The sequence below is a fragment of the Oreochromis aureus genome, linkage group 7 (genome assembly GCF_013358895.1).
Source record: "Oreochromis aureus strain Israel breed Guangdong linkage group 7, ZZ_aureus, whole genome shotgun sequence".
Classification (NCBI taxonomy): Eukaryota; Metazoa; Chordata; class Actinopteri; order Cichliformes; family Cichlidae; genus Oreochromis; species Oreochromis aureus.
In genome coordinates this window covers 18,508,875-18,797,232 of record NC_052948.1, presented here as the reverse complement: position 1 = coordinate 18,797,232, position 288,358 = coordinate 18,508,875, and the positions used below count along the sequence as shown (strand labels likewise).

The 288,358-nt window shown below is 40.6% G+C and overlaps 5 protein-coding genes and 4 non-coding genes across 13 annotated transcripts in view; 3 read left to right on the top strand and 6 right to left on the bottom strand.

Annotated features, from left to right (window-relative positions):
• Positions 1 to 88,076, bottom strand: part of shisal1b (shisa like 1b) — a 101,001-nt gene extending 12,925 nt beyond the window's left edge. For 2 of the 4 annotated variants that reach the window (XM_031726291.2, XM_039615856.1), the window contains exons 1-4: positions 87,913 to 88,076; positions 24,659 to 24,926; positions 7,453 to 7,658; positions 2,668 to 2,881 (exon numbers count right to left, since the gene is read on the bottom strand). In XM_031726291.2, the coding sequence (XP_031582151.1) occupies positions 2,668 to 2,881; positions 7,453 to 7,519 (281 nt within the window). In that variant the 5' untranslated portion in view covers positions 7,520 to 7,658; positions 24,659 to 24,926; positions 87,913 to 88,076. Of the gene's footprint in view, positions 1 to 2,667; positions 2,882 to 7,452; positions 7,659 to 24,654; positions 24,927 to 87,912 lie in introns of all 4 variants that reach the window. The other 2 variants (XM_039615857.1, XM_031726290.2) reach the window with 2 other exon arrangements.
• LOC120441355 lies at positions 83,992 to 84,132 on the bottom strand. The gene has a single exon (XR_005614009.1). It is a non-coding gene; the product is annotated as a U4 spliceosomal RNA (small nuclear RNA).
• Positions 85,331 to 85,471, bottom strand: LOC116309631. The gene has a single exon (XR_004198642.1). It is a non-coding gene; the product is annotated as a U4 spliceosomal RNA (small nuclear RNA).
• LOC116309634 lies at positions 86,175 to 86,315 on the bottom strand. Its single transcript, XR_004198644.1, has one exon. It is a non-coding gene; the product is annotated as a U4 spliceosomal RNA (small nuclear RNA).
• Positions 86,932 to 87,072, bottom strand: LOC116309632. The gene has a single exon (XR_004198643.1). It is a non-coding gene; the product is annotated as a U4 spliceosomal RNA (small nuclear RNA).
• A 6,874-nt stretch (positions 88,077 to 94,950) lies between the features above and the next one.
• On the top strand, positions 94,951 to 226,216 carry plxnb2b (plexin b2b). The gene is made up of 37 exons (XM_039614531.1): positions 94,951 to 95,741; positions 122,182 to 122,368; positions 181,116 to 182,245; positions 185,071 to 185,259; positions 185,374 to 185,508; positions 187,129 to 187,229; positions 188,538 to 188,664; positions 189,122 to 189,281; positions 189,851 to 189,962; positions 190,486 to 190,597; positions 190,964 to 191,065; positions 192,200 to 192,295; positions 192,832 to 192,919; positions 193,244 to 193,410; positions 194,548 to 194,696; positions 198,283 to 198,388; positions 199,080 to 199,216; positions 199,641 to 199,823; positions 200,790 to 200,883; positions 203,803 to 204,000; positions 205,307 to 205,492; positions 206,602 to 206,738; positions 207,102 to 207,202; positions 207,539 to 207,768; positions 209,657 to 209,838; positions 212,765 to 212,831; positions 213,263 to 213,409; positions 214,560 to 214,716; positions 215,545 to 215,645; positions 217,085 to 217,169; positions 217,582 to 217,733; positions 217,976 to 218,136; positions 220,833 to 220,980; positions 221,168 to 221,232; positions 221,360 to 221,435; positions 222,539 to 222,613; positions 223,182 to 226,216. The coding sequence occupies exons 3-37, from the start codon at positions 181,118 to 181,120 to the stop codon at positions 223,284 to 223,286; spliced, it is 5,559 nt and encodes a 1,852-aa protein (XP_039470465.1). The 5' UTR covers positions 94,951 to 95,741; positions 122,182 to 122,368; positions 181,116 to 181,117; the 3' UTR covers positions 223,287 to 226,216.
• A 1,988-nt stretch (positions 226,217 to 228,204) lies between these two features.
• tubgcp6 (tubulin, gamma complex associated protein 6) lies at positions 228,205 to 253,244 on the top strand. Of its 2 annotated transcripts, none has more exons than XM_031726286.2 (25): positions 228,205 to 228,431; positions 229,572 to 230,377; positions 230,543 to 230,706; positions 231,305 to 231,518; positions 232,855 to 233,013; positions 233,344 to 233,465; positions 233,624 to 233,687; positions 233,789 to 233,898; positions 234,045 to 234,136; positions 236,163 to 236,302; positions 238,266 to 238,415; positions 239,950 to 240,031; positions 240,604 to 240,692; positions 240,861 to 240,976; positions 242,094 to 242,232; positions 242,310 to 242,357; positions 242,500 to 244,312; positions 244,752 to 244,913; positions 247,098 to 247,257; positions 247,969 to 248,110; positions 249,843 to 250,037; positions 250,673 to 250,805; positions 251,524 to 251,737; positions 252,250 to 252,443; positions 252,660 to 253,244. In XM_031726286.2, the coding sequence occupies exons 2-25, from the start codon at positions 229,592 to 229,594 to the stop codon at positions 252,749 to 252,751; spliced, it is 5,580 nt and encodes a 1,859-aa protein (XP_031582146.1). In that variant the 5' UTR covers positions 228,205 to 228,431; positions 229,572 to 229,591; the 3' UTR covers positions 252,752 to 253,244. The 2 variants fall into 2 exon arrangements, with proteins under 2 accessions (XP_031582146.1, XP_031582144.1); XM_031726284.2 differs by lacking the exon at positions 228,205 to 228,431 and adding an exon at positions 228,817 to 229,109.
• A 74-nt stretch (positions 253,245 to 253,318) lies between these two features.
• On the bottom strand, positions 253,319 to 272,856 carry appl2 (adaptor protein, phosphotyrosine interaction, PH domain and leucine zipper containing 2). Its single transcript, XM_031726287.2, has 22 exons — positions 272,733 to 272,856; positions 269,925 to 269,989; positions 268,335 to 268,433; positions 267,688 to 267,747; positions 266,749 to 266,820; positions 265,861 to 265,948; positions 265,687 to 265,728; positions 265,538 to 265,596; positions 265,066 to 265,212; positions 264,794 to 264,876; positions 264,378 to 264,530; positions 261,442 to 261,630; positions 261,291 to 261,333; positions 260,975 to 261,031; positions 259,679 to 259,773; positions 258,772 to 258,927; positions 258,497 to 258,549; positions 258,147 to 258,321; positions 257,090 to 257,126; positions 256,823 to 256,978; positions 256,673 to 256,720; positions 253,319 to 256,487 (listed from the first exon to the last, which is right to left on the bottom strand). The coding sequence occupies exons 2-22, from the start codon at positions 269,979 to 269,981 to the stop codon at positions 256,356 to 256,358; spliced, it is 2,001 nt and encodes a 666-aa protein (XP_031582147.1). The 5' UTR covers positions 269,982 to 269,989; positions 272,733 to 272,856; the 3' UTR covers positions 253,319 to 256,355.
• A 1,827-nt stretch (positions 272,857 to 274,683) lies between these two features.
• On the top strand, positions 274,684 to 286,532 carry LOC116309617 (overexpressed in colon carcinoma 1 protein homolog). Its single transcript, XM_031726279.2, has 6 exons — positions 274,684 to 274,955; positions 279,664 to 279,688; positions 281,495 to 281,530; positions 281,848 to 281,927; positions 282,670 to 282,700; positions 282,807 to 286,532. Exons 1-5 carry the CDS (start codon positions 274,913 to 274,915, stop codon positions 282,672 to 282,674), a joined length of 189 nt encoding a protein of 62 aa, XP_031582139.1. The 5' UTR covers positions 274,684 to 274,912; the 3' UTR covers positions 282,675 to 282,700; positions 282,807 to 286,532.
• The last annotated feature ends 1,826 nt before the right edge of the window (positions 286,533 to 288,358 follow it).

Below are 288,358 nucleotides of genomic sequence, written 5' to 3'. Positions count from 1 at the left end.
TAATTCAGTAAATCAACTGAATCCGCTTCTGTCTGGAAACGATGCAACCTTAGGGCTGTTTATCTGAATAAACTGCTTTAAAACAAACACCCGAGCTGCTTGAATGAATACTATGTCAGTAAATGCATTTACCTTTCCTCACCTCTGCATCAGAGGCATTTACCTGCTATAATTTTTTTTGTATGTGTTCTAACAGACTAACAATGCAGGGCTATATTTGAGTCAGTCTGATCGCAGAGCAAAGAACGCAGAATGTGCACGGTTTTTAGAGAAACTGATCATAACCGCACCACTAACACCAACGCCATTCAATATTAATCACAGCTTTGCCAGAGACAGCAGATTGAAAGGATTAACTGTCAAATATATAACAATATTTGATGTTTTCCAATGAATTTCTTGAACATTTACTCTCAGATGACTTCTCCATACGTTTCAGATCCACGATATTTCAGCTGCTCCGTTACTTTATAGGAGACGGCGCACAACATTGTGAGCAAAACCCTTGGAGTCAAAATGCCTTTAGTTTTACCTCAAACTCAACTCAACTCTAATCCCATTTTCACCATGAAGTGTAAGAAGGGAGCACAAAATTATGGCCAGTTTAACTCGCTTGGCCAGCAGTAAATATCAAGCCTGCAGTCTTATTGGCCACTGAGCCAAGATAAAAGAGAGGCCCAACAGGCCATCTGACACTAAAAATGAAATATCATGACCTGCTGCAGGGCACTGTGTACCGTTTGAGACAGAGGCATGCTGGGAGGGCATTAGTACAAAGAGCTGTGGTTTTGTCACCCAAGCCTCCCACTGGGTGCTCCCACAGAAGAAGAGGGACATTTTTCTGTGTCCTTCACTCAGTTTAAATCTGCTTATACTGCACGCCATAAGCACTTCTTTCAGTTTAGTTGTCCTCTGTGAGAAATCTGTCATATCTTGGCATGTGTGCAGTTTTTTTAATAACGCCACACTGATACAGCTCTGTAATTTTACACAGACTTTTACTTTGAAACAGTCTAGGACTTTATAGACTCTATATGCGTAATAGCCAGCACTTAACACCCGGCTTTGCAAAGGGTTTCATGTGGAGGCGTCATACTCAAAACACATAGGCTGCTTTTAGCATCTGCTCTCCTCTGTGGTGGTATTGAATACCTCTTCAGGTGTAGGTCAGTGTCAACAAGCTCTCTGAGCACGATACCATCAAGAAATTCTGGAGACCAAAACAAGCTGGGTTCATACGATCTGAGGTAAATTCATCTGTCATTGTAGCAACTCACATAAAGCTCTCTCAAGATTCAGCGAAGCCAGTTTTTACTAATTAACTGTGACAAGCAGGTTATCTTTTGGTCTTGTTTGTTTTGTTTTAGCAGGATATTGCAGAAACTACAGAACAGGGTTTCCTGAAAGCTGCAACTTTCTGTCTTTAGTTTCCACGTTTAGTGTAAATCTAAAATTGAGTGCATAGGAGTAAATGCATATTTATAAAGTCCTGCATTTCATATTTAAGCAGTACTGAAAAGGGTGTTGTAAATAATATATATTCAAATTATATATTATATATATTATATTTTATATTAAATATATCCTGAAGTCTTTGTTAAATGATATTTCATTGAATATTGACTATAAACACACCTGATATAATATTTAAAAGTATTTAATGGTGTGGGTATTTTTTTTTTTTTTTTAATAGTTTGATTTGTATTGCTTTTTATTAACTCTCCTCTCTCGATTTTGGGTTGGTGGATGATGGTGTTTTCATGAAGGACACATGAGGATACTCCACCTGACTTTCATTTTTCAGTCATGTGATTGGGCTGTACCACTGAGGATAGAAGGAGGGAATGGGATGATTTCTGTCTTGGGCTTTTGTTAAAATGCTTTTGTTATTATTTAAATGTCTGTTATAGTATTAGGATGGTCGTGTTATTTATTGTAGGAGGGTTTTTTCTGTAAATATCTCTAGGTTTGACCCCCATGGTTACAACGGAAACAAAAATAAGTTAGGGTTATTCAGGGTTGTTGGGGGATTTAATTTTTGTGGACTGGAGTCACTGTTAGGTTCTCTATCGTTAATGTCACTCTATTTGTAAAGTTTTTGGTAAAAAATCAGTTTTAAAAACCTCACATCCTGAATTAAAATTCTGCACATTAATCTAGCTAAGACTCTTGCAATTTTTTTCCTTTGCAAATGCAACTTTTGCCTGAAGTTCCAGTGGGTACACTTTAATTTTCACCTTCACTACTACCACAGGTCCTATTGGGCAATTATAATGCCAGCGAGACAAAACTTATAATGATAACAAACACACACACACACACACACACCTAAAACAAGGGGTCCGAAACAGACTCTGATGGAAATATGTGTAAAATCCATGTATTTAGTCCTTGTCCATATGTGTCTTGTGCAGCCCATTTCTCATCAGTATGCCATGATTCCCAATATTTGACACTGACTTTGTTAAGATGGGCAATGTTTGAACTGGTAACCCTTGAGTAGCATTGGGCATCTAAGCCTGAAGACGCTAACTGTGATCTTTTATTTAATCACTTTTCTAAACCAAGAAAAAAAAAAGGAAAAATATGACAGTGCAGAATTTTGTCACAGAAGATGCACAGTGTAAATCCATTTGACTCAAATGGCATCTTAAAATGATTACTCACTTGTGTGCATAACCATCAGAGGTGGTGGTGAGGTTGACCTGCATGACCAACTGGAACTCAGTCTCGTTGCAGCAGTACTTGAAGGCGGTGTTGTTGTGGTGGCAGCAGAACATATAGGTCTTGTTGTCTGAGAGGCGTGGGCAGTGAAAGCCAAAGTGGTACCGCCCCTTTTGGTCAGAGTAAGGTTCACACACTCGGTAATGAGCTGAGAGGGCTGCAGTGGTGGGAAAGAGGGGGAGAGGAAAAAAAAGAAACCGTAGATGTAATATTCAGGAGCTAAAAAAAGAACTCATGACCTTTGAGGCAGAATTTGTGTTTGTCTCCCAGTTCTGAAAATGACAACAACTCTGCAGGAAGCACCTGTCAACCTACAGCATCCAAATTGCAAAAACATAATCGTGAATGCTTGTTTTCTTTGGAGGCCTCTGAAGATACACGAGTGGACTGAATTCAGTTAATACCTCTGGCGAAGGACAAGCAACACAAAACACGGTGTACTTGCAAAAATAATCAGAGAGTAGATATTAAATTATGCATGCAGGCGCATGATGGCAAAAACAGTCATTTTTATTCTTGAAGGAACACAGATTCCCCCCAAACACAGAGACTATCAAACTGATTAGCTAATCATTCAAACCAGAGGGCAATGTCTTATTTTCTTCACACCATCCAGACATTTCACAGGAGCTTACTGAAGTATGAGCTGGAATTTATGGAACCTAATGGCACTTGTTGCAGTAGTGGATTCTGACACATCAGTGGGTAAACTAGATAATGTGTAGGTGGTGGTGGTGGTGGCAGACTCGCAGCTTGATTCCTTGTCTTTAGCCACAAGTTTCTTGAGGCCACAGAGTTTAGTCTCTGTTGGCCTGCTTACTTTTATCATCACGCCTAAACCCAAAGTCTTCCCCAAGAGGGATGGTGGCATTTTTCTTGTTACTAGTCCAACAACCAAGTTCTCTGCTTGTTCCACAGAAGAGGCTGATGTGAGGTGGCACATGCTATTACAATATAGCCTGAATACAGCATTAATCTACCGGTTTAATAAGAGAGATCTGACTGTGCCAGGTGTGCTCCGGTATACCGGAAATCTTTGATAACACCCAAGCGTGATACAAACATAAGGGTGGCTTCTGTGCGTTTTTATGGAAACAACAAACATACTTCTCAGATTACTTTCACAAAATGCGTATATAGCACGCTGCTTCCCCTAGGCTGACTGCCTCGCTTCATCCTCCCTCCAAAAGCAAGATCCCCTCTGTTTTTTGTGATTGTGTGTGTCTGAGTGTTTTTCCATTTTGTCATTCTATTTATAGGTGAACAAAGAGTTTCACTGTGAACCTAGTGCCGCCTAACTATATGGTTTTAAACGCTGTTACTTAATCTTGGACCTGTTTCACTTTAATTTAACTCACAGTACAGTATCATAATCTAGGGCAGCACTAGGTTGTGTTTTTTAATGCAGTTTTTGTTCTGCACACAATACATGACTTAAAAAAAAGAATTTCAGTAAAATAGGCTACATATCAGAAATCCGAACAGAAATTAATCAAAGACAAAGTGATCCGGAGAAGTATAACCAGTCATTTGGGCAGATGAAGCCAAACGGGTGGAAACAGTGAGTTCTTTATGGAGCTACGGTCCTCTGGCTTATTTGCATTCAGCCAGAACTACGCTTACAAGTCCCTGCAGCTTTAGGGGAAAATGAATGTGTTACTATCTCGTGGGGGAAAATAATAATGTTTCTGGTGATGGATTCTGGCAACCAGTAAGGATCTACTTGAAGAAAAAAATCACGAGAATTGCAAACCAAACTCTAATAATAATAAATAACCTATCTATTTATAAAGCTGATAATAATGCCTGTTTGACATATTCATTGTTTCATAGCCATTTAAAACAATCTATGACCTGTCTAAAACTATACATAAAGTTCTTAAAATGACTATAAGCACTGGAAGCCAGAATAGTGACAAATATACAGTATGCACTGAAGCATGCATCATCATGCAGTTCACTTTTAAACTTCTTTGCAGTCTCCGATAGAGGGATTATGTGATAATGTTTTTTATGTATCTAACAGGAAATCTATTGTTCATTTCCAGCTCCATAATTTTATTCTGGGACTCTACTAAAGTAACTGCATATGATTCACAGTCTAAAATAATTCTTATGGATCTACTGAGACTCAGCAGCACCTTAGCTCATCCTCTGAAACAAGCGATTCTAAAACCATTAATAGTTACAGCCACACTAAAGTGTAAGGCACTTTAAGACACTTCCTCTGACTGGCTAAGAAACCAAATGTTTAGAGGATTACTTACATATACATTCACTTTATTATTTTTGATTTTGGTGTTTGTTTCATGTGAGCATCCTCCACAAAATAGGTACAACAGCTTGTATGTAAACATAGCAGTGTTTCTGTTACTTATCTGCAGGTGAACCAGTGAGATTTTAATCTTGTTAATGGCTCTATGTGTGGCATTTGCAGGTCCTGTAATTCTGTTTTCACTTCTTGAAAGATGCCGCGCCGTGGGACGTGTACCTGATTGATCCTTCTCTTATGTTTTCCTTTTCATCAATAAAGCCTAAGCTGCCAGTGCTGTCAGATTTTTAGGCTTCATTGATGTAAAACTGTGTTTTACTGTGATTTAATTCATATCAGCATTTCTGTACTTGTTTGCAGATACGCTGATATCATTTGTATCACTCTGGCACCGTGTGTTCTCGTTTGGCTTGGTTGATTGATAATTCTCAGCTGAATCACAAATTGAAATGATGTCACTCCATGTGAAGTGCACTGAGCTTAGTTTGATGTTTTTATTGTAGCTTATTTATCCTTCTCATATGTGCTTTCTTTTATGAGCGGAGCCCAAAAAATATGACTGTGTTGTCAGTTAAAGTGTTTCGGCTGTGATTTAGTTCAAGGTCCACTTGTGCAGACAGTGTGATAGAAGTCTTTCACTCATCTCAGGCCAAGACAGATCAGCATTTGAAAGAGACCTCTTTCAGGTTATAATGAGCTCGCTGGCCATCTTCGCTTCAGCGATGCTAATTTCAGCAGGAGAGGCTGTAAAATGAAACACTATTGAAGGGCACGGTAGAATTAAAAGTCAAGGATGGCTTTTTCAGCAGTGAAAGGAAGCTCTTCATTTGACCCTTGCGTTGACAATACAAGTCGGTTAATCCATGAAAAAGTTCTGCAGTACCCTCATGTTTTTATGCCCTTTAAAAGAAGAGGGTCAGCAGCTGAGAGTTAGTAACCTGGTAATAAAGAAACAGAGGCCCTCCACACTGTAAGTGGAGTATAAAATTCTCTAATGATGCACAACTGGAAACAGACAAGTTCATCGGCAGTCTCTGGCTTCTCAAATGAACAACAGCTGCTTCTGGAAGCGATAGCGTTGTAAACACACCCACCTGCTTAATTTCATTAACACCTCTTGAAATTTAGGATACAGTTAACAGCTTGGCTCCTGAACTACAGTTTGTTTACTGCCTGTGGTCTGAAAACGGCTGTGGCTCTCTCTCTCAAACACACAGCATCAAAACATCAGTCAGTGCTCACCCATCACTTTTTTTTTCCATAACTGTGCTCGCATCTGCAGTTTGTCTTTGTTCTGAAACATAAAGGTAGCCGTGTTTCATTCGGTGATCCTCTACAAAGAAGACAAAATGATTTTTGCTCACGAGTAACCCATTCAATCAGATCTTTGGTAAGCTGTAAATGTAATGTGCGCATCCTTTTTCTTTAGCTAAGTACAATCCACTGTGTGCGCCTTCTTGGTGTTTTTATCTTTGCCTTTATGTTAGTTTGTCTGTTATTCCCTCACAGTCTGTCTGTCTCTCTGTCAGCAGTGTTAAACCAAATCTACGATGTGTTAACTACAGCATCACTTGCAGTGATCACTTACATAGATATGTGACATAATGGCGTAACCTTGTGTAACGCAAAACAAATCATAAATCAGAGATTGTTTAGAGTTGTATTTCATTGTACCTAAGTCAGTAGAAATTTGGGTATTATTTGTCATTTCTGGCACTCATTCAGCATTCAAAGCTGTGCTGTACACAATTTGCTTTGTCGTTGTAATCATCGGTCCTTGGGTTTGATGCATTTTTCTGGGAATACGAGGATGGCCATTTTGAACTAAAGATGGATGTTGAGTGAGGAGGGCAATAACATAAATAACACTCTCTTGACTCTTTTGATTGTTATGGGTTTTCAACCTGCTGCTTGGCCCTGCCAGCTATAGCGCTGATTTCTCGCTCTCGCTATTCATCCTCCACCCTGTTTTGTCATTTTCAGACTTGAGTCGGCATATTTTTTTTCCTCCTGCATAATGTGTGTTTCATATCTAAGAGATATGTGTTGGCTGGGTTCTTTTCTTTGTAGCTTCTGGGGTTATAATATGCTCTCTTTTACAGTTTACGCTGCATGGCCTCATTTAGAGAGCACCCTAAGGTTCAGTGCTTTTCCTGCCAAAAAAAAGTAAGTTCTTGGCAGTAAATGTTTGAAAGCACCCAAATGTTAAATGTGTCTGACTTGAATTCTGCCCATCACATGGCAACATCAGTCTTTCTGTTCCCTGAATTCATTTTACAACACTGCAGTGGCTTCTCATGCAAAGGACTGAGACCTATGTTTTGGGGGAAATCCAAAGTTTGTAGAAACTGAGGGCATGTGTAATGTCAGCAACACTACCTGAAACTCTGATTTGAGTGTCTGCAGAGGGCCAGATAAACAGACTCAAAAACAGGCTATGACTTAAATTCACAGACCTGCAGTGGACAGCAGGAGGAAGATGACCGTCAGGACATTGAAGGACTGCCGGCTGGAGATAGTCATCTTCTTGTCCTCATGTAGGAAGAAGGGAGGGAGCAGGAGGGTGGGGGGAGAGAGGGGGAAGGGCTGCTTTAGCTGGACGTGGGCATCCTCTGCTCGCTGACAGCTTCTCTCACATGGCTGCTTCTTAGAGTCAGGGCTCCTAATGGGAACAAGACAAGCAGGGGGGGGGAGAGAAAAGATTAAGATATTTGATTTGGATTTCTGGAAGTTCTATCCAACTGTGTGGACAGCTTGTCTGGCAGTGAGCGTCCATGATGCCTTTCCCGAAATCTGTCCTAAGGCTTACATAACAGGACCGCTTGGGCATTCAGTTTAATTGAAACTGGCACTCTGACAACACTGGGGCTAAAAGTTGTTCCATGCTTGCTTTTTCTTGTCTATAAGTCATGGTAAATTACAGCAATAATCATGAATATGTATACTTCCCTGAGCTGAAATTGTTGTCATTTGTTTAGTTGATTCTAATAAAACTGACGTTTTTTTGACAGAGATTAAAAGAACATCTTAAACTAGACGTGTTAGTTATGTAACTCTATAAACTATGCGTTGCAGTAAGGAAAAACTGCACATATCATGCATTAAAAGTACAGTGCTCTAAGAAGAGCAAATATTTAATGAATTGCACAGAATCTGCTCTTTCAGCACAGTGTAAAGTTTTGTGATTGCAGAGCTGCTGTAGAGCACTTTGCTTGCAAGTGATGCATTGTGGGGGTTCATGAATTCCTCTTGCACATTATCACCATTCGAAGCTTCGCTGTAGTCATCCCTCTACTGATGATAAGTAAGATTAATGGGGTGGCAGTACATTTCGCTTAGGCACACTTGTTTCTGTTTTTTTTTTTTTTATTTATTGCTTTAATAGCCTCATTATGTGCACAGAAATAGTACCTCTCTGTGCATTCGTTTAAGTTGATGTTTCTGATAATTTATATATGAACCATTTGCAAATTTCACATAGAAACACCCATTATTTGCTCCCCGAACCTATAAGATCCCATTTTTTCTGAATGTAAACTTCATTCAAACATGTACCAGGAGCATAGATTGCTTTAGCTGCGTGTATGTGCCGAGAAACTTAAGCATCTTCTCTGCACAAGCTAGTTGGAAAATATTACAAGCTCGGCTCCTAAATTATTGAGGACCTGACAGAGGCTGACAGAGAAGGAGAAACTAAGCAAAGAGAGCAAGAACAGGGGTGTAGAAGGCCCATCAGTGTTCCTGTCATAAAAAGAATTCAGTTTATTGGTGGATCAAAGCCAGTCTAATGTTGCATCACCAACCTCCGACTTTTTTCTCAAGCTCTTTTGGTAACACTCCGAAGTATGGCGCACATACATCTCCATTTGGAGGGCAACTGGAAAGTTTTGTTTCTTTCACATGAGCACACGCAGTCAGAAGAGAAATGGTGCTAGTGGTGGGGCACTGCCTACGAGCCAAAAACGATTTATCAGAAATATGCATACAATGTTCACCAGGTCAGATTTACAAACTGCTAGAGGTCAGAAACAAGCTATGTTTCTGTTTTTTGGTCAAGAGTTTACACGAGTAGCCACATCTGCTGATGAGTGGGTTCACAGTGAGGTAATGTTTGTGCGGACTAATGCTCAACATTCGTTCCAGATTTCCATTCTGGTCTTTGAAAGTTGAATAGCATCAATTAATTAAATGTTATTATGTTATTATGTTGTAATTTTTCAAGTAAACAGAATATTTTTCAGCTTTGGTAGTCATATAAAGATGTCAACATGTGCTGTGGAATACTTTGTGCAAATCTTTCAGCTCCCTTATTTTTAAACCAAAACTCACTGAGAAAATTATGTAGAGATACGTCAATTTTGAAAATGTGCTGTAAGTTGATTCCTTACAATGGCACGGCCTGTTTTGCAGCTGGTACACAATGGATCACAGAGTGAGGATGAAACAGGCTGGCTGTGGAGTAAATAGCATTTGGCAATTTTTACACCTTTAACACCTTTTTGCACACTCGGGCAATTGATGCAGAAAGCAGCAAAGCTGTCAGGTCAGCTTGTCAGTTTTACGGAGCTGTAAAAGCGGAAAATGCAGGCCTCAGATATTAGAGGTCTTTCACAGGTCCAGAGCTTAAGATTTTATCCAAAGCCATTCATGAAAAACCGAAACCTCAACGTAACCTGAGGGCAGAGAGATTCGTCAGATTGAAATACCTAGCCTTTATCCAAATTGCTGTTGACCTTAACAGACTTAAAAAGGGAGGCAACGCCAGTACTGGCAGCAGCATGATAGCCTACACCAGTTAACAAGCATCCAACGTTAATAAGAGAGGAAAAGATGTTTTTCCCCAGCAGGTCACACGAGTTCTGCTAATGGCACAAAAAGAGAATTTTTTTCCTCAAGTGATAAAAATCTCACGTGATTAGAGATGAGAAAATGCCTGCTATCTTGAATTGCATACATGGACACACACTCAGGAGGAGCAGCAATACGATTAGACTGACTCTAATGTAGACTCTATCCTTAAGAAGACATACGCTCCTATTCCAGGCTGGATAAACCATAACCTTAATAAGGTATACAATTATCTTTATCTAGCTGAGACACAACCTATTGCTTTTTATAAATATGGCATGTAAGCATGTGAGTGTGAGGTCATGCGCTAATGAGAAACACATAACGCTCCCTAACTGAGCTACAGAGGCTAAACAAATATTTTAGAAGAAATTAAAGCTGTGCAAACACTGTGGAGAATCCCACTCTCTGTCACAGGTACTGCCCCATCTCCTATGTGTTAAAAGGTTTCAATCCCAGATCAAGGAATAAATGCTGTGCATAACCATTCCAATATACAATGAAGTTACTGTGGACCACATGGACAGACTATGAGCTGCAAGTGAAGCACGGCAAGCTTTTTCTGTCAAAGTCGTTTAAAGCATTTTTTGATCTGAAAAGCTGTTCCTTCTTCAGAAAGCCAGGCAACGGAGGTCCCGGGAGACTTGTTAGAGTGGCATTTTGTATATTTTTTTCCAGTCTTTTTATTTCTGGTGAAAGCTTTAGTGTACTGTCAGATGACAGCATGTAAAGTATAACGAGGGATTCCCATACTTTCTAAACCCACTCCCCACAACCAACTCACTGCTGTGGTCTTTTATATACATTATTTCCTTGTTTTCTTGTATATTCACATGGAGTCACCCTGCTCCCTATGCTGTGCAGGCTATAAAAGGGCAAGATTCACAGCATCACGGCGCACGGCTTGTTTGCGAAGAAGACGTAAATGTTCAAGGGTTTGTGTAATGAGTCTGATGGTAGTGAAGCACAGTATGTACTGTAAATACACAGGAGTGCATGTATACAGGCACACACAGCACAGCACACAGTGCATAGCTCCCTGGGACTTAAAATAGAACATACTGTTCAGCTGAACAGGCACACGACACAGATGGAGGGTCTAGATACTTTGTTTATGTCTCAAATAAAACTAAAATGTACATAAAGGCCATGGAAACACCCACTCTGAGTAAATGTAAAAGCTGTTCTGAGGGGAAACACTGTATTTCTACGAAAAAGCATGCAGATTTCATTTATCTGCCTGCATCTTCCTCATTACTCGCTGAGAACAGAAGCAAATATTAAGTGACCAATTGCTGCAGTAACCACTGCGAAGCTAGCAGCACACTTTTCATCACAACACAGCAGGAGACCCAAATCTGTCAGAAGTTTGATGAGGAAAAGCGCAGTGGAAGATTTTTGGGCTATTTGGAGATTACACACAGCGATAAGCGGGGCCTGTCTCATGAACATCCTTGTCCGAGTCTTATTTTTGTTCAAACATTAACTTTAAAGTATGCGACACGTTATTATGCTTTCTAAAAATCATTATTTATTTATTTTGGCCTGCAGTGTCCCTTATCTGAGAAGCTTTCAAGTTTGTAAAGGCAAAATCTCGACATTACAATTCTCTCTCTCTCTCGCCGTCTTCCTCTCTACAGCTTAACTTTATTTTTAGACGAAACATTTAGGCCTGTCTTTTTGAGTATTCACATAACCTTTTTCTTCCATGGGTGATAGTAGTTGGATATTTATTCGCCCTCTGTGTCTCATTATTAGAGTTTCCTCAGAGCCCATAAATGCACTCTCTCTTGCTTTGCTTGCCCTTAATCCATGTTAATATGCGTTATCAATCACCCTAAAACACATGAGCATCCGCAGTGAAGTACAGTTTAGAGATGAGACTCCCACTTCACACAAGGGGAATAGTGAGCAATAGCTAAGTGACAGTGGGTCTGCAGATGGGCTTGCGTCCAAATACATTCTGTTGCAGCCCTCTACCTAATTGATGCTCCCTTTGACTATCATCATAATAAATTGGATTTCATTCACGTTTGATGGCATTAGAGCTTCACTCAGAAGCCCGACAGTGCTCCATTAGGACATGAGCCCATGTCAGGAGATTTAGAGCTGTGATCTAATGATTGTCATTGGCACAGAGGACTGAACTGTGTGCAGCATCAGTCAGTAAGGAGTGGCAGCCTAAATCATTAAAAGCAATGACTGGTGAACATGTACAACATGTGACACAGCTGATGATTAAAAAAAACCCCTGTCCTTAGAGGATACCAGTAGTCTGGGATATTTATTTATTTACTTAAGAGCAGTTTTAAAGTTTTTTTTAAAAAAAATATTAAGTATAAAGTACTTTTAATTCACAATGCATAAAAAAGATAAACATCAACCGCCTTTGCTCATAAAATCAGTCTGCAGGAAAGAAATTGCATCCTCTTTCAGTTTTAAGGTTTTATGTATAAGGACATAATAAAAATAATCTGGTCCTTACCAGGGCTCAGCATTAGATAAATATAACCTCAGATGAAGTACAGGGCATGTCATGAAACGTAAACATCAATCTTGTGATGTCATTTGCATGCGACACAACAATGGAGGACGTCAAGGCGTTGCTTTTTGCCACACTCGGGAACCATGGAGTTGATTTTTGTGCAGCCAGTTTCAAAAATAGCAGTTTTGATTTTTGTGAAGAAGACGCTCTCACAACTCATCGAGTGACACCATTGACTGTCCAATCAGTGGTTTGCAGTCTGCTGACGTCACAATTTTGGATTGGCTCAGCTCACTTGGAACCCCGGCCATGCAGACACTAATAAAGTACCCATATAAGGTACTGCCACCTAATAGAAAACCCTAAAAACTGAGTAAAGTTAAGCCGAGTCAAGTAGGTACTAGTGGAATAGAGCAAATAGTTGCATCTAAACAAATCTCTAGACTTCTGGAACAAGACCAAAGTGGAGAAGTCTGGCCTTAATGCATGTTTACTTATGTTTACCATGTTTACTGAAAGCCAAACACAGCATATCCACACCAACACTTCATATTAACAATCAAGCACGGTGATGCTTGAGTTCATTATGAAGTCCTCTGTATTTCAAAGTATTCCAGAGTCAAATGGCAGACCATCTGTCTAATAGTTAAAGCTTGGGAAAAAGTGGGTCATGCAACAGGATGCTGACACCAAGAACAGCACCAAATGTACAACAGAATGGCTAAAAAAAAAGAAGAATCAAAGTACTACACCGACATTTTTCAATGGCCTGTCTCTACATTGTAAAGAAGAGTGGAACAAAACAAAAAGAGACTATCGAAGTCATGCACAAAATGATTAACTCAAGTTAATGCTGCTAAAGGTGCTTTTTCTGTTTTTCACAACATCTGATGTTGTAATTTTTTGGATTATGTCCTGATATGTAAAAGCTTGCAGCTAAAAAGCCCAGTCGTCCATCAATATGTATATATTGATAAATCTCCTATTATAAAACATAACTTTTTCCTGCTTCAGCATAGAGTTATCTACCCAGGACAGACCTCAGGAATGAAAAGAGAGAGGTTTTTAGTGTATGTTTGGGGATATGCTGCAGACAGCATTTCAGATTGCAGGTTGCATCTTTAACAGTACTGAATGATGGATCTAAATACCTAAAGTGAAGCATGACATTTAGTTTTATGGCCTTGAAAGCAGTTATGAAAGCAGCTTCTCCCAATGGCTCTGACTTTGTAACGTAAGCCAGTCGACCAAGGTAAAAGGACAAGTTTCTCCATCATCTTCTGTTTCAGTAATCCTAAATATATCTTTCGATAAATCACAAGAGGTTGAAATAAACACTAAAAAAAATTACAGTTACACAGCAAGCGTCACATTAGCAACAAGGTTGTTTTTGATTCATCATTCAAGTACGTTTCACACAACTACCCATAATACTCTCTCAGGAGCCTTTTTCTTTTTTCTTTTTTTGATCTGACAGCTTTTTATTACAAAGTGATCAGAGCAATTATTTGTACTGCATCATTTTGAGCTCCGGGTCTGCAGATATGAATTTGACTGATGAACAGAGTTTCTTCTTCGGTTTACATGAGCCGTCACCTGAATAAATTTTCCAGGTCAAATATTCTAAATAAAGCCCAAAGGCGGCAGCAACATGTTTTCGTCTAAAGCCTGGATGTTGCCTGGGAGACCTTAACGTCACAGAGGACATAAGGAAGAGTGTAGCCTGTAGTAATTACCACCCACAATGTGGTGGACAGGAAATGAATGCATAAAATCCTTAAATATGCTAAGGGAGGAACAACAGCAGTGTTGCCATAGGGCTTGTTGTGGAGAGTTTGGTCGATACGGCAGCATAATAGCCTCGGCTATTGTGAAGCGCACCTAGCTTGCTGCATGGGTGGTCTGTTTCTGTTTCTGACTTGGTAATGGTTTGTTAGCATAACACAAGCAGAAGATGAGAGAACAACTGTAATCAAACTAGCGTCTGTGGAGGCACACAGTGCATCTACCTGCTGAGAGCTGTCATGTTGATGGAAACCATTCTGCCTTCTACGTTCACTTTATCTCACACCCTTAATTTATCATCAATTTGAATTACAAAGCAAGATTGGAAAATAATAGAGGTATTTGTCTGAACACCCCCTCCCCCATCACTATAACCAGAATTATAACTCAACTTGCTTTTAAAGTTTCATAACGCCTGGCAGAAACGGCAGCACCGCATTATATTGTTGAGCTAATCTATTGTAGATAGAAAGACTTCTGGCTGGTATTTCTGAGGAAGGCAATATCAGCATCCATCTGGAAATAAACCTCCCCCAGCAGTGGCTCCAAACACATCTGATCACTGCTCAGTGCTTCTCGCTACACTGCTCCAGCCACATCTCAAGTTGAATAAACAACTAATATCACAACTTTGGAGGTTGGAGAAAAGGAATGTGATACTTTTTCTTAAGCTTTAGTCACACAAAATAGAAAAAACAACACAGAAAAGGCTAATTAGTGTACATTTAAGCACTTGGGAAATCTGGGAAACCCTAACTCACAGGAAAAAAGGTCTCCTCTGCACCAAATGGGAATTTAACAGGGTGATTCTCTCACAAATAATTTTGACGGGGCAATAAATATATGCATGCAGAGAGGGAGAGGAGACTAATGAGACAGCTACTGGAGTCTAATAAGTTGAATTCATTACACAATCAAGGTCTCGAAGTCAGCTGGGGGGATGAGAATTCTTGGAACCTCATCTAACATAACGCAGATCACAACAAAGATCTTGTTTCCATGTGATGCAGTATGAATGAATACAGCTCACTTGATGCTGCATTTGGAAGAGACTGAACACTTAAGGTTAAGTATCAACTGATAAAACCTTTATTACATAATGAGGAAAGCAGCTGCAGTGCTTGGTGTCTTTCACCAAGTTTTTCAATCAGTTATTATGCATTGTTTGTATTCTTGATGTGCCGCTTTTGTTTGTTTAATATCGTCTCTAACGTTTGACATATTTCATCTTTTTTTTTTCAACAAGAAATAATAATAATAACTACACTGGGGATCAGTTTCAGACTTACTTTTTGATTTGAGTTTGCTGCCGCTATAGCTTTGAGAATTTGGGTTTCATCAAGCGACTCAGAGGACTGGGTGTTCTTGAGTTTGACTGCTAAATGTCACTGAGATACAGTAGCTGTCACCCTTAAATCACTTTCAAGGCCACAGAACGCCTTCCAGGAATTGTTCTGCAGCAGCTCCCAACACTTGCCGTTCCATCAAAGTTCTGAGCCGCCAGCAGGCAGCAAAGTCCTCATCTGTCAACGCATCCGCGCTTTGGCACTCGCATTCAGTTTTCTTTGGTAGCGAGACTGTGACTCATGCAGAATAACTGGACTTGTTTGGCTCTGGGGTTTGGGAGACATATCCTGGGGACTTTTTTGGTGTCTCTGATGCAGACTGACACGGCAGTATCTCCCAGACAAAACCCAGCATTGTTTGTTTGGATTTGTTTTAAACACCCCACTCTGGGCTCTTTCCCTTTTTTTTTGTTGGAAATGCTCCCCATCATCATCCGCCTGACCCTGGATTTAAAATAGCTCCTACTTGCAGACTAATATCCCAGCGGGAATTTCAAAAAATGAAGCAGAAAGTTATGACATATATAAAAATATCACTTTGATGTTTTTTGCTGTGTATTAATTACACAGACCAACATGACAAAGAGGCAACACTAGCCCTAAAGCTGGCACTTTGGTTTCCATGTGTGATGGTGATAAATGGTAAAGACACAAACTCAAGGTTTGCTAATGTTTACTAACATATTTCCGTGCACATTGTCTGAACAATTCGTAATCCCTGTGATTTTTAAACAATGACTCAACGCCATTCAATAAACCAGGCTACTTTACAAGTTTTGGTTGCCCATGTTAACCTACACTGCCTGAAAATATCACTAATCCTCAGTGACTTTAACAGTCGCGTCAGATCCAAAAGTAGCACACTGAACTTAACGAAGTGGGCAGCTTTACCCTCAGATAACCCCCACAAGCAAAAGTCTTAAGAGGTCAAACCCCATGCGACTTCACCCCAAAATAGCCATTACAGATACACTGTAAACATCCGGAGCGCTTGCAAACACCTGGAGGTCCCAAAGGTCGCAAAGGGCAGTGGTCATGCACACCCTCACATAGTGTGGCCAAGAATACCTCAGATGAGAACGGATAATACTCCCCACTGCTTCTCTTCCAAATGCTAATGGTGTTTTGGCAGCCAGTTTATATAGCCTGTTAGAAAAATCTTAAACCGCAAGAAACCGTTTGTGAACCGTTCCAGCGATCGTTATTGGAAGTGTTGGTTGACTGGCCATCGTAGTGGGATTACACCTCATTAATGAGACTGTCCTGCTTTTGACCCACAGAGAATGAACTCACCTCAGGTTGCATACGTTTGGCAGATTTTTGTGAATAATAACTTCCTACTATGTCCTGAAATGCTCCCTAAATGCCATTTGAGTTCAACTCGAAGCTCTAATATTATAACTTTGTGCTAAAAGCCCCGACACGTCTGCAAAACGGTTCTGTTGAACTGATTTCCTGAGACTGTGAATGGATTTATTATCAGAATGAAGAGTTACCTGCTGCTGTTCACTGATAATATGGCGGGTGCGATCAAGCTTATTTAAAATATTCGTCATTATTGGCGAGAAGGATTATAGTGAAGCATTATATATCGTGGTGAATTAAAAATTACAGTCATTTGAGCCATAATGACTCATGGATTATACTTAGGCTTTATATAGCGCGTAATGTCTGCCAGCGCTGTGAGCACATATGCACATGTGTGATGCTACAATACAGACAAATGTTTACACACACATTGGTTGCGTGACATTTTCTTAAAAGCCCCTGGCTCAGTGGTAGCTGACTTAAGAAACAAAGCCCAATCTCTCACAGACACACACCTCTTAATCCATATTCATGCATTTTCTGCTTAGTAACAAAGGCGGCATCGCTTATATTCTCTTTTTTAACAATAAGGACCGCCACAAGTTAAAAGGCAAACCAAAAGGAAGGCATTGAGTGAGGATGACCTACAGTAAAGATTTGCACATGAATACTCTCGCCGAGGACCCAGTCTGTCATTTTCTAGTGTGGCCGTCCCAGTGCCTTTATAAAAATCATAATCTATTTGACGGAATGACATTTTTATAATGGGGGTATTGTTTGAGGCTTTTGTTGCATGTACCTTTTAAAAATTAAAAGATGTGTGCAGCTGTGGTCTACCAGTCAGGATAGGATTTCCCAGGCTACTCAAGTCTGCGTGTCAAAGCATTCTTGGGCAAGACCGTGAACCCCGAGTTGCCCCCGTTGCATGCAAGTGACTGTGAGTATGTACATGAATGTTAAACAAAGTGCTTAGGTATAGAAAAAATGTTAGTATGAATGTCTGTGTGACTGGGTGAATGAGACATGTTGTATAGTTTTTAAAAAGCACTTTGAGTGCTCAGTTGGAGTAGAAAAGACCTTTAGAAGTCCACGTGTTACAGGAAATCCTGCAAAAAAACACATTTACTTTAAGTAATGCTTAACTAATCCTCCGACACACACAAACACATAAAAAAATGCATCTAAACTTGGAGGTTGAATTTAGCTCATTATATATGTGCACTTTGACATTATTTGATCTTTCAACTAACGTCAATGAGAAAAGTTACTGTTTTGCGAGAACAGTGCACATAATCCAGAAGCTGTGTGCTCAGCTGTTGTCAGTCTCCTTATCTGCCACTTCTCGTTGACACTGATGAATTTATATACCGTTACTTCAACACGCTCATTTTATCTGGTGATAAAAGCTTTTTCTCTTTCCTGCATGGTTGAGCCAAAGTGACAGAGGCTCTTCTGCACCTCTGGCTCCGTTATCGTCTGCAAGCGTCTGAATTGAGCGTTTAACCCTTTGTTCACTCCAAGCGCATCGCAGCTGTCTGTCACAGCTGCTCCCTCTTCCTGTAACACCTCTGAGGAAGGGAGGTCAGGCAGGCATATGGTTACATATGGAGGCTGTTAAGAGCAGGAGACTTCACTGCTCTCCATTTCCCCCATTATTTGGGGTGATTCCTATTATGAGGTGAGGAAAATGTAGATGTGTACCAGGACTCAAACCTGGTGCCGTCATTAAAACTGCAGGATTCCTACCACAGTAGAAATCAAAAGCTGTGTGTCTGCGAAGGAAAAACAACTGAGTGCATGACAACAACAACTTGCACTTGCAAGTTATTTTAATATGCTCCTAAACCAAATTTCTTCGCTGCTCTCAAACGTGGCTTTGGTTCCCCGTGTCACACATTTACTAAGATTTTTTTTCCCATGCAGCTCCGTTTTGTTTTCTTTCTGTCTGAACTCTCTAAGAGTTTCCTTCTCTCTGCTGCTTATTTACAACACTGTGAAATAACATATGCTTTTATATGACAGCATAGGCACAGTGTGTAAAGACACAGAGGCTCTCTTATCTTATATTTACTGTGCTCGTCGAAAGTTGCTACATCTGGAGTGCGCACCTCAAGTGGAAGTAAATACACAAGGTTTTGTTCGCAAAATCTCTAAATGATCTGATGGTGATTAGGGTTTTGAGTAGATTTGGTTTGATTTCACTGATTAAGCTTCCCCTCAGGTTTATGATACAGTGGATCACACATTGTAATTAAATAACAACACAGATTTACGTGGAAAGATGTCGATCACCACAAGTTTCCACTCGTTACTAGTCACGTAATAACATTGATCCACGGGTGATGCGGTGGAGAGGCTGAACTGGAGGTTAAACTCAAGTCAATGAAGCATCCACATGCTTTAGCTAAAGCACAAGAGCAAGGTCAGAGGTCAGATGCTGCTGCACCAATTACTGAGAAGTATGAGGTCATGCATAAATGTCAATAAGTCAATATTAAGATTACCTCTGAGAATGAGAGCTGTGGTCTGAGGGGTTTTTTTGTCCATTCATACCAAAGATCTTCCCCTTATTGTAAATTTAATATCTCTTAAAAATCTTGAGGGAATTTCTTTAAAATTGGAGCAAATGTTAAAAGATGAACGCATGGGAATTTGGTGGTGAAAGGTCACTGTGGCTGCAGGGATGCAAGTGCTAATTAAATAAAATACACTAATGTTTACTCGGTGGTGTGATGTGCATTGTTTAATCGATGATCAGACACCAGATTGGTGACACAATTTGTTTTTTTAGGTATCATATTATATGATGAGTTTAAAAGCCAAAGGATATATAAATGTCTATACTACAACCCTCAACTAAGGTGTCACAGACTGACAATGTTACAATATAAAAATTCTGGTTATTTTTTATGTACAGGAATAAACATGCACGGATACTAATTTGAATAATGAGTCTCCTCAAGTTAATATTTTCCCAACCTCTGATTTCCCCAAGTATTCCTTTATTCTCCTGTGAAGTATCACTCATCTATGATTTTAACTGTTTCAGCCGGATTAATGCTCAAAGGAGTCTGCATTAATGTGATTTCTTTCTTCCCTTTTGTGTTGACCGGAGATACACTCACATACACAGAGCAAACACTGCATTAATATTCAAAACAGCCACTGGGTGAACCTGCTTCTGAATTTCAACAGCTTGTCTCTTATTCGATTATTCTTTCAGCCTCTAATTTCAGAAGCTGCTGAAAAAAAAGAGGAAATGCCTTCCTGATGCCAAACGCCCCCACCCCCCTTGAGGGAGGAAAAGACAAAAAAAAAAAAACAATACAGCGCAACAAACCTCAAAGCAAGGCACAGATGTGAAGGAAAAAACTAAATTCACCCTTTCATATTAGTGCTTATATATAATGATAAATGTTTAACGGGCCTTTTGCCAGTTGCACGTATGCATACGAGTAAAAAAGTGCATGTTTATGTCCACACAAAGGGATCAGGATGCAGATAGTTACAAGCAAGCTACTGATATTAGCAGTAATATAATAAGACTTCTGGCTTTCCGCCCTTGGCATTGTTACAGAAGTGAAGTACAACAGGGGCCACACAGAGGGAAAGTGAATGCATACAGTTGATGAGCACAGGCCATGTTTTGCTCTAAAGGCCTCTGCTTATTATCTCAGTGGTGATTATTATCCCCCCTGCTTATCAGTGGATTCTGATATGGAGGGGAAGTCGGACATGCAAGGGCTCAGTTATGTTGTTACTCACTCAGCTGTAGAAACGTATACATGCATACTGTACACACTTTCTTGCTAACAAGCGCACAAAAACAGATGAATGTAGAGATAAAACATACATAAAAACACTATGCACACATACACGGAGGCAAAACAGGGCAGGGGAACTCGGCGCAAACCGTACAGAGAGATTTATTGACGACAGACCGGATTAACCAAATAAATGCAGAGTTTTCTGCACCACAGATTGGAAAACAAGACATTTCTGAGCTCACCGAGTGACTACGTGTTGCTGTTTATTTTGGGTTGGACAGTGTAATTATTTGGCTGCTACTGCTGCATGCTGTTTGCAATATTAATCAGTTATACTCACAGCTGGAAAATGTTCATGATTTTTTTTTTTTCTTTTTTGCAGGGTGTGTAGTGGATAAGGGCATCGAGTCCACTTGGAACATCAAATAGAAGTCTTTGTTCTTTTCAGCGTGCAAGTAAAAAGTAGATCAGTGTTTTGGGTTAGGTGTTTTTTTAAAAGTCGTATTTAATTTTAAGTACCACTGAAGTGAAATGATTCAAATAGCAGGCAATCAAAACTAGAAGAAAATGTCCGAAGGGATTTTCATGCTCGAGCGTACCTGAATGATGTGGTCAGAAGTTACTTTGGGTTGAAAGTGTGGTAAGACTGGCCTACAGTCAGAATGTAATTTGACTTATAATGAAAGAAAATGATTGTGTGCATATCACTCTAACATTAAAATTGGCTCTACTAAACTCTCAGTGAAATAAAGACAGACCGTCTCGCAAGCAGTATTCACATCCAACTCAATCGTGCATATAAGTGCAGACTCTGCGGATTGTTCGAAGATTTACTACCAACAATTTGGTAATCGTTTAACCGTCGAGGCAAAAATATCAAGACAGCTTCTAAAATATAAAAATGTGATGCTTGGGCACATTTGGACAAAATATTCAACAAGTTAAATCAGGGATTATAATCATCATTACTTACCGGTAAAACTGTAACGTTTTACATAAACACACAGTGTGAAAATAAACCTTTTTTTCCCCATTCTTTTTTTATTTTTTGTGGCCTGTGTGTGCGCTTCATGTGGCCACTGCCACCTGTAGATTGTTCTGCCCACAAATGTCAAACAGGCAACAATGTGGTTTGTAAATTGGCAGCAATGTGGTTTGTAGCTGCCCTTTAACAAGAAAAGTATTACGGAAATTCACCTCAATGTTAACGCAAACAAGATTTCAAAGAGAGGGACGAGGTTGATCTAACGCACAGCTGAAACTACCTGTGAAAGTTTTTTCTTTTCATTTTTTTTCTTTTATGACCACAGTTTAACTAAGGTAAGTTTTAATCAGTCCCATTTACTCCTTTTTAATTTTTCTGTTGTTTTATCAAACATAGAAAGTACAAAATAATGAACATTGTCCTAACTGTGCAGGACAGCTTCTGTTTTTTGACCTGTAGTTCATGACACGCTGTTACAGTCACCTGTAAACTTTGAGTGGTGCTGACTTCAGTGGAGCTTTTCTGCCTCTTTGTGCGTCTGTGTTGTTCACTTCAGAGTTTTTTTGCTGCTTTTTTTGTCTTTGCACCTTCAGAATATGTCTATTTTGGAATTCAGGATGTGGGAAGCAATTAGAAGATATTCAAATAAGATTTATTACTGAGTTTAAATTGTGACATTCTGTATGGTACTTTTCTCCATTATTTTAGGATCATTACCTTACAATATAAAGCTCCATGAGCCGTCTCTTGTTGTGATTCGGCGCTACAGAAATAAAACTGAATTGAACTGAATTAATGGCAAAGAACTGGTAAGTAGCTTCTTGGCTTATATTAAGTAAATATTACCCAGTATTTTATGCTCAGTGCTCAATGTTCAAAGCTGTCTTCCATTTAGTGGGACATACACATCAGTTTCACGATGACCAGAGAGAGACTCTGAAACGCCGTTTGACTTTGTGTTTACTTCTAAATAACCTTCTCTGTCTGCACTCTGTTATGTCTAGATACATGGCTGAATTACGTGTGCTGCGATGACGGTCGTATAGCTGAGGTTTTGTGCCTCATCTGGACCGCGATAAGAACCAGCATCCGTAACACGGTGATAACACCACAGTTGTATTAATTTCAGCTCAGCGCCTCGGACTTTTTATGTCTGAGACTCAGGCACCAAAAAGTCCTCCTCTGCCAAAAGATTGTCTGCATCTGGTGCCGCCAGCTACTCTGCAGTTTCAACACCGGTCTGATCATCTGTTCTGAATTTGAAATGCTCCTCACTAAAAATTTTCACCTTGAGGGCTCCTGCCAAGCCAGTGGTCACGACGCCTCTGCTTGCTCCACCTCTGCTGATGTGAGCGCGTGTATGTGTGTGTCTGCTTTTGTGCATGGATGTGTGTATTCAAGTATATGCCTTGGTGAAATAAGAGTGTGTATACTGTACGCAGCATGCACGCATCAGTACCCTTTCAAAGTCAATGACTTTTCTGAGTTGGGACAGTCAGCTGGTCACCGATGGACTCAACTGTGAGGCGCAGTGGAGTGGCAGGGTGCGCTTGAGACAAGGTGACAGAGGAAATTGTGCTCAAGTAATGACTGACGGTCATGGTTATGTCCTGTCTTGCCTGCGGAGGAGACTGTGTGTGAGTGACGCAAACATGTGAAGTCCAGGACTAAACACAAAGCTCTAGTGTGCTGCTGGGCAATCCTTTTTAAGAGCAAAATGTTTCACTTTAGGGGTTTCTATATAAACACACCACTTTCCTGTCACTGAAATGAATATAAGGTAGACTTTGGCTGATGCAACAGCCCTCCTTTTGTGTCAAAGCACATACACGCACAGTCCAGACCAACTGCACTTTCATGCCTCCACCTGTGTTTACACTGGGAACACAATACTTTGTTCCCTGGCGTCTTCCCAGAATACATTTTTAATCAAACTGCCCATCAAACCCAACGGCGAATATTTAACAAACTTCATGGCTCATCGGCTCCCTTAAGCCTCCATCAGAGCCCCTTTGTTGTCACCAGACAGAGGCCAACCTTTGCATCTGAAGGCACACTTCTTCTATAAGTGCTGGAAAACAGCAGCAAGAAGGTTTTGTGACAAATAGTGAGCAGAATAGCTCTTCATAGGTTTCAAAGGGACTTTTCAGTCACATATTGTAAGTAAGTAAAAGCTAAACAAAGCTAGAGTCCTTGGGGAGCCTATTTATTTATGCAAATTATAAAACTGCTCATTCATAGGGTACAGAAATTACCCAAAGGTACCCAACGATTCACAGAGTAATCACAATATTTGGAAGGGAGGTGTGGTGTTTATTAAAATAATTTTTCTGCTTCTTTTGTTTGACTGAATAATTTCTTCCACTCGTGGTAATGAAAGGTGAGGGCTGACTTGAGAGACTCAATACATCCAAAGCACACTAGAACAAACATGCAGCCACACACATAGCACGCGCACTCTGTCTACGCACATACCCTTAAGAGTAAACACACTTGAACAATGTTCACTGTTGAGCAAAATCATAAAAGCTGCCTGTGGGCCAGGTTTCAGACACCCAGGCGAGAGCAGGATTTTTCACAGAGGAGCAGGATTTTGTATGAGCGAACAAAGGGAATCTCCTTCCTCCGCTGCTCCTTCCTCCTCTAAATCCTATCATGTGCCACCATGTGTCTCCCACACGCCTGTTTCTAAGTTACCGGCAGCGTCAGCTGCCAATCCCGCTTAATTGCCTCCTGTGTAAAGTGACAGCTGAGGGGTGGCGATGAGAGCGAGCTGTCCTCGCCTTTTCCTGAAGCTCAGTCTCCGCCACCTTGCTAAGGAGAGACTCCACCTGAGAATTGTACTGTATGCCTTAGGGAAATTACACAGTAGTTTTGACCTGTAGTGACACTTGAGTATCCAACCTGGTGACTTGCTTTGTTAAAAAGAAATATCACTCAAATGTTTCTAGGCACTTTTTAAAAAAATAAAATGTTCTCAATTTAGAAAAATGTTCTGCAGGGACAGTTAACTGAAGCCCTAAAGGAGGGATGGAAATATTTTGAATATGTCTTGTTAGAAATGAAAGTAAGTAATAGAAATAGAACAATAATAGCAGGCACAGTTTATTTCAATGAAAAGAAGCTTCTCTTACCAACCTTGCTTGAGCCTGGAGAAAAAAAAAGATCTTTTTGCTCACTCCCGCTTGCAGAATTTGCCACCCTGTTGCTCCTTGTTCTCTCTTCCTTTGTTGCGTCTTCCTCACAAATAGATCCTCCTCATCCTCAGGACCAGGGCTGGAATTAACAGCTCATGAGGGAAGCCAGGCGGAAGAGAACGAAAACACACCAGAGAAGAGAAGAAACACACTCTTCTCACCCCTAAGTCCTCCTTGGCGGTGTATCCCCATCCGTTAGAGCTCAGCGACTGAGAGTGTGGTGAGAGAGAGGGAGGGAGAGCGATGAAATGATACTAAGTGGGCGAGTGAGAGAAAAAGTGAGAGAGGGAGGGAGCGAGAGAGGGAGCCCGTGCGTCTGCACTGGAGGGTGATCCTCCGTACTGTATGATTCCTGTTTATCTCTCTGTCTGTCTCCTCTGCATGCATTCCTTCCCGACAGAAAGGCACGAGGTCAGCTGTTTTTACAGTAACAACACTTGGTTTCCTCTTGAGGGAGAAGACTTCCTGTTAGTTCTCTGCTCAACTTCTCTCATGAGTGAAATTACTAGCAGTTTTGTGCTCTTTTAAAAGAAAATCCCCTCTCTTCTACTTCCTCTCTCCTTCGGGCATAATCTCCCTCTCTATTCATGACTCCAGATTTATTAGCGCCCGAGCAAGCGTTAATCTAATCTCCTCTCTCTAAACATCGCTTGTCCAGAGGTTACTCTGTTGACAAAGAATGCTCTGCAGTTTAATTTTGGACACACACAGAACCAATACACAAACAAACTGCATGTTTGGTAGACAGTGCTCCAATTTGGCTGTATAAAGAATGAAAATGTGCAATTAACTGATATACTGCGTAAAGACAGAATTGCATGGTTAATATATGATTCCATCATCTGATACTGCTCTGCATTCAGTCAGTTGTACTGACAATGCTAATAAAAGAAAAGAGCTCATTTGTAATAATGAGCATATATTGTCATTAGTCAACATGATAACTGAAATATCTCTGGGTTTGAACAGATAAACCGATGAATAAATAAAATACTTCACTTTTTCAACTCGGTCATCACAGATCCAATTAATCACTTAGTATAGAACAGAATCATGCAGTAAATTGATAATGTATGACTTTGTTGGGTTTTTTTGTTTGTTTGTTTGTCTTTTCCATTATAGTCTTAATGTTTAAACAAAAAATTCATCAGTCATTTGCAAAAGAAAGAAGGCAAAGACCAAAACATTCATTTAACTCACCAGTTAGCAAAAGACCAAGCACTTCCTGTTTCCATCTTTTAAAATATTTTTTAAAAATATTAACAGATTCATTAAAGATAATTAATTCATCAACATTCTCATCATTAGCATTAAAATGTTAATAAGGTGGTTCAGTATGCATCAAATTACAATTGCAATTTGCCATCTTGATAATGGGCACAATATCTTCCTAAGACCCAGCCATTCATTCTTGTCCTCTGTGGGAGGACGTGCTTTGAGAGCTCTGCGTCAAGCACAATTTATGCAATGTATTTGAGCCTCACTGTACTGACAAGAGGACATCCTGGGCTTTCCAGTGATGCCACATCTGTGGGGGTTTGACTAACACACTACATGGACTTTCTTTTCAAGCAGCAGCTTCCACATTTTATTGCAACAAGGGAGGCTACGATGAAAAATTAGCAGATAATTGGGTTTTATGAAATTAATGAGATTGATGAAATTGGGTTTAAACTGTTTTGAACATGAATCATGAAAACAGGACGACGTTGCCCACAACCACCGGCAGGAAGGTGAAAGCTCAAAGGATGAGATACGAGCTTTCGAGGAGCTCGAGCGGGACTGTGTGAAGGCACCTACCATCTATAATAAAAAGAACTGTTTGATGTAGAGCTCTGAAGTTTTTAGGCATTTTAATATCTAGAAGGAAAAACGAAAACCTCTTCAGTTGAATTCAAACACATACACACAGTCAAACACACACATAGGATGAAACAGGACAACGCTGCCCACAACCACCAAACAGAAATTAGGCAACCAGGTTTTACAAAAACATGCTAGAGCTCACAAACCAGAGCGTGGTGCTCATCTCTGAAATTGGGTTGAAATAGTTTTTTTTAGCATGAAATATGAAAACAGGATAACCACTAAATGTGGTTGTCTGATTACATCAGACAGAAAATAGAGTCCTAGTTACAGCCTATTCAATAAGTTGAGGCAGATTCAAATAATCTTCATGTCACTGATATGCAGGAAAAGAATGAAGAATGCTGGAAAGTGGGAACTCTGTTAAAGAGGCTGCCATGAAAATATGATTCCACGTGGGACTGGTCAAGAAACATCTTCAGAGCTCTAGCTTACATAATACTTCTTATCCATAATGGACTTTAGGTGTTGTCACTTTGGTCCTGGTGAGGCTCCTCAAAACCTGGTATGCCCTCCGGCTGTACCTTCACCTTCTTGTTGTAATGCCCACCCCTCCTCCACCTCATCTCCTGAAAACTTGACTCAATTTCCACAGTTCTGAATGAAATCCTGTCTGCCTCACTCAGCCATCATATCATTCTGTGATCAAGAGATCTGATGTCCACTTCAAGGGACAGAAGATAAAATTTAAATAAATTCTAGTTTTGATATATTATTTGATGCATGTTTCTTTAGAAAACAATACTTCAATTATCTATAAGAAAATCTAAATATCAGAATAATATAAGGGTGCCAGGAGGCTAAACACCGAGTTCATAATCAGCAAAAGGTTTGGTTTATTAAATGATTTCATTTGTTGATTTGTATCATTGATGATATATTTCTTTACACTCTTCACTTTCAACCCCGTTGAAAATAGGTTGAAACGTGAAAACAGGACAAACCACAACCATCAAGCCTGGAGGCTCTCTGATTACATAAAATATTACACGGGCAACCAGGTTTCTGAAAAAAATGTCAAACCACAGGAAGGTGCTCATCTCCAGAACATTTTTTGTTTTAAGGGTGGAAACACTGTTCAGAACATATCTGCTTATTGCAAGACTCAGACAGCCTAGGATCCAGATACACTGGGTCCTAGTTATAGCCAGTTGACTAAGCCGAGACAGATTCTTCAAGATGAGGCGGTCCATCAAAGTAATAAATGATCTTGATGTCTCTGACACAGGGGGAAAAGAATAATGCCCTCTAAACAGTGTTCAGATGTGTTGTTCATGCAATAAAAATATATTTGACCAGAAATCCACATGCTGTAACGTTTTTCTTTTAACCACAATACTTCAATTATCAAAACAATTTTTCCGGGCCTCAGGAGGATATGAATAATTTTCAAACTATTTCTTGGCACGTTCACATTTGATAGTAGCAGACGACCAAAACTACAGTTCAAGGGAGATTTTGTTAAACCCAGCTTTATGCCACTAAACAATAAACAAGTAACAGATGTTTGTTTTGTTGTGTGCATATATTGTCATATGTAAAGGCAAAATAATTTTGTTACTGAAAACTCGGTCACAAAATGTGCCGTTTCTGTGATACTCTGCTTGTCTTTTAAGCTTTGCTGGTCCCTGTTGTGTGAAGGCAGCCACAGAGCTTAAGTGTGTCCCCAGAGTACAGTGCATACTGGGTCAATACGCCCATGAAGTGTTGGATCAATCAGGTCACAGACATCGGTGAAAGGTGATTCAGGGGACAGCGTGACAGCTTCCTGAGTTATGTTGATAAAGTGTCAAAATGTCATACTGGCAAACACGCCACAGGCAAAGTGACAGAAACGCTCAGTTACACCACTGATGAAGTGATGGAGAATTTCTCAAAAGCGGGGAGTCGAACGATATGAACATATGGCCGCGTCGTCTGGATGCTGCACGTTGGCCTGCTGACCGGGCAAGCAAGAAGTGCTCCCATTGAGCACTTTGGCTATTGTGCTGTTGAGACTGGTGGGTGTTGCTCCCAGACACGTGGCCACATGCAGCCGGAGGAGGCAGCTGTGACAACTGCCAACTTCTATGAAAAGGAGGATGAGCCTATGTGGACGCCTGAAGCAGGATGTGTGGTGATTGGGCTGTATGATGTTCAGCCAGGAGGAGGTGGTATGCATGGGAGAGATATAGACTTTGCAAGTGTCGCTGGTCACTTCACCACATTCATCTGCATGCCATCTTATGTGCCATTTGGTGCAACTGGTGTTAACTACTTAACTACTTGTGCCATCGCACAAAATAAAATAAAATAAAGTAAAATAAAAATAAAAAAGCATAAAAATTATACTGAAAAGATCATTTCATTTGCCACAGAAGTGAGCTACTGCATGATGAAATTCTTGCTAGAATTTCTTTTTTGTATGAAACACTCACCCACTGTCCCAGATAGTAAATATTACACATTTCCCTTACGATTCTTATGAAGTACTGAGGAGCTTCACATCCACTCAGGAAATGAGGGCATGATAAATAAATGCAAAGCAAGGAAGCTGTTTGGATAGTTTGCCGGTGGCACTCGGTTACAAAATAATGCCTGCAATGTCAGTCAGCCAGCCAATGCACTGCAGTCTTTTATTCTGTAAATAGATCAATCATTTTTTCTTGCAGCGGTTTAACAAAGGTGCTTTCGCTTCCAGGTCTCTATCCACTGGACGGTACTCAGAGAGCGTCAGTGACCGTAGCGAGGTGCCAGGTTGTATTCATGACAAGCTCCTGGCCTCAATAATAATCAGCATGGAGCCGTTCATCACCCCCATCATACCTGTACCCTCTTACATGTGGAATTTAATTTATCTGGTGCAGTTTCCTTTTCTGTTCAGTGTCCCTCTCGCTTCAACTGCAAAAATCAAATGATACGAGTTATTCTGTCTAGCTTTGGTTTCCTTCCTTTCAGCCAAGCTCCGGGAGATTTCTTTGAATCTTTTTAGGAGGCTCCGTAAATGTAGAGGATCAGCTTACACGGTCCACCATTAAACCTAGAGGGTATTTGATACAGATGTGATTTCCAATCTTCAAAAAATAAAAAGGGGGGGTGGGGTGGAGGAGTGTTATTTCAACTTAGCTTTGTATTATAAGCCCTGAGAGCAAGAAAATGACTATTTAAAAATGCTTTTCCATGATTCTTCTTATTTCACCCTTTGAAATGCCATCCTCAAGAGCAGAGTTTTCTCTCTTTGGAAAAACAGAGTTCAGGTTCTTATGCAAAATGCAGCCTGGCAATAAACCTGATTCCTGCAGCTGATGCTACATTGTCTCCTGGCTATAAAGTGAGTGAATGTTGTTGTCAAGCACTTCTCAGGGGCACTGCTTAAGCACACCAAATAAAGGTCAGACAACAAACAGGGAATTGTTCAAATCCCTACAAGTCATTACATGTCCTCTGGTCTTTATATAGATGCTATAATAGACTGAGTCTGATGACTCAGTCAATCTTCAAATGCCAGTTTTAGAAATTGGGGTGCAGTTCTTCCTTTTTTGTTTTGGTTTTAACTCAAAAGGTTAATGAAGAAAAATGAAAACGTGGCCATTTAAAGGGTAACTTTTAAGGTGGGCTGTTCAGATGGAATTAGCTGGGGAGGTAGAGGCGTGACTTTGGAAGTCAGCAGTGACACAATGATCCCCAGACCAGAGGAAAATGGGATCTCGATGCCACAGACGCCTCTTTCCTCCCCAGATCCCCTCAAGGGGTCATTAGTATGGTGAAGGGCCATGGTGGGCCTCTGCTGTACCCATTCAAGCTGTTGGCTCCAGGTCCAGTGATTCCCGAAGGCTGAGTTCTCAGAAGCAATTTAAGTGCAAGAGATGGGTCCAAGTGTCAGCATAACATTAGCAGTGGTGCTGCTGTTCGGGGACCGCGCTGCCATCTGAGAGGATTGCCAAGCCATATTAGAATCTGCAGGGAAAGAATGCCAAAAAACACAGAAAGAACCCAGCTCTCTGTTAGCCAAACCCATAATGGGTAGCTGTCCGTGTGATTTCCCTCAGTTAGTAAAGTGTGTTCTCTTAATTGCCTTGAAGGCAGCATTGCCTGTTGCAAAGCTGTAAACCCCATCTTGAAAGCAATGGGGTGTCACTTAACATCAGAAATTACAAGATTCAATCATAAACTGCTCAGCCATCTGAAAGGTATTAAGATAATCACTTTTTCCTCCTCCAGAAACAACAAACCTTATGAACACAATAATAAGCTACTGAAAAGGTGAATACTTCTTATCCTGAGCTGTATCTCTCAGCACATTTAACATCTGCAGAGTTGGAGAAGGAGGCTAGATGCGTATTTATATGCAGAGAAATTAACTTTCACTGTGCATCATGTAACTTTGGGCAAGACCACAGTTTAGTGGATATATTTTATGGGATCGTGATGAAGTAAAACCTCAAAATAAGCATTTTCAACCTTGATCTTTTTAGCCATACTGATGGAGCAGAAAGGCTCTCTGACAGGTTTTAAATCACTCCTCCAAAGGAGGTTTTTTTTCTGTAAATCACTCATATGTTCAATCAATGCCATGTCCAACAGCACAAGTGACAAATCAGTCCTGGTATTTCAGTCATGGCACTGAAATAGTTTTGCTCTCTCTGAATCCTTCTGTGCAAACTTTGAACTCTGGCAACTGTCGTCACGCTTCCAACCTTCATTTCAGCTGTGGTGCTTTTTCTTTCATCTAATGATTCATATTTGTGTTAAATCTTACAGCGCTGTTGGTAAGTATTCAAAATTGAATGTCAGAAATGATATAACATTCATTAGGAGGAAAATATTATATCATATACTTGTTAATCGAAAGAGAAAAACAAAGATTTGTGTAATCAACACATCATTTCAGTTATTTAGCAAAGCTAAATGCCACTCATGAAATGAGTCTGTGTGATTTTTAGGACATTTTTTTTCTGTAATAGTTTTGTAAGTGAAATTATTGAATATTTAACCATAAAAGCAGCTGTTTTACCCCCAGGGAGTCCAGAAAATGAGAGGAAGTCACAGGAAAAGAGTACAGATAAAAAGCAGACAGAGGGGAAGAATGAAAATATATTTTTTAATTAAACTCAAAGAGATTGTGAAGATGCTATTACCACCTAAAACAAACAAGATCATTAAATTACTGAGATTGTTGTTCAACGCTTACACTTTGGACATTATTATGGATGTAAAAATTACTTTTGAAGGATTTGAGCTCTCCAGTAATTACTTAACATACTTCAAATGATAAGGGCATGCGTCTGAAAGGTCTGTGATGTACCAGAACTGCAGCGATTACACTTTTTTTGCTATGAGGGCAAATAATAAGGCATCAGTTTTTTTTAGTGTCCTTAAAAATCCCTTTTCTTTTTCAACATATTCAAAGTATGGAGAAGCTGAGGGAATTTTTAGATGACAGAGGACAGCTCCATAAAATATTTAGCAACAGGCAATGGTCCCTCTGCTTTTTTCCTCCCCACCTGTGTGTAAACAACAAAGTCTCAGATCACTGTCACCTATTGTGATACTTCACTCTGAAGCCCCAGTGGGGGAAAGAAACCATCAGTCACGCTGACAGAGACTCATGAAACTGGAGATCCATCTTAAATTTTGCATGAGGTTTTGTGTTAAAGCTTTAAAAAGGAATTTGTGTGACTGTCGGCATTAATGGCAACGTGAAAACTTACTCTGGGATAAAAAGAAATTGAAATAAATAAAGCGCTTTTCACAGTCACGGTCACCGTCACGGACGAGGAGTCGTTATTACTGTCATAAAACACTAGAATTGCTTTGGTGTTTGTAAATGAAGATTATGCATCATTACAGCAATAAGCCCCCCGAGATGAAGTTGTTTTTTTGTGCAAAGTTTAATAGCATTTCACCTCAACAGCAACTGTGTCTTTCCCAGTGATTGATGCTTTCACTGTTGATTTGGTCCAGGATAATTAGTGAGAAAACAATGTAGGGATTCTTGGAGCTCAGTTTAATTCTCTCAGCTAGAAGCAGTGGCTGCAAAGGATTTTTTTTTTCTTTCCAGCATAGATAATGAAATGAAGCACTGCATCAGGACAGCGGGCTGTAAAAATGGAAGTGACTGTAGCATAACTGATGAAAAGCAAGGATGTAAATTAGCAGTTTTTAAGGATTCACTGACAGGTTTTAACAGTAACAAAGACTGAGAGTCTGACATCAGACAAAAAGAAGGGGGAAAGGAGAGCACAAATTATAGAGCATTCAGCACAGAGACGTGTGCAGTTTTCAAGTTCAGAGTTCCTGTAAGGAACTGGAAGTATCTTATCCTGACCTGCCCTCCACTCTCTGGCACCGATAAATTTAGAGAAGGTTAAAAAAGAAAAAGTCATTGAAACAGCTATGTAAAGATTAGTAAGAAAAAATAATTCACGTTTTAATGAAAAATGCAATTTAGTTATTTTTAATGCAATGTACAGTACTAGAGACATATTTGAGGACAAGAAGTAGACTGGAAGTCCTTCAGGTGTCGTCTTTTATGTGGAGTACTTGAAGAACTTTCTGCTAATAAGCCTAATAAGCCTTTTATAGTTCAGGCTCCTGTACCATGCCAACTCTGCTGATAGCTTCAGCAACGTGGGGCTACAAATTAAAACCAGAGAAGAAGTGTGGGAGGAACAATCCAGCGGTATAAAGTGAAATACAACTCATTTTGGCATTAACACAAAAATGTCAAAAAAAAAAAAAAAGGTTAAAAACAGCAACATTAAACTGCAAATCTTTGTGGCAAGAGGCTTTTGTTATGTCTACCCGAGTCCAATCTAACACACCTGGAAGTCTGGCTCCGCACATCTCAGGAGTAGATTCATGGCTCTTGCAGGCCTGGCATGCTCTCAGCAAGGAAAGGCAAATCTAACTCTTGAAAATGACCTCTTTTATCAAGATTGGATAATAAAAAGTCATTTTAAATCTTCCACAAGCAACGCACAACCATCCTCAGTTCTGATTTGTAGCAAAAATTGATTAGGCTTTTTAAAAGATTTTGTTTCTTGTTGATGATTTTTGTTTTCTCATAATATCTTAAATATAGCATACAGTCCTGTGAAAACTACAGTAAGTAAACGCCATATGATTCAGTAGCTTGCAGAACAACCTTTAGCACAAAAACCTGAATCAACTGTTTTCTGTATGACTTTATCAGTCTCTCACATCATTTTGGAGGATCTTTGTCCCACTCTCCTTTGAAACGCTCCTTCAGTTCTCTGAGGTTTGCTGGTATTCATCTATGCATATTCCTCTTAAGGTCCTGCAACAGCATTTCAATCAGGTTGAGGTCAGCACTTTGACTGAGCCATTGTGTTCTACATGTGCTGCTGTGCTTAGGATCGTTTCAGCCAAGCTTTAGCTGTCAGACTGATGGCCTCAATTTTGAGTCTAGAATATTTTGGTATACAGAAATACTCCAAAACAAGCCCAAATCATTACCCCTCCACCACCATGCAAGACTGTTGTTATGACTTGTTTGTGCTGGTACGTATGATACAGTCTTTTTTTTTTGCTTGTTTGGTTTTTGTATGTTTTGTTTTTTTCAAATATGGAGTTATGCATAATGTCCAGAAATCTCCATTTTCATCTTATCTGTCCAAAATACATCCAGCAGTCTTGTAGTTTGCTCAGACGCAGCATTGCAAACCTGACCTGCGCTGACATGTTCTTTTTAGGGAGACAAGGCCTTTTCCTGGCAACCCTTTCAAATAAGAGACATGTGGTCAGTTCTTTTCTAATTGTACTTAACTTTAACACAGTTTTCTCTCCATTTCCCTGAGTATTGCACAGTTTGACTTGGGATGAGATTATCCCACTCCTGGGAGGATTGCAGCATTGTGTTCAAAGATGTTTGAATGCTCCAGACCAGCAAACCGCCTAAGTGCTTGCTTTCACACTTGCTCATGATGACTGAATCAACTGCATTTGGCTTCTACTTACCCTCTTAACTCTTACTGAAAGAGTAAAGGCGTACTTAGTTTTTCACAGGACCTATGAAAACTTTCTTTTTCACGTTTTCATGTGACTATATCCTGTTTATAATAGGTAGCAGTTTAGATCATTGAAAGTGGTCTATGCATTGAAGGGTTGTTTTTATATTGAGCACAAACCTTTTTATTATAGGAGAGTCGTCATCAAAAACACAGGCTTTCCCTACCTTGTAACATCTCATCCTCAGTTTGTCTTTACTCACTTCAGCCCTCAATGTTCAGATTTTACAGAGAGCCTTACACATACACATACATTAAAAATAGCATCTTTATTTACCTGTAGCGTGCCTGAAAGCAACAAGAAGAAAATTTGTTCCAATTTTGTGGACTGGACATAATGAATATATGGATTTACCTTTTTTGTGTTAGATACTGATTTAACCTCCTAGGACCTGACACCACATATGTGGACATCACATTTTTGCTTATTTAGACCCAAATACTCAATTTTGCTCTACAAAGGCCTGATATCCACTTACGAGGACATTATTCTACCACTGTTCTATCGAAATTTTAAACAAATATCCTCATTTGTGGCTCTCATTTTTCTTAGAAACAAAAATTGGGTAAAAAAAAAAAAAAATCTGGTGATTCTTTGTTTTTACATTCATTGGGCCCCAATGTGCCCAAATATCAAAGAGAAATTAAAAATGCATGCTGTAGAGTTCGGGTCTTAGGAGGTTAAATAAAGAAAATGAATATAAAGTTTTATATATTTTTTGTCTTAATATGACTATTTAATTAAAACCTGTGTCAGGAGTGAGGGGTCAAGAGTTTGCTTGTTTAATTTGGTGGTCTTCTGTTTGTATTGTATCAAAACCACTCCCTGTATATGAAAATGATCGATAAGTAAGATAGGTGAGGAGAGTTTGAATTATATATTGTCCCTGTGCCTGTGTGGGATTCTTCCAGGTTCCATCTTTCCCTCACAGTCCAAAGGCATGCATGTTTGATTAACTGGTGATTCTGAACTGTGTGTGGATGTAAAGTAGATAAAGTATATTATGGAATAAAGCACTGTATGGTTAAATGTAGCTTAATTTTTACTCATTTTGACGCATCCAGTGATTTCAAATGAAAGAAACAGACCTCTGTGTCTGAAATGGAGAGAGATGGTGAGATGGTTTTCTCTGACGCAAACAAGAGCTTCCACTGAGGCTTTAAAAAAAGTCCTCCAAGTGGTCTTTTACAAGAATAACACACAAAGCCTGTCAGCATTGAACATGGCTCTTCGTATTATGTTTACATTTGAGGCTTTTAGAGACATATTTATCCAGAGGGATTTAAAATAAGTTGGTAGTTAATAGGGACACAGCCACATGACAGCTGCACAGTTGCTGTGGGGACCAAATCTCTAAACTTCCTCTGTAACTACAACACTGCAACCACAGTGCCGCCTTTACTGGACATATTTATTGACAACAGGAACTTGTAACTTGTGACGCAAAGGATTGTCACCAACCTACTCACACTGTGCAGCCTTACCCTCTGTACTGAAAACAGGCGGTGCAAATTAAGTCCTTAGTTTATTTATATAGCACAAGGTATTGGTGCACAAAAGTCAGTAGAACAATTAGGAACACAGAATTACAAAACAATAAGGGAACACATATTAATATTTTTTTTTTTTTTAGGCTAGCCCATCCAAGCATTTAGAAGTGAACAAAAGTATTTTGAAATGAATCCTAAATTGCACAAGTAACCAGCATAATGTTGCCAAGATAGTTGAAATATGTTCATGTTCCAGACTAATTCAATTCAGTTCAATTTATTTATACAGCACCAAATCACAACAACAGTCGCCTCAAGGCGCTTTATATTGCAAGGTAGACCCGGGAGTCTAACAGCAGCATTTTGGACCAACAGTAATCACAATAGCAGAGCCTTGCTTCAAATTTAACCCTTTAAGTCCCCTATGGCTTCATATTTGTAAGGGGGGAAAAAGTCTTTATACATCTTTATACATACTTACATCACAAAGTGTTTACTTTTGGACAGGGCCAAATAAATGATAAAACATAATTAGATCCCCAGGAGTTACAATTCTCTTTAATGTAGAGGGTGCTTACTGTTCTAACATAACTACTTCGTCTAGTCTTGATATTACTTTAAGCCATAAGTCTACCATATAGAAACTTAGGCAGACTTTTAATAGGTTGGGTTTAACACCATGTGACAGTCTTCCCTATGTGAATTTAACCTGTGTGTTCTCCTCAATGCCTGAAAACTGCCCACAGTCTTTTTATTAGAAATTACATAAGAGCAGGTCTGTGGTGGCTAAAAAGGTAAAGAACTGCAGCAATAACTTATTAAACAATGGATAAACAATAAACCCTCGATTTCAAGCTGAATTTGGAGAAGCTGAATTTGGAGAAGCTGAAAATTGTAGGGGGAAGGGGGTGGGATGGGATGGGCCAAAGTTCTTTCCTCTGAAATTGTTGCTGATTAGAAAGAGAATAATGATTAGCACTTTAATTGTCAATCAGCATAAGGGTCTTTTCATGTGATTGCACACGGTCATTAGATAGTTATTGAATTGCCTTCAAGAGCACACTAGCATAGTTGTGCTTTTAAAGAGGTCCTTCTGCATAATATCAGGAGACCTGGGGGATGTGAGGGGAGCTCACGACCCATGACTGATGAGATGACCTCTGACCTCAATAAACTGACGATATTAAAAGACAGTACCAATACATTCACACACTTAAGTCCGAGCTTGAGAATTCTAATGCACGATGATGCAATAATCTAAAATCTGTTTAATCGATTTTATGCGCTTCATATGTTTTGCCCAAGATCAGTGAGATAAATTACAGTTTGATGCAGAAAATGAACACAGAAAATGATAGCATTAACAAAGTGTTGCTCTGGTCAGACACAAATCTGAAATATATAAGTGGCAAAATACAGAGAAATTTCATATTATGATAACAGAAGGTGTAGGTCAGTCAGGGTACTATAGTTGCTTTTAAATATTTTATGGCACTTCAGTGGTGGTTACATAGGAAGCACTTTCAGCTATGGTAGGTGAAGGTGAGTGTAGCTCAATAGTCAGGGGAATATGGGGTGAAAGACTATACACCATATTACTCTGAATAATTCATCTATCTACTCACAAGGCTTTCTTTGCCCTATTGACAAGCTTCAAGGTGGTGTGAGTGCACATTTCAGGCTTCCATGCCATAGATCGCTTTCATGTTATCATGAATGTTTCTTATCTCTGTTGTATAGATAGCTGTGTGCTTTATAGATGAGTGCCGACCTCTGTGTGTTTTCAGGCATGACCGTCAGTCATAAGCAGCCTGATTGGAGTTGCCATCTGCTGAGTGACTCATTGGAGGTCATGTAGCCTTACACAATGGATGGATAAATATAAGCTGCTCACTTGCTTTTTCCAATAAAAGAAACCCAGTATATAGATGCACTGTCATTTGTTCATGTTGGCATAATCAATAAAATGTCATGTCTAATTCTAGTGCTGTAAACTAAGTGTGCAATCATAATTTCAAAGCAGCTATAGAAAGTACTTTTGTTTGAGTTGCAAGTGTTTCCTAAAACGTTGAACAGGAAGGTGATTTAGATTCTTGGATGGACTAAGATTAAAAATAACATAATAATTCATACAGTGGCGAGAAAGTATTTGTACCGATGTCATTGTTGCCCAGTATCTTTTATCTTCTATTTGAAACAAGTATGACCAATATGTAAATGCATTGATCTCAGTTCAAAATGAAGAGGTGGACATTACTGTATTTGGTTGAGTTTAAGAACACTGTCCAAATGTATTTATGAATATAAAAATATTGTTATTCTAAATTGTCTCTCATTTGTTTGCAAAACCTTTAATAGAAGGAACAGTTTGTTTCACCACTGAGAGAAGTTGTTATTCACAAACCGTTTATCTTACAGCTTCCCATTTCTGTAGACTAAACAACAGGCTGACTGGAAATGCCTTTACAATTCATCATATTCTTAAGGGATTCTGCCAGTGCATTACAACCCCAGTGGCCATCAGGCCTAAGCTGCCCCCCAAGGTATTTTCACACGGTTGTTTGTTTTGGCACAAGCATTCAGCGCCCCTTTTTTTCTGTACATCTTACTAGCACTGGGTTGAACCCCCTTTTAACTTCATGGCATGGATTCAACAAGATTCTGGAAACATTCCTCAGAGATTTTCGGTCAATACTACCATGATACTATTATTCAGTTGCTGCAGATTTATCAGCTGAACATCCATCATGTCAATCCCCCATTCCACCACATCCCAGAGGTGCTCTACTGGTGGAGCTCTGGTAACTGTGGAGTTCATGAACTCGCTGGCGTGTTCAAGGAACAAGTGTGAGATCATTTGAGCTTTGTGGAATGGTATATTGTCCTATTTGAAGCACCCATCAGAAGATGAATGCATGGCAGGCATAAAGGAATGGATATGGTCAGAAAAAATCCTGAGGTGGGCTGTGGTGTTTAAATCATGCTTACTTGAAACTATACGCAAAGTGGGACAAGAAAATATCTTTGTGATGCAAACAACTGCATCACTACCATCAGCCTGAACAGGTAATACAAGGCAGGATGGATTCATGTTTTCATGTTGTTTACACTAAATTCTGTCCCAGTGGGATTCAAGACTTATCAGACGAAATAATATATTTTTAATCTTCTATTGTCCAATTCTGGTGAACCTTGTTCTTACCTGACAGGAGCGATATCTGGTCTGGTGTTTTTCTGCTAAAGGTTCGATGTGCTGCGTTTTCAGAGATGTTCTTTTGCATAACTTAGATGTAATGAGTGCTTGAGTTACTGTTGCCTTCCCACCAGCTTGATGCAGTCTGTCCATTCTCTTCTGACCTCTGGCATCAATGAGGCATTTCCCCCCAAAGAACTGTTTCTCATTTTCTCTTTTTCAGACCATTCTCTGTAGACGCTAAAGATGGTTATGCACAAAAATCACATGAGATCAGTAGTTTCTGAAATACTCAGAACAGCCCATCTGGCACCAACAACCATGCCACATTCAAAGTCATTTAAATCGCCTTTCTTTTCAAAGGCGATTTAAATGACTGAAATTTACTTGTTTAAATTTCAGCAGATCATGTTGACCATGTCTACATAGCTAAATGTGCTGTTGTTGTTGACTGAGTTGTGGCTGATAACATAATTATTTTTACTATTTATTTATATAGTGCCAAATCATAACAACAGTCACCTTAAGGAACTTCATACTGTAAAATAATGACTCCACAATGATATAGAGAAAACCCCAACAATCAGATAACTCCTAATGAGCAAGCACTTGGCAACAGTAGGAGCCAGGAAGAAACTTCCTTTCAACAGGAAGAAACTTCCAACAGAACCAGACTTTGTTCCCAGCTGTTAAATTATTAGCACCTTTTTGCCATTAATTGTTACATTAAAATACTTTTTGAGGCCATCTGCTGCCAGTCAATCCACATACAGTACAAACAGTATATGACATCTGCAAAGAGTTCCTTGGCAGATGTAAGAGTCCCCCTTATGCAGAACCAAACCTTTCTAAGTGTTGTATCCCATCTATAAACTGTAAAAAAAAAAAAAACAGCAATTCGTAATCAGTGCAGTGGAGTACAAAATTTCCCACTTTTTAAAAATGCGGCTAAGCATACCAATCATTCATATCTAGTTACTTAATTCTGTTAATACTTATATCTCGTCCCACAATAGAAGCTCAGACTTGTTGAGGTGTGGATATAGGATCTCTGGTAGCTTGGGGCCTGGTTTGCAACAATAATTAGATGGGTGGGAAAGACCATAAAAAGCTATAGAGTGGACAGAAATAATATTTAGCCTGCTAGCAGCTTGACTGAATGTTTTGACTGGTTTGACCACTTTGGCCTTTACTGAAACATTTCAATAAATAAGCTACTGGATAGACTGTCATGAAATCTTTTATACAAATTTGTGGAAGAAGTTTGAGAGTTTACATAAAAGAATCAGCGTTGCTTAGGATAAGCTCAAAAGTCTCTTGGTACTATGTTTAACCATCTTAATAAAAATATTATTAACCTTAAAAAGATTTGCTTCAGTGCACTTAATAAGTTCTGTCTACCAAGTGGTTATTTAGAAAAAGAACACTTTCTTCATGAGTGAGGAACAAAAAACCCAGACCAATCTACCATCATTCCAAATTCCAGAGAGGAAAAGGGATGGAAAAAAACAAACAATGGATTTTAATTTTGTGATTCTTAATGCTGTCACGAAAAAGTATTAACTACTACAAGTAAGGGCAGAGAGCCAAGGACATCTGCTGACATTCTGCATTTGTTCTGCCAGCGCAATCCTTGATTACTGGTGTCCTTGGTGACTGGCCGAAAATAATGCAGTAAAAAGAAACAGACTCTTCTAATACATAAACCTTTGTTTTTCCATGCACTGCATAGGGTTTGGCTGCACAAGACAGAGCACAAGAGTGAATCATCACCTCGAAGACCATTTATAAAACTAACAATATAATTTTAATAGCTCAAAGGAAAGAACAGGGAACACAGAGTACGAGAAAGGGAAATTCTAAAAGTGTTAAAACAACATGATCATAATTTTGTGTACCAAAAAAATATATCCACATGTGCACTAAATAACTACTGCAACTGAACAGATCCAAGTCACTTCAACCTTGCAGAGCTACAACAGGCTGTACTCTTATCACGCTTTGTGCTCAGTGGCCAGTTGTCTTCTGGTAGTTATGCAATTTATCAATGTCCTTGCTAATCTAAATCCCACAGTCAATGGTCTTCTGATACTAGTCACACACTGCTAATCTAAGTTTCCCCAATTTGCTTTGTTGCATTTAAGTAATCACTCCAAATTAAGGCCAAGAAACCAGGAGAGACCCCCAACAAGGAAGATAGATGGGCACGAGATTTATTAGCAGTATAGATCTCATTGCTCCCGGCAGACCTGCAACACAGCATTGAAAAATGTTAGGAATGTAAATGTGATATGAGCCCTGTGCAAACTCTCAGCAAATATCAGTCATCTTTTTTTCTCCCTGTGCTGTGACGTTATTTGAGTTATCGATATTTATGTGAAAACGACAGTGCTCAGAGGTTCTCAGCTGCTGTACTAAATCTCCTGCAAGGTGTCCTGAGATCACGCTACATGGTTGAGAGGATAATAAATGCATATCTGATTTGGAAATATGTTATCCCGTTCACTATAAATCTGATAAATCCTTTGTGAGTGCTGTGAAATGGCGCAGTGAAGTGATGGCGTTTCATGACCCGAAGGCTTCCACCAGTGGTTCTCAAACGAGACCCAATTAAAATCTAGCAAACGAAGGTGGAAGTGTTTTCATTTCACTATCCAGGACTTTTGGCATGGAGAGAAAAAAGTATAAAAAAAAGATTGCAGCTACTTCCCATCTTGACTTGGTGCTGACCTGCATTCTTTCCTTGGGATGTGAAAAAAATTCTGTAATTCCAGTCATAGCTATGTATTCACAACCAGGCCTATGCTGAGCAAACAGTGACACTGTGTTTTGAGAGATTGCCTCAAGGAAAGGCAAGATTAGCTTTGATCATATCCACACACACACGTGCGCGCACACATACATACACACACAGTAAACAACAGACATTGTGTGCCTTGTCTTTCATCTGTTCTCACTGTTTGATTCCATCTGTCAATTCTTCAGACTTAACGCACCTCAGGGTCTGTTTTATCTTTCCTGTGTGTGTGTGTGTGTGTGTGTGTGTGTGTGTGTGTGTGTGTGTGTGTGTGTGTGTGTGTTTTGTATGTATGTGTACGTGCATCCCTTTGAAATTGGTGGGAGGAAGAGAGAGACAAACTCTCTTGCCCTCTCGAAAGCCTTGCAAAAAGCAGACAAGGTGATTTCGATTTGATTTGTCATGAATCACAAAAAACATTAACTCAACATGACACAAGACAGACATTACACACAGGCACTGACCGAACTCTCGGAAGCCTTTTGCATTTAGAGGAGCATCCACTGCAGGCTGACAAAGCTCAGTGCTTTTTGGGCTCTCGTTTCTTTCTGATTCACCACCACCAAGATGTCCAATAAGATGACTTATTGCTATAAGTCCAGTTCACTTAACACATACTGTTTATATAATAATCTAAGGTATTTCAGATAGATTTTAATATTATATAGTTACTCATTTAATATTTAAGCTTATAATGATAACACTTTTATACAAAAGCCTTCAGAGTTTGAATCAAGTAGTTCATAAGAAATAAAGTGCTCCAAACATCATTTTACTACTATTATTTACATTTGTAAGATGCACAATTTCACTCATGTAAAAAAAAAATGTGCACAATCAGACTGATAAACCACTTGAAATTGGGATGATGGTGAAAGAAAACTTATGACATACCTCAGGAGTTTTAAAAAAAAAACAGGTGCAGGGGAATAATTGCATCCTCAGTTATAATAATATTGGATTACTCTAGGCCACAGAACGTTCAGATTTTATTTTTATGCTCAGCAAATCTCAAAGAACAATTACAACATGCACTGATCATTAAACCGTAGGAGGGTTTGGCAAGAGCTCTGTTTTCTCCCCTGCACTGGCATGTAAACACACACGCCTACATGTGCATGCACAGATGCACCTGAGCGGCGGATAAGAAAAAGAAGTTTGACTGTTCACTGAAGAAGGCAGATGCGTGTTGACAGTATACAGATAAAGACACGCAGCTGCCTGCAGCTTCGTAGAAAACGAGCGACCAGGCGGAAATTAACAAATAGAAAGTAATTTAATTTGATAGCATTAACATAGCGAAAAAAGGCCCCTCTTTTGTTGCAGTTAACTGCTGTTGACTTAAGTGCTGTCCATTAAGCTTGTTAAAGTGGGCAATATTATTACTGCCACATGGTAAACCAGCCTACAGCGGTGTAATTTTCTCTACCATCGCTCTCATTGCTTAATCACTTTCTGAAACAAACAGTGGTTTCAGTGGTTTTTACTCAAAACATCCTGTATGTTTTATAATTAACAGCCAAATTACATCAAGCGTATTATTGACAGAGTGAATCAACACTAATTTTGCTGGGAAACGGCTCATTCTTTTAACTAGTGATAAAAAAAACAGGATTGGCAAGAATTTAGAAATCTATACAAGAAAATATCCTTCCAAGAGTATATGTTATCATATTGTTTTAGGTATAACCCTAACCCACATGCTTAATCACTCACTCATCAAATTTTACTCTCTAAATTCTGACAGGAAGTGGTTCCTTCTTTTAGGATGTTATCCTAAATCATAGAAAGCAGGAACATTTGGACAGTGCTGTTATCTGTTAAGTGCTGTTAAGTGTTTTATTTTGAAACTTCAGCTGGTACAAAAGTAAATTTTGTGTCATGTCTGTGTAGTTTCTCAGTCATCCAGGTCATTGTAGTAAAAGGAGCTTGGAAATAAGGCGACTGGACTTGTTTAAGTTTCTTATTTTTGTTTTTGTGTTTTTTGTTCAATTCTAAAACCAAAAGATGGAGCATCCCAGGTATTTAAACCCTAGTGGGGGTTGTCCCTCAGGAGGGCCGTTGACCCAGGAATAATCATGTGAGTCATCAGATGAGCCAAGGTATGAAAAAAGGCCTGGGTCATTACCACTAAAGGTTTTGAAACCACTGGGAAACCTTGCTCCATCCTATCAAGTGACCTATTGAGGTCACCTGACGTAAAATGTAAATAGAGGTTAAGGTGCCTATGATCCCTTCCCAGGCATCTCAATCCCCACTCAACTCTTGCATCAGGCGACTTCAATAGGTCAGGCGCATCTCTACTGTCACTCAAGTGGCACCATATTGGACTGCTGTTGACAATGTTAGTCCAGAATTTCTGTCACTATACCAAGCTCAGGGTGGGGGTGCAGAAGAACTACCATCACCTATCTATTTATTTTCTCTGGTATTGTCTTTAATTTGGATATATGACTAAACACAAATTTGCAACTTTTTTTGCAATTTTACACTTTCTTAGGTACACCATTCTAGTACCAGTTTGAACCCATTTTGAATTCAGAAGTGCCATTAATTCTTCACAATGGAGTCCCAGCAAGGTGCTGGAAGCATTCCTCAGAGATGTTGGCATGATAGCACCATGTAGTTGCTTCTGATTTGTCAGATGCACAACCAATACGTCAATCTCCCATTCCATTGCACCCCAAAGGTGCTTTACTGGTTTGAGGTCTGGTGACTGTGGAGGCCATTTGAGAACAGTGAACTTATTGTCATGTCCTAGAAACCAGTTTGAGGTGATCTGAGCTTTGTGACATGGCCCATTATTCCGTTGGATGCACCAATCTACTCTTCTTATAAAAGAATGGACATGTTCAGCTACAAGACTCTGTCATTTAAACAATGCTCAGTTGGTGTTTAGAGGCCCAAAATGCGACAAGAAAATATCTCTCACACCATTACACCACCAGTAGCAGTCTGAACTGATGGTATAGTGGATGGTACCAGATGGGTTGGCACCATCAACCATCTCACATTCAAAGTCATGTAAATCACCTTTATTCTCCATTCTGATGCTCAGGTTGAACTTCAGCAGGTCGTCTTGTTCATGTCTAAATGCAAATAATTGGTCCAATTTGATTGGCAGATTAGATATTTGAGTTAACGAGCACTTGAACAGATGTACCTAATTAGGCCTATATACTTAAAGTCTATACGACCCTGTGACTTTGAATTGTTTGCTTTGTGTCAGTAGAAAGTAGTTTAGTGTCTCACACACCAAACTGGAAGAGTGTCAAATAAGGTGGCCAAAAGAGGACAGATGTGGGACAGCAAGGCCATTTCCTGAAGCCAGGCCTGAGGGAGCTGGCCAGACTTGGAGCTATGGGGCTTGGCTTTCGACAGGCAAGGAGTGGAATGTTGAGCAGCACCAACAAGATCCACAGGCTTGAGCTTTCCCCTGTGCTCAGTGCTGGCTCTACAGCCAACCTCCACAGTCAAGACTAAACCCTCAGTGACAACAGCAAAGTTCCTACTATTGTGAAAAACAATCACATCTAAAAGTTACTTTGAAGCACCTGTCATTTAAACTAACATAATAAGAAATACGAAATGACTATATGAAGGTAAATGGGTTTGCTTGTGGCGATAAATCGAAGCTGAACGCCCCACCCATCCACTTCTACCCCACATCCACCTCACTCTTCCCTCTACCTTAAAGGACCTAAAGATCTTTCAGCTCCCTGTTTTGTTTTCCACGCTCAAAGTTTCACTTATTTGACTTTGATTTCACTCCCGGGCAGCTGCTTTTAAAGTTTGGAAAATGAAAACAACCAACCTCCCCCAAGAACCAACTAAACACTACCTGCCGAGCACAAAACAGCACACAAATGCAGCAAGAAACTGGTGAACATATTGATGCACTCAGCACCTACAGAGTCAGGTGTGTCCCTCAACACAGGTTGGAGAGTGCTAAGAAGCAAAAGGGAGATTGGATCTAGGAATAATCTGTTAATCTACTCTGTCCACAGGAGGTGTAAACAGGTCACCGTTTTCTAATTGTCTGCCACAGTGCTGTGTTCAGAACTTGTTTTGCCCCCTAATGCTCAGCTTTTTGAGTTTGAAAATGCAGTAAAGACAGAATAACAACTGGGATTCACCATGCTCTGTGCAGCAAATCACATCCGAGTACCCTGGCGGAGGCACGCAAACAATTAAAGACTTAACATTTCCTTTGTGATACACTAAATGTCTGATCAGACTGATGAAGCAGAAATACATCTGTAGACTTGACACACTTGAGCTGTGTTTTGTCTGCTTGTCACTGTTTTAAAGTAGTGCTTCTCCTAATCCGGCAATAGGCTGCTTTAATACTGAATTTCAATTTCATGCAACTTCAATTAGCCCTCATTTGTAACATAGTGGTCTGCAAATAGAGTTACCATGCAGCACGTCGCACATGTAGAGAACAGCAGAAGGGGGAGGAACAAATAAAAGGCTGGATGTAATACTTGTGTCACTCTCTGCTGTCCCCTTTGTACCTTTTGAGCATGTTTACTCCTTCAAACCGCATATTAAAATGCTTGATCATTACGTGACGCACCGCAAACAGAATACAGCGTGCTGTATTGGTGTGGACACTTTCTCTGATGTTAATAAAAAGAAACATTTGAAGAAGAAGGGGAGACGCTCACAAACAAAGACCAGTTGCTATGGCAGGGCTGACGCAAAAAGAGGACCATCCACACTCCCTCCACACACACAAACACACACACACACACAAACACACACACACACACACACACACACACACACACACACACACACAGTTCCTGGCTATTTTAAGCTCCACAAGACTATAATTTGAGTGCTCCATTTTTGACCATTGTAACTCAGGGTGCAAATGGGAAAAAAAGAGAGAGGGACAAAAGGCTCACAGGGCTGGGTGAGAGCCTAGCGGGTGAGCGCATTATAGGAAGACAGCCGGAAATGCCGGCAGGCAGGTCAAGGGAGCCACTTGTTATCCCGTCCACCTGTGCCCCTAAACACACATCTGTTTTCAGAGACAAAGCCCTCCTGTAGACACATGGATTGCCTGTCAAATTGCAATGTAATCTCAATGCGTTTTCACAGTAAGAAGCAAAGTTTTGCTTCTGTCTTGCTTCTAAAGTTTAAAAAAACCAAAACAAATTGCTCTGTTTCATTTGGAGTCACAGATTCTTCACAATCACACATTTTCCTAAACACACCAAGGGGCCCTAACCCCTTGTGTGACAGGAAAAAACAGAAGCTTTAGTGACTCATCCATGTGTACTATTCTCTAGTCATACATCATACCCATACACTGACAGGAGAGTAAAAGCACTGGACAGATGCCACTTTGGATTCTTTGCGAGGTGAGTGGGTGGAAGTCAGATCTATTCTTGGACCTGGATGGGTTTGCTTTTCAGACATCAATTAGTCTGGGAATAGCAGCAAGTCAGAGAGAATATTAGCAGGATGATTCTGAGAGGAGGCAGACACCTGTGCCTGGCTGTTTGTTACGGAAGTTCCCGAGCAGCTGTCCTGCACATCTGGGTAATGTCACAAAAGCTTATGTGTTACTAGTCTTCAAGACTTTGTAAACCACTGGCCCTCATTTGCTTACTATCATTAATATTTTATCATCTTTTTTCACCATTTAGGTTAGAAACCAAACTAATTATGTGCTACAGAAAAGGAGGACAATTTGTAACACAAGAGTTGCCCCCTGCTGGTCATTAAACAAAATACAGACAACGTTTATATAGAATATATGACATCAAGAAAAAAATTGTTACTTTTTTATATTCTATTTCTGTCTTCTACATTGTTGGACTTCTTTTTGTAACCACACTCAACGACCTATGTTGGCTTTAAAAAAACAAAGCAGAAGCCTAAGCCCATGATTAGTATACACAGTCTAAGAGTATAGCTCACAAATGAAAAGTCAACATAGCATATTTTAAAACAATAAAGCAGAAAACTTGTTGATAATTACTTCCCACACATTTAATACTACCAATAAAACTAGTCAACTAAAAATTTTCATATGTTGCATTTGTCATAATTTATCCATTACAATTTTTGCCACTTAATCATCAAACCATTGTAACTATTGACTCATTTACCTCAAGATTTATCACATACTGCAACATGCATGCAATATTATCTGGTTGCCTGTAATTCCTTTCTTAAGGAATACCATTAATTTTGGTCTTTTCTCGATTTAGAGTCCAGATAATAATATAGTTAATGACAAGAAATTTAACCAGGAAGAAGTTTTGCATCTCCGTTTCTTGTAACGGAGCTCATTATTTACACTAGACGTTAGATAGATAATTGGATCTGGTGAAATATTTTGGCATGGACCCACAGTGAAGCTCTGTTTTGGATGCGATTCATTCCATTTTCAAAGTCTTGTATGCTACACTGCATAATTGGCTTGTTGACGGCAAGCCTGTCACAGTCAATATGAACGTATAACGTTGTGACAGTGTGGACATCTAGCACTACTGGGTGAGTTATGAAGGCTAAGTGAATACCAGATGAAATGAAACCATAACCCTCTGAATACGGCTGCGCAGCAAGGAATACTCATAAAACATTCATATACAGAGACAGCAGTGAAGATGTGGACAAAAAAAACTGTAAGCAGTTTTATTGTTTTTTTAACTGTCAGCTGAAACTTTATTTCATCTGGTATATGCAGCACTGCCCCATTCAGACCAGAAAATGTTTTTCCAAACTTCTGTTGTTTTTTGATGAGCCCATGCAAATTGCATTGCCTTGATCGTGGCTGACAGGAGCGGCACCACAGTGTGGTCTTCTGCTTCTGTAGCCCATATACTTCAAGGTTTAACATGCTGTACATTCAAAGATGCTCTTCCGTATACCTTGGTGGTAGTGAGAGGTAGGTGAGTTGCCTTTGTATCAGCTCAAACCAGTCTGGCCTCCACTGACCTCTGACATCAGCTAGGTATTTCCATCTAGAGAACTCCTTTCAGAACATTCTCTATAAATCCTAGAGATGGGTATATAGGAAAATCCTAGTAGATCATATCAGCACATCAGGTATTATCTATCATAGATTTTTAAAGTCACTTAAATCACCTTTCATTCTGATGCTTGGTTTAAACTTCACACAGGTCGTCTTGACTATGTCTAGATGACACGGTTAAGACGACCACGCAGTCATTGAGTGTATTTTGGGTATATACTGCAAAACGTCTTAATATTCAGTGTTGGGGAGTAATGGAATACATGTACCAGCATTATGTATTTAAAATACAGAATATGAGTAGCTATTATTTTACCCTTCCACTAATCACTGTGATCCCAGTGTCTCCACCCCCCATGAATGTAGCTCCTGTGACTTGCATATTAATTTCTCTTTTATTATCAAGACTACATATCAAAAGAATATAACATCTAGCACAGGTGCTTAGAAAAGGTGTTATTTACTGAAAATTGATAGCACTCCATAATTAAGTCGCATCACTCCCCTGACAGAGTCTTAGTCACTTTCTGAGCTGACAGTATGCTTACACACTGTGTGTGATGAGGGACCTCAGTTTCATTAAAATACTTTATGCAAACTAAACGAGGTAACAAGGGTGTGAGTCAAAAATGAGTTTTTTGCATGGAACTGCAAATCATCCTTAGTTTGCAAATGGCTGCCACTGAGACAAAGGAAGAGAATGAGGGAGAGAGAAAAAGAAATGTTTCAGTAGGAGTTCAAAGGCAACAGCAAATATGAACCATCTGTGCGAGCCCCAATTTCTTGGTTGTAAAATAAAGAAAAAAACTTTTTTTGTATATTTTTGTTTCTAATAACTGGGCAGAGCGCCTTGTGGCTTTTTGTGAGGCACAGATTTCACAGAGTTCACTGGCGAACAAACAGTGAAACAATTAGTCATTGGTAAAATATACAATGTAAAACAGTTATAATGCTACCCAGGGGTCACATTTAGTTTAAAGTTGCCTGACATTCTTGGTAGCGAAAAAAAAAAAAGAAATCTGCCCACAGTTCTGGATCTTCAAACACTGGTGGCAGCTGATAGAAGAAACAAAAGAAAGCGACCCTTCACAAGTTTCTTTCCATTGCTTCTTTTATATCTCAGAGTTGTAAAAAACTGTTCTGTGTCTTATTTCTCTCTGTCAGGAACTGAGCATGTTTCCATGGCGACCACACTGCCGTTAGCCAGCTGTCCAAAGTGAGATAACGCAACAGGCAAAGTTGAGAGGGAGTTCTATAAATCCCATAGATTAGGTACAGCCATTGTGTTTGTAGAGGTGGAGGTGTGAGTTTACCTCACTGGAGCCTCATTTCATACCATCAGCTCACCACCACCTCATGTCAGCTGATTTTAATCTGCTTCACAAGGAAAGCTCTCCAAACTTTTTTCTTTAGTACATTTGATAAATTATACTACTTAAAACTGGTTAGCACTAATTAGCATAACTGTTCCCAGAAGTTTTCAATGTATTTAACACCCTTCCTGACAAAGTAGAACTGTACAGTGCAACCACATGCCCTATGGCATGAATGCATCAGTTAGGCCACCATCTGGCAGCTTGTGCAATATTTGTCCTGTTGTGCTCTGCAAGCGCTCTCACTGAAATGGCAGAATTGGTAATGTAGAAACAGCTTGTCTGAGACATACAAGCTTTATTTACATGGCCGTCCTTAAAGGAAAAAGCAAACTTGCAGGAAACTTATCATTTTGCATTACGGAAAGGAGGTTGTGCATGTATATCCATATAGATTCTCAGTGAAGATTGTTGCTAATGTCTGAAGATGCCATGCTCAAAAGTATGCATGCAGAGATACTGATGAGACGTATACCATGTAACTGTTCAAAAAGGCCAATAGGACTGAAAAATGTGCATCCGTCCGCTCTTGCAGTGTCTAATAAGTTACCATGACAACCAGAGAGTGCAGAGGATGCCCTGGTTGAGCTTGAGCTCCTTTTTGCTGGAAAGGTTTCCCTGTATCTCCCGTGGCCTTCAGTAATCACCTCTCAATAATCTTGAATATATAATAAAGCAAAAAATAGAAGACGTCTTAAAGGCGATCAATTTAGGAATATCCACACTGACTCCTGAGCATTTGTTCCCGCACTTGATGAGCTCCTGCAACATCAGAACTGTCAGTTCTTTGATGAAATAGCTTTTCTCCATTGGGGCTTTCTGTCCTTGTCATTTTCTATGTGAACACTAGTCAGTTTTGTCTTATCTTAGCGTTGTCTTTCAACACCTTTCTTTTAGAGAGGTTGCTGGGGATTTGTGCGTTGTATAGAAAGACTTGTGAAACCATTTACCTAATACTGGAAAATTGACTAAACAAAAACCAAAATAAATAATAAATAAATAATGATTTTCATTAGCTTCTGCAGCAGTAGTGAGGAAACACTCAGTGAACCACTCATGGCATTACCGTAATCAACACTCCTGCACCTGTTGAAGAGGATTAGCATTTGAGCCCATTTTCGCATCTTTAATCCCCGTTTTATATGCACTTCATGTAATAATGAACTGCTTGACTTCTCTGATAGCACGGCTTGAATCTGATTCAAAGCCACCCCATGGCTTGTAGAGCTCCTTTTCTGCCTCAGCAACTAAACTTTCTTCCGCTATTTTGTACATACCCTGCTCACCATCACCACCACCCCACCTCCATCTCCTCTCTGTCTTTCACTGCCTGCCAAGGGAGCACACATGTCGAAATAGCTACTCATCTACTTGCTGATCTGAGTAGGCTCCAACTGACAACTGAAGGGGCACAGTTCATCATTTTTGCTGTGGAGCGTTGCGGCATGCATGCTCCACAGCAAAAAGGCAAATGAATTGGGTCACGGAAGCTCCTTGTTTGTTTTTAAATAGTATTAGGAGCCTTTGATGAGATTTTATGTTTACTGGTTGGAGAATTGATAGAAAATAATAGTTTTGTTTACTATTATCCCAATATTAATTAGTCTCCCAATTAGGAGTCTGTCAAAATGTAAAATGTAAATAAATAAATAAATAAAAATCAGTTTCCATGGGTCCCATTTTCAAATGTCACTGCTTTTTCTGTCCAATTAAAGGTCCAAAACACAAATTCATTTAATAATTATGGAAGGCTAGGAAAATCACAAAATATTTACATCCAAATGAACTTCTGGCATGGTTTCCCGGTGTCATTTTAACACTTTAGTGAATTACTTGTCGCTTTGAGATGTAAACATGTAAGGGCAATAAACACTTGTCCACTCAAGTGAAACTTCATCATTCTGTTTTAATGCAAACCAACCAGAACAGCAGCTGAATATTGCATTCACTAATGTCTTTTCTTTTTCCAGAAGCATGACGTTCACAGACTTGGCTTCTTGTTTATCTAGATGCACCCTATTGAAGGATACCTGAAAAGGCTGACAGATGTTTCTATCGTCTTTCTCATCTTCAGTGAATCCCCAGACCATTTGATCTGCCTTTGTTACGCCATTCTTTGCTTAATCATGAGCCACCGATTAAAATTTTACTCATCTTGCATAACGTGCATCACAGCATTGAGGCACTTCGAAAAACACACGGAGACAAAAGTGCAGAGGCTGACATTTCAGTATTGATTCCTAGCTTCAGCAAGGAATTGAACTGTGTTGATTGCGTCCACAAGAGAGCGAGGAAAATTCGTCAAGGTGAGCTTGTGATAAATGAGAATGACAAATATTGTGACATAAATGCTAAAGGTCATGAGTGACATTGGGCACATAGTGTACGTACTGCTCTAACTAGGAGAGTGAGCCACGTCATTATCTCCTCTTCCAGCTCAAAAGGGGGGACCAGCAGGCCAACGGCCAGCTAAATGTCACATCTGCACTGCCAATGCATGCCGACGGAGCACGCTGACAGCCCCGTGGTGCCACAGGCTGCCACTTGCTTTGCCAGTCCATTATAAAGTACCCATCTCAGGACTGGCACACAATAGCTACTGTCACATCGTCACCTGAGTGCCTCGCCTCTAGCAGACAATGGCCGCGCCGCTGTTGCTCGGGTGGGAATGTGGGTGTTCTCGCATGTTTGGAAAGATAACGGAGTGTAGCCTGGACCTTTTTCTCAGCCCACCGCGATCCTCCTTCACCTCACTCCTCACTGAGCTCTCTGATTTGTTGGATCTTTCTTTGAAAAATGCCAGAAAACCCTTGTTCAAAGAGGGATTCACTTGGTTATTTCTTGGACTGCAAGATGTGCTATTATAAGCCGGCACGAAAGAGCAAAAAACCTGCAAGCTGAAACCTTACTCTGTATGACAGATGTCAAGCTGTTTGTGTGAGTTGAAAAGTACACAGTTCTGCTGACTGTAAAACACTTCAGTCATTCCTTTCACTTTGTGGCAGCTTGATGGGAGTATGCAGCTGTTGTCTAAAGACGTTATTGTATGATAAATGTGTTTTCATACATGTTTGGGTGTATATATCACTGGTACATTTCAACGCATCCATTTTATTTTTCTACATTACTGAAAGAAGACTTGAAAGCCAATGGGGTAAAAGAAGAAGGGGGGAAAAATGTGACAGTTATTGAGGGATTATTCATCATCATTGACATTTGCAGAACATTTTTATCAAGCTATATTCATTATCTGGTGAATTACTCCCTTTTTAGCACCTAATCAGCCCGCCGCGGATTAGCTTCAGCTCATGTAAAATTTATGTCATGCTTTGGCTTCCATGGAAGCAGGGTGCGAAAAACTACTCAGACCAGTGAATGTGCCGCAGGCAATGTAAATAAATGACACTTTGGACAGGTTGAATATTATACGGAGTTTCATTAAGCATATTAAGTGATCATTCCTAAATCACAAAACACATCATACTGCTCCACTTGATACACTACACTACAAATTTATTAGAAAAATAAATAAATAACTGGTAAAAACATTTCAAAGAACTGCATTCCTCCAGCCTCTATGCCATTCTTTCTCTTTCATGTATCCAGACGAGTTGCAATGTGACCGACCTTTAACTAGTGAGAGAATTAAGTTATCCACTAGGCATATTTCTATGGAGAACAGCACATCATTAATATGTTAATACTTGCCGATGCTTCCCTGCTTCGCATTTAAGAAAGGAATATTTGACCTTTGCTGACATTCTGCCAACAATGTCAAGCTGGCCTCATTTATGAAAGTTGTTTAACTTCAGTTGCCCTTTGCTCCAAAAGCACAGGGTAATACACTGATGAGCAAATGACAGACGTGAAAAATGTCAGTGTGACCAGAAATGCTGCTATGATGTGCAGGAATGCAAAAAAAAAAATTATATATATAAAATTAACTAAAATTATATCATGTCTCTAAACTTCTAACCCGTTTTCAGTGTCACAATATGTACATTAATATACAATATGTATATTAAATTCCCCTCGTGGCTGCTTTTTTGGTGTTGTATCTGTGTGCTGTCAGCAGAGGGCAGTGTTATGAAAATGTGGCACAATTGATGATGTGGGATATTGTTGTTTCTGTTGGTGCTACTGTTGGTTCTTTACCTCAGTCCTTGCGGTGGAACAGACATAATTCCATATTTAAAAAGTATTTCTTAGAGATTTACTTTCCTTGGATGGATGAATGGATGGATGGATGGATGGATGGATGGATGGATGGATGGGTTTCTGTTCGGCCCAGCTTTTCAACCAATCTGCATTTAACGTACGCATAGTGTTGTTGTGGCTGAGCAACACACTCATGGTGTTTTGCAAGACAGTATATAAGTGTTTCTTTATAGCCTCTGGTTGTGAGATTTTGATCAAATTTACAGAATCCTGAATCCACAATTTCACCCCTTTATGATTTATAGAAATATACTCTGCGCAGTCAGTGAGTCATTTTTATGGACAGAATTTCAAGACCCAGCCAACGAGAGGAGGGTATTGGGTTTGGTAGTCTAAGGACCTCATCGATCTTATTTGTACATGACGTAGTCCTGTCAGTTTCATCGAGCCATGACTTCCAGCTTGCACTGGGGTATTTTGGATGAAAATTAGCACCTCCAAGTCTGAAGCACTGGTTCTCAGCCAGAAAAGAGTGGAGTGCTCACTCCAGGTCTGGAATAAGTTACGAGTTTTAAGTATCACTTGTTCTTGGTCTTTAGTAGGGCAGGAACAGATGGATTGGTGGGGCGTCTGCTGTCACGTGTACACACCAGTCTGTTGTATTGATGAGAGCTGAATGTGAAAGCAAAGCTGCCAATTTACTGTACAACTTATGTTGACATTCTCCAGGTCATGAGCTCTGGGTAGTGACCCAAAGAATGACACTGCTCGCACAAATGGCAGAAATTAGGGTGGCTAGGCTCTCCTTTAGAGACAAGGCGAGATTACTCTGCTTGGACATGACCTGGACCCAGATAAGTAGCACAAATCTTGGATGGATGGATGGATGGATGGGTTTCTATAGTATTTAATCAAATTCAAACTAAATATGGGTTCTGTTTGCTACACTTGTGCTTCTTCACATCTGTGTCACAGACCACACAGCTGATATTTTATGGGGACCATTTTTTCAGCAGGAAGCAGCTCTACTGAAAGCTACAGACATTGTGTTATTCTTTTTCTCATAAAGACTCCAAGGTCAAAATCTCTGCAAACATAAATATTTTCTAATTTAATATAGAGTTTAAGGGGCTGTATATGTGCACATGGAAGTGTAATGCCTGCACACACTTGATACACAATGATCTCAAGAGTTGGATCAATATGAACTCAAACGAACCTTTCTCCTTTAAACAGAATATAGTCTAGATGAATGCCGATTAGCTGCAACGTTATCACTGCCAGAGATGCTTTTATATCAACACACTGGATACACAAGAGCAGAGTTTGACAAACACTAGTAGTGCTCCTGGAACACCGAATAGGCTTCATTGATCCATGGCAAGAGTAAATTACGTTTGATTTTTTTTCCTCCTGTGCCTTTAGGTTGATAAAGCCTATGAGGTTTCTCCCATGTACAGCAGGGACAGTGACAGTGACCCTTGGACGATGGTGATTTATCATCAGGCTTCTCTGATTCTCTGGGACTTCAGCAAGCTATAGGCTCCGTCTACAGTGGTACAGTGTTAAATACACATTGGGTTATGGTATCAGTGTGGTAGGAATAAACTGTGTTTCTTTATTTATTCATCTTGAAACTGTAGTAGTGTTAGCCTTTTTTTTTTCTTCTTTTTCTTGTGACAATTATTATCATGTTATCAATCAGTAGTGAAGATGTGTCTAGCTGGCTGCCATCTTTTCCCCACTGATTAAAGAAATCTGTCAGTTTTAAGACTTCTTATTTTGGTGAGTTGACTTACAAAAACCTCCACATCTACAGACAGATGACAAATTTCCACTGGGCCAAACATCCAAGGATTTTGTGTTAGCCTGAAACATTGGTAGAACTATAAAGAATCACAACCAAAAGTACAAACAGACCCAGACAAATGTTACAAATTCATGCCGTTGTTCCCAGGCTGTTGAGCTCATATCCATCTAATTTTGTCCAATAATTGTTGCAGGTTGGATGACTGCCGTTTCTGTAGGTTTACTAGGATCCATCTGTTCTCCGCCTGGTATAGACTACGTTACTTTCTCTTCATGTTAAAGAGATGGGAGAAAAAGACAAAGAAAGAAAGACCACGGTTTCAGCCGCACATTAGTGTGTCGTCACGGAAAAATCAGCGAGAGTTGCACCTACACAGTTTCACTGCTCCATCTGTGCTATGCGGTATGTGTTATAGCAGTTGGACAGCAATACATTAGGCATGTGCCACGTTTCATGTAATGTAATCTAGCAGCTATGGAGACAGTTCTCCTGAAATCTGTTAATTTCATTTCTCTTATTAAGCTATAAGCTGAGAATTCCATATATTAAATATTTCATAATAGACAAAAAAAATATTTAAAAAATCATGTAAACAACCACACACTGTTTTCATAATTGCACCTCATTAATGACATGATGCACTAAATTTCCTGTATGTTCTTTTGTGTACAAAATGTGAAAATATTAGTGCAAACTACAAAAATCTGCAGTTGAAAATTATTTTGTGGTATTTTGTGCAAATTAAAGGTACAAAAAATACTGTCTTTATAAGTAGAGCTTTGATTTTTGTTTAAAAATTTATTTATTTTTTTTAAATATGATGATTATGATGACTGAACAATTGGCTGGCTTTTATATGTATAGAGTTTCAGATAACTGCACAGAAACCTAGTAGCAGAATTTCAGACAGGGTTAACACAACCTTTTATTTGAATAAATTTAATATTAAAACTTCATGTGTATTTTCACATTACCAGTAGGACTCAGTTTTTGCCTGCAAAGTGCTGCTCAACCTTCATCACTTGACTGAAATTTCTTTGATACAGGTGCACAGCTGAAAAGCAGTTCACAGTGACTGATGTGGTTAAATTACCAAGTCTGAAACTCAAGTTTGAGCTTTGTGATTTCAGCAGCACAGAAGGCCTTCCTGCAAAGAGTCGATATCTGTAAAAGATCTCAATGACTCAAAGGTCAAACTTAACACACTTTTATTGCAGAAGGAGAGCTGTGAGTCACATTCATGGAGTTCAATCTATCTGACAGTGTTCAGGGTGACTATTCTAAAGTGGAGAGTATTTTTTGTTGAATTTTACCATTACTTGATAAAAGCAGCACTGTATGAAGCAGAAACCTTTAAAGACAATATTCACTTACTATCCCTGTCTTTGTTTTAAAGACTTCTCAGTGAACCTGTTAAGAGGCAGCAGATCTTAAATGTACTCCTATTTCTGAGAACAGACATGTTATTGAAATACCAGTTTTATAAGTGAGTTCATTAGACTGTCTGCATAACACTGGACAGAGGCGCCTTGTAGCCATGGTATGAAATGAATGGTAGTTCAGCCCACTGAGCGGTTGTTTGCGTCAGAGCACATAGTTACTGACATTTGTGTTTAGATAGAGCAATAAATGGAGATAGCACTACTGTGCCAAACTAATGGATGGTGTCAGAGTTTGGTGAGGTGGCTGGCAAGTGGGACTCAGTCTCTTCTCACTTTTAATGATCTCCCTTGTGTGTTTTGGCAGATACGGAGTTTGAGCAACGTTCCAGCAACCGAGGCCATTTCATTTCACCACACTGTTTAATGTGCACATCGGTGTGAAGTTTAGACCAAGCATACCCAGGGATGAAACAAGTTTTGGGCTTTTTTTAATTTAATTTACTTTGACTTGGAGGTGCATTATGTAATGCCTGACTTTCTTTGACCTCTTCTGGGAACTAATGGTACACGTATCAACATCATTAGAATTTACTTCTTCACCAGACAAGTTTCCAGTAAAGCCTCCCTCCTAACTCTGGGAGCGTAGCCTGCAATTAACATAAATAAGTCACATAAGAAAAAAGAAGTAAATCTCCCAACAGAAATGTTTAGATCCGATTTATGCAAATCTGGTGAATATTACTGATTAATTTCTCTTATCAGGTTCTGACTTGGGCTGTGAGGTAATATTTAACCTGCTTACACTTGACTGTTCTGGTTGAAGTACAGCAGGGGCTCTTCTGACAGCCAGATTCAGTTTGCTTTGCTGGGAGTGCTGGCTGACAAAACAATTAATGCTGCTGTGCCTTAGAGATGCACAGCTGTCCAGCTGCCAGCCTCTCGTCCTGTCATGACACTGTTGGAGCACGACATACTGCAGCTCCTCACGTTTAGCTCTATCGTTTATACACCAGATTCATTATTTAGCAAACATTACACTGAAAAGCATTTAAAAGCATATTGTAAATGGTTAATTAATTATGAGCTGCGATAGGAGGATGATGCCTACATGTTTTTAGTGAAGGGGATCCTTTAGAGAATCAAAATATGACAGAAATATATCAACCTTAATGCCATTTTTTCTCACTATGACACTGCATACTGAATCGTTTAATATTTCAGAGTCTTCAGAATATGCTATGCAGTGTGCTTGGCCACACTATAGAGCAATGCAATGACTAAGACCATGTAGCATTTGTCAAAGCTGGATTTCTGCATGTTATAGTAAATATGGACAATATTTGAGTTTTGCCAGAGATAATATGTGTGTAACTAAAGCATGTTTAAACAGTTACCACATGTTACCTAAAGCCTGAAAAATCAAATCACATTGTGTGTTTCAGCACTGACATCAGTAAGATGACATCTATAATAACAGATCCAGGTTGTAATTTAATGTTTTGTTTTGCATGGATTACACTTTTGATGTCCACAAGTTCAATGTCAATTGCCCAAATACGTTGACAGATTTGACGGGATAGTGATGCAGAATTTTGTTAAGCGAATGAAAATTTACATGTATGACATTAACAATAAATATTTTGGTGAAAACCTTTGCTCTAAAGGAGAGCAAACATCAGTCAGTTAAAATAGTCTTTGACAATGCCTGAAGAGAAACACTGTGAGGCTAATTATTAGGGCACTCATTTACATTTTTAAATCCACTTACAAAAATTAATCTTTTGCTTCACAGAGCAAATCATTGTCATTAAGGGAGCCTGGAACTTAAATCATCCCCAGTGATCTAAGACTGCTCTGTTAAAACTGACCAATTTGAATTTAAATGTACGTTTGTCAAAGACTAAAAACACAGACGTCATTACCTCTCCACTTTCAAAGTGCTATGGGTGCAGTCTGCATGTTGTTCTTAGAAAACTCTGGCCGTTCAGTTAATTTCCCAAATGGCTTTATCAGCAGCCATAGAGCGAAGCTCCCTGGAGACAGAGGCTGCCATTTTAAATGGCATTTGTTGTTCTCTTCAATACGTATTTAAGTTGTCAGCTCAAAAGCCTCTGTTTGAAATCACAAAGCCGGGAAACTGATGGAGAGATAGAGACTGAACAAGTAAGAATGAGCTTCAAAGCTGCCTTTTGTACAATACTGAAGATTTATGCCCTTTGAATTTAAAAAAAGAAATAAAGTGGGAATGGTGGCCTCCGCATTTCATTCTATGTTTAGGTAATGAATCATTTGCATTGAGTAGTAATTCTCTAGAAAAATCTGCTTCTATCAGTTTGTCAGTGTAATGTTGCCGGAGTTTCTCGTGGCAACAAAACTTTAGCATTAAACAGGCTCATTATCAAAATTATAAGACAATGCACAACAGTTGGGTTTATGCTTATGTAGGTGAACTTTTATGGTTGTGGCAATTAGTGCATGTAAAAGTTCCCTAACCTTTCAGAAGGCACACTGTATATTATATTTAGTGGATCTCTTCATACCGAAGTTTCTAATAAAAATTTAAAGTTGTGAACAAGCCTTCTTTTTTTAAACCTAAACCAATTAGTGTAGACACCTAAACTATGACTGATAATAAAAATTTGTGTAAGTAATCTTTAGGTTATAATAATAAGTGAGCCAAGTCTAAAAATAACAACCCCAGTAAGTCCTGTGCTCCTTGATCGGTACCTCCACTAATCCCATTTCCTCTGAACCAGCCAAAGCATTCCTAACTAATTAACTCCTAAACTATAGTGTAAAGTAGATTTATGAAATGACTTAGTCCTGAAAATGAAACTACATTTGTATATTTATGCCTTCATTAGTGTCAGAATTTGTGTGAAATTGGGGACCTTTACCTTACCAAGGCAACCAATGATTTCATATGAGAAAAATATAAAAAAGGTCTGAATTCTTTACAAAACACACCTCCGATAAGAGCTCTATTTTACAATGGGAAATCTTAAACATGAACTAAAGTGATAATAAACAGATTCCCAGTCCTTGTGTAGTCAGCTGCCACTCCACACTTTGATGCCACTGTTCCTTTCTAACCGTCAAAGGGGATTAGTCAGTCCGTCAAATGCCTTTGATCAACAAACAGGCTTGAAAGGGACAAGACACTCCACTTCCCAGCAGCTAATTATCTTGAGTGAGCTACCAGGACAGTGACAAAGCCAGTGCTGAAGCCATCAGCTCTATACTACATGCTTATCATTTGCTGCCACTGATAAAATACCATTACAAGGTCATAGCTTGGAGTCACTGTGTTGCACTTGGTTATAAATAATGACCTGTTCATTTGAAGGTTCCAGCTGACATTTTTGGTTTAAAGTGAGTCAGTTTCGTCTCTCATAATACAAACACAAGGCCAAATTTTCAGCTTTTTAAACTTAGATAAAGAGCAAAAAGAGTTTCTGCTGCCACATTAGACATATACCTATTGGTTGAAACAATATTTATACTTACCCAGTTTAAAATTCAGCAAATTTAACCTAGCAAATAAAGGATTTCTAATTTGCTAAATAGATGTGATTAAGCTTATAATATGCTTTAACTTAAGATTAGTTTCAAATTAGTAACCTTTTTGCTTCCAAACCTGCTAAATCTTCCTAAATCTGATGTGTCCACTTACATTTGTGCCTGTTAAAAAAAACAAAACATCCACAGCTACTGACTATAGGAGACACAACAATGAAACAGAGATGTGCTTTCCTCAATATGACACTCGATCCTATGCAAAGTAAAGTTAAACCTTGCTCTGAGAAGCCGTGCTGTCATCACCATAAATGTATCCTCCAGCTCTTACTGCTGAGGCACAAGAGAATGGAGGGTGGTCTTTAGCCTCAGTGTATATGGCACCATTACAGCAGTCCAGCCCATAGGTTGGCTGTGTGCATCACTCTGTATTATTGTGAGTGCGCATGCATTTCCATGAAACAACCTCCCCATCTTACCAAGGACACGTCCTTTCCATCATCAACATCATCTATCAAAGATGAAACGTCACATGTAGAGGAAGCAATGACCAGAGAACAGTTTAAAACAACAAAAGCTACAAGTATTGATTCTGTTCATCTGGTCGTCCAGATGAACAGAATCAACCTTTTGGGATTTACCTACATGGATGATTGAGCATGCATCAAGACATAGCTGATGCATATTTGTTTTTATCAAAAGCATAACTAACTGCTCTGTAAGGTTGTACTTGGATACAGCAGTGCTTTGAGTTATAGAGTAACCAGTAAACTACCATGCTGTGTGCAGATGTTTAGCAGCTTTAATGCTCACCATTTTCTTGTGGTAGAACACAAACACGAAATATTGCACAAAGGACATTTTTACTTAATGATGGCGCTATAATAATCCTGTTTTGTCATTTTCTTAAAGCTGCTCTTGAGCGGTTTCTGAGCTGTGGTTTGGCGCACTGTCCTGTGGTGAGAAGCTGCTGCCATTAGGTAATGACTTTGCCACTTGGGGTATATGTAGCATACAAAAGTGTTTAGGTGTGTGGAAATTAGCATCAATATAAATGTCAGGACCCAAAATTACATATATAAACTCTGAAAAGTTTATCACATGCATACAGCAAAATGTCAGATTTGTTTTTGACAATCTTTCTTAATTAGAAATCATACAGATCGCCCAGAAGCTTAGTCCAGTCAGAAGGTACATGAACAATGAAACCCACTGAAATTCTGATTTTTAGGGGGGGAGGCCAAGGAAATAAGGAAACAGCCACAGGTGCTCTCATTTGAAAATCAATATCTAAGCAGGGGAAAAAAGAGGCACAGATGAAAAACTGATGTGGAAAACAGTTCGTCTCCCCTTTTCATCATAGAAGATTATTGGTTTGCTTTTCATGCATCTCTGAGAGGATTGCCCTTTGAAGTAATCACTATGTAAGTAAATCTCATTTTCCATGATCTGATTGGCTTGCGATTCTCAGCAGATTCAAGAAGAGATGAAGAGCAAAGTAAAATGATTGGCAGCAGGGGAGAGGGCCCGGCAGGCAAGTGTGTGTTTTCTCATATCAGTAAACTAGCAGCAGCCTGTTAGACCTGTCCACTCTGACTGCAAGAAGTGCTCACAGCAGATACCTGCACAATACCTGGGCTTCTCTGGTTTTGAATGAAGCTGCACCATTGACTTATTTTGGTGGGAGTTCAAATAGTGCCAGAATTTTGGTCATACAAACACACACAAAAAAATTATTACAAATTTTGTCAGTTTTTTCATGAATAGAAGCTAGATCGAGAGTCATTTGTATAATATATGTATGTATGTATGTATATATATATACATATATATTTTTAGATCTTAGGGCAAGCTTGAGCCTGAGTACTCTACAATGAGCTGCTGTTGGCTGGCAGTACATAAAACGGTGTAAAAGAGGATCCCTGTCATATCCCATCTTTGTCAAATAGATCTCCAGGAAAGACAAACGCCCTAAACCACTGTAAGTTAGGGTGTTTGTTAAACTGCCAGGAACAACAATGACATGCAACTTTTAAGTGCTGCTATCCTGACAGTGACATTTAAAAGCTAAAATTAGCAACTGGCTGCATGGCTGGATTATCCTGTAGGGGGCCCCGTGGCAAAATTGAATTGCTGGACCCCTTTCAATCTTCCTCTTGCTCTCTGTGCAGTATGTGCAATGGAGCTCAACAGTTAGGTGAAATTAAAAAAAACATAGGGATTCTGATCATGAGCCATTATGTTGCAACCATCCAACCCAGACTTGCTACAAAATAAAACATTGTCAAACGATGGTATGTGCTTCTGAATGAGATCAACCTTGTTTTTATTAAAAACCCATTTTATTTGTGATGCTGAAGAAGAGTACTACTCAACCAGTAATTGGTGGAGGTTGCTGTTACCATGGAAATGTTTAAACCCATGAATAGTAGGATGCCTGTGTAGGCATGATTGCAGTCAGGAACGAAACACCATATCACACGATCACTGCCCTATGGCTTTACTACACAAACTACAAAAATGTAAACCAAGATGTCATTATACAACAGTATTATTAAAAATATAAACATTATGATAACAGAAAGGATTAAATGAATTCTAACTGTAATCTGGGAATGGCACTGGGCTATGGGATGAGTAGGTTGAGTAGACTGTAATTATGTACACAGTCTCCATTTTCCTTTATTTGCTTTTTAAAAAAAAAAAAATCTCAAACTGCTTGACTAAGAATTTTCTGAGAGGACTACATTATATATCGCTATTATTAAGAAATTCACTTCCAGAACTTGGAGACCTTAGTGGAATATTTTTTGTCCCAACATTGTTCCAAAGTAACTAAAATTATCCAGAAAACTTGCCATTGTTATCTACCTTTTATTAGCTTTTCATTCTACATTTTCCTAAAATTTAGGTAGGTCACATTTATAATTTCTGTATTTTATTATGCCCTCTTGATTGGCATAAAGTAGGCAGAGCTTCACTGAAAAAAAATGCTATCATGAACTTGCTCAGGATGAGATTCAGCAACTTATGATTAACAATGTGATTCCAATTGAGGTTGCCTAATGTTAAAATCTTGATAAATAATACCCAAGAATGTTTTTCATACCTGTGTGAATAACTTTTTCAAACCCTTTCATCAACCACACCAGAGAATTTTCATCTGTCACAATTCTTCTTAAAATCTCACAATATGTTCAAAAAAACAAATTAAAAAATGTTATTAAGGAAAATGACGAGACACCAAGCACATCACTGCTGCTGCTGGAGCAGCTATCCTTTTCCATGACCACTATCCTTGTCTGTCCTTGCTAAGAAAGAAAGTGAGAAAGTTTGTGCCAGGTTTATACAATCTATATTTATGTTTGGAAAAAGGCATGCACATGGGTTCTGATCTGTGTGTCATCCTTTATACTCTGACCTCTTTAGTTCTTGCATTAACAGTTTGCCACCTTGGTGCAGGCTTGACTGGGGGCTGATGCGCATTAGCATCATTGCGGTCTGCTTGCTGCATGAACGCAAACTGTGCTGGATATCAGCCATATTTTACTTTTCTCTGATCTCTTCCTGCTCTATTAAGGCTGTGTTTTTGCTACCGATGTAAACAGAGCATTTCCTGCTTTTGTTGCTTCACACTAAAAGCCTTTCATGGTTACCAGCAGCATGTTGGCAGAGATGTTATAATAACAGAAATGTGCTTATCACACAGTTAGTGGAGATTTATAAAGGGTTCAGGTAAACCAACTCTGTGTGGTATGCTAAAGAAACACTCATGTTGAGGCAGAGCAAATGGATTGACTGTGGCTGCTCAGGACCACCCTACAGTGGAAAAAATCAATTAATAATGCTTATCAATTCACATTTTTCTGGGGAAAACAATTTAGAAATGTAACTTATTCTCTTGATTATTCCAAGTCATGTAAACCTGAATGATGTGTATACTGAAGGAGGGAGACTATTCAAATGTTGTTAAACAAAAATGAAGCAGCCAATCACTGCTAACTTGGCAAATTGGGACAGCTATTGTATTCTTTGCGGTAACAAGCTGTTACAATGTCTTCTCTGTTTCTCACTGAGTCCTGATGTAGGCTATGTCATTTTTTCCCCATCTGAGGATTCCTCCAGCCAAAATCATAATAACACTTATTTATTTCATATTCACTGGCGAGGTTCTCTTTCATTTGGCTATGCCGGAGGTCTTCCAAGAGGCTCCATTAGCAGACTTCTCGTCACTGTGTTTACTTTGGTTCTGACACATATGGGGGACGTAACATTCCTCGTGCTCGTCTCTCCATCACATGCTGGATAAATTATTCACAAGTGATCACATTCCAGAAGTATAATTATCACTGTCCGACACCAACACCTCAGCGGTTTCTTAGCAACTGCTATTGGCTCCTTTCTTTCTTCCACAACAGCAAGATCTTCATGTTAGTTGAAACCAGACTCGCTGCTTGTAGAGTTGATAGAAAAAAAATATTGCAGGGATTGTCCTGAATACAAATGCGCATGCTGCATCTTTATCAGTAACTCCTAAGCTAAAGTCATAAACATTTCTTCCTTGAGTTGGAGTGACGTGAACGTATCCTTGGAAACACTGGTTGTTGATGGGGGAGTTGAAGACAAAGGAGAGAGAGGGGGAGAGAGAGACAGCTCCATACACACTGGTTGGTGAGATGAAAAACATAATGGACGACATCTAAGTCGTCCATTATTCATCCACCCTTTAGAGCTGGCCTGTGCTGTGCATGTCAGCATGGATGGCAGACAAGCACCCCGGGCAACATGCAAAGGGAGTCAATCTTGGTCTCCATGTGCTGGTGGCTCAGATGGCTGTGTGGATGTCAGCCAAGACAAACAGAAGGGAGGTTAAAAGAATGGAGTAGGGAAATCATTGCGGTTTTGTTTAGGAAGGTTTTTGAATCAGTGAACTGGTGCTTGGAAAAGTTAGCTTGTTGGCTGTTTTGACCAGATACCCCCAGGAATTAAAGTCAGGACCCAAACAGGAACTAGAAGTTACTTTTCTGTGTTTAGAGTTGAACCACATGTTAAGAAATGTTAAGCACTACGGCAGCTTTCTTACATGGAAAGTTTTTGTGCATAATGTGCTCTCATCCATCCCAACAAGCTCCCATCTGACTGAGATATCGATTGGATGTGGTAAAGATGTGCATCACCGCCAAACAATCCCTGACCCTGCAGAGTGTTTTATGTTTATTATTCTGTTCATAATGCACCCATAATAAAGAAATTAGAATTAGACATGCCTCACCAGGCCAATATATTAGCAGATTCTAGCTTAACCCATTACAAGGAGCATACATGGAAATTCAAAACGTCAGTGTTACTGGAACATATTACAAGACTTTTTTTTACTTGTGTGACTTTTTTCAAAATGTTTCATTTTTGTGGTGCAAAAGACATTTTTCCAAAATGCATGTTTTCTAAAAACTACACAAATAACATATATAAACTTAACATTTATTTATGAACTTTTTTCTTTATTCACTCTAAAAATCGTTAGAAATATAACACACACACTAAAGTGCAGCCCTGTCCAGTCACTGTTTCACGGTACTTGTAAAACTGCTGTAACATGCCAAAAAAAATCTGTAATTTCTAAAAATCCAACACAAGCAACACCCATCTCAATTTCTAGAACAACTATTGAACTAATAACACTGGGTTTCATCATCTTACCACTGTTAGTTTTGTTGTTATGACCACAAGCGTGGGAGTGGGTAGGGGTGAAAAACCCAATTTCTCAAATTCTGGAAGAACACGGAAGTTCGACATGCTCCAGGCCATTACTGACTGGTCAGATGCAATAATGTCACTATCTGTCATATAACCTGGTATTTGCTGATTAGTTGTGAGAAATGCAAGTGGTTCTACAAACTCGCAATGAGCCATGGGGAGGCTCCTTGCCCGTTAAATGGTTAAGCAGATATGTAAGTGTGTACCAACTGTACATCGTCATTATTCTTTTAAAAACAAACAGAATAAATCCTTATCAAATCCTTTTTGTATCAGCTAAAATATTCTTCTTGGAATCTCCCTGACCAAATGATGAAACTAAAGATCGTTAAAAATCCTGATCTTCCCCAGCTAGCCAATATTACTAAAATAACTACACTAACACAAGGCCCAATTTGCCTCTCACACACAGCATTGTTCCATATTACATAAGGAAAGACAGACAAAAAATTATAAATATGAAGCAGTTTTGTTCATCTGCAACTGCAGCAAACATCAAGTCCTACAATTGGTACAGCAAATTCCCTGGTAGCAAATAAAAAACTGCCCAAAAACAAAAATGCTGCCATAAGTACAACACAAATTTATAAAGTTTCCCTAAAAAGCTCAAGTCAAAAAGGATAATTGCTCTTGCAGCTCCTGGAAAGTTAAGGTGATCACAAATTACGACATGCTTTTTGGCTGCACTACAGGGAGGCGATGACTGGGTGGTGATGTGTTCTAAATTTAACAGTTAGCAATCTGTCTCTGGAGGAGGCAATTTATTTCACCCAGTGACTTTAACACAGTTGTCACAGCATGGACCATGTTTGACTGAAATCCAGATTGTGAGGAAGCAACTTCCTACACTTTGTCAGACTCTATCTATTATCAATTGTTGCTATTTGGAGGAAGCTTTCAAGCAGGAGCTGCCGAAACAATCACCACAACAGCCAGTCTCCTCAATCTGCGTTTCATTTCGCTGCGGATATTAAAGTCCTGTTTTCTTATCAGTGTACAGTGAGTACTTGGCTGCACTAATACTGATATTTAAAGCGCTCCTTTACAAAAAGAAAGAAAAAACATATCAGAAAGATGACAGTTGATCTCAACTGACTAAATTGCCTTTTCACAATTTTTAGCGAAGATTTATGAGATGTTGACTAATTTCCTCTAAAGCTATTTGCTTTCAGCCCTGTTCACACAAAAGCTTGACAAGTCCAATCACAGCAGGCCATTGGAAATAGCGTTCAAACTGAAATCAATTAATTATTTTCCTGCTTATGTCTAATGCTGAGTTTGACATTTTAAAGTAGCCTGAGTTTGCTCACAAAACAAATAATCATTGGTTTCAAATACAGTTTGGGAATGCCAGGTGACATAAAGCTGGGACATTGTGGTTTGGCGACATCAAATAGAGTTGTCAGTCAACCTTGTTTACACTTAATAAACCCCATCTTTAACCTTTTACATATGCTTCTGTGACAAGTCAAAAAGCTGTCAATCCAGTTGTCAACAATTTGATCAGACTAAAACGATGTACCGATTTTTTGTACCAGGCTATAGATATGCTTTTAAATGAATGAGAAATTTAACGTTGGAGTCTGCTGGAATTAACTTGCTTTTTGAGGCAGCCTCAAGTGGCCACTAGAGGAACTGCAGTTTTTGTCACACTGGCACAGGCCTCATTTCTAAGCTCTGACTTGGACCTCTCTGCATTGAATCATACTTGTTATTAACCTCTGTCTCTCTTCCACAGCATGTCTTTTATCCTCCATGTCTTATTTCTCTCTCCCCAACCAGTCGCGGCAGATGGCCCCGCCCCTCCCTGAGCCTGGTTCTGCCGGAGGTTTCTTCCTGTTAAAGGGAGTTTTTCCTTCCCACTGTCGCCAAAGTGCTTGCTTATAGGGGGTCATATGATTGTTGGGTTTTTCTCCCTATGTATTATTGTAGAGTCTACCTTACATATAAAGTGCCTTGAAATCACAACTGTTGTTGTGCATTCATCAAAAGTAGTACTGCACAAAACTAAAGCAGTTCCATTATTTGCACATTTGCAAACATTTTGTCCCTAAAACTAATTTCAAATTTACAATAGCTATAAAAAGTCCAACAGACAGGATTAAACTGTACTTAAAGACGCATTTGTTTTTTACTAACCTCTGTGTTTTTATTTTTGAAATCCTTCTGAAGAAATATGTTACAACATAATGTTTACATTTTGGTGTTTGTTATGGCTTAAACCTAAGAGACAACTGTACATGTACTACAAAATGCAATAATTACAGATCTCTAATGCTGATCAGGGAGTTAGGAATGCAAAGGAAAGGAGAGGATTACAGGCTCTCTTTTCAAGTAAAAAATGCATTTCTGCTTATTTTTGTGTTGATTTCATAACTTGGCTTCTTGGATATTAAGTTGCTTGTAGTGATTTGAGTGGGGGCTTTTTTGTTTGTTTTTGTTTTTTTATTTAGCAATGTGGAGCAGAGAGGTAATAGTTCACAGATTACAAAAACTCCAGGCCAGATCAAAAACTAAAACAAGGAGACAGCTGTAAAGTATTCACCTTCATCAACTTTTCCCTGTCAGCTCTTACTTTCTTATTCTGGACATCCACTGATGACAGCCCTTACTCTGGTGTCTTCTCTTCTCTCCCTCCCTCCATCTCTCTATTCTTTAATTGGTTGTTCATTTGAAGCAGATGCCATTGTAGCCTGCTATTGCTCTGGCCAGCACTAGTTTACCTACCTACTAACAGACTGTGAAGGTTTACTGCATTGACAGTAATGGAAGCAGTTGTCATCATCCCATGTAATATTACATTCACTTCATCTCTGTGTCCTCTGCCTGGTTAGCCCCTGTCCTTGCACACACACAAACAGTGAAATGATACAGGCATGGAGACACATTGTCTCTCCCAATGAATGAGATTCTCTTAATAACTTTCTTCTATACTGAACGCTTTGCCATTATCATATATGTACCTTTGGCAATCTGTAATAGTAACAACACATTTCAAAACTGACTTCACTGTATTTTACAGTAATAGGAAAAAGCAAGTCTTTATGGGTCTGTGTACAACACTGTGAAAAACTAAGATAACACCATGATTCAGCAGCTTGTAGAACAACCTTTAGCAGCAATTATCTGAAGTAACCATTTTCTGTATGACTCTCAGCTTCTCACATTTTTAATGGTCATTGCAAACTCAGACTTGACAGGAAGGAAGAAATTGCGTAAGGAAAAATGGGGGACAAAATAGGTGGAAAGATAAGAAGAAGAGGACAAGGCACAAGTGGAAAAACACAAAGGGAATTGGCTTCTCACGTTCTGAATGAATTTTGATCATGAATTTTGATGCTTTACTTCATTGAGGTTTGCAGGCATTCATTTACATACTGCTCTCTTAAGGTCCTGCCACAGTATTTCACTCAGGTTAAGGCTTGGACTGCAACCCTCTGATTATTCAGCCGCTCTGTGGTAGTTTTGCTCCTGTGGGTTAATTGTCCAATTGTATGACCCAAGTTTGGCCAAGCTTTAGCTATTAGTCATACGATCTCACGTTTGACTGTAAAATAGGTGCCCATGTGCTGCAGTTGCAAAACAAGCTCAATCATCAGCCCTCCACACCTATGCTTGAAAGTTAGTATGAGGTGGTTTTTCTGATTTGCTGTGTTTGGCTTTTGAGAAATATGGTAAACAAGTGCATTATAGCCAAACATTACCACTTCGATGTCATCCGATCCAAGGACATTGTTCCAGAGGTCCTGCAGTTTGTTCAGATATAACTTTGCAAACTGAAGCCGAGCTGCTATGTTCTTTTTAAAGAGAATATTTAAGATTTATTTCTGGTATTCTAAGCCTTTATTTGACAGGACAGAGTAGATAGGAAAGTACTGAGACAGCAGGGGGGAATGACATACAGGACATGGTCTGGGGCAGACTCAAACCCAGGACCCCTGTGGTAGCCTTTGGGATATGAGTCACCAGCTTAACCAGGTGAGCTATAATGGTGTCTGTACTGTCATGAGCTTTAACATTTAACATGCTGAGGCCTGTAGAGTCTGAGATGCAGTTTGTGGCACTTTTTCTGAGCACCGCATGGTGAATCTGCTGGGATGCCCACTCCTGGGAAGCTAGCGGCATTGTTTTAACACACACACCTGAATGCTCCAGAACAGTAAACTACCAAAGCTTCTGCTTTTATAGAAATGGTCATGCCTGCTCTTGATCACTGAGCCTCTTAATTCCTATGGAAGAAGTAAGGTTGTACTTTGACATGAATACATACTTTCCTTTCTTTTAAATGCAACACCAGCATGTACTTGTAACAGTTTTTAAGATCGACTCACAAACTCAAGGTAGAAATGTTACTGAACTCATTCTGGAAATGTTGAGTGACGTTAATGTTGAAAATGATTACATTAAGGTTGTTTTGTTCAACAAGATTTCCTCAAAACACACCAGTAATATACAATACAAGCAGAATTATGGCCAGATGGTGTTGTTGATTCACAGTTTGCATCTATTACTGGTCATACTATTACCAACTGCATGGGTTTCATTTGATCCACACTAGTTTTACTCATCGCTAGCATTTGTTACACAAGCTTTCAGAAGTGTTTGTTATGCTCATTACCGTCTGGTAGACAATATTTCTTTTCATGAGATAATATTTTTTAATATAAAGACACTGGTAAACAAAGACATTGTCTTTAGTGGCAATCTTATTAAGGTTTCTAATAATTTCTCATTGGGGCAAAATAGTCTAGACCCTTTTTTTTCTTGTTTTCTGTGTCTGGCTTTGGAGTCTATACAGATGTTTGCTTCTTAAAAAGCTAGATCTTGCCTCGAAGATAATGTTTTCCCTTCCATGTTTAGTAGGTGGAATGAGAACCCATCTGACAGGAGATTTGTCATGGACGTTGACCATGCACTGACGCTCCAAAGCTCCCGGGTTTCCGTGTGGGTATTTGTGACCTGCCAGACCTAACGGGAAACAAAGATCAGCCTGCTCTTTGGGAAATATTCACCGCTCACACAGGAAACAGATAGAAGTTTGGGGTCCTGCTGGTTCATTGACATTCCTCATAAGTCAACATTTCCTCTTTATGACAGCGCTTGACTTACTGGTATTGACACAGAAGAGCTTTGTACAGCAAATGTCAAAAACGAGTAGTTTCATTGACTTGTCTCCAACCCCCACAGTTCAAGTTGCCACAAATAACAATGATTCTTTCACTTACAAAAGATCATGACATGCTGAGTCAGTTGGCTGAGTTAAATGGCAAACCTGTTGGAGGCATTCAGTGGATTGTTATTCTCAGCTAATTTTATGGGCGCAAAAACAAGTTTCCATTTGAAGACAGGACCAGTTACTGAAATGTTCAAAATGAGTCCCAATTACATTCTCTGTAAAACATTTCATTTTGTTCAGCAGGTCGTCTTACATATTGTGTAACTGGCCGATCAAGTTTGTGTAGCGTGTGAGACCTGGAGCCACATTCATTAACCATTTTTTTATGCTAAAAAGCTAGTGTCAGGATTTACTAAAGAGGCACGATGTCCCTTTTACAACTGAAAGGCATGGACAAAAGTGCTTTTGTGGCTAGCCTTACTGCATATATATTTGTAGGACCTTTCCCTTTGAGGGTGCAAATTTTAGGAGAGTATTTAAATTAACACACAAACTTAATTTGCTAAGGTCTGCAGCACGCAATTAACTGGAAATTGTGCTAAATTTAACGATGTGGCTGTGATAGTGTTTGCTAGCAGCATTAATCAATTTGGAATGCCAGGAGACGATATTATCAGAATGAGTGCGTAACTGGCACAGATGGACAGCTGAAAGCTGCGAGCGCAGTGCCAAAGCTTTGGCTGTCTCCTATAACTCCTCAGTGAGTCCTCAATAATACCAGTATTTTGAAGAAAGAGAGCAAAACGTAACAGAACCGAATGTGAAGCATGAGAGGTTATTACATGCTATTACTGGCAGCCATGCTATTACTCACTAGCCAGTGAGTTTGTATTGTTTCAGGTTTTTACACAGCGGAGCCTCTATGCAGCACAAAGGCAGCCTCGCATAGCATCCAAGAGAAAAACAGTCAAAACAAGTATGTGCATTAATATGCATGCGGGTCAAGATCTCACAGCAAGTAAGCTTTCCTTTTCTTGTTCTGCCATCATATAGGTCAGCTGTTACACACAGGTTTCAGGTAAGCAACTGCTCTACACTTTGACGCTTTAATCAGTATGGAACATGACGTCATGTGGTTGGTTGGTTATAAAATACCTACATGTTAGTTTATGTTAACTAACTACTCATAGAATCGATAACTCAGAGAAAAATAAGGAGACTAAAACTCAAAATCACTTTAAGGGGATCACATTTGCGCTGCCCTTTGCTGCAACAATGAGGTTTATGTTAATAAACAAGGATATACAGTCCACTTTCACTGTCTGTCTCTTTAGCAGTAAATAAATTATATATTCATAAATATAAAATATAGATTAAATCTACTAGGAGAAAAACATGCCAAAATTACTCCACATGGAAATAGCAATCTTCTTTTCACAACAGCGGTCCTGCCTGAACTTGTCTTTGTCACATCTAGCAAAGCAATTTCTACTGCACACATTTTGCTTGACGCAATCGCCACTCTTTGCCACAGTAATTTAGAGTATCCTATTCAGACAAGGAAGCCTTTATGTTATTGCTCTAGTCAATCATCTCAGAGTGCTGATAATTAAATGTGACAAAGCTGATGGGGCCCTAAAAGAATGACAAAAAATAAAGAAAAAACACTCCTCTGTATTTCTGAGCGAAAGGCTTCTGTCTGCCAGTGGATCACACAATCTGGGTATTAAAAAAAGTATGACTACTTTCTCAAAACCAGCTGGACCCTAAGGAGACTCATTTAACTGCCAATAAAGGAGCATAATTGATTCTGACCTCTAAATTTGATTTGTGCGGACGGAGAGATGAATTGCAATTCCTGTGGCTCTAATGAGTGTTATGTTTCATGGGGGCAACCGCTACAACATCAGTGGGGAGCGTACTTGCCGTGCTATATTAAACATTTTACTACAATATGAATTATGCATACTGTTTCAATGTTATAGTGAGTTAAGTGCCAAGAATAACAGAAATTAAATTTACTGAGAAGAAAAATTATGTATCAACTGCAGCACTAGTTATACTAATATCTGTCTTTTAAAAAAAATGGCTAAATCCTGCCTATATAAATATTAAAGACTGTATTCTGTTTGTTCCTGTTTGATTATTCTGACTGCAAAAATTAAATGCAATTTACAATTACATTTTATTTATATAGTGCCAAACAACAGTCACCTCAAGGCACTTATATTGTAAGGGTAAAATAATACAGAGAAAATCCCAACAATCAGAAAACCCCTTATGAGCAAGCAATTAGCGACAGTGGGAAGGAAAAACTCCCGTTTAACAGGAAGTTTAAAAGGAAGAACCAGCATGGGGCAGCTATCTAACTGGTTGGGGATTAGGGGAGGAAAACAGGACAAAGACACAATGTGGAAGAGAGACAGAGGTTAATAATAAGTAACGATTGGGTGCAGAGTGGTGTATGAACACGTAGAGAGTGAAAAAGATGAATGAAGAAGAAACACTCATGGGGAAGTCCCGAGCAGCCTAGACCTATTGCAATGTAACTAAGAGACGATTCAGGGTCACCTGATCCAGCTTAAAAATTTCCTTTTGTCAAAAAGGAAACTTTTAAGCATAATCTTATAAGTAGAAAGGGGCGTCTGTCTCCAGAATCCAAGCTGGTTCCACAGAAGAGGGGCCTGGAAGATGAAGGCTCTGTCTCCCATTCTACTTTTGAAAATCCTAGGAACCACAAGGAAGCCTGAAATCTGAGAGTGAAGTGCTCTATTAGGGTAATATGATACCATGTGGTCTTTAACATAAGGCGGGGCATCAAGATCTTTTACACAAATTCCATCCTGGATTTAAATCCTGGAAAAACTTCTAAATACTCTTCTAGCCTTTGCTAAGTGAATTTTGGTTTGTTTGCGTGATAACAGTGTTTATATATTTCCATTAGAAATAACTGAAACTTTTTTTTTTAATAATTATAGAGTGATTTCAGTCTCTCCCAGTATAAAAATGTATATTCATAGAAATGTATATCCATCTAAATAACATTGAAGGGGGAAATCCTAGCATAAAAGACAAAAACATAACAGAAAAACAACTTTTAATCATATCTTTCATAAATAATAACCTTAGTGTCTTGCATATTTATGCTGTATATAGTGCACATATTTTGAGCTCAAAATGAAAAAACATAATAAACAAAATGACAAAATTTACATTGAATAGCTATGTTTGTATCTGTTTCTTGTAAAATAAACCAAGCACATCCTTGGCTGAGGCACCAATTGTTTTTTAACGACCCAGCCGTCTAAAACAGTCTCCGTGGGCTCAGCAGTGGCAACAATAGTGACCCAATATTTGGCAAGGACATCAATTCTTTCACACATCTTTCCTTCCTTTGCAAGTTAAATTAGGTTGGCTCATTTCAATAAGCTTTCTGTATTTTGGTGTGTTTGTAGACATCAGTATGTTTCTTAATCCTATAGTTCCCAAACAGAATACTCACAACTATAAATATCACCAACGGGTTTTGATCAAAGTCAAGTGGTTCAACTTCTGGGGAGCATGAATGTCTTCCAACATGTTGCACCAACCCATCCAATTTTATTTTATTTTTTAAGTTTTTCTGTCTAGACCAAAGTGGCAGACTGACTGATCGGCCAACACAAATATTCCTAACACATTAATGTAACTTCCACTTGCTTCAACAGCTCTGACTTGAGTGAAACTTATTCTCAGCTATGAAGTTTTCACCTTTGCTACTACTCAGATTTTAGCATGTGGAGTTCCAAAAACACATATGGCACTATAATAGTGCAAGCAACACCAGAACCCATTTTTAGCTGGCTATATAACAAGTGGCAAGACAAAGACAGATGAGACACAGCATGCAGAGTGTGACACAGTGGATATAGAAGTTGTCTCTTAATAAACTCCCACCTGATGTCCCAACTTCAAAGTCCTGCACCTTGTTAAAATTTCCCGGCTGAGCCTCGAGAAAAGTAGCTTATATCTCACTTCATACTTTGCTCTCACTCTGCTGCAAAGTCTCTCAGCAGTAACATGAAAGAATACTATCAGAGACAGCACTTATTGTACAACAGGCCCTACAACAGTGGACAAAGATCATATCCCATGGGTTGACCATTTTTATTGATTTTTAAATTTTGTATTTATATTAGTGCTGTCAGCGTTAATCTCGTTAAAATGACGTTAACGTCATAACCACATTAACGCGGCAAATCTCCATTAGCGAGTTAGCGCAGATCATCCGTGTGTGGGGCTGCATGGTGTCAACGCATTAGCACGGTTAGCTCGTTAACGTGTTGACGCTGTCCAGCGCCACGCACAGGGCGATCCGCGGTAACTCGCTAACATAGATTTGCTGCATTAATGCGGTTATGGCGTTAACGTCATTTTAACGAGATTAACGCTGACAGCACTAATTTATATTTTATATTTCTTGAAATTTATTTTTATCCTGGCTATTCAAACTGGTTAAATCAACTTTACGGATGTTAAATCAACATTACAACTGACTGGATTTCACTGCAGTAAAAATGGTGTAAATCTTTCTAAATGAGCTTTTACTGAATCACTGAAACTGGGCCTCTACTGCTCCGCTGACTTACCTTCCAATAATTCAAACGCATTCATTTCAGGAGACATTTTTCCATTAAGCCACACATGTTGAAAGTGAAATCACAATAATTTTGGATATTAACTATCTCGCAATTATGAACAATAACTTATGTAATAAAGGTCCTCGTGAAAGCACCAAGTAGCTTAGCTCTATTAATTAAAACTTTACAAAACAATAAAACATTCAAATTGGCATGATAAGATCCTATTCTTTGTCTTTATCATTTTTTGTACCCATTTAGACATTTAATGTTGCTCATTTCCTCTGACTAATTGCTTTGACCAGGTTTGGACCTACTCTCCCGTTATAATAGGATTTTAAAAGAGCCTTTTTCTAAGGGATTATATGGCTGGCTGGTATAACTCGCTGGCTTCAGTACACGCTCTTCTTAAATTCTGTTTCATTTAAGAAGGTCAGAATACCTTGGAGGGCTGGGTCCATGGGAATAAAATGCTTTTATAAGAGACTATACATTGGGGATTTCAGTTCATCCCCTGGTAAAGCTAGTTCTACAAATTGACTCTGGAAATATTCAGCAGTGGCACGTCTCTAATTTCTTCCATGTTGTGGTATTAAATAAAGATATACATGTATATGATTAATAGTGTAAAACTTATTGAAGTCACACTAGGCTAAACAGAGGATTACATCAAATTGCAACACTGGAAAGGGTGGGTGTAGGGTCAACATTTGGTCACACTGTAATTTTTAATCAAGTGAAAGTTCTTTGTGAAGTTTGCTCATGATTAAAGGGGCTATATAGGCACGCTTGTTAAAATACACACTATCCAAGTTTGGCCTGAGAGCAGGCAATAATCTTGTCAAAGAAATCCAATTAAAAGCACCTGGATCCTGGGGAAACACAGGAGACTGGTACCTTTTGATAAGTTACTTCTGAGAGCCGCAGGCTACTTTAGGCTACAAGGTCTCGGCACCTAATAGTCTGAAGCAGCTATGGTTTCCTTTTTTGACAACCGGTACACTTACGTGTTTAAATGAACGTGCAAACACGACGATACTATACACTGACTTCAATAACAATTCCTATACAGCATACATTTATAAACTATTTGCCAATGATATTCTGGCTACACAGAAGAAGCCTCATAGCACAACAAGAAACTGAAACGTTCTGTTACGGACATCCTGGTTACATTGCAGTTCCACTGTGTGAATATTCACACATTCAGTCTGCTGTGAAAATTAGAAGGATTGAACCAGTTTTACACAGAAGAATTAAAGACATGGCATCTGAGAACTGGACCATGAAGAGTTTCTAAAATAGAAAGGTCCACAATTAAATTATGTTAGACAAATTTTAAATGGTTTGATTTTTGTTCAGCCTGTGTAATAATGTTGCTGATCATTTCTGTTTTCATTTGTAGATATTATGTAAATTTGGATCTCACTAAGCTAACTAGTGAGTTAGACTGTATATTTAACCAAGCCATGATGCACTTCCGTGAAGTTGGATGCATTCTTTAGCTTTACCTTTCTTACTAGCTTGTTACATCAATTCTTTCATAACACTGTGCACACACTGTTAATTTCCAGTACAATGTTATGGTGCACTGAGGGAATTGTCTTGAGATTGTGTAAGTAATTACTCACAGTGACTTGGATATGGTAACTGTGGGGTTTGTTTGACAGCACAATTAATATGCCCTGTTGCACTAAAGTATTTTTGATTTTTGTTCTGCTGTTAAGCTTGTATTGTAGAAACCATATCATAAAATCAACAGCATTAAATAGTGGTATCATTGTAATAACTGCTGCTCATTATATGTAATGTTACATATGTATATAAAATATATATAAACACATCTATCCGGCCATTTTTGCTAACTGGTTTTCCACTTCAGGGTTGCAGGGGGATAGGGCCAGAGTCTATGGTGAGATGCAGACTGGAGAGGTCACCAGTTGATCACAGGGTTAAAAATATATCACTATCATTATCTGTAGAGAATGGAACAAATGCAATACTAGCAGGCAAAACTGAGAAAGCAGAAACAAACCTTGATTAGCTAATATACCAAGTCCAGGAATAAAGTCTAGCATGTGAATCAATGGAAATCAAAAGAAATCCCATACATGCAGGAAAACACAAAGAACACACGTGTAAGGTAAACAGACACTAACACAAAGAGTGAGGGGAAGGACTATTTATACACAAGTGGCTATAAGGAAAACTGAAACACGAGGGTAACAAAACACAGCTGAACCAAGTCCACACAAGAGGGGAAGTAAAAATAAATGGAAGACAGAAGAGACAAATAACTACCACATTAAAACAGAAATGATTAATAATCACTGAAACAAGGAAACAGAGACATAATGAACTCAAAGGGGGAAAGACACAGGTGTCTTGCTTAAAATAGGGATACATGATAATCAAATCCTAACAGTAAACGGTCCATCTATTCATCTACCCATTTATTTTGTGCTGCCTTTCCAGGTCATGAAGGACAGCCTAAAAAGAAAAGCCCTGACCTCCCTCTCCTCAGCCACGTCCTCCAGCTCATCCAGGGTAACACTGAGGCATAGGCCAGCCAAGAGATGCAATCTCTCTAGCGTGTCCTTGGTCTGCCGCAAGGCCTCCTCCCAGTGGGACATGCCCAGAACACCTCATCCAGGAAGCCCCCAGGAGGCATCTTAGTGAGATGCCCAAACCATCATAATTCAATGTGGAAGAGTAGCAGGTATCTAAATCTCCATGCAACATTGCAGGGAACTGTCAACCAAGGTAGCCCCACAACATCGAGAGCCCTAAGGAACTCAGAGCGGATCTCATCCACTCCATGCGCCCTGCCGCAAAGGAGTTCTTTGTCTATTTCAGTGACCTCACCCCAGTGATGGGTGAGTCAGAGTCGTCAGACAGAGCTGTCCCTAGACTCTGCTTCCTCCCTTTGTCAGTGGGATTGAGGAGATACTCAAAACATTCCTTCTTCAACTGACTATATCCTCAGTCAAAGTCTTCTTTGTTACTTACGGTTTGCCAGAATTGCTTCCAGGCAAACCAAAAGTCTTGTTACATGACCTCACCTAACTGCTCCCACACCTGAATTTTTGCTTCAGCTACTGCCAAAGCTGCACACCACTCAACCTGCCTGTACCTGTCAGCTGCCTCTTGAGTCCCACAAGTTAACAGAGCTCGATAGGGCTCCTTCAGCTCTTCTCTCTTCAGTCCACCATCCAGTCCAGGGATTACCACCATGACAGACAGCAACCACTTCGTGGATCACTCTTCGTCTGGCCCCTCACCCAGGATCAATTTCCATTTGCAGACCTACGGGACACACAAACCTATCCACAACAAACAATGAGCTAAAATAAGAATAAAGAAAGCATGAAGCCACTAAACAGAGAGCATCTAAAAACAAACCAGAGACAAATTCCAAAACTCAAAACCCTGGGACAAGAATCGTGAAAACAGTACAGTAATTGAGTTTTAACGCTGCGCTATTTTTTTCCTCATGTGTTCCTTCTGTCTCACATTAACAAACTTCTGTTAACTGTTAACTAACTGTTAACTTTGACAAACATCACCACAGGAGGTAAATGTTCTTACTTTTCAAGCTCATTTCTTAGTTATGTGCACTGACTGAGAAGAAAATATCCAGTTCACCTTTGAAATCATGATGTTTCTACAGTGTAACAACCATAATTATTACCTTCATCCTTGCTAAAAGGACTAATCGTCAGTTTAATGCTACCGAATATGTTTCATGATGTACTGGCTATGGTATAAAACTAAGATGGAAAACCATTAAGACTGTAACCTTAAATTATCTGCTATTAAACGACTTTTTATAGCCATTTACTCCTCATATAACTAAAATGACCTCAAAGTTCACTGGCAATCAGGTACAAAAATCATTTTGAATTACTGCACATTTGCATCCCCCAAAATATATTTCAGACATTTGTAAATTAAATTCATGGAACATTAACATCATGCTACACCTATTTTGATGAAAGAAAATCCAGCCGTATTTAAAACATTTTAAAAATACAGTTGTTAAAAATAGCTTCTTTATCTCTTTAGAATGGCGTGATTACAAAACACGGATACGATTGTTACAGCTAAAGACTCGTTCAGTTCCAAACATGATGGACTACCCTTCGACACCTTGTAACAATCAAACGAAAGAAGACGGACAAAGAAAGGCAGATAAAAGACCCGAGGAGACCGTTCACCTCTGCCTGAACAGTTTTCAACGTAATTGAGGCTGAAATACAATCACAATAGCCGTCTTCCGAGTCAGGGTGTCACATGAGGCAACTAATTGGGGGCAACCCCTTGTACGCCACGCAGCGATTAAGAGGGAAATGGCATTGGAGGATTGTAACAAGTTTAATTGGGTGTGTTGAATAACTTGATAACTTTTGAGGTTTCTGCTCACTCGTGCGATCGCTACATTACTGGTTCTCTTCCAAGAATAGCGGACGTAGCTTCGAGGAAAAAGGGCCCTTACAAAAAGGTGAAGCAACAAGGATGTCCATAATTGGCCACAAATCAAAGCATCTCTATTAGATTTGCACCTGCTTTTTTTTTTTTTTTTTTTTTTTTTACATAGAATAGGCTGTGATGTCTCTGTCTTTGAAGAGAAGCTTGGTTTTCCATTTGGAGCACGGAGTTGTAACTGGATTTGTGATAAACAGGATCAAAACAAAAGACCTCATGCAAAGCAGATTGCAAATTGCCCGCTGAACAAAAGATCTAAGGAAAATGATTAAAACAAGTTTTTGTTTACTCTGATCTTGACAAATGTCTTCATTTGCAGTGTGCTTCATGCAAATTACAGTATCATATAAGTTAAAAGAAAGACATGAAAGCAGAGCAGTTAATTGCACGGTAATATAGAAAAGTAGGTTTGATATTTTAGAAAGCTTTGTCAACTCAGTTTATTATGAAACATGTTTTTTTCCCCCTCCTTGTATACAGTCTGTGGTATTTAAGCGTACCTGAATTTATGCTGCATCCCTATGAAGGGAAATTACCTTCTGTGATGTGATACTGAGTCTACGCCATTGTCCAACCTGGAAAGTAAAAGCAATTCACAGGGAAAAAAAAAACATTCTCACACATTTCCTGAAAGACCCGAGAGATACATCGGAGGTGGGGTGATGGAGAGAGAGACACCGAGAGTGGGGATACGCTGGTTTCCATAGCAATTGTCGGTACTGTCACATGGTTACCTAGGAACTAGTCCTTGTGATGCTGTGCAATTTATTTGTTTATGTTTGGCATGTCTGCAGCTGTCGCTAACATGAAAAAAACCAAAGTCTTCCATTTCATTTCTGACACATACAGAGCTGTTATATGAAATCGGAAAGGTCAGAGTTTGAGAGATTACAATAAATGACAAAAATAAAAATAATAAAAAAATATTATCTGACATGATTCGACTGAGAGAATAATTACCCTCTTACAGTTAGAAAACACAGGGCCGTAACCAGGTCACGAGGAATATTGAGTATGGCGCCGGCTGATCAATGCTCGGTGGATGTGTACAACAGACAGTAAAAGCAAACTATTCATGGGTCACACTGAATGCAGATTAAATGCAAAAGCCGACTTGAGTAATTAATGGAAATACGAATCACTCTTCAAAGCCAGAGTGTCACCTTTGATGAACAAAACCAAATGTATTACTTGTCTGAAAGCATTCTTTTTTTGCACACTCTGATTAACAGAGATGGAGACTGATACACTACAAACAGCAAGATTACGTAAATCACATTACAACATATCTGATTAATTAAAGATACAGAAATAAAATGCAGGCTAATCTTATGATTGCTCAGACACAAATCAAAATGAGTCAATGTATTTCATTGTTTTTAATATTGCTGATAATTTAACTGCAGTACTGTAAGTGAAAATGTATTTGCGAACATCTTAAAGCAATTTTTTTAATGCGTTACCAAAGCTGCTGACACAAGTTATAAATCTCAGCCAACGTTGTGCTGATTTAGCAGTGTTAGAAAAATGAATGTATCACAGTTTCATGTACTTACAGTATGAAAGGGGAGGGAAAGAGGGAAGTGCTTTCACGTGACAACAAGGGTGTAATAATGTTTACAGGCTTGACGAGTGGCTTGGAGCTCATCTGCCAAACGGGAACACCGCCTTGATTAAAACCTCCACCCCTGTGATTGACTAAAACCCACCCTTCTTCTAATCAGAGATCACTGCAATCACAAGTCTCTACAGGGTGCTGAAACATGATTACGCAAATGTCATTTTCACTTGAGAAAAAGAATCTCAATTACAAGCGACTACTAAGCACAAGGGACCATGATACAGCAATCACCATCACGTTTGGAAAACTTTTTTTTTGAAGCATATGTATAAATTATTCATTTTTCTGCTAAAAAATAGATGACCTTTGGTTTAAAGACTTTAAACATACAAACAAATACAGATTCTGCTTTAGGCTTTTGTCATCCTCCAGTTCATCGTAACTATATAGTGACCCCTGCTGGTCTGGTAGCTTCACTGCATTGTACACACAGGTGATTAAAAATGCATTAAAAATCCATGTATAAGAATTTACAATATGTCACTACCAGAGAGCAGAGTTTTGAGTTCTCAATGAATATATCTAAAAGAAAAAGCTTTCCAGCATTAACAGTAAAGAGATACAGCAACTGTCAGCAAAAACTATCCAGCCATGGTCTGAGTAAACCCCATCACTCAGGTCACTAACGCACACACTCTATTCAGACCATTCAGACTATTAAGCTGTTGTCTGCAGTCTGTCTGTGTTTAAGTAAGGTAATATAAGTGGCTATATTTTTAAAATAAAACTGACCTTAAATATGTCTCTTTAGCTTTCAAGCTCTGATTGTATTTTTCAAGCCAATTATCTTTTTTTAATATATTTTAAAAGTAAAACTGAGTTTGTTTGATTTTTAAAAAAGGTTTGTTTCAAGCTCTGGTTATACAATCTTAAAGTGCAATATTTTCTCTTTTATGATTTCAGTAATATATGAAGGCAAGAGTGAGAATAACACACTGTCCTTTCTTTAAAGTAACCTAAAGTACATGGCAACATAGTCTAGAAACCACAACAAACACGCTATTGCTACATAACTCAAACAATTAAACTGACCTGATGTAACCCAATCTTTCTAACTAAGAACATGTTACTTTAAACGGAAGATGAGTCTCCTTAGAGACTGTCAAAAATTGCCATTGCCGACTATATTTCAAGTCGTCAAGGCGGGGTATTGGGTAAAGTTTTCAACTAGCAATAATCGCGCCTCGGATAAACCTCACAGGCTACGATACTGCCACTGCGCAAAGCTACCGCTCGGTAGTAGCGACAGGGAAGTCTCTCTGGGCCCTACACCTCTCTGTTAGGGTTTTAACCGTGGGCGTGGCTTTAACATGCACGATTTATAGAGCTGCCAATATCATTGGCACAGAATATCCAAAATAAACAAATACACATAAAAATCCTTGCAAACGACAATGTTTTGATCATGAACAAAACACAAAAAGCGCTCATTGTAATCCAAAACAACATCATCACGTGTGAATGCACGTGATGGCTTGTTATCAATGCGTGTAAAATCACGGGCAAACCGCCTAAATAACTAAATAGCAACAACAAAAACACGCCAACAAAAATTATAAATAAGAGTACTGGAAAGAACTTGTAACCGGAGGTGGCGTAACCGGTACGTCACTTTAGGGCTCCCGCATTCAGCCAGAAAGTTTTAACCGTGCCATTTCAAAAACTGAGAGGATAGGCAATGATACAAAGTTATACAACACATACAGCATAAGATATTAAGTACAAATCAAAACTGCGATTCACACATTTACTTAAGTATGAATAAATAAAGCATCATACTCTTCGTTATTAAACGCGAACACTGTAACCCACAATAAAACCTTTTTAATACTGTAGATACCAGCTATCTTCTCGAAGTACTCCGCACATTTCTAGTAATAAAAGAGTGGTGAATGTGTTTGGTTGTAGTTACTTTTTAACAAGAGAACTAGTCTCCGTAGAGACCCCCATCACTCAGGTCACTAACACACACACTCTATTCAGACCATTCAGACTATTAAGCTGTTGTCTGCAGTCTGTCTGTGTTTAAGTAAGGTAATATAAGTGGCTATATTTTTTAAAATAAAACTGACCTTAAAATGTCTCTTTAGCTTTCAAGCTCTGATTGTATTTTACAAACCAAGTATCCTTTTTTTATGTATTTTAAAAGTAAAACTGAGTTTGTTTGATTTTTAAAAAAGGTTTGTTTCAAGCTCTGGTTATACAATCTTAAAGTGCAATATTTTCTCTTTTATGATTTCAGTAATATATGAAGGCAAGAGTGAGAATAACACACTGTCCTTTCTTTAAAGTAACCTAAAGTACATGGCAACATAGTCTAGAAACCACAACAAACACGCTATTGCTACATAACTCAAACAATTAAACTGACCTGATGTAACCCAATCTTTCTAACTAAGAACATGTTACTTTAAACGGAAGATGAGTCTCCTTAGAGACTGTCAAAAATTGCCATTGCCGACTATATTTCAAGTCGTCAAGGCGGGGTATTGGGTAAAGTTTTCAACTAGCAATAATCGCGCCTCGGATAAACCTCACAGGCTACGATACTGCCACTGCGCAAAGCTACCGCTCGGTAGTAGCGACAGGGAAGTCTCTCTGGGCCCTACACCTCTCTGTTAGGGTTTTAACCGTGGGCGTGGCTTTAACATGCACGATTTATAGAGCTGCCAATATCATTGGCACAGAATATCCAAAATAAACAAATACACATAAAAATCCTTGCAAACGACAATGTTTTGATCATGAACAAAACACAAAAAGCGCTCATTGTAATCCAAAACAACATCATCACGTGTGAATGCACGTGATGGCTTGTTATCAATGCGTGTAAAATCACGGGCACACCGCCTAAATAACTAAATAGCAACAACAAAAACACGCCAACAAAAATTATAAATAAGAGTACTGGAAAGAACTTGTAACCGGAAGTGGCGTACCCCGTACGTCACTTTAGGGTTCCCGCATTCAGCCAGAAAGTTTTAACCGTGCCATTTCAAAAACTGAGAGGATAGGCAATGATACAAAGTTATACAACACATACAGCATAAGATATTAAGTACAAATCAAAACTGCGATTCACACATTTACTTAAGTATGAATAAATGAAGCATCATACTCTTCGTTATTAAACGCGAACACTGTAACCCACAATAAAACATTTTTAATGCTGTAGACACCAGCTATTTTCTCGAAGTACTCTGCACATTTATAGTAATGAAAGAATGGTGAATGTGCATGGTTATAGTTACTTTTAAACAAGATAACTAGTCTCCTTAGAGACCGTCAAAAATTGCCATTGCCGACTATATTTCAAGTCGTCAAGGCGGGGTATTGGGTAAAGTTTTCAACTAGCAATAATCGCGCCTCGGATAAACCTCATAGGCTACGATACTGCCACTGCGCAAAGCTGAGGAGCTACTTCACTGACAGGGTAGTCTCTGTGGACTCTACATCTCTCGGTCATGGTTGTAGGAGTGGGTGTGGTTTATAATTCAAAAGACTAAAACTGTAGAAATGTAACCTATATTATTTACCGTGAACTCACTCTTACGCAAATGAACAGAAAAACACAAACACGAGAAAGCTGGGATTACACTGATGCAAAACACACCGAAGCGTTCCCCTTATCCTACACAATGAACTGGCGGGTAGTGTTGAATGCAACTGCGGTTAAATACCGAGGGGGCTTATCAGTGTGAATAAAGTCACATATAAATGTTTAAAAAATGATGAATTAAGAGAATTTACTTTTAAGCGCAGCGGATATAAATGGATATATTATAATTAAGCGCTATGGATTTAAAAAGGAAATGACGTAGTTACTGTACGTCTATCAATGTGGGCCCGGAAACTGAGCAGTTCCGCTTTTGAAGATGTAGTACTATCAAAATCATCACAATAAAACAACTATATAGCTTTCTGACCCTCCTCACTGAGTTAATTAAACAGTACACTCATCAACTGCTGGTAACATATCCAACTTCTCTGTAAATTTAAGAATCTTGTTGTTATACAATAAAAGAAGTCTCCGTAGAGACTGTCAAAAATTGCCATTGCCGACTATATTTCAAGTCGTCAAGGCGGGGTATTGGGTAAAGTTTTCAACTAGCAATAATCGCGCCTCGGATAAACCTCATAGGCTACGATACTGCCACTGCGCAAAGCTAACCTCTACCCAACACAAGCAGAGGGGCCATTTCGCTGCATGCGATCCTTAGTCATGGTGCTGTCGTTCATGTTTTTATTTTTATAATTTTACGGTCCCTTGATCACAATCACAATCGTTCACTTGTCCTCCGCCGATGTTTGTCAAAGTATGCACCTTTGGTTGTTTAAAATTATTTACAAATTGTTACCAAGCCGCAGTGCATCATGGGACATTCAATCCTCCACTGTCGTTTCAGCACCGCCCCGACATTAAAACGTGTCCTTCATTTAGAGCTTCACGCTGCCCAGAAAATGCTTACACGCAAATAACACACCAAATAGTTGTTTTTTTGTTTGTTTTTTAAATTAACATTCGACCACCGTTGGCAGCTTTCTTCGATAGTCAACACGTCAAACGTCCAGTGGGTTCAACAACGTTATTATAAAACACCACCAGATGTCAGTATGGGCAAGACTACGCCTGCTTAGGTTTCAGCGAAGGCCTCCATTACTGAAAAAATAATACAAATAAATAATAATAAATAATTAAATACACAGGAAGGCCTGCGTGTATCTCCTAATTCCAAAGTACATGTAAAATACTGAAGGCTTCAGATGTCATGTCTATCAGCTAATGGTTAGTTGACATCATGTGGACCGCAGATTTAAGTTTGTGTTGGCCTGACTGACGCCACCACACGGTTATTTATTACAGTCCAAATGCGTTTAACATTATCACGAGGGGATGAAAGAGCAAAACAACTGCTTAAGTGAATGAAGACTGCAGAAATAGATGCTAAACAAAGCTCAACAAAGTTCAAGGCCCACGCTCAAACACACTGAAACTGGTGTTTCTCACCTGCTCGCTCCTGCTCGTCGTCTGCCGAAAAGTTCAATTTAAAATGAGGGGGAACAAATTTGGCAGTCTTTATAGTGTTATAAAACATAAAAAGTAAATAAATAAAAACTAAGTCTGGCACTCAAGGTAAAGTAATTTCCATTTTCCAATTCCTGTTGAAACGATGCACTCCCTGGTGATCCTAGGTAAAACTAAGTGGAAGGAATGAAAAATGACCAGACCGGAAATTGATTAAACACCTCCCCACCGCCATCACCACCCTTGTTTTTTTTTAAAGTATAGATATGTGAGTGTGTAATGGATTGCCTTTCATATTGCTTTAAACAAATTCCATATTTGCAGAAGGCCATTAATTTTCCACTGATCCAGAGACTATTTTAGACTGTCATCTCTGGAAGCATGGGGCTTTAAATATTTATATCCCTGAGAAAGTTCTAAATACGTAAACTGCGCTGTTGTTAGCAGTGTTAGAGTTCAAAATAAGTACCAACTCAACCTGCCGCTGGTTAAAATCCATCCATCCATCCATCCATTCGCTTCCGCTTATCCTTTTCAGGGTCGCGGGGGGCGCTGGAGCCTATCCCAGCTGTCATAGGGCGAGAGGCGGGGTACACCCTGGACAGGCCGCCAGTCTGTCGCAGGGCCAACACACAGGGACAAACAACCATTCACTCGCACATTCACACCTAGTGGCAATTTGGATTTTCCAATTAACCTATCCCCACAAGTTGCATGTCTTTGGACGGTGGGAGGAAGCCGGAGTACCCGGAGAGAACCCACGCAAACACGGGGAGAACATGCAAACTCCACACAGAAAGACCCCGGCCTGATGTCGGAATTGAACTCAGGACCTTCTTGCTGTGCGGCAACAGTGCTAACCACCGTGCCACCGTGCTGCCCCCTTCTTGCTGTGCGGCAACAGTGCTAACCACCGTGCCACCGTGCTGCCCCCTTCTTGCTGTGCGGCAACAGTGCTAACCACCGTGCCACCGTGCTGCCCGGTTAAAATCCTTCTTTTAAATTAATGCATGAGTAATAATGATCAAATTATATAATATGTGATACAAACACTCGCAAGGGATGCAATGTATTGAGTACTTTTCAGTTTTAATACTTTAAGTCCATTTACGTGACAAAACTAATGCACAAAATTCACTCTACAAAGCACAGGTTTGGGGATAAAGACTTAATTCTTGGGCATATTTGATCATCAGTATGGCTCAAAAGCTTAAGTGCAGAGTTTTAATGAAGCTCCCTTGAGTATGAGTTGAAGAAGCAACACTATTCTTTGTTTCATCAGTTTTAAAACCCCCTCAGTGTCGACCACCGGAAGAAAGGGTGCTGAAAATCATGAGGTGTCTCTCATGCTGTATGTGTATTTTCATCAGGTTATAAGCCCCTCATAATGGCGCGTACTTTGCACGCTGTGTGTCTGACGCAGTAATTTCACTGTGTGGATATTAGAGGCCTTTTTCACTTGTTGTGAAGCTTCAGTAGGATAATGCAGGTGCTTTTGGGTGCTCAGCAGATAAGCACTGGCGTGCCAGGTGTTAAAGCTGCCTGGGCTGACACATTAGACAGGGATTTTTCTACTGCCAGAATGTCAGGCCAATGAGGCTCATAGAGGTAGGCTTGGATCACTGTCAGGGACAGGTAAGTACGCAGATAAGGGGATTACACCATGTTTGTGCCAAGTAATCTCAAATGAATCCTGCCAGCCTCTGTTTCATCCTCACCTGGAAAGCTCAAATTTGTCTTTTCTCATCCCAAGAAATACATTAGACGAACAAAGTTCAATTCACAAGATGATCCTTTTAACCTGGCTTTAAATGAATTTGAGGACACACCGGGCTATGGTCACTTAACAACTGTGACAGTAATAATCTCTTCTAATTCTCTGAGGCACCTGATTGCTTTTTTTGGTATTAGTATAGTCCCTTTTATCACCAGCTCTGCCCAGTCAAGCAACGTCTGGGTTTTATAATCACCTGGACTGTGTAATAAAATGAGATCTGGCTTGGTGGTCCCTCGCTGCAAGGCTTAAACTTGACCTGTTGAACAAATAGGAGTCTGTGAGAGTAGCTGAAAGTCCCTTTGGGCCGTGGCTCTCCCCCGCTGGTAGGCAGACTGATGAAAATAGAGTGTAACAGATGGCTTAGCTGTTTCCACCGTTCAGCACAGGCTGCTGGGCAGCCCACATAAAAAACATGGCATCCAAAAGGGGCTCAGTGGAAAGCCCATAGTCTTCAACAAGCTGAGAGCTATTTTCCTCCTGAACCACCAATCACAAGGCTCATAAAAGAGGAGAAAAAAAATCGCTGTCACATTCAAGTCATGATCTAATCTGTCTTGCACCATGTAGAGCAGCTTGTAGTATTTTAAGAAACGCTGTTTTGGTTTGAGAAAATGAAAGATTTCCAGTCAAATCCACTCTGTGTATGCACCAAGCGGGCTTATCCAGCTTTTTTCACAAAGTGCAGCTTACTCGTTTTATTCCCACATTTACAGACGCTGTCAAGGACAAGGCAGCTCTTTGAATCTCTGATCAGAGTCTCAACAGGAAACAGGCAGGACACACATGTAAGTGCAACCGGTGGATTTATGCATTTGTTTACTTACAAGAGTACGGCCGGACATAAAGAGGCCATTGTGTAATCTGGTCTGTGTCACATCAGCCTGGTTAAGGACATTTATTAATGCTAAAACCCCCTCTATTAGCTCTCAGAGTGAGGCCACCTGGACCATACAGGATGAGCTGAGCAAACTGTGATTAGATTGCGATATGAGCAGAAGGAGAAGGAAAACAATGACATTTTTCTTGGGTAAAATGACAGTTCGGCTGGTCTGAAGGGGCATCTGATAACACAAGACAAATGTTTCTTACTATGCCTTTTAGGTTCTGCAAAGACACCTTCAGCATTGCAGTTTCTCTTCCATAGATCAGTAAGTTTACATGATACACATTAACTGTACATATCTATATATTCAACCACATCAGCCTCCTTTAAATATTGTGTTTTTCTGTCTCCCTGACACACACACATGCAAAATAAAAAAACACACGCACATGCTTGCAGACTGTTCACACCAACCCACACACTGCTGCCACCCTGCTATTCCCAGCTTGTGGTTATTCCCAGACTGAGTCAGAACAGCACCATAAGCCTGTCTATCCGTTTTATGCCAAACCTGATGTCTCCCTGTCGCACATGCTTTTTGCAAAGGATGTGAGCCCTGCAAACAGTAGCCACAGCTCGGTTTACTCGCACGCTCGCCCCTTTTTTAATTACTTGTAAGTCACGCTGACAGCTGGAGATGCACTTTGCTAAGTCAGGAAGCCATTCATACCAAAGTGCAGCCTATGCTTTAAATAACCCTTCCCCTGTCTCCCCGTCGAGTCTCTCTTCACACCTTTATCAATCACCACCATGACAAGATCCTGTGTCTGTGAACTGCTCCATCTGTTGTCTCTCCGTCTTTACGTTTGCCACAACAGTATATCTGGCAACCTTCACCTGGTGATAAAGGGAATAGCAAGACTGATAGATAGTGACAATACACCTACACAGCCAGAGCACCGGGGCACAATTATGTGAACGTACAGGATGTTTTAACATCCTTACTCTTTACTGAAGAGATGATTGAGATGCATGCACACTGATGCTCACGCGCATTAAAAAAAAAAGGCCAGGACGCTATTACAAATGATTGGTTGCATGGATTTTTGTGTGAAAGCCAAGATCAACTGCTTTGTGTTATTTACCAACTGTGAAAGACTTACACAGTTTCATCTGCGGGACTCTCATGGTTTCTAGTGAGGAATAAAGCCATATGAACTCCATATGCCATCTGTATGGGAGGAAACGGCGCGATAAGTCACACTGCAGTCAGTTTACCTTAAACACAATAAACAATCCAAAAACAAGACACAGTGCCTTCTGTACAATGTGGATTCATTATATTCATTATATCACACCTATGTTACTATTGTGTGTAAGAGACATGCATATGCATATATGAACTAAATGCAATGCCATTGTAGGAAAAACGTCAAACGAACAAAGCTACAACAAATACAACACTGCACTGTTTAGTAATAATTAACTATTTGTGAGTTTTACCTGATTCTTTTTTGTCTTCATGTATGATTTGTACACAAAGACAAGTGCAAGATGTGTAACTCACAGTGCTGCCATGGCTAAAACAATCAATCAAATTCACAACCACTAACCAAACCCCCCACCCCCACCCCATCAGTTTTCAGAATTAGGCCACCTGAACCATATCTGCAAAGAAACCCTCTTAAATAAGCATGCAACTGCTTTATGGTGCAATATAAAGCATTGCCCAACAGGTAGACTTAGGTTATGCTCCTGCTATTTTCAGGTTTTAAATTGCTTATTAAAAACAATACAAGCCGGAGCCAACAGAGGGCAGTCTGTCCACATGGCAAACAGACTTTGAACTCTGAACCTTGAATGTAATATGACCACTATATCACTATGGACAGCCGAAACGCTGTACCATAAATTACATTGTATAATATGTTGATAGTCAAACGTTTTACTGCCAAGACCAGCTGAGGGACACCGCGTGACAAATGGCGGTGTTTGACACCAGCGTGATAACAGATCATCACTATTCAAGCAACATAAAGGCGAGCTGCAGGAAGGTATGGGCGCATTGATCAAAATGTCATCACAGTCAGGCTATCTTAGCAGAACAAAGTGAACTTCTATTCCACTTCAGTGAATTTAGAAAGCCTTGACTTGGACTCTACAGAGATCCCCTGGGCCAGCATGTTCCACGACTCTCAGCAGCCTCATTACTCTTTAGACAAACAGATTTGGACATATTGAACTCAGACCCAAAACAAGCCAGCTCTACCCCCGCCACTTTCCACTCTCCCAGTCTGACGTGTGATTGGAAGGTGTTTGTCTCTCTCACTCCATCTCTGGGTGTCTGTTTCCTTGACACTTGTCTGGCTTGGCCTACTTTCTTCTTGATCTCATCAGTCAGTGTGAGGACCTGTGAAGGCCATCTCCCCCATCTTCGCCAGCTCTGTGCCTGTGTCAGCACTTAGGGACTGACTCACACCCCCACGCTGTCTCCACTCTTTTGCTCTGGGGCGAAGGCAGCACATCTCCTCGTTCAACAGACAGTCTCATTTGCATGCCCATAAATCACTCTCGGAGCTGACACGCAGCCACACAACAAGGCATGACACAGTGTCACAAAACTCAGTGCGCCAAATTGCAATGTTATGTGATATTAGGCTCCAAGGCATAAAAAAAAAAATACTGGGTATAACCTCTTGAGTGAAAAAGAGCCAATCAAGCTCAAAGAGCACTTAAAAACACATATGGCCCATATCTGAAATCAATGCTACTTTCAGTTCCTTGCTGCTTGCATGTGTCAAGAATCTGTAAAAACTCTGACTTGTATTTTGTTTCAAGTGATGAAAACACATGGTTGATTTAAAGGTTGCTACAGAGTCATGGGCCAATGAGAGATTGTTTCACTATCTGAATTTAAAAGCTGCAAAGACGATGCTTCTCGTGATTAACGATTCACAGCCGAGGTACAGCGATCACACCGCTAATTTGTGGTATAATGACTACTAATACAGCTCTTGTAAATCCACAGTCAAAACGGGAGCTTGGTGAATTATAAATAAACGACGAGTGGTTGCTTTTGAAAATATTTTTAAACCAAACAGAGTCCCCGGATTGCCTCCCTACATTAATCTGCATTCATTTGTATGGAGTGCTGGTGGATTATTTATGTCTTTGTTTTGTTGTTTATCGGGGTTAAAGGAGCAATTAACATAATTCATAATTCATCCACTTTAAATATACCAGTAAAGCACCTATTGTTTATGGCATTCTGACAGCTAATTTACAGTGACTGTCAGGTCGCTTTAAAGGAAGGCTTCTGCTGCCAATCCTGACACACAATGTCAGGGAAAACTTGCTGGGGGAATCTCACAGGATCAACAAATGCCAGCTCAACAGCAATGTGTCTTTCTCTGGAGACATGACAGGCCTCCTTGTCAACAGTTCTTCCCGAGAACACCCTTTCCAATGCAATATGCGGTGGAAGCTTCCCACAGCGATGCCTGTTGATTATCCTGGACGAATGGGAATGATGTACTTTTAAATGCGCACCGATTTAAAGGTGCTGTAAGACCCTGCAAACTGCTTGAGGGAAGGTGGAGTGCAAACCTGAGGAGTGCATGCCCTGCAGTTAAACACATATTAAGCTATGCTTCTACAAAAGCTGCTGTAATTGAGTTAATAGCGTCTATCTATTTTGAGACCCAAGAATAAATAAAATACAGATGTTATGGTTCAGGAGTTGAGTTTCTCCAGGAAGAATTTTGGATTCCTGACCTCAGTATTTCATAAATGCACCCCACGCCCACATAGTATTGTGACACGAGTGGGAGAAAGCTAATGAAACAGTTTGAGTGATAACTATATTCCATTAAGCCGACTCGGCTTCTGGGTCCTTTTATGGGTCTATGACCGGCTCAGTGCCACACCGTCATGGTTTACTGAGACACCACAGTTGATAAATAAATAACCAAGACATTGCGTTGTTTTCTTGTAACCCTCATTTCCTATCATGCATGCTGATGGGAAAGCCTTTATTGTGTTATTTTGGTGGCAAAGATCAGCAGCATATAACTGCTTAAACAAAAATAAATCTAAGTCATCTGTGGCTTCCACGTGGTTAGTTGTCTGTTGCTTTTGGGGAACTAATTTCCTAACTTGTGATGTGACGGGGAAACTGCTGACAGATTCTGTCCCAATAAATGCGATTTAACGTGGCGAGCTCTAACTAGACAGAACTGTGCGTGTGCCTGCGTAGTGTACCATATACCCGAGTGAGGATGGGATCAGTTGAAAGTGAAACCTAATCGGCTGTTTTCCACACATTCCTAACAATTCCTTGCGAGCACTGCCTGGATTGACCTGGAACCGCCCCCACAGACTGATGAGTCCGGACCACAATTTGGGAACCACAGCACGGCGGCAGGGGGGGCTTACCACTACACCGCTACCATCGCGCGGAAATATTTCGGTGCGTCAGAGAACAGACGATACAAGTTGCTCCGTTTTCCCTCCCCGCTACTTCCCGATTGTTGTCTCCTCGTACAGTAGCTTCGCCGGCAGAGTGGAGCTGGAGTAGGAGGAGAAGGAGGAGGAGGCGAAGGAGAGAGAGGGGGGGGTCAGACTACTTCCTTTTGCGAGCCCAGCGACGTCTGTTCTCCGTTCAGTGAGCGCGTCTCTCTCTCTCTCCCTCTCTCTCCCCGTTTCATCCCTTTCCTTTTTTTCTGTATTTTTTTTTTTTACTTCCCCATCCCTATGTACAACCTCCGCGTTTCCAGGCGAGATGACTGTCAGAACGAGCGCACGAGCGCATCCCACAGGTGTGTCGCTTGCCAACTGATCTGCAGCTACGAGACACGCACACCTGGAAACTAACCTACCATGTGACTCGGCACCTGGGCGTGGAGAAAGTCCCGAAATTCTAAGCAAAGACACTCTTTTGTTGAAGGAGTTGTTCGCGTCGTCTCTCAGCGGGAATTGACAATTCGTTTAACCAAGCAGTCCGGGTTTTGTTTTTCTTTTTTCTACTACGGAATAGTGCCTTTCTGAAGCCCCCACCTCCTCACAGGAGAGGAGAGTAAAATGTAAACTTGCTTACGGACGTCTTTCTCCTTTTTTGTATCGTTCAACCAGGAGGGAGGGGGTAGATTCTTCAGGATTTGGAGTGTTCGCGTTTGTGCCACTGTCTTCGCTCTCTCTTTTCCCCCTTTCAAGGTGAGTTCCGGGGGGGGATGCTGGTGTATCCCCGTTAAAGCGGGGTTGGGACTGTTTGCTTCATAGTTCATAAACGCAGAGTCAATTTCAGACCCCGGTGTGTATGGAACCAAGTTTGGATATCTTATTATGCGCCCTATTGACCGAGCAGGGGAGCGTAAACCTTGTGCCAGGAACGCTGTTACGCTGATGTAACGCCGCTGTTCTTTGCTTGTTATTGTTTTACTTGTTGTGACGTTTGTGGCTTAAAAATGTGCTACAAAGAGAGTTAAAAAGTGCTGTTTAGTTTTCTTAACATTCTAAAACAGTGTTCTTAACGCCGTCTTTTTACAGGGCTTTTCAAAATCTCAGTACAGCCCGTAGTTACATAGTTGTTGTTATGGCTGTCTGGGTGGCAACTTGCTCTACTTTTCTCAAACTCAGCAGCTGATTGTTCTAGAAGACAAACCTCTGGGAGACATTCTTGTCTCGCAACCATGCATTTCACCTCAGCAGCGCTACCAGACGCCCGGGGAAGCCGTCTGTCCCCAATACACAGGCAGCGTCAGAGAGAAATGGGCATACGAACTGTGTTCCTCTCATGCTGATATACACTAGGCTGTATATCAGCATGAGAGAGGACAGAAGTGGTAGTGAGCTACGCCTTCTGTTTGTCTTTCTTTTTTTTGCTTTCTGCCTTGTCTCTCTTGTGGAGAACAAGAAGGACAGAAGCACTATTCATGTCCCTGTTGAATCTCCTGTGTAGTTCTGTCAGTCTGTATCTCTCCGTCCCTGGTGCAGACCTCAACAGACCACTGTACTGCCTTGTTGCCTTTCTAAATAGTGCTTTTATTAACAGCCCTTGCCATCCTCCGCCCCCTCTTTGTGGAGAGGTCTACTAGGATGCTCCATCGCCCTGGGGATTATTCTCATTAAATAACATTATACAAGCAGTCTCATAGTGGGAATGGATTAGTAGTGTGAGGGGAAACATGAAAGCAAGAAAGGTGACTGTAGGTGGTAGTAAGTAGTGGTGGCTTGGAGGGGTGTTACTGTAGAGCAGAGGTCAGCCTCCCAATATCCTGGCTGCACAGGGATAAATGCCATCTGCTCACATGGACACACACACAGGCAATTGAGAACCAAGCTGCTTCCTTGTCCTTTCCCCCCCTTTTTTTGCCACCATCTCTCTCTCTTCTTTCTTTCTCTCACTCTGTCCCACAATGCTTCATTCAGTGTTTATCTCCTCTGCTCTGAATAAATAGAGACACCTTATCTGCGCAGAGAAGAGCGGTGATAAATGTTTTCTCCTGCTCCCCGCAAGGGTGAAGAAGACAAGCGTACCGTGCTTCTTCATCATAGATGCTCTTTTCAGGACAACTGAATAGGAAGACATTTCTCATTCAGGTCATGCTAGTGTTTCAGGATTCTGCAAAACAATCCCGAAAGCCGAATGCAAGCTCATACGCTGTAATAGGAAAGCGGGGAAAACAACAAGCAAAGCAAGCATTTCCATGAGCCCGCTCTCACCCCGAGCCTGACTTTTATGGGAAATGTGCTGTTAGGTTTCAAAATGAAACTTTGCCATATGATCCACTGTGTGTATTTTTGGATCTGGTTAATAGCCTCTGACCAGTTGAGAACTAGAGCTAGTGAATCACTGGGCAGTGAGCACTCGGCTGTAAAGCTCCTACGTGTTTTTGGTTGTGCTAAAGTTCATCTTGTAACTTCGTAGTGCTGCACAGTTTTTGCTCATATCTCAAAACCGTGTCATCTCCTACATATACACCAGTTTGGTAATATTTTTGAGGTCAAATGAATTTAAACTAATCCACTGTGGGGGTTGGTTATGTTTCCTTTGCACTGGATTACTGACTTCTGCCGTTTTCATTTTAAAAAATGAAACCATAATCTTTGTAAGCAACAGGCAATCCCATTTCTCCTCTATCTGCCACAATTTCAGCCCTAAACAGATACTTGACATGTGTATATTCATTGCAAAAGGTTCGTGTCAGTGTACTACCGGTAGTTAATCTTGTTTTTTCTGACCATAATAAATATAGCATGTCATCTGATTCATGATTTAAATGCTGTATTTGTTAGGCTTACTTTCACTTTAAAAGGCATACTGTTGGATATTGTTTACACAACATTTTCTGTTTCCGACTGGACTTTGTAAACTTACTGGTCATAAAATAGGTGTGGCATGCATGAGTACTTTGCTCCTCTCCCTTAACAGAAGTACAAATAGGTTTCAGGGGAGTGTGGGTAAATGTTTGAAGGGTGTGTCAGTTTGGCATTAGAGATTTCCTTCAGATTGGCGATAGGCGCGTCTTTTCATGTCCGAGGATTATCCCGTGATGAAGGGACGTCATGCTGAGGTGGATTTCTGATCTTATCACCACAGGGTTTTACAGTTGCCACCCCTGCCCTGGGATTCCACAGCCTTGTCCTAAACTATCTTCTCAGCAGCATTCCTGCCGTTACACCAACATCTTGACCTGATTTGGTGTTGTTTGTACTATGGAGGTCATACTACTAGATATATGGCATTTGGTCCCAGTACCAATAAACCTCCTGTGCTTAGACACACAAACACAACAGTGAGCTAGGACCACCTCAGCCTACACCACATGACACCAGCCTTTGCAAATACTGTTTTCTAAAACAGATGGATATCAAAATGGTTTTCCAGTCTTACTAACCACTCCATTCACCCATTCATGGAGGGCTTTTTTTGCCTATGTCATGCACAGTCATAAACCACTTTGGAGCTTACAGTACTGTGAAAAAGTATTTGACCTCTTGCTGATTTCTTAGCTTTTTGCATATTTCACAGTAAATACAAAATGCAGTTTATAAATGATTATTTCATTTATTAAGGGAAATAGGTTATCTAACCCTACCTGGAACTTTGTGAAAAAAATCCCCCCTAAACCTAATAAGTGGTTGTGCCACCCTTGGCAGCAAGAACTGCAGTCAAGCGTTGGCAATAACTGCCAATAAGTCTTTCAGATCACTGCGGAAGACTTTTGGTCCACTTTTCTTTGAAGACTTGTTTTAATTCATCCACACTGGAGGGTTTTTGAGCATTAGTGGCCTGTTTAAGGTCATGCCAAAGCATCTCAATCTGATTTAGGTCCGTACTTTCACTAGGCCACTCCAAAAGCATCTCTCTTTTTTTTTTTCTTCTTTTTTTTCTTTTTTTTGAGCCATTCAGAGGTAGACTTGCATAACCCAACCTCGAGGGAACAACTGATGACATTCTCCTTCAGGATTTTCTGGAGGACAGAATTCATGATTCCATCAATTACGGCTAGTCATCCTGTTCCTGATGCAGGAAAGCAGCCCCAGGCCGTCGCACTACCACCTGACTGTTGGTATGATGTTCTTTTTATGAAGTGATGTGTTAGTTTTGTACCAGATCAAGAGGAACACAAACCTTCCAAAAAGTTACATTTTTGTCTTATCACTCCACAGAATATTTTCCCCAAAGTCTTCCTTATTAAGATGTTTTTAAGGCAAATGTCTTTAAGTTTTTGGGGTCTTTTTGGTCAGCAGGGATTTACTCCTTGGAAGTCTCCCTGTTTTGCCCAGTCTGTTTCTTATTGTTGAATCCTGAACTCTGACCTTAACTGAGACAAGTGAGGACTGGAGTTCTTTTGATGGTGTTCAGGGTTCTTTTGTAACCTCCTGGATGACTTGTTGATGCACTCTTGGAGTAATCACTCCTGTGAAGTTTCACCAGTGTTCCAAGTTTTCACTGTTTGTGGATAATGGCTATCACTGTGGTGTACTGGAGTCCCAAAGTCGTAGAACTGACTTTGTAACCCTTACCAGACTGATAGATGTCACAGACTTTGTTCCTCAGCTGTTTCGTTAGATCGTGGCATGCTGTTTCAATTCAATTCAATTCAATTCAATTTTATTTATATAGCGCCAAATCACAACAAAAGTCGCCTCAAGGCGCTTTATATTGTACAGTAGATAGCACAATAATAAATACAGAGAAAAACCCAACAATCATATGACCCCCTATGAGCAAGCACTTTGGCGACAGTGGGAAGGAAAAACTCCCTTTTAACAGGAAGAAACCTCCGGCAGAACCAGGCTCAGGGAGGGGCGGCCATCTGCTGAGATCTGTTTGAGATCTTTTAGCCTACTTCACTTCGTCAGATGACCTTATTCAACAGGTCTTACTGTAATCAGGCGTGGGTGTAACTAATTTAACTATTGTTAATGTTTTTGATGATCAGAAACATTACATTCTAGCTTTTGGTTGTCACTGATTGTCCAGATCAATCCCTAAATATCAACTTCACATCACATCACACCTGTTGGTGCGCATGCACTGTCATTTCACGTGTTGTTTTTATCCATTGGTACTCCAGTACCTGTGGCATCTTTAGTGCCATCATGTTTTCCACAGCTTTGTATCAGCATGATACCAAAGTAATGTGACGTTCCAACTCAAATGAAACCCTCGCGACTCAGCCACATCCACTTAGAATTAAAAATAGCATAACAAACTTGCCAGGTGTGACAGTGGTAATTTTCATCCCTACTCCCTCAGCAGCAGGCTATGAGATGGGCTGTGTGGAGGAAGATACCAAGGCGAGACAAAGCACCCATCTCCCTCAATGGAAAGTTCCCCGCAGCGGTTTAAGCTGATCTGCTTGCAGAGCAGTTCACAAATAAAGTGGTCATGTACAGCTCTGTGGGGTGTACTTTTACCACTATAACAATCATGACACTTTGTTAGCACATGCTGTCTTTTAGCCCACGCCAACAACCGAACATAACATGCAGTCGGTTCTTGAGAAAATGTTTTCCTCGGTGCTGCTGCATACTTTCACTGGTTTTCCCCCCACTCCTGCCCATTCTGCTCTTTCTCTGTCCTCACGTCCACCTTTTAAACATTGTGACTCTTCTTTCCCCTCTCTGTGCTCAGAGCATAAGAGGAATGTGATGAATATTGTAAACACACTCACATTCCTGAAGGAGCTAAATTATTTGCATAGGGAGGGAGCTTCCTTTTTATTACTGAGTTAAGTGGTTTTGTTCAGGATGTTCTGCAGAAGAACTGAGATATCTCATCTCCTTTTGAGGGCGAGAGAGCAGAGGAGGAGAAGACTGATGTGATATGATGTATTCAGAGCTAAGCGAACACTTGAAAAAGTTAGCCCAGAGGAAATCATGATCTGCACTGCTGTTCAAAGGGCGTTTTTGGGAACGAGTGTGGTATTGGCTGTCAGCGTCATCGCATGGATGAAGGCTGAACTCGGTGATGGATAGAGAACACAGATGTTTGCCTCCTCTCACCAGCTTCCCCTGTGGCACCTGAGCTGACTGGTTGAAACTGACACATAGTATCACAGAGGCTACTGATGTGCCTGCTTACTGGAAGCAAGTCAACCAACCCACCTATTTAGGCCGCTGGCAAAGGTTAACAACCACTGAGTCATTTTGCCTGACAGCCCAGAGGAGGATATCTGAAAATTTATCACAAGTGATGAGATTCATGGGTCACCTTGATTTATCTTAGCAAATTTGTTCACTTCACAGGTTTTGTATTGGCAGGAGAAAAGTGAGCAGCAATTTCATTTTTGTTTTTTATTTTTTGCTTTGGTGCATATTGCTATGAAAAAAGTAAACACTTTAGGTCATGCATGCTTCAGTCAGCTGGAACGTGAAAGGTCCACCTCCCTTGCCGTTACGATGAAAAGATAAGTCATATCTCTCAGACTTTTAACACATCGAAGATGAGACGATGTTTAATTCCGCACAAATTGAGCTGGCTGTGCAGGATTTATCGGCCCATTGATAGATCTTTGTCGAGGAGATCTAGGTTTAAAAGAGGCTCGCAGAAACCTCTGAATAATGAAAACTATGTAGAGCTACTTATACCACCTGTAATGCATTTTCACTGCACTTTTTGTTCTTGGCTGAGAGTTACTCTATGTGGAGTGCCATTTAATCCTAGCCGAGGCACCAGAGACTACAATTCATTTTTATCCAAGTGAGTCATTTCACAGTTAATCCTCAAACTGACCAATTTCCTCCTGCCAAGATCATTTTTAATTATCACCTCTGCTTTACAGCTAAAATGACGTCCTGCTGGTTTATGTTAATATGGTTGAGTGCAGGCCCTCTTTTTTTTTCTTTTTTTTTTCTTTGTGTTTTTTTTTTTTGATCATGTTCACTGGGCGATTAATTAGGAAGAACTGAATGTGAGTCTCAGCCAGAAACGGTGGGTGACAGATGCGTAAGGGGTCACTGCACTGGCAGCAGCTGCAGATGAAGGTCACACCAACCTGAGAGGGACGTGGGGGACCGTAATGTGGCAAACTGAGGAAGACGTAGAGGAATGGTGTGTGCCAGTGTAACTTTGTTAAAGAGATGAATGATCCGTCTGAATCTAAGGAACCCACCTGGAGAGCTTTTATAAAAAAATACACAGACTTCTTCTTAATGAATTGGGCTTTTAAAAGAATTTGAAACTGGGCATATGTTTAAAAACATTTTTTTTTTGTTACCAACAGTGTAAAAGTTGTTATCCAGATAAAGTAATGTAATACACCTTATAGCTTAAAAAGAGTACTGTATCACTTTACTTTTGGAAAGTAATTCAGTACTGTCTACAGTCATGTTATTATATTACTTTTACTTAATTAATATTGTTTGACATTTTGTAATGAACCACTTTATATATAGTCAAATCTCAAATATGCCCACCTTACGAAGTGCTCAAGGTCATCTTACAACACAAAATCAACACCAAGAACAATAACAAGAGATTTAAAATGCAGGAATAACATGATTGTAGAACAAGATGGTTATAGCTGATATGCTGATGAAAACAGATGGGTTCTGAGCTGTGATTTGAACCTGTGTCAACGAATCAAGCTGATGAGGGTGAAGTGGTAATAATTTCCAAAGACGAGGTACAGCACAAGGGCTCTGGCACCCGTGGTGATAATTTCGAAGCAAGTAGGAGTCAGGAGAGCAGCTGAAGCTGAGTGTAGGGCACAGGAAGGGGTATAAGGGTGAAGGACGCTTGAAAGATATGAGGGTCCCAAGTCATTGAGAGCTTTAAAAGTGAGAAGCAGAGTCTTGCTCCAGATACACTTGAGTAATGGGGATGCAATGAAGCTGGATGAGAATACGTGTGACGTGGTCAGCAGACTTGGTGTGGGTGACGACTCTGTACCATTTGGAGCTGATTAAGGAGCTTTTTTTTGGGAGGGAACAGAGAGAATGGTCTTACAGGAATCCAAACTGGAGGTGACCAGGAAGTGGTCCAGGAGTTGTGCTGTGTTGACACTAAAAAAGGGGATAGCTGTTTATGTCCTGGCCATAGTTTGCTCAGTGCTGTCACTTAGTTTTCCTTTCTGACAACACATCTAAAGTAAGGTGCATCCACTGCACACCACTCTCTCGCACAAACTAAGAGGATTGTTACATAAGCCTCCATAAAAAGTGAAGTCTAACAATTATGCAGATAACGTAATTGCTTTTAATTCATAACTGTTTAATTAATAACTGTGATTATTGAATTTAGAAACTGTATGTGTGTTGAATGTGTCATATTGGCGCATTAAGAAAAAACATTATTACAATTATGCGCTACTGCATAATGTGTTGCCAACACCAGCTAGTGACATTAATACCAAACTAATAGATTAAATAATATGAAAAGTATTTGAATTAAAAAAAAAAAAATTATAAATAAATACATATTCTGTTGTCTGTTTTTTCAGATCACAAGCAACTCCTGTTTGTACATTTTAGAAACTTAAGTATGCAATAGTGGAATAAATTCCCAAATTTTATTTTTTTTTTAAAAAACCCAAAACATGGCATGTTGCAACTTCTTAAAAAACAATAATGAAGTTAATTTAAATTTTGATTATTGTTGAAGGGTTAAAACAGGAATGTCTGTAGGTATGAGCACTATAATAGTATGAGAAACCATATGCTGCCCTTATTATCTCTGGCGTCTGCTGAAAACCTGCTGGCAGATGGAAGTGGACATGGGGGTGGCAGCACTGCTGGAGGTTGGGTGTCTGTCCCTCGGTTGTCTGTTTCAGTCAAAATATGGAAAGAGGAGATGTTCCAAATACCTGTGCTTGTTAGTGTGAAGCTTGCAGGCCTTCTTTAAAGCTTACTTGCCGCTGGCGGTTATGTCGTTTGAAATTACGATATAGTGCTAAACGAACAAAATAAAAATATGATGGAGCGACCACATATCATTGTGCATCTTCCTATAAAATGTAGCGTACTTACCAGAACGTTACATAAATACAGGCCGTTGCATACATGTCTGTACATCTTCTGCACTATCTAGGTCTAAATTCATAACCTTTTTCACAAAGGGCTGGTGTGATGCAGGATACTGTAGGAGCAAGGTTATCTGCCTTTATTACATTTCATTTTGAAATGGTATTATGAAAATTAAATTCTTTTTTTTGGTCAGTATCATGTCCTTGTCTCTGTTAAATGAGGTGGGTATCTTGGCCTTTCAGCTGCCTATGATCCAAGAGGGACCTATTAAAATCTGTTCATACAGCAATTGTGAAAGTTGCTGTGAATCTAGTTAAATGCCACTGGCTCTGTTGCTTCTCATCTGTAAACTGACAGACCGTTTTACTGTGGTAGCGGTCTCAGCAGCAGCGGTAATAATGCTGCCAAAGATACTGCTGTAACCTTAGAGACTGACATTTTTTTTTTTTTTTCTAGTGACCATTGGGTATTCAAATCTGTGTGTGATAGTCTGTGGTGTGATTTTCTAAGGTAATCCTTTTTTCTTTTCTTTTTTTTTGTTTTTTTAAATTTTATTGATCTGCATGGGGAAATTAGCTACCCAGTGCAGCAGCAAAACAATTCCATGGGGGAAAAAGATGAGTAGAATACAAGCAGGAAAACAAATGGAAAAAAAGAACTTTTTAAAAATAGTTCAGATTTTTAGAGCACATCAGCATGAGTCAGGTCTTTACCTTGGTTTTGACCTTGTCACATTGAGGCATTCTGGTGGACTAAAATCAGACCTGCGGCAGCGTACGCCGTTGGTTTGGTGATGGCATACAGGAACCTCAGTTGTTCCAGATCAGCCAACCGTGACCCATACGTTGGATCAGTTTAGAAGTACCCACTGCGATCACGTTTACAATTTCCTGTTAACACCCCCATCTCTCTTAGTTCTCTTTATTAGCAGTCTCTATCTGTTCTCTTGCTCTCCATAACTTTTTTTTCCCCCCCTCCCGTCGGATCATATTTTTTCAACTCTATTCTTTGTCTTCTCTTAGTCGGTGTGTCTGTAGTGTACGTGGTTATTAATCCTGGTGCTTCAAACCTGCCTGGGGCTCGGAGCTGTCTTCTGAAATGCAGATCTGTGGAGGTGTCATCATAGCTCTATGTCTTGGGTGTCTTCGCTTGCCCCCCAGCCTCGCTCTCCTATTCACGCAGCCGTGATGACATGCATTATTCCTCACTGACTCATCTGGGCAGCCTCAAAACTTCCCAGTTTTTGTCCCCCGCCTCTCCCCTGAACTTATTCAGCAAAAAAAAAAAAAAAAAAAAAAAAAAAAGAGGACGTTGTCAGCTATTTTATGCTGGTGTCGGCATATCCCGTGAAGTGGTATCTGTTTCCTAATTTCTTGTTGTGCAATATACAGTTAGTCAGACATATGATGGTCACTCAAATAAATTTGTTTTGCATGGTTTATTTTTGTGCTGTGACACAACGTCTCCCAGTCTTGACAGATCATTGTTAACGCTGCATTTTCGCCCTCTGAAGGAAATGATAGGGCTCGGAGAAATGACATCAGAGCGGTAGCCACATATCCTTGTAAGAATGCCTAAATATTTACAAGCCCTCATAACACACTAACCTACCACTCAGCCTCCGATACGTTCAGCCTGAGCGTTTTTAAACTCAGTCCTGCGGTTACTTCCATCTGCTGTAACTACGTCTATTCCACATCCCTCCTGAGCTTATCCCACGTCAAGTCCCTCAATGAAGCTGGGCTCTTTAATTACGGTCATTAGCCAGAGTAGATCTGCTGCTGGGGTTACAGAACCTTACTACCAAGACCTTTGTCTCTTTCCTTGTTACACACTGAAACAGCCTAATGCTGCTCTCTAGTGCGTTCTCCAAAAACAAGCTGCAGTCACACTGTTTACAAAAAACATTCAGCCAGATTGGATCCCCAAATCACACAAGTCTCACCAGGAAAGATTTTTTTCCCCCCTTTTACTCCTGTCCTCTTTCATTTGGATATGGAGGAGAAGAGTGCAAAATTCCTGTAACAGATGGACGTGAGGTGGGGTGTAAGAGTCGCGGTCGCTTGTTTACTTGTAGACTGGTGCCGACTGCTACCACGATCAGGCCCAAGTAGTCATTTAGCTACCGCTCTAGATCTCAGTAAGGATCGCTCTGTAGTCGTCCTTGTTTAAATCAGCAGCACACAACCGTTGACATGTCTCTCCATCTCTCTTAGCCACAGTTTTTTTTTCTTATTATATTTTTACCCAGGTTCTGTTCTGTTTCATTTCCACTCCCTGTTTCTGTGAGCTGTCAGGATGTCATCGAGCATTCCTCTGTGTCCTTTGTTTAATTAGTAGTTCGGAGTTGGTAATGGAAAAAAACAAAGTCACGTACTCGTCCCCACAGGGTTACTATGGATCTCTCCACCTTCATATGTACAGAAAACAAAACATTGTGTCTCCTGAGCAGGGTGTTCAAACTATGCATCTGTTCTCCACATGAGATATAAACAAACAAGTCCTAATCGCTGAAAACCAGTGAGATTATTAAATGTGGTATAATTACAAGTGATAAAGTGTCTTTCTCTTTTTTTCTCAAGATGCTTAAGCTTTGTAAAAAGAGCGCCACCAAAAAAAAAAAACCCTAAAACATCCTGCCTCTGTCCAGTTCCTCATTTTATGTCTGCTCCACAGCCTTGTGACAGAACACAGTCCTTTTGCACCTCATGTTGGCTAATTCTGATGCTGATAACAGAGCACAGCCTAAGCTAGACCCTGTATTTTAGTGTATTATTCGGAGCAGCAGACCACCCTTGGTGCTCAGACAAATAAAAATCCCATTTCCTCTCTTTCCATTGGTAGTATTAAGAGCTGAGGATTGTGCTGTTGCCTGAGTGCCAATGAAAAAGCCACTCAGTGTGTGAGCAGTTAAAGCCCTCTCGGCACAGCAAGGATTGAGGCCTTCCTTCTGTATGCATCACCCCAGCCAGCTTGATCGATTCACTGTTTGCTCTGTCTTGTCTAAGTGCGAGCTCACACTGCCCACTCTGCCCACAGAAAATAATTCAGTCTTTGACCAGGGCTGCCTTCCTCCCCTAGGCTCGCCCAGCACACACGCATCCGCACACATGTACAAATGTATACATGTATAGTGAGTCCACACACAGTCTGTCTTTCAGCCTCGGGGAGCCGGGCAGCCCAAGCATGGATCCATGAATTCCTCATAACACAATCTGTTGGCTGATCAATAATTCAATTCTATCTGTGAGCAAGCATGTCTGGATCCAATCTCACCTGCACCTCCCTTGGCCTTCCCTTAACAAGGTGGGTGCCGTGTCCTTGAGCTGGGCTCGGCTTATGTCTGTGTGGGTCCGTGTGCTCCTGTGTGTGCTGATTAGCTGGGCAGGCTTTCGTTAGTTCTCAGGCAGCGGTTGTTCTAGTTCATCGTTGTGTATCCGCTTCCTCTGTGCATGGGCGCACACGCGCGAGAGCCCTTGGCCATAGTGGATTACAGACCGTTCATTATTTCAACGTCGCTTGTGTCTTTGTGTGTCAATGTGAAACTGCCCAACAGTTAGCAAAGCTGATGTGTTTGTATGTGTGTGTGTGTGTGTGTGTTTGTCTGAGCTTATGCATGATCTGTCTTTCCCTCCAGGCGGCTAGACAAATCAAAGACATGGATCTCATTAAAAGGTATAGAGCCCGCGGAGAGGTCAGCGGCTAAGTTCTCTGATTAGTTGGATCCGGCGGGCTGCCTGGGTGCTGTGTTTGGCAGCAGGGGAGTCGGGAGGGGGGGACCCTCTCATTGACATGCCTCTCATCCTCCTCCAAGCCCACACCTGGCAGGTGCTGTGCTCAACAGTTTCTCAATGCAGGCCTCAGCCTCATCTGACAGGGTCAAGGACAACCCACAAGGGCACGGATTTACCCCCGGCTCCCATCGCCTGGCCCTCGCTATCTTGCCTACTTTCCATCATGGCCTGATGGGTTGCCTAATTCCAGTTCTGTTTTTATCCTTCTTTGAGTGTTTTATCAAAGGCCACATTGAGTTTCCATCCCAGTGACGACCTCTCTCGCTTCATATCAGGCTGCACCAATAGCCCGACGAGCAGCTTTCTGGGTCGTTAGTAACTCGTTCCAGGGCCCCGTCTCCTATCAAAGCCAGCGACCATGAACTAGGGATGACTTTGAGCCAAGGGCAAAGTGTGCACGTGTGTGTAGCTTTGAGTTAGAGGGATGGGACGGGATGTGTCTGAAGGTTGCCTGATTTTTAGACACTTTCTTCCCTCGCTCTGAATGGCCTCTCTCTTTACTCTTGCTGTCTCGTCCCCTGTGTGCCTCTCAGTTTAATGTGCTTCCAGATAAAACAACAGCAGCAAACTTCCTCTTTGTTTCTGGCGCTCCTTCTCTTCCTGATAACCACGCTATCTAAAAGTAGGCCCTGGCAGCACTCTCTGTCTATTCACTTCACCCCGCTCTACCCCGCTCACCTCACCTACCTCTCTCCCACTATGGTAGGGTGTATTGTATGTAATCAGTAGATGGGGTGTGGACGGGTGGATTTTTTTTGGTTTTGTTTTGTTTTTTTCTGTCTCTCTTTCTTTTTCTCCCCCTTTTCTTTTCTGGTCTGCCAAAGGAGGGGGTGCGTGCAATTGCGGATGAAGGGGACTGGCGCGTATCTGCTGACTGTCACTTCCATTAAGTGTGCTGTCCTCAACTGCCTCCCCTATTTGCCCAGTACCAGCTCTAAGTAAGCCCCTTTTGTTCAGTGTCCAACCTTTGTAATCCACAAGCCCTTCAGCCCTAAACTTTTCCTACACAAGGATTTAGTAAGGATTTGGAGCATTTTTTAAGTTTTTTTTTTTTTTTTTTTTAAATATAAATAACATCACAGTCGTCCACACACTGTCTCTCTTTTCCCATTCTCTCGCTCTCTGTCTCTCTCAGGCTCAATCTGTTAATAAAACTTGACATTTATTGGAGAAAACAAATAAAAATCCTCGGTTTGGGGATTGTCTCGTATAAAAACTGCACTCCCGTTTTTGTGTTTGTGTTTACATATCAATGAAGTTCCCCAATCCCCGGACAACGGCGCACTGTCAGAAAAACAAAAAAACGAGGGCCTCGAAGGAACTTGGGTTTAACGCCGTGCAAGTGCCTTCTCTAAAGGGCAGTGCCGCGCCTCTGGTTGTCGTTGTCTGTTTACCAGAATAATCAGTGTTTTAATTAAGAAAACTCAGTTCAGAATATCAATTATAGTTTTTCTTTATCTGCAGTCATGTCACACCAAGGAACAATTATGACTGATTGTGAGCTTCTATTGTGTTTGGCTGAGGATAATTACTTACTTTTTGCTTATAAATCATGTTTTTTAATAAATATCTTCCAGTCCTCGGCTCTGCTCTCATTTGCAATTTCTTGTACTATTTAATACTAATGAGTGTTTTTATGCTTTTTCCTTCCCTTAAAGCACAAGTTTGGGAGAGTCAGCGAGTCTGTCTTGAGTGCGTTCTATTTCGGCGAGAAGGCAGCGTGCTTGTGTTCAGAGCCTCAGGGTCCTGCTAGCGTTTTCTCTCAGTTTCGTCCTCGTACAGACATGCTCCTCGCTCTGGTATGACAAACATCTCCAAGATGCTCTCTCAAGCTCTAGCTGAGCCTTGATCGAACACAGTCACCACCCCTCGTGCATGTATTCATACGTCATTCAGTCACTTTCCTTACACAATCACATTCAAACTGCCCTGCTTGCTTTCTGTTTAGCTTTCTCTAGCTGTTAAAACACCTTCACACAAACATTCTCTCGGCTGTCCTGTGAGTCTGAGAATGCCAGGCTCCGGGGTTCCTCTTCGTCTCTGTCCGAGGTAATGGTTGTGACCCTTTTGCAGTTACTTTATAACCTCTCTTGTCTGTTTTTGCGGTCTGATGGAGTGTGCACTCTTCTCCGAAGGGATGCCATCAGCCCGCAGTCACACCGTCATCACTGTTTGCCTTCCGTAGCAGGCGATGGAACTTTGTTTTGCTTCTCCCCGTCTCTTCTCTTTTCTGTTTTGTCTGTTATTTCTTTCCTATCTGACTGAAACAATTCGTGCGTTTTCAGTTCTTCCCCATGTTTGGAAGCAGTTTGTCACACTTTATCGTCTCTGAGACACAACTAGGGTATGGTTCTTTTCCAGTTACTGCAGAGTGGTTTGAATTTGCCAGTTGGCCCCGTCCAGAGTGGGAAAAGGGTGCAGTGGAACCAATTATAGCAATGGGTTTTGCGCGCAGTAAGTGTAGCATGGTTGTAGTGGGTTTGATGGGTTTTTAATGGGAGTGAACCTCAGTCACAGATGTAAAGGCTTGTTGTTTTTTGTGATTGCAATGGTCAGTGTGTAATAGGTATATACCACCAGAGCACAGTCTACTTGAATCTGTGACTGATTGTTGAGATCAAGCAACACTCTAAGCCAGATGGTTTCTCACCAGTGATTTTAAATCACTTGTTTGTTCCGCTGATTTATAATTGAAATGAGAGCATTATTGGCAAGAATTTTGCAAAAAAAACACAGAATGAAAGGTCTGTGCTGTTGGGGTTAAGTGCCTGTTCCTCCATCTGTTAGTAACACTGCTCTCAAGCTTTGTGTGGTAGTTATATCCGAGCACTGAGTGGAAAAAGAGAATTAAATAACCTGCGTTTTTATTTTCCTCACTCATAATTGATGCGCTAATTGTGTACTTATTCTCAGTGGGGGTTGTAAGCAGAAAAAAAAAAAAGTCATTGTTAGGATGTTATCTTTTGAGTAATGAAAGTGTCCCTTCTCCAGAGCCTGTGTCTATGTGTTTCTTGCTAGGGGCTGTATGGTAAATGATATGGCTAGGGCCATTAGCGAGATCGTTGTCTGTTCATACTGCTGGCTCCCCCTGATAACTAAAGAGTTTTCTGCTTATTAACCGTACTGTCATATGCTCCTTTGTAAGGATGCATATTAGTCTTAATGCATTCTGGGACATTAAAATTCTTTCCTGCAGAAAACATTGAACCACAAGAGGTTTGATCGGCTAAGAAATGAATGAGAGAATGCCAGTTCAGTAGTTTTTGCTTAGCTCAGTGTAGACTATCGAAGAAGTGATTTGTATTCGTGCTGCCTTGTGGTCCCCTTACTCCGTTTGCACTAGCCAATCTGGACAGAGGGTTGTTATCAGCAGGCCTGAATGAAACAGCTGCCTTGCACTCCTCACCACGGCTCTGTTCAAGTCCTTCTACGCCTTTGAAAATGTCAGGTTCTGCCCGTTGTGTCAGACACACTGCTTGCTAATGGCTCCTGGCTCTGATCCAACCTTATCCCACATTCTGAACCTGGCTTTGGTTGCATCAGTCCCCTCTCACAACTAGGAGACTTACCTGGATCATGACAGCCTCTGCTGGGGGAAAAGGCTTTCCACAGTGGTTGAGGCATTCAGAGAATAAGCCCAAACTCATGGATGGATCTGAGAGGGGATGGCTAACACCTGCCACTGCTAACACGCTAATATTTAGCGATGAGAGGGGTGGGGGGATGTTCAGCAATGCCCTACGGCTAAGCCACAACGGATCTTTCACTTCACAAACCTGCCAAGTCACATTGAAATGGTTTTTCCTACTGTTTTGTCTCTGCCCTCTCCCTGCCCTTGACTCTGCGAGCTACTGTTGAAATCAAGTGCACGTACGGGCTTGTCAGCTCCGTGTGCCTGCTAGCAGCTAGCCCAAGTAGATCACCCTTATCTGTGATGTCACTTGCTTCCTCCCCTGTCCATGCATGTCTGAGCCAGGTCATAAGCCACCTCTACCCCCTCCCTAAACCTGTCTGTTTGGTTGTAATGCAGCCTAAGCCTTGTGTTGAGAAGGGCATTAACCTATATTTGTGGGCATGGGCGCTTTGTCATCCAGACTTGCGAATGGCTGCTCCAGATGGGTGATTAGTCACTACTCTGTGCGTGCGTGCGTGCGTGTGTGTGTGTGTGTGTGTTTGTTGAGCGTGCAGAAGAATCGCTGGTGTGTGTATGTGACCTAAGATAGGTTTGATTTCAAGGGGATGAGACCGACAGCCTAAATGAAGATGAAACGCAGGTGCTTGCATCGCTTCATGTCATGCGCTTCTGTACGTGTACTCGTGCACGAATATGTGACTGTGTGTTTATCATCTAATGGCTCCACCCTAGCCCAATACAACCTCCCCCCTCCGCTCTCGTCCCCTCTCCTCCCCAAGCGCACATCCCCAGTGCAATCTCATCACTACCTCTGACTCGGCTAGCCAGGCTTCCATCAGCAGTTTGGAGTGCAGCTCTTATGCCTGTAGGCTGCTGTAATGATAGCTTTTGCAAGGAAAAAAATAAATAAAATAAGCCCAGCTGTTTGCTCACAAAGTATGAGAATGAAAAGTGGAGAGGAGGAAGAGGAGGAGGAGAAGGATGAAAGCATCACCAGCCTTCTATTGTACAGCTGCAGTCTCATACAACTCATGGAGCAGACCTAACAAAAGCAAGAACACGTGCACTATGAAAGATTAATTGGTTGCTGTTAGCTCTCTCATCATCACCTGCAACAGAAAAGGTGGGGAATACAGAAAAATGTCTTGCCTGGTGCCGGAGAAGGTAATAAGGCACGGGGAGGCTTTTTCTCTTTCTGGCTGCCGCCTGACAAAAAAGGGGAGGAAAAAAAGTTTTCGAAGTCGAACATGCCAAAATTAGAAATTGAAGCTAAGGTTGCTTTGCGTTCACCTGGTGTAGTTAGCTGGATGACAGTCTCATCAGCTGGAAATGATTACAGGGTAGACATATTTAACAGCCTATTTAGATATTGTGCGCGTGCGCATGCATGCTTGTATAAGTGTGCTTACAAGTGTGCAAATGTGTTACATTGTGGGTGTGTGGTACACCACTGTCCAGACACATCTGCCTGGCTTTAATTAGTTTTGGCTGGCACGGGGACCAACCAGTCTCTCTGGTGTTTAATAACAGCCCAGACAGTAGGCATTTATCAAGGTCTGAATACAGCTGAAGGATCATTTGGCCAAATAACTTTAAAGTGATTATATTCTTTTTATTTTCTGAAGCTGCTTGCAGAGAAGTTCCTGTTTTGTTTTTTCTTCCCTGCATGCCAGGGTTTGTTGAAACACAAATTGTCTCTGCTGTGCATATTTCGGCTCTCTTTCGGTCTTCCATCTATTTTCCTCTCTTCTCAATTTTTTTTCTTTTTTGGTTGGTCACTGTATTAATATGTTATGTCTCTGACCCACATTTCCAGGCCTTTCAGTTCTTTCAGGCTTCTTCCTCTCCTTCACTCCTCTTGCTTTTTTGATCAGAGCCATCGCAGTAAAAAAAAACTCTCCCAACTCAAAGAAAGACAAGAGATTGTCTTTCATTGTCTCCTCAGTCAGAATGGGCAAGTGGTGTTTGGGAGCAAACAGAACATTTCTTTGCTATTTTCCCCGACTCCTGAATACAGTGGTTTCTAATCAGGATTGGAGACTTTTGCCGATGAATCAATAAGAGCCGACAGACACCCTTTCTTCCCTTAACGCATTTTTCTTTACCCCCCTCTCCAGCCCTTCAATTTTGTGAATGTTACCTGATGTGACTTATTTGTCAGCCCTCCTCCCAGTTCTTCACTTTCCATCTACTTTCCCCAGCCACCTGATCCCTCTCTGCCTCCTTTTGTTGCGATAGTGCCAACAAAACCGGGCAGAGGACACTGTTTTCCCACTCACACGCACACAATAGAGTCTGAAGAGACAGAAACTTAACGGAGCAGAGCCAAGGCACATGCAGGTGCAGCTTCTCCTTCTGCCTGAGGGATAGCTGTCAAGGTCTCTTCATCCCAGCACTTTTTTTTAATGTCATTCCCACAGTGGCCTTCGTATGTCTTACTCGGGTCAAGATAAGCACTCTTACAGGACAGGGTGGTCCCAAGAGGCATAGCGCCCACAGGGGGCATCCCTGCAGCTTTTGCTCCAGCTGTTGCTCTTCATCAGTTTGCATCTTCTATGTGTTGGAAATATATGTATATTGTTTTTGTTATTATCTCTGACTTACTACAAGGGCAAGTTCCCCATAAGGGATAATAAAGATTTCTACTATTACTGTAATATATTGCATGCCAGAAGGTGCCTGCAAAAAATATGGTGACGAATTCAAAAGCAGCGGGAGCAGCAGCTAACGTTGCCCCGGAGCTCCACTTGCAAGTTGAGTGAATGCAAATGGAGGGATTTTTTTTGGTTTTGTTTTTTTTAAGTAAAGCAAAGACTTCCCTAGCTGTAATAGTCTGCATTTCTACCACAATGCTGCATAGTCTGATATTGCCTCATTCAGCACCGCACCAACTTCCTTTTTGGGCGGGATTGGCTGTCTGATTCCTTGCTCTGTCGGCTCACTGAGGGAGATTGCTTTGATTTTGGGGCAGACTTGACCAGATTAAATAGAGTCGGTCCAGACCGCGTGGACGGATGGCTCCCGGCCATGTTCTCATTTGTGTTTCTCATTGTGGCTTGCATTTCCCCTCCATTTTTTTTTGTTCTCTCCCCTTCCCTTTGTTTGCCTTGTGCTTCTGCTCAGTATCTGGCCAACGATTGATAAGACCCAATCCCTGACAATGCTTGGCACGCGACGCAGGATCGGTGGCAGCGGCGCTCATGCATTGTGGCGAGCATGTGTCTGTTCGGGCTTTAGGAAGGAGATGGGATGCGTCTCACGTCATTGTTTATCTACCTTTCCACTTCCAGATGGCACTCAGCAGAAAGAATGTGGTTCTTGACACACACCCTCTTTCCATGCCTCTCTTGTTCCCGTTGCTTGGTCCCGTCCTCCATCTCTCCCGTGGCTCACTCTGTTGTTTTGGAGTTGGTTTCAGGTCCAGAACACGCAGCGTGAGGTGAGGGGAGGAGGCGGTGAGAGAGCCAGGAAGGCAGACAGGAACTTGAGAGGAAGCCATAGAAAGTCAGGTGGTAGTCTAAGTACGTGTTAAGACTTGGTGTGAGAGCATATGTGCTAGTAATTATACCTCTGAGACTGCGGCACTTGATGAGTATTTGGGAATCTGAATCACAATAAAAAAAAGTGATTCAGATTCAGTATGACAACATATTTGAAACACATTTGAGACTTTTTTTTTCCCCCTGCGAGTCATTGAATCATAAAAAAATCTAGTCTCGGGCAACCACTGAGTCGGCTAGCCCCAGTCCTCTTGGTTGTCTGGATTGATGGACGGTCAATTCTAGCAGCGGGGGATAATCACAGCGTGTCAGCCTCCACCGATCCAAACTCTTATCTCTGTCTGCCCACTGCCAGCATGCCGCAAATGACCACAGGGACACACATTTTCTCTTTATTGTTCCAAAAACCCCAAGGGAGAGAATGTGTTTTTACCTACTGAATGCAGCCTTTGCAGCCCTGTGCGACTGTATCCTCCACTGGATGAACACATTCACCTGGAGTGCACCTTCGCCACACGGGCACTTGCCTCCCAGTTTTGGAAGTGAATGCACTTATCTCAAGGCAGTGCTGTCAAAAGTTTTTTTTTCTTTTTTTTCTTTCATTTTTACCTGCTGACTTTTCAGAGGAATTATGCACTGTCTGAAGTGGCTGACGATAAGCCTTTTCGTTTCCGGTCTGAATCTTCCATTGTAACACGTCAGTGGTATCAGTTTGAACTCTGGCATTGTCCCACGGCACTATGAGGCACTTTTTAAAAATCTTTTAAAGTCCCCCTGCCTTCACCATCAAGCATGATCAAATAAGATTATCTCTCCTGAGTGTTTATCACAACAATGGACTTGAACGAAAGTCCTTTTTCTCGCATCCGCCCTGCCGCCCGAAGGTCTTTTGAGGGGTTATTTTTCCCCAAGCGAGCGGTGCTAATTGTGGCCTAATGGCAAGCTGTTATAGCTTAGAGTGGTAAAAAGCAGTCAGTTGGTGAGGCTTGCTCCCTTTCCTGTGCAGGCTGATTACGCTGTCTAGTTAATGCACCCTCCTTAGATACAAATGGAGGGTGGTTATTGCATCAGGAGAGACAGTCAGCCTGTCAAAATCGCCCTCTCTAACAGACAAGAGAGGGAGATAAAGAGAGATGGAAAGGAGTGAGAGAGAAAATATTCTGGAGAGCCAATTTCACTGAGGGGATAGAAGCGTGGTAGTGCAATTATGAAATATAGCTTTCTGTTTCAATAATGACCTTTTTCTCTGCAGGCTATATATAGACCAGTGTAAATGATTTAGAGAGTGATCTACACTGTCCTATACGTGATGACCTATGGATCCCTGCAGAGAGTTCAGACAGTTTCTGGTGAAAGGTTCAGTCATGCTGGCACTAAGTTCAGCGAAAATTGAAGCAAGAAGGCAGTCAAAGGCTATAGACACGCCTTCTTTTAGTTGTTGCCCTTGTGTTGCCGTTAGTCACTTCCAGTTTCCTGCACTTGGTATGTATGTGTGGGAGTTAACGCCTGTGTGTTTCTGCTGGAATTCCACAGAAAGAAACAGTGTCGCTGTCATGTGGGTTGTTTTTCTTTTTTTGTCATAATTAATCACCAGGGCATCACATGATTGTTTCAGCCCAAGTTTCATTTGAAAAAAAACAAAAACGGTGCCCCTTAGGACAACTTCTGTTTCAAGTCACAAATAAAAGCCCAGTGAAACAAGGCCTCAGCGCTGTGCAAAACACCCACACTGGCTGCTTTGCTGCGTGCTGTGCATCTGTCTGGATAGATACTCAGAGGTGTTACAAACCAGCTACTCCAACAGTAGCTATGTCAAAGTTGGGGGAGAAAAATGGGGTCACGAACTGATCTGGCTGTAGTGGATTGGTAAGGGACTGTGTACCAGAAAACAGATGCTTCTGTAAAAACAATAAGCTGTTTATGCTTAATCAATAGAAGCTGTTGCAGTGAATAGAAAAACTCTGAATAGAAACAAGTTTGTGTAACTATAAGCATATTAAAGATTATTTGTCTTAAAGTCTGCTTTGTACCAAGCAGAAGTACACTCCTGAAAAGCCTTCCTACATCGCATTTACACCAAAATGAAGTCTTGGGCTCAATTATAGACGAAGAAAAAATCCATTTAGGCTTGGAACAAATTGTCTGTAGATTATATTTGATTATTAATCAATTTATTCCTTACGTATTCTAATGCATTTTCTGGTGATAAGCCTTTTAACTCCTTATTTTGAAACCTATGATAACATGTTAATGGTCAGGATGAATTCTGGTGTCCCATTGCATGATAACGCTTCTTTTTTTTTTTTTTTATTACCCATCAGCCCGGCGCCGGGCCCATTTTACAAGCGCTCTTTAAATGACTGTAACTCCATTACTGTTTCTGCTAGAGACAAAATCCAAATGGTTTCGCAAAGAAGAGAAGATCAGCTTTAAAGGGACATTCTGCGTTTCACGGTAGCACAAAGGCTTCACAGGGCACTGCTGACTGAACACAGAAAAAAATCAGCTCCGCCTAGATGTTACCATGTGCGCTTCACATTACCATAACTCCTCAACCATTTTCGGGTAGAGAGAACATTCAAATAGTTCCTGAAAGATGAGAATTATTTTGTAATTTTAACAGCAAAAGTTACAATGTAATTCCTGGCAGCCTGCATGATACTTGGGTGATAAAGGGATAAGGTGCCTATCTGAAGGTCATAGCAGGCACATACCTCATGAATGTATATGAATTTATATCATGGTACACTCCCAGATTTACTTTAGTATGAATATCCTTTTGCCAGCCACTTTATTAAGTATACTTGTTCAAATGCTTGTTAATGGAAATATCTAATAAATCATATGGCAGCAACTTGGCATGTAGACATGGTCAAGACAACCTGCTGAAGCTCAGACGGAGCATCGGAATAGGGTTGGCATGGTTGTTGGTGCCAGATGGGCTGATCTGAGCACATCAGAAACTGCTGATATACTGGGATTTTCCCACAACCATTTTGACGGTTTACATGAAATAGTCCAAAAAGAGAAAATATCCAGTGAGCAGCAGTTCTCATGGCAAAAATGCTTTGTTGATGCCAGAGGTCAAGGGAAAATGGGCAGACTGTTTTGAACTGATAGGAAGGGAACAGTAACAACCAAAGTATGCATAAGAGTATCTCTGTATGCACAACATGTTGAATCTTGAAGCGTATGGGCTACAGCAGCAGAAGACCACACCAGGTGACACTCCATTCGGGTGAGAACAGGAGACTGAGACTATAGTTTGTATGGGTTCATCAAAACTGGGCAATAGAAGATTGGAAAAACGTTGCCTGGTCTGACGAGTATGCACTTCTATGTGAAACTCATATGGTAGATTCAGAAGCTGAGATAAACACCATGAAAGCATAGATCCGTCCTGCCTTGTATGTGTACCTTTAGGGCCCCTAGGAACAACTGAGGTTTGCTTAAATGCCACAGCATGATTGAGTATAATTGCTCTTGATGTCCAATCCTTTATGACAACAGTGCACCAGCAGGATAACATGCCATGCTACAAAGCTCAAATCATCTCAACTTTCTGTTTTTTGAACATGACATTGAGTTGTTGTAGTTCAATGTCCTCATCATTCATCAAATCTCAATTCAGTAGAGCACTTTTGGGATGTGCTGGAGTCGAGGATTTACGTCATGGATATACGGCTGACACATCCACAGCAACTGCACAATGCTGTTGTGTAAAAATGGAAATCTGAAAGGAATGTTTCCAGCACCTTGTTGAACCCATGCCACAAAGACTTGAGGCAGTTCTAGAGGCATTGGTATACTTAATATTTACATAAAAACAAAGTTTGGATTTACACAGTTTGATTTATACGCACTCATATGTACCACAGCACTATACCATGAGCTAGGGAAAAAACCCTGTTGTGCCAGTGTATAGCCATACCTGACTCTATTCTCATATTATAATGATTGCAAGCTAAAACGTGCCTGGATGCAGCACCAGCAGACAGCATCATAACACAGCTACTGATGCTTCATGAGCAGTGAATCACCTCTGGACTGAGCCCTGTGAAGTGACTAAAGATCTGCCAATACAGGGAGGATCGAGGGTAGGACAAAGAAGACACAACTCTGTGGCTACCACACAGCTGCATCTGATCAATACCTTGTTGGGAGGTTGTAAAGGAAGTAATGAGGTAGTGCATAAGCTGTCAGTCAGTATGTTTTTGTTAGGTTCTTATGATCGTCTGATGTGAGTGAGCACCTAATAACTAGGCAGGCTGGTTGAATGTAGAGCACCTTTGACATCTTCTAACATCTGGCTGTCTTCCAGTAATCTCTTTTCATTTTTCCCACCTCATTGAGAACTAGGCAAGCAATGCTATCGCTGGACCATTTACTGAGTATGATCCAACATCTGTCTTGCTCATGTCTCTTGTTTTGGCATTAACCCCCCCCCCCCCTTCCCTTGTCTCGTCTCCGTCTTTCACCCCCTCTGGTAGCCGTCACAGCCGCTGAACGATTTCCTCTCACTGGGAGGCTCCTCCGAGTCACTGTGGCAGTGTCAGATGAGGCTCCTATTTAAGCTCATTAAATGTTTCCAAGAGAATAGGAAATCAATGGTGCATACCGTTGCGCGAGAACTTTTCTCTTAATTTAATTTCCCCTCCCCCTTATCTGTTTGCACATCTCTCTCTCTCTTTCTTTTTCTCCTATCATTCACGCTTGTTCTTTCCAGCTTGTCGTTCTCCTTTAAGCCGTGGAGGTGGGCGAGGTGGGGAGGAGGGAGAGCAGAAACGGTTGCCTTCAGAAACTATTTCGGACTTGTATCTGTGACAGGCACCGTGGTGTGAGGCTGTCCAGACTTTTCAGTGTTGTTTAGCGCGCTCGCCGCACGAAGCACAATCAGCCTGAAAGTTTTGCGCACAGTGACCCGACCTGGGGTTTTTAAGCTTTTGCTTTCAGGCTGTGCTGTTAAAGGAACAGGTTGCAACCAACCAGAGCAGAATGTTGCATTGAAAACATGTGGCGCAGTGACGTGTGGCTCGAGATGACCCCCGCCCCTCCCGGTTTAAAAATCCTCCCACCTCACGCTTGCCTCCTTCCTATTTTGAGTTTTATTCGTCATCTCATCTATTTTGTCCATCTGTTTAGTTTGCCTGTAACAAGTTTTTCTTCAATTTAGGCAGGCAAATTAATGTGTGTGTGCACGCTTGTAAATCCTTGTGAGTACATGTCTGGCAGGGCTTTGTGCCGTTTGAAACTATGCCTGCGGGCTGGGCCCACACCTTCTCTGGATCTCCTGTAATTGCTCTTTTGGGGCCTTGTCTCTGGCTCTGAGCCCGTCTCCATCACTCTCTCTCTCTCACTCTTTCTCCCTTGCTCTTTGGCCTCTTCCCTTTTTTTTTTTTTTTTTTTTTTGCCCTCAGTTCCACTTTTCTCCCCCTGCATGGCTCATTATGGCTGATCCCCACCTGCCCAATCTGGGAATTGTCTGCCTGCACACACGCACACGCGCACGCACGCACACACACAAACAAACACACGCACAACCACACAGCAACTCAGCAGTTTTTAGAGCTGCCTGTCGCTTCGCTGGTTTGTGTGCTATCTGCTATAAAACAGCTTTGCTAATACTGTTTGGCCAAGAAGTGGAAACAATAGTGCTGTCACATTTTTTTTCCTCTTCTTCTCTTGGTGAAAACAGACAGTTTCTCGTCTTTGCTGTGGCTGTCAGAGCACCATTTTTCATAAAGCCCTGGCCCTTCAACCTTAGCGTCTGCTTTTGTATACCATAGCCTAAACCACAAGCTCCTAACCACAGGCCTCTTCCATTTCCATTTCAGCCCTCCCTTCAGCCTGTCACCCAGCAGCCCCTCCATGCCTGTTCCCAGGCTAGGGGGCTTACTTTGAAGGATAATGGATGTGGCCAGTTGCAGCTGCTCAGCAGCAGGGCACTATCATAGGAGTTATCTAAGGGCCTGAGAGTGGCCGGTGATGAATGGCTGGGAGCTCTGTGTCTCCAACGATCAATAAGCCACTAGCACCCAGATGAGCTAGATGCCCCTTCACTCTCCGCTTCCCCCTCTATCTACACATATATCTCCTGCTCATAATCTCCCACTATGTTTTGTGAACTTTTCCCTCCAATTCATGGCTTGAATTGGGCCATTGATCTTTTATCCTTGGCTTGTTTTAAATAAAGGGCCAGTATCTTCTCTCCACCCAAGCATGCAAGCTCTCCGACAGCAGTTATTGCTACACTAGCGGCAAAGCTCACAAACATTACTTTAGACTGATCGAAGGCCCGTAATCTGAGAGGGAAAGCAGAGAAAATGAAGGGGAGCGTGTGTGAAGCTGCTGTCCCGCCCCCACCCAATCTGTAGCACTGCTGTGGTTTTCATTGCAAGGCTGATGCAAACAGAGGTCCCATGTGGATGTACACATTTGTAATGCAGGCAAACACAAACACACCCGCATACACCAAACAGTCTTTCTGTCAGGGCTCATTGAGCACAACCTGTCCCAAAGCACCTCAGAAAGCCTCATCCACCCTCTCTGAATTGTCTCAGTGTTGTGCGCACACTTATGCGATGCCTCTTCAGACCATCAAAGTGTGTAAATTTTTATTTCCACTGCAGAACAACAGGTGTGCCATAGTTACTGTCTGTGTTAGTTTTTGAGCTTCTTTTTTTCATTTTTTTCCCCCACATTGCTGGTGAGAGATTTGCAATGAAAAGAGACAACTGGAAATCTCTCTCTCTTTGTCTTTCTTTTTCTCACCTCCGGGGACTTTGAATAGTCTGTATCCTCTCTTTCTTCTTCTAACACGACGCTCTCCTTCTCTCCTCGAACTCCAATCTTTCCTCTGATTTGCTGTTGTCTCTGTCACAAAGAGCAGATTCTCAACTTGGTAATTGCATGTCTGCTCGCCACCACACCTGTTGCTGTCATGTCAGTAGTGTGGGAAAGAGGGGGAGAGCTGCACCCTCTGGCCTCTATAGACCTGACTCTCTACCCCACCATCACCACCTTTGTTGCAGGTGTAAGCCCACAGGGACACGGGAGTGTGATTCGGCCAATGTGTACACGTGTGGTATGGTGTGCTCTGATTGTGTTTATCTGTAACCTTGAGCATCACCTCTAGGTGTGCGTGTTTGTGCAAATGCATGTGTGTATCTCCTCAAACCTGGCCCCTGCTGACAGTTTACTCTCTCACCTGCTAATCCTCTCCACCTCCTCTCCTCTCTCCCTTTATCCAGAGCCCAGGCCCTTAATGAAGCTGGGGGTCAGCGGTGGTGTGCGGCTAATTGGCCAAGTTTGCCCGGGGCTCCGGCAGCCTGTGATTGAAGTGTCCAGCAAGCACCGACTGTGCAGTCACCGCTGCACCCTACTCTGTTTTGCTTCAACAGCCAAGACGCTCGCTGCACCCCTGTCGGCCTCTCCCTAGTGAGTAGCACCCGAGGTCATTTTATTTTCTCACTGCACAATACTCCTTTCCAGTCTCCTACGCTCTTGTGCTAATTTTGTGCAAAGAAGATTTCTTTGCCTATTTTATGGATCACTGGCTCTGCAATGTTATAACTTGTACTGTGGAATGTTTAGATAAACATTTAAGTTTCTGTCTCTGTGTCCTATGCCTCTGTATTTTTTTTTTAAATTATTATTATTATTACTAGACTTTCATTCCCACACTTTTTCCAAGCATTTTCTTGGCTTGCGTGACCCTCACACTCTTTGTCCTCATTTGCCACAGTGGGATTTAGGCAATTACCACGGTCCCCCATTGGCTAGCAGCCTGAAGAAAGAAAAAAAAAAATCCTCCAGGCCCAGCTCTGGCCAAGCTGTAGCTCAGTGTTCTGACTTAACAGGAGGGGATGGAGTAAAGGAATGGAGGTATTTCTAATTAGCTGAACCTCCTACTTCTCTTCGTTAAGGCCTTCCTGACTCCCGGTTGTTTGGCTGTCAATAGCAGAGGTAGAATAGCAGCGGTAGGAAGTGGTAGCGAGCTCAATGGTAAAGTCTGAGCAGACAGGAGGTACAGGACACAGAGAAGGCATTAAGGCAACGACTCTGCTACCCAGCAGGCAGTTGTCCATCTCACCTGGGAGATATGCAGGCAGTGCTTAGCCACAGTACACCATTGAAAAGAGCTTTTCTTTCTTGTCGTGCTTATAGAAGCGGAACATTGCTGACCAGTAAATGGTTAACGCTGCATGTTTGTGTCAGGAAACAATGGTCCAATTATAAGTCAAGTCTTAGCCTACTAGTTGGGAGAAGTTCTAGTCTGTCAAAACTTTATTTGCACACCAGTAGGTTTCTATGCTTGTTTATTAAGGAATGCAAGTGATTAGATCTGCTCCGAGGCTTCATTACATGTAGCTCCCCAGTAATTATCTACACTCACAATAGTTTTGTGTAGACAGCTGTAAAAACTAAATGTTTTCACATTTAATTTAAGCACAGAAAAAGGACCGTTGTTACCACTCGTCTGATGATGTGAACGAAAGGGTGAGCAATATGAACATGTGATCTCATGAGGCATATTTCATCACTTCTTCTGAAACCGTTCCTGCATTTACTTTAAATCCCAAAGCTGCCACCAAGCCTCGGGACTTGCAGGTTTCTTAGGGTGTTACACTTGTCCATCTGTGGAGTGCTTAACGTGACAGATGACTCCATTTCTCACTCATCTTCTCCCTAATCAGCTGTTTTTTTTTTCTTAGGTCATAATTCTTGTGCTCCACTTTCCCTTGCAGCATGCCTGCCAGCCTACCCGCTGGTGTTAAAGATAAACAAAATATGGCTCATTTGAAATATAGGCTACCCCAGGTGGTTGTTTGGCCTGTGCTGAATGATTAGAACTTTGGTGGAGCTATGGCTTTCGTCAAAGTGCTACAGTGGTGACTCCAAATAGATCACATTAAACAGGCACACTTTTCTGTTTTTTAATTTTTCTGTGCTGTTTTGCGTTTTGATCCTTTGTTGTTGACTCAGTTTGTCTCACATCCCAAAAGATGGCGTGAATGTTATGGTAATGACATGCTTTTTGGTATCCATGAGGATTAGGAGGTGCCAGTCATTTCTCCCATGGGGCTTTGCCTTGTCACAACCCTGGAGCAAAGACATACTTGGGGGATGAATGAATTAGGATGCACTTGAGCAATCTCTCTATTTTTTTGTTGTCTTTTGCAATGTTGTGGGTGGGTCCCATAGTTTTTTTTCTCCCTTCTGTGTCACTGCCCCTCCCCCCCTTTTTTCCCTTCTGCATTAAATTTTGATACTTTGAACGTTACTAAACTAGTTTTGCACTCTTAGTTTTGCATGCTTGATTTGCTCCTTTCATTTACCGTGTAAAATGTGCTGTTTTTGAAGTATAATAACAAAAATAAGTAAACAAGACCATTTAACTTGTAGTAATACATTTGACACGTAATATTTCAAAGAGGAGGCTCATAGAAGATATTGTTTTCTAAAAAGGCTCCACGTTTGTTTAGAATATTGCTGATGGCGATACCCAAGCCCTGGCACTTTTGAAGTTGGTTCAGGTTAATCAAGTGAGGAGAAAGCTGTCCGACATCAAAAGTCCTTTCTATGATACTCAAAATGACTCTGAGTTTAAGTATGCATCCCCAGAAATGAGAGTGAATAATTCATTTGTCATGCTAAATCAAAGTGATGATCCTAACTTTAATGCCTGTGATCTATTGAAATTGTCACAGTGGTTTGTCAGATGACAATGTTTCATGTAATCTGAAGCCAGCTACTATGATTAGGTCATAGCAGGGTAAAAATCTTCAGGCCTCTGCTGTCAGCACAGAGAACAGTCATTCCTGCTTTGTTTTCTCTGCAGTAGCAAATGTATGATGCAGGTCGAGCCTTTAGAAAATTTTCATTACCAAAAAAAAAAGTGACAGCATTGCAGGTGTATACTAACGCCTTTTACGCTGCGCAAAAATGGTTTAAAAAGCCTGCTAACGTGCTCCAGGCATCACCAGAAGCCAACATACCCCCTCATCACCAGCCTAGGCTTGGTTTTCTCCACGGAAAATGGCAAATGTCATGTCCTTGTGGTACAAAAATAATATAAAATACCTTCTCCCTGACTCATCACTCCTGCCCCTCCTCCTGCAAGTTCGCCCCAACTCCAACATGGTACTGCAGCCCTCCATTTCCATCGCCTCCTGTGAATATCCAAGCTGTCGAGGCTGACTGGGCTGAGCGTTTTCTTGCCAGGGCACAGTTGGACCAGATCCGGCCTCCGGGCCACATATACCGCACTACTCCAGCCCCTGCAAACAAGGCCTGCCCTGTGCAGCTGTCATCTAAATGCTAAGCGCTTTGGATCGCCACGGCCGATTCCTTTTGTACATACTTACTTGTTTTTTTTGTTCAGTTTCTTTGTGACTACTTGCTTTCTTGGAACACGATAGCTTTACATTTTTTACAGCTTGCTGAGCATGAACTTCTATTTGTGTTCATTTTGTGAAAAATACCGAATTTCAACAAGAGTGGGAGTATTTTTCTTTTTTAATAACAAGGTATACAGTTGCAGAAATCTGTATAGATGCTGCAGATGCTCTTTGTCTATTTTAAGGATTGTGAGCTTTTACTCAAAGGCAGGTTTTTAAGCAACAGACTGTTATCTTTCAGATGGTTGTATATGACCTAATCATTGCATCTGCATCCTCTGGAGGATTAAAAAATGTTGTTGTCAGGCTTTATATATGTATTGTGAACCAAGCCCATTTTAAGGGGAGGCGAGTTGAGAGACAGATTCCAGATGAGCCTCTCAAACAGTTTCATGTCAAATCCACAGACATACAAATCTCCACAATGATCTGCCAAGTTTCTGCTGAATTCACTGGAGCAGGAATAGCAGAATTTCACACCCCAGCCCTGAGCCCCCACTCCCCTCCTCTCAGCCATCACTGGGCGCTGCTTGGCAGCAGAGGGTGATGGGAAACATCTGTGAAATTTGCTCTGTGTGTGTGGATGGTTGAATACACTCACCAGATAAAGAATTTTGTTTTTATGTTGGGTTTTTTTTCTTTTTTTGAGACATCTTTTGTATAGCATCAGGTGAGCACTTTTTTTTTTTTTTTTTTATAAACACAAACCTCACAGTGGAATAAATGTAGATACAACAGGCAAGCTGTTTCAGTAGTTAAAAGGCTCAAGGGATAATCTTTTAGAATTGTTCAGATAAGCGAGCAGGAGCAAGTGAGGAAAAGAAGAGATGGTTATGCACTTCCTTCGCAGCTAAATTACTTCCTGTGGATGACAAAAAGGAAGGAAAGGCAGCCCCCTATTGGCTTCTTTTTCTATTTTTACACAGCTTTCAATACTAATGATGCTGTGTTTGCACGCTGACTAGTATATTATCTAGAAAAAAAAGAAAGAAAGAAAAAAAAAAACTCTGAGAGAATGATTCAGCTGATCCTCTGGATGCTCCTCTGCAGCTGCCAGCGATGTGACTGCTCAGAGTCACTGAAGTCTCTTTTATTTGGGTGTGCTGTGCTATATAAATAATGAAATGGAGCCCGTAATTGGTGGTTCTTGGTAATTAGGACCAAGCTGTCAGCTAGCGAAGTTGCCTCAGTCTGATGGCGCTGTAGCTAGGGCAGTAATTACTATTATCTTTGGGGGCTGTTGACACAACAGTAATCCCATTCGCCTTGTAAGGATAGTGGGGCTTATGTTTTCTGTCCCTTTTATAAGAGGTCTGTCCGTAATAATGCCACAGACTCAAATTTTCAGGTATCTGCATTAATGCCTGTCAACACCAAACCATGGGTGCTAATGGAGAGGAAGACCTCTCTCCTTAAGTTTCCTGTTTGTTCCTATGTGTGAAGAGCTTGTCCATATTTTCATTAGTCAAACAGTTTGACTTTTCCCTTCGAGCGGTGTGACGCCCAACCATAAACAGCATTATCAACCATCTCAGCAGGTTTTCTAATACCCCTGTAATCCTGTCATTTCATTCATGGATACCGCTGGGGTTATACCGGGCTTGGAGCGTATCTGCCCGCCTGTCTCTGCTCCTCTGTGTGAGAGATTGGATTCCCTAACTCCCCCTCCTGCTTCGTCTTGCCACACACAAACACCCATGTTCGTGCCCCAATGTTCGCTCGTCTCTTGTCATATCCTCACAGTGTAAATGGGCTGGTCAGACACGATGAGATATATAGGGTACAGGGCAATGGCAATAACGTGCCATGTGTGTAGGGTTTTTTTCCCTAGTAGCGGATAATAACTTGCCCTTGCTAAAGTGAAGTTCTGTTCATCTGACTTGAGACTTACAAGCACAGCATTTACCACATGAGATGAAGAGAGTGAATGTCTTAAAAAAGTGTGTGGGGGGGGTTACCCAGGTGACATTTCCTTTTCCCTGCCGTGTTATAAACTAATGAACCTGCTGGAGACTTACATTGACTATATGCAAGAAAGGGTGGAGTGTGATTATTGCGTGAGTGGAAAAGAGCAGTGAGGGTGAGCAAAGGGCAGAGGAGCTGCTGTTTCCGCGTATACAGTAACACGCAAATTGCGTCGCGTCTGAATTAAACATGTGGCACCTCATTGCTTGAGGCATGATGGACATTCAAACATATTGCAAGGCAGAGAAAATGGCTTTTTAAGTAGGCTATTTATGGCGAAGATATTGTATTCATTTCTTTATAATAAAACATCCATTACAGTCTGAGTGAATGGCGTGGGGAGGTGAGGCCGGCAGAGTGCAGCTCAATGTAATAACAACTGTGCGTCTGCTCTAAATGAGCCAAGGAAAAGAGCGGGTTCCTGTAGATATTAGTTTCCTTTGTAGGGGTGCTCAGATCTGGTGATATGCTTCACGAGGAGTAATAAAGAAATATATCTGTTTTTATTGTGCCCTGGCGACAGAGTTATGTTTAGAGCTAGTATAAAGAGCTGGTACATGGCGCAAAATGATATTATGGCCCATTAGGTGGGGGCCTGAGCTAAGCGTCGCTACTGGTAACTGAGGACTGGGGGTAATGGGGCCGCGGCGTATTGTCTGTGATCTGCTCTTTCACTTCTCTTGATTGAATCGTCTACATCGCTGGCACTTCATCTCCTGGGGAACCGGAGTAGACAAGGTGATTTTGGCTGAAGACATCACTCTGTCAAACCTGGGAGATAAGAGAATAGGATGGGGGAATTGGAAGGGGTGCGTTCGGAAATGTAAAGGAAAGGTGACGTTCAGGAATTATGGTGTGTAGAGCAAACTGATCCTAAGGTTTATAGTTTTTACTTTGCAACAGAAATCATCTCATTCTGTTTTGTGGGTTTTCAAAAGAAAAAAACAATAAAGATGTTCTTTCTTTTTTCTTACTATTGTTCAGTCGTCCCCCCCCTCGTGTGGTTTAGGTCTGTTTATGAAACAATACAAATTTAATAACTTTATAAGATCAAGGTTCTTGGGCTCCTCACGTTGCAGTGTGTGTCTCTGGCCTGTTTCTCTGACTCAGTTTCTCAGAATGAGTGAGAGATTTTACAGCACAGTATTACTGAATCTTTAGCTCACTTCTACTGTACTACTGACCCTTGACTGTACTGCAGTCAAGGGTCTACGAAAGGGGAGAAGCCATAAATTAGAATACCTGGCTTCTCAGGAGTCTCCCACTTGAGACCCATCCACTCTCAGAACTCTCCTGTAAATTCAGCTTCACTTCTATCACTCATCAAACTGCGCTTTTCCAGTTACATGTTGAGCAGGTGAGGTATTGTGCTGAGTGGCATATTTTATCTGTTGTCGTGCAGCAGTCAGCATGCGGGTTCAGGAAGTAATGTGAGCCAAGAAGGCAAAGAATTCCAGGCATCCTGAATGAAACCAGATGTGTGTGTGTGTGTGTGTGTGTGTGTGTGTGTGTGTGTGTGTGTTTTTTTTTTAAAAACATTTAATTCCACAATTTGTTCTTTTGGTGGATCCTGCTCGACACACAGCCATGAGTGAATGTATGTCAGTAGTCCGGCTTTCATAATAGTGAAAGATTCAGTGATAAGAAACCAGATGAGGCAGATGTGACTGCTGGCTTGTTTATGTTTGCATAGCATGCTGGCCTATCAGCTCTCTCCCCTTCACATACCACTCTGGCTGTTCTGCTCATATGTCTTTCCACATGTCGATCTTTTTAGTGACCAAAAAAGGAGTAACGCAGCTCCCTCTGCATTTTTGAGACACTCTGTCACATTGAGCTACCTTATGCTTCCACCTGCCAACGTAGAGAATGGTCAACCCAGAAGAGTGTGAAACAGGCGAACAACCCAAAGTACTATCAGTTACTTGAGAACACAAAGATGTTGAAGGATATACCTTATTTTTTTTCTTTTACACAGACTGTTTAGCAAAGCGCCCAGAGGGTAGGTTGGTGAGCCAAGCCAGCAAACACAAAATCTGAAATCAGAATCTGAATTCTTTAGCTGGAACATTTGAATGAAATGGATGTAATTTCTATTTGCATAGGTGGGATTTTACCTGTTAAACCATGCCTGCTAAGAAACCTTCTATTGCTCGGCACCTGGAATGACCAAAATGAGAATAGATTTTGATGTCTCCCTGCCCTATAACAGCTGTTAGTTTATTTTCTAATTTAATATTGCCTGTTTTAACTTGAAAACACTGCAAGTGTTATAAATTGGTTAAAAAAAAAAAAACACACGCACACAAACAAAAAAAGCAGCTGGTTACTGGCATTACACCCACATTGCATAAGTTTTGACCCAAGGCTGTGACTAAAGCATTTAGATGGCTCTGACAGCAACGTGCGAAAGCTTTTCAAATTGGTTCCTTGTCCAAAGACTTCTCTCCTTTCGCTTGGGCTCCGCTATGCCATCAAAGGAGATGGTGTTCATTGGCAGGGTTTTGCTAGCAGGAATGTGTGACTAAGTGTCTGTGTGCTTGTTGCCTGAACATGTACGCCCCATATCAGCCATCACCACAGGAAATGACCAGCCGTTTGCTTTGAAGTCCCAGCAGACTTTTTCATTATTCCTACTATCTCCGGAGACACAAGGCGACAACCCCCTCTTCCTCTCTCTCCCTCCCTGCTCCTTACGCACCCGCTCTGCACTCACCCTCTGCTGCTCCTCACTCAGAGCTGTGCCACCAAATGCCTGATAGAATGCAGAACAAGCGTCTATTACCATAGAAAATGGGAGTGCTGGTGGCCACAGGGCACAAACCCCACCACTCCCTCCCCTACACACACACACTCACACACAAATCCACACACCCTACTTGCCTGAAAAGGCTGAGAGGGCACGTGTAATTGCATTTTTCGTCTGCCTGTGCAGAAACTCAACGGAAGATACAGGGAATTCTAAGTTTCCCCAACCTTGGCCCATCCTTCCACTTCCCTTTTCTCGGTTATTTCCCACTTGCCTCGCTGCACACCTCTACCCCCTTCAACCCTCCACTTCCTCTTCTTACGCTCCTAGCATGTCGAAATGGGTGGCGTGTGGAGATGAAATTAATTGGATCCAACTGTAGAAAGTGTTCAGCCCCCCCGTGGTGCGCTGCTGTGTGAGGTGGGATTGGCACACGCTCACCAAAAACTTACAGCGAAACCAAGAGTTGCTCTCTGCTGCCAGTTTTTGCCAATCTGGATCATCACTTCCTACACACAGTCTTACATGGAATCAAAAAATTGAAATTTTGCACACACACTATATTATACCCCAGTCCATATTTCACCCACATGCACAAGCAAAACAAAAAGCGCATATTTTTTCTATTGATTCATACAATATGTATGCGCAAGTTTCCGAGCAGGAAGGCAGATGTGTTGTTTGCCTGCCAGTAGGGTGCATGCCAAGGCAGCATGCCTGGGATGGGTGTGGTTGAAAAACTGGGTTAGGAAATCCCTTGTCGAGGTTATTACAAGCAGAAATACTAATGAAGCTTTTGCTCCAGTAATGGCATTACCAAATGAAAACACTAACCCACATGCTCTAAATGAGCACCACAATTTCCAGTGACAAAAACCTAATGACTAAATATCAAGTGTACTATACAGTTTGGATCATGAATATTAATGGAAGCTTTTATGACATGTAAAAGCAGAAGCTCTATGGTTCTGTTTGTTTTGAGTAACTTATGAAAGACACTGACTGTGTGTTATGCTGGTACTTTGACCTTGGCCAGTACAGTTCACTCCTTGTTTATTTACCAAATGATCTGAAACCTTTAAATGCATCAGTGCCTCATGTTAATACAAGCATTCCTGAGAGAAGGCAGATTCAGGCTGAATTCAGGCGCTGGTCCCACTTTAGTTGCAGCTATGTATCTTTATCGTATGTTGTCCCCCAACTCTTTATTCTCATTTTCTGTAACCCCTCTACTGCCAGCCATTTAATGAAGATTTATAGCAAAGATGCATAACCATAGCCTGATTAACATAAGAAAATTAAAAAGAAAAGAGTAGATTTTAAAAAACCTGACTTGGTACTGACTGTGAGTGACTTTTTGTAATATAAATATTACTGTAAAGAACATTGCGGACGCATTTCAGGCTGCAGTAAAAAAGCCAGGTTCAATACCAGCGCTTCTATTATGTGTATGGAGCCTGTCTTCTGTCTTGTGGTGTTATAAATGCTTCCTCTATCCAAAGGTTGCTGTTTGTTCCCCTCCTTTGTTGTCTGATCAGTGCTGTGTGGCTGTGGCTTTTTGACTTCTCTGTTTGGCCTTCTCTCTGGTCCTGCTGGCTGGCTTTGTCTGATTTATGACAGTCTGAAGCTAATGGTACAGAACCAGGATTTGTGTCTGTGGTGCTGTGACTGGACCAGTGCCGGCTCATTGGCCTCCTCACTTCTCTCTGTCGCTCTCTCTCACTTGCTCCCTCTGGATGTGGTGAGCGACGGCCGGTGAGTGAGTCGGTTGTTGATCAGCATCCCCACACTCTACCTCATTTGTCTTTGTCCCCCCTTCCTTTCCGCCAGAGGAGTCAGGCTGCAGGCTGACAGGGGATCCAGCTCACCTTCAGACAAGGCCACCAGACCTTGTCTCACCTTTTTATTTCTTTTCCTCCCTCAAAATCCCTCAGCACTTCTTTTTACACACTGAAGCCTCATTTCCAGTGCATAGTGCAGCTCAACTGGACTCTACTCATTAAAGGTAAAGTACGTAAATTTTGAAGTTATTTAATAGACAAGAGAATGTTGTATTCATAAATATACATTGATTAGTGTGTAATTATGTCTTCCAGCAGTCTTACAAATTTAGAACTAATCCACACATACGAGTGAGCACCAGGTTTTGGAAGATGCCATATTCCCTCTACATCATGAATATAGTGGCCAAGATACATAATTGCATTTTATGTATGTGGCTAGAGACCGACCACATATACATTATGGAATATAAGTTCCTTTTAATTCAAAGATCACTGCACTGTCTCCTCCCTCATTTCCACCTCCCTCCTTTTTCTCCTCACCCTAAGCCTCATCTCCTGAATAGAAGTTGGGGCTGTAACACACAAAAACATATTATTCCTATTTATTCCACATACTGTCACAGTTACTGAATCCAGCAAATTAGCCATTTGACCCTCCTGTCTTTGGACAGCTCATGAGTCGGCTAAATAGCAACAACAGCTTGTTATTAGCTAGCAGTACACAAGCTAATGTTGGGTCTAAGTGTCCTAAAAATCACACTTTCCCTCTGATAAACAGTTTGATTTTATTCTGACATCATAAGATAGTTTTTTGCCAGGTGTGGTCCAACAATGCTAGATCCGTTTGAAAGAAAATTTCACTAACGGCAGCTAACAGAAGCTAAAAACAGGTAAACGTAGCAAAAACAGAAATGACTACTGACAGAAAAGTTCAGGATATTTTTGACAACTCACCTTAGTGTCACTGTTATTGGACATAATTGGGCTGAGTCCCTGAGTCATCATCATTTATGAGACTTCTCTCATAAGGTTTTACAGGCTCCTCAGAGGTGATAGATGTTATCTCCATTGGGCCAACAGCCCACACCCATTACAGATGATAGGTGGCCAGAGTTACACAGTAGCCACTTTAGCTACGATTATGCACTTAAATTGTTAGAGATTGCAGTCAATTGTGTTTTTTAATCTACTGACATCTAGTGGCAATATATTACTCACTCTGCCTTTAATTGATTTAACTGGTTTTGGTATATACTCGTAATTTTCAGGTTATGAGTAAGAAACAGCAATTAAGATTTTTGTCCATTTATCTGCCATGGCTGTCATATATTCCTACTCATGTGTCTGTCACACAAATGCCTTGGATTTTCTGTCTTTACTTTCATGCATTGAGTTTTTGTACTTAACTTTTGAAACACCTCTATCTCATTGCGTGACTTAAAGAAGGAACCACACCACAAAACAGTTAGGAATCATATTGCAGTTTCAGTGTCAGTTTGAGAGCTGTTAAAGCAACTGATGCAATAACTTGATGTCCTCGACTGTGATGACCACCTTAAAAGTCTCATATGTTTGATTAGGAGAACGAAATATAGGTAAGTACCTTGCACCAAAAGTAGAAGTTGAGTCAACCTCCACCACGCTGTGGAAATGCAACTTAACATAGGCCCTTGCCAGCCCTCTGTGTCAGTGCTCAAGACCGAGGCCAGGCTGCGAGGCAAACGGGGGGGGCCTTGTATGTGGAACTGTGTTAATTAGCACAGGAGTCTGGAGACGAAAAGCATGATATTTACCGCCACAGTCCCCTCCCGCTCCCCCAAATCTCTCTCCTTCTTCCTCTCTTCCTTTTTCTATGTCTCTGGAGGTTGCTTCCATCACACCGCTTGCGTCGCCAGGTTTGTGAAGGATGTCGCTGCCAGCTGTCTTTTTCATGGACGGCTGCCAAGCTCTCTCCATATCTTCCGTCCGTTGTCATTTTCTCATTTATTCCCATCTCTTGCTCTCTTTTTTCCCCCACACTTCCGCTGTTTATCTGTTAATGAACTCTGTGTCTCAAGCCCAAGCTCCAGCCTTGCCTCAGGGAGAAGGTTTTTTTTTTCTTTTTCTTTTTTAAAGAAGAGTACAGTGTGGGAGCGCTCATTGGCACGTTGGCATAGTCATATGTACCAAGGTCGCGTAGGGCGGAGCACGCCCAGGTCGGCACACAGTCTGTGTCCGCCACACCATGCCAGCTCTGCAATCTGTGAGCAGTGTGTTAAGAGCAAAACAGATACTCTATTTCCCTGATGGCTTGGTGGCGTTTGCCTTCTTCATTGGCCCAGTAAAGGTCAGAAGAGTATGGACAGACAAAGAGAGCTTTATATCCCTTCTGAACAATAAGAATCCCAATTGATTGGCAGCTTCTGCATGAATGTCCTCCCAGAACAAGCAACATGTTTTTTTGCGTGGAAGCAGTCCTGCCGATGCTGACTTCACCCCAGCTGAGCTCTTTGCACTGTTGGTGATTTGTTGCAAATTCCGCTTGTGACTTCCAGATAGAAAGATATAGTTAAAGACAGAAGCAGTGGGCCAGGAATTCTGTTATTGTACATGTGTCTGAGCCATTTAGGGTTTTAAAAGCATGGCTAACGTAGCCCACACAGACTGCCATCCTCATTCAATCAAAAGGAGAGGATTTTTCAGTTTGTCTAGAGATTTTGAATTTATCTATCCGTGAGGCTTACTGTCTGTATGCATGAAAGTGAATCCATTTGTTTGTGTGTCTGTGTTTTAGTTCCTGAGTAGCCGTGTCTCCCCTGGTGTGCCAGAGCTGTTAAGCTCTGCACTTTATTTGACCCTGGCCTCCTATGAGGTGTCATAGTGAGCCACATGTACAACAGATGTATGCCAAATAAAGACTTGACATCCCTCCTGTCGCGAAAGTGAAACAAACCCTCCTACATGGACACACAGACAGTGCATTTACACTCAATTCTTTCATTCACTGCTTTATAACTTTTGCTCCTGAGATTTCTGGCTTTGTAAATTAATCTCACTTGGCCTCTGATTGTATCAATTAATCTCCTTTGGCAGTGCTTTGTGAAGGACATACTGGGCAAGGCTAATTGTGCCTTTAAACCAGATACATATGAGAATTTCCATGTCATTAGTAATCCTTCTACAAATACGAGAGACTATAAAATCATTTATATTCCTCTTTGTTTTCTGTCTTATTTTATTTTTTACATCGTGTGCCTCTCCATTTGTCCTACACCCCAATAACTCTCCCAATAGTATTCCACCCATGGGTTGATAGGCTTTTGAGAGCTGAGTTTTAAATATCTTTTCATTGATGAAGTACTTTGATACCCTTGTTAGAGTGAGCTGATTCCAACATCGGGGGAATTAAGGCCGCTTTTGTACACCGAAGCTCCTCAGTGCCATGCAGCGCTGTGATAGTGACTTCTCTCTGAGAAATAGAGGAATGGGGACAGCGAGGGTGGGAGGGAGCATCTCTCTGATCTTCTGCCTTTCTCAGAACCATTTGTCTGGTGCTGGCCCAACATTCTGTGCCGCTTAGTATTAGCACTTACAAATATATACATTTCTCACATCTAGCTTTTGAGAGAAGTCGTACCCCACACTGAGATATGCTCGCCAGGAGATGGGAAGCGAGAGCAGATTGGAGCCGGGCATAGTTGTGGGAGCGATGCCTGCCATTTCTTCCTTGATGGGATGGTTGGAAACGAGGAGGGGAGGAGTGCACACATTTGGATGGATAATGGAATCGGCACGAGACCTTGGCTGTGTGATCAGGGCTTATCATAAATATCCCAGACTAACTAATGAAATATGTTTTTTGCAGCTTGATATCACATTAAGCAACATTTACTCTGCATACTGACTCACATATGTGCACATGTATCAGTTTTATGCTATATCTTTCCTAAGTGTGCATTAGCAACAGGTTTTACCCGGCAGCAATGCTAAATCAACTTGTATTGAAAACGAGGCTCAAAACTGTTGAAACCCGCTGTGAACACAACATATAAGTATGCATTTAGTTATTATTTATTCCGTGTTTGCTGCTGTACAGATAGTATTGCTCTGTTAGTTACAGATAGAGGTGTAAAAAGTTCAGGAGCACAAGCAAAGTGAAATTCACAAATGCTAATAAGCTACATACAGCATAGCAGTCTTCGTGTCACTTGTCAGCGTTAGGTAAGCTTCTGAATCGTACAGCAGGATGATTTGGTGTTAAGTCTGTCGTCTGTCTGCTCTTCTTCTTTTTTTGTAGATATCTTGGGGTGAGCAGCTTTTATCCAAGGCTTCTATTTCTCTTTAGGAGCTGGTGACTGACTCTCCCACCCCTCCTCCTCCTCCTCCTCCTTGGTTTCTTGCTGCTGTGAAATGGAATTGCTTTCTCGTTCATTAAAGATTTTCTTGTCGCTGCCTCGTACTACTCCAGGAGTGAGATCACTTGAAATGGCTGAAAGTTCTCAAAAACCACTGGAGAATTATGGCGTGGCAGCAGTGGTGTGGCAGTGGATGGGGGCACATAAATAAGGAAAATTGCTTTTTTTCCCCATTTTTCTGAATTAAATCTGTTTGGGGGACCTCTTTTTTTTCCCCGACAACACACAAATTAATTCCGGCAAGTTGTCGCTTTACATTAAAGCATGAAGTGGCCTGCTGGTGTAAGGGAAAGCAATCCCTCTTCTGGTTGCCATGGGAGCAGGTGCATTGTACGATTGCATACCAGCTGTGTTGGTTGTGCCAAAACCGCTGCCCACCTATATCCTATGGACTTTTCTTGAGGTGAATGGATTTTCCCTCTAAGAACATTTTGGATTGTGCTGGTATTTAAAAAAAATACTATTCCCATGTGTGGCTTACTCCAGTCTTTTCATGTGATCTCTCCATTTTTTTTCTAGTATCAAACAGCAGAGGATAATCTGCATGCTCTCCGAATAATCCCAGTCTTCCTAAGTGAAGTGTCTGTAAACAGTTGTTTGCAGTAGATGAGCCTTATGAACTTTCTCGCATAAGTTGCCTCCTCCATACCTCTCGTTTTCTCCTTCACTTGCTTCCTCCTCTTTAAACTCTCATCATCATTTCCATCTGCCCCTAAACAACACAACTGTTCCTTGCGTCTCACACTAATGCCCCAGCACCCACAGTGTTGGCGCACCAGCGCAGCATTGCTCGGTGGGTGTGTAGCGCCAATCTTAATCACATTGGGTGAGCACACCTGTGAAAACAGATGTCCACCGGGGCTGGCATGCTGTTCCTCTTTAGGGTGGAGCTTATGTGTCTGTGTGTGCGTGCGCGTGTGTGTGGCTGTGCGCCACTCTTTCTCTTCCCTCCCTCTCTTCTGCAGAGAGCTACTAAGGTTCCCAGCAGGCAGGCCTGGCCTCGACACCCAGACAGGAAGAGCCCACGGCGGCATCAGGCAGGAGACAGGAAACACCAGTCCCTGGATTTACCCCCTGCCCTGTATATTTTAATACTACTCTTGCTTACAGATAATGATGAGACTGAATGATCAAAGCCACAGATCTTCTCTGGTTTCATTTCAAATAAACGTGCTGATATGTTATGAAATCATCTTTGAAGAAATTTGATGCCGCTAAGATCCGAAACCTTTTTTTTTTTTTTAAAGGCAGAATTCGATAAACACCAGGTGTTGACCTTTTAAATGAAGCTCTTAGATTATGAATGGATCTCAGCCATAAGAATGAGCTTACACTGATATTTGCCGTATAGAAAGGCATTAGTACAGGCTGCTATCCGATTTAAGTACTTTATGATGGCATTCACTCAATGCAATGTTGTTTTGTATAATTACATCTTTATCTGATGGAAAGCATCTTTTAAAGCTAGATCCACACAGCTTACGCCTAGAGGCGTTAGGAATAATGTATGTCGTTAAATCTGTTCGCCAGATAGCTACTGATGTTAATGAGTTAAACAGACAGAATAATCTGTATTAGTGAATTTTAAAAAGGCAATAAACTCAACGCTAGACATAGTAGGAAAGGATTAGCCTTTGTGTTTTCTATCCAGCTGCGCTTTCCCATTTGCCCGCCTAAAGCCTCAGTCCATTTGATACTGCCAAATCCTCCTGGCTACTCTGTTTGGTAGAGGAGCTTCTCCCAGGTAGCCAGCCTCCAGAGACACAGAAGTTGCCAAACGCTGGCAGACACTCCCCTTGTCCTGGTTCACAAATATCACAAAAGACAAAAAATGTTTTCTGACTTAAATTCAGGCGGGACTTGTATCCTTTGGAGAGCTGATGTGATTTCCTGGAGTGGATTTAATGGTACAAATGATATTACTTCCACCTCACTAATTATTACTGCACTAGCTGCCTGCTCAGTTTTTGATTGACCTCCATCTGGACAAATAATTTAGCTCATCTCTGCATTGATATACTGTGCATATAGGTGCAATCATTGTTACTAGGTTTCATCAGCTCAGCACTGTGTGACAACTGAAGGAACAGAAAAGGAACCTGATAACTCATTAACATTTGTCAGCTCTCATAATGAGGGGAAATACTAAAGAAAGACTTTAGTTAGTGAGGATTGTCTTTTCACCCCTGCTCATAGACTATAGTCGAAATGCAGCTATGTTACGCTTCATATAGAAATTCTTTTTTTTCCCCACTGTAAAAACATAGTCTAATCAACATTCCCAAGGAGTTGCATAAGTAGAATTTTCTTCCCACTGTTAATTATTTAATTAGAGCTACCCGGAGTAAATAATTTTAATATTAGAAAAGAAACTTTGCCTTGTGGTGATGCTCTTATAATTTCCTGCAGCTTTTCATTGTATATTACAAAAGGCCATTAATTTGCCATTGGCCTAAATGCTGTCTGGAACAACAACAACTCTTATTACAAGAGAAGAGGGAAACATTTCATTACCCACGCCTCTCTAATAGTATTCCTGTCCAAACCAGGGCTCATGAAAACTTTTAACACCACAATTAATCTCTGCTGTTTGGCTGGAAAGAAAACCATCTGCATTGCCTGAGACAGCATGATATAAGTTATTTATTTTTTAAATTTATGATTCAGCTATACCATCCACTTGCATTGATGCACATGGCACATCCAGCAGGTTCACTACTGCGACAGGGTCCGTCCATGTTCCAGGCTCCACCCGCTGCTCCATCCTCTCGTACATCCAGCATTGATCCAGCCTCTTATCTCCACTCTGATCCCTGTGTTATTTCAGGAGCATAGGGATTGCTTAATGATCTATTGACCTGATCTATCGATCTGTACAGTCAACCACAATGGGCCATCCACTAAAGAGGAGCCTGTAGGGCACACACTAGTCTCTTGAATCATGCCCTCCCATCTCCCGTGCAACCAATCTCGATCCTCTTTGCTGCCCTGCGTAACCTCACCAAGACTAGGTCCTAATGTGCTTTAGGCTTGTGGCTGTAAAGTGCTTGTTATGTTTTCACTACTAAACAACACTGTTTCTAAGATGACTTCATGCAGATGACTTTGCACAGATAAATCTTCTCACTGTTTCCATTTAACCCTAATGTCTATGTGTAAATGAGTTGCTGACAAAGACACAGCAGCATATCTGGTTTGTTTGAAGTGAGATTGCCTCATCTGGGCTGTGACTTTTATGCCCTCCGCAACAGGCTTGCTGCTTGAATTAATCAAAAAACAAGGCAGCAGACTGAGATGAATTTGAAATGCAGCTGTGCAATGTAGGGTCTTACCCAGCTTAGTTTACCTTTGTTAAACATAACCTTCTAATTTTAACAGCAGTAAACATAAAAGAAGACGACAGTTTCCTAGCGGGCGAATAGGGATCTTATTTATAGGCCGCCTGCTGTGCATACAGGTGTAAATACATATAGTCTAACACATGAAGAAACCACTTGAACACAAGCGACACATTTGATTGGATCTTTTCCTGTGTCTTGTTTGCACCGTGGCACCTTTGACTCCAGTTGCTGAGCTTGTCACGGATGAAATCCTCAGGGATTTGCAAGACACAAATAAATGACTCTGCTGTGCTTAATGCATTTGCGGGATTTTTGCCAGTGCTTATGTGCTTGTATTTGTCCTGCTTGCAGTCCGGCTTAAAGATGGAAAGCATGGTTGGTCAGTGTGTCCGTTTGTCTGTGACAGTTTCAGAGAATTTTCATTAAATTTGTTATGGATTTTCATGGTCCAAAAAAGAAAGATTTTATAATTAAGTTTGCCTAACTTTTCATCTTGTGCTATAGTCTGGTAAAAAGTTGTTTTTGAACCAGCACTTTAGGTAATGACATGGTGTTTTTCATTTTATTGTTCAGTTTCACAGTGTGTAATTGCAGCCTAGAGAATTTTGTTTAGCAAGTTACTGATAATATGTTTTACTGAGTCTCCAGAATCTTTTGGGATTTGCCATTTACTGCAACAGCTGCAGTTAGCATTGATGAATCACTGTCTCTTTCCTTTGTCAGTTCTGACTGCAATGCAAAATGAATCTGTCCACTCTGGCATTATAAATGACCTGCTGAGGTTCATAACTGTTATCTTGTGTGCAAAAATGTAATCATTTATTAATCTGGTAGTTATACTGACCTGTGTTATGAAAATCCAGGCAGTTCTTTCAGGATCTGTAGGGAAAAAACTGTTGCCTTGGTCAATAATAAAATTGTCAGTATTTTAGTTTTTTTGTATAGTACTTTCATAGTTTGATTACAATGAAGCCTCTGTGGGTGAGTAGTATGGTTTAAGATTCTTTATTCATTTCTAACTAGATTTAGCATCTCATCAATAATGTTTTTATTAGTAAAAATAAACATGTTATTCATCCAAGACTGTCTCTGAAAATTACATTCCGAATATTTTTTCCATTTTGAGAAAACATACAGTGGAATGGATTTTTAACCAGATTGTTTAACAAAATCGTTGAGAGGATGCCTGAGAAATGGAGACGAAATACACTGGCGGTGATGTTCAGAGGTGTAGTAACTACAGAGAAATAAAGTTGATGAGCCATACCCTGAAGATATGGGACAGAGCTGCTGAAGCTAGGTTAAGAAAAGAGGTGAGGATCAGTGAACAGCAGCATAGATCTTTATGCCGGGAAAGGGCACTACAGATCCAATGTTTGCTTTGAGAGTGCTGATGGAGAAGTATAGAGAAGGTCAGAAGGAGCTGCACTGTGTTTTTTGTCGATCTAGAGAAAGAATATGATAAGGTGCTAAGAGAGGAGGTGTGGAAGTCAGGAGTGTCAGAAGTATGTGAAAGTGGAGCAGTACATGTATGAGGACAGACAGTGGTGAGGTGTTCAAAGTGAGGTTGGGATTACATCAGGGAAGGACAGGTTGAATAATGAGGTTAGGCAAGACTCTTGATGGATGATGAGGTTTGCAGACCACATCGTGGTCTTTAGTGAGAGTAGTGAGCAGGTGAGAGCCTGGGGAGGTGGAGGTATGCAGTGGAAAAAAGAGGAACGAAAGTCTGTAGATGCAAGACAGAATACATATGTGTGAATGAGAGGGAGGCAGGTGTAACAGTGAAGGTGCACGGAGCAGAGATAGTGAAGGGAGATAAGTTTAAATATATGGTATGAACCCTCTAAAGCAACAGCATGTTAAGTTAGGCTCTTTTATGTTAAGTTAGGCTCTTTTTCTCCAATTGATCTTTCTGAGTTAACTTCAATAATTACTTCCTCCAAACCATCAACGTGTCTTTTAGACCCCATTCCTACAAAACTGCTCAAAGAAGTCCTGCCATTAATTAATGCTTCAATCTTAAATATGATCAACCTATCTCTAATAATCGGCTATGTACCACAGGCCTTCAAGGTGGCTGTAGTTAAACCTTTACTTAAAAAGCCATCTCTAGACCCAGCTGTCTTAGCTAATTATAGGCCAATCTCCAACCTTCCTTTCATATCAAAAATCCTTGAAAGAGTAGTTGTCAAACAGCTAACAGATCATCTGCAGAGGAATGGCTTATTTGAAGAGTTTCAGTCAGGTTTCAGAGCTCATCACAGCACAGAAACAGCTTTAGTGAAGGTTACAAATGATCTTCTTATGGCCTCTGACAGTAGACTCATCTCTGTGCTTGTCCTGCTAGACCTCAGTGCAGCGTTTGATACTGTTGACCATAATATCCTATTAGAGCGATTAGAACATGCTGTAGGTATTACAGGTACTGCACTGCAGTGGTTTGTATCATATCTATCTAATAGACTCCAATTTGTACAAGTAAATGGAGAGTCCTCTTCACACACTAAGGTCAATTATGGAGTTCCACAGGGTTCAGTGCTAGGACCAATTCTATTTACATTATACATGCTTCCTTAGGCAGCATCATTAGAAGACATAGCATAAATTTTCACTGCTATGCAGATGACACGCAGCTCTATCTATCCATGAAGCCAGGTATCACAGACCAATTAGTTAAACTGCAGGAATGTCTTAAAGACATAAAGACCTGGATGGCCGCTAACTTTCTGCTTCTTAATTCAGATAAAACTGAGGTTATTGTACTCGGCCCTGAAAATCTTAGAAATATGGTATCTAAGCAGATTCTTACTCTGGATGGCATTACCTTGGCCTCCAGTAATGCTGTGAGGAACCTTGAGTCATTTTGACCAGGACATGTCCTTCAACGCACATATTAAACAAATATGTAAGACTGCTTTCTTCCATTTGCGCAACATCTCTAAAATTAGAAATATCCTGTCTCAGAGTGATGCTGAAAAACTAGTTCATGCATTTATTACTTCCAGGCTGGACTACTGTAATTCTTTATTATCAGGATGTCCTAAAACTCGCTGAAAAGCCTTCAGCTAATCCAAAATGCTGCAGCAAGGGTACTGACAGGGACTAGAAAGAGAGAGCATATTTCTCCTGTTTTGGCTTCCTTCATTGGCTTCCTGTTAAATCCAGAATTGAATTCAAAATCCTGCTCCTCACATACAAGGTCTTAAATAATCAGGCCCCATCTTATCTTAATGACCTTGTAGTACCATATCACCCTATTAGAGCACTTCGCTCTTGCACTGCAGGCCTACTTGTTGTTCCTAGAGTATTTAAAAGTAGAATGGGAGGCAGAGCCTTCAGTTTTCAGGCCCCTCTTCTGTGGAACCAGCTTCCAGTTTGGATTCGGAGACAGACACTATCTCTACTTTTAAGATTAGGCTTAAAACTTTCCTTTTGCTAAAGCATATAGTTAGGGCTGGACCAGGTGACCCTGAATCCTCCCTTAGTTATGCTGCAATAGACGTGAGGCTGCCGGGATTCCCATGATGCATTGAGTTTTTCCTTCCAGTCACCTTTCTCACTCACTATGTGTTAATAGACCTCTCTGCATCGAATCATATCTGTTATTAATCTCTGTCTCTCTTCCACAGCATGTCTTTATCCTGTTTTTCTTCTTTCACCCCAACCGGTCGCAGCAGATGGCCGCCCCTCCTGAGCCTGGTTCTGCCGGAGGTTTCTTCCTGTTAAAGGGAGTTTTCCTTCCCACTGTCGCCAAAGTGCTTGCTCATAGGGGTCATATGATTGTTGGGTTTTCTCTGTATTTATTATTGTGCTATCTACTGTACAATATAAAGCGCCTTGAGGCGACTTTTGTTGTGATTTGGCGCTATATAAATAAAATTGAATTGAATTGAATTGAACAGATGTGAAGAAGAGAGTGCAGGCAAGGTGGAATTGGTGGAGATGAGTATCAGGATTGATTTATAACACAAATAGTAAAAAGGAAGGTTTACAAGATGTATGTGCCATGATGGTTTTGAAACCCTAACACTGAAAAAAGACTTGAGGTAGGAAAGTTGAAGATTTTCAATAGGAGAGATTAACGATGGAGGAAATTGGAAATGAGCATCGGAGGGATAGCTCAAGTTGAGTGGTTGGAGGCAAAGTTAGAGAGGCAAGGCTGAAATGGTTTGGAGATGTGCAGAAGAGGGATAGTGGATGTATTAGTCAAAGAATGATTAGTATGGAGCTGGCAGGCAAGAGAAAAAGAGGAAGACCACAGAGAGGATTCACGGATGGCGTGAAGGAGGACATGTAGAGGGGATGGTGTGACAGAGGTTGGTGCCAGGGATGGAGATGGAGGAAGATGATCTACTGAAGCCACCCTTGAAGAGAAAAGCCCAAAGGAGATGATGAAAATTTTCGTGCAGGCAAGATGGTGGAGGCTTAATCCCCAAGATATTAAATCACTTTGGTTGGACTTGAGCACCAAAACAACTTTGTTAGGTTTTTAGATTCAGGTAAAAATCATGGGTTTCCAGTCAACACATGAAAAGCATCTCTCCCATTTTTTTAATCATCTATCAGACCTTGCCTGGAGCACCAAAGAAATTTACTTTGTTCATTTATTTTTAATGCGTGATAAATTGTAATGTGCGTGTTTAAATTATTATTTTTCGGTTATTAAATCATGAGATCAGTGTCTTTTTTTTTTTTTTTTTTTTCAAGAGAAACCTGTGTAAAAGAAATAAAATAAACATATACACTTTAAAGCGAGGTAGAGAGAGAGAGGTATTGCACAGATATACATGAAGCATTTTTAGAATTAACACAAGGTGTAGTTGCAGGTGTAACAACAATACACCGGTGTATGAATGTGAGAGTGAATGAATAGTGGTATTGTAAAGTGCTTTGAGGGGTCCCGAAAAGCGCTATATAAATGCAATCCATTATTATTATTATTAATAATAATATATAATAAAACCATTTAAACTGTTCTAGTGAAATACTATTTGAACCCAGTTTTTCAGTCTGAAGTGACAGCTGCATTACACTGCCTGAAGACCTGACAGTCCAAGTACTGTTATAAAGGCAACCATATGGCAGAGATTAGCAGGGATTTTTTTCTTTTGCAGTAAAGCCACATAAATGAACATCTCCCCACTGTTTGTTGAGCACTGACATCTCACCTTTCTGTAGGAGATGCAATGTTGAGTGAAAATTGTCATGATATGAAACGCATTGCACTGCGATGGATGCAGAAGTCTTTAAGGTGGAGAGAAAAGCATGTATCGAACGCTGGCGTATTGATTATACAATGATCTCGTTACTAGCAGAAGAAAATGTGATTTCTCTCTGAAAAAAAAACAAACCCTAATTTGACCATTTTGGTTTTTTTGGGTTTTTTTATCACAAATGTGCCATATACAATTCTGACATTAGAGTTAAAGACAGTCCCACATTTCAACAAGTCATGAGCAGTGGCATGACAGGGTGCACAGATTCCATGATGTGATTATGAATGTTGACACACAGTATGTGGTATTATAAAATTAATGTGGCACCGATCGATATCGGACAACTTTCAAGCAGCTCAATTTTATACTTGCTGCAGGGAACAGATGGTACCCGCTGATAATGTTGCCCGAGGTGGATTCATTGCAAAAGAGATACAGAGAGGGGAGACCAGATCCGGAGCGCACAAGACAGGAGAATAGAGGTTAAGGCACTGTGTAATACTTATTCGCCTAACCTGTGTGGATGACTAATTCCCTAATCAGATTTATGCAATGAATAGTTAATTGCACATCAGCTCCTACTGGTTATGTACACAACATGTGACCCCCTTGAAGTTGTGGATTCATTTACACAAACATCAGCAGCACAGTTGCTGTGCAAACTGATGTCTACGCTCCGCCGCCGTTATCATTAGCGGCAATGCTTTATGTAGCTGGAGGGCATAAATTTGTGTTCACACTGTGTTTCGAAGGAAAAACGTTCCAGTGACACTCAAATATTAAAATACACCCACAGGCATGCTAAAGCCTCAGTAGCAGAGTACTTTATGAGATGATTCTGCTTTAGAGGCCTTAGAGTAACCTGTTGATGAATTTCTGCATGCAGAAACTTGTTTGTAATTGATCGGCCTTGGCATTGCATTGATAGGAACGGGTATCCACGAGAAAATAGTCCTATGTGTACACCACGTAAATCTATGTCATGTCGCGTTGAATCTTCTCAAGCTACATACACGTCCTTAGGGAATTGGTGAATGAGACGAGCGTCCACTGCTGAAAAGCTTGTTATTGGAGTCCATTTCTGTTCTGGGATTCCTTTTGGGCCCCTGTGATTACATTGCCTTAGCCCGCTGTGTTTGTGTGCATGCCTGCCACTATGTGTGTGTGTATTTCTGTCTGTGTGCGAGAATATGTGCCTCGCCAAATTTTCTGCTCTGAAAGTAGGCCCGAATAAGCGATCAGAATTCTTAAAGCGAGTCTGGGCACATCTGGTTTTGATTGGCAGAGGAAAAAAAGGGTCCCTGTGTTCTAGGAACTGGCAGTAAAAGCCTGACCCAACCCAGTCTAGCCCAGCCCAGCACAGAACCAGCCAGCACAGGAGGGAAAAAAAGCACAAACAAAATACTAAGTGCAGGACTGCCCCTTCACCCCTCCCTAGTTATTTTGATTTTTGGCCAATTCTCATAATCCCACAGTAAAGCCCCTGGCAGCAGTTTTTTATAAACCGTGCTCAGAGCTCTCCCATTCCTTCCATTTCAATATAAGAAAGTAGGAGCTGCCATGAGCCAGGTAGACCCAGAGCTCCATTACTTTTGGCGGCAACTCTTGTGTCTGGGATAATGATGCCCCGGGGGGTTGAGTGTGTGCCTGAATGTCTGTTTGCTCATCTTGCCACCTTAGTCGAAGTAGAAGGGAGGAAAATTGCTATGGGCAGGCAGTATATTGAACGCCCTTTCATGGCGGATGCTAAAGTGGGTAATTCTTCCATCTGTTTGATGTTCACGTTAAAGGTGGGGAGGTCTCAACGTAGTAGATGTGTAAAGGATGGGCACGCTGCAGATTGAGCACGACAGAACAGACCCCTGCACCCCCCCCATTTCCCTTCAGCCAAGCGTAACTGAGAACAGTGGCAATTAAAAACTGTTGCCAGCATTCACAGCGGCTACCTGAAGCCATTGTTTGCCTTGCCTACTCTCATCACGCTCATTATTGGGACCAGCATTTTCACCTGTGGCACATCACTGCGGTGCTGGTTTAGGAGATAGCCTGGCTGCCTTCTCCCCCGGTGGCTGCGGCTGAAAACAAGCCCTGTCACCTCATGAATCCAGCTCTAATTCAAATGGAGCATGTGTGTTTAGCCTTCTGAACCTTCGGCCCTCTGCTTGGACATGGAGACAGCTAAACTCCAGCTACAGAGAGCATATCATGGCTTCTGTTATTGTGCCTTTAGTGCTGAAGGGACTATTTGCCGTCCTTATTAAGCAGGCTGACTGGTGACTGGGCAGCAAGCCTGGGTGTGTGGGTATTCTCTGTGTTCGTGATACGGCTCAGTTTGGGCTGCGCATGTGTGTCTGAGAGAATGTGGAGGCAGGCAGGACGCCTAAGGCAGAGCACTGAAGCCAAAGAACGACTGGTGTTTCCACACATGCCGCAGATCTAGTGACCCTCACCAGCATAATGACTGCGGGGTTAATTCCCCGAGAGTGGCCCAGCAGTCAGAGGGAAGAAATGAGGAGGGTAATACAGTAGGCCCCATGCAGCAGGCTATACAATGCTGCTGCAGCTCTTATTCTTCTATGTAACACAGAGTGATATGTTTCTACCCCATCCTTTCTGATGGGATTTAGCAAGCTGCCAATAATCCACTGGCACCGCAAGGAGCATCTCTTCCTCTTTCTCGCCGTTTCTCATTCTCATGGAATCCTAAACCTAAAAATAATTTCACCGCAAATGGGTGAAAAGCGCAGAGGGAAGGGGGTTGTGTTTTTCCCCCTTTTTTTATCCCTAAATCATGGCTGAAATGTTTGAGAGAGGGTTTTGCTGGCACCGAGCAAGAAGTGGAATTACAGTGGCAATCTTGTACTCCATCGCTGAGGCGCAATAAGACGAGGCAAAAATGCCCATTTCCCCACCGCATTAAGTGATTTGCAGGGCACCATCTGAGGAGGATTTGAGCACATAAGAAATCATCCATTTGCATGACATTTTCTTTCTCAAGAGGCAGAGGGATGTTAAGTGCCGTTACTGTTTTCTCCCAGACACTGTTTGGGAAATTGTTCTCATAAATAATGTTTTCAAATGAAACTGCAGTCATGCTGTACACAGGAATGTCCCTGAACAATACCTCTGAGGCCTTTTTAGCTCTGATTGTATCTTCATGTATTTACTTTCCATAGCTGTAAATCATTAGCGCCGTGTCGCTTTGCCAATAATGTCCACTAGTATTCAAAATGCACTAAGAATCGGAGGGGGGAAAATGAAAGGCAGTGTAAAAAGAAAAAAAAAAAAACCTAACAACCGTGCATTACATAGACACTCTGATTTCCAACAACACTCACCAAATCTGCATTCCCATCTGCAGCAGCTGCAGTTTGTTTTTTGTGTGTGTCGGGATTGTAAATGGATGTGAAGGGGGCCAGTTTGACTGTAATCTGGAGGGAGAAAGAGTGTTTGTGTGAATGTGTGTGTGTGTGTGTGCACATGTAGGCAAGTGTGTGGAGAGCAATGGCTGCACTCCCTGTTGTTACATAATGATGAGATATTGAGTGTGTGACCTGGTACCACTTTATCTCTCCGTGCACAGATTGCATTCCATAATATAACGAGACAGATATTCTTAAATGGAAATCCTGGACAGGGTCATGATTACCGCTATAAAACTTAAGGTCACACTTCACGTTATACAAGACAGCCTTGCATATATGCATATTAAGCTAGGGTGTTACTGCTATGGAGAACATACTGTAATCATATGTCTCATCGTGGGTTTTTTTGGTTATTAAACAAGCCGACATTGCTCATGCTCACAATAATAAAAAAAGTTTAAAAAAAGAAAACCCATCACTGTGCAATTACCAACAAATCGGGTAACAAAGAGCCCGCGGATCAGAGTCAACAAGTGCGATATGCACAAATTGGTGAAATGAATATATTCAATTTGGTCACATATCAAATGAGGTCAGCACAACTACTGGCACTGGTTGGGCATTAACTTGTAAAATGGGCGCTTTAAGTAATTCACACATCGCACACACTGCATGCAGGTTTTGCTTGTGTGTTGTGCAGAACACAGAAGCAACCATACAGTGGCTTGCAAAAGTATTCAGCCCCGTGAACTTTTCCACATTTTGTCACATTACAGCCACAAACATGAATCAATGTTATTGGAATTCCACGTGAAAGACCAATATAAAGTGGTGTACACGTGAGAAGTGGAACGAAAATCATACATGATTCCAAACATTTTTTACAAATAAATAACTGAAAAGTGGGGTGTGCGTAATTATTCAGCCCCCTGAGTCAATACTTTGTAGAACCACCTTTTGCTGCAATTACAGCTGCCAGTCTTTTAGGGTATGTCTCTACCAGCTCTGCACATCTACAGACTGAAATTCTTGCCCATTCTTCTTTGCAAAACAGCTCCAGCTCAGTCAGATTAGATGGACAGCGTTTGTGAACAGCAGTTTTCAGATCTTGCCACAGATTCTCGATTGGATTTAGATCTGGACTTTGACTGGGCCGTTCTAACACATGGATATGTTTTGTTTTAAACCATTCCATTGTTGCCCTGGCTTTATGTTTAGGGTCGTTGTCCCGCTGGAAGGTGAACCTCCACCACAGTCTCAAGTCTTTTGCAGACTCCAAGAGGTTTTCTTCCAAGATTGCCCTGTATTTGGCTCCATCCATCTTTCCATCAACTCTGACCAGCTTCCCTGTCCCTGCTGAAGAGAAGCACCCCCAGAGCATGATGCTGCCACCACCATATTTGACAGTGGGGATGGTGTGTTCAGAGTGATGTGCAGTGTTAGTTTTCCGCCACACATAGTGTTTTGCATTTTGGCCAAAAAGTTCCATTTGGTCTCATCTGACCAGAGCACCTTCTTCCACATGTTTGCTGTGTCCCCACATGGCTTGTGGCAAACTGCAAACGGGACTCCTTATGGTTTTCTGTTAACAATGGCTTTCTTCTTGCCACTCTTCCATAAAGGCCAACTTTGTGCAGTGCACGACTAATAGTTGTCCTATGGACAGATTCCCCACCTGAGCTGTAGATCTCTGCAGCTCGTCCAGAGTCACCATGGGCCTCTTGGCTGCATTTCTGATCAGCGCTCTCCTTGTTCGGCCTGTGAGTTTAGGTGGGCGGCCTTGTCTTGGTAGGTTTACAGTTGTGCCATACTCCTTCCATTTCTGAATGATCGCTTGAACAGTGCTCCGTGGGATGTTCAAGGCTTGGGAAATCTTTTGTAGCCTAAGCCTGCTTTAAATTTCTTAATAACTTTATCCCTGACCTGTCTGGTGTGTTCTTTGGACTTCATGGTGTTGTTGCTCCCAATATTCTCTTAGACAACCTCTGAGGCCGTCACAGGGCAGTTGTGGAGCTGTTTTGTAAAGAAGAATGTGCAAGAATTTCAGTCTCTAGATGTGCAAAGCTGGTAGAGACATACCCTAAAAGACTGGCAGCTGTTAATTGCAGCAAAAGGTGGTTCTACAAAGTATTGACTCAGGGGCTGAATAATTACGCACACCCCACTTTTCAGTTATTTATTTGTAAAAATGTTTGAATCATGTATGATTTTCGTTTCCACTTCTCACGTGTACACCACTTTGTATTGGTCTTTCACGTGGAATTCCAAGAAAATTGATTCATGTTTGTGGCTGTAATGTGACAAAATGTGGAAAAGTTCACGGGGGCTGAATACTTTTGCAAGCCACTGTATGTAAAGTCTCAAGAGTCGTGCAAGTTTGTTGCTGATTAAAAGCCTTATTGTCATTAGCTAGTCTGGGACATTTGGCCAAGGTCTTTGCTAGTTTTGGCACTATAGAAGCTTTTCCTCTCCAACCCAAAAAAGAAAAGATTAAGTCAATAGTCTTTTCTAAAAATGTTTGTCTGCCAGTAATTCCTACATGAGAATTCTGTCAACATCAAAAGCCTGTGTGGGAAACCTTCTTTCAATTTAGCTTTTATGTTTAATGCATTGTTTGGGAGAGCAGCCGTGCTACTATTGTGCTAAATTTTTGAAGAGGTTTGATGACAACAGAATGAGTATGTTGCTGGCAAATGAGATATGAACATGGATGGAGAGGCACTGTGGCGAACATCATAATATGTAAAGTAAATGTCAGCACAAACTGCAGGCCCAGTTTTGAATACATTTCTTGGACTGATCAACAGTGAGACAGAGATGCTGTGACAACAATGCCATCGAGCAAAGACACACAAAGTCTTCACACCAGACGGTGAATCATCTTAATTGATGCTAAACAAAGTAAACAGTGGGTTTTAATTATGCCTGAATTAAAATAGATAGAGACACACCGTGTGAGCTATACAGCTGGTAAGAGACAAGAAGAATTATTGCAGAGAGATTTGTGGTGTTTTGTCTTGCATTCCATCGGCGCCTTTGGAGGGCTGCTTTTGGTTTCAGCTCAGTGTGGTTGATGCTGAGGGGGGGAGAGAGTCTGGGTTTCAGCATCTCGAGTCAGAAGCTGCACATGCCCTCAACTTTCCTCTGTTTCTGACTAGCTCCGTCTCAGTTTCCACTTTGAATTTCTCCTTTTTTTTTGTCTTTTTTTTTTTTGTCTGTGATCCACATTCTTCTTGCTGATGGCTTTGTATGCTTCATGCCGCAGTGGGAACCCAGCTGCACAGATGTGTTGCCCAGCTCGCAGTTTTTAGAACTTGCCTGGAGCAGCCGCCCCTCCAGGACCACCGGCCCTGATGAAGAGCTGCAGAGCCTCCGTTTGGCAGCTTCCCATTCGACATGGGGCTTCTGTCCCCAGACACCTCGACCGCCCCCCTCCCCACCCTCTTCTCTCATCCTGAGTGTTCCTTTGAAACAAGGGAAAGCTGCCAGAAGGGGGAATCCATCATAGCTTTGGCCCAGGGCGTTACATTTAACGTTTGCGCCCAAATGAAAAAACGTGCACAGCACAACAAGAGCGCTGTGATGTAGGGACCCTCTCTTCCTTTTCCTGCTGCCCATTGAAAAACTAGGAGAGGAGCACTCAGCCCACCCTTTCGTTCTGATTATCCATCACCCCGGAGCTTGTTGAAAAATCATTTACTGTACGCGAAGGTGATTGACGACTCCGAAACGAAGTCGGCATGCCTTTTTCATCAGTCCACCCCTGCAGACATAATACTTTCCCCCAGAGGACAGACATACACACAAACATATTCCCACCACAATCTCAAATTGTTTCTGGAGATGTGACACTTAAAGTTCAAAAGAGGCCGGAGGGCTGTTGTAGGCAGAAAACATCACAGTTCTCAATAGTTAACACCCCTGGAGAAATGTTTTCCTTGTCACTCTTTGTCTGATTCTCTCTCAGAAATCCACACCTAACACACAGCGGAAAACTTGACCTGGTAGTTTCAGTGCCACACCATCAATCAGTGGAAAAGGACTGAGACCGAGGCTAAAGATAATTTTACTTCTCTTTTTTTTTGTGCAAAGTGACAGCAGTACTGACCAGCGTTTAGCGGCATATCACTCTGGAGTAATTTAGCCAAAGACAGGGAAGATGCTGCCTGATGTAGTGAGGGAGCTGACATGTCAAGTAATCTCGATTTTTGCTATAACGTCTACTGGTGGGTACATTTTATACGGATTAAGTGGAAACTTCTGGAGAATCCTTTCTAATCCACCATTCCTCCTGATCAAAGGGAAACAGATAGTTCTGACTTTCCCTTCCCACTATGTTTTTTTAATATCGCTGCTCTACTGTAGATCTGTTCAAATACCCACTTTGGCCCTCTGATTGCTGTCTGAGAAAGTGGGGGGCCAAGATAGGAAGAAGGAAATTGGACTGGAAAAATCTTTTGTGCAGTAGGTGCTTCCTTGCTTGTGTAATTGGTTGGTATGAATAAAGTTAATTGGAAAGAAGAAAAAAATCATCATTGGTCATATGTGTGAGTTAGAAATATGGAAGTTTGATTGACTTCATCCGCTGTCTGGCTTCCATGATCTATTCTGAATTTTCCAAAGCTATTGTTTTCCTATTCTCATTAAGCACAAAGTTGATACACAAAGTTTGCTGTAATCAAATTGCACATTTATGCTTTGAGTCTGAAATCACAACTTTGCCTAACGAGGTTTTACAATCTGTATAGAATACATCCTGCAACAGTCGTCAACTGTTGTAGCTATTAATGTTCTCACAACTGGTTATAGGTTGTTGTCCATGGTGCTTTTACATTATTGTTTATTGGAAGCAAAGCTTTCGGTGGTCACTAGAGAACATTTAAAATGTAACCCCAATGTTTACTGAAAAATTATGAATATAGGAATGATTAGATATGACTGAATGGATTTAAGTACAAAAATAAACAGACAATTTTGGATATTATCATAATACAATTTTCCATTGTATCAATTACTACAAACAACTAGAAGCACTGCAAGAGCATGAACCTCTGCCAAGGCAACTCACTATCATACAATTTGCTTTTAAAGGAAAAGGTCAGAGATCCAAAGTAGGATCATATATTACAATCCACATATATCATTATTTGTTACCTATATGTTGTCAATACAAACAATGGCAGTGAGAAACAGTTTTTAAAAAATCAATGTGTTGACCTTGAAGGAGAGGTCAGAGGTCAAATGCAACATTATATTTTAAGTCTTTTAACGATACTCTCTATATGTTGATAATACACAACACACTTGTAAAAGTTTCCACACTTTAAGGATTTTCAACCAATAAATCATTAATTTGGCCTTGAAGACCTCGGTGCATTTAAGGCAAATTTTAATGGATTGTTAACATGACCCCACGCCACAAACCTACAAAGTTTGATCAGAATTCATTGAAAACCATTCACACTATTATGTTTATATTGTGTTTATACCGACCCCAAGATTGGAAACTGCTTGACAGTATTTAAAATTAGCTCCACCCTGACCATCTTCCACTGTGAAATCCTTAACAGTACTGATACTGCACAAAGTGTCCAGGCCAATTATCTGCAGAAAAAAATACTTTTTCATTCCTGAAAGTAAATTCTGTTGACAACTTAAGCAATTAGACATTTTTAAAGTGGGTGTTATTGCTTTTTGTTGATTACAGCTTCCAGCACTGACGATAAACATTAGTTGTAGAGCCTACATAAGGAAATTAGTGTTTGATTTAATTTTCTGAATCTGTAAACAAAGCCAAACAATAAACAGTCCAAGATGAATTAAATAAAACCAGTCTTTTTGTTGGAAGTGTGATATGTTGCTGGCTGGCCCACCATCTGCTTGAGCTGATCAAAACAATTGACATGCGCGTTTTTACTGTGATGTTTTATTTAGAGGGCTTAGTCTCTGCGGGCTTCATAAGCAGAAGGCACTGTGTTGCAATCAACATTCGCAAAGAGCTGAGACTTGTTTAATGCAAACTTGGAATGCCCCACACTATCACTGCCAGAAAGAAAAGGAAAAACCGACTTCAGTAGAGTCTGCTGCGACTGAGGGAGGCCCTCAAAGCCCACTCTTTGCTATCTTAAATGTGATATGGGAGATGCACCCGTGGCTTTACTGAGCCTGTGTTTGAACGCTCTCCAGAAATACGGCGCTTCGTTGTAATATTTCGTTGGAGGGACTGTAGAGATGAGGAGAAAAAGGAGTGGAATTGGGATCTCCAGGAAATAAAGATGTCTGATCATCGTTTTAAATAATAGTGCATGGGGGGGATTTTGAAAGCATGTGAATGTGCTGTGAATCAAGCGCTGACACCTGCGAGGCAGTTTCTCCTCAAAGAAATGGTCGGCTTTGGGTCACTGCCTGGCTTTCTCTTTTTCAGTTTTCATACATTTATTTTTCAGCAGTCTTAAGTTGCGCTAGAACAACAGTAATGCATTTTAATGACGTACACCTACTGGGTGATATTTTAAAATGGTACTCCCCTTCATGGGTCAGAGAAGGCTAAAAGTAACCGATATGGATTTTAATTTTCCCGTCTCATCATCTTAGCATGCATTAAAAGTGCTGAAGCGTAATGGTCTATGGGAGCTGCCATTGCCCTTTAACCAGTGTTGACAGGCTTGCTGGACAATTTATTTTCCCTGTATGAAATGTAAGTCTAAAATATCTGCACTAACAGGTCAGCGAGAGTCTTCAGATACTGCAGATGATAAATGATAGGAAAAGACTCCACCGGAACAAACATGTCATGTGTCCAGAATGAAAAAGTGAAGGGAAAGTAAAGTAAAGAGTATTTGAATCTGAACAATTTACTCTTTTAATGATGTTTACCAAAAACAGAGGTCATTAACTCCACTTCAGACTTGCTTGAAACCCTTTCATCTGTGCTCTCAAATTTGTTCATGGGGTTTGCTCCTCGGAGAACCATTTGCTTGTTTTTGAATAACACGATGAGGTCTTGTAGCGAGTCCTGTAAAACATGACATACAGTTACTGCTCCTCCCTCTAATTATTCTATCCACAGAGGTATAGTGACACTGATTACTCCCAAGCTGTTCACTTGTGTCTTTAAGTGGAAATAAAGCAAACTTTTTCCCAAGTTGTGTTTTCCATTGTGAATTAAAAACCAAGGAAGTAAACTTCTGGTGTTACTTCAGCATTTCTGCAGAAGTTGCTCTCACAGGGAGTCGTGACAGGATATTGATGGCCCTCTTCTCCCTAGTTCCCTCAATTTCTCCCCTTTTGCTAAAGAATCTACCCCCTAGCCAGCATTTCCTTTACCCTTATGATCCCAGCCGACACACCCTTCCCTCCCTGCAGGACAAAGAGTTCAAACCCCTGGCGGAGAGGAGCTGTCTGGCTCACTGTCAGCTGTCCTCCCTCACCCACGGGACTGCAGAGTTCAGATGTTAGACGTGAGGGTGGTGTGGGGTGATTGAATATAAAACCAGAATGGGGCAGAGGGATGCTGCTCTTCTGTGTGCGGTGGCTGTTAACATAAGTGAGTGGCTGTCACGCATTTTGTTAGCATCAACACTTTTCTTTGGGCAGGCCTGCGGAGAGAGATTGCTTGTCGCAGGGAGGAGATAGTTGTCAGAGCTGCGTTTGTGCCCCGAGGATGGCGACTAGCCCTTCTTCATTTCTAAAAGAAAGCGGCAGCGAGAGTGGGGGGTGAGGTGGGAGCGCGGGACAGCTTCTGGAGCAGACGGGTTCCTGCAGATCTGAGCAGCGAAGTGGAAAAAAAGGCACTTTTTTTTTTTTTATCAAAGCTTCACTTCAGACAGCACTTTTTTTTTTTCAGACTAGTCTTTTTTTTTTTTTTTTTAAACACAGCACCCCATGGCCTGGCCACGAAAAAGATTGCCCACATCAGTGTTCAGGGGGAAGCAGAGTTAACGGGCAGATGAGAAACGGGGATGAGGTAGAGTCCATCAGCACATAAGGTGGAGATGGAGAGGGACTCCTTTTCTTTGTGAATGATGGGGAATCTGCCCCTTAATCACCTTAAGCAAAGAGGAAGTCAACAAAATTAGTACCTTGCAGAGCAGAACATTGCCACTCTCACTTTCACAGAGTAACTACAGTCTAAAAACTCCTTTTAAGGGCAGTAAATTACTGCACAGCTGATGCTGCACACTGTTCTGCTCTTTATAGCAAACATGATTTTCCACCCTGCGAGTCCTAGCCATCTCCACATGCCTATAATCATATATAAATAAAGAAATCGTCTTTCTTGAATGTGCAACATGTGAGTTTCAAGTTTCAAACCATGCAAGTTAAAGTCCTAATGTTGGAAATACTACCTCTGCTATTGGTAATAGTTTGTAGTTTACAGGTAATTGTTTACTGAGCAGTTGACTCTGTATGATTGCATTTTTAAAAAATGTTACAAAGTTGAGTCTCAACTCAAATAAGGCTTTTAAATTGCTATATAACTTATCTGTTTCAATGCAGCATGAAAACTTGGGGAAAAAACTTTGCTTTGCTTTTATATCTGGCGTTCTACTTTCTAACATGGCAATTCCCGAACTTCCCTTAATGAGATGTGTTAACACCTCAGTATTTATCAATAACAACGTGGTTTCACGAGCATTAGCATGGTTTCCCGGTTTGTTCAGAGACCACCCTCACTAACATCTGATTCAAACCCAGTTATTTTGTTCTACGGGAAGGCCCGAAATATGACAGAAACCGCTCAGTTCACAAATGAGCTTCAAGGGTTACTCCTAGTGGGCTTTCAAGGGGTAAAGAGTTCAAATTTGGATCAGAAGCTGATGAAGCTCGGTGGATTGTTTTGGTAATTGAATAGTTGATTAAAAGTAATAGTGTCTGGACGCAGAGCTCTAAATGTTAACCTGTCCAGAAATACCTGGATGATACCTAATGATATTTGTTATAACTACATTAAAGGGGTTTATTGTGAGTGTCGCTTGCGTAATTGAAAATATGGAGCATGGACAAAAGAACTCTGAATCAGTATCGCATTTTTCAATTCTGCAGCCTTGGTTTGAGGCTCCTCGAATGTCCTCCTAGTGTTTGAAACAGAGCTTTCGGTGTCTTTGAGGTCAGGGTAAGTGGCAAACAGACTTGTTTGTATGACATTTAGTCTGACCAAGTCTGAAGGCAAAAGTGTTTATTGCTGTTGCAAACAGCCACACTCGAAGGCAATATGAGAAAGCTGCCACCACAAAGTGAGGTAAGGTGCGATAATCATTCAAATGGTGCGTGCTTTTTGAAAATCTTTCCTCACAGGCAGTCATATGAGAAAGGCTGTAATTTGTACATGTGAAATGGGACTGAAGTACTTGTGTCAAGAAGGGGAGAAAAGTTCAAATCATGCCTCTGCTTACCTGCCCAGCTGCTCCTGAGTTGAGCATAAATGTCAGTGTGATTTTTTTTTTTTTTTTTTTTTCTCATTGTCTTTAGATAGTTGCTAAAATAGCTGGACATAGCCTCTCCCAATTGGGATGTCAGAAAATAGCGTGAGGGAGGATTTTAGACACTGTCCACCATAGAGAAAGCACTGTTCAGCACGCTGAAGCCTTTAATCTCTCGTACACTCCATTTCCCAGTTTTTCTCTAATTGTCTGTCATCTTTGCCTGTAAATTTTTACATATTTCTGTCTAGCCACCCATGGCGTTCTTTATCCTCCGCTTGCTTTGATGCTCCTCCCCACTTTTTATCTCCTTTCCTGCCTCATTCCCTTGGGCCCCATCTGTCTGAACTCTGTCCATTTCCACTGCTGACCTCATAAAGACGAAAGTAAGAGGATTCCACTCTCTACAGTGTCAAACAAAATCACACTGCAGTCCTATATAGGATAAAGAGCTTAGATATTAAATATATTACAGCTTCAAAAAAAGCTCCCAAAACACCCTGTATGTGATGTCTGACTTGTGGTCATAGGCCGTTGCTTGATTTATCCTTTCCCTATACAGTGTCATTGTGACTCTTTGAAACCAAAAAAGCTCACGTGTCTTCATCAGTGCACTCTGAAAGAACAATTAATTATTCATGAGGAAGCACAGCACTTTAAATGGCATTTAAAAAAAAAAGAAAAAGAAACTTTATTTGCTTAAATGTGTCTCTTGAGTGTGATGCTCTTTTCTACTAAAAGGCTGATGCTATTTTTTTCTCCCTGTGTTGTTGTTTTCTGATATAGTAGTTTAATGAAAAACCCAAAGACCAGGCCGATAATCCCTGACAACAACCAGGCAATCCCCGATTTGTAATGTTGGGCATGCTGCATTGTAAACAGATCCAGACAGCGTACCGAGGTAGCAAATGTCGAAAAGATCTATTAAGCCGCGCAAGGTCATAGCTCTGGAGAAGATTCTGTTTTTCCCCCACTTGTGCTGAATAACTGTACATTTATAACTGAGTGATATTAATGGAAAAGTAACTTATGTTCGGTATGAGCAGATAAATTAGACGGGAGCTGCATGCTAACATCATTTTTCCCCCTTTTTATAGACAGAAGTAAAACTAAACGTCTCATTTGTGCAGAGCCCAAGTATAATTCTGGTACTTTCCCTGCTGTCAAGAAGTCATTGTAGCAGCTCAGGATTGGATTTAGCTGAAAACCATTCGTCTCTGCTACTGTGACCCTCGGTTGAACTGTGTCTGCCGAGAAAATGCTTCTTCACCCAAAGTGTGCACCACAGATTATTTTCAGCGGCGGCGCTGTCATTACGGGTTCAGTTTGATTTGTTTTTTTTATTTTGGGGGCCTTTTTTAATGTTCACCTCTGCCAGGGAAATGTGAGCCAGTGCTGTTTCTTCATGTATGCATGTGTCCCGCCAGAAAACCCCAGCGTGTCTGTTAGTGGTCTGACACTCTGACTCACTGAGAATCCGATATTGCTAAAGGAATGACTGTGACTACCCTGCTTAGTTTCCTGCTGCGCAAACACACACACACACACACACACACACACACACACACACACACACACACACACAGTCAATCTCTTATTCTCTGTCTCCCTCACGCCCTCTCGTACATATAAATCCGAGCCAATCTCCTATTATTCATTTCCACTGCTCTTGTCATCTCTAAACCCCATCCTCCTTTGCACTTTAATTTTAACACCCTTCCCTCAGCATTTAGCATTTGTAATCAATGTTATTTATTGTGATAGAGATTAACTCGGCCTAATCGACGCAACCCACCCACCCAGAGAGAAACTCTAAACGTGCCTGTCTTTATTAAGTGCCTCCTAATGAAAATTCACTGTTTAAGTTGATGATTGGAGCGACTCAATGAGCATACCACAGCGAAATAATGATTAGATTTTTTTTAAAGCAAGCTGGCATTGATTTGATCCTGAATGCCTATTGCATAACTGAGAGCTGCTGTTGGTGTACATACTAGTTATTGATTGGGAAATAAGAGAGCACAGGCGATGTTGGATCACTGTGCAGCAGAATAGCTGTCTGTTTTTATAATCGCGACATAGAGCGTGTCTTGTTAGAATCAAAAAACCTGCTTTCTTAAAAATGTTTTTTTTTTTTTTTTTAATTCTTTAGTCAAAAAGTAAGAACCCACAAGGGACCAGTAAGAGAAGATTGTCACTCATGAGAAAGCTGGTAGGTAGGATTTTAGGATTTCGCTGTCAGTTGAAAGCTTAGGCCAGATGAGTTTCCCAGGAAGATTGGAACACACTTTTGTACACACAAACACACAAGTACACACGCATAGGCAGACGTAAATACACATTTGTGTGCATAGACCACTTGAGCTTCTGGCTGACAGTGATTATAAACCTCTGGAATATCTCCCACGTGTGTCCTCACGCAGCTATCAAGGGCTGCACGCCGTGCGATCTAACCTCCTGATCCTTGGTCTGCCATTGCCATGGTAACAATCAGCAGTTACACCCCAACACCACCCCCACCCCCACCTCATTCCTCCTTCCACTCCTACCACTCAGATGTGACTTGTCAGGGGCTATTCAGGATGTGGATTGCCAGGCCTCAAGCCCAGCATGTCTCCTGCAGAGGTAGAATAGAACCAATCAAGGAAATGGACTGGCTCCACCAGATGCCACTTATTATTAGCATTACTTTCTTTGCACTTTCATATGTGCATCTGTACAGCTACTTATTTATTTGTACCTCTTGATAACTGTGCATACTTCACCTTGCTTGAGTAATAAAAAAACTGCATTAATTCAGACAAGTTGTCTTTATCTGACGTTTACGTGGATACTGAGAAAAGCTCCTGCTGATTGCCGTTCATGCTGTAATCCCAGTGTTGCCAAATGTCACGTTTCAAGTAAGACAATTGCTTTTAGTCTCTCTGTCACACTCTTCTGTCCAAATAAATCTCACACCAAATATGAGGAAAGTTCAAATGCCCACCCTAATTAGATGATCTACTAATGTAATTTTGCATAGACCAAAAAGGCTTTCTCTCTGGGACACAAAGTAGATTGGGCTTTTGCACGATTCCCAATTCAGCACTGGTCAATAAACACCACATAAAGCATACAAGATGCAGTCTGTGTGCTTGGAGGGACTACATGCGCCTCTCCAAACTCAAAAAGCCCCTTTCATACATGTAGGGTTTTGTTTCATTAATTTTGTGCTGTTCATAAAATTTTAAAACTGCTGCATGTGGAAAGGTCTACAAAAACATAATTTTATTTCATGAAAGGGATTCTGTAATGTGTCAGATTGCTTTCCAATAATAAATATAAAAACCAGGTTGTGACAAAAAAACATTCACAGTTGCTGAAGTTATGTTTCTTGTCTTCCGCCTTTTGTAGAAATCTTTCCTCTGAATCTATTAAATCCATGTAGTGTACAGGATCAGGATCTAAATGACAGTCTCCCAAACGAGTTGCATGCATTCAAAAAATAATAATTTTTGTGAAGATGTGTATTGGTCTTCACTTAGGTGAACTATCACACAGTTACACATGGGTCTCGAGCTTCATTCCAGCTTTCGGGGCAGTTTTATATCACTGTTTGTAAAAGTGCTATTCATTCACTAAACTCGGAAATAGTTTCCTTTCATGTCAAGATTTTTATCTCAGGTTTTTTTCTTTTTCTTAGGTTGTGTGCAGTTCTGACATTATTGTGCACACTGATTTTTATCTTAATTATACGTGGAATGTGATTTCTCTAATCATTACAGTAACATAACAAATTATAGAAACAGGTAACCAGAAAAACAAACTGCTGGTTCACTGTGCACTATTAAAATTTAAAATGAGCATTATTAATTGTCTAGCCTCTCGGATGATATTACCCCACCCCAGCTCCTGGGGATAGCTCCCTGTGGGAGGCAGGGCGTTGGTTTCCTCGCCCCTACAACTGCCTCCTGCCCCTACAACCCACCAGTGCTGCTCAACTGATAGCTGAAAATTGGCAACACTGTTTAATAGCAGCTGGGAAAAAAGAGGGAAAAAAAACACTACAGGAGTCCAGTTAACCATGGCTAATTTCATGATGCACTCCAGTTGCTTTTCATTGACTTATGGGAGCGAATGCAGAGTAGAGTAGACCTACAAAGTTGTTAGCAGCTAACAGGGGAACGTGCAGAAATGAATCACAACAATACCGTCTCCCTTTGACTCTGCCGTAGCAATGCCCCAGGAGACCATTATGTGCGCTCTGAAATGCGGCAAATTCGTACACGGGAGGGAAAGAAACCTTGCCGTGCTGAATGTTAAACTTTTTTTTTTTTTTTTTTTGCAATAGCTGGGGAAGTTTCTGGGATCAGTTGCCCCTCTGCAGAGAGGGGAGGCTGTTCTTTTGGGAATGAAGAAAAGACTTTGATGTAGATTTACTTCCAAAGTGGTTGAACTTCTCATTCTGTTTTACCCCTGTGTGTGCATGCGTGTGTGTGTGTGTGTGTGTGTGTGTGTGTGTGTGTGTGTGTGTGTGTGTGTGTGTGTGTGTGTGTGTGTGTGTGTGTTGTTCATCAAGTCATTAGAGAAACCATTTGTATATTAATCATTTAAGCTCTGCACTCCTCATGTCAAATGTTTCTTACTAGGTTATATCTTATTTTCCCTGAGGACCTTTTTGACAGTTAGTTACCACAAAGCGAAAGCAGTACTGGCAAGTACGCCTTCTGTAAATGATCAATTGATGTCATCCCTGCTTTGCAGGAAAAGCAAAACGATTTGTACTACAATTACTGCGCTTCAAACGGTCATCTTTTCTTCTTCTTCTTTTGCGGTTGTTTGTGGGTGCCAGCTGGTGGATCTCACTCTGCAGGCTGTACTTTGCCAGTGTTAATCCACAAACTGTTGCATAAAATGCCACAACTGTAAGCTGTGTCGTTTAGCCTTTATCGTTGCACAAATAATTTTTTTTTTCACCACTTTAGCAATTGTTATCGGCAAGCCAGACAAAGAGACGGGGACACCGGCACGCCAGGCAGCCAGCTGCTCACACAGGGAGCATGTCTTTAATTATTTTAAAGATAGATGGGCTGATCGTGACATCAGCAACTTGGGAAGTTAAGCGCCCTCTTTACTTTCCTCTGTTATTTAAATAATACTGTGCAAGAACAAAGACGCGGAGAGTCCCCTCATCTGACTGTACGATCCTTTTGATTTGGGTCTAATTGGGTGCACGTTAGCCTCTGGTATAACAGATACAACTAATTAGGCCCTTGCGCGTGTAATTAAAATGATGTAGCATGGCCAAGCTTCCAGCAGGGTATGTCTTTAACAAAAGTAATTAAGAAATTTATCACCTGGAAAGATCCTCTATCCATTTTTGTCTTCATATCAGGCCCATCTCTGTTTGTTTTCACATGACAAAGGCAAGTCTGTGCTTTGTCACCATCTTCTGCAGCTGAAAGGGGCTCTGTGGTGGAGTTGGAGGTGTGAAGAATTAGGTTTGATCCTGGGCGGCTGGCACTTATCAGGAGTGTTGTGATATGGGGAGCTCAGTAACCTCCTCTGAGATTCCACTTCTTTTCCCTCACACTCTTTATATTCTCCACTCCTCCCTGCTTCCCTCCCGTACCATTAAGCCCCGCATTAAACATTCATATGGCACCTACAGTGTATTCAGAATACACACTACATCCCTGCTGCTCTTCCTCCCTCTTCACTCTGCCCTCTTCTTTTTCACCGTAACCCCCACTACCCCTGACTTCAGCTCCCCCCCACCCCCATATCAGTGAATTCCCACTAATAAGGATACTTAGAGTAAATCCTCACAACTCCCCGTTTCACAGCGGATTAGCGTTCTCACCCTTGGCGAAGAGAACAATTGGTTAAGAAGGGCAAAACAAAAAGAACTCCTTGTTGGTGATGTTGTGTTTTGGATCCTTGAGCTTGTTTTCCGTCTTCCTCGCTCTCACGCTCCTCTTTCCTTCCTCTGGCCGAAACAAAGCGGTTACCCACTCCCTCCGTTCTCCCTTACCTCTTGCTCTGACTTTTCACTCCGCCTTGAACGCTCATCTCTCATTACCAGATTTGCCATCACTGCACATGTGCCCCTCTGACCACTTATGGATTTGTTTTCCATTAATACATTTCTAAGTCTGACTAAAGCTAATGACGTCCTTCAGACTGAGCTCAGTCTAACAAATGATACTAGTAATTTCTGCTCAAGTGAATACAAGTTCCCCAAGGACAAAAACACAACTCCCTGACTCTTTTTATGTTCACTTTCCTCACTAAAAAAAGACAAAACAACGATAGAAGAGACAACAAAGTTCATGTAAATGATAAATGGAGTTGATGCAGGCGTTTATTCCTCTCTGTCTAAACCTACTCTATCACATGTAGAAACGAGGCAGCTCGCACTAGCCCCACCGGAGCCTTCTAGCAATTAGGCAAGTGCCAGAAAAACACATTAATCTAGCTGTTATATCTAGCCTTGTTAATTTATAGTTGGGTTGTGGAAGCTCACTCATTAATTGGCTGTGTTGGATGACACACAGCGAAATTACATTTGCATAGATCATTTTTAAATTGCCACCCAACATCCAGCTGGGAGCAATGCTGAGAATAAACCCTCTGGTTTTAAATGTTTGCTTGTTTGATGGCAGTTTAGTGATGAGAGAGCATGGAGAAAAGGTGTCTGAGAGAGGTCTGTGTGAGCTGCAGGGTATGTTTTCTTTTTTTTTTAAGCCGTGGTAGCCATCTCGCCCACGCCTCCATACAAGCGGAGAAATTGGCTGTACTCAGCAGACCAGGACGAAGATAGCGAGCAGTGGTAGTGGCGGTGAGGTGGGGAAGGCAGAGGGGGTGGCAGAATGGGCACCCATGCAGGAGGGGAGAGTCAATTCCAAAAGGACTCTTGAGTTTCTTTCCAAAAATTGAATCGTCAATTTCCATTCAGCTGACCACTCTGCAGGATTGGAAATGAATGAGTGTCAAAGCAGTGGTTGTCCTGGAAATAGAGGTTAGCCCTGAAGTGAAATTCAACGACGACAGCGTGGGGAGGTCGGGAGGGAGGAGTGGATAAGTGGTAGAGGAGAAAGAAAGGTGGACTGGAATCAAAAGTGAAATTGAACACGGGGCCTGACCTTGCTGTGCTCCCTCTCGCGATGGCCTGGGTGATAATTCCTCTGGCTTGAGCTGCGCAGACTGGCAGCTTTGGTGTGACCGAGTCTGAAAGAAGGGACGGCTGTAATTATCGGCAGAAGGCTCAGGAGATAACGAGTCTGAAATGCAGGCTTCCACTGGCAGACATCAGTGCTATCTCATGCCCAACACTTGTCATGGCTGGTGCATCCGAGCACGTGTGCAGAGGTGTCTGTACCTTTTTATGTGAGGCTGCTGTATGCATCTTTGTTAGCCCCCCGCGGGCAGAAACCTGCAAGGACCCCCCACACCCACACACTGTCTGGATGTGACAGAATGTCAGCGCTCTCACCTGACATGAAAGACGCAGTGACACCTTTAGAGATCAGGTGCAGATGTTATCGCTGACATGCCTCAGCTACGCCACACGACTGGCCCATAATGCCACCTTGCTGCTTATCAGGCCATCTGCAAGTTGATTAAAGGAGCTTATTTTTAGACGGTGGGGGACTAATTCCCTCTGACCTTTGTGCCTCTGCATTTGATTAGAAATGGCAATCACACGAGGTCTGAGCAATTAATCATGAAGAAAAAGAATCCAAAATGAAATATAATCAGGTGAGAAACCACAGATATGCATCACATTACACCTAAACCTTCAGCAGGGGTGGAAGACATGTACAAATACTTTAATTAAAAAAAACAATAATACAACAAATACTAAAAATGCTTCAATAACAGCTCTATGTTAAACCCTAAACCCTTTTACAGTATTCACAGTTAAAATTTTAAGGGAACTGCATTACATTTGTTACTGTTACAAGTAAAAGTATATTATTTGGTAAAATAATGAGTCAGACTGTTGCAGAATGAATAATTTCACAAGTATTAAATATATATTATTTCTTATCCATTATCTTTCCAGTTGGTCAAGGTCCAGCTTCTTTACTAGTGACACTTTAATCATTCACAATAAAAATATTAGCACTCTTTAGTTTCTGTCTGAAAAACTGACTTAATCTTGGAAAAGGATTAGTGCCACATCGCTGTTGTAGAAATATGAAAAATTATACTTTTTGTCAGAGACAATTTGACCCTAATTGATCTGCAGTGAAAAGAAATACAAGTGCATGTGTACGCAACAAGCCACTGGGAATGCAAATCACTGTTTTCATGATCAGTTAATCTCCTGAAAATTTTTTCCAGTTAATTAGTTGATTGTTTTGTTTGTCGTTTCTCACAGTTTATCCAAATTTTCGATTGCCCCATGTGATGTGTTCAATTTACTGTGTGACCACGAGTCCAGAACCTCATATTGCTTATAATTTGCAGTGATATAAACCAGAAAAAATACAGCCTGTCATTCAGCAATTGAGAGATCGGGTGTGCTCAGGGTGATAAGCAGGGGCAGCATTGTGGCACGGGGTTAGCACTGTCGCCTCACAGCAAACTGGATTCGACTCCACCATCTGAGAGGGGCCTTTCTGTCTGGAGTGTGCATGTTCTCCCCATCTCCGGATTCTGTCTGTGTACTCCAGGGTCCACCCACAGTCCAAAGTTAGGGGGGTTAGGTTCACTGGTAATTCTAACTTGCCCGTAGGAGTGGATGGTGTGAATGGCTGTCTGTGTTAGCCCTGCGACAGACAGGCAACCTGTCCAGGTTGTATCCCACCTCTCACCCTATGGCACCTGGGCTAGGCTCCAGTCCCACCATCCCACCATACCCTGATGGATGGATGGATGAATGAATGGATGGATGGATGGATGCAGCAGTTGTTTAGCATTTAGATTTCAGCATTCTTATTGTATGACTGGCTTAAATGATGTGCTAATTGCTTTAATGTTAAAAGGTTAATAATTAAAATTAGTTTTCCATTGAAATTAAGTCTGTATTTGTATCCAAAAACAAAAAGTGCCTCAGTGGCTTGTAACACTGCGTATCCTTAAACCGAAGTTTCAAGTGAACGAAAAGAAGGAAACCTATATTTTCTAATTAGTTTGTTGTTTAATTGCTTCAGCACCACCAGCTCACTCCCATTCCTTAATTGTTTATCTTTCTCCTTCAGAGTCACATACAAAATTACACTCTTTCTCTCACAGTTGGGCAAACAAACACCCCTGTACTTTTCAGATAGACTTAACGCTCTGGTAGTAGCAGGGACACAGCAACAGGAGGGTGTGTGTGTGTTGGGGGGCGGCTCTAAATGAAAGCGGCACTGATCATCTCTATGATTTCAAACTTAATTAACCTGGGTATAACGCCACACACACACACACATCCTCTGGCCCATCAGTAGTGAGTGTTCACTATCTCCTCTCAGATCAACTGTGATGGCAGGAAGAGAAAGAATAGAGAAAAAGGGCAAGACAAGACTGAGAATCTGTCATCCCACCAGCATCAAATGCCTTAACCCGCTATTAAAGACCGATTCCAATTCACAACCTGAGTCTTTTCATAGCTGTTGATGTGATTTCTATTGGCTATGACAGTGTTGTACTTACCAGTTCATTTACTGAGATCTGGGTAGATGACGACATCAGTCAAATTTGTCAGACTGAATAGGAAGAAGCATTGAGAGGACCAGACAAATTGAAAACAGTTAGCAAAGCCACCTTATATGGGAGGTAAAATTGAAAGTGAATAATGTACTAGAGCATGAATGATTCCTCACTGCAAAGGAAGAAATTTACTCTGCTATCGTGAGTCAAAGTTGAGTTGGGAAATTGTAAACTGGACTGAAGATGTGGTTAATTATTTTATATTTGTTTGCTTCCAGATCAATTGGGGTAACTTGGGGTTTGCTTGAAACCTCTAATTGTCTCTTCATACTTCCTGCCTCACTGAATGTTATGCAGTAATATTTGTTGCTCCAGCTAACAATTATTTTCATTCTTCAATTAATTCAGAAGTGATTATTTAATTAACTGTTTGGACCATAAAACTTCCCTAAGAACCCAAAGTGATGTAGATTGCTTTGTCTAGCCAACACTTTATTTATCACAGTCCTGCTGAAGTTAGAAATGATATATATATATATATATATATGCATGCATACATACATACATACATACATACATACATACATACATATATGATCCAGTGTTAACCTGTATTTAAATGATCCCCTCAGAAAACTGAAAAAACTGGAACACAGTCTGTTGTGTACACACACGCGCTTTAGAGCACAATTCAGAAGAAGTTATAAAAAATATAATTTGGCTAACTAACTGCTGCCCTCAGCAAAACAAAACCTCACTTGCCCCCTGCTCATGCCCTCCCCAGAGACCTGACTCAGACCGTCTGCCTGTCTGTCTGTCTGAGCTTTGAGAACACGGAAGTGCAGACTCAACCATTACCACAGTCAAACGGGGGAGGTTTGTGTACCCACAAGGGCCTGTGCAAAATTCCCAAAACTAACCATGAATATAAAAATACCTCAGCTTTGCTGCTTCTCATGCGAAGCGGTAGAGAAAGAGCCCAAGACAGCAGATTGATTGGTGACAGGGCACTCTTTCTTTCAGTTCTTCTCTTTTCCTTCCTTTTTAAGTCATTCCTCTTTTTTTTATCTTTGTCTCACAGGCTAAAAAAAATCCCCTCTCTTTCTAATGTTTCTTTTTTTTGCTTTGTTTTATCATTTTATGTCAAAAATAGACTGCATTTATATAGTGCTTTTTGGGGGGTCTCTTTCAGCTACCATAAAGCAATTTTATATAATTAGCCACTTCATCCATTCATAGATCACGTATCCTGTAGCTATGGTACATTTTCTACCACATACTCGCACACCAGTGATACATTAGGTGTAGTTTTGAAGTTCATTATCTTGCCGAAGGACCTTCTGACATACAAACTTGGTGGTTCAGTACCGAGCTCCTCAACTTTCCAATTAGCGAGCATCCCAATCTACCTGTGGAGCTGTCCTTCATATCTTTCTGTGTCTCCTTTCCTCAATTGTCCTGTCTGGGTGGTCATCTCATTTAAGTCGGTGACATTTGATGTGAAGTGGCGCAGGCCCGAGAGCTTATAGCCACTGACTCATAAAAACACACATGCGCACAGAGGACTTGATGTGCAGGAAAAGGTCAGACCCACTCTCAGGGGGCCTAATCACCCACTCTCATTGAGTGGCCTGCTCGCTCAGTCACACTTGATTGTGTGCGTGTGTGCTTGCATGTGTGTGTGTTTGTGAGGGTAGTGTGGTCAGGGTGTGACTTGGTGTATGTAGGCAAGCGAGTGAGAGTGAGTGGGATAGATTGCACCTCAAGAGTGTGGCGGTTTGTGTGCAAAAGTGTGCTTTCCCTACTTGTGAACGTACGATCAGCAGATGACCGTTTTGGGTCGGGTGACAAACACACAAACACACGAACATGTGCATGCAAATACACGCGCCATCCTCTTGCCCCAAACATGTGGTGCAATCAGCAGCCTTATCGTGGGAGCTGTGGGGCAGTAACAGGCTCATTAACTTCTCCCTGAGCCTTTTTTAGAGAGGGAATTGGCCAAGACGAGTGGGCCACACTTGTCTTTACCCCCTCTCAGTCTATTTGTGACTTTTGCAGTAAGTGATTGTGCGTGCGCGTAGGTGTCACACTCATCTTTATTCTAGCCCATAGTCCCTTATGTTGCTGTGCTTATTCCACCATTAGTGGACCTTCAGTGCTGCCCATTGCTTAAAACAGAAGCTAGCAGAGCAGGGCAGCGGGGATTAAGTATTAAAGAGCCTCAGCTGCTCTGGGGCTCCTGTAGCTCAGCGTTCGGCCACTGCGGCCTGATAATGGTGTTTGTTTAGCCATTAGTCAAGCCCTGCTTAGCAGCTCTCTCCCCTCTGGCTGCAGCAGCTCTGATAGATGATGGATGAAGATTACAAGGGTTGGCGGATTGAGGAATGAGTGTCGTGGAGTGGTTTCAATAGCGTCAAGAACATTCGGTGGAAGTGCGTTGCATTGAGGAGTTGAGCGCAATGACAAATCGATTTTAAATCGAAAATTGTTATTTGAAACGATGAATATGACAAATGGTAAAGTTATGATTTTTAACACAGTCATGTTGTGTAATAGCTGCTGTATGTGTGATTGCCATATGCACATTTAAGAAACTGATAAATGTTGCAAGCTTTTTATGTGTTGTAGTTCCCCTTCTTGCATTAAAAGATAAGAGCAAGTAATATTTTGATGATATCATTAATGAGGTGCCCGAAACGCCTCACCTCCTAAGCACGGTGTTTCAGGCACCTCATTAAGCTCCAGAGCCATGTCCTGCCGGAAGGAGGCCGGGGCAGAATCAGGACACACTAGAGAGATTATATCTATCGACTAGCTTGGGAACTGGCTCGGTGTCCCCCTGGATGAGCTGGAGGAGTTACTTGTGGAGACGGATGTCAGTGAAAGGATGGATGGGCCTGTTTTAAATCTATTAGAACCTTGTGCTTGTTTTTAAAAAATCATATTGCAAATCAAATTGCTCTTGCAATCTCTCAAGTATCGCATTTAAATTTTTTCCAAATCACTGCGCCGTACTAAGAAGAAGGAGCAGAAGTAGTCCAAGCAAATGTGTTTGTGCGTGTGTTTCATTCGTGAGAAAAAGAGGCTGTTAGATGGTGCTCTTGTGTTATGAGTTGAGGTTTTGTGTCGAGGCACACACGGTTTATCAGAGACTAGCCTTCCTGTGATTAGTTCCCTTCTTCAGACTAATTAAAAAGTAGCCCAGTCTATTTCCTTTTGCACCACCAGCGGAAAGTACTCCTTCTCGCTGAAAGCTATTTAATTTTATGAGGTATTTCTTGCAGCTAATTTAGCCATTACCTTTTAAGCTCTAAACGTGACCTTTTCTCCATATGCTGAACAGAGCTTGCTAATCTTTGGGCCATTACCTGATAGCTGTTAGTCATTACTAAGAGCTAGAATCTTACTGGGCCTCAGCCAACGCTTATATCCCCACCATCACAATGCTCAAGTCACCATCCACACTCTGACTCATCCTGACAAGTGACAGGCACCTGCCAGCTCGCACAAAGGGGCTATTGAGACTCAGTCAGTAACGTGTGTGATTGCCCTCCCTCTGTTCCTGTCCTCCTTCCTTTCCATTCTGCTTTCTTTGCTGAAGTTACTAGAGCTTGTGCTCTATTCATACGCTACCATGTCTCTGGTTAAAGGAATGCATTTATGGGAATACGCATTTGTTTTCTTTCTAAGAGTGAGTTAAGAAGATTGCATCAAACTCGTCCAGAGGGACAAATACACCTACTGGCACTTCTAAAATGCAAAAATTACCATGTTGTATCTTTTTTTTTCTTAAATGCTTACACACAGAAACAGGAACCACTCCTGTGGTTTGGTGGAAACTGCTCAGCTGAACTATTTCTTGGCAAACATAAATGCCTTGTGGAAAGATTTCTCATGTCTCGTCTTCACTGTCAGCTTTCATAATTTCTTTAATGTCATGTAAGCAAGGAAACTGGTTTCTGTAATTGGGTGGGCAAAGAAAGCCGATCTCCCTGATCTCCCTGCATGGGTTATTGCGTTTTTAATCAGCCTTTTATTAGTACACATGTAGAGGGGGGAAAAAAATCCGGGAGAGAAAGGGAAAGGCAGAGTGGCTAGATAAAAAGGCACATCATTACATGGAGAGTTTTTAAATTATTCCATCCCAGTTCAAACTGAAACTCAGAGTATCATCTATTAATTTACACAAGTTGGTTTCCACTCCTGAACCACTGACTGTTTAATTCACACACATTTACACTAAGAAAAAAAAAAAGACAGGCTGTTTGCCTGTCTTCTCACTATGGCGTCTGCTACCAGATAAAATCAGTAAGGAACATTTTCTATTGCTCATCGCTTATGAAATAAGTCTGATAATGCCCAGCCATTTAGTCACTGAGCAGTTGCACCAGCATTCACAGGCTTATGTCTGTGTAGATTCGCAGTCATGCGGTTCGTGTAGGCTTGAGAGGCTGAAAAAAGAAGGCAACTTGACTACTTTAAGTCTGGACTTCAAAAATCAGTTGGTGGAGAGTCTCAGGTATTTAACCTCTGGTGCGGGTTGTCCCTTTTGGGGGATGGTGATGGGAAAAAGAACCACAAAACCTAAACATTCCGTGTCTCAACCAAGGCATGTCACCGTACTGAGCTGGTCAGCAACTTAAACGCTGTGTAGCAAAGGGTTATATTGATTATACTAAATGAACAGAGAGACAGCTGTTAAGTACCTAAGCCTTATTTATCAATTAAATCAACAGAAAATGGCATATTCATAAATGGTATAAACCAATTTTCTTTTAATATACATTTCTTTTAATAAAGTGCATTTTGATGTTTCACTGGGTAACCCTGAGGGTTTAGCATTTGTGCTAACACCACACAGACATAAGTCCTGTCACGCTTCTCATCTTGAACACAGATAGGTGTACTGCTAATATGCTATAATGATTAGATTAAGGTCGGATGCTAAAAACACACAAAGTTATATCTTAATATCCACTGCTTACACAGGTTTCTTGTTCCTATACAAGGGAAGGCAAGCAAATCAGTGACTATAAGATCAGTATTCCCCTTGAAACAAAACGAAAGCTGGGCACTGAGACTAAACCACATTACAAGATACCTTCATGGCTCATTGGCGTTTATGCTGGGGAAGTGAAATCATTATAACCAATAAGCTGTGTAATGGATTCCTTCCCAGCAGTCAGTCTGCCTGCCTGACTTCTTAATTGTCACTGTATGTGTGTCAGTATGTGAGTGTGAGCTGTACTTTATATGTAAGTGCAAGGTGATTGTGGTCCTGGACCAGGGGATCACCTCAGGGTGGTGCACGGATTAGAGAAGCTGCCCTTCAACCCACGGAAGCAGGGATTTAACTTTCTGTGTGTGAGAGCAAGCTTCTGACGCGCTGAAATGCCCTTGAGCAATACACCGAGTTATTACCTGTTCTGAAAAAAATAGTCTGGCCTCTGACAGTAGATGGTGAAATAAAAAATTCCCCGCAGCTAAGCAGTTGTTGAGTCAAAAGGAAATGAGGGTCAGCTCTGACACAGTGAGTGGATTGTTTGTGTAGTAGACTGACGAAACATTGGACTAGTTTTCTGATCTGTCGGTATATTATTCATCAAAACTATGTCAATAAAAACAAGACTAGAATATTAATTGACTGATGGATAATGAAAATATTTTAGTTGGAGTCTCAGCTGTGAGTGTAGAAATACAATGCACAATACAGTACAGTTGGGACGCTTTGTAAAGTTTAAATAAAAACAATATGGAATGATTTGCAACCCCATATTTTATTCACACAGAAAACACACCAAACTGGTAAACTGAGAAAATGTACCATGTGGGAAAAAAACCCCAACATCTGGAGGAAGGTTTTGCATCTAATTAGGTTAACTGGCAACAGGTCAGTAACATGCTTGTGTATAAAAAGAGCATCTTAGAGAGGCAGAATTTCTCAGAAGTAAAGATGAGCAGATGTTTTACAAAAATCTGCATCTATAAATTGTGGAACAATTCTGTGATCTTTGGACTCTCAGGCAGCACTGAATTAGAAACAGGCACGATTGTATCATGGAAATCACTGCATGGGCTCGGAAACACTTCCAGAAACCATTGTCTACAAACATAGTTCACTGTGCCATCCACGATTTTAGGTTAAAGTTTTGTCATGCAAAGAAGAAACCATAAATGAACATGAGCCAGAAACACTGCCATCTTCTATGGGACAAAGCTAAATTAAAATGGATTGAGGCAAACTGGAAATCTGTTCTGTGGAAATTTGAATTTCTTTTTGGAAAAAAAATGGATGTAATGTCCTCTAGACTAAAACAGAGAGGGAACATCCAGCTTGATGTCTCAAAAGCCTGCATCTCTGATGGTATGGGGGGTACATTAGTGGAACTGGCAGCCTGTACATCACGGTGTATGAAAGGTGTATAAACAGACTGTAGAGCAACACATGCACCCATTGACTTTTTCAAGGAAAGCCTTGCATATTTCAGGAAGACAATGCTGAATGACACATGTCTCTATTATAAGATCATGGCTACATAGTGGAACAGTCCAGGAGCTGAATTGGCCTGCCTGCAGTCCAGAGATTTGACCAGTTGAAAACATTTGGACTATCATGAAACAAACAACACGAAAAAGACGACCCAGGACTCGAGTATCGAGAATTCCATATCAGACAAGAATGGGATAAGAGTCCTCTCCCAAAAATCCAGCAACTGGTCTCAGCTCCCAGATGTTTCCAGACTGTAATTAAAAGAAGAGAGGATGCTACACAGTGCTAAACTTTTTTTAATATGCCAGAATTCAAATATAGGTTTATTATTTCCCAAAAATTGCATTTGTTTTTATTTACATTTTACACAGCCTACCAAGTTATATGGAATTGGGGCTGTGCATTATGTGTGAATGAGTGAAGTAGGTGAGTTTGGGTATGCCTGTCTGCCCCTACAGCTGTTAGTATGCATTAGTAAATGTCTGGATGTGGCCGCGATGGCAGTCGGAAGAGGCACTGGCTCCTGAAAGTACCTTTTCTCTGCCAGGCCAGGCCGTTTAATCAGGTTTCCCGCATCTGCCAGCTGTGTCCACACTGCAAACAGCCACTCTGTCCCACTGGAGAGCTGCAGCATCCAGCTGGGGTTGGGGGAGGCCAGTTAGCATTGGGAGATTAGCCCAAGCTGCTGTTGGCCAGACAGAAGAGGTTGAATTTCTGTGTTTGTTTGAGAGACAAACAGAGATTGAGAGATTACAAGAGACACAGAGGTCGGCTGCCGGGCGGTATGAGGCAGAGAAGCCTGGTAGTGAGGGAGTGTGTGTATATGTGTGTGTCGCTGAACACAAGCACATTTAAATGTGTACTCTGCTCAAGTAGTTTGTGTGTGCAAGCCTGTGGTTTTGCGCTCTTGCTGCTCAAGTGTCCAGCTGGCAGAAGGGAGATAGCAGGAGCCTTGAAAATGGTGACGGAGCGGTAAACAGACACACAAACGGTCTATCAGTCCTAATGAGGAAAACTGCTGTGCCTAAAAGGATCGTGTGCATGTGTGCACGCAGGTTATGCTCGCACCGGCTGACTCATGGTCATACATCATAACAGACAAACATACACAAGAGGACAGACGCATGTAGACACACACGCGCACACACAAGCAGAGATGTGAGAATTGGGGCACATACGGTCTAATAAGAGAGCAACGTGTGATACACACACTCTTGGGTCATGGGCCAACATTAAAGGTGTTAGCAAATTTAGGCCGGAGCAGCTGGATCCCGCTAAAATGAACCAGCCCCATCAACCCCCCCCTCTGTGCCTGGTGCCCTGAATACAATGGCTGGGCTGGCTGCTTTTGGTTTTCCCAGTCAGTCAAATTGAAATAAATGAACTGCCAGCCCTGACGGCAGGGTAATTGTTCATATGGAAATTGGATTACCATCGTCACACCAGCCCTCCTTTACAACTTGTGAAACAATTTTACTCCGAGCATGGGACAAGACTGTTTGCATGTCAAAAAAGGAAGTGGTGGGGGGAAATGGAAGACATGCAGAGAAAGAGTTCTCCACACTCTCCCGCTTCATGTTTCATCTTTTAACAATGCTTCTGTTCTGCCTGTGGTTTCCTTGGTGGTGGCGGGAAAATAAAGGACAAGGATCCACCCCTCAGTTCCAGTTCCTTGTCATGGCTCTCAACCTGGGTTGTTGTATTTCCTTGGGCTCACTTTATCACGCTTTTTCAGCATGCTACATGCTGTTAGAGACATGGTAAGGTTTGCCTCAGAGCATTAACCCCTCGTTCACCTCTCTTTACCCGGGGTCGACTTCTCTGGGGACAGGCTGCTAATTTAATCGTAGTTCACTTTTATCAGTGTATAACAGTGAAAGTGGTTTCAGTGTTTTCACATCAGTGTCAGAGCTGTCAAAGGCAGCTCTCCGGTAAAGAAAGTGCTGAATATGAATGATCGCAGTATGGGGTGATATCCTATTAGATTTTCGGGGTAGGGTGTCTGTTTCTTTATTTATTATATCAGTTTCCTTTCTGTATCTATTTTAATAAGGGCGAGGGGACTCATGCCGCTTCAAAACTTGCCGGGTCAGCAGTTATGTAACCGTTTGTGCATCTGATCTAATCTAATCATCAAAGACATTTCTCCAGAATTTCAATTCTGCTATCTCCTTCCTGATCTTTTGCTCCCTTACCACGACGCACTTGCAGACTTCCTCTTTAGGATTGGCCAAGAGGTGTGTGGACTGCCATGCTGGGTTTTAGTGCCCTGTGTCAAAGAAACACAGCATGGCAGTTTGAAGAGAAGAGTGTCTTTGTGTGGTCTGAGCAGGATTACCTCGTCAGCACTTCAAGCTGAGCTGGTTTCATGTATTGGGGCTTGCACATGTATCTCTAAGCCTGTGGATTTGTGTGTGTGTGTGTGTGTGCGTGTGCGTGTGCGTGTGTGTAGGGGCACACACCTTCCATTTTTCAATTTAATATCTTTCATTTTTTTCTCTGCTGAAAGCTGCTTCTCCTGTCCAGACATGTCCTACCTTATGGAGGAAGGGTGGAAGAAATGCTTCTGTATTTGTCAATAAAAGGTGTCCGTTTGCGCATGTGTGAAATGATAAGCAAGGAAACAAAAAAGGCACACCTATGTGCTACAGGCAAGCCTGTGCATGCCATACCTCAACAGTTTAGCTGTCCTACTTTGCTTCTCTCAAACCGAAGGAGTACATTTGAATTGGAAACTACATATCAGAGCGGTGTAACACATCGTGTTCGTATGGCTCATTCAACTCTGAGCTGAATCTTCAGTTTGGTGTCGTTATGGTGAGGTCAGTAGTCAACTTAGCTTAAACAAGGACTGTTTAGGAAATGTGCTTTATTGACAACAAGACAGTTTTTACAGGTCTTTATGCCAGTTTTCATAATATTGTAAGGACTGGACAACGCAACTTACAGATACTACTTTCACAATGGAAAAAATATTAGTTGCACTGCATTTTTGCTCCTTTAGTTTTCTGTTGTTGCCTAGTTTCATTTTCACTTAATTTTACATACCGAGTGCTAGAAATTGCTCTCTGGAGATCTGCCCCAAGACCTACTGGTAGCTCATATTTTCACAGCATTTGCATTAAAATTACTGCATTTGTGCTACAATGCCATTCTTTTTTAGATCAGAGGGCGGATAACTGCAGCATTTTTCTTTATAATGTGTTAAAATTCAAGAACAACACAAATCAGCAAATCCAAATGAATGAAAGCTGAATACTAAAACTGAACATTATAACCTCCCTGAATGATTTATTCATGAAGAATTTTCAAGCACCGCTGTAACAGACAGCATTAGTTTTAACTAGGTGCAAACTATCTGTTAAACTGTTGAGTGACAGTGAGGTGACTACCCTGAGGTGGGACTGAATAAATTTTTCATCTCAATCCCAAAAAATCAGATGAAGTGAACATTAACAAGGTTTGTAAATATATGAATAGTTTAGAAGAATGATACAGTTTTACATGTGTTTAAAGTAAATACAGCCTACAATAAACAATCATGAAAAAAGTACACTGCATGGTTCAGTAGGTTTCAGAAAAGACTTTAGCAGTAATGACCAGAAGTAATCATTTTCTGTAGGACTCTCTCACATCACCATGAAGGAATTTTTGCACACTAGTCTTCTAAAACTAAAGAAGCTTCTAAAATGTTGCTTCAGTTCGTGGGCATTCATTTATGCACAGCTCTCTTAAGGTCCCAACACAGCAATCAGGTTTTCCTAATGTAATTTTTTCTCTTTTTCAGCCATTCTGTTGTAAATTTGCTGTTTCAGCCAAACTTTACCTGTCAGAAAAATAGCCTGTGTGTTGAGACACACCACAACGCTCTAGACTGTGTCATTGTTTATTCTTGTTAAATAAATAACACATTATAATATGTTTTGTAGTTGACCTTAAGCTGTACTTACATAATTGTAAAAACTGCTAAAGACCAGAATTGGCCCATTTAAGCATTCTTGTAAAGAGTTAAAGAAGTTCTAAAGCTCAAAGATGCCAAAGATTTTTTTTCTTTCTGTAACCACAAACAATCACGTGAAAAGGAATGAGGTGAAATGCCTAATTTAAGGTCAATTCAGTGCTGGCTTCAGGCTGTTTGAATTTGAAAATTGACTTTCACCAGATCATATTTTTCAGATGTGCCAGCTTCATTAGTGCATGATGTGTTTCATTATTATTTATTCCAGGCCATTGGAGGCTTCATTAGCTGCAGGCTGATGCAGCACGCAGCCTCTAAATTTAGCAGGCTTTTATTTATTCAGAATAGCCGCGTGTTGGATGATATGCCCAGTTGTCATGTTCTCTCACAGCAGACATGTTGAAAAAAGAGGTGGGTTGGTCTGGGGAGAAATGGGCCTCATTCCACCTGTGCCACCCCCACCAGGCGTCTGTATCTGCTCAGCTCTTTGAAGCCTCTTTAATTCCAGCGTTAAGGATTAAGCCCATGAAAAAAAAGGATAAAAAGTGATAGAGTGACAGAAGGAGACATCTTAGGAGAGAACAGGCTCTTTTGAAATATGTTAAGAAATTCGTTTGCACTGACCCACAATGCAACATCTAAGGGAAATTTGTGTGACACTTTTTTTTGTCTGATCAGGGACTGGCCATAGGATTTGCATGAATAGGAAAAGCACCCTTTGAAGTTGCAGTTGTAAGTGATTCTGGAGTTTTCTGAAACCTAAATGAGTGTCCAGAGATGATTGTCCTTGAATTTGTGGTCTGAGAAAGTTGGTTTTCACAGCAAATTTTATTGGGAGTTAAAAGAAATCAAGTAATTTTTTTGTCACAGATACCATTGACATAATCCACTTTTTTTCTGTGTGGTCATATCAGGGTAAATTGATAGAAAAGGGGATATTACAGTTTTTAGTTAAAGACACAGACTGATCTAGCTACACCATGTCTGTAGACAATTCATAAGAAGTGGGAATTGTACATTGTGGCAGTATACAAACAGCTGTTTAATTTCATTCTGTAGGTGTGCAGATATGCAGTAGGTGTAATTGTATGTACAGAAGTGTGCTGACAAAGTGTTTTTGACAGGTATGTTCTTAATCAGAAAAATTGCACATTAAAGTTTAGGTGGCTTGTTAGACTACCTGAATGTGTCTAGTCAAAACATCATAATAGTCAGATGGCACCTTTATATGAGAAAAATTAGTATACCAACGTATATACTACATACAATCTCACCCTAAATTTTCTCAGAGTAAAGTTTTTGTTTACAGATCACTGGGCCCTGGCTCACAGAGCTGCTGATTTCATTCAGTGGTGATTTTTTCTTTAATACCATTTTTCCTTTTAGCTTTTCTCTGTGAACATTTTTGCAGTTTGCCACCTCACTTTGTCAGTGGAAGTTGTCTCTGTTTTACTTTTGATGTCAACATTTTGAGGCTGTGAGGCTGTTTTGCAACTCGTGCGGTTTCTGTGAAGCTTCCCTGAAAACTCAAGCACAAGCGTTATTGTCCTGCCGCTTAAAGCTGACACAGGCTTGTAATTGCCGATGGATGTGTCCTTTGAAATTGAAGTTGCGTTACTTTAGAGCTGAAATAATAGTTTACATAATATACCCTTTATTTTCTCCACTCTGTACTATTCATGTAAACTCAAGATTTTTTTTCTTTTTTTTGGTCTTTTCCTCTCAGTTAAATCTTGGCAGAACACTTACCGCCCCTCCTTCTTAATTAAAGCTGTAAAAACCAGCCGCACACATTTCTGTCCTGAATAAGCAGAGAGAGGGATTTTATTGCACCATTCCAATTTTAATGGGAATATTTAAGACTATGAATTGAAAAGGGCACAATACATTTATGCAATGAAATGGGTTAAGGGGGGGCTGGACAGTTTGAGGCAGTAAATGGGGGGGGGGGCAAAAAAATAAATAAATAAAATCAAGAAATCAAATTGTGTCTACTTAAATGAAAATGAGTGTTGCCAGTGAAATTAACAGCCCCCCCTCCCCCCAGGCAAATGTCCAATCAGTGGTCTCCCCACTTAGTCCAGTGAGCAAAGGCAGGTTGACATAATAAAACACAGTTTTGGCAAGTGACTTTGACAAATGTGTCTGTGAACTTGACTGGCAAGATGAAATGAGGAGGAGGATACTACTGAGTGTGTGCAAGACTGAAACCACATGCAAACATACACTAACATTTGCTGTGTGGGCAATGGCTGCTTCAAAGCCACCTGCAGTTCCATATTTACCACAGCCTGCGCAAACAGCAGTGAACGAAGGCTCCGCAGGCACCTGCTGTTAGCCGGTACATGAGGCTGTCTGTAGTTTACAAGGATGTTGTGTGATCATATTTCCTGAGACAAAACAGTGTACTTCCTAAACACATTGTGCGGCTGTTAGGGGAAAAAAGAGCAAGTGCAAATGAAGTTGGATGGGATCCAAGCTTTTTAAATAGTTGTTTATTGTGTTATGGGTTGAGATCTAGTTGTTATCCTTTGTCTTTTTTACCCCTACACAAACCAGTTTTATTTTTTCCACTGGTGATCGCTTGAGATAAGTCAATTGAATTCAAAATAACACACCCCCTTAAAATAACTGGATCAGGGAGTTGAGTCAGACACAAACACCTACGCCATGCGCTGTCATCTCGAGGCAGTTTTTAAGTGGTTTTACCCCCTTAACCTAAATCTGTGAATCTAAAGTGGGATATGCTTAATGTGTTGTACACCTTAAAATCCCAGTTCATTCAAATTACTTCTAGTTACTTTTGTATATACCTGGGCAATACAAACTTCAGGTGTATAGCCTAGTGCAACCCTATTAATGTCTCCATGTGCATATTTTCTAAAAATACATGATATTGCCAAAAGTATTCACTCACCCATCCAAATCATTGAATTCAGGTGTTCCAATCACTTCCAGGTGCATATAATCAAGAAGCTAGGCATGCAGACTGCTTCTACAAACATTTGTGAAAGAATTTGTCACTCTCAGGAACTGTAGTGTGGTACCCTGATAGGACGTCACCTGTGCAACAAGTCCAGTCGTGAAATTTTCTCGCTATTAAATATTCCACAGTAGCTATCAGTGGGTGTTTCCTATTCCAACATGACTGTTTGTCAGTGCACAAAACAAGGTTCATACAGACATGGATTTGCGAATTTGATATAGAAGAACTTGACCGGCCTGCACATAGTCCTGACCTCAAACTGACCCTCAGCCCCTCCCAGTGAAGCAGGCTTGTTGCTTAGAACCACTATAAAGACGATTGATTTACCTTCAATTTCATGTATGAGTGTATGTGTATGCATGTGGGGTTATATTAACTACACACCAACCCTTTGTTGATGTGTCATGTTGCTGATAGTTAATGTGCATTTAAAGTTCCATTTAACTTCATTAATAATAAAATACTTTTTCCTTTCTGTTCCTTCCAGAGATGGCAAGCTGGGTCTCCATCCTCCTCTTCCTCTTCTGGCTGTCAGTCTCTCAAGCCCAAAAGGGGAGTGGAAAAATCCCCACGGTGGAGTTCATCTCTGAAACGCTGATTAACAACGTGGTCCAGGACCCACAGACTGGTCGCATCTACCTGGGAGCAATCAACAATATCTTCCAGCTGAGCCCGTCCCTCCAGAAGGAGGCCCGCACTGAGACGGGCCCAAAAAAAGATGCCAAAACATGTACACCTCCTGCTTCAGGCTGTCAGGACACAGTGCTTATGCCCAACAGCAACAAACTTCTGCTGGTCCACCCAACCAATGGTTCACTAATAGTATGCGGCAGTCGATACAGAGGCATATGTTCCCTCCTCAACCTGTCTAATGTAGAACAAGAGCTGTATTACAATGACAACAAAGGAGAGAGGACTTACGTGGCTAGCATAGAGGATAATGTGAACGTGGTGAGCGTCATGTCCAACTACACAAAAAATGGCCGGACCTTCAAAGTGTTCCTTGTTGGAAAGGGCTATGGAAGCCTGGACAGTACAAAACTAATCAGCACACGAATCCTTGAGGACTACCAGGACTGGGTTGTGTTTGAGAACATCATTGAGGCATCAGCGGTACAGACGGCGCCATTTGTCCTCAAGTACTTACACGACTTCCGACATGCCTTCAAAGAGGATGGTTTTGTGTATTTCCTCTTTTCTCGGACTCTCGATGGCACAGATAACAAAAACTTGACTTTTGTGTCTCGTCTTTGTGAAAATGACCAACATTACTATTCGTACACAGAGCTCCAGCTAACCTGCGGTACAAACAACCGGTACAACAAAGTCCAAGCTGCATATGTGGCTTTTCCAGGAAAAGAGCTGGCACGGGTCATGTCTCAGTCTGGTAATTATGGGACGGTCACCTCATTCACAAAAGTCCTCTTCATGGTGGCTCATCCAGATGACGACGAAAGCGACTCTGCTCTCTGCATGTACCCGCTGAACTCCATCAATCAGCAGCTGATGGATATCATCAGTGCATGCTACAGTGACTCTGGGGAGATTTCTGGGATTCCTGCTGTGGACGTACCCTACTCATCCCAAACCTACACAGCATGCACTTCAAAAATTTCTGTAAGTGCTTCTTTGTCAGCTGACTCTAATTTAAAAGAATGTTTTGAAAAACTCAGATATCTCAGGTATCATCTTTAATGCAGTTATCACTTTTTACTATAAAATCTCAATATTTAATTCGTTCTCCGGATCACTTGTAATATGACCAAGGCTAAAAAACCAAGACTCGTACACTGCATTAACATGCAATAGTGTCCAATAAGAATTTGTTGGAGAAAGACACAATTCTTGTAGCCTCTGTACACCACCACAGTGGATTTTAAATCACACAATCAAGACATGGCTAAAGTGCAGACTTTCTACTTTAATTAAGGGGTTTCAGTATTTTTTGGTTTTGTTTGTTTAGCATTTGTCTGGATCTAAGCAGAGAGTATAGCCCTGTACACTTCACATTTCATCATTCTGTTTCTGTTTCGATCAGCAGTCACAGCAACCAGACAGTAGTGACCCAGTTTCAGTGGCAGCTATACATGCCCATTCTGATCATGAGCTGTTTCTCTCCTCTCCATATTTTTCTCTACCCATCATTCTGATACAGGCTGTTAATCTTCGTCTAAGGAGGTTGGAAAGAAAAGCGTCTGGACTTCTTTAAGTTGCTTGAAGACGTTTCACCTCTCATCCGAGAAGCTTCTTCAGTTCTAGGGTCCCAGGTGGAGAGTCTCAGATTTAAACCCTGTGGGAGGATTCCCCCAAGAGGGACAATGGACCCCCTATTGATCCTCTACCTAATCACACAAGCCAAGGTGTAAAAACGTTACACCTTGGCTCGTGCCAAGGTTTCAGATGCCAAGGTTTCAGATGAGCTCACTGTGAAACCCAGCCCAACCCTATCATGTGATTTCTTGAGGTCAGATGAGCCAGGATGCGAGTGGGCGATAAGGCCTCTGGGAAGGGAACTCAAAACTGGATTATAGATGGCAGACAGTTGGTGTCGTAAACCACCACCTTTGTTCAAAAATGGCTGTTCATAATGGACATAGATGGGTTCTTTCACTCTTCTTTAAATCTGGGACTCTCCACCATTTGACCGTAGAACTGAAAAAGCTTCTCGGATGAGAGGTGAAACGTCTTCAAGCAACTTACAGAAGTCCAGATGCTTTCCAAGCTCCTTAGACTACGATGACCTGGATGACTGAGAACCTTCACAGACATGCCATTTGTTAATCTTGGTTTCACCTGTCCAAAGATTTTGTTTTTCAGAACTGTAAAGGTTCTTTCAGATTTTCTTTGGCAAAGTGTAATCTGATCCTCTTGTTCTTTAGTGTAACCGATAGTTTGAACCTTGTTCTATTCCCATATCATGGCGATAATCAGTGTCAGGATATGCCTACCTCCCCAAACCGATTTACTCAGTGTTTTTTGAGTTATCTTGGACGTTATATATGTTTAACCTGAGCCATTTTTGAAAACGATTTGCCGGAGTCTTATCTATGGAAATAATTTTTGATAAACTCGGGTCTTTGTGTTGCTGAGCTGGCCATTTCATTCCTTATTTTCTAAGAAAGTACCAGATTTTTAATTTTTTTCTTATTCCTGCGAAAGACAATCTTACAAAGCTTCATTATTTCTGTCCATCCAACCATCTATTGGCAGCCCGCTATGGAAATCCGCTTATCCTTTTTCAGGGATTGTGAGGGGCGAAGTTTTTATTATTTCTGTCTGAACCATCTATCCCAGCTGTCTTAGGGTGAGAGGCAGGGTACACTGTGGGTGAGAGGTCGCCAGTCTGTTGCAGGGCCCAGGGCCCTCAGACTATTATTTCTGATTCTGGTTTATTTTTTTTCAGCTGAATGTTAGTCTATCTCACTTGCACTGACATATATTTGGGCATTTTTATTTACAATTACAAAGAAAAGCTATAAAATATAAATTCGACACTTCAAACCACCTTCAGATATTATGTGCGCTTCATTTGTCATGAAATAACAAGAGAACTGGCCTCACCTGGAGCTACTTGTCAGTCGAATATCCAGTCGGTTTTAAACCTCTAAAAAAGGGGGACTGTGTATAAAAATGGCTCAAATTCCCAAAGAAGTTTTGGCAAAGATTTGCTAAAATGCTTTGAGTTAAAGCTTAAAGTTTAACTTCAATCACATATTGATTGTTTGATTTAAAACCTGCCTTTGTGGTGTAGAAAGGTAAAACCACCAAAATTACGCCTTTGTTCAAGTTATGGGCCTAACATTAATATGGCTCACTCTCCTCTCACCATGTACTAAATACACCTGTCGAATTTGGTGGTCTATTCATGTTTTAAAATTTTCCATTGTCCATTGCTGCCTCTGACATGTCAAGACCGCTGCTACCCTGCACCACTAGTTGATATTTTCACCTCTCCAGCTCCCACCATAGGGTCTGCAGCTGTAGGGTATTTACTTATAGAGAGTGACTGAGCTTAATACCTAGATCAGTACCTACTCAGAAATAATTGAAGTATTCCATGAACAATTTTCATGTGCCAAAGACCTTTTTAGTTATGGCCCAACTTAACTGGTTATTTTAAATCTTTTACTTGCATGTCTTAGTAGTTTCTTGTTAAGTGATCATTAACACGAGTTTTCCTATTGTTCTTGTCTCAGACTTCCGACTCTAAAGCAAACACTTACTTGTAATTTTAATTCATTATTTTAATCAAAGAAATGATCAGTCAAAACAAAGCCAATTTTAGATTGTAGATGAAAATGGTTGAGTGTTCAAAGCACATTTCCCATCTTTGTTATAAAGTTTAAATAGGATACAAACAGTACTGCAAGACAGTTAATGTTATTGGAGTGAGAAGCAAACAATGTCTGATCGTCCCTTCTTGTTATCCTTTCCCTTTACAGAAGGATGCATTGGGAAACTTCAAGTGTGGCGCAGAGCATTTGCTTTCGCCTCTGGCAAGCAAGCCAGCATTTGCCTTAAAGGCAGATGCAGCGTTGACCATGTCGGTCCATCTGACTGCTGTAGCTGTTGCTGTGGAGAATGACCACACGATCGCCTTTTTGGGCAGCGCCAACGGAGAGGTCTTCAAGGTTGAGTTCTCTTGTGTTTTTTTGTGATATTTTTTTCCTCAGTTTAAACTTTTATCCTAAACTTTTAAAACCTCAAATTTGTCATACCTTTTGTTTTTTCTTTATTTTGTCCAGGTACACCTGAGACCAGGTGAATATGGCAACAAGCCATACTCCTCTGTTGGCAACAACATAGGAGAGAAGGTCAACAAGAACCTTTTCCTTGACCAAAGCCAGAGCCACCTCTACATTACCACAGAGAAGAGGTGTGTGTGTATATATTTAACACTTATTATACATTAAAATTCAGGCAGAGTACTTGCTGGTGCTAAGACTGAGCTCCACAAAGACTGTATTCATTTAAAAGAGAAAAAATTGACCCAAAGCCAAAAAATTATTCTGTGGGTATGCACGGAGAAAAGCCTGTATGGTGCCACTGTAGAAAGCTGCCTTGATTAAAACGAGAGATGTTGCTTTCAAAGTGTCTTATAATATAAGACAAAGTGTTAATAGCTCTGCTGAGCAGCCTCAGTCTAATGTGGAGAGGAAAGCTGACTGCCTTAGAGAGCGGGCACATACAATACCATTTAAATATGGAGATGGTATTTTTAGAAGGGAAGGCATGGACTTCATAGATCACAATCAAAAGTAGCAATGCCAGCTGCATTAAGAATAGATAAACAGATTTATTGAGAGTCATGGCTTTGTTCTCACATCCACACAGCTGACCAATCACAGCACGAGTGTTAGCATTTTAGAAATATAAAACACCCAGCACGCCCCTGCGGGCGGTTTATCCTTCAAGCTCGGGTCCTCTACCAGAGGCCTGGGAGCTTGAGGGTCCTGCGCAGTATCTTAGCTGTTCCCAGGACTGCGCTCTTCTGGACAGAGATCTCCGATGTTGTTCCCGGGATCTGCTGGAGCCACTCGCCTAGCTTGGGAGTCACCGCACCTAGTGCTCCGATTACCACTGGGACCACCGTTACCTTCACCCTCCACATCCTCTCGAGCTCTTCTCTGAGCCCTTGGTATTTCTCCAGCTTCTCGTGTTCCTTCTTTCTGATGTTGCTGTCATTCGGAACCGCTACATCAATCACTACGGCCGTCTTCTTCTGTTTGTCTACCACCACTATGTCCGGTTGGTTAGCCATCCTTTGCAAATACTTTGCAGAATTTTTATTATCAAGTATAGACGTGAATTTATTCCATCCCATATGAAGAATGCAAAAAGAGGAGGTGCTCAAGAAACTACCTGGTACCAGACCCACCTGGCCTTTTTGATGGCCACGTCTGGCCCATGTACCTGAAACATGGGCCAGGTACATGTTTCCTGGATCAAATATGTATATATATATATATATATATATATATATATATATATATATATATATATATATATATATATATATATATATATATATATATATATATATATATATATATATATATATATATATGATCAAAATATATACGGATCAAAATTATTTGATCCGTTGCTTTTTAAGTTTGCGATTTCAGAAGTTTTGCTTTCATTATATTGACTCACATCTGTTTCTGCAGAGGGGAAAGAGTTTCTAATGTTTCAGATGCTGTTAAACATTCAGATTTTATCTGAAAAAACTGATGTCTTGAAATAAGATCTAATGGATTGGCTTTTACACGTGAAAAGAAAATAATTTCACCCTGGTTACAGTAAACATTCAGTGTTTTGTGTTGAATAAACTAAGTAATTAAACATGGGAGAAAACACGAGACCCCACTCGCTCCCACTCTGCACACCTGCAACATACTAAGGAACATTTACAGCTATACTTTAAATACTTGTTATTTTTGTCCAGTGTCTCCCTTAAGGTGCACCTTTTGATCATATTTCATGTTGTAATAATCCAGATCACCAAGGTGCCAGTGCAGACGTGCCTCGAAATGAAAGACTGCCAATCATGTGTGGGACTGAGGGACCCTTACTGTGGCTGGTGTGTTTTGGAGGGCAGGTGAGGATCTCTCTCTCTCTCACACACACACACACACACACACACACACACACACACACACACACACACACACACACATATATATATATATATATATATATATATATATATATATATATATATATATATATAGTACATTCTTGCATGCATATACAAATGCATGCACACAGCAACAGACTAACACAAACACCCACACATGCAATTCCATCTGTAAAACACAGCAGGATATTTGTTCAGTGTTTTATTGCAGACACTTTTAGTACCCCTCAGTGTTTATATTCCATCTCCTGTTGTCCGTGCAGCCGTAAGGAATTAAAGCTGTTTGTCAGCCCCACACGGCGAAGGCAGGCTGTGCAATTTACTCTCATCAGCCTATATTTATCAGGGTCTGGAGGGTAGAAAAGTGCGCATGTATCATGTATTTTACAGGGATGTGATCATGACTAGGAAAAAGAAGCAAACTCTGTCCCTCTGGAACTATCTGATATATCCGATGCTCTTACTGTGCAACATTGTGCACGCTATTTAGTGTTAGAGCTGAAATCTGTTTATCAGTTGATAAGTCAATTGACAGAATAAGAATCAGCAACTTTTCATAAAGAATTAATTCAGTCATTTCTCAGGCAAACGAGTTGATGATTTGAGCTTTTGAATAGGATAATTCTGCAATTTTTCTTTGCCTTCAATTGGTGCAAATGATTTGAAGCAGTGCTTAACTCGTTTGCTTCTCATTTATGAAAAAAATCAGTCAGTGTGATTTACAGTGCAAATTTGATGTTGCATTATCTCCTGTACTACTGTTTATGTGCACAATATCAGCTCATCTCTGTGTTAGTTTGTATTTCCTTCAGAGTATGTATTTTAGTCTTCTCTGCATTTAGTGCTAGATTGATTTTATCAAAAAGAAGTCACGTTTTTATCTCTCCTGTGTATTTTGTCTGATTGCAAAGTCATTTTTTGTCTTTAACTGTTTCATTTCTTGCATCATCACATAATTTGAATAGCTTCATTAAAATTATGTTCTATTAATCTTATACCTTAGATGCTCACAGCTGGGAAGCTTGAACAAAGGAGTATTTTTTTAGTACTTTGCTTAAAGGTTATATAAGTTAAAATGACCCAATTAATGTAGTTACCATTGAGGACGTTAAATGTTTTTCTTTTTGATACATAAATCTTTATTTTGTGCACAGACCCTGCTGGAAGTCACTTGGGCATTGAGTTGTTATTTACAAACTGACTTTTTGTGAAAGTGTTTATGGGATGTGCAACTCAGGCTGATGGGAATTTCTCATCCTTCGTCTGAAGGTGTACCAGGAGGTCTGAGTGCCGACGGGCAGAGGAGAAGAATGGTTGGTTGTGGAGCCCCAAGCAGCAGTGTGTCAAGATTGTATCCTTCTCTCCTTCAAACCTTTCCTGCAGAAAGACTGGCAAGGTACAGCTCTGTTTATTCCTCACCCATACTGTCTCTGACTTCCTTTGTTCTCTTTTATTGTCCCCCTTTTCTCTGCAGTACCTAACTCCACTTACATGCAGAGACTGAGTAATAAACTGGGTACACTGTGAATCAAAGACCTCGAGCTCTAGGTCTTCCAGCTCTGTATTGATCCACCCAGAAAACTCCAAACTGTCTTATTATAACCTGCGTGGCTGATTGTCTGAAGATGGAGAGCCTCTTCCTATTCCCCCATTTTACTTCTTCTGTGTTCCTGCCTGTCTCACTCACATGAATTTCCATCAGCAGCATGTCACTCCTTTCTCTTTCTCAGTTTCTTTGAAAAAAGAATCAGTTTCTTTATTATAACTTTGGTTACGCAGAGATATAAATTTAGTGAGATCTTACGGGCTCAGAAGCCACAGTGTTTCCAGTCAGTATGTTTTTGTCTGTCCAGGTGAACATCAATATTCCCTCTCTTCCTACCATTGGACACTCTGACCGTCTGCAATGCAAGATTGAGTCTTTCCAGAGTAACGGCATCATGTCAGACTCTGGTGAGGTCTCCTGTGATCTCCCCCAGCCTGGGCTTATACCGAAAACACCTGAGGGCCAAGGTATGGTCTCTTTAATTACCCTGCCATGTTTCTGTTGTCTTTAAGGTCTAATGTCTGTGCTTCTCCATGATGGTTAATGCTGCATTACTAACTGGACAAAGTGGGAAATGGGCTGAAAAAACATGAGGTTAAGTTAATGTCAGCTGGCAAATCATTTTGTTGAGGAACTTACAGTGTCCAACAAATTTGCACAAATTTAGAAAATTGCACGAAATCAACACACTAATCTAATTTAAGCTTTATTTTTCCAGTTTATAGTTTTTTGTATCAGTAGTCAGCAAACATCTTGCCCAAAACAAAGCAAGTCCCATAAAAATGGCTTTATAAACAAAACATGAAACTTTTTGCAAATAGAGTTCAAGTTTTGGCTTTTATATACTAATATGCCATTTAGGCAGTTAAATAATCACTGAATTGATTGTGAGAAGATTTATCAAAATATTTCATTGCCCTGTGTTGTTTTGTCTTTAAATGTACTAGCATACTTCTCATCTTTTATATGATAGAACTTGTATTCACATAAACAGCTAGTGTAACACATTTTAACCACTGTTTTACTGTCTCTTCAGACTTTGTGGCCGTGGCTATCAGGATCTTTGTCAATGACACTGTGGAGTTGGCCACGCGGGAATTCAGGTTCTACAACTGTGCTGCCACAGTGAGGAAATCTGAAAACACACCGTGAGTCAGGCTGTTAATCTTTCAGTTCTGCTCTGTCACTCAGTGAAAATACACAGTGACATGGAACACAGCATCATCTGACAACCTTGATGTAAATGTATCACCGTGCATGAGCAGATGAGAGATCAAGGCTCTGTTTGTAAATTGTGATGCATGGTGGTTTTGAATGCACCTCTTGCATTTTCTCTCTTGCTTCTATTACCAAGCCGAGGAAATTGCCTCAGTTTCCTTTTCATTAATCAAAAATGAAAGTCGATCCTGGCTGGTTTTTTTTTCCCTCATTTTTTCTGCATTTCTTTCACACAGAGGAACGTGTGATGAACGAGCTTTGCTTATGTGAAGTTGCAGAGATCCATTTCATTGTCAGCAACATAGATTTTTGTGCCGGACGCTCTCTGATGAGTTTGCATGTTTTAGATGTTGTTTGTGTGTGCTTTTATGTGTGCATGCTCTAACCTGATTGTGCATGTGAAAGTATTTCCTTATCTAAGTTGCTTATTAGTCCATATTTCTGTGTTTTCAGGTGCATGTCATGTGTAGGCAGTCCGTGGGGATGTCAGTGGAACACGCAGGACCACACCTGCAGCGATGCGGACGACAGTGTGGTTGATTCCCACATCATCAAGCACCGTCAGGTTAGTCCTCTTTAGTGCTGTGTGTTCAGTGACAGGTCAAGGACTCTTTTCTGTCATAGATGTTTATGGTAGATGTGGAGAACAAGTATAGCACGAGTTTTAAAGGACACATCTAAACTTTACATGTGATTCACCGCCTGAGTGGTCCAAACTCCTCCTGAAAAATTAATAAATACACAAATCCCACTATCAGCTGTCACCATCTTGCATGACAAATGTTGCAGGGCGGAGGATATCAGATTCCAAGTCAGCAGATGTTTCAGCGATATAGTTATCTGTCGCCACAGATGAGGGTGTCTGTTAAGTGGTTAGCATGTTTAAAATGTAAATGATTAAAGTATCTAATTTGTTTTCATTCTGTTTCAGAGTGCAAACTGTCCTCGGTTTGAGAATCCTGATCCTGGGCTCATCCCTGTGGGCTACAAGACTCCAATCGACTTTGAAGGCATAAATCTGGAACATTACCAGGTAAACTGGCCCCACTCCACCCCCAACATGCATCTGAGTTCCAGGGAAAGAAACACTGTCTTTCTGTTTGTGGATATCCCTTTGACAGAAAAAACGAAAAACACAACAGGTTCATTTTTAGGCTAAAAGAAAGGAGAATGAGCCAAACTTGTTTCAGTTTTTTCTACTCTTGCATCTGTTAATGAGGGATTCTAAATTGGCCATAGGTGTAAATGTCAGACTGAGGCTACGTCCACACTAATGCGTTTTCATTTGAAAACGCATCGTTTTCTCTCCGTTTTGGCCTCCCGTCCACACTGAGACGTCATTTTCCCGAAGGAAAAACGCAGCGTTTTCGAAAACACTCTCAAAAACGCATACATTTCAAAATGGAGCTGTCCCGTCGCAGTGTGGACACTCGAAAACACAGACTTTCTAAAACGATGACGCATTTTAGTCATGTGATGCAGTCATGTGACCAATTAAACAAAGATAGTGGAGTGCATTATACAGCAGTTGTTTTGATTGTTTTTCAGATGAAAACGCCATTTTCAAATCTATCCGGGCTAGTGTGGACGTAGCCAGAGTGGTGGTGTCTCTCCTGCAGTTGACACCTCTACAGGGTGTATCCTACTTCTTGTTCCATAACAGCTGGGATTGGCTCCAGTCCTCCCACCCATCCCCATTTTGTCATGATTATGCAGAGTATCTTTCATAACAATAACATTAAAAATCTCAATTCTTTTACAATCAGACAGCAATATAAGCTGTAACAGTTCACTTAGTTGTCACACAACATACATCTTGATCATTTTCTTTGAATGTGTGAGTTCTGATGGACTTTATAGGTGCAGGTTCCCGGGGATCCATTCTTCTTGTCTCATAAATCAAAGTTTTGACAGCTGATCTTTCACTGCTGTGAAAATCAAAAATTTTAAGCCCTGTGTGAGGGTTTTGTAATCACACAGCTTTCTGGGCTGTTTCCATTTGGTTGTTGTGTGTATATGTTCAGTGTTGCACACTTGGGTAGAAACAGGGAAACTGCAACTGTTTGCGTGCTCTATACATAGAAGAGCATCAAAGCACAGTACTGTAAAAGTATGATCAGCATGAATACACATCAGCATTTTTGTGTTTGTTTGTGTGGTTCTGCAGAATCGTCATTTCACCATTGGCAGTGAGCTGATGACAAAGGAAGAAGATGTCTCGTTTGATGAGGCGGGGGGATTCTACACATTCAGTGGCTTCAATGTGAGCATGACCCCTCGCTTGACATTTGTCTTGATGCAACACACTCAACACAGGTCTTTGCACTGTGACTGGTTTGTGGTCCTAGTATTCAAAGTACAACCTAGAAATACACTGAAAGAGTGAATGTATATATTCTGCAGCAAAAAAACTGTGTGAAGACTTTCTGTTTATGAACAGCTGTATTTATGTTCCACATTTACAAAAGAATTCAACCTTTAGCCTTTTTTTCACATTCCCTTTGATATTCTCTAGCTCCCTCTAATGGACACGCTCCCCTCGCTGGAGAGTTAAACACCATCTCCACATTGTGAACTTTGTGATTGGGAAGCTCAAACAGTGCTTAGCCTCCAGCTATGTTCTTTTCCAACATTGATTTCTGTAGCTGAAAATCTGCCAGACTGGGTATATATTCTTTTTTCTTTCTTATTTTCCCTTGGCGTGGGGGAGCAGCAGCCCACACTGTTTGCAGAGAAGAGCTTAAGTGCCATTAATCACAGGATTCTGTATTAATAATTCATTTTCTTCCAATTTCTTAGTTTTTCTATGATAAGTCACCGGAGACCAATGTTCTGTTCTACGTGAAGGACAAGGAGTCTGGCAAGAAGATGGACAGCACGGTGAACGGTGTGTCTTCACATATTAATGAGGAGATTTTATTTTAATGCCCTATGTGTGCACGGCAAGTCCCACTGTGGGGCTTCAGCTGATTTTAAGGAAGCTACCTTTAATCTGCACTTGAAAATTATAAAAATTACTGCATGATCTAACAGCTTTTTACATGAAGGATTCAGATAAATGTATGTTACTGCAGGAGTCACTTGAAATTAGATTGTCCATCAATTTTTCATTGAGGATGCAGAATATGCTCTTTGAATGTGCAATAACATAATATTCAAAAACAAGAAAATTAATATAATGCTTATTGTTTCCTCACTATTTTCTCTACAGTCACACTGTACAACTGTGCCGTTGAGAGGAATGACTGTAGTCTTTGTAAGAACGCCGATCCAAAGTACAAGTGTGTGTGGTGCAGCAAGAAGCAGGCGTGTGTGTATGAGGAGCTCTGCGATCCTCTCCCCAGCAACACCGAGTGTCCCAACCCCGAGATCACCAATGTGAGTCGTCACAGTGCTGTCATCACTTCATGTTTACCTTTCAAATGGAAACTGTACCTTCTTTAAAATCTTGTGATTGGATGTAAAAACACATTGACTGTGATGATTGGACTGAGGTCTTCACTGGCCGTGTATTTTTCTTCCACAGAGGAGTTGGGAGTGTGTTTCTCCTTGAGAGTGTGCGGCGCTGTTCCTTAGCACATGTCGATCGGATCAATTCTTTGTTTGTTCACCTAATTGTTCGTGCCTCTTTGTCATTGATAAAAATCCATCAGTAATTGTGTTTATATCATTCTGACAGAGGCTATCACCTAACCCGCTGCAGCCTGACAGACAGAGATACTGCAGATAAATCACTGTGACTTTGTATGTTGTTGAGATTCAACTTAACAACTATACAGAGGATTGCAGTGAAATTTTCTGAAGACATTGAGAGTCTGCAGTGTTGACCTTTATGGTTTTATTATTCATAGACACTTATGCCCTCTTTTAGCCCATGTTCAGGTTAAACTTTCAGTGTCCAATACCAGTACCATCGACGGAGGTTATCCTGATAAAGCACACGTATAATAAGGGACACGGTGCAGTAAACATCATGCCTGCTATACATTAGCATGCTAGCTTTGTCACTGTGAGCATGTTAATGTTACAGTGCAGCGTGAAGCACTATTACCTCTCTAAGTGCAGCCTTACAGAAATGCTGCACACTGTGTGTGTCTCGTGTTAGTGTATTTTATTTGAAGTTGAATTCACATTGTTAAAATGAAAAAATTACAATAAAAATTTTCAAATAGAATTTTTTACTATAAAATATTCAATTTATTTCCTCACAAAAATGTTTGTTTTTGTTTTGTATTTACCAGATCATCTGCTTTTATATTTTAGTCAGATTTCATTGTGTCTGACCCACAAATACATTATGGGTCATGTTCAAATACATGCATACAGATGTGACTCATACAGTACTGACGTAATTCTCCGCTTGGCCTTGAATATTAAATACTTAAGTCAGCTCAATACTTGGTTAAACAGACTGTGTAAATCTCTTGTATGTTCTTATTGCACAGATAATCTGGTTAAATCCATTTCCAATCCCTTCTTCCTATAAACACCCTCCTATTGCATCTCCACATCCAGATCAGCCCTCTTTTCGGCCCCGTGCTGGGAGGCATCTCCATCACCATCAGTGGCTCCAACCTCGGCATCGATCAGGGAGACATTAAAAGCATCACGGTGGCTGGGAAGCCCTGCATTCATGAGCCAGAAAAATACTCCGTCTCCAAAAGGTAAGTTTGCACACATGTATACCACCTGGAGGCCATTCAAATGGTATATGGACAGGTTTTATCAAGTCTCTTTTTAAATGTTGCATACTTAACTGAGCTAGGAATACTTTCCCTTTGCTCAGGGTAACCTGACTACAGGTTTTAATTAGCTCATTCTACAACTGTATTGATCTGAGAGTCTCCAGACACAGTTTGACAGTCACAGTTTCCAGAGGGAAATGTCAATAGTAGAAGAAGCATTCACTTTTTTTCCTTTTCTTTTCATAAATGTGCAAGACAACAACATTATAAAGTCACGTTACAGATTGATTGTTCTGTAAACTTTTTATAGCCGTTCAAGCCAGGGTCAGTCTAAAGAAAGAGTGGGTCAGTCAGTCTTTCAGTGATGTTTTGGTTTTTAAGCATATAATTTGAATATTTTTAAGTTATTTTCTGGACCTAAGGTGCAGATGAAAGTTGTCAGAAACTGTGAAATTAAAACTATAATATTTGCATGTAAAACATAGTGAGGTATAACAGCAGAATATTGAAACACTTAAGTAAAATACAAGTACATTGAAATTTTACTTAAGTTCTGCACTTAAATAAATGTCCTGAACTTATTTGCTTTCTACTGCTACTACACCGCTGAATGGCACTCAAACACTTGCACACGTCTGCTGATGGGTAGTCTTCTTTTTGGCCCTAATGTTGCACACATCCTTTGAGATACATATGTTCATCACTATAAGTATATGTCAATGATTTGATAGTGTCACACACACAACCTCTGCAGTCTCTGGTGGTCTGTTCATGCTTCAGGCACTACCTCATCCTTCTACCTCAGGTGTTAAATGGACTGAGCGCTGTGAAAAACATTGAATGAACTTTAGGTCAAGTCAAGCAAACTGTACTTCAGTAACAGCTGTGTTTAAAAAGTGCTCACTTCATACAAATGATCTATAAAAGAGAAAACGGCCACATCATTGCCCCACGGCCGCTGGCCAGAACTGTTGACACCTGGCAGGATGGAGCCACATTTATGACAAAATCTTGCCCCACCATCTGCATGATGAGACATAAAATAGGATTTATGAGACCAGATGGAAGTGTTTCTCCCTTAAATCATCCACTCTTGGTGCTAAATGCCTCTGTGCTCCTGCTGTTAGTTGTCCTGTGTGTTTGTGCAGCAGGTTGTTCCTCATTTGCTTAAAATCTGGGCAGAGTTTGCATTGTGTTATTTCACTCTTTCACATCTTAGTTTGAGCTGCTGGTTGTTTGGTCATGACCTTCCTGTTGGAGGCGTGCTATGAATGATGCTTGCTATATTATGATGACCATTTCATCAGCTCTGCATTTTCCCTCAGATCTGTTTATCACATGGTTTCTGTTAAACTCCAGACATTGACATTCATAAAAGAAAATCCCTACAGGGACAGAAGCAGACAAACTGGCTGAAGAAATCACACTACACTCATAGCTGCTTAGTCAAAAAAAAATAATTAAACAGCTGAACCTGAATGTGAACAAACAAAAACAACTGACTTCAGTTTTTTAACTGTTGCCTTATCTACTAAACTAAAACAAGAGACATTAATTGTTAACAATGTCAATGATGGTCTAAAGATTACAAAATCAGACTTCTCCAGTGTTTCCAGTTTGTTCTCTTAAATGGCAAATCCAGGTTCAATAGTTGTGTAGGGTGGACACTCTGTCTCAATGGTGAGACCTAAAAGACACATACAGCTGAATGTCATCTGCATAGACATGATAAGAAATGCCATTAAAAGATTGGACGATGCCAAAGAAAGAAAATAATATAATATGAACCCTGTGGACCTGGACTGAACCTTGTGGAACCCCACACGTGAACCTGCTCATCCTAATAGAGAAAATCCTGTCTGATAAGGAGGAGGAAAACCAACACAGCACCAGAAATATAACCCAAAACCTAGAACCTATTAAGTAAAATGTTATGGTCAATGGTATCAAAGGTTGCTCTCAAATGAAGTAAAATGATTACAGAACAAATCCCTGCAGCAGAAGCCACCGAAAGACCTTTATAGATAAAAATAGGGGTCTCAGTGGAGCGCTGCTTTTGAAAGCCAGACTGAAAAGGGTCAGAAATCTGTAATTTGCATAGTAAAAATTTGAACTGGCTTTTTAAAATCATTTTAATCATTCAAAATTACCAATAGAGGTGGCATCAAATTGGGTTTGTTCTGTAAAGGAGTTACAACAGCATGTTTAACGTAGGATTACCTCACTGAGCTGTTAATGAAGCAATGATGGACCAGTGCTTGTGAGAGTCCCAGACAGGACAGAAGGAGGAACTAACCCTCACCATGAGCATGATGAGGGTTTCATCTTACCTTTTACTGTAGTCAAGTCATGTAGTCAGGAAGTAAATGATTCAGGACACCGAGCACCATCGTTACAGGCGGAGGAACCCGAGGAGATTTTGAGGTCCAGGACCATCATCTTATTTACAAAATGACTGAAAAAACAATCACAATCAGAAAGTAACAGAACATGCGGAGGTGCTGTTGACGGTTTCAAATAATACTCTTGGATTATTCTATTACAGTTTATTATTAAAATAAGAGGATCTAGCTTTTTTATTGCCTTATTATACAAGTGAAGAAATCCTCTGAAATATTCACAATGGACCATCCAACCCGTGGACTTCCACAGCTACTCTGCTTTTTCAAAGGAATGTCCAAGGCCACAAGTTCAGAGTTATTACCAGTTTTGTAAGGAGCGGCCTGACTGAGAATGGCAAGGTAGTGTTCATTAATGGTGGCAGCAAGGAGCTCAACATTATTATCAGAAGAATTAGAAAAATTTAAAAAAGAAGAAAACTTGGAAATAACAGAATCATCAATGAAGCTCCCGCGTTTAACACAAACCTTGAAAAAACAAGTATGAGTTACAAGAAACATTAAAGGAGACTGACTTATGTCACTGAAAACAAATAAATTTATGTGCAAATGGTCGAGGATAACACCATAAGACCAAGTATGTGTGAGTAGGACACCAAACATGTTCAATAAATTCAAAGAGCGTTATGCTCAGGAACTCATTACCGTAGTTATAGTGCTTGATGGATCCTCAGCATGAATATCCCCAACAAATGTGATTCTGTGTATATTTAATAGTGGAAGATAAAAAGTCTTTGAAATAGCATAGATAGCAATTTTGATCATAGTTATCTCAGAGGAGGTATAAAAGCTCAAAGATATCATCTGACATAAAAATATATTTTTCAAAATGACACGTGTTCCACGTCTACGGCCGGACATCTGCAGTGCACTAAAAGTCAACGTTCTCCATGACATTGTTCTAAAACTGTGAAGCTTCATTCTCACGCTGTCGCGACTCAGAGATAAACATAAAATTTAGCTTCTCACTACAAAAAAAGTCTTTTTAAAAATATGACTTGTTAGCAGTAGAGTGGACATTAATTACCATCATAAAACTGTTGAAACTTGCCTTAATATGTAAATAGTAAATAATTCTTTACCCAGTTTTGAGTTTCCAGGTCAAGTCCCAGCATTTATTTTTGTTTTTTTATTAATTAATTTGTTTTTTCTGTTGTTCTGATCAGAGTTGTGTGTGAGATTGGACCTGCTGATAAAGCTGACTGGGGACAGGTGGAGATCGAGGTGAATGGGGGGAAGAGAGGAACCTCCTCTGTTTCCTTCACCTACAGGGTAAATGCATATACACACACATACACATTCACAAACACACACATATATACACTGTCCTCAGCTGCACGTCCTCCATTGAGTTGTACAACTTCTTATTCAGAAATTAAACTCATCCAAAAGCTTTCAGCTGATTTTGTTGTTTTATGGACTGTTTTATGTTTTCCATTTATTAGCTCCAGAGAAACTCTTATCAAAACATACCAAGGGCATGACAGTTAAGAAGACTGACCAAATACAACATGCTAAATGTAACAGTAAATTAGGCACCTAGATGCACATTGCTGTGGTAATTTACTGTACAGTAAGTCAAAATGTGCAGGCATTCCTCTTTAACCAGATGCTGTGCAGCAGTTCCCTTTGTCACTTTAATACTCTAAGAGGCTACAGCGTAGCTATTTAACTGGCTTTTCATATCTCTGGCTCTGCTAAAGCTTCCCCACAGGGGAGTGCTCCTCCTAACTGTTTGCTCAGCAAATTGAGGCAGATGTGGTGCTTGTGGGAGTTTGTGTGTCTGAATGTTTCTGAAAGAGTGGGTCGGGTTAGATCAGGCTGAGAAGCAGTGTTTCTGACATGGAGCTGTGTCTGTGTGTGTTATTCTTGTGTGTGCCAGCATCTGCCAGTAGTTAGTGTGTACTTGAAATATCAGTGTGTATTAAGGTGGTATTTGGTGACACCCTCTCCCCTTCATTAGGACCCGGTGCCTGAGGAGGTGACGCCAAATAGAGGTCCTAAAGCAGGGGGAACCCTCATTACAATCTCTGGATTATTTCTGAATACTGGCAGTAAGGAAGATGTCCAGGTTACCATCGGAGGGGTGAACTGCAGTGTGTAAGGATTTCTTTTTTTCAATCATTCTCATTCAGGCCAAACACCAATTTTTTTTCAATTCAGCCTCTTTAGTTAATAGAGCTACTTGTTATTCAGACATTGAATTCTATGTAAATTTTTTTATATATGTGTATATTCTTGAAGCAAAATATTGAATTGACCTTAACTTTAGTGTCACAATGAGGAGGGATTTTTTTCTCTTACAATTTTCCTGTACTGTTGTGACCACCAGAGCTCTGTCAAAACCGATTCACGGTGACATTTTAGGCAGAGGTAACAGAAAAATAACGAGCAAGAGAAGCAGCAAAGCCAGATTTTAACAAGCTGTCAGCCTGCTGCCATGTTGGCTTCCACTGCACGGTGACCTTGTGCCACCCCCACTCCTTCAGCCAGCGAGTACTGAGCTATGTCCTTGTCTTGGCAGGGAGCACTTTGGAGAAAATATCACCTGCAGGACAGGAGAATACCGCGCGGATAAAGTGCCCTCTGACCCTCTCGACGTCGTAATGAAGTATGGAAAGAGAACCACAAAAACCATCCCGACTACTTTTCGGTTTGTTGAAAACCCCACTGTGCAGGATCACCATCCCAAAGCAAGCTTTGTCTGGTCAGTTTAACACAGCAGTATGCAGTCATGGTGTTTGTGACATTCACTGTATCTGTTTGTTACATGTTGTATTTTTACTGCCTTCATTTTACCTTTTTTTTTTTTTTTTTTGCTGAAGGGAGTTCCATGATCTACTTTTCATATTTACTCTGAAATATCTGAAATATCTACCTAATAAGACCGATATGACCAAGTACTAAATACATTCTGTACATACATACGGTCTTACAGACTTGCATAAGAAACTCTTTCTCTCTGACTTGACTAACTCTGTTATTTTGCGAGTCCAAATTTCCCCAGTCTCTAAACCTCAGAAGTGTGAAAATGCCATTCTGATTACTGTCTTAATGGCCACAAATAAGAGAATACGACACAGGCTGACTTTTACTTTTGAATATGTGCTTTAAAATAGAAAGAAAAAGCTTCTAAGTTGACATTAGTGACACAGGCAAATAGGATTGTTCTGTATGTAGAAAACTGAACATTTAGAAACTTACCTGCCTTGTTCTTTGCCCTGCAGATTTCTGTCTGAAGCTTTGGGAAACCTTAATAATGTCATTAAACTTCTTGTGTTTAAAACTAGGATCTAGGATTTTTTCCTCCAAGAGTTGCTAAGTGTGCGTGCGTGCGTGTGTGCATTTAATTGTGATTGGCTGAAACTGGCTGAACCAATGCTGCTTTTGATGTTGTTACAAACTGCTTGATAATTGCTGAAAATTGATGCATTTGATGGTTCCTTTGCTTTTTCTGGCACAATTCTGACACATGATTAGGTACACTGACTAAAACAACAGACAACAGTTTGTTTTCATCCCCAGTGAAAATTACCCCAGGTGCATTTTAAGAACTGTCTGTCTTCCTGTGAGCTTGTGCTCTCGTCTTTGTTTGGCTGGGAATACATTTGATTAATATGTATTTTTTCCTGTGTTTTTGGTGTGAATAGATATGTTTGTTTGTGTGTTTTAGTGGAGGGAGGAACATTGTGGTAACCGGCTCCGGATTTGACATAATCCAGACTGCAATCATGAAGGTCCAGGGAGGCAACTGGTCGGCTTCAGAGGTTCCTGTTCATTTTCCGTATCTTCCTTTGACTCAATGCACTGATGCATCTCTGACAGTCATCATCTTATATCTTCTTACCCTTTCTCCTAAATGTTGCATTTTCTCCAATGTTTTCCCTCTCTCACAGTACCACCACTCTTCAATCCCCCCACTTCTCATGAACCCCAACTCTAGTTTTGATTCATTCAAACTCTGTGAAGCATTGCAATTAAACAGACACACAACAATAAACAAAACACACATTTCCACTCCTCCTTGCTGCCACTGATCAGTGAGATTTTATAATACTTCATGTCACCTCCTGAGCCATAAATCCCTAAAACCTGTAGGATTGCAGATATTGCCACCACTGTTTCACCCTCACCCAGAATGTAACTATGGCCCTCGTCCAGCTCAATCAGGTAGGACTGACTGTGCCAGGGAACTTTAAGGAGCTGCACACAGCTTGCCACCGTCTGCCCTCCAGTGTACTGGGCAGTCTTAAGAAGTAGCAGTTTTGTTCATTTAATTTAAAGGAAACAATTTTAAACCAGAATCGGGGTTACTGAAGATTATGTGCCTGTTTCACTCTTCACGATTTTACTCCCGTCCCAGCGAAGTCCCCTGGCCCTGCTACCAAGGGACAGAAAAGGCTTGAAAATAATTTTCTGGCTGCCACAAACTAGCAGTGGATGTAAAGTGTTATCTCAAAGACCTTGGTTGGTCAGCCTCACAAGAGACTTAAACCAAGAGAACTTGGTTTAAGTCCATCTCTGAGCTAGACCCAAATATGTGGACCCATTATGGCTGCTGGCATATATTAAAAACATGTAGATTTCTAGGTCAAGTTGCTGACCTGAAGTTTATTTATTTATTGTGTGTGGTTTTATTCTCTGTAAAGACCAACTAGTTCTTATTTTGGATTTTAAACTTCCTGAGAGTCCTTGAGTCTGTGCAGCATATGTTTGTAGTTACAACCTAGAAGTTAACAAAGTGGATTTTTATAGACTTCTAAATCGGAGTTGATTGGACCGCAGAAAATCCTACTAAATAGTTGCTACGAAATGTTTACTTATACCAAATGTGACTGTTGCACACCTAATGGAGCCAACAAAAATAACTTTTTAATGGATGGATCATTTTAAAGTTCCAGCACATACCAATGCTACAGTATTGTTTGTGCTGTTGGCAAAGTGATGTACCTAATCACACTGAGAAAAGTTCTTTTAAAAAGCGGGTGGTAGAACTTGTCTATCTAGATTCAAGATAAATATGGGACTGATTTAATGTTTATATACAGCAAAATGCATTTACGTGTATGTATGATTAAGGGGCCACCATTGTCTAAAAAACAAATGTGTGCTGCAGTCAGCCAGACACCTTCCCACGATGTTACATGTGTAGTGAAAGATTGGTGTGGATTTATATTTGTTCCATCAAATAGAAATCTATATAATAAAAGAGGACTTCATAAATGTTAATAACATTCAAAAGTTATTTGAAGACTGAACTAATTCACATACCTTCAGATCTCATTGTTTCAGGTACATTAATGCAGTGATTTATCCAACATTAAATTTTTGATACAGTCTCTAAATAGAGTAAACTATTTTTGTGGGTCCCCTGGAGTTCTTTAGTTTTCCTCTACTATATAAATGTAATTGTAGTTCAGGTCAGGTGGTTGCCAGGCAATGTAATGTTGTCATAATAGATGCCATAATAGTCAAATTAAGTGGATGCAAATTAGATGTTACTGCTGTCAAATGAAAATGATACAATGCTTTTATAAGGTTTTATATTTGCATATATGCAAAAGGTTGGTAATTTGCAGTCTGATTGCAGGTGGCTGCTAGGCAACATAATGTTGTCAAATCTAATCTAGATAACATGTACCTGTGTGCCACATGTGGATGCTGAATCCTGATTGTGTAGGAGGAGTATACGGACAGACAGACAGAGATTTGGCATGTTATAGTAGTGAGTGTAAATATACATTCAAAATGCCTTTATATGGGCAATTTGCAAGATTTTTAAAAGGTGAAGGGGAAAATTTGAAGAAATTCCAGTTTTGATATTATGCCAGAGACTTCTGTGACGTGCTTCTTCTTTCAGCTGCTCACAATAAGCATTAGAGAACCCGGTCCTTGCAGAAAGCTGTATTCTACTTCTAAACCAATTTTAGCCCTGTATGAATCACTTTTTAAAAGACAAAATATTTCAGAGAAAATAACAAATATCAAATTAACACCTTTTAGTAACTTAATTATTAGCCTTATTTTCTGAACATTTGACTTAGAGCAGTCTAGATTACAGTCTAGAGTCCAGATGTTTCCTAACCACCTATTAACATGTTTAGAATGAGGGTGAGTCCCAATCACAGGATGTTCTACATTGTTACACTGCATACTAGATACCAAAACATAGGAATTACTATTATGTCTGAAAACTTAAAATGTGTGTTCTCAGTCTTTCTGTTATGTATTAATGATGACATTTTGACGCCTTTGCTTTGTTCTGTTGAAAAACTTTACCTACTTGTAGAACTGTGGAGTTTAGCTGTCATGCACGTAGTGTCGAAACAATGAGAGTGACAGAAATATCACCACCAGTCCAGTTAATCACAAACAAGTATAGAAAGGCAGTGGAGGAGTGACTCAGTGTGAGTTATGATTCATCAGAGGCCTCATTCTATGATTGAAGATTGAGATTTTAATAGAATGACTGAAAAGACGCACATAATTTTACCGTCCCCATTGTACCAAAACAAGCCCCCCCCCCCCCCCAAGTCTATTACCATGTATTATATTCACTCCAGTAACGCCCAGTGTTTTGCATTATTATTTTTAGTGCTGCTCCATATTTTCCATACTGTATTTTCCTGCATTTTTTGTCATGCTTGTATTTGTAAAACATTTTACTGTCCCTCTATCCAACTCAGCCTGCCTATGAGAAGAATGACACAGTCATCCAGTTTCAGTCTCCAAAGGTAAACAGCTCCTTAAACCAGCACTTGAAAACAGTCATCAAGCTGGACAACTGGGAGAAGGAGCTGAAGCCCTTTCACTACCACCCTGACCCCAGCTTCAATATTCTACAAAACAAGATCATCACTGCGAACAGCCTGATTATCGTTACTGTGAGTACAGCCACGATGTCACTTTAATGCACTTGCAGTACTATGTTTTCGTTTTTTTCCTGAAGAGTCGGTGTCTGCTGTGTGTCCTAATTAAGACAAACTGTCTTATTATCTGACTTGAGGATAAAAATGGAAAAGATGCTGAGTTGCATTTGCTGCACATTTTCCATTTGAGCTCAGTGAACACTTTGGCTTAGAAGTCAAAAAGGTTTTTTTTAAAAAGCAGCTTTCAGATAATGAACAATTTAAAAAAAAATGTTTTTATGATTTTTATGATATAATAAACACGTTTTTAGTGTAATGCTGTAAAACTGTTTTATGACAAACACTGCAGGGTCACAAAAAGATTAACACCAGAAAACGCACATGCAAGTGTTTACACAAAAAGTAGTTTCGTAACACTTATCTGAAATCATGCAGTGGTTTTTAGGCAGGGGCCCCAATTAAACAAAGCTTTGTTTTAAGTGGTGTTAAGCCAAATGGTTGAAAAGCCCTCCAAGTCTACCCACGAGTACACATTATTGTTTTAGCCACGGTATAACGAATGTTCATCTTTACAATAGCTAATCTGGCACTTTGTGCTCTCGATTTCAGACAGTATGTAGATGAGCTAGTAAATAAAACCCCGGTTTTTTTCACTTTTAATCTTTTCATCATCATGGATTTATTTTCTCACGTATTTTGTAGCATTATTTTTACCTCTCAAGGGTGCCACTTCTTTTTAAAAAGTCCAAGGTGACACTTTCACATTGCTTGTTTTGTTTGACAAGTGCAATAGAGCATAGTCACAAAAGGCAAAGATATGCAACAAACAAAAACGACTGAGAAGCCTGAGCCAGAAAATGAATGGATTTTTCTTATAGCTTATTTTTATGGCTGTTTCGAGCTCCCAGAGTACACCACCTCAAAGTTTCTGTTGGTAAACGCACTTGTGGGGAAAGTCATATGCAAAACATGTGTAAAACCTTCTCAGTTACTCAGGGGCTGATTAACTGAAGCTGGTTTCACCTTCTTCCAGCCCACATTAGAATAATTAAATGTCTGTAGATCCACAAGTGTGCTGCAAAATCTCAAGAAATTACTGAGAGTGAGGTGCTTACAATAACTCCAATCTTTATCTTTTTAATTACTTTTGGCTCATATTGGAGCAGTGAGGAGCTGTCATACAGCACACTTCCCACCCATTACTCATAAAATGTTGCCGATAATGTTTTCAGTGCTCATCGTAGGATCTGTCTAATTAATTTCTCTTCCATGTACTTCAGTCACTGCCCTTAAAGCCTTGCATTCACTCTTCCCCCTGCAGGGTCGGGGATTCTCCAAAGCGATGACAGCTAAAGAAGCACAAGCCTTCGTAGGCGACGTTCAGTGTGTGGTCACGACCCTTCTGGATGATAAGCTGTTCCTGGAACCACCTTCCACCATGCCTCGTGCTCGTTCTCGCTCCAAACGTCAGCGCAGAGAGACGGGGTCGGAGGATCTGGAGCTAATGGTCAGAGCACACTAACAGATGAGTCCTGACTGATGATCATTTATTTCAGTGAACGTTTTAATGCAACACTGTAAGATCACTGCTTCATAAATAAAAGTACTCTCCTCAAAATCTTAGTATGTTAAAGTTTTAAAGATATCTCAAGAATGAACTTTAAGTACTCAAAATAATGGTCTGTAATGGTTAAAGGCTCCTTTTGGATTCTATGTAATCGTTTATTATAATTATACTGCTATATCTCATGCGTTACACACAAGCATACTTATACTGTTGGAGCTTTAGCCAAAGCTTCTTTTTAGCCATTTATTTGAATAATAGACAAATTACTAGGTTCTTTTCTTTCTTTTTTAAAAAATTGATATTGTTTGGTTTGTAATAAATAAGGAAATAATACGAATGAAGGCAGAGGACACTGGGTACTACTAAGGCTATTAGATTAATGGATAATGGAGTAAAATACAGCATTAAAACTGAGCAAAGAAATCTTTCGTGCCCATGGTCTTTATCCTTGTACATGTACCTCAACTGTGTACTTCAGCAAAGTACTTGAGTAAATGGACCATTGCAGATCCATACACAGACTTGAAGATGAGAGCATGCATGCATCATGAACCTTTACTGTTCTTCTCCCGGCATATTGTCTATACAATTTGAGATCCAATTTTTTTTCCACTGGTTGAACAATTTTCATGTAGCTACAGGCTCTATAATTGCCTGTAATTATAGGTAAGCCACAACTATGATGAATACCATACCTCTCCCTGGGTAATTCTTATTGTTATATGTCAGCGGCTGCATAAAGAAGTGACACTGCTAGACTATAATCCAGCTTTTTCTATACTGGTATCTGCTGCTGTTGATAAAGTCTCAGACTTGGTACGTTTATGTAATTATCCTCTTTATGCGGCCCTACCAACCTGAACATACACACTTTAAAAATGCTTTAAAGGTCCTAGAGCTGCTTTAGCCGAGTTGACGGTTGGAATCTAAATTATTCACATTTTGATTTAATCTCTCTACTTCCTCCCCGACATCGTCTGGTCTTTGCTTTTGACTTTGGCTAAAATGTGGAGAGCTGGTGCAAATAATAAGATTTTTTCTTTCTACAGATCAAGTTTGGGAAAGGGGAGTGGGTGGTCGACTTGGTGCAATACGAGAAGAAGAATGATTTCCCGCTCTACATCATCATCCCTGCTGTCATTGTGCCCATGCTGCTCATCATCACTATCTCTGTCTACTGCTACAGGTGAATTGAGCTATTTTAGGTTAACTTTATGCAGCAGGAGCACACAATTGATTGTGGGTTTTTTTTAAGAGTATAGGTACTTCTCCAGTCAGTCCCAGCTTTTTCTGCATTATGTTTGCTAGTTTTTGGGTTTTTTAAAAAAAACGACTTTGTTTGTTACGTGTCTGTTGCACGAAATCTGTTCATATTCATAAGAAATTATTAGGAGCACACCAACAGCGACTGCGTAATAAGAACTAATAGATACCTTGCAGCTAAGTTAGTGGCCAAAAGAAAATAACCTCTTTGCAACAAGTTAACATTCATCTGTTTGACCTTATTTTCATGATGCGTTTTCTTTGTGTGTGTGTTTAATCTTTTCAGGAGGAAGAGTCAGCAGGCAGAGAGGGAGTATGAGAAAGTGAAACACCAGCTTGAGAACCTGGAGGAGAGTGTACGAGACCGCTGCAAGAAGGAATTCACAGGTATAAGCTGTGCAGCTGTGCAGAAGCGTCACAATATTGCTAATGTCCCTCTGCAGATCTGCGTTTCTAAGAAGCTGTAAAGTAATGAATTGGTTCATAGCTCTGATTAAATGCATAAATTCTCCCACTCAATGTCATCTTATCATCATTATTAGAAGCAGTTTTGCAGTAACATTAATAGAAAACAATATTTCACTGTTGAAATCATTTTCCTGGCAATGCTCTCCATTTTCTGCCTCTTGCAGCATCATAATTGAGACAGACGAGCAGTGTGAAAGTGACAAGAGTTGCTTATTAAAAAGAAACCATGTGGTGCTTTTTGTTTCTTTCTCGCAGACCTAATGATTGAGATGGAGGACCACACCAATGACATGAATGAGGGACGAATCCCTTTCCTGGACTACAAGACGTACACAGACCGAGTCTTCTTCCTGCCCTCTAAGGACGGTGCCAATGATGTGATGATCACAGGGAAGCTAGACATACCAGAGGCTCGCAAGGCCACCGTGATTCAGTCTCTCAACCAGTTCTCCAACCTCCTGAACTCCAAGACATTCCTCATTAATGTAATTATACTGCGCACGCATCATCAAATTGTCAGCTGTGAGCTTGGACCGATAATGCCTGCTTACAGAGAGTTTGCAGTCCTTTAAAACTGTGCAAAATCAAACCACCAAACACTGAACAATGTTGGATACATCTAGATTTTCAAAGCTTTCTTTTTAGCTTCACTGGCACCAGGACTCTGAGGATGTCAGAGTCAGTTGGTACACTTCAAATAGATCACTATCAAGTTTTACAAAGACATTTATGATTCTTGGATGATGGATGGCTTTGGTGATCCCTCTAACTTTTCCAATAATACCACCAGCAGTCTGGGATTTGCTTGTCTGAGTGAAATGATGCCGGTTGCTTGACAGACTGCACAGACATGACTGTACCCCACAGGATAATTTGGAAAAACTTGGGTGTTCCAGTGACTTTTCCTCTTGAACTACAGTCAGCTCAGAAAGAATATTTCAACTAATTTGGGTTAACACAATAAGAAGTACTTAAAAAATATTGACATTCCTATCAGCCTTAGCTGTAGTTTGTTTTTAGCGCCAAATGGCAAATGCTAATTAACATTACATGAGATGATAGTAATATGAGACTATTATACCTGCTAAATATCATGCAGCTTGGATCATTTTGGCATTATGACTTTAACATTTAGCGCACAGTAAAGACTCAGCTTGCAGCTAGCACAGATTTAGACTCTTATGAAACATCAGTCAGTCTAAATTTAGACATGTAATCACTAATGTTACTTCATATGTTATATAAATGTCAGTCACTGGAGGCTTATTTCTAAACTGCATTATTTCAACTGCTCATTCAAATAAATCCAAACCCATCAGCGCACCATCAATACCAGAGCCTTCATGCATCAAGTTTTAAGCACAGTGGGTGAACAGATGTCGAGGAGGGTGAAGAACAGACAGACAGATATAAAGATTCGCCTATTAATTCATGAGATGTAGCGTACTGTATACCATAAACGGAGTTGACTTGCAAAAGTGGCAGCATTGCAACAATTTCCTCTGAGCTCGCCAGATTTGCACCACTGCATAAACTCTCTAGGCATAAGCTGATTTACTGAGAAAATCACAAATGTAGTTGTGGAGTTGTTTCTGAATGAACTAAAGTGGCCTTGTGTAATGAAAGAGGTAAATCACTGAATGCACCAATACAGCTCTTTTATATGTATTCAGACGACAGTGGAGTTTTGTGGCACAAGGAGTCACGAGGTGGCTGTGGTAATAGGACGGGAGACAATAATCTTGAAAGGCAGCAGGATAAATGCAGGGGAGGTTTTCTTTTTCACTAGTTTTTTCTGATAATATGTGTGTGGGGGGGGTTTTTTGTTTAAAAAAAAAAAGAAAAAAAAAAGGTCAGATCCAGCCATTACCCTGAGCTACTTAGCTAAATGTTTGTATGATACTATATTGATGGTGTTTTTAAAATGGGCTGAAGACCTCACAGATTAAGGATCTATTCTAACTATAAGCCGCCCCCTTCCTTTGAATTGAGCACTGTAGTGTGTTACAGTTTTGCGGCGTATCTACAATAATACAAGCGAGAGGCAGAGGACATAGCAGAGGGAGACGTGTGAAGATTCCTGTTAATCCAATATTGCTGGCACAGAAACAGCCTCTGAGGTGCTAACTGCACTTGTGGGGTGATTCCTCTTCCACTAATTGGTATCATTTCTAAGCCACAGTATTTTACAGCGCAGAACTAAATTTACCTTGATAATTATAATTTTCACTAGCATTGGTCTTTTGATAATTTAAAAGCGTATTATGTTGGATTTGCTTCTGTGTGTGCTTCATCACGATGATTAATTCACCTCATCATTTGCCTTCTGTTTCTCTGTGTGCGTGCGTGTGTGTGATTTTTGTGTTTTTGCAGTTTATCCGGACCCTGGAGCGCAGTCATGACTTTAACGCCAGGGCCAAGGTTTACTTTGCCTCCCTGTTAACAGTAGCTCTGCATGGGAAGCTGGAATATTACACCGACATTATGAGAACACTGTTGTTGGAGCTGATGGAGGAATATGTCAACAGCAAGAACCCCAAACTAATGCTGCGCAGGTGAGTGTGGAGCAACTCTCTGTTGCTTCTTAATGGTTCTCCTGTATTGCTTTCAGGCTTAATTAGCACAACATTTTTACATAGCATGAATCCAAAATGTTTTGGTGCTTGCTTCCCATTCATCGCCTTGAAATCTGGTGCAAACATTCATATCCTCTTTCTAGATTAATTGTAGTTACCTTAGCCAAATTTGTTATGTAGGTCAAAACTGTAACAGTAAATACCTGTTTTTTGCATGCTAACCTACTTAGCTCTGTGTGCTGCTGCCTCAGTCTAGCCTCTCGGCGCCACTCTTCTGGCTGGACTCTTAGATTTGTTTAGCAGTAATTGCTCTGAGATTGTAAAATGTCCTCCTTCAGCAGTTTTGAATCAGAGTCGCTCAACTCTGGCACTGATATGAACCAGTTGATGCGGACTGGGATTCAGTTCAGAATGCAGCGGACTGTTTCATTCTGTTGCCATGTTTTCTGTTGAATTTTGTGAAGACTTACTGTAGTCCACTATCAAGAGCCAGACTGCTGCTCCATTTATTCCAGTCTTCCTCCATCTGCTCATCCTTCTGTTTTTTCCTCTTTTTTTTGTTTTTCCTCATTGGAATCCAAGTAAAATGTGCTGGACAATTTTCTTTCTTCTCTTTCATCTCGTCTTTGTCATCTTCACCTTCTTATCCCTGCTGATTGTAACAAAAAGATCAGCTTTAGTACTTGAGCCAGCGTAGTTTAACCCAAATTCTATTTTATTAGCTGGACTTTCCAGCTAAGTGGAGACTGGTTGTAAAATTTGGGTTGGTGTGAAATTATAACAAATTATCGTTTTGCTAACCAGTATTTTTAAAACTGACCAAATACTGGTGAGTTATTTTTTGTCACTGATGTGATCGTTTTAATAGTAATCATTCGCTCTACTCTTCCTGGGCAAAATTTCTGAATTTCCTTGTGAAATTTGAGTCCATAAACATTCAGCTTATTAATCTGATTGAAGTAAATAGCCTTAAGAAACGAAGCTTCCAGATTTTGGTGTTCTTTGATCTTTTTAATGATCATGTCAAGGTCAAGTGATCCATTGACTGCTGCTTCCCCTCCCTCAGCAGGACACACTTGTCTGGCGGCACAGTTGCTTATCGTTTCTGAGGGGCAGTTTTGTGATCTGAACTATTCGCTGTGCCTAGGCACGCTGTGACTGACTGTTATGCAAGTACACATCTTAATTATCCCCCAATGGAGAAGCTCATTATGCTGATTAGCCCATTGTGCCAAAACAGGCCTCCTTATATACAAGACATCTAATTAGGCATGCTATGTGCATCAGCGGGCATCACCAGTGGATAGTTGACATTTTGATGGGATATCTGTCAAGTGACCAATGACATGAGTTCTGAATAAAAATATCTTGACACTGACAAGCTGTATATAATTCGAGGCCCACGAGATGATTTAAAAAATATAATAATGGTTATATAAGTTATTTATACTTTGCTGTTTATCAAAGCCTTTATTTATTCTGTAAATAAATGATAAATGTCATAAGGCCTTTTCATATTGCGCTAAGAAGTAGTCTTGGCCCCCTTCCTGATTTCCTAGTTTTTATACGTTTGTCACACTTAAATGTTTCACATCATTAAACAAATTTAAATACTAGGTAAACATAACACAAGTAAACACAAAATTCAGTTTCTAAATTAAGGAGTTTATAATTAGGGGGGGGGAAACCCAAACCTCTACATGGCCCTGTGTGAAAAAGTGATTGCCCCCTAAACCTAATAACTGGTTGGGTCAACCTTAACAGCAAGGTTGGCCCAACCTTAAAAAGGTCATGCCACAGCATCTCAATCAGATTCAGGTCAGGACGTTGACTAGGCCACTCCAAAGTCTTCATTTTGATTTTCGTAAGCCATTCAGACTGGTGTGTTTTGGATCATTGTCCTGCTGCAGAACCCAAGTTGTCTTCGGCTTGAGGGCACCAACAGATGGCCGGACATTCTCCTTCAGGATGTTTTGCTGGACAGCAGAATTCTGGGTTCCATTTACCACAGCAAGTCCTCCAAGTCCCGAGGCAGCAAAACAGCCCCAGGAATTCTTTCCCCTTAATAATAAACCTCTTCATTTAGAAACTGCATTTTGTGTTTGCTTGTGTTATGTTTGTCTAATATTTAAATTTGTTTGGTGATGTGAACCATTTTAGTGTGACAAACATACAAAAAAAAGAAACGAAATCAGGAAAGGGGCAAACACTTTTTCCACACCACTATATATAAGTTTAAATAACATTATGCAACTTTAGAGGCTGTGTAGTGTAGACTTTCCCCTTATCAACAAACACTATATAGACAAAAGTACTGGGCTGCATACATGATACACCTACAGGAGGCGCTCAACCATGGAAATCCTGCCAGGAAGCGCGCTGTACACAGGGTTTGCTGATGTTAATGCCAGAGGAATTTTGGAACTTTGCAGTTATTGAGTCAGCAGTGCACCTTAGCAGTGAGCAGCCCTGTTCTGGTCTGCCACATTGTGGCTAAGTTGCTGTGGTTCCTAAATGCTTCCACTTTACAATATTATCATTTATTACTGCATGCAATGTCAAAGAGGGAAGAAATTTCACAAAGTGACTTATTGAAAAGGTGGCATGCTCTTACAATACCGATTTTAGTGAGCTCTTTCTTTCACACACATGACTGCATGGCTAGGTGCTTGATTTTATTGGAACTGAAAACACCTGAATTCAAAGATTAAAAGGTGTGGCCCAATACCTTCATTTATACTGGTGTCTGTTTCATGCTGTGTCTCTTGATATACAGTATTTTACACTAAATAAATCATTTTTATTTTCATAATAAGAGTAAAAATAACTCAACAAATATGTTTGTTTGTTTGTTATTCTATTCTATTCTATTCTATTCTATTCTATTCTATTCTATGTTTTTCAGGTCAGAGACAGTGGTGGAGCGGATGCTGTGTAACTGGATGTCAATCTGCCTTTACCAGTTTTTGAAGGTAATGCAAGTTTTGGGTCACTGGAAATGATGCAATGACTGACAGAAGATTGATTTGATTTGAATATTTTTTGGTTGCAGCTCTGATATGTTTTGATTTTAGTAGCTGTTCTGTGTTACAGTAAACTTTATGGTATAGACTGGTGGTCTGAAAAATATAGATGTTATTCAATACATTTTTTAAGAGAGAATATACTTTATCAGTTATGAAAAAAATGTATGATCACATGCTTCAATAAAGAATAAAATAAATAAAGAATAAATAAAATAAACTGTGGGCTTTATGGATTTCTGCATTTCTTTCATTAGTGCTCGTGTTGAAAGTGCCAATTTATTTCACTTTTAAGCTGCTAATCACAACAATTAGCTTCTTTACAACAGCTGTGTCAAGCTAAATGGTTTTGTGTGCCTGTGTGTGCGTGTGTGTGACAGGACTCTGCAGGCGAGCCCTTGTACAAACTGTTCAAAGCCATCAAGCACCAGATTGAGAAAGGCCCCGTGGATGTCAGAGTGAAGAAAGCCAAATACACCCTCAACGACACAGGCCTGTTGGGTGACGACGTAGAGTACTCTGTCCTGGTGAGATGGACGCGCACACACTCACTCACACACACACTCTCTCTCACTCACACACACACACACACACACACACACACACACACACACACACACACACACACAGAGCACCCCTCACAAACACTCATACATAGAAATTCAGAAACTCAGTGTCATAAAAACTGCACACTCTGCTTCAACATTGCATGGTGTTTTGTGCCTGGTGAGCAATACAAACACGCACACATACACACTGTGCAGTTGCCATGGTAACCACCCCAAACAAAAAAAAGCCCTGAGGCGACTGCCCGCTTTTGTGTGACATCCATTTTCAGTGTCAATGTTCTCAGCTCAGAAACGACACAGCCAACACATTCCAGCGTAGCAGGGAAATGTGTGGCTTAGGTTAAAGTCCTACAAGTGGGAACAAGTATGGAGTACAAGCCACCTCCACAACCTCCCCTCAACCTCGCCGCCTGCACCTGCTCTCTGTCCATTTGGGCAGCTTTCAGGAGTCAGGAAATGCCCGTGTGTCTCGTTTTGATATTGTCTCAGTAATGGAAGCTAATATGAACCCAGCTGTTTTTTGTTAAAGTCAGCACAAATAAAAAGACCCATGGGTAATGGCGTTGTCGAGGACAATTATCAAATTAGCCTGAATTACACGTCTCCTTCTGTGATGGATTGCTTTCTGTGATTGAATTACACAGGGAGGAGGAAAAAAAACGCTTGAGAGATTTCAAAAGCAGATGCATTGCTTCCTACTGGCTTAAATTTACAGCGTGCTACTCTTATTCACTTTATATGCAGCTGGGCTGATAGGGTTGCCATTGTGAGTGTATTCCCTGGCTCACATTTGAAAGCGTTGAATGGTCAGTTATTTCTAACAGAATTGGATGTGAGAGGCGAGGCGGGTCAGAGTTTGCTCCTGCTGAGCTTTGGTCATTAGCTGGCCAAGAGTCCTGTCAGGTGTCACCAATGTGTGTCTGTGTGTGTGTGCCTGTGTGCTTATAAAGCCCTGTTGCCGTGACAACAACATCCAAATAGAGCTTGGCATGTGTGGGTGGGTGCCTGGGTGCTCTGACCATGTTTGAATATTTCTGCATGTTCGTATTTTATTAACGTAGGTGCACGTTATCAGCGTGAGGTATTAATGTGTGATTCTGTTTGTCAGACCTTGCAAGTGCTGGTTCAAGGCGAGGGGCCGGATGTTACGCCCGTCAAGGTGCTGAACTGTGACACCATCTCGCAGGTGAAAGAGAAGATCATTGAGCAGGTATACAGGAACCTGCCATACTCCCAGCGGCCCAAAGTCGACAGCGTCACCCTGGGTGAGTAAATGAGGGCCACCTAAAAAAAAGCAGAAGAACTAAAGCAGGGACGTCTACTAATGATAAATAATGTAACTGTTATTTCAGTCTAAAGTGAAATTAATTCATAATTAAATGAGAAGTGAGTTATCTGAGAGGGCGAATAATTATTTCATTCCATATGTATTCAGTATATTTTATTATTTTAATAAAACAGGTTTTTATTTCAGTTTGTGGAGTAAAAGAAACCAACTTAGCTTAGAATTTATTCATTGTCAGCAACATGAAGAAATCGTTCATCCCTAAACAAAGCTATGCTCGCTACTGTAATCAGAAACCTTGGGGAGTGACTTGAAAGGCTAAAGCTCCACAGACATTTTCTAACTTCAAAGTCATTTTTTTATTCCCACGCACGCTGTAGATCTCATTCCTTTATACATTTTAGATAAGCAGAGATCTGTCTTCTTTTAGGCTAACTGCCTTGTATTTGGTTTTAGTTGTAAATGAAACGCAGACAGTGGTGGGCTCAGTTATGCAGAATGTGTTTGGGTGCAAACTTTTCTATTATGTTTCAATTATGCAGAGACTACTGACATGTGACTTCTTTACCCGAGTTCAGCCATATAGCTAACAGGCAAATTCAATAAATGCATCATTAAATCCCAGGAGATAACTGAGCAGATAGCTGCATTCGTTAAAGATCACATTATTACAGTGTAACCACAGGACAGCTGCATCCCAGGATAAAAGTAATTGAAATAATATAAAGTATTTTATTTGAAATGTTTTACTGCCACAGCAGAGATAACTTGCATTTTGAATAACTGTCTCATCCTGCCTTCATCACAGAGTGGCGCCCTGGCTCAACAGGGCAGATTTTGTCGGATCTGGACTTGACCTCCCAGAAAGAAGGCAGGTGGAGACGCATCAATACTCTGGCACACTACAACGTGAGTACTGCAAAAATTTACTTTGAAGTAATAAGAATTGAAATTACAAAACCAAATGACTGGGGTTCAGTATCTGATGTAAATCAATGACCATTTAATGTGCATTCAATTCAAATGGATAATGTAATGTATATGTATGAGTTTCTATATGGTTTTTTTTTCTTTTTTTCACCATAACAAAATGTTTATTTACCTTACTTTTTTACCACCAATTTATACCTAATCTCTCAGTATAAATAAGTATACATATAAATACTTATTTATATATAAGCATTTAAACTTACCTTTAGGTAAAAATAAATTGCTGATACTTCTATTTGCATACTCTCTTCTCTGCATAGTCTCTTCTCTTGGTAATCTCACTTTCTATGCAATCCTACATTAAGCCATTTTAGTTACTTTTCTTCCAAGTATTTTCTGCAATAAAAAAAATAGATGTATGGCAAGGACACAGCTTTCTGCTTACAAAGCCACATTGTAATGTGTTGTTTTGTCAAACCATATAAAATTACAGTCATGCAACAGCTCACATGTGACCCTACCTGAAGATACAAGATTAAGATTTCTGTTTTATACAATATGTATGAAATACCATAGCAAGAGAAAGTAAATGTGCGATATGTTCTCAAGGACAACATTGGAAGCTGTTAAAGTGATCCTTTAATCTTTTTATATGACTCTTTAGTTCAAGTCCAACAACCATCACAGAGTTTTCACTCTCCTTTCTATGCCAATAACTACTAAGCTATGTAAAAGCTAAGAGAAAAAAAAGTTTTTATCCTTAAAGTGCTGCTTAAAGATTTCATCATTAACTTTTATGGAGTGTAGAGGTGTTCGAGATAGATCATTTACGATAATGTTGGCCCAAAGAATATGGTATACAAGAGCACTGTAATAAAAGTCTTCACTTTTTGTTTTTATCACCTACAAATTTTAATTTCTTACCTGCGACTCCCATAGCTTTCTCTTTGTTTGGTCTTGTTGGCTCTCAGTGGTGACAGAATGCCACTAAATCTTCTTGGCACTGTATTGATCCACAGAAAATAAAGGTCACTCACGAATATCCCCAACCTGTTCTGCTTTTCAGCCACTTAAATCGGCCTCTTTTAAAGGTGCTCGAGTTTCTTTCATCCTACCTGCTGTCTCGCTGTTGTTCTTAGACAACAGACCTGCTCCTATAGATTCATTGGCTGTGTCAGGGGAGCGCTAATCACAGTATTTCTGGGGTCAATAATGGGTTGACGCCAAAGAAAATGGCCTGTAAATATCCCAATAAAGACTCACTGTTCGTGTCCGCTCATTCGCATTGATTAGGAATTAGATCTGGGTGCTAAAAGGCACTGCTGACCACAGTCAGAGTAGCTATTAAATTCAAAGGTGTGTGAAGTTTTCATCGTTGTGTGTTGTCATCTAACAAAATGATTGATTGTACATTCCAGGTGCGGGATAACGCCACATTAGTTTTGTCCAAAGTGCAGCACACGCAACAGAACTATGACCAGAATCAGGAAAACCACGAGGAGCGTACGTATCTCTAAGTACACGCATACCGTGCATATAAACACACACGTGTTGAACACAGAAGAACACAGATGAAATGTGTACTTGAGAGTTCCTGCCTTTGTTTAGTTTCTCCAGGGTTTTTGTCCATATTCCCATGACCAATTAACATGCTAATACATGTTGTTTTATGTATAACACGCTTTGAGATTATGCCGAAATAGTATGTCCTTTTATCTTCAGCTTTTTTATGTACATTTGAGAGTATTTGATGGTTTAGCATTTCTTCTTGGATAGTCTCATTCAAATTCAGTAGACACGCCCTCTCATGTTTTTTTATTTTAATCGTCTGAATGTTTTCTGTAAGCATGTGCACGAATAAATAAGAAGTACAATTGTCAAAAAGAAAGTTTACACTGGTGTTTTCCTCCAATAGGAAATGCTTTGTTGGAAGATGATAAAGTGTTTCACTTGGTGAGGCCAACAGACGAACTGGATGAGATCAAATCTAAACGAGGAAGCATAAAGGACAAGTCGATGACCAAAGCCATTACAGAGATCTATCTAACAAGACTCCTTTCTGTAAAGGTACAAGACAAAAACATTTATGCAATTATTACAGTAAGTAGGGCACTGTTACACTGACTAAACAGTAAAATTCTGCTTTACAAACCAAGGTTTTTCCAAGTTAAAGCTATTTTGGAAAGAGTAGAAAATACGCAGTAAAAACTTGAATAGCTATACTCTCCTTGCAAATAGATGTGCCTCTGGTATTTCTGGCTGCGCTCTGTGTCTCTGCCCTGTCTCACATTATTTGTGGCCCCTTTCAGGGAACACTGCAGCAGTTTGTGGATGACTTCTTTCGCAGCGTGCTGTGCTCTGGGGCAGTGGTCCCACCAGCTGTCAAATATTTCTTTGACTTCCTGGACGAGCAAGCGCTGAAACACAGCAATGTGGATGAGGAGACTATCCATATCTGGAAGACGAATAGGTAAAACAGCAGGTCGACTGCGTACACTAATGATCACTCTCAGAGTTCCTTTTGTATGCTGTATGTTAGTATGTGGATGTACTCCAAGTATCAAAAGAAAAGGATGTTGTTCTGCAAAGTTTACTGTGTGCAGTTAATTTAGTCCAGTCTTACAAAGAGACTACAGTGAAACAAGATAAATGATTAAATATGTAAAAAGAGAAAAAAGGTAAGGACTCAGCACCACAAATTTGTATTTGTTTCCGGCCTCATTCCATGAAATTAATTAGTCCACATGACTCCCTCAGAATAAGCGTCAGATAATGACTATTTCTGTGTTACTGTCCCCTGAAGTACATATGAAGTACTATTTTTCCCCACATTTTATGGGCCCTCATAACTTTATAATTACAGGAGATAGCCATTTAACTTTATTCTCACCTGAAAAGCAAATTTAAGCTCTTTTAAACACGGGAACCCACTCCAAGTGTCGCAATGTAAAACAAAAATCTTGTTTTTATTTGCCAGGATTTTTTTTCCTGTGACCTACTTTATGCATCAGTATCAGAGAATATATCACAGTTTTTCACTGCAGCAATTTATTGTCTAGGATTTAGAGTAACAGAAGAATCTGTGCCTGGGATTTATTTTTTTATTTACTAGAGGACAATTTAAAAAGTGGATTTGGGGTCATTTTCAAGGGTTTTATCTGTATAATATTTTGGACATAATACACTGATCAAATAAGTTTAGGTCCTAAAGATGTTTTCTTGCAATCAGAGCTTGGAAAAGGGTGGAGATCACAGAGTGCTCCTCTGTGGCTCTATGCTCCATGTAGTCAATATAGATATCAGCCTTTGCCATTAAGGGATGTTAGATGGTCATTAGCAAGTGGATCATTGTTGTTGATGTTTCCTTCCCTGAGAGGCGTTTTTTTTTTCTTCATGGTATTTCAACCAAATATCTATAATTACTACATCTTGTCCCCTCTTTCTCAATAGAACAGGAAATTATGCAGATAGTTTCATATGTTTTGACAGTACCTTTTTACTAAATGTTTAAAGTAACATTTTGTATTAGTGGAATATGGGAACTCTTTTCATCTTTGGTTTAATTAAAAAAAAAAGTCTAATGAATCTTTTCACCCAAATTTGGACTGTTCATGTATTATTGCCATTTTTGCCAGTAGGGGGGGAAAGTATTTGCTTTCCCCCTCTTTCCTCTATAGACCTGAACCATCTGAGCACTAAACTGATTGGATGATTCAGTTAATCTTAATGCTTTCCATCGGATACAGGTTTTGTTTTTTGTTAAATCGGAAAACCAATGAGTAGCTATAACTCCCGAAAATGTAAAACAATAAGAGGAGCTTTCTAGGATAATTTCGTCTTAACTATAGTGGTGCAGAAGAATGGCATAGTATGAAAAAATACATCTTGAATGAAATACAAGGACCTCTCAATTAGATACGACTGTGGTATACAATTTCACAACTAGTCCATACAAGCACAGCTATCCGATTCCCACCAACAGAAATCCCGCTGCCTGAGACACTGTAACTCTCCAAGAAATAAAACTTACTTATCCCAGAATGGACGGAATACAAATGCCCAATTTCAGCTTACTTAGTTTGCATTTGCAATCCCCCTGCTCCCATGTGACATTTAAGTGCATAAATTAGTGTCACGTCGGCTAAGGCTCAAGCATACAAGACGACGTGTTGCATGTAGATGCTGGTGATTGACGCAAGGCTGGCAAGAGAGCAGCCACACAAGGACAGAAGATGAGCGATTTAATTACTTACTACACTCCACACCACACTCTGCATCCGCCCGTTCTGTTTATCAAATCAACTGAGGGCCATGTACTAAATATGAATGTGTGTATGAGGCATAACAACAAACAAACATGGTAATTATGTCCCAAGCTAATTTAATTCTGTGATTATGGCAACATTGCTATTTTTATGCTTCCATTGTATTCTCACGGCAGCCTTCCCTGGAGATATTACCAAACCAGTATGAATTTTACGCGGTGCGTTTCCTCTCTCAGATGGCAGAAGACGTTCTCACCGATTGGGGAGGAGTTTTTTTTTTTCCTAAACTATTGTATTTGGTTGTTCTTTTGAATGTAAAAGCTGATATGAGGTTGGAAGAAAGTCTGTAGAGTTTGTTTTTCCGTTCAGGGGGGAAATTAGCAAGACCATTCGAGCATTGCATTATGTAGTCTGGGCTTTAAGTTGTTAGGCTGCACAGGAACCTCAGAGGTCAGCTGCTTTATCATTTCTAATCACTGTTTGTTAGAGTAGACAAGCGTCATTGGATGTTGCTTTGTGCAGATCCCTTTAGTTGTTAAAAAAAAGTCTTCAGAGATCATTTTTTTTCTTTTTCATTTAATTTTCTGTGAACAGCAATAGTTCTCACAGAGGTCAGCATCGTGTGAAACAGTAATATAAACTGACAGTCAAGGGTATTGTTCTGAATAAACTGACACCGACAAGAAAGGCTTTTCTCCATCCCTGTTATTATCTTGTACTGCACTCAATTGCACCTCAGGCAAGTGCTCTCACACATGAAATGAAATGCCTCCCTGACTTAAATTAATTCATGGATGTAATGCGGTTGATGAGAGCCCCCCCCCCATTCTGAAACAATAATACCGATAACAACCAGTGATGATAGACTGATTTCTTGCCCCTCTTTTTAATACCCGTGCAGCCTGCCTCTGCGGTTCTGGGTGAACATCCTCAAGAATCCCCACTTCATCTTTGACGTCCACGTGTCTGAAGTGGTGGACGCCTCGCTCTCTGTCATCGCCCAGACCTTTATGGATGCTTGCACCAAGAGTGAGCACAAACTCAGCCGGGTGAGTGGAAACGAATGGACAAGAGGAGGGAGGGGTGGGAGAATATGAGGTGGAGGAGTGAGGAGGAAAAAAGGAAGATGGGTGAAAAGATGAACAAAAGATGAGAACAAATTTGATTATGTGAGAAGGTCATAGGCACATTAATTTAAAGTGCCATTTTCACTGAGTTGTATCCCTTCCCCTTTAGGACTCGCCAAGTAACAAACTACTCTATGCAAAGGAGATCTCCACCTATAAGAAGATGGTAGATGAGTAAGTACTGTCAGCACTTTCCATCTGTTTTCATTGGAGATTGTAATACCTTTTTTAAATATCAATTAACATAATGGAGCAATTACCACCTCTTGTCTACTCATTATGTGTGTGTCTGTGTGTTTAGTTACTACAAGGGCATCAGGCAGATGGTATCTGTCAGCGACCAGGACATGAACACTCATTTGGCAGAGGTGTCACGGGTAAGGAATACATCTGTCATTTTTGAATAGAACACAATAGAGTAGAATATCTTCATTGTCACTGTAACATGTACAGTGAAATAAGTGCAATGTCAACAGTGCAGAGATCACTCACAACAGTCATAAAAAAAATCTGTAAATTGCATAAAACTATATAAGAGATGAAAAAAACAAAAGACAAACACAACTTTTCTCCATTCATCTAAACTGCAAAACCCTCCATTGCACACAGCACAATCATGTGGATAATGCAGCATTTAATGCCTTTACAGCTCTGCGATAAAAACTCGTCTTGCTGTTAATGTTGCAATCCTTAAGGTTTCAGTCCTGGATTATCATCCAAGTCATGATTTTTAACATCACTTGTGGGTCTTGAACACATTTAAGATTGTTGGGTTTTTTTGTTTTTTGTTTTACCAAATGCCCCCGGAGACTTAGTTATTGATATAATAAGTAAAGAAAAAGGTATTTTTTCTAAAGCCTCTTTTGTACTGGCATGTTAACTGTGAGAGATTCATAGTCCACTTTCAAGTCCATAAATTCCATTTATTTTGGGTGTTTTTGTCTTTAATTGACAGCAGATAGGAAAGGATGACACAGGAAACCAGTGGAGAAAGTCATAATTGAATCATATTGCGTTGATGTGGCATTCACTGTAACCATTTGGCTACAAAGACCCCTCCACATAATGTTTTCCACAGGAAGGATAGTATGAAAATTGTATTTTTACTTACTGCGCCAGGGGTGCACTTTGCAACTACATGCTGCTGAAGACAACAAAAGAGGAACTGGTGTATTTGTTTGCACTGTGGCAGAATTAACTCAAATGGCTTTAACCAAAAAGCATGTCAATAATCGACTTCCTTTATACTGTAATATGAAAAACAGGATTTGAGTTTATGAAAATCTTAAGGATTATAACTTTAATGCCCGGTGGCATTACATATCAGCATTGTTCAGTGGCTTATTTATGTGTGTGCAGTAATTCTCATTTGCTCCTCCACAGTTTTTAAAGCCTGGGTGTAGTTTATTCAGCTGGGTCCAGGTTCATGGTTTGGTTGGATTTCCACTTTAACCTTTAAATTTCTGTTTATGTTTTTCAGTCTCACACAGACAAACTGAACACACACGTGGCTCTCCATCAGCTTTACCAGTACGCCAGCAAATACTATGATGGGGTAAGAGGCCCTTCTTTTTCCTATCACACCCGAAGGAGGCTATTCCACTGAATGCACTACTGCCCACTATATTATTGGTTCTCTTTTTTTTTTCTCTCTCTTCACTCTTGATATGCCAGAAGAGTGATTGTATGAAATTTTAATTGAAAGCATTTCTGTGGGATGTGAATTGGAAAATTGCTCTGGGAATTGATTTTTAAGAGTCCATTGTGCATTGCCACTTGAGGTCACGAAAAGGGGATAAACAAAACCTAATGAACAAGTTGGATAAACAAATGGGGCTGTCAGTCTCCCCTAAGTGGGACTCGCAAAGAATAACAGCTTATATGACGCGATTGCTGATGTCGAATAACACCATCTTCTCCTCCCACTCTCCACCCTTCTTCTTCCTCTTTGTGCTGTGCTTCTTCTTTGTCCATCCCCCTCCTCCTTGTTTCTCTGCTTTTCCGACATTACCCTTATGCCATCCTGTGTCCAACTCTTTGTCTCCTCTACATCCTCTACACCTATTATTCCCGACATCTCACTTTTTTTTACTGTCCTTCTTACCTTCCATTCTTTTTTTCAGATCATCGCTTCTCTGGAAGAGGACCCAGCTGCCCAGAGTAAACAGCTGGCCCTGCGGCTCCAGCAGATAGCAGCCGCCCTGGAAAACAAAGTGACTGATCTCTAACCCACTAAGTGGAGGGAGGAACCAAGGGAGGGGGGAATATCGCCAGTGACTACAGGGGCTTATTTCTTTTCTTTTTTTTTTAGTGAATAAATTCCAGAAATGAGGAAATGTGAGAAGGGACCGATGTGGGCGTGTTTATTGTACAACTTGGCCCTGGGGTAATTTTCTGTTCTGTGTGGAGTAACAGACTAATGAAATGCAGAAAGAGAGGAGACAGGAAGAAAATGGTGGGTTACACTGTCATAGGTACGCCTTAAAGCTCACTTGCCAAACCTTAAAGGTCTGCGCACTCATTCATGCTTCACTGAATATTGCTCCCACAATGCAGTGCGGCAGAACTCTCTCTGAGATTTAAGCCCCTCTGTGGAGCACTGGCATAGGAGATAATCAGATGTTCAATTTCTCTCTGTGTAATAAAAAAAAAAATGGTTTTAAGAGTTGTATTATATATTTTTTTTATCGTGCAGTCTTTATGCGGAAAGCTTTATAAGAAAAAATATCTTTTTAAATGGATCACCTTGTGGTGCGGATAGTGTTTTTATTAGCCTGTGTGTGCGTAGATGCCTGTGTGAAGTACTTGTGGAAAAAACAAAAAAAGAGTGTGTGCTGCTGAATTTAAGTGTGCGTTTGGGTGGATTGCACATGTGCGGATGTGTGAAATTGTGCGTGCACACACGGGATGCCTACTGTCAGGCGCGAGGGTGACAGGACGCCTGCTTTGTCGTTTTAATTCCCCCATACTCAGTAACACACTGGAGCCTGTGCTCTCAATGAGCTTTATGACAGAGACCAAAGGGTCCTCAAAAGGACGCTGGTTAATCTAGCAATGTACAGGCTCATATGAATGACAGGTCACCAGGCGTTTCAGAAACATTTAAGTTATATTCTTTTTCTTTTGACTCGGATTTGGTTCCGGCTGGATTGCCTGTTGTGCTTGTGGAAATCGATAATAGCACAGTCTGTCTCCCTTTATTGTACAGTGCCATGAAACATTCCACTTCAACTAAAGCACAGAAGGACATTTAATACGTTTTAAAGATATTATAGTTAAAGACTGTGTTTAAGTTTTTTTTCCTTTGCTATATTGTTTTATTTTTATATACATATATGTATCAGCAAGAAGCAACCATTTTTCCTGCCACAGATTCGTGTCACTCGTATTAGCCCTGCAATAATGTCAGTATACCATGAGCCACAATCAACAGTTGCATTTGCTTACTAAAGTAGCAGTTCAGCAATATGTTAGAAGACTATTCAAATTGTTTTATGCATTGCTCATGTTTATGATTTTTGTACCATATTTTTAGTATTACCCTTGTAATGTTCCAAATAGTCATCAAGATTTCTGCCTCTACAGCTATGAAATAGCCTGTCGCTGATGTTAATAATTTAGAAGAGATTCAGTCGGTACTTAAATGGCATGCTCTGAACAATTATCGTGGATTTAGCCTCTGTATGATGTCGGGGGAGGGAGGGGGGTGTTTGGTTCAGTCGTGTACATAATTGTTATATTAATTGGGTTATTGATATGTCAGTGTCAGAACCGAGGTGTTGCCAGGGTAGGTTGGTTATTTCTTGGGCCATTAGACGCCGTCCCTAAATTATAGGCCTTGCTGTTGACAGATGATTTAATTGTACTCGCTGTATCTGATCATGGGTGTGTGGATTTGACGGCGCATGACGCTCTCCACAGCCCCAAGAATGTTAACGATTCCTGCCTTCGCTAGAGAGAGGTGTGCACAGACCTCGAGCTTGCCTGCCTGCTGTCTCAGCATGGCACCCTGGCATCCCGACCAACAGCACTTGGCACTGCCCACTCAGCGCAGTGTAGAGTGGCACTCTGTATAATGGAATCAGCAGGGGAGGCTTTTGATCTTAATTGCATGCCGACTGCAGGCTCCATCCTTGTCTCCGGTGTTGTTTACTGCTGAGTCCTTTCTTACTGACAGAGTTGATGCAAGAAGCTTCTTTCAGAGCCTTTCTTTCACCAAAAATGTGCCTTATATAGGATATTACATATATTGTTTCTAAATTATTCTACTGGTAACCTAGGTGACTATGATGATGATAGTGATATAGACACAGCAATGTATTTGGACTTGTGATCTTATGTGTGCTGTCTCAAATGCTAGATGCCCTGCTGCAGCCATTTGCGTGCCAATAGGCTGAAGATGTTTCAGTAAGATTTCTTTTATGGTTGCAATTTTGATGTGTGCATTTCCTTTGGGTGTCTGTGGTGTGTGCTTAGTAGGACTTTGGTGGGTAAGGCAAAAAAAAGAAAAAGAAAAAAAAAAGCCAAACTGATTAAATGTAAAACAGTGGCCAATGTGATTTGGGTTTCCCTTGAAAATGTCTGGCATTCCTAAATTAGTCTGAAGCCAAAAGGTTATCCTTATGTAGATGGATATGCGCAAAATTGTTCCAGTTGTGTTCATTTTTTGCCCTGTGTTTCTCAGCTATTCCACAGTGTGTACGATAAATGACTATCTATACTCGACAAATGACCTTTCTTACTGCTGTGCAGTTATTATTTTTATTTCTCGTTTCCTATATCATATAAATCTTTGTAAAACGTTGAAATACTGTATTCTAACTGTATAATCCTATGCATTGAGTCCTGGGACAAAAATAACAAAAGTGAAAAAAAAACCTGTTTGTGCAGTTGTCGAGACTTTTTTTTTTCCATTTTGAAACTTGTGAATGTGCTGTGATGATAAAAGAAACTGGGACGCTCCATTTTCAGTACAGGACCATTAACGGAAGCCAACGTTTTCCTTCACATCCGAGGCAGCTCAGAAGATTCTTGATCTTGTACCTGATCTGGTTGTACTGGATGAACTTAATTTTACAAAAGTTGTGTGTGGACGGAGGGTTACAGGTTTCATCATACACTCCTCCGTTAATAAACTCAGAGACATATACGCTCTTCATATCTGCTGTGTTTCTTTCATCTTCAGCATATTGATTTGCTTCAATTTGACACCCACCTCTCACGAATAATGCATGAGAAACAATCACCTTGGATGATAGAATAGCTTTTTCCACCGCTGAAGCAAACTCTCTTTTATGCAAGTCTTTGGTATTTCTGCATGACCTTATGAAGAAAACATGCACAGGCAAGAGTAATGGTGGGGTTTCTGAAAATTAAAACCACCATAGCCCTATTTATGAAGAAGAGGACCAAGTGTCAAAAGCTGACAGTTTTTTTCCCCCCTTATCACACATATTCCTTCATATTATGACCCCAAACGACTTTGTTGATAACATCAGTTGATATCATCAGTCTTCATATGCAGCATATCCTATGATGGCTGATGCTTTTCCCCCCCAAATGCCACATCAGGTTCCTGTCACAAGGCTCGGAATACAAACTAGAAGCCAAGGTCTGGCTTCATGAAATGAGTTGATAATATAAATAGCCGCGCCGCATCTCTGTCATCGGCGGTGAAGGTTGGAAAAATTGCGGCAAAAAACATTAATTAAGTACTGACAGCTAAGAATGAAATTGGAAAAAAGAAAGATGAAAGGCAAAATTGCCTCATCTGACTGCTTAACAAACCCAGACGCAGGGGTGGAGATATCAAAGACAGACTAGGAGCCTGCACGGGCCATCTTCTAACCGAGCGGATCACTGATGCAGCAACAGATAGAGCAACTTCAAGGGCTGCTGCCAAAGCAAGAGTGATTACACTTGATTATCGCAAGCACTGCATTTTGTACACTATCCTTGATCACTTGTGGGAAATCAAAGGCAATACAGTACTTTATATTCCTATTAGGACACGCAGCTTACATCATTTTGGGATTCAACATTATTTGCCGCGCACAGCGCTTGTGATAAGATTTTTAAATAACCATGCCCTTCACTGTCTAGAAATCAATGATACTGCACACTAAGAATAATTATTTTTCAGTCAGCCTCTGTGCCGGGTTTCAAGAAATTGGGTTAAAATCTGCATGATTCCTGGCTTCTGTTCTCCCGTCTAGGATGCTTCTTCACACAATGCAGCCAGCCTCTCCTTCTGCAGGTTAAGTCTCACCTCCACGTTTGAAACCTCCTAACGAGATTTGGCTTTGATTCTCTCTGCCTTAGGGATGGAGGAGGAGGAGGAGGAGGAGGAGAACTTGGAGCAAATAAAAACAATGATGGTGTGGTGTCATTCTAAACAGTTGTTCTGATGAATAATTTAAAACCACGCAGGCAGTTTCTGATTCCAGGGTTCTCTAAGCTCATATCCTGGGAGCAAATTAAAATATCTCGTTGAGTTAGCTTGGATTTTCACATGTGGGATTTTATTAAGCTTAGTATGAGTTTAAATTGGTTGTAGTCTACTTAACTCTTGAGTCTAACGAGTAGTGATGGGTATGAGCCATAATGGGGCAAACTGACCATCAATAGTTTTAAATGTAAATGTAATTATGATGACATTGTGAATAACAAACCATTTTAACATTTGTCAACGGCAGTATCTCAAGAAAACGGATTTACTAATGTTTCAAAATCACACCCATAAAAAAGACCCTCAAAATGTTTTTAATTGTGTGATATGGAAAAACGTACTACATCTGTGCACCACAAATACAACTTATTATAGGCAATAATTTAAAAAAATGCCATCAATATCACTACATGCTTTTTTAAATGTAATTATAATGACTTAATTAGGTGTACATACAGAGCGCCTCCCACTTCATTTGTCAGATGTGTGTGCGAGAAACATATAATTAAAAGAAAATAACACTCACGAGTACAGGTAATTCTTCTGATTACTGCTCATGCTGGCCATTAAAGAGGTACTCTTTCCTCAACAATGAGGGACAAAGCCTACTTAAATCTAAAACAACTTTAGCTGCAGGTGATCCTTGGACTGTACTGCAAGACAAGAACTATCAGCAGGTTTGTCCGACAGGGATTAATCCTAGTCTTAGACTTAAAGATAAATTCAGTAAAGACCTCCATTGGGGACGGGGGTATGGTTAGTACTACGCATGATCCATTTCTGGGAAACTGAGTCTGTCGGTTGTGACCCAGGTCATTTACTGCATTCACACTAGGAATGCATAATTGTTGGAGGCAGCATGAGTGCCTGTCAGCTTTTTCAGGAATCTGATCAGCGAAAATAGGAGACCATATTCAACCATCAGGTCTGTAATTAGAATTTACTCACCCATAAGTAGTGGAGACTGCTTAGGTGTTTTACTGATAAATCATTGAAATCGTCTATTTATTAAACGATTTTACTCCCCAACAAGCAAAACTGCAGTACTGGCTGCATTAGCTTTAAAAGTGTTTTCTCTGGATATCTCTTTTTTGTTATGTTAAGAGTTGTGTTCATTAATAATTATCATCAATTACTTAAAAGTGTCCTGTCATGGAAGACAAAATTACATTTTTCGTGTGACACCTGAATGCAGCAAAGCGCGGTTACAAATGACACTTTTCTCATCCCCCGATGGACTAACAAAACGGACCAATCAGCCTGCCTTCTGCAGTATCATTAGCCAGTCATTTGCAGAGGAGAACTTGATTGTCCAATCAGAGACAGGGGGAGGCAGCTCTACTGTTTGTTGTTTCCTTGCGCCGGACGATGGAAGATGAATGAGGCGCCTAGCTTGCTTTCGGCTCCTAAGTGCAGCAACACTGCATATTAATTTGTAGCTGAAGTAAAAAAAAAAATCAAAATAAATATAGAATTGATCCGACTGTTATTGCGCTTAAACGTAGCTGGAAGGCTAATCGATGCAGAGGTACATTGGTCACAACAAACGGTAGCATGCACGGGAAGGAGTCGCTGGAGGTGGATGCAAGTTTCAAATTTTCAGGTGAATTATTACATACAATACTACACCAAGAAAATAGAAAACTACAAGAAAGAAAGATAGTTTTAGCTCGGAATAGCACAGGGCTTGCTAAAGAAACAAAAACATGTCGTTTGATATCTCAAACGTTAGCTAAAAAGGCTAACAGTGATGCTAGTTAGCTGACACACAGTATACATACAAACAGCCAGAGTAAGCGCACTATGTATAGGATACATACGCACACACACACTGTCATGTACAATGTGTGCGTGTGTATATAACACACTGTTATATACAGTGTGTGTGTGTACGTATGTATACTGTGGTTTATAAAGGAAGTAGTCAACAGTAATATGTCTGTCACACCAGCGTTGGTTGGACTGAGTTATTGTCTGATGTCTATGGGTTGTTAGGAAAACGTCTGTTATAGTTACAGTTGTTCTAAAAGCAATCACCTAAAACTTGTTTGTTTTACTCATACAGGCTGAGGGAAGAGAGCTACCATGAACCCAAGCCTTAACAACTGCATGATGCCCAGCTGTACCAGCAGCAGCATCACTGAACTGCTGAGTGCCCTGTGTGACTGCAGCCTTTCTGGGGTGTCATGGAAGCGCAGAGCACTGGGAGGAGTCTCAAGAGAAAGTTTCCACAGGGCTCTTAAAAAACGCGCCTATGGTGCCCTCCTGTCTAAGCTGTTTCAAGATGGCACCAAAGGACCTGCACCAGGACTGAGTGCCACAGCTAATACACCACCGAGAAATAAAGTCTTGATGATATGTTTTGATTTACGCGTGGCTGGCTGTCGAGAGGAAGCAGAAAGGCTGGAAGAGCAGCTCGGGAGGCTGTTAGCGGGAGAATACTCTGGTTTGAAGGAAGTGGATGCAGTCCTTGACCTTCTTGTGAACCTAGCTGGGTCGGCACCTCCTCCCCCTACCTCGTTCAGCAGGGACTATATGAGAAGAGAGAGGCCTGTGCTGCGGATGCCTCAACCATGGAGCTACCAAAGTGAGGACTTGCAGAGGCTGGAGGCACGGGCATGGGGTCTGGTGTGTGGGGAGGAATGGGGGACTTTGGAGAGTCTGTATGGAACTCAGAGGCTGATGGATGCTCCACCTGGCACAGGACTGCTAGCTTTGAGAACAAAACTAGAAGCAGAAGAAAGATTTGAAAAGGAGACCAGGCTGACGCTGTTTGGAGCACTGCAGCACACTCGCACCTCGGACATGGACATAAGACTAGATCTGCCTCCAATCCCCAGTAATATTGATGTAACAGGGTTGGCGATACGAGTAAGACACCATATTATATCCTTAAGTAATGCATTTAGTTTAGCTTAGGCTGTTTTATCACATGTCCACTTCAGCAGCTCAGCGTATTCATATTTGCACAGTGTTTCATTTAAATAATTTATCTTTGCATTGCTTTATGCACTCTCTCTTTGTTGTTCTCTGCAGGTGCCTCCTTGTTTAGATCAGTGTGAAGATGAGGGCTTCCAGTCAGCCTCCAACCTGACCCCAGACTCTCAGTCAGAGCCTAGCCCCATTCCAGACTTTGATATCTGGGAGGCTCTACGCACATTTGAGCCTGGAAGACGCCGCTGCTGGGAGTCTGTTGGCTGGTAAGTGATGTGTCAATTTGATTATGCTCTAAGGATACCAAACTACTTTTCATATTTAAAAAAAGCACCTGTAACCCACTAACAGTTGTAAATCTAGTTCCTCACTATAATATGACAGCAACTACCGATTCTTTTCATAGTTTTATTGTTCCGCCTTTTTTTGAAATAATTGATGGGTCTGTAAAATGCCAGAAATAATGATAGATTGAATGATAGAAGCTTGCTTACTTTTTTGTAAGATGCCAAGCTAATGAAAATGTAAAAAAAAACCAACAAAAAAACCAAAACAAAAGCATTTTTGAAAAAAATAAACCAGTCTGTGTTTGGGTTTTAAGGTCTAACATAAATAAACATCTAAATGTCAAATGACAACAAAATTTGTGACATATAAATGAACAGAAATCCACTTTAGCTGGTAGATACAGAATTCAAGAGTATCCTGAATTAAACCAAAGCCTTTAGTTTAGAAAATGACATAATGACACATACACTATTAACTACAGAGTCATTGGAGAGTCCCACTTACTTAGGTTTGTTTTTGGTTTTGTATTTTTCTTCCTCTGGAAAACGGCACTGAATGCCTTGTTTGTCCCACTAGCCCACCTGGAAAAAGGGAGTCTTTCTATCTAACAGAGGGAGGCAGGGAGGCCTTTGACCAGCTCTATCGGCTTTGGGAGGGTGAAATGAGGGTGGTGAGCACGAGCACACCGTCTCCTGTCCTCCCCTTACCCCTGGACTCCCAGAAGCAACTGGTGTCTGATCTCCTTAACGTCCTGATTGGAGTGGCTTCTACTACTTTTCCTCTCAACCAGGTGCAGTTCGTTATCTTTTATTAGTCTCTAAAATGCACTTTATTTGTTTTTTTTGTTTGTTTTTTAGTAGTCTGTCAGGCAGAAGTGATAAAAGTAACTAAAAGCGCTGTGACAGCCTACAAATAGAAAAACAGATTAAAAGGAGAAGCTGGAATGTGATATAATGGGAAATTCGTGCATATAAACAAGCTGTACTGACTCATAAAATGTAACAGTGTGAAATGTATGCTTAAGTCAGCTGCCTGATTAAATGATCATGAAATAAAATAAAATATTCCTAATTCTGAACATAAAAACCCAGGGGAGCTCTGCTGGTAGTTTATTGTTTCCCATTAAATTCTTATTTTTTGTTGGAAGATTATACTTATTTTTACAACATAAAGTGCATCCTACTTATCTTGTTTACTTCTCAATTCCTTATCTTGACTCTCCGGCATATTTTTATCATTAACATCAGTGTTTCCCCTTGGCTGACTGCTGCTGGTGGGGCCCCAGGGGGTACGGGACTGACAGAGCTTTTCCCACTTCCTTCTTTGTTATAACGACAAATCTCAGTCATTCGCCCCTGTTGTTTTACGCAGATTAACATTTGCTGGAAAGCTTTTCGTGCAGTTGCAGTAATGTGGCGAGTTGTCTTCAACTCGAATAATGCAATCTTTACTTTGCTTCACTGCCCTGCTCTGTGCTCATGGTGAGTGGTTTTACACACAGTGAAACCGGAGCACAGGAGAGAAACAAGGATGGCTGTAAATGACAGCAGAATGCATTAGGGGCATATGGCAGTGCAAGAAAATTAAATGTATTCTCATAAAATTGGCAAACCAAATAAATAATCATCACCCTTGCCCACTTTTGGTTTTTTGAAACTATATAAAGATTATATTGTATATATGTGTATGTGTATATTGTTATCTAAGTGAGTCCTGCCTACTTCATTGGGTTGCCTTGAGGTTAAATTTTGTTTCTATAGTTACAGAGGTGTTTTCTTAACTGCAAGTGCAATCAAGGCTGTGGATTGGAAAATGTGGTTTTGTTCCCCAGATGTGTGCTGTCTTGAAGTACTGTAAATATCTCTCTATAAAAAAATCAATGTGAAAGCAAAAATAACAAAAATAACACACAGCAGATTATGTGATGCAGTGTAAAATAATACCAGCAGAAGCCGTGACTTCAGAAATCACCATGGACGCGACTCTCCTACAGCCTTGGCAAAATTCAATATCGAATGCACTAAAGACAGTCTTTGCTGCCGGGCTGTTTTATTGGATTTTATTAGACTGTACAGTTATTTATTGTGTTTTGTCCACCATCTGTAAATATGCGTTTTCCTTCTTAGAGTGTTCAGTTTGACGTCAGGCCCGGTGTGTGTGTGTCGGGAGCCTCTCCAGAGAGCGTGTCTCGTCTCTTGGGGGAATTGGCCCAGTACGGCACCTATTATTTGAGGCTCAGCCGCTTTTCTCTGCAGAGTGCTGACAAGAAGGGCTTAGTCTTCCAGGTATGTTTGCATAAGCATCGTTAATACCACTAACGCTGCAAATTATTTCCTCTAAGTTCTCTGCTTGCATTGTACTGTTGTTACTAGTGTTGTGTTCAGAAATTGGAAATAATCTTCCTGAATGGGCACTTTGAGACAGAAACACATGATCACCTTATTTGCGTACGCAGCAAAATAAATAAATACGTCTAAAAATATTATATATTATATATAAAAATAGGGAAAGAAAAAATGAAAGTGTCCCAAATGAAGCAGTCCATAGCAGGCAACAAAATCCACATGCAAAGTCCACATGCATTTTAATCTGTGAACATATATTCCATCTCTTAGGCTTTCACCGGTGGCTTGAGGAAGTATCTGCATTACTACAGGGCTTGCGTTCTTAGCACACCACCCACTCTTAGCCTGCTGACCATTGGCTTTCTCTTCCGCAAAGTGGGTCGCCAACTCAGGTGAGGTCGAATGCTTTTTACACGCTGGTTTTCTGGTGTTAACTTTGTCATTTTGAACCTCCACCTCACTTAGTCGACAGTACAGCCATATCCTTTCAGAGAGGACCTTGATGTAAATATCAGCAAATCAAAAATGTGTTGCTTTCTTTTAATCTAAGATACCTGTCAGAACTGTGCTGTGTGGATGGGCCTTTGGGTGCAGGCCAGGCCACCTTCCCCGTGGTGAGTGCTCTTTTATCTGCAAACTGCAGTATGTCTTCTATCACAGTTGTGTTTAGCCTATCAGATGAGTTGTCAGCTTAGTGCCGTGTGGCTCTCCTCAGGGTGTTAAACTGCTGTCCTACCTGTACAGTGAAGCACAGAATAACTGCAGCAACGAGAACTACCCTGTTCTTCTTTCGTTGCTGAAGAGCAGCTGTGAACCTTACACACGGTCAGTTTCTATGCGCCCCATGCAGACAGGCATCCTGAAAACAGCAAAATATACCCTATATTATTTTAGTAATATAGCAAATTGGTTGATAAATCTATCTAAGAGTGACGCCACTATTTTGTTTTGTTTTCCTGTGCCTCACTTAGGTTTGTGTCTGACTGGGTGTACAGTGGCGTGTTTCGTGATGTTTATGGAGAGTTCATGATCCAGGTCAATGAGGAATACCTTAGCTACAGAGGTGAGGAGACACAGTACTTGCACACACATATACACACACGTCGCCGTATAAAAACCTTGGCTTCGGTCTGCAGGCTCTGAAAATGAAAAACCTGCCAGATACATAGTTGAGCAGAAAAAAATAGATTTTATTACAGCGTTTGTTGCCTAGTAGGATTTGTCCTTGTGTCTATAAAAGCTGTCATGAAGTTATTGCACGATAATCAGTGGGAAACTGAATCAGATACCCCAGCTGGAAGAACCAGAGATATCTTCACTCAGTAAGCCATACAAATAAGTAGTGGCCCTTTATTCTTTTTAGCTGGTACAACATTCTGGTTCTGGTTTAATTGCCATGGACACACACGGACCTGCTGAATTCATTTTTTGCTTCCAGAAAAATTAATGACTTTATTAATGACTTGATCCCTTGAGGAGACCAAAGAGGCTTTGAGGCCAAATTAGACTCGTTTGTACTCTGCAGGATCTGAGGGACTTTGCATGTCTCTGTATGTTGCTTTGCTCACACTGCTTTTCATTGTCATGTCTTATTTCTCATCTGTGGTCATCTTATCTGTAATCTGTAATGTCTTTAATTTCATTAATATCAAAACTTGAAAAGTAAAAAACGTTACAATAGCTGTTTACTATATACAAACGTTGTTGTAGCTTATCTGTCATTTGATTGTTTTTGCTATTATCAGAAGATGAACAGCTATATATTATTTTTTTATTGTTCACAGTCCTGGGTATAGTCCTTAAAGGATCAGAAAAGAACAGTTAAAAAAAAAAAAGAAAAAGGCCAGTGTTCAAATCTCACCGAATTATTTGAGAATAATTGAATATTAGTCAAGTCAAGTGGCTTTATTGTCATTCCAACCACGTGCAGTGGTACAGTACACAGTGAAACGAGACAACGTTCCTCCAAACCATGGTGCTACATATGATATATAACAAACAATCAACACAGGACTACATAAAGTACAATGTGCAAAAATTGCAAAAAAACCAAAACAAAGACAGTGCAACACCAGACAGAGCGCAACAATACAGACACAAGACAGTGAGGATGCAAAAGTGCAATAGATGTGCAAAAGACTGAGTATTGTGCAAAAAGTAACTTGGTGCATGAAGGTGTGTGTGTGTATGAGATTGTGCAGACGAGTGCTTGGTACTGATGCGTATGAAGATATGTATGTGTGTGTCAGTCCAGTCACTGAGTGATTGATTAGTCAGTTGAACAGATGATTAACCACTACGTATTTTTGTAATTGGCTGATAATTTAATTATCCGGGTAAGAAAAAAATGTCCGCTGTTTGATCGTATCAACTTTTGGATTTTGCTGCTTTTTGGTTCTCTGGTTTTCAAATTGTTAGCCAGGCAGAATTGTACGTGAAAGCGTCCCATTTAGTTTATTCGTTTTTTGTACACATTTTTGTATACATTTCTTTTTATTTCCATTTTGACAGTTACTCCATATATATACTGGTACATGAATCAAGACTGTCCAAATATTGTACGTCATGCAACACCCCACTCAAGGTCAGACCACCACCTCAGCTTTGTCTGGCTAACAGGTTCATTTGCTCATCGGCTACACCTCATCAACTCCTGCAGCGAACCTCTGCACTTCACACTCTTGCTTTTTTGGAGGACACATAAATGTCATTGTTCTCCTCGAACTCCATCGGCCAAGGAAGCAATCAGCAGCTAAGCTTTCTTGGCAAGCCGCGGGCTTTCTGTAAAGAGCTCTGGAAGCTCGGTGCATTCATGTTCTCTTAACTTTTTTGCTGAGGATCACTGAGCTAAGAGCTAACAATTTCCAAGAGTTAATTCAAGCGGCCAGAGTTTTGCCATGCCCCGTAAGTCATACTAATAAGGAAAAGTTTCAGCCCCAGCATGGGCTGGGTATTACTCCACCACCATTGCTTTTAAGATGTTTCAGTGCCGAGTACGATGTGCTGTTATAAGAGGCATAATGGACCAAGAAAACTACTTACTCTAAATTGTAGGACAACATGTAATAGACATCTTTGAATTCCTGCAGACAAACACTTCTGGGTCCAAGGCTACACTCTGATCTCAAAGGATGTGGAGGATTGTGTGCCAGTCTTCTTGAGACACATTGCCAATGATGTGTATGTGTGTGGAAAGACTATCAACCTCCTCAAAATCTGCTGCCCACAGGTTTGTTTTGCACATCCACAGATCCACATTTATGTAGATGCAACAGCTGAATTCTGCATAAAATTACCACCACATATAACGTAGATAGCCTTAATTTACCCAGTATAGAATTTTTGAGTCTTGTAAATACAGAAAAAATGTTAAGAAATAGTTAAAAGTACCTAGCCATTTTTTCCTCTGTTATTGCTGTTGATATCAATTGAATTGACTGTATTTGCTTGTATTTGAATGCCACAGTTGTTTCTCCTGTCACAGTACAAATTCTATTCACTTGAAACTCCATACTGGCCACAAATAGTGGAAAAAATAATCATTACTGCAACAGATGGGAACGTGGTCTCTTTGAAACTTTATTAATATGCTGTCATCAGAATTGTGATACATTTCCTGTTATTGTCAGGCTGATTTTTCATCTTACATAGTCAAGTTTGACTCCTGCTTTGGAAATAATAATTTTGCTATTGCTGTCCTATGTATCATGAAATATTACTTTTTAAATCACTCAGTTGGTTGTCAGAAATATTCTCCAACGGTTTTCACTAGTCATATGTTCAGTGGAGAGTGTTCTTTGGTGGACAAACTATGCACCGTCAACATGGTTGAAGGGTGTTTCTTCTTTCTCTTCCTTACATTTATCATCCATCATAAAAACACATCCTGATAAATTGAAAAATAGCCAATATCAGCTGATAATATTAGCCTGCCAGTAAATTGGTCCGCCTCTTGTCAACCAGGAGTTGAAACTTCAAATTCATTCAATTTAGTATCACAACAACAGAATGTCGAAATTTTTCACATTTGACAAAAAGAACTTAAACTGTAAGTAAATGAATCACTTATTTAGCAAACCAGGGGAAAAATCAGTAAAGTGGTGAAGTTTTCATGAAAATGTATTTTGCATAACTTCCCTACCTGCTGATTCCCCAGCATGATGTTTTTTACAATCTGACCTCCATGACCTAAGCTGCAGGACCTTTGTTTCTAATTGGCATTCTGTAACTTTTCCTCCCACTGTTCTTTTCCCCTGATGCTTGAGTCTTTCTTGCCTGCAGGGTAGTTATCAATACCTAGGAAGAATTTATGGATTAAAAACACAAGAGTGAAGTGATGGGCATTAATGTGCTTGCTAGCTGATATGGCACATGAATACATGTCTTTAATTAAAGAAATACTTTGTTACCGTTATCTTCTGAATGAAATGTGTAATGCAATGTACAGCATAAAACCGATATATATGCAAAACAAGCACACAAAGAAATTCAGGAAACCAATAGGAAACCATACATATTTCAACAAAAGTACAAAAACTGATTCATGGTAAAACATAATTACATGAAACAATCAAACACACAAAAGAGGCACGGTGTGATTTAGATAAAAAAAACCAAAAAACTCTCCATATTTTGTGAAGTGTCTTATGTCGTAGGCAATGTAATTATTCATTTCTGCAGTCTGGGGCCAGGGGATCTTTTGATATCCATTTTAGTTTTTCAATTTTGGCAGTAATTAATACAGTTTCTGAAGGTTTGACTCTGATTTAATCCCATGCAGTCATAAGATCATAAACGGGAACAAGGCCAGTTACAGTGTCTGCATTATGCTTTCGTCTTTAAACACAGTATAACAGATTTGTATGATGGAATAATGAACACTTTGATTTTTTTTTTTTTTTATTAAAAGCAGCAGCACCACCATAACCAGGTCATTGCATAGCTTCTATTTTAAATTCATTCCCATACCGGTCTTCAACATCATCCTAAATTCATTGCTAGTTTGTTTTGTGCTGGTAGCTGTAAAAATGAGTTACATTTTCAGACAGCTGGTAACACATATTTTCATATGAAAGAAACTCTGGGGTTATAAAATATGTCAAAATCCACCAAATGAGTCATCCGAATTGATCCGTGAAATTTTTTTTCCCTCTTTTTATGATACTAAGATTCTGTCAACTGTGTGTCCACAGCACTACATCTGCTGGTCGGAGCTGCCAGTACCCCGCATCGCTGTCACCTTCTCTCTCCAGGAGGTGGAGGAGATTGAGAGAGACTGTGCAGTGTATCGCGGACGCATGGAGAGAATTGCAAAGCACAGTGCTATCAGCAGGGAGGAACAAGTAATGACACACATGGATATTCTTGTGCATCTTAGATGTCTGTGATTTATTTTTTTTCTTCTTTTTTTTCTGAGTCTGAGATTTTCTCATTGCTCAAAATCATCAGTTACATTTATGAGAGCTTTTCAGCTATAGCCTAGAGTCGAGGCAGTGAAAAAAGAACTTTAACAAGACAAATCATTACCATAGACTATATGTAAAAGATGGACATAGCCATCAAGATGCCATCCATTGGTTTGTGGACTAGCATTTAAAGCCTAAGTTTGGCATTTTGGCAGTTGTCACGTTAGGTGTTTGAAACGAGATATAACAACAGAGGGTTGTATCTGACTAAAAACTGAGGATACTGCAGACTTGCACAATAGTTACACTGGACTACATGGGGCTGTCTATTCCCAAATGAACAGTATATGTAGGTTTAAGGTTCTTTCGCATTAATCTGTGAACCCAGTTTAGTTTTGTATTTTCATTTCATTAATTCATTTCAATCTTTATTTAACTTTTGTTTCAATTCAGTTTGGTTTCCATTTCTGGACAACAACAACAACAACAACAAAGAACCTTTATTCGTCACATACACAATCATACAGAGTACAACATGTAGTGAAATGTTCCAAGCAGACAGGCTGCAAACGTGGCCGTGCCATTTCAGGGCTTGGTTTTAGCATGGGGGGTCTAGCCAGGACCCTTACTGGATACCACCGCCAGGTGGGAGTTGAACTTGCAATTCCTGCTCCAAAGGTGTGCAGTCTTACACTACCAGCTGGGGTGAATTTAATAGATATATCAATAAAAACACAACACTTTGGGAAGGAAGTTGACTTACAATTTTGCTAACATCTCAGTCTTAATACATCCTCCTTAGGCAGATTACACTAATAAATTAAAATGTTTTTTTTAATTTAGTTTTAGTAAACTTTTAGAATAAATGCAGAATTTAAAAAAAAATCAGTTGGAAACTGTGATTACTGTCAAATAGCATTTGATGGTTTCAGGATTGCAGTTAAGCAAATACAGTCCAAAGTTTTTGCTGACTGTTAGCCTGCATGCCAAGAAAGCCAGGATTGGTTAGTAGTAATCAGACTAAAAAACAGAAACCAGAATGCTTCCACTGCTTAAAATCTTGTTCTCTGATTCAGCAATTCATATCCAGATAATGATATTTTTACAGAAATTCCTTCTATGCTTTTTAGATCCAGAGGGTGTGTCCATCTTTTATATACAGTGTTTGATTATAGGTCTTGTCCTGTAAGTCAAAGAGAAAGGATAACTTTTTTTTCGCTTTCTTCTTCTTTTTTTTACATTACACAATCCATCAAAGTGGCACTGCTCTTCAAGTACAGAGAATTTCAGCAGCAAGTCATTAAAATGATGTGGATGAAGTCTCGAGCTTGTACTTGATTTAGTGTAACAACCTGGCTTGTGTGGCGGATCTTGTGTGAGCCTCTGGCTGAGGAGGGGGAGGAGAGGTGAGAGACAGGGCAGGGACATAGATCTTTGTTAATGATGATATTTTTTTTCTGTCTATTGTTAGGCCCTGAGGGCAGAGCAGGCACGCCAGGAGCTGATCAATCAGGTCAGAGAGTCAGCAGCCAAAACCCTGGAGAGCATCCGCGGTCAGTGTAACATTTATACACACACACACACACACACACACACACATACACACACTGTAAGTAGAATTTTATATACTGTGTGACTTACATGCATAACCCATATCCCGCTGGGTATACCTTTAACAAATGGCTCAAATCTAAGTATAAGCCTGATTCGCTTGTTGATTGCTAAATGCGAGAGCTTCCTTCAGCTCCATTCCCACCCCTCGGGAGAGCAAAGGAGATGCATGGGGCAATTGCAGTGAGGAAGGCTTTGAATACTTTCCAGTATCATGGGTTGTGAAATCTAATCATCACTTGCACAGTTTAGCTCTAACTCTTCACATCATTTATTACTTCAGAGGATGTGTGGCACTGTTGGGGGGCAGTGGTGGCTGGGTGGGGAGGTGGGGAGTGTTCAGCCTGATGCACTTTGCGTGTCTTGGCAGTGGCATATTTGAGTTTGTTTGGATGGGGCAGATGGTGATGTTGTCTTGTTTAAGTGTGTGCGAGAGGCAGACAAGAATGTTATGTACTTTTCTGTGTGTGTGAAGGGGTAAACAGCTCACTGTTATCTCCCCCGCCTCCTGTAGGACGCCAGGTGTCACAACGTCTGGCTGAGGAGGCCAAGAAAAGGGAGCGTTTCGAGGAACTGAAACAGCACCTGGAGCAGGAGCAAGAGGTAGTAAGACATGAAAGAGAGAGAGAGAGAGAGTAAAAAAAAAAAAAGTATGTGGGATCTAGGAGTGCCTAGATTAAACTGTGTATTGTGAGGTATTGCATGTGATCCTCAGATAGTAAGAAAAGACCATGTGATAAACAGTAATGATGTATGTGCGTGTGGTGCCAGTGGAGAAGTGCAGCCAAGAAGAAGCAGGAGGAGGACGACTTCAGCTTTGCCAGAGAGCTGAGGGACAGAGAAAAGAGACTTCAAGCTTTGGAGGAGCAGCTGGAGCAGAGAGCTAGGTCTGACTGCCTTTACAGCTGTTAAGATTTTATTTGAAAAGACTATATTAACCTACTCCATGCAAACATGATGGGACATCAGTTCTGTGTCCCGTGTTTTAATGTGCCAAATTTCCATAACTGATTCAGCACCATGAGCAAATAATGTGAACACTAAGCTTTTATTTACCACGATGACATGGCCGAGATCAGAAGGTACCAAAGCTTAAAAATAAACACCTGTCATCTAGAGCTCTTCCTCCAAACAGTTCACGTCCTTACTTCTCCTCCCTTGGTGCAACCTTTGCATTATTCAAAATATAAATACCTTCTATCTGTCTATAGATAGATAGATAAATGGATACTTTCTTGATCCCACAAGGGAAATTGTGTTTCAGCTGCAGGATAAAGAATAAAAAAAATAGTGCAGTCTACAATAAATAAACAACACAGTTAAAGGTGCCACAGGTGCATAGTGATAGCTTTATATTGTATGATTTAATATCTGTTAAATATACAACAGTGATTAGAAAACAAATAAAATAAAATTAGTTTATGTTAAAGAAGAGTAAAAACAAAGATCCAAGATAGTAGTGCAAATTGTAATAAATAATATGTACACTGTAAATCTGAGAAACAGCTGCAGTTCTTGCTGTGCTAGGCAAAAAACTAAATTCTTTTCATATGTGGATAGATAAGGCTTTTGTCAAGGAAAGCACAGGTTTCATGTTTTTTGCAGGTCTTACTGATTAATTGCCTGTAGTTTGTTGAGGAAATTAGTTCTAATTAAAGCCAACACGTATTATAAGCACACAGGTTACCAGTACTCTCAGTGTCCCTCTAAACCACAAGCTCCGGTGGGGCGAACATTTTGGATATTCTGGATAATTTTCTCTCAAATTTCAGTACAAATTATTTGCCAGTCAAATAAGACGCACTACTTTAATAAGACATTAATACATCACAGTCATGCACAAATATGAATAAAACCTGAGCACAAATATAAAAAAAATCACTTAATGGTCAGTTCGGGAATGGCAGGGCCATTTATACAAGCATTTACTGCAGACTTCAGTAAGTGACTGAGGATAAGACCTTCAGCTACTTAAACATTGTTTTTCCATTTTTTTAATTCTAGGAAGGAGCTGATCGCTCAGTATAGCCGTCTATCGGAGGAAGCAGCTCGCAGAGAGAGACGAGCCATGTGGAGAGTGCAGCGAATGAGACTTGATGAAGCTCGTGCTCACTTTTTCAGGGATGACAGGCAGAAAACTCAGGTTTGTTACTAATGAATAGAAACCAAACCAAACCAAACCAAAACTTTGTAACTGAACCTTTTGTGATTTGTTTCCAGGCCATACTGGAAAAATATCCCTTGGGTCAGGAGAGACCTCCTTTGGAAGTAATGTCACCTGTTCCCTCAGCACAGATTCCTCCACAACAAACAACAAGCTGGTTTTTGAACATCCAATCTTTTTTCACTTCATGGTCACTTGATGTGTGTTCCAGAAACATAATATTGAATTGTTAACATATCTTGACAGGAATTTCCCACCCAGGAGCTGTCAGTGCAGCAGACAACAAAGGCTCAAGAATCTGAAGCTGTATCACCACCACACGATCTGTCTTCGCCAAAGATTGCACAGGTTACAGCGGACCCTGCCCTCATCTCTGAGGAAATTGACATCAGTGACTTTCTTCCCAAGTCTCCGAAGTCTGAGAGTCAGCAGGTAGATATGGCCCTACAGGAGATTGGCTCTGACCTACCCAAAGCCTGTCCTACAGCTCAACTAGTAGACTATGACTTTAGTGCCCCCTTTAGTCCACTTGAGGGTATCACTGGCCAAGCCTCAGTCCAGCCCAGGCCCCGCTGGGGACCTGTAGTCCTGCCTGACATGATCCAAAACCACCCCTTTCACATCTCCTCTGAAGAGAAAATTCCTCAAGTCCAGGAAACTGTAACCAAAGCTAGCCCGCTAGCCGGAGCCTCTCAGTCCAGCTCTCTAGGCCAGCACACCCCAGAGGAGTCTGAAAAGAGCAGTGTGTGCACACAACCGTCACAAGCCTCAGCACAGCAGGTGGATGGGAGTGGCTCAAATACAGGCAACGAACACAAGGAATCTACACCTATACCCCAACAGGGTGCAGAAATAGGGATTCTCGAAAGTAAACCAGAAGACAGACAATCCAAAGATGACATGGTTAACAAGGCTCTTTCCACTACAACAGTGCAAGGTGACCAAGGTGATCACAAAGTCCTGACAAGTCTTTCTAATGGTGGTGGGGTGGAGCCACAGGAGACAGGCACTAAAGAGCAAAGCTCAGACGCACACAATAAAGATGGAAAAAATATTCCTTTGCCAGACTTTCACAGGCCTCTCTCCAGTCCTCATTCAGATGTCAGTCAAACTTCACCCACGATCCATGGACATTCCTCTGATGCTCACATAAAGATCGGACAGTATGTGTCAGAAGTAACTGCTGCACTTCCATCGCAGAACATCCACGGCCATGCATCAGATTCACACATCAAAATTGGAGGTCATGTTTCAGAAGTCGATGCTCCTATACCTTCTCCTAGCATCCATGGTCACGCTTCCGATGCTCACGTCAAAATTGGGGAAAACGTTTCAGAGTTTGTCGCTCCTCTTCCTACTCCAAATGTCCACGGCCACGTCTCAGATGCCCACATAAAAATTGGGGAACTCATTCCAGATGTAGTTGCCCCTCTACCTTCGCCCAGTGTTCACGGGCACAGTTCAGATGCTCATATTAAAGTTGGAGAAAATGTATCAGAGATTGTTGTACCACTCCCTACTCCCAGCATCCACGGTCATTCGTCTGACGCAAATATAAAAGTTGGTGAGTTTGTGTCCAACATTCCCGAAGCAAAACCTCATTGCAGTAAGCACGGGCACGCTTCAGACAGCACCCTTCAGCCAGGTTGTCTGGTATCTGGAGCAGAACCATCCTTGTCGCCTTTGCCTGGAAGCTCTTACGGACACTCATCAGACTCAGCGTTAGGTGTTGGGTGTGTAGTTTCAGGAGATGAGCCCAAGCGGTCTCCTCTGCCCGGCAGTGCCCACGGCCATTCTTCAGACTCAAATTTAGGTGTTGGATGTGTTGTTTCTCAAAGTGAACCGCTTCCATCGCCGCTGCCAGGCAGCAGCTATGGACACTCGTCTGATTCAACACTGGGGATAGGCTGTGTGGTGTTGGGGACTGAGCCACAACCTGCCCCATTGCCAGGCAGTACTTATGGACACTCATCAGATTCTTCACTTGGTGTTGGATGTGTGGTGAAGGACAAAGAAACTGGAAATCAGCAGAAAGTAAAGGGCAACGAATACAACAAAGGTACGAAACAAAGCCTTTATTATACACATACACATTCTGTTGTGACATTCACGTAATTAGCCACATGTTACACTCAGTATTTTTTAAGATGTTACGAACTCTGAGGATATAAAATTGAATCCAAGCTCTTTAGTGTTCATTTGCAAAATTATTATTCCTTGTATCCACATTGTTGTCTCAGGGCTTGTAATGGGGTATTAAATAGTATATCTGAAGTGTGTTACCCCTGTTAACCCTGTCTTCACATTAGCATTTTTGTGTGAAGCTTAGCGTAATCACTGTTTTATTGTAACAGCAAAATTTGTGTCACCTGACTCTTTGCATTAAAGTGTGAAAAGCTGGAAGTGTAAAGTGTTTTTTTTATGTAGTGTAAATTGAGATGTCTCTGCAAATTATGTTCTTTCTTTGTTAAAAGTAATTACTCTACATTTCTCCTTAGGTTTTGTGTCAGGATGCCCCAGTGAGCAGCTGGCTGAGGGCATGGGGTCCTGGACAACCTGCTTAGGGTTGTCCCCTGGAGAAAAGTCCGAGCAGGAATACCTCTTGGCTTTGGCTGCCCATTACCAGGTGGAACAGTATGAGGACTGCTACAACCTAATGGGTTAGTTGAAAATATCGAGGGCTCGAAATGAACGGCTCCTTTGGGACTTGTTTATTGAGGGCAAAGTGAAGTGCGACTTGTATAGGGGTGGGGGTGGGGGGAACAGTATTTCTGGCCAAAGCTCGTGGCATCTCCTTTGTGTGTTGTGGATAAGACGTAACATAACCTAAGTGCATACGGTGTAATTGATCAGTTTGTACTTGGCATTCAAAATCCAGCACAGCAGCAAAACGGAAACAGTTTGTTCCTATTTAAATGGCTCATTGATGTTTTTGTGCCCAAGAGAATTTTTTCAATTTATGGCTTGTAGGATTTTGTTTTAGAAAACCCTTTCAGTTTAAATGCATTTTCAGTGCATTCAAATAATAAGCTTATCTATATGCCTATCTGTGTATCTATGTAATCTGTCTGTCTATACTCAGTGAGTAGCTGAAAAAGGTTCATTCCAAAATTTTACATGAACGGCACTCGGAGAAGTGCTGTAAATATCAACAACTTATAATAATGAATGTACTTTTGTCTTTTCATTTCATAAGAGAGTTTTTTTACTCTCTGTTTTCGAATACTATTTATATTAATTTGTGCCATTAATGAACCACAAATAATTCCTTTAACTGCTATGTTTTTCTTTTTGCTGAAAATGAGATGAAACTCAGCACATGGAGCACTTTAAGGCTAATCTGTTCTTGTAGAAATTAAAATAGCTGCAGCCTACGCCAAGTAGGCCTTGGGCACATCTTTTTAAAACATCAGTTCAAATTGCAAAGAAGTAAAAATGTGTAACAGCTTAGGCTTGTGGGACATACTTGATGTAAATTAAAACAATTATTTTTACATGTTCAGGACTGTTGCAAATCCAGAGGCTGTTGAATATTTGCTCCATCAGCAAGCAAAGGTTTGCATAAAAAGCAGTAATATTTCATAAAGGTCTGCTTTATGCTCGGGTGGGATGCCTCGTGGCTCGGTGGAGTAATATCCTGTCTTGTTCACTCTGTGTTCAACATTCAGTCATGCTGCTATTATTCATCCCTGTTTCTAGAGTTGCTGTGAAATCAGTCCTGGAAATCTACTCAGACAAATACGTCTTCCACACCACTGAGCAAAGTCAGGAGCAATAATTTAGGAAGTTTTATGAAAGATATGAAGCTATGAAAAAACCCAAAATGACAGGAACAACTTGCAGTAAATGCGATAGCTATTTAAGAAAATCAAAATGATGGTAATTGTATATATTCGGAATAATTTTTAATTAGACCTAATTTATTTTTCCTTTATTTTGATCCTATATATCCTGTTAAAATGGTTGCTCCCTACTAAACATGACCAAAGTTTCAAATAATAAGGTCAGCATATGTGCAAATTATCCTAGTAAGCTAAACTTCAGACAACTTTCAACACTCGGTTACTGACACATTTTTCTCCTTCTGGACCTTTGTGTTGTCACAGAGGGATGCAGCTGTTGGCTGTGACTGCAGAAGCCCCACCCACCTGCTTTTCCAACTTTGTAATGGCCAATCAGGCCGAAGAAAATAGGCTCTTTGAAAGGGCAGCCTTAAGGTTTCTGTCAGAAGATGACAGAGAAGATACAGTATAAGATACCAACTCCAATATTATTAATATGGAGCTGGAAATGAACATTAGAGAGCACCTTGAACTCTTTACCCCTATAAAGAAGATTTGATGTCCTCCCCAGGATCCTTAATGATGAGTTTTGACACCTCGGTATATATCAATAAAAATGTGGTTTGACGACCACTAGAATAGTTTCCCGATTTTTCCGAGGGTAGCTGCAAAGACAGAGACCATCTTCACTAACTTCTGACGCAAACCCACTCATTTTGGTCCATAAGCAGGCCTGAAATATGAGAGAAACAGCTCAGTTCAGAAAAGAGATTTAAAGGTTACTGCTAGGGGGCTTTCAACAGGTAAAGAGTTAAGATAGTAGCTCAGTGGCTGTAACAAACAAGTATATTCAAAATTCATTTATAGGCTTTGGTTCTCAATAAGTTGATTAATCATTTGGTTCATAACAGCTTAAATGTTTGAAAAATACATTTTGCTTGAGTCCATTTTCACCTACTTAAATGTCTTGGGGTTTTTTTACACTTTGAGGCACGACACTGTTGTTTGCAGTCGTCAGAGTGATATTTCCTCAGCGACATGCCTGTCATCTCTCTCTCACAGCTTCGTCCCCTACGTGTCAGCTGCTGAAGCAGGTAACGCGGGGCCCCTGGGGCCTTCCTGTGGACCCCACACTCCACAGAGCCACAGCTGTCCAACTCAGTGAGATGGTTTCCCTGCCAGTCCTTATAAAACACTCTGTCACTGCACCGCTCATCACACAGTGAGTGTCTAAAAAAAAGAGTTTGTGTTAGGAAATGGTAATAACATCCTTAGCAAGTGAGTACCGAGTGTCTGTGTTTAAAGCCAAATACAATGTTTAGAGAAATGCAAGTGTGAGTTTTCATAGATTCTATTCAGGCCACTTAAGCTGTAGTCGAGTATATATTCGGAGCTGCAGGAATAATTTAAATTCTTATTACCTTTCATCCATTTTAAGATTCCATCAGAACTCCAGACAAGCTTGTCAGTCTTCACCTGCAGTGTTCCTGCACCCCATGCAGTCAAGCCTTTGTGTGTAAAAGAAATGGCTTTCTCATCCCTCACTGCACACAGAAAGGGTGCCGAATATTTAGTGTTGGAATTCATAGCTCGTAATTTTTATTAACACATTTTTATTCCATGCATAGACAATGCAGTGGAGTTTGACAGAAATCTATTTTCGACTCTTCCTTGCTAACTTCTCAGTGAAAGAAAACCTCAAAATCACAAAGTTGTATAAATGTGAATTGCTGAGAGACGATTTAAAGTAATGCCACATAGAAAGCTATCCACGGGGTGAAAAATAAAAGGCTAGTATATTCCCCGAGCTTCGGCAGGGTTGATGCCTGTCCTATCTACAACCTGTATGAAATTTGCAAGTCAGCACCATCTTTACTTCACAAACTTTTCTCTCCTTAACTTGGCCATTCTTTCCCTCACCTTCCATTCCCAGTGTATCTTTAGTGAACAAGGCTGTGGTGGACTACTTTTTTGTGGAGCTCGGTGTGGAAAGACACTTTGAGGCGCTGCGCCACTTCCTGCTGATGGAGGACGGCGAATTTGCGCAGTCCCTCAGTGATCTGCTGTTTGAGAAGGTGACGCTCTTTTGTGCTTCATATGTTTTTGTTGTCTTTATTTGAAATGGGCTGGTTGTCTCTTTCTCCCTGGTGTTGAATTCTAGCAGCAGACAGGAAAGAGAATCTCAGAGCAAGGTCAAATGCCCGGTCTCCATTTGGGAATTTTTATTTTTATTTTAAATATAAAGCCTTTTGTTTTATTTATGCTGCATGTATTAAATGTTGTCTGCTTGTAAAAAGCAGGCACGGGTAACCTTGAAAATTCTCTGGTCATTTATAACTCTAAACAGCCACAGTTTTAGAATGTATACGCCACAGTTAGATAGCAGTCGTTTCTTGCATCATTACCCAGAGGGTCAGTTTCTAAGGGTTCGTATGTCCTCCTGCAAATGTGATTTAGTACCCTAGAGCCTGCGTGTGCACTGTGGTTCTGTCACATATAATCTCACAACATCGCTCATGTAAATTGCACAGGAATAACCCAACTTCCAAAAGCTGCATCAGATCAATATTTTGATATTAGTAATAGACTCGGTGACTACGTGTATATACGGGGGTTGGAGGGAGCTTTTTCTATTTTAAAAATGTCTAAAATACCACTGTTTGCTAACTGCACGCTAACATAGCAAGTGGATAGTACATTTATTGGAGTATTTAGCAGTTAAAGAGCCAGATTTCTTTTTAGGAGTCGGTGTTTGTTTGTGTTTTGGGTTTTTTTTTTTTTTCAGGGATCGTAACACAAAAACATAATACCTCATACTAGATTTACCCACTTGTTAATTTTCATCTGCAGTCTCTGGACAGGTGGACACAATAACAAATAAACTATAAATGCTAAATAAAAGCACAACAAAATAATATTATATTCATGAAATCTTAAAAACTGTCCAGCACCACGCCACCAACAAAACACATACACATTATAAAATCTTCATGTGCACTTTACATTTAAAGCCAGACTATCCTATCAGTATTTAAGTGGCTGAAAAAGGGTTTAAAAAGATGAGTGCTCGGTGATTCGTGTGGACAGTTTTCTGGTTTCTGAGAATCCATTTTTTTGGATGACGAGAAGAGATATTAAAAACCTACATTTTTCAAATTGGTCGGGAGCTTGTTATGATCTTTAATGGACTTAAATGAAAAAGACGATTCTGCACAAAAGTGGAGCATCTATTAGGATTCACCTTGAACACTAATGCTGAGGCTCTGCTCATCTGCTGTGAGCAAAGTTGTACAAACCTTTATAAAGGTGGCCGTGCAGTACTGCAAACCATTTTCAAACATCCGAATACAAAATTAGGTTTGCAAAAAATGGAATATTTCATAAATCTCAAGAATATCACTGTTGTGCTTTTCTGTTTAGAGCTTTTAGGGCTTGTTCATAAAGAGAAGCAGGTTTAACTTTTAACCTTGTAAGCAATTTATATCAAATTCCATCCCTGTTTGCTTGTTTTGAAGCACACGAAGCCTCAGTGTGATATTTCTAGACTCTTTACTTCAACCTCTTCCTGCCAGGAATTAACAAGCACAGCCTTTGCTAACACCTTCTTGCCTTTCTGGTGAAATGATCAGGTACACCTGTCTCTTGACGCTCATGAGACAGAAGGTTTTGTTTATCCAGCTTAAATGCAGATTTCACTGATTATCACTCCTTTTTACCCAAAATGAGTCAATCAGCTCTTTCTAAAAATGAACATGCGCCCCAACAACACATTACTTCTTTTTTCTTCTTTCCCCATCTCCCTTCCAGCTGGCCAGTGGCCAAACCCCAGGCGAGCTCCTAACTCCTTTAGTCCTGAATTCCATCCTCAGCAAGGCCCTGCAGTACAGCTTACATGGGGACACACCTTTGGCTGGAAACTTCACCTTCGCACTTCGCTTCCTCCCCGAGACCTTCCACCCACATGCCCCGGACTCTCTTAACTGCTTGGAGCTGCGCTACAAGGTGAGGCTGAGTGTTTTAATGGGGTGAATGAGCAGAGCGAGTACCCTTGCATGGGTGTGCTTGTCTCAGCCTGAGTGGCAGCTTGACTGTGACAGCCTGTCATGTTTTGACAAACTGCTTTGGGTGTGGAAAATGAGCTTATCACGCACTTAAATGGTTCAAGCTCATAGATCGATTGGAGTCGCGTCTTTTGGGTGACATGCACAATGACTAATGCTGGACATATTGTCCTGAGTGTTCGTTCCCTCCTTTGGCTCTCAGACTCTTCCTGTTTTTGGCGGATCTCCGTCTTAACTGTCCTGACCCACTTCCCCTCCTCGTCCTTATCGCTTGCTTTTCGTATTTTGCTTCTCGCTTTGTTTCCCCACATTTCTCCACCCAATTTCTCTTCTACCTCTAACTCCTCTCTCACACCACTCTGTCTTAACTTCACAATCCTCTCACCTCCTCTGTCAACGTCTCTGCACTCACACCTTTTTCCTCTCCTCCCCCACATCATCCATCACTCTCTCTTTACCTGTTTTTCTCAGCTCCTTTTTCCTTCACTTTCCTTCACACTCAAAGCTCCACACGCCGTTCTTCCTTACAGTGGTTAGATCTTTTTTCTTCCTTTTTTTTCTCACAACATCTCCCAGGTCGACTGGCCGTTGAATATCATCATCACAGACAGCTGCATGAACAAATACAACCGCCTGTTTTCGTTCCTGCTGCAGCTCAAACACATGGTGTGGAGCCTTCGTGATGTCTGGTTTCACCTCAAGAGAACAGGTGAGAGGACGGAGCTGCTGATTCAGAACCCATCTTGAACTCCAGATTACCTCTGAGAAGCAAGAGTTAAGAATCTCCCCTGTTGTGCTGCAGTGGTTTATAAAATATACATGGAGAAGGGAATGTTGAGATTAATTTATCTTTTATTTATACAAAGCAAACCTTAGACCTGTGGGATTGTCGTAAAACTGTGTGCGTCACTGGGTTAGGTAATATTGATCAGTTAAAGTCAGTGTAGACTACATAAATGGAGGATAGGATAAAAAAAAATCCCTAAATGAATTAATATTAATAATACAGAAATAATATTATGACTCAGGCAGATCCTTTAGTAGTCTTCATCTGTAAACTGGATGAATGTCCCACATGCAGGAAAATATAATCCACCAAAGTCTATCTGTTTCATAAATGTAGTTTCAGCTATCAGTTATTTTCTTTAATGATTTATATATATTGACTTTTTGTCAAAAAGTCAAAACAAAACAAAACAAAACAACAAAAAAAGATGACTGCTACAAGTTTCCAGAGCCCAAAGTCAGCTGTAATAGCCTTTTGTTACACCAAGAGAATACAGAGAGCCTGGAGGCTTTGATTATTACATTGATTTGATACCAGCCACAAATCCTTGCGTGTCAGAGTCTGTAACCAGCAGATGTTTATGTTCTAAGTCCTTGCAGCACTGAGCATAACTTGTTCTGATGGCCTTTGTGTCCCTCAGCGCTGGTGAAAGGCGCAGGTCGCTCGGTGCAGTTCCATCAGCTGCAGCTGTACAGACACGAGATGCAGCATTTTGTCAAGGTGATACAGGGATACATCGCTAATCAAATCCTGCAAGTGTCCTGGAGTGAGTTCACAGCCAAATTGGCCACTGCCAACGACCTAGATGCCATCCACCGTACACATGCAGACTACCTCAACAGAGCCATCTTCAGGTGAGTGCTGGAACTGCAAATGGGGAAATGCCGCTTAAGTAATTATTGCAGTTTGATTTCTCTGTCGACTATGCCTAGATTAGGTACTAGTTTTTGGGCGGATTTATTTTGTTTTTGTTTTTTAAGAGGACAAGAAATAACTTAAAACAAGATCAAAAATTCTGAATGAAATACATTTTTCAACAACAAAAATCAGCATTTTGAGTGATCACACCTGCAGTTCAGTAGATTAACAACAGTTCTTGAGGCTCTGTATGGGCAAAGCATGTCAAAGTAGCATTTAGCTCCCATAATTTCATCTAAAATTAATTAAACCTCCACGTAACAAGTTAATTAAAATTCCAGCTGAATCTGAGGCTAACTCTTGAACTCCATGAATGATTTAATCTCATTAGGAGAGGTTGTCAGTATCACACTCGTATTTGTCGAACTTCAGCCCGTCTGAAAGTCATTCCAAAGTTTTTTGTCATGTCTCTTAAACTTTGCACTCGTCGCCTCTCTTGACTCTCCAGGGGTTTGCTGACAGAGAAAGCAGCTCCGGTCATGAACATCATCCACAGCATCTTCAGCCTGATCCTCAAGTTTCGGGCCCAGCTAATTGCACAGCCCTGGGACAACCAGCAGGGGGAGGCAGTGCACCCAAGCTTCATTGCCATGCAGCAGTCGTACAACACCTTCAAGTATTACTCTCACTTTCTTTTCAAAGGTAAGGCCACGGAATGTTGTTTTGTCTGTCTGAATGAAAGTTCAGCTTGTTTATCTTCCTTCTAAGCTCAAAGAGGTTTGTCAGGGGTCCACGTGAGGCACCAATAAGTAAATAAGTCAGTCTGTGGAGTCTTAGTATTTTTGATTTTGCTGAAAAACTGGTTTCATTGAGTGTAAAGCATTAAAAAATGTCTCTTTTCTTCCTTTCTTCTCTCAGTGGTGACCAAGCTGGTGAACAGAGGCTATCAACCACATTTAGAAGATTTCCTGCTTCGCATCAACTTCAACAACTACTACAAAGACTCATGATCTTAAAGGAATCCTTTCTTCTAAAAAGTGGGTTTAATATGTCTGTAATTCTTTTTTTTCCCACCTTTATTTCATGACCAAAATACCTTTAAATGCTGCCTGCAGTATATTATAGGACGTAGCTGTGACACTTAAAACTATTCAGGCATTTGTCCTGAATCAGTGTACAGAATTTAATGTGTGCTTGAATAATTAAAAACAGCTTCTGAATAAATCTATGTGCTGTGAGTGAGTGAGTGAGTGAGTGAGTGAGTGAGTGAGTGAGTGAGTGAGTGAGTGAGTGAGTGAGTGAGTGAGTGAGTGAGTGAGTGTGTGTGTGTGTGTGTGTGTGTGTGTGAGAGCAAGACAGTGTGAGAGAGACTGAGATGACACTATTGTAATACATCACTTGCTGAGGTGTGCACACAGCTGTGTATATTTTTAGAAACTATAAGTGTCAGATAAATGTACATGCTACAGCAGATGCTTTTCTAAATAAAATCTCTATTCTCTGGATGTGTGTGTGTCTGTGTTGTACTTTTTAAAGTTCTTTTGTGGGATAAAGAAAACAAACATTTAAACAAGTACGAAAAATGAGTCATGTTTATTAAAGGATGCATGTTTACACAGTTCTAGAAAATTAGGACAAATTAAGTGCAAAGCTGTACGGGTAGTGGCAACTTCAGCCTTTTACAAAAAGACGGGGAAAAAGGAGAAAATGCAGTCCTTGCTATATTACAGAAATTTATTTTCTACAACTTCATAACCCACATTTTTACTGACTGTGCATTACTTACAACAAGAGAATATGTCAAGACTATGCAGCACAGCTGTAAGGAGCCTAATGGGCTGCATCAGCCTCTATACACTAAGATTTCTTTTTGTGACTGGGTAGAAACATTTAGAGCAAATCTCACCAATTAAGCTGCTGCTCAGCAAAAGCACAGGCACCCGCTTATATGTGAATCATCAAACTCCAAACTACTCACTGTTGGCCACTGCACTAAGCACATTTTTAGTAAAGGTGTAATTAAAGTGCCTCTGCCGTCCCCTGAGAAAGGAGGATATTGGATAAACTGTTTTATCTATGCCGCATCAAACAGCCTGCCAGTTTGGAGTTTCCAATCAGGCTACAAAGTTAGTCGACGTTTAGGGAAATGTGCTTGGTTTCCTGGAATAGAGTCGCTGTTTACGTGTGTATTCTTCTGGCTACAAGCGACACCACGAGTTCATGAGTCAACTCCGGGAACTCAGCCATTAAAAGAAAAAGGGGAAAAAAAGTTACTCTGACAAATTGCCCAGATAGCAGTTGTTCCCTTGGAAGTGCGAGACTCACTCTTCTAATGCTCTGGTGAGCTTGAATGTGCTTCTGTCTACTGCTGATTTCTGACAGGTGATCTGTAATCCTCATTACACGTTTACTGCCTGAATCAATACATGCCATAAACATCCACACCAACTAATCAATTAGCTCTCTCCCAGTGAATCCAAACATGCAATTCTTCATTTGGTTGGTATATTTAACCCAATTAACATTTTTGTTTGGTGCAGCCCACTTTTATTCAGATGGGTTTAAATTATGAGAGAATCTCACAATTAGGAGATAGCATCACATGGTCCTATTTACAAGTTGCCTGGGTTAGTAAGTGTCATAAGCCATCTTAAACATGTACTTGATAGGACACTAGTTTGTATATAATGTTCTTAACAGACTTTTTATATCTTCCTTTTCTCGAATGTATCCATGACATAAATATTAAAATGCTGCCTGCTGTAAGAAGCTGAGTGTTTCATGCTGAGTATTTACGCTTGACATCAATGTGGAACGTCTCCAGCTCGAGTTTAAAATGTTCAATTTAGAGATTTCTGACCTGAATGAAAGGAAGCATTAGTCTGTCAATTACCATCTGCTACATAGTGAGTGGGTGTTGATTTTTGTATACAAACAAGATCTACCTTGTCGGTTAAGTAAACCAGGATGGTCTTTTTTTACTTCCTCTTCCTCTAAGAAAACGAAAAGAAATTCTTTTTGCAAATCAAACTTCTAATTCTGATGCGTAGGGTGATGAGCAGTCGAACAATTTTTTGTTAGTGCAGCTCCAAGTTCTAAATAAAATGTGTGACATGTTTCTGCTTCTGGCACGGCGATTCTGGCACAAACAAACTGCCGTGGTCACCACGCTGCAACTTTCAAGTTCTACTTCCAGCTAGTTTCTTTTCACCTTTGCCTTTTCTAAACACGGTCACACACTGACACTGCACAGGCTGCCGCTGTCCATCAAGATTTGTTTCGCAGCTCAAACGGACTGAAACTGAACAAAACTGCGCCGGCATCCAGAGGGGTGATGAATTTCACAGGTTGCGTTGCCATTAGTTGTTCTGCTCTGATTAGCATTCATATGTAAAGAAGAGCAAATTGCTTCTTTTTTTCCCCCCCACACACTAGTGCACTGTGGACTGTGACAGTTGAGTTGATTCTCTTTTAGCGTTACGGCTCAGTGCTCATAGTATAAGCTTTAATCTTCTGCAGAGGGAACTAGATTGAATGCCATTATTTAATCATGCACTGCAATAGATCCTAGCATATTGACTCTGGTTAAACATACATAGACAGATCATATTTACACGGGCTTTTGGGGAAACGAGCGTGAAGTCGTTTCTGGGCCGTTTCCCGCTGACATACAAATCATCTTAGAACTTGTTTACATAGGTAGCTGAGGAAAATGTCGAGCATAAAAGTAATTCAGTTTAGTATGAAGGCTTAAGATAGCCAGGGTGCCAAGTCTAACTTCACAGTGGCAAGAGTGCCGAGAAGAAAATGTTTTGCCAAGTGTGTACCCTGCTTTGAGACACACATTACGAGGCTAAAAGGATAAAAATAATAAACTAGGCAAGAGCGGCTGCTCTAAGGATAAAAGGAACTGATGTCATTTCAACTATCCTATACTATCATAAAAGTCTCAAATCCTATCAATTAGTACATTCGGTGGTAATTTGATGGTGTTACACAAACAAAGTGCAGTAACGTTTTCTTTCATAAATAATCAAGAAATGAATGCCAAAGTATTTGCGTAAGAGCCTCACATACGTGCTAACAAGCAAAGTAAGGTAAAGGGATTAAATTCTCCAAACACAAAAAACCATTTCAAACTATGTAAACCTAAAAATAAATGTAAACCTAAACTGAAAGAAAATGAGTCACCACTCTGTTAAACGGCTCGGGATTTTAGGAGACGAGACATCCGGTATCTATGTGGTGTCCCTTTTGATGTGCGCACCACCTACAGTGGTGCAAAGACAAACTCCAAATGCAAAGACTCATGTTGCAGTCTGAGCACGGGTGAAAATAAGTTCTTTCAATTTTTCTTTTTAATGTGTGTGTGTGTGGTCAAACCCATGTCAACATCTTAAGATTTTAGCACAGCAAAAGAGAGAGAGAGAGCGAGCGAGAGATGTAGTTACTGAGGGTCGGTGGATGTGGCCTATCTAATATTGATGTCACAGTACCGGAGTTAGGGCTGGGCGTCAAAATGAAACCTCTGGGGCAAAAGCAGAACTGTGGCCCTGGTTTTGGCTGGCTCATCTTTTTTGGGGGTGGTTAGGTGGGAGAATAATCCAACCGGAACTAGGCCTCAGACTCCAGATCTTCTTGTCCTGCTCCTTCGGTCGTGTCACCTGTCTCAGGCTCAAGCAGCAGGAACTTGCCATCATTGGTCAGAGGCATGTTCTTCATTAGCTGGGCCAGGGCTTCTGGGTCCTTAAAAATGTTAAACAGACTTGCTGAGGAACAATATCCTTAATTTATTTTACACCATTTTTCCCCAACTTTCATCAGCTTTGTTGGCTACAGTTACTCAGGATCATGCTTTGATGTTGATAGCAAGAAATAATAATCTTAATCAAAACATATATTGGTTGGTTTTACATTTTTTAAGACGTTACCTTCTTAGCTTCTGTAATCTCCTTTGCCAGGTTTATGGTGTAACATATCTGTGAATAGACAATCACATATAGTGTGTTGATATTATATATTACATTTAACATGTTCTTCTACTTGAAACCTATCAGAGTTGTTGATTCTGGGTTGTGAACCTTTTCGCCCTCCGTGTTGCTCTCAAAGACGAAGGCGCTAAACGATGGTTCTCCCTCCTCGTCTCCATCGCTCCAGTCTCTGGCTTCAACTACAAATCCCATCAGCCTCCCATTCTCCTGGTGGGCTGCGAACTGACACACTTCTCCAAGCTGGAACTGAGAATAAATAAAATAAAAACTGAGAAGTGTTTTTTAAAGAAGTTCAAATACAGAAAACCTGACAGAGCTCAATAAAAGAGCAGCTGCGATACCTGTTGTGATACTTACACTTAGTCTTGTAACTTGAGTCTGTGGGTCTATCAACCTGTTGAGAAAAACAAAACAAAACACAAAAACACTGAAGTCATACTCAGGATTTCTATTCTGAGAGTGTTAAAAAAAAAGCAGCCCTGGGTTACGTAGCAATTCAACATCACAAAGTTTGTTCTTTGCTGCCAATATTCATGCTTCACAGGGTTCCTGCTTCAAGGTTCTTTTTGTAGTTTAACTCAGGCAACGATCTACGGCAACTTGCCAACTTTAAGATTGTCAAGATGCCACAGGAATGCCCTAGCATTCTTTTGTTTGTTTGTTATTTTTTCAATGGCTCTCACTTAACTTCAATGCATTTAAAGTTATGTAAATGACGTGTGCCGCCTTGGTGCTATAGACAACTTGAATTTGCGTGCACAAGGTGAAGGAACTTCAAGTTCTACATAAGTGCTTTGCATGGCGTGCTTGGCTACAGGAAAGAGATGTAGCTGTGATCAAGGTCCAAACCAGACTATGTCACTCAGGCTTTAATGCGGTAAATGTAAATATAAAAAACACTGACAACCGCCAGTGTCTCAGCTTAGCCTCAGCCTCCCAGTAGATGCACAGACCTAGGTCGCATCTTTCTGTTTTACGTGTTTACAAGATTTTCAGAAAACCTGACCTGCGATTTGAAATTGATTTTTACTATCAACTTGACAATCCTGCATCGTTGCGCTCTTGACTTTTCGTGTTCACAAAATTGGGTGTCTACACTGCCCGTCTGGCTGCCCACACAGCAGATTAACAACAATACTTTGTCAACCTTTTGCAGCTGAGGTGTAATAAAAACTAAAATTTAAGTTTAAAAAATATTTGTCAAGGTGTTGAAACTATTGGAAGAATCAGGGTAACCATGAGTTGAAAGGAAAACACTATGAATATTTTTTTTAACCTTTTTGCAAATGTACCTGCACCACTGAAAAGAACTTTGTTTCTATATCAACGAGATATTTCTAAGTGCCTCAAAACAAGTCCCCATATCTGTCTCCAGCAGGTGCATATTGATGTAAAACTTGTGCTGAAAGTCTACCTGAGGCTACTGCTGGTGACCATGAGGTGGGCCTCTGTGGTCCTGAAGATGTTGTGAATGGCTCGGGCAGCCAGCACCTGCCTCATGGCCTCGTAGATCACTTCCTGATTGTCGCCGCAGCGAACCGCCATGGAGCCCAGGAAGCGCACAGCGAATACCTGCTGAAGCAGGGAGTCTGCAGAGACAGACAAACATCATGCGCAAGCTAAATATGTCATCAGAATAAAAGCACAAGGACAGTGAATAAAGAAGTTGACCGATCACAACCACACACTGAGGTTAAGGTGAACTTAAAAAGTACTTGAAAGAGAGTGGACTATTAAAGTGCACTTAGAACAGGAAATTGTTACCATCAGTCTCTGTCGAACAGTCGTCTTCTGTTTCTCCAAATGGGTTTGTGCGTCTGTCGGGATGGGAGCACACACCAGCAAGAAAAAAAAACAATTAAAGCACTGCGCTACACACTTACGAAGCTATTTGCTTCCTGGAAATGATGTAAAAACCACAATGAGACCAACATTTAGGAAATTAGTGTCATCGCCCACCAGTAACTCGCCCCTATCTGTCTTTTGCAAAAACACAAACAAGCACCCACACAAACTCCCTGTCTCAGCTGTGCTCTCACCTCCCCCCAGTTCTGTTCTGGTCCTGAAATTCGGACGCAGGCAACATGATGTCAAACTGAATGGGCGTCCCCGGGGCTATTAGATCCTCTGGTTCTGGGGCAACTCCTGTTTTCTGAGAACCACTGCTGGTAGTATGAACACCTCCTGGCTTAGCTCTGCAGGAATGAGACAAAATAAAGATGAGTTCTAAGGAATAAACCAAGAACGCACCCACCCACCCCCCACCAATAAAGGATAAGACAGATTGGAAAAATGTGAACCTAATACTTCAGTCAGCAGCAGCTGTGAAATGATTCATGGTGTGTCAGTGAGGGGGCAAAAATCTACAATCCTCAAGAGAGGATTTCACACTGAAAATCCTAACAATGAAAGATAACTACTTAAGACAGACTTTAGTGTGCATTTCTGGTCTTCCACCAATTCTTAAACTTTAATTTGCTTTAAAAGAAGCATGAACAGAAGGAGAGATTACAGCAAGCAAAACCCTCCCTCCTCTGTTTAAAAGAAAACACAAAGCTTAATCTGAGGAAAAGAACCCTGTTCAACAACAGGTATTTAAGATAAGATAAGATAAGATAAGATAATTCTTTATTGTCATTGCACAGTCATACATAGTACAGTAGTACAATGAAATTGGAAAAACTGTCCTTTACAGTGATGCATAAGATGTTTGGCTTTGGCCACATTTCCAAAGCTCAGTGGCACTTTTTTATTTTTGAACGTTACCCGACTTCATTTGCAGGAGCTTTTGTAGCACAGAACTAAGAAAACTGCATGTTCATCACCCTATAAACATTTGTTTGTCCTTTCACCATGGCACGAAGCATTACAATACAAGCTTTGGATTGTTATGCAGTACTGAATGTAGGATTCTGAATACACTCTCACATAAGCTACATGCCTGACCTGTCGGGGTTGGGTGAGCCGTCTTGTCTCTTCTCAAAGCTGGTGATGGGAGTCACTGCCTGGATGGCGGTTTGGTTCAGTCGGATAGCCACAGCCTAATATCAAAAATCAAAGACTGTTCAGTATCTCACGTACCAGTAGTCTGAGTCATTTAGCGACTATAAATTATCCTAAAACATTTCCAAGTACTTGTCTCATTGTCTTCAATGCATTTTCTCAACCTCATGTTTGCTCTGTGTACCATAAGCAGTTTATTTAGTGGCATCTCTAAAAAACAGCAGATGGTTCCCTGGTTTCTATTTGTTGTTTAGTTCATATATAATTACGTATAAGATTTGAGGGATGTAATTATTTACAGTAAGGTGGAATGCAAACTGGAAAGAGAAATCAATCACTGAATAATAATTAGAAATCCTGCTTTAGTAAATCAGAAAAAAAAACCTGACCAAATTCTGTAGAGAATGTTTTACGTAAAGGATATACTGGAGAGCAGGTTTATTCACTGCACTAAGTGGTTTCACTCTAATTAAGAAAAATCCACCAAACAATTAACAAAAGTCACATCACTGACGAGACAAATGAGGGTGAGGTCACGCAGCTCTCCACGAACACTTGAGTTGGGAGAGAGAATGGAGGCAAATTGCACAACTTTAACAATTAGATAAACAAGATAAGCGGCGTCGAAAATCATTCTCCATCTGCTGCCTGGCGCGCTAAACTTCATTACCAGCTCTTCTGGTATTTCTATCCAGCCCACTCAAAAATTCTCAAACTCGGAAAAAAAACAAACAAAAAACCTCACTCAGTCCAACAGCTATTCACTAGAAATCCTGAAATCTTGCTCCTGAGGTGATAAAACCCTAATTTTCAGGTCTATAACAGCGCACCTGTTAACGGTGTCTGAAATCTACGTGAAACCCCCCGAACGATTACCACGGATGAGAAGTAAGCACATAAGATTGAGGGCAGTTTTGGATGCAGCTCTAGTTATTTCATCATTAGAGAATGTGAAGAATAAACATTTGCAGAGCAAATATACAAGATTCTGGGACTGAATAGCTCTCAAGGCAAAGACAACTGAGACACTGTGAGGGCGTGACGGTCATGGAGTAAAGGTTTGTTAATCATTACTTTTTATGTTGCTTAAATAGATTAAACACACATCCAGTTAATGTGTTAACTGGATGTGTGTTAATGTGTTAAAGTTTTATCCTTAAATGCCTGGTTAAGTGTCTTTTCTTTTTCTTTTTTTATTTAAACAGTGTGTATCTGTCCTGGTTAGTATGAAATCTTTACCTCTGGGTTGTCAGTCAGGTAGATCTGTCTGGAGATGTTGTTCACAGTGCAAATCCACTGAGAAAGAAACAGAAATGACTACATTAAGGCTTCATCTAGCTCAGGCACAGCGTGAAATCCCTTGACTGATACCAGCTGTGACAGGCCAGTCACTTGTGTCCGAGCACAAAACTTAATACAAAAACCACACAAATGAGTCTTGACAGTCTCTCCATTGTTCTATGACAGATACTTGTAGCAGCGGATATCTTCGTGAAGTGGATGTAAAACAAAAACGAAGGTCAAATGGAGCTGTTTGAGCTGCCCCTTCACTCACTTCTTCATACTCTTTTTTGCTCTCGGCTTGTAGAATCATTGACCTGCAGAGACAGGAATAATAACAGAGAGAATTAAAATGTTTATGTATTATTCTCACTGCTGAACATGGAGAAATTTAAAAAAAAAAAAAAAAAAAGAAGAGTACATACGTTTTTCCTGAAGGGGAGGTTATCTGAAAACAGTAGCGTCTGTCCTCACAATCCACCGCCATGACAGAGCTGTTATCCAGGTCCAGCACCATGCCTCCTGCTACAGCCCCCCGCGGCTGGCACATGAGATTCCCTCCCTGGGTGAAGAAATACAGACGATCCCAGGCTGTGGTCACTAGGCCTGTTTTACTGGAGAAGAAAAAGAAGAAACAGAAGAAACAGCGTTTGAATCAAAGCCATAAATGTAGATCCAGATCGTAAGTGTAAAGTAAGATAATGGATACTATATGTGTGCATGTATGCAATTAGCTTTGAGGTGATTTGAACAACAAAGTGGAAGATTTTTATTTTTTCTATAGAGCAGGTCTCTCCATCTGGTAATTTCTCAAAGGTCATAATGACCCAGTGACCTCTGGGATTAGCTTCTTAATCTGCGTCTCAGAGGGATCTCTCAGTCTTTTTAGTGACCTTACATTCTAGAATTAAAATTACTGTGTCAGACCTATCTGTATGAAAGAGCAAACACAGCTCGTTAGGAAACAGTCTTCACAAATCAATGATATATGTCAACATATAGGCCCCAAAGGACCTCTAGCTCATCTGTACAAAGGCAAGACATGATTCAGTGCAACAACTCCCAGTGGTTGTATGACTACAGTAATACTTGCCACAGGACAAATTTATATGAGCCGCTTTAAAAACACATATAGATGAACTAGTTCTGTAAAAATGTCTCCTGGAAAATATATTAAACACAGAAACTAGTCTGCAATTCATAATTTTATTATAACTGAGATGCACGTGCAGCGGTAGGTTACCTTTATCCATCCATCCCCTATTTATTCCATATTTTATTCCAACATCTTGCACCACTGCACATATATAAATATGCTATACGTGTAGTTGTTGTCTGTATCGCCTATTGTCTACTCTGTTACGTACATTGAGAGCAAAGAAATAAACAGATGTTATACTTGTAGCAGCAGATCTATAGATGTTTACAGACAAGTTTCCCACTTACAAACAATGGAGGATGTGTGTTCAGCAGCCAGCCAGAAGCCTTGCACAAGGTCATATTATACAGCACAAACAGTTGGCCCTCAAAACACACCCGATGATTAGAATCACTGCTCAGAATCCATCATAATGGATAGTGATTTTGTGTACCTTTGGAAAACTATAAATGTTGAAAACATGACAGATTTCTGATTTAAAAAAGACACAGTGTGCTCATCTATTAGCTGGTGCTATTTCCTGCATTGAAACATTAGTAATATTCAATAACCAGATATGAGCACACAAACAGGGCACCTACTACTTAATTCCTGGCATTACTTGAGCTAAGATCTGACAGGCGGGTAACCTTCTCTGAATAATAAAGATTCACCTCGTTTTAATTTTCAATCCATGCAGCTTAAAGCTGTTGATAAAGCTTTAATTACGAGTGGCTTACAGCCCACCTGAGCTCACATTTTAATAATGACTCGTAAAACACATTTATGCAAAGCTCACAGAAAGATAACATCCTACATGATAGACACTTAATTACTTCATCCATTCACTGCATTTTTATGGAATATTGCTGTGGTAATACAAACAGGATAATGTTCATTACCGATTATTATTGTATATTCATGAATGCTTGTTACCTGAAAACTATGAGAAGTTTCACAGAACTCCATTTTCCTGTCATTTTCGTATTTTTCTTTTTACTGTTTACATTTTGTGTTTTTAATAGGCAAAAATCTTCTTATCCATCTCCAAAAAGAGCACTTAAAAGCATTAACTGATTAGAACAAAACTGCACGCATCTGCTGTGGTCAGCTATATTCCTTAGAGTTCGGGTAATTGTACAGAAGTCATTTTTTTAGCTTGCACTTAATGTCTCGTCTTCGGTAATATGAAGAATTGTTATTGAGAATCTAAAACACAAACTGCACGTCCATTGTTGAAACCATGATTAACTATTTTAATAACATTTTCACACCAACAATTTTTCCCCGCTCATCATTTGATTCCACAAGTAGATCCCGAGTTGTCTTCTTTTTTTATTTTTGGGTTGTTTTATTTTGGCTCTAAATTTGTTTTGGCTATTAATGTTGTATATGCAATTATAACGAAGCTAGGATGTAATTCAACTCTGAGTCACCCCATTTCAAAACTGATGTATACGTGCGTGACTCATTTCAACTGCTAATCTGTAAACCTTCAATTTTGTACGCTCTGTTCACCAAATATTCCCAAATAAATGTCCTTTGATAAATACTTAAGTGTATGGCTCATGTTGCCCCGGGTGACTCAGACCCTTAATACTGAGAAACCATTTGAAACAGAAAATGTTTTCTGGCCTCAGCTCTATTTGACAAGCGTTTGAGGCTGCTGGCAGTGTGTGTCATTAAACAGAATGGCATTCTGTGGAAACCTTTTCTCCGGTGTCACAGACATTTGTCAAAGACTTTGGATGTATATGAGGGAGAGACAGAGTTTGACAGCTTTGACATTTCACTAAATCACAATGCGAGCTACGCAGCAGTTTTTATCCCTTGAAGCCATTAAGGAAGTTTCCCTTGCCATACATCTAGTCTAGAATAAGCTGACAGCGCACACTGTCAACATGTTACCTGACACACCTTGTCTGCTGTGACAGACTTACTGTTTATCGTGTTCGGGCTTATTTTTAAGTGTATTTGGTGAGAGAGAGAGAAGCAAAAAATCATTTCCTGGTTGTGTTTGGTAATTTAGGCATTCGAAATCTCCCGGAGCCACCGTGGATCAATGGCACCATCTACTGAACCGCATTTAATTTCCTGACAAAATTGGAAATGCCACTTCAGTTTGTTTCCTTTCGTGGCATCCTTTAACATATTGACTAGGTAGTGAGTAGGAAGTGTCCTTAGATTTTCAGATAGGGCCATAATGAGTGTAATTAATCTTACTTCCGAATGTTGAGGTAGCCAGCCTTCTGGATAAGCGTGCGATTGACAGGCTCTGTGTCCTTATCTGGCATGTAGACAGTGTCTTCCACAGACAGAAGCTCCCTGTGGGACACTCGCATGGCCTCCGCCTCTGAGTCCAGCTGGGCCTGGATGCTGAGATGGAAAACCGAAATCCATCTAAACTCGTTCCAGAAATGTTTTTCTCCCCCCACAGAGCATTTAAATACAAAGACATTTAAAAAAAAAAAAATCATTCAATACTATTATATAGAGTGCCAAAAAAAAAAAAAAAAAAATCATAGTAACATTTTTTCTTTTTCCAGTTACACACAAGCATCAATACTCCACAATACTTGCTCCTCGCTATAAACCTCACCACCCAAAACCAAAACAGTTGTGAATGGGATATGACTTACCTTTGTGTCATGTTGGAAACAGAAGCAAGAAAACTGTCCATCTTCTTTGACACCAGCTCAAAGCCTTTCTTAAAGAAGCTGATCTGCGAAATCAAAGATAACAGTGAGCCACTTTGTACCATACTGCACATGCATGTTGCAGCTCATATGCCCATAGGTTGGGCATTTATTAAAAAGGATGAAATTGATTCTGGTCTAATGAATCACTTCCCTCTCTTTTTTAAGCACGTAATTTGAATGCTGATATGATGACGGATGGGGTGATTGAGTACCTGTGCATGAGTGTAGCCTAGCATTGGTTCGAGCATAGCTACTCTCTTGCGATACTGCAGGGCATTGAGGGCACAATAATACTGCAGTGAGGCCTGGTGCTGCTTTCTTCTGGTGTAAGCCACCTCCTTCACCAAGTCTGCCTTCAACTATTCAGACAGGAGAGGGACATGCAAACAAGCAGCACAGCAGCACAATCTTGTACATCCAAGAAAACACGTTGATATGTTTAGCATAGCAAAAAGAGTCTTATCTTTGCACCCATTATAATGCATACACTGTAGTGTAGTTACAGTCATACTCCCACGAGGAGGCACGGCAGCAGAGGATTATTTAGTTTAATCCATTTGTACTTCAAATGCTTTTAAAAGACTCCCACTGCATTAATGAGAGCATTACAGTGTTGCGTGCTCGTTTTACAGCTTGTGATCAATGAGAAAGAGAAGCTAAGAAAGCACTTGGCAGTTACTCTACCTTCTCATTTTCCTTCTTCTTGGGCAATCGACTGTACTTGACCATAGCTGCCTCATGCTCTGCACAGACCAGCAGAAAGACCGTGAGCATCAGATAGTAACTATTTCCTGTCATTTTCTTTTCTCAGACTGGCAAAAGAATGCGCTTACCATCAGTTCCAATGGCAAATATTTCCTTCAGTGTGCTTATCTCTGCAAAATTGACAAATATTATTAGAGATACATCTACAACAGGTATTTAAAAATGCATTATCACGTAGGTTATGCTTATGTTTTTATGATGAGGGCTCTTCTTTTTTTTAATCCAAGTCTGTCAGAAGCTACCTGTGAGGTCTTTCTCTCGGAACTGGATCAAGGGGAAGACCATGCTGTCAGCCATCTGGTTAGCTAGCTCGGAGTGGAGTGCATTCAGCTGGACCATACAAAACAGATTACACATATGAGGCGCCGTGCAAGGACACAAACAGAAGATGAGCCTCCCCCAAACATCTTGAGGGATTTCGGTTTAATATTTACAGTAACATTTCTTGCCAGCATGCTGGAAAATTGCATTTTCAGTGAAATGGGGGCATTGTGGCATACAATGCCTCCCCCTACATCATAATAAAGCCATACTGTGGAAGAGTACATTTCATAAAGAGAATAATAAAGCTTACTGTTTACTCTGATATTGGAAACAGGGCTGCATATCAGACAAATTCAGCTATTATTCCCTGTGGTTATCAACAAGCCGCATGACGATTTAGCAAGTTCTAAAGTTCACAAGATTAGGTGCAGTTTTAGGCCTAATCTCAGTGTGAAATTTGTTTCCTGTGCATGAGAAGGTAAAAGATCAAGCAAACAATCAACGTGTGTCCTCTGTGCATATGGGTGTGTGTCATGAGTGCTGTCTGGGCAAGGCTTGTGGACCCCCATGGCTGACAGTGACAGGCCCATCTGTTTTGTCTACCACTCCATCATCTACTCATCCATCCACCCGCCCACTGCTGTTTCCCTGTATTCCTCCATCCGGTGAGATACACATATCAATCAGTTCCGGTCGCACAGTCATAAAAGTCCTCTGCTCTTTTCATTGAGCTCATTTTCTCTGCCATGCTAGGGGAACGCAGGTGCAATACCCCCATATTTCATCATCTCACTCTTTCGCTGTGCACGCATACACCACGCGTAAATATACTCATAGAGCAAGAAAACTGCAAGCGCGGGCCTTACCTCCCCTACAGTTTTGGCGAAGTTTTGCAGCGTGGTGATTACCTCCTCATCACCTTTTCCAAGGGCAAAATTCTAGACAGAAAAAAAGAAAGGGCAATGAGTTTAGACCAAGAAACTGTGTAATGTGCCATAGATTTATTTAATGTGTAGGAAATGGAATGGGCTGGCATTTATATTGCACTTTTCTGCTCCTATGGAGCACTCAAAGTGCTTTAGACCACAAGCCACATTTAACCATACATTAAAACACTCCAAGCACTTTATCTACCTCACATCGAATCGCCAATTCACCTAACACATATGTCTTTTGATTTTGAGAGAAAGCCTGGTGGAAACCCATGCAGGCACAAGGAGAACATCCAGACTCCGCTTAGAAAGACCCCAGCTGGGGTTCAAACCCAGAATCTCCTCGCTATGAGACAAATTTGAAATAACCACCCTGTTCTGCCAGGATTTCTGGCACATCCCTTTCATTAAACAAGGCCAAAGATATCTGTGTAGGTTCTCGGTCATCCGGGTCATGGTAGAAAACACAGACAACGTCAAAGATGGTAATAAAGCCAGTAGTTAAAGTCAAGATGCTGAGTTTTAATCATAAGAGTGCTAAAGTTCTGCAGTTACAGATCACTGCTGTTTTTGTTCACATTCACCCTGCAATCCAGAACAAAGTCTACCAACAAAGGTCAACTATCCACATATGTTTCTCTAAATGATTTAATAGATTTGTGTTGGCTACATTGCCAAAGGAGGTGCACTCCTCCAAGGCTTTTTTTGCTGCACACAGGAGGAAGGACACATGCAAACTCACACACGAACAGAAAGTTCAGATCAAAATGATAAAAAGTCTCTATAGCCCACATGGACAGTACTTATAACACAGGCTTCTGTCTTTTTTTTTTTACAATCACACGATTAAGTAAGCATATGAACCCTACTTACTTTCTTCTCGTATTCCAAAAGTTGCTTTGAGAGCTGCTCTGTGGCCAGTCCCATCTCACTCTGTGGTGGAACGAAAGAAGGAAAATAAATACATGTTAACAAAAAGGACTGATTGCTCCTTCAAGCTCAAACATCATGCATTTTTTCACTTACTGAGAACATTTATAAAAAAATGTTTTTTGGGTGCAATGCGATTCAATATCTGTTGAAAAGCTGGCAAAAACACCAGAGAGCACCTTCAATAATGAGATACCTCAGAGAACCAGGGTTACATTAATAACGCAACATTTTAACCACAAAGTAAATATAGGTCAAAAACAAACTTCTACACCAAATGTTTTCTGCTCCATTTCTACAGGAGACAAATTTTCATTGTGGGGCTGAGAGTATGGTGTTACAGTTTGGTACGTTTCTCATCAAAAACAGTAGCTCAAATGGCATCCTAAATCAAATCAAACCAAACACAACACTCTGCTGCTGTTCAGTGATGCAAAACCCAGAATCAGCAAGTTAAATTAGAACTCATGTTCATCTACATGAAGGGGGGGAAAAAAATCTCCTATTATGTGTTTGAACATGTGGCTCTGTTCCAAACAGCAAATGGAAAGGAGTGCAAGCCTGCGCCTGACAGTAATTTGTTTTAGTACCTGTGCTCCGAACACCCGCTGCATTGATTGTAGCAGCTGGTTGGTGTAGTCTGTAAGCATTCCCACATCTTCCTCAAACACACTGAGCAAAGAGCGAGTCTGTGGGTAAGGGGAAAAAACAAAAACATTACAGACTCTTCTGATGAACACTATAATGGCATGAATAGCTGAGCACAAAGTGAAATAATTAGAAAAACCTTATCCAACAATTTTCCCACTAACTTACAGAACTTAAATATTCTGATAACTGATCTCAGTTACTTCACAAGGTGAAAAATATCACTGTGGCTTTTTGTTGTGGTAGATTTGCATGAAAACCCATATGAAAGTCCGGCATCCTGGAAAGTTGTAATGGGAACTTTTAAAACTGTTTTCTGACCAATGAAAATGAAAAAAAAAAAAAAAAACAGATAGAAGAACAGATATACTGTAAATAAACAAGTACTTCCGATGATAAATACTGGTCTTAACCTTAAGTCAGATGAAAATCTACACAAGTCACTGAGCTCAAGAAATGTGGGTAGCCGGATTATACTCAAGCAAAACTTAAAGTTAAACTAAAGGCATACGTATTTTACTGCAGGGTGGATATGCAAACAGACAAAATCCTGTCTGGTGAAGTGTTTTCCATAAACAGGTGCAGCAAGGTAGGGCAGTTCAAGCAGAATGGAACACACCCAGAGAGTGAAGTCTGTTTACAGTTCACTCAAGCTGACTTATCCAATAAAAGGACCATGAGTCATTTCACACCAACAAGACATCATGACGCTTGGCTGTATGTGTGTGTTACTGTACAAAGATGCCAGGTACATTTCTTGTTTTGAGGAAGGAAACCACTAAGCAGACAGTGACCCTCCAGCGTGGGTTACACTTAAGCAGAACCTCCAAAGAGGTCAGCACTCTTTAGAGGAAGAGTGATGCAACAGACTACAGAAAACAGGATGCATTAGATGTAGCAAGGACAGAATTCATCACCCACGGTCATGTATGAAAATGAATCCCGAACTTGTTGAATAACTTGTACACAGTGTAAGCGTTTTGTACCCTGTAAAAATTTGGCATGTTATTTTTGCAGTAACACTGCCCTGTTTGCAGACTGTTGACTAATTCCAGGGGAGTCCGATAATGGAAACCCCTCCCACATCCTGGGAATCAGGCCCAGAAGGGCTACAGAACAGAATTTAGATCAAAATAACTTCATGGCATTAGAAAATAAAACGATTGCAGGACACCGAGTCTGGTGGAGCTATATGGTTGTGACTGACACAGGTCTGGATGTACACCAGATAAATCATCTCTGGGAGAGAGATGGAATCCCTGAGAAGGGCGGTAGCTTTGTAAATACAACGGAGACACAAAAAAAATCCACATAACCGTGACATGCTGTAGAAATGACTGGAAGGTGCAGCTACTGCTCACAGGGGGATTACAATTCTTGTAACAATGTGTCAATTGAGAACTGTCATCGACCAGTGGAAACAGACTACAACGGATACTGAATACTGTCTGGGCTAAGCTAACTTCGGCGCTCGTAACGCCTTTAATGAGACAGCTGGGTACACAAACATGAGAAAAGAGACGCAGGCCTACCTGAGGACTGTCCTGTAAAGCGTCCTCCAGGAGCAGTTTGTGATGTACGGCCGGCATCTTGTTAGCTGTGCAGGAGAAGGGAACGAGGGCTTGAATTATTTAGAGTACGGACTCAATTTCCCAGACACTACTGCGCGAAAAAGAGAAGCCCGTATGCAATTGGTAGCAGGCCCTGTCATGATGTCATCTAACAGCTGGTGACCAGTAAGAGTAAACATTCTCAAACTCTGAGGTTGTTTAAAGACATATAGAGATATATACATATAGATATATATATATAGTTCAGTGTTGATTTTATCCTAATTATTTATGGCAAAGCGTCGGCGATAATGGCGACTTACAGTATCCTAGGACATTTTAATGTCAACAGTGACCCCGTGTGGTCACATAAAGAATTGCAGCATTAATTTTTCAAATAGGGCTTTAAACAAATTTAAAGGAAAAACAACACAAAGTTTCTTTGTGAGGTGATGGAATGTAGTGCTGTGCAGTACTACAATTTTTAGTATCGATGTAATATCAAGTAAATAAATAGCAACTACTGCCGATACCATGCTTTAAAGCTATAAAGCTTACGTAGGGGAGAGCAGTGTCATGTTGTATGAGATACAGTAAAGCCTCCTTAATTGACAAATTCTGAACACATTTTAATGAGTTTAATAAAACAAACACACCTTTCAGTTTTTTCATGTATTTGGAAATTTGGTTTTTCAGAATTCTAAGTGTTCCCCTCTCTCTATTTACTGTTGTTTAAATGTGCTATAGGCTATAAAAATAGATTTGACAGTCAACACAAAAGGGTTCAGACATTTTTCATAGCGGATATTTTTTCATCCCCCCCCCCAAACAAAAAGAAAAAACAAAACAAAACATAAATAATGTATCCCAATTCAGTATGGTCCATACTGAACTTAGAGGATAGGAACAAAGTATCAATCTGATACCTATCCCATCCGCCAACCTCTAGATGGATCATCATGTGCCAGTAGAAAAACATTAGTGCGCCACTGAACTCTACTGGAGTCCTGTTTAAGTGGTGGGAGAAAGCACTGTCTGATTTATCGGACCAATGTCTTCCGTAGATGCTCAGCTGGGTATAGATAACATAACATTTCTATAAAATTTATACTCATCAATCCATTTAGTGGCAATTCATGCCATATGGATGGATGCACTATTAATCTGGAAAAGCTCACTCCACTCATTACAAAATAAGATGTTCCTTTACTTTGAGGAACAAAAAAACCAACAACAACAAACAAACAAACAAAAAAATGTTGATTGATATAAGGAAGCAGTTAGTATTTATTGAGAGATAAATGGATGTAAACCAATGGATGGTGATAAGTTGCACAAACCTTTTAAAATTACATTTTAGTCTGGTAAGTAATCAGGACCAGAAGCTCTTGTCTTGCTTTGCATCAATCGCAACTGACAAATTGGCTGAGCATGTGATGTGCTGAGTTTCTGGCTCTCTAATTAAATCGCACTTACTGCAAAGGCTATACAAAGTAAAACAAAAACAACAACTAAAACATATTTACTGTTTTGTCCTAACAGGTAGTTTGAGAAATAAACCTTTGCAAAGTTAAACCTTTATATAACTTTGATATAATGATTATGAGAGTACTCACTGTTTTTTTCTCTCTGTAAAAATCTGTATTAACATCAGCCCTAAAACCTAAAAACCTAAAACAAATCCTGCTATATTAGGCTGTGGCACAGTAAGAAGACAGCATGTAATATGCACTCGTGTAGTATTTTACATTTTTTTCCAATCTGAATAACTGTCTTGTTGACTTGTTAGGATGGCCATGTCATGTTGTGTTGTGCCTCGATAATCTAGGCAAGCTGTGACAAGCAGTGCCTCTTCATCAAGCTTCCAGGCAGCCTGAGTGGGAGATCATTCTTCGCTCCCCAGTGGACTTGCCTTGTTTAATTGGTATAGTTGTGGCTGTAAATCAGACAAAGCTTTTCAGCTCTAACTTTGATAATGAACTATGCTTGAAGTCTGGTAAAACAGCAATGCGTATTGTCTGGATAGCCTCTTTTAAATGAAAGAGTGATTCAGCTAAAGACCACCCTGAAAGGAGCAAGCTGCATTGCCATTGATTATCTGGCATACAGTTAATAATTTTTGCTTTTCTAGGGCTAAAGTAAAGCCCACCTAGTCAAAACATACCTTAAAAGTTGTATTAGCCATACTAATTTTAGCATGTTAGCCTTCTAACAGTTCCTAAATAGTGTACTAATAATAGTACTAAGTGTAAATGCAAAGTAGACTGAGAGTATCTCAGTATCTCAGTTTTGTTGATATAAAATAATTACACTCATGTTCATGAGGTAAATGTGATCACTATCCCTCTGTCAAGCTTTCTCACAGATAATGCAGTTATAAACCTTGTTAAGGTGCCAAAGCAAAAGTCAGACGAGCACGAAAACTTTTAGAACTTCTTCTACAAACATAAAGGGGATGACAGACATCTTTTGAAATACTGACGCATTTTTATCCAGAAGATCCTCTGCTTTCAACTCGTACCTCTGCCCGGTAACCATCCCACAGACTAGTCATACAGATCCTTTCATTTACATTTAAAACAGCTGTTAAGAAGCAGATTGCTTAGCTTACGCCTGGGTGTTAATATATATTGTGTCACATTTATTGACACATATATTGTGTCTCAGTGCAATTTGGAAATGGCCGTTCATTCTTTTGTTTCTCACACCTCGATTAATGTAATTCATTATTGCTTTGCCGGAGGAAATTATTCCTAAATCGGTTCTCAATGTTACTACGAAACTACTCACCGGGTCTTCTATAAGGTCCATTGTGACACCGATTTGAGCTTCTTCATGCTGGTAAAATTTAGGGTTCAGTAGTGGTTATCGCCTTTAGAGTGCTTCATAATCAGATGTCCTGGATTTGGACTTATTAGTCTTCTACATCATCCACATGCAATTGCTAGATCTCTGAGATCAGCTTGCTGGCTGCACCTAGATCAAAGTTAAAGACAAGAGGAGATTTGGACCCACCTGCCCACAATCACCTTTAATTAGTTTAATCACTTTATACTGTTTTAATTGTTATGTCTTAATTTGTGACTTTTGATCTTGAACACTGCTATATAACTAGACAATGCTTACTTATTTACATGGCCTAAGGTCAACCATCCATGATGATCTCTTGATCAGATTGTGTTGAGACTTTTTCTGACAGTTCACCCCCAGACGTTTAAAATGTACCTTCTGTCCTGCTCTTGTGTGCCACAAAGACTGGATGTGGTGAATTTCATGCAGATGCTTTACCACTCAAGGTCACCTTTTTATGATTCTCTGTGTGGGTGGCTAACAGTGACAGGTACAGAAATATATTCTTTTAGGAGAAAAGTTGTTCAATCTGAGCTGCAACTGATAGTAGCTCACCAAAGCTTGGAAGTACATCCAAGCAGGTGGAAGCTGCTGTGGGGGGGCTCCGTGGCATTCTGCACTCCTTCATTGTGGTAGCAGCAAACCATTCCAAGTGGCCGCTGACTTCCACAGGATCTCTTACGCCCTGCGTCCTCACAGACGCCATCAGCTCTTGCTGTGTAAGGAGGTGAATCAGGTCCAAAGCTGATTTTTGCAGCCCACCTTTGGATAGAGCCCCAGTATAGTTGTTTCCTCCCGTTTTCAGTCAGTGTGTTAAGCTAACCAGCTGCCAGTTTTACAATGAACTGACAGATGGCAGTGTCATCAGTCCTCTCACGGCGCACATAAAGAGCAAGCATGAGGCGAGAAAGCATTTTTCCTATAATGTATTTTACTTCAGATTGCAATGGATTGTGCACAACAGTTTAACACTGACTTTACTGTACACAAAGTCTTCTTATTGTTCTAGACATTTGTAATTGTATATGAGAAATTTAAATAAAATTAGTCTCACACATCAATTCATCTACACATAAGAAGCATCTCAGGCCTGTGGAAATGAGTCCATCTAGCATAAAACAGAAAGAGAATTTATGATGTCTTTTTTTTTCCCTCTGGAAATGTCTCATTTGAATTTTAAAAATCTCGACTCCCATGATAATATAGATAACACCGCTAACAGAAAGTGTGAATTGGTTTGACTGGTGCAGAGTGCTAATGTAATGCTTCTTGCCATCATACTCTACTCATGTGACTGCTCTTGCATTTCAAGCGCATACATCGTGAGTGAAATGAAGAACAGAGATGCTCTGAGAATCACTCGGGGCTATAAAGAGGCCTATGCACGACCCTTTGTGGTTCCACGTGTTCGCTCTTCAAGGTTTTTCCATATTCTCATTCTCACTGATTGCCAGCAGCTCAAGTATATAAGCTTTAGGTCATGAGTGAGCATGAACGCGTGCGTCGTTCTGTAAAAAAAGCACAAGTATTGCTTCTCTATATTTTAGCATACACAGAGCACTTTGGGAATTTTACAGTATGCCACAAACATGCTGATATATTGATGCCATTCAATGTATTCCAGTTTTTTTTTACACCTTTATATATAAAGGAAGCTCCTTATTGGTTGGCTCTCACTCCACCCTCCGCCCCCTTTCCCCTGGTTTCCCGGGCAACCTTGTCAGGGTGGAGGAAAAGAGCAAATCATGTGAGGGTAAAGCATCTTTTTTTTTCTCTCTCTCTCTCTCCCCCCTCATTCCCCCCTCTCCCTCGTTCTCTCTTGTCAGTGAGTGTGGTGTGTGTGTATAAAAGCCTCTCTCGCCATGCTCTCACTTCACTCTGAGCTCTTCATTGCATCGCAGTAGGCAGGCGCAAGGGTTGAAGACAGGGGAAGGGATACAACCAATGGAGGTCCCTGCTAGGCATTTCCTTTGACCTTCCCTCCCTTTGTGCCTCTGTCACCTCTCCTGCCCACTTTCCCCTCTTCTCCCAATGTGTGTTACATTCCCCTCCTGTCCTCCCCGTACATCCACTCATTAAACGTGTCCGCTCAGCTTGGACGGTGGCTGCATCGATGCAAAATGGGTTGTGGCAATTCCTCAGCCACCAGCACCACAGGAGGGGGTGAGTGTTTCAGGAATCTTTGTGTACATCCGTTTGTGTGTGCAATACTGGGTGAGCGTGTGTGTGAGGTGGACGGGGGGTGAGAGAAAGAATTGCCACTGTATCTGCAGCGATGGGAGAAGATCTTGAATGTAAATGAAGTGTGTCGGGGTTGCCCTTGCGTTTAAAAGAATGTCTGTGTGTGTCTGTCTGTTTGGGGGCGGGGTTGCGCGTGTGTATGCCCGTGGTGGTCTCTCGAAGCCATGGGTGGCAGATCGATCACGAAGGGTCTCCCTCGTCTGAGGCACCTGGGTCTGAAGAATGCGCCGCTTTGATGCAGATCGCGGCTCCTGACACCGTAAATGTGGCGTTAACATCTAAGTGAACAGCTTCTCTCTCAGCATCTTAGTGCTTGTTTCAAAGGGTTCGCTGAGGACGGAAGACAAGCAATTTCACTGACATCCATCCATCTTTGTCTTCCCGCTTGACTGATGTTGGTTGTGCCCTATAAGCAGGCGGCACTAAAAATGCCTAATCAACAGCCAGGTTCATTCATAAAGCCTGGAGGACATATTTGAATGGAAAAAAAAAATCCTGTATCGCGTGATTTTACCAACTCTCACTGGGCGATTGTGCTTTTCCGTTTCTTATTTTCCTCATAAAACACCTTTCTCAGTCGTTGTAGGCTGATTTTAGACATGTTTCAAGTTTTGCGAAGTAAATCTCAGGGCTTCAGAGTCAAATTGTGGTAACAATTTTCCTGAAGTATCTGCAGGATTACCTCACCCACCACTACCTATTAAAGCACAGTGTGTGTTTGTGCTTCTGCAAATGTGTGTGTGTGTGTTTGCAGGTACCTAATCAGCGCTTAGCAGGCGCGTTAACAGAGCTCAGAAAGCTACAGGGAAACACAGTCCAGTGTTGTTTCATGCTTTAAATGAGATCCACCTTGAGGTACACAAACAGCATCTCGGCAGTTGTGTGAGCGTACTGTAACTGTGGTTTGTTTGTCTATGAAGGACAGCAGCTGTGTTTGTTTCTGCATGGCAGGCCTTATCCACTTTTTTGGTCTTAGAGGTCAGCGATCAGCACAGTGTCAAGGGCATGTGACATCCTGTCACTCTGATAAATTTCGACTAGTGGCTGCACTCATTTGTCCATACCGGCTGACACCAGGTCAGAATCAAGTGTTTCGCTTTCTGTAAATAAAGATAGAAGCATTTCTTGTTTACTTTTCCTACTATTTCAATCTATGAACAATTATTTTGTCCCTATGCTTTGTTCTGTGAGTGATAAGTTGCATATATACAAACACACACACAAACCTGTTTGACCTTAGTTTAATAATGCCACTGAATAAAGTGTTAAAGTAACATTTTATGGTGCAAACTGTATTTTGTCACTTTCCCAGATGGTGATGTGGAAAAATGCATAAATATATATATATATTTATGCTTATTTCTGACTTGTAGTGAAATCTGTTTTACACAGTTTCCACTCAGAGAACACAAATTGGAAAGTTAGCCTGCGAGTATTCATCACAGAGAACATTCAGTTCAATAAAATTAACTTTGCTTTGATTTGATTTTAGTGAGCGACAACATCAAACCTACAAATGCACATTTTCAGGTATAAAGTTTAAGAACTCTGATGTGCAGCTGTTATTTTGCTAAATGGTATACATGAATACATTAAAAACAGGCTAAACCTTCCTCATTATATAAGGACTTTATAGTGTTTTATAAACCAACATTTACTGTACGGTCTAAGTTGTTTGCTTCAAGGAAACAAAGTCCTGACCGTAGCCCAAGTTTTTAGAAAGCTATTAGGTCGAGTCCTACAAAAAATGCTCTAATTTCAGGATATGGTCTTACAAAACTCAAAATGACGGCTTTAGTGGTTCTATATCACATTGCCTGTCCCTAGTCTTATGCACCCTGATGTGCTGCCTTGGATATGAATGAGCTTTTGTCAGGCCACTGAATAGGCCCCTGTGTCATGTCAGCATTCCCTCTACAAGGATAAAATGTGCTGTAGCCTATTTGTGTGTAATGTAGATTATCCAATTTTCTACTATTGCAAGTGATTCTTGTGGTGTTCTTTTCAAGGTACATTTCTAGTCTTATAAAATAAGGTATGACATGAAAAAGCAATTGAAGGACACAACTGAGGCTTTTGTTCCACCGCTGTTGTCAATGTGCAACTGTACATTCAAGAAAAAAGTCAGATTATCCTCCTGCAGAATGCATTATGATGTTATTACAATTCAAATCAAGCTCAGTTGACTGCCTGCAGTTTGGCAAAGCACAAAGTGTTGTCGGTCCATAAAAGAGTCAAACAGCATGGAGATGAGCTCAGTGGGTATCTGCAACTGAGGCATCATACACTGTATGTCTAAAGTTATTTTACAATATGTTCCTCTTTTTAGATCAAGTCATCACAATGGTTCTCATCAACCTGTTAACGTGCCATGTCACAAAGCTCAGATCATCCCTAACTGGTTTCTGGAGCAGCTCATTTAAAGGCTATGAGAATCACAGGCATCTCAAACATAGGCTGTAAATGCTGTTAAATTGGGAATGGTTCATGCTGTGTATTTGCCCTTATAAAAAATAAATGAATAAATCCAGCATTAGCTATAACTTTGGTCACTAAGTCTTTGAGGTGGTGTGCAACTAACTCCACAAAAATATTTCAGTAAGTAAATAAATAAATAAAACACCAGCTTGCAGTACCAAAGATTAGTGTCACCAATTCAGTATCCAACTAAATGTGAAATAAGGCCAATATCACCTCTTCTGTTGCTGAATTATGGTGCTGAGTAATGGCCAGAAAAGCATTTTTACAGAACATTATAAGGTCACAGAGAAGTTCACCGGTCATCTCCTCTATTTGATCATATTAGGTATTTCTATGACATTTTGTCACAATTTGCATATGAATCTGAGTGGAAGGCAAAAATATATGTTGAGTGACGATCTTTGACCACCAGATTCTAATCAGTTGATCCTTGTATCCCAGATTTAACACACTTCCAACCAGGTGTTTCCGAGATATCCCATCACTTTCTGGATATATGTTATTGTCCCAGTACGTTGTACATTGTGTGTAAGGTTTAATGTGCGATCTGTAAAATGTTAGCTGCTGAAAAATGTTGTAAGGCATTAGAAATGAATATCAAATATTGCCTTTTGAAATGTAGTGAAAAAATTAAAAACATCTGATAACAAATAAAGATGTTAAATAAAAACGTATCTTGTACCTTTAAAGATTTTCTCATTCGCATAATTTAGACTAAACTAAATCTAGTTTAAAATAAAGGCTGGGATAATTAAATTCACCTAATTAAAATGTGCAATTATTAACATTAAAAAGAAATTGTATTTGTTGAGTTAATTATTGGACATTAGAGATTTTAATTAGGTGGATTTTGTTGCCTTTAAAAACTAGCAAACAAACAAAAAAACTGTCTCACCTTGCATGAAGCTAAGTACCTTCTGCATCGTGCAGCTTTTTATTTTAATGGATGGATATGAGTTGAGTGTGTGTATGTGGGGCTTTTTTTTCAAGCATTTACAAAAATGACCATGTCTGTGTAAATCCTGTATCTTAGTCACTGCAGGGTGCACTAAATTGGGTCCATCCTGTTGTTGATATTTTCAGCAGCAACATTTCTCAGTACAGGAAATGCATCTGCTGTGACTGAGAGGAACTGCAGTTAGGTAGTCAGGGTGAATGGCAGGTGTACAAAACACAGGACTTTGATACTTAGCGAGAATTTTGCGATGTTTACTTGGGTTTAGGCAACAAAAGCATTTTGAATATAGTTGGCAGAAGTTGTGGTTTTGGTTAACAGTTCATTCAGCTTCAACAAATAACGATTGTAATGACTGGTTGAATTTCATGTTTGTCGAAACTGCACGTGATGATTACACTGGGAGGGGTTGGTTTTACACCTTCCGAAAATAATGCCAGTTAACGGTTCACTTTCGTCACCCTAGCAATTAAAGGAGCCAATAAAGTGTTGAGTTTTTGTAAGATAAGTCTGATAAGTGTGGCAGAAACAGAAGTAGTGTAGGCATTGTTTATGGACACTGAAGTATCTAAAAATACAGTAGCCAGTATGCTGGGCAAGGCCTTGCTTTGCTCACAAAACAGCCTCTATTCTTTGTGGCATGGATTCCTCGAATGACATATTTGCATTACATCACTCTTGTAGAATCGTCAGCTGCACATTCATGCTCCCTTTGTACTACTGGACATATTGGCGGCGTTATGCTGAATGCAGATCTGCTGACTTGAGATCCTCTCAGGTCCACCAGACTCGTCATGTTCATGAGACCAGTGTGAGACTTTGAGAGAATGTTTGTGATGTGGTGTTCTGTCATACTTTATGGAAACATATACTGGGAGCATAAAGGAATCAAGTCATTATAGCACATTGGATCCACGGATTTTTACCGTTGACACATTGCACTGCACTCTTGCAGCAAGACTGACAGGTTGGAGAATGATGTATGAATGACGCTGGTGCATAGGTGTTCCTAATGAAGTGCTCAGTGAGTGTGTAGTTCACATTCAGTGACTGTTGATTAAAAACCTGCTGTGCAGTTCACTGATCATAAATGCAAAGAAATGAATGATCAGTTTGGTAAAACACACCTGCTTTGCCCGCTTGTACATTTCATAATGGAATGAAATTAACTTTTGGCTTGTTATCTGTTCTCAGGGCCAGCAGAAGCCTCCAAAGATGTGTAAGTACATAAGCCATTTTCTAATTATTTAAAGTATTTCTAAAACTCATCATCTGCAGCCTCCAGGCCTTGAAAGTTTGCATCAAATTCTACACTGTACAAAATTAGCTTTATATCCCAATACTGTATATTAACACTGACACTTAGGGTCATTTAACAATGGTAAATATGCAAGGGTTTGACAGTAAAGATCATCATTGTTAACATTTTTTAATTTACATGTGTCTTGATGCATGCTCAATCATCCAGGTAAGAAAATCTCCAAAGGTTGATTCTGTTCATCTGGACGTAGTGTTTTCAGTGGGAGAAACGTTTTGTCACTCATCCAAGTGACTTCTTCAGTCTCAGCTGACTGCAGGTTTCCCCAATCTAATCTGTTTATAAGATTAGGGAACCCTGCAGTCAGCTGAGACGAGTGACAAAACGCTTCTCCCACTGAAAACGCTACGTCCAGATGAACAGAATCAACCTTTGGAAATTTACATGTGACATGTGAAGTTGGGAACCACAGTGGTGTGGCAGTTAGCACTGTTGCCTCACAACAATAAGGTCCTGAGATCGACTCTGCCATCTGGCCGGGGCCTTTTGTGTTGACTTCACATGTTCTCCCAGTTTTTGTGTGGGTTCCTCCTACAGTCAAAGATGAAGAGTTAACAAAATCTTAGGCAGCATAATGTAGAGTATGGTTGGTTACACCGTTGTGCAATAAAGAGGATGATCAGTTTGTTTCATTATGTCATTTACACAAGGCATTTTGTAGAGGTTTATAGCAACTTTGGCAGTTTGTCGTCAAACAATAACTGTAATCTGGATTTTAAAAAAAAAACAGAATTATGACTTCATTCTCAAAATGATTTTCCCCCCTAATGTGGCCCTAATACTCGTTGTAGTTTGTTAACAAAAACAATTTAAAGTAAATTTACTGTGGGTCCAAAACTGGATTGTCCCTGTTGACAGTGACAGAAATATTTTAATTTCAGGTAACCACTCTGCTTTTGTTCTATATACTTTTGGTTCAAAATAATTTATTTTGGCCCCCAAATAGTTTTGTGTTCTGTTCTTTGGGGTTTTTTGTTTTTATTCTAAGCGAAATACAGAAGATATACTTTTCTTTGGTATCTAGAATACAGTAAAAAGCTGTGGGAGGGGCAGCTTTTTCTAAAGCATTTCCTGGAAATACTGTGTGCGTGTGTGTGTTTGTGCTTTACTGTAGTTTGTGTTTGTGTGTGTGTGTGTAAGTGTGTGTATTCTCCTTCATAACCATCTGAACAGCCAGCACAGGACCCATGAGAGCTGACAGTAAAGCATTGACTCAGTGAAGCTAATCACAGCTATCCAGCACACAAAAGCTCATGCGCACACACTCATACACACGTGCACCAACACACACACTCACAGAGCAAGACACAAGGTTAAGGGAATAATATACTCACAAAACTGAAAAGCATGGTACAGCTTGGCTTGCATAGGGATAGTGCACACAGTGAATAAACTTTCACATCGGCTTCATGTTGTTACCACGTTTGATCTTAATGATCAGCCACCACATCAAACCTGAGACCACTTCAAGTTTGTTGTTCAGCAGGCCTGAAATGAAACTGGCGATTCGGTCTATAGAGGTCCCTGACAGGGAAGTATTCCCTACAGGGCTTGAGCAGCATACCGAAGATTTCTGAGGCTAAGCAAAAGAACCTCCAAAAGAACAATGTTTGCACTTTCTCTCTATTTTGTATATTTATGATTTTTTTTTATTTCCTCTCTGCTCCCGTATGAGCTGACCTGACCTGTGCCCATTCTCTCAATCAGGACAGAAGATCCCTCAGCAGAAGATGAGAAAAGAAGGTACTTTGCAGTGCCCTTGAGTGCATTTTGCTAAGACGGCTATACTTTTGAATTTTTTTATCGCAAAAATGTCAAATAGTTTGTTTTGCAGCATTCTGATAATAAAGTGCAAGGTTTAAACAAGTAAATGAACAATAACTCAAAAAATAAATGAATAAAATGATAACTGAATTCCATTTAGAGTTCTGTCAGTTTGATGGGATAATAGTAATGCTATTAAAAACATCCACTAAAACAAAAATCAATGCCATCTATGGTTTTAAATTGCTACTTGGTCTTTAAAACCTCTCCTCCCCTCTCCTCTGCTCTCCTCTCAGGAACTATGGTGGTGTGTATGTAGGTCTGCCAGCAGACCTAACGACTGTGGCTGCCAGTCAGTCCAAAGCTGCACGTAAAGGTGAACTGCAGCACGCGTTACATACACGAATCCCTCACATTTAGAAGCAGAACTCGGTGTGGCGAACAGTGAGCTGTTATACCGCTAACATCTGGCAGCCTCTCAGGCATCTCACCACATGAAACCATGCCACCACGTGGAACCACGTCGCCAGCAGCATCTTCGGTTTTATTTGACCTTTATTTTTACTGAATATTAATGAGAAACATTTACTTTGCTATACCCAAGAGGGTACTGATATTTGCAAAGTTAAATATAGTTGACGTCAATTATTCTGTCCAAAAATGGTGTTTTTAATCAACATGTGCTTTACAGAGTTGTCCATATTCTAAATGTTATTCATTTTCTCTGTTTACAAAGTAAAACATCTTAATTTATGTAAAGGGCTTTCTGATGGAGAAATATAAGTGATAAACTGCCATGCCTCCTGAATTAAGAGTTTAGAGTAAACTCACCTCGCTCTTGTGTTTTGCGACTCTGAGGGCTTTCTTCTCGCATACATGTCCTTGTGCTCATTGCGGTTAAATATAATAATGGATTGATTCAGTTTTGTATCCTCGGGCATAAGAAGTATTGGCTCTTGTTTTTATTGAAGCCAAGAAGTTCAAACTGCCGAGTGTGTGTTTTTCAACACAGTCTTGACTGTGAGACAGAAACACCAGAGAAGAATAAAAAATTTTTTGTCAAATAATTGTCCTATAAATATCTGAACACTGACTCAGTTGTTTCTTCCTTCTTGCAGACTAGCAACCATTCAAGGAAACGCAACAGAGGTACCTGAAATATGAAGCCTCTTTGTTCGGCTTTTAACATTGCTTATTCAGTGCAAAAGACCCATGTGAAAGCCGCTGACTCTGTTTTATTCTCTCGTCTCGACAGGATCCTGCATATTAATTTACGTACAAACAGTCACATTACAAGCAAAGAGGATGCAAGCCCTCTGATTCTGCCCCACCACAGACTGAATAAAGTCTCAGGCACTAGTACTCTACGAAGATGTGGTCGGCCTGCTCAGGCTGGGGGGATGTTCCCTCACGGAGTAATGGGTGGCAAAGTGAAACAGAGGTGCACATCAGAGGCCTGCAAGTGGATTGCATCATCACCCTTTCCTTTGCAAGTACTAGGAAAGCACTGAATCTGGGACTAGCAGCTGTGGACAGCGGCACCGGACTTATCGACAGTCATCTGGATTTCTCAGTCAATTCACTGGAAATTTCTCTTTCTCAGGAGGAGACAGATGATCCAGCCAACTTACTAAATAACTGGGTGGGGGCTGACACACTCCCAATAGCCCTCTGCAATAATAATCGCTGCTCAGTTATTTCTCTAAAACGCCATCAATGATTCATTGTGTGGCAGGGATAGAGTTATAGAGAGACAGAGATAGACCAGAGTTTCACACACACACACACACACACACACACACACACACACACACACACACACACACACACACACACACACACACACACACACACACACACACACACACACACACACACACACAAAGCAGCAAACACATTCCTGTTAACGTATAACTGAACATCTCAGTGTTGTTGAAAATAGTGCTGATTGCAATCAGGGTCCTGCTGCTGCAACAGAAAAGTCTGAAATGACACTGATTCTAACAGTGGCTCTAAACGTTAATAACAGCGACGAGTCAAGTCGAGGGTTTCACAGACGATGTTCCTAAATGTCCCGAGTGCAGCAGGCAGGTCGTACCTGATGTTATCACTTAGCTTGGCCCCAGACTGATTATGTAACCACAGCATATGAGTCATGATACTTAGAGGAGCTCTCCCCCTCCACCCGTCTCTCTCTCTCTTTCCATCCTTCTCAGCTGTCTGCAGGATTGTATTTTCCTGTTCCCCCTGTTTATACTGCTTGTGGCTCATTCACATAATTCTTATAATTTCGCTCCAGATGTAGAACTGACACAGTTTCTTCAAATCTCACAACATCCATGTATGTTACACACAACTGAAAAAAGAAAAAAACATGTCTTAATATTTCATATTCATTTGCAAAAAAAAGGAAAACAAAAACAACAAAAAATGTGAAGAACAGAGACAGCCGCCCAAAAAAGTGAATTCTTTTTTCTTTATTGAAAGTGCCGTTGTAGCAACTCCGTTGAATTTATTATAATTCTACTTTATACTGTATAAGCATAGTTGTTTTATGTTTGTTTGCTTTTTGTTATCTTTATATGAAATGTGTTATTTTGTATGTTTTTTGGCTGTCAACAAGTCCTCATGAAAAAAAAATGAAATCAAAGATTCTTGTGTTTGACTTAGGCTTTGCTCAGTCCACTCTAAGGTTGAGATAAACTCTGCGACCTTGTTCACACTTAATGCTAAAATGCGTCTCGGGCGATTGGATCAAGATTGGACAACAGAGACACGTTGTTCTTTTATATCTGCGAATCTGTGACAATCACGTGTCTCCAGCTGTCTTTGCTACTGTTGAACACAGATGTTTCATTGCCACTCAAGTGCCAGATTAGCTTTAAGTTAGCAAAGAGAACGAGAACTAATATTTGTGTACGAGTTATTCCGGCTATTGATATTGTAATTTGTGAGACAAAATGAAGGAAATGTTCTGTCTGCAACAAGGACAATGCTTCATAACAATTTTCCAGGTTTTTTCTTGTTTTAGACAAGTCAGAAAATGAAAGCATTGACCTTACAATAAATATGCGGCTCAAACCAACACAGAAAGCGCTTTGAGTAAGTGGATCAGATTGCATGATATTGATTGTTCTTTATCTTTAGCACTGTCCGTGTGTAATTTGATCCCAGAAGGTGCAATTTATAATCAAGTGTAGGCAGGGTCTATGTGTTTCTCCACCATATTGTTAAAAGATTTCTTTTTAAAGAATTTGGGCATTGCAGGAACACATGAATTCTAATAGATGGTGCATTAGTAGATCAATTCGTTGTTGGGATCGGTCCATTTGTGAAGTTTGTTGACCTCGAGAAAAAAATACACAATATAAGCAGCCTTATTCTTTAACAGTAAAACCTCATCAAGCACTACGATGTTCCCAGAAAAGAAAAACACATTACAGCTGGGCGGGCATTAGGGTCTAAGGTCATTTGTCAGCCGGACTCTTGACAGTTCTCTCCTCTAATGAATGTACAACATCTTCCACTGACCAAGACTTTAGAGGAGGGTGGAAATAGGCCAACTTTAAACACTTGAGATTCAAGAGATGTTCTGTCCGAGCTACACAAAGCTCTTTATACGCCTGTCTGTGTAGCTCTGACTGCCTCAACTGACCAGCCTCATAAAAATGAGGACTTGTTTCACCCTGCCAGCACACAAGCTTACTGTTTACTATTTTATCAGTTTTTCTTGCGGGTGGCGCTTCACATCGACGCCCACTAGCTGCCAAGCTGCGTCGCCAGTTATCAGTCGAGCTGATACCAAGGGATTTCGTGTAGTGTCTTTTAATTGCGAGCCATTTGTCTACTCACATTGTTGCAGTGTGTGCATTGTTCACCTGTTGTAGAGACAGATTATACTGCAGATACAAAGAGCTGCTTCATGTACTTTGTAGTTAATGGCGAATAATAAAAGGAGCTGAAGTGTGCCTACAGTGCCAGATCACACATTTGATCAGCGAACCCACCTGAGACGTTGCATTTTTGCTGTCCCTTTTCTTTGATGTCTACATTTTTTCCCCACTACTGTCCCCACCGGAGGCCTTTGGCTTTTACAGCGTGTTGTGCTGCCTGCCTCTCCCTCTTCTGTCAGCCTCACGTTGCCCTTTATGGTTGTTCCTCCTGTATATGATGAATGTCACTGCCTTTGCCCTATTCAGTTAGCTTAACAGGGACAAGGGGGCAGAATGTGGATGAATATAACCGTCTGATGTCCTCTACATTAAAATGCTGCTGTAGTTGCTGCAGTACAGCGTGTTGAATGTAGTAGGGGTGGGCTGTGCTTATAGAAGATTTTTGGGGGGAGGAACTGCTATGGATGTTAAATGCTAAGCAAAGCTAGCTACCAGCAGCCTGTTAGCTTAGCTTAGCATAAACTTTGGAAACAGGGAAACAGCCATCTACCTTTAAAGGTCACCATTTAACACATAACATCAAATGTAAGTTTTAAAAGGACACGTCTGTTGATACAAGCAAGAAAGGAATGAAATGCCTTTCTTCAAACTGTAATACTATTCCTTTTGTGTATTGAATAAAAGATTCTTCTGGTTTAATGCTATAATGATGCAGAAAATTCTGGAAACCACCTGGAGTCAAAGTAGCTGTTAAATATTTTATTTATTCCAACACTAGAAAAGACCTGAAGTAGTCATAGAAAACCCTCCACCCCCCCACCAATGTCACTTCATGGTTTTGACCACTGTATAATTTTATGATTCAAGACGTAATAAGTGGTGGTTGGGTTGTTCAATGATGTTCTATGCTTAAAAACATTTTATGGGATATTTATCATGTCTGTCTTTCACGCATAAATAATATTTACTCATCACTCCTTTCTAAACCTAATCTATCAATGATGCTGAAGATTAAAAAAATGTGACTGCCTCTGTGCAACAAATCCACAATTTTCTGATTGAATTATCAACAATTAAAGACTTTTATATTGTCCGCACACAGCTGTGTTTATTGATTGTGGTCTTTGCTGAAACATATCTGCCTCCTGTAATCAATAGGCTTCAGATTTGAGGGATTAAAAGTGTTCTTAGTAAATATTCCAGACTGCATGAAGAAACAGAATAAGATTTGCTAACTGCCGTGGGCCTTTGTGCAATAAGATCAATCACAAGTTCATCTTGATAATTGGCTGTGCTGGGATCGCATGAAGAGAGGAAAAGAGGAGGAGGCTGGGTTCACTGTCCCCTCTTTACTGCATGCAAACAGTTTGAGCCTCTCCACTGGTCACATATCATGTTCTGCTCCTGGTGCAGAAACTAGAAAATATAAGCTGTGCATGAAAAAGAAAAAAACAGAACTTCCCTAATAAGTAATCAAGGGACATATATCTGCAGCATATAGGACTGACTCACATATGAATTTTTTTTTTTTTTTTTTTATCATATATTACATTTTTCTCATATATTGTCATATACATAATAGCCTTCATGCACATATAAAATATCCCAAAGAAGCAGATGTGGTTCTCTGTGACGTGTAGTGTTAGCTGAAATACTTTGTTACACAAGCTCTGCTAAAGAGTTATTTCTTCCAAATTACAAAGGGCAAAAATGATAAGTTCTTTTGAACTCTGTCTATTGAAAAATGTTTCCTTTGTGTTACGTCACAGACTAATTACCTTGCATTTTTTAACGTTAAGACGAATAAAATAAAATAAAAAATCTATTCACTATTTAAATTGTTCTGAAACTAGAATTTCAGTCAGAGAAATCTCAGCACTGACAATTAAAATCAAGGCCACCTACAAGACTAGGCACCATGAGAGACAGGAGAAAAAAAATACCGCAGTCTATATTTGGTAATATAAGTGAACAAGCTGAGTGAAACGTCCCACTCAACAGAACACCAACATCAAACACAACAAAAAGGTTTGAACAAGATTGCTCCCCTCTTTGTGTTGAGGTAATCATGTATATGTATCATGCACAGATAGAGATCTGACTGTGTGTGAACAGTGAGAGGTACGTGATTGAGAGCAGGTCCTTAATCATATCATCTGTGCATCTGGCCCACCATGAAATCACAGCTGTTCTTTCTCAAGCTTACATTTTTTAGTAAACACACGCCAGTGTCTCTGTTTCACTTCATAGCATAATTACTCACACCTACTTACTTGTTTAAAAAGGGAATTATTATAGAAAATATAAACGTAATCTTTTAAATTTTAATTAAAACAAATTCACTGCTACATCCAATAATCTATTTTTTGGTATATTGTGAATATTAAAAGAAATACCTCTGACAAATCATAATTGCAACTTCTAAACTGCAGCCCAACTGCAACTCTAACATGCCTAAAGTCTAACCTTGTGGTATCAAAATATATCCTTTTTGCCTTGGCAATCATAGGGCACTAACTGACACACAAAAACTATTGACATTTATTCCAAAAATGTCACTTTTTTAATTTCTCTAAAGTGCATAAGGCTAGCATCAGACGTAACCCTGGACCTAACAGTGTTAATTAAATTTTGCCGCAACAGCCTCTCCATTTTCTTTGTGCTTTGCACAGCAGGGCAGTAGAGGATAGAAGCAGCATCAATGGCACACTTGAAAATCAAGTGTTTTTTGAGTATACTTAATTTTACCATTTTTGGTTCTCATGGCCACTGAGCAACTGCACAGAACCAACATTGGTTTGTTGTCACAACTATTTTGGCTCATGTCATAGACAATGGAGATTTTATAGTGTGCTATAAACAAATTCATCAAGAAAGGATATCTTAAGATGTGTATAGGGCCACCAGGGAGAGC

Bases quoted from the DNA above. Each gene is read 5' to 3' on its own strand.
- plxnb2b (XM_039614531.1), top strand. From the start codon at position 181,118: ATGGCAAGCTGGGTCTCCATCCTCCTCTTCCTCTTCTGGCTGTCAGTC. The intron at 200,884-203,802 runs GTTCCTGTTCAT...TATCCAACTCAG, and splicing joins GCAACTGGTCGGCTTCAGAG to CCTGCCTATGAGAAGAATGA. The intron at 220,981-221,167 runs GTGAGTGGAAAC...CTTCCCCTTTAG, and splicing joins GTGAGCACAAACTCAGCCGG to GACTCGCCAAGTAACAAACT.
- tubgcp6 (XM_031726286.2), top strand. From the start codon at position 229,592: ATGAACCCAAGCCTTAACAACTGCATGATGCCCAGCTGTACCAGCAGC. The intron at 240,693-240,860 runs GTAGTAAGACAT...GTGTGGTGCCAG, and splicing joins ACCTGGAGCAGGAGCAAGAG to TGGAGAAGTGCAGCCAAGAA. The intron at 248,111-249,842 runs GTGACGCTCTTT...TCTCCCTTCCAG, and splicing joins GTGATCTGCTGTTTGAGAAG to CTGGCCAGTGGCCAAACCCC.
- appl2 (XM_031726287.2), bottom strand. From the start codon at position 269,981: ATGCCGGCCGTACATCACAAACTGCTCCTGGAGGACGCTTTACAGGAC. The intron at 265,213-265,537 runs GTAGAGTAACTG...CTGTCTGAATAG, and splicing joins AGAAGAAGGAAAATGAGAAG to TTGAAGGCAGACTTGGTGAA. The intron at 259,774-260,974 runs GTAAAGATTTCA...TTTTGATATTAG, and splicing joins ACCTGACTGACAACCCAGAG to GCTGTGGCTATCCGACTGAA.
- LOC116309617 (XM_031726279.2), top strand. From the start codon at position 274,913: ATGGGTTGTGGCAATTCCTCAGCCACCAGCACCACAGGAGGGG. The intron at 274,956-279,663 runs GTGAGTGTTTCA...ATCTGTTCTCAG, and splicing joins CACCAGCACCACAGGAGGGG to GGCCAGCAGAAGCCTCCAAA. The intron at 279,689-281,494 runs GTAAGTACATAA...TCTCTCAATCAG, and splicing joins GCAGAAGCCTCCAAAGATGT to GACAGAAGATCCCTCAGCAG.